Genomic DNA, 288,358 nt, shown 5'->3' with positions numbered 1-288,358 from the left:
CTCAAAGTTAATGAAAATTTATTAAGGGGTATAAAAAATGTTAATGAAAAAATGGATAACTACAATGTCTAGTGAAAATAGGGTTTTTCTAGTTTGGGAAGGTATATTGGTTTTGTATTGGTAGGGGGTTAAATAATGTGATTTTTAGAAGTATTTTCCAATATGTAGTCAAATTAAGGGTATTGTTTAGTATGCCACGAATGCACATGATATGTCAGAGGCTCATTGAGTGAAGACCCCATGGTAATGTGTTGTAGTTTTATTTTATTTATCTTTTTGTAGAAAAATGTAAAAAAATTCTTCATATTTAAGATAGACTCTAGTGATTCCATTGAGGGTGATTCCTATGATCATCATATACTGGTAAACACTTATCCTTCATAAAATCTAAAACATGCTCGAAAACAAATATTTCATGTTTAGTTAATATTGAAGTTGAAAATGATGAGTTCTTATCCATTACTCATCTCTCTAAATTACATATAAACTTTGTTAAAGATACTTATTTGAATTTTTTTACCCACATAAAGAAGGGATTAGTTGTAAATCTAGCCCTTGAAATTTTCTATTTGTAAATCTAGTCTATGAAATTTTCCAAAAGAGTATTTGTGGTGAGCACATTGCAGAATGCCTCATATTGAATACCCTAATTTCTCAGGGAAGGTGAGTTTGAAAATAAAGAAATAATAATTGGGTTCTTTTTATTAACACCTAAAGTAAGAGAATATTGAATCTTTTAATAAATTCCATATAAATTCTCATTATAAATACTAGATACCAATTGATCATTGGATTTCAAATATAATAATAACAATTATCGGATTTCAAATATAATAATAAAAATTTAACAATTTATGAGAGTTTCACATGGAGGAATTTTTTTTTGGAATACCCTTCATTTTGTCCTACTTATTTTGATTTCAAGAACAATACTTATCGTGAACAAAATACATAATCAAGGTAAAGTATATTGTTATATTGATTTCAAAGACAATACTTATCTTGATTTCAAGAACAAAATACATAATCAAAGTAAAAATACATAATCAAGGTAAAGTATATTGTGTTAGTGTACACTGAAATAAAAAAACCAAGATCTTTGCGACAATTCCATTTTTTGGTACACAATTATTAAGGAGTGCTATTTTTCAAGATTGTTTCAGGTGAGACATAGTTGCATATTTAAGGAGTGCTATTTTTCAAGATTGTTTCAGGTGAGACATAGTTGCATATTTATTTTGTAAAAGAAATTTAATGGAATTAAAGATGATATAGATAGGAATTTGCAATCTAGTTCATAAAGATTTAATTGTTTTGTTTAAGATTTAATTGTTTTGTTTAAGAATGTAATGTAATAAATTAAGTAATGTTTTTCGGTAAAAATCACATAAGAGAAATTTTTGGCTAATGCGTTTTCAACTAACAAGTGTGGTGGTTCATCATTTAACAAGTGTGGTTCATCATTGATAAACCACAGTTATTAGTTCAAAATGCACCAAAAATTTCTCGTATATAATTTCTACCAAAACACTTTACTTAATTCATTATAAATCATAGAAACTTGAATACAAAAATGTAATAATAGGAAATATTTAATAATATATATATATATATATATATATATATATATATATATATATATATATATATATATATATATGAATTAATAAATGGTAAATAGTAATTATTAAAATTATATAATTAAATTATTTTTTTGGGTGATTTAAATTTAAATTTTATTTTTATCAGTGGATTGTGATTTTTTGTTATTTAAAATTTATTTTTCATTACATAAATAGATTTAATATTTTTTTTAAAACACCTGTATCATAAAAAAATTATCACTCAAAGTTGTAATTCAAAAAATATTTTTAGATTTCAAATACAATGGCTTCGAAAATATGCCAAAAATTTCCAAAATGTGAAAAATAGTTCAATGATCAGCTATTCGTATAAAAAATTACACTTTGATCAATAATTATACCAAATTTCAGTAATAATTATTCAAAAATCTAGAAAAAAACCAATTATTTAAACCTACACATTTTCTTTAAACGAAAATTACCAGACATTCACACAATTTGGTACCAAGAGCCAATAAGGCATAATCAATTTATCTTTCCAGAAAAAGTAACTGAGATCCATCCATTTCTAAATATCCCAATCCGAACCCTTCACCAAAAAATCGAACCGGCTCTGCAATCCATACAGTAAAACGCATGCAAAAATTGCGGGGCAGATACTAAAACGAGGCCGGTCTGTAAAAGCCATCATGCAGCTCTGCCAAGCATTCCAATATTCTCAAAACAATACAATCAAATCCCTACCTCAGCCGTGCCATAGCAAGACTCCAGGCAATCAAATCCCTACCTCAGCCATGCCAGAGCAAGAATCCATGCAATCTTCCCGCTTGCTTCAAACCCACAAATCCGCCATTAAAATTATTTACAGTACTTGAATCAATAGCAGTTTCACGATAGTCTTTGGGTAGTTTAATTGATTATGGCTATAAAAATGATATGATATGTAAGAGGAGATTCAAGATTCAAGGCTAAAAGTTTAAAGTTCAAATCTGATCAAATCTCTGTAGCTATAAAAATAATACGTTATGTGCGAGAAGAGTTCAAATCTCATGGCTATAAAAATAATTTGGTATGTGCAAAGAAATTCAAAGCTCAAATCCCATATACATGTGCCTACTAAAAATACAATAACCACCTAAAATAATACAATGGTAGCGATTGAAAAATATAAAACCAGCCCCAGCCAATTCCTTTGCATAAAGTCTGACTGCTCAAACCTTATTCACCATTCTTGATCCTGCCCAATAACAGAGAACCAATACTGAAACAGAAAAGCAATACAAAAATTGCAAACCCGCTGTAAATCGACTCAATTGAAGTCATCTTGAGAGGCTTTGATGTTGAGAGGATCTTGAGGACAGTGAGACCGAATGCAGTGGCAAAAGGAACATCCCAAAAACACAACCAGAAGGAGAATCACAACCTGTGCAACGCCCATTTCTGTAAAAGATAAAGCTACAGAGCCTTTCGCCCCTCCTCCTCCCCCTTATAGAAAAGGAAACCGGGGGGTGCCTTGAAGGTTCATTGAAGGTTCCAGAAAGGCCTAAATGCCTCTGACCCACGTTTGTCGTTCAAATTTTGAATTTGGGCGGGGCGGGGCGGGGCGGGTTTACAAGTTCAAAGCTCAAATTTCGAATTTGAATTTGAATATAAATAAATGGTATTAATGCGTACAATACTGATTCCACCTGATACATCATTTCGTATACAGTATTTATAATCAATGGAGCTCGCGTCTTGTGTTTCGTATGAAGACATTTCATGGCCATCAATATAAGAAGAATGGATGGGCCTATGTTACGCATGCCTCCGCATGCGTTCTTATGGAATGGTGGTGGTGGTGGCCATCAAGGCGGAAGCGGAGGCGGAGGAATTGTCCATGTATGTATCCGGGAGAATGACCAGGGCTGTCCCGTCAATCTCTTAGAGTGCATTAGATATTGTCTCTTAGAGGGCATTCAATACCCAATAGCATGGGATTTATTGTTTGCCATGAAATGGCATGGCAAGTGCTAACCAGCTTGTCATAGGGCATTAAATGCCAAGGTATATGCATGCTCTATAACAAAATAACACACAGTTTTTGGTGACTACATAAATTAAAACTAAAAGTTGTGTGTTATTTTGTTATAGAGCATGCATATATCTGGACATTTAATGCCCTATGGCAGGCTGATTAGCCTTTGCCGGCATGGCATTGGTTAGCCATTAATCAATGGTATTTTTTTTTTTTATATAATTTACTTTATCAATGTAATTTTTTTATTTATTTAGGGTGCTAATTAATTTAATCATCAATATTGTTTATTATAATGTGGATATTTTTTATGAATTTTTATGAAGTTTAATTTATATTGGGCATAAATTAAATTTATGGTATAATTGGATATAGAATTGAATAGATAAATTTTGATAATGTATTATTATGATGTAAAAAGCAATATATATTATTAACAATTTTGTTAGAAATTTATAATTTTCTACTTTAATTCTTAATTTAAATATTGAAAAAATATATATATTCAAATATTTGAAAAGTGTATACTCCCAGACTTTTTCTATATTAAATTTTAAACGGAGTAAGAATTTGAAATTTTATTATTCAAAATATCTTTTTAATGGTATAATTAGATTTAACCGTTTGAAAAACTCTCGAACTCAAACTTGGAATGTGATTATATTTGTTAAAATACTGGCTTGGTTTGTTTGTGTTTTTAACGAAATAAATTGCAGTCAGTTTTGCATGACTGGAACGACGAGCACTGCGTGGAGATTTTGAAAACATGTCACCAGGCTACACCGGCCAACGGGAAGGTGATAGTTGTGGATGCGATAATCGAAGTGGAAATGGGGTGTGTTAAGCAGATGGGATTAAGGTCTGACATTGAAATGATGGCTTTCACCGACGGTGGAAAGGAGAGGACGGAGCACGAACTCAAGGAGATCTTCCGTTTAGCAGGTTACAGACGTTATATCATCACAAAATTGCCTTCTTCCCCTTTTAGTATTATAGAGATATTCAAAGCTTGAATGGTCTAATGTATCCAAGTTTAAACAAATACTTGCATGCACAAGTAACCATGCAGATCATTATGTTCTTGGCAATTTGTAAGGTATTTTATGTGTGATGTCTCGTTTCATAATGGGTGATTCTGATTAATAGTGTTCCCTCTATAAACTTCACAATTATTTTTTGGTTTAATTACATGATATTTATGAAATTGTGCGTATACAATTTTGTTATTTGGCTACAAAGATAAGATTTCCATGGCTTTGCGGGATGAGTGATTCCGGTTAATATTTTAAACTTTCATAATTTTTACAAAATGAATGATTATTTTCAAATGGTAGCTTAAATGTGTTATTTGTCTACAAAGCTATGACTTCCATGGCTTTGCGGGATGAGTGATTCCGGTTAATATTTTAAACTTTCATAATTTTTACAAAATGAATGATTATTTTCAAATGGTAGCTTAAATGTGTAATTCTAATTGATAATGTCTATTACAACTTGTGATGTAAAATTGATGATAAAATTGCAATCAATATCAATGCTATAAGTCTTTTAGTCCTTTCATGGAAATATTTATCCATCATCATGCTTATCTGCTTCTCATAACTCAATTTCTTTAGCGATTATGTAATATTGGCCGTAAGCAGCACATTTTAGGCACTCGTGAAGTTCATTGAAGGGAATCACCTCGTCACCTTGAAAGCAATCAATTCTTCACCATTGTCTATTATTTGCCTTACATGGATGGAACTACTTGTAAAAAGATTCCAAACACCAAAACTCTAGAGACGGAAATTAGTGATGAGACTTGTTTTCATATTACTTATATTTTCCATCTCCAAAAATATGAAAAAATGGAAATCTATATTTGAACTTCCCTAAACATCTGGAACGACACCTTGCTTGAAAAGAAGGTGTCACATCTCCCATAAAACAAAAACATAAAAATTACTATAAATTTTACCATAGCATAAATTCGCACTATGACAAATCCTTTTTTTTTTATTTAATCGTTTATTTATTGATTAATAATGCGACTGTACTTCATGGAGGATATTATCTACCACATCCTTAGTCCATTACTATTTATCTGCAATCACATTTGTTATAATTCATAATGTACTTGGTTCGAATTAATCACACTTAAGTCTAAATCATGTCTTAGATTCCCAATCCAAGTGTTGGCGGGAGCTTTCTACCGGAGGTTTCGAGTTGCTCTCCAGCTGTCTGCCATTTCATGGATATGTGTGCCCCATCAATGCCTCTCCTTGGCCTATTCCATCGAACAGTCACAGGCTTCTTCCTTGTCTCCTGTGAATGATGTACTCCTCGGCAATCACAACCTTCCTCATTTTGTTTAGCAGAAATGCTCTGTCTCGACTCCGGCCCTTGGCTCTATGGTTTTCTTCTAGTTCACTCATGTCTCGGCCCACTGATGGCTCATCTCCCTCATACGGGCTCTGGACCTTCGTGGCTTCTAGTTGGTTGCATAGTTCTTCAGGTGGCGCCGATGGCTTTTCCCAGAGGGTTTTCACATGACTCCCTTATACAAGTATTTGACTATTTACCGATTTATGTAACCCTCTTCTCGCTTCAGTTTTTAATAGTTTTTGGCTTTGGATTTTCTAACAATGTTTTCTGTTTTCTTTTGTTTGTTAAGGGTTTCGACCAGGGCAAAGAGAGCCTTCCCATTCTAAACCTCTCCAAGCCATGCCGGTCAGCGCAGTAGCCAATTCAAAGCCGCTTCCCCTTACCGAGTAAGATGAATGTCTATTCAGATTTGTTGAGTTCCTATTTATGGGTTCATAGGCTTTCATCGCATGTTATGGATCTTTCTAAGAGTTTTGTTCGTAGTGCTCTTGCTTTTGAAGTCTACACAGGGTATTGACTTTTATGGCAATAGTACTTATTTCTTTGGTTCGGTTCTAACACTGTCGCTATTTGTTAAGTAAAGTGCTAGTTTACCTACCCATGAAGGGTACTGTTTTTCTATGGCAATTTAAGATGTAGTTTTCATAATTTCCTTGGTCAGACGAGTTATTGGTTTGGAGGTTCAGAGTCCTCTATAATTATTTGATAATAATATATGCCAGTTTGCGGCCTCTATACACTGTCCCTCTTTAGGGTTCTATTTGACTAATTTTAATGAGAATTCTTACATGATGCTCTCGATTGTCTTGGTGTTTAAGGCGTTGGTTCAATTGATATACTATGCATGCTCCATCTAGTTGAACAGTTCAGTTCATTTATAGTTTACTATTATGCTGTTGGGAAATTTGGGGTTTACCCAAATTTAACATTTCAAATTCATGTGTTTTCGTTCCTTTACTAAAGTTGATACTTCGGCATTTTGTGATAGTTTTTCCACTTCCCAACTGTGTTTATGGATGTATATGTATTCTATAGTTCGTAACTTATTTTCATTTATGTATCTTATCTTGGTTCTTTTGTGGTTATCTTCACACGGGCCAGTGTAGTGTTTACTTGTTAATTTACCCAAATTCCGAATTGTAGTTTTATTTCGAGTTCTGCAAAATTGGAAATACGACAGACTCGTATGCGGTCATTTCGGTCTCTTTTCACTCATAGCTAGTAAATGGAAATTTTAATCCCTACAGGGTTATTTCTCTGATGAAAAGGAACTATTTAAGCTCATGCCGATGTTCTTTCTTGAAAAAAAACATTTACGTTAGCAGAATTTTCTTGTCCTTGAGTGTTCATATTCATAGAGAGCTTCATGCTTGTTAAAGTTTAATTTGTAATGAATTTCTAGACCTTTTTTGTTTTTTCCCCTATATTCATTTGATAGGAAAATTAAACCCACCTCATTCAACACTTTTTAGTAAGCAAATATGTCTAAAATCCGACTTAACTTTCTACTGTAATGCCCCATTTCCTTTCTTTAAACAAAATTTCATTATCTAGTTATTTGACAGTATATTTAATTTTAAGTACAGAATTCTAAATATAACCCTACTGTAACATTCCAACCATGATTTTCTATAGAAATTTAGAGTCCTATTCTTAACAATACATTTCATATTTCAGAGTTTAATACTTATCTGGATTCTGAAGATTTCTTTTACCATGGTCCCCTTGAACCAGAATCAACCATATGTTGACAATTTTCCTCCCAACATTGAGACTTGCTTACAGGCCAAAGTCTACCCCCGAGCTCTTGCTCACAAGATATATTCTCTCTTGTAAGGTTTATCAGTCACAACACCTACAACTATCTGGTCACCACTAGACTTAGCTCCTAAACTGTTTGACATATCAACATGGAAACATTCCCTTCATTTTTTTCTCTTTCTTTTCTCCTCTGTTATCTTAGGTACCAGTTACCCTCTTGATCCCCTTCTTGGAGAATTCATATTTAGGCAAGTACTTAGGGTTAGGTAACTACCTATCCTAACTTCGTGACATGTGAGAGTTACAAGATTTGTTAACACTCCATTATTTGTTTTATTCGTAACTTATAAATCTTAAATGCATAAATTTAAGTAATAATAATATCAAATTTTATTTTACTACAGTAAATAAAAAATTACATTTTCTAGGAACAACACATACCCCCCCAAAGATTAAACATTGTCCCGATGTTTTTCTGCTGCAAACAGATCCAAGAAAGTCTCCCTCATAACATGCTCATCCTCTCAGGTGTCCTCATTCGGCTCACATTTATGCCATTACACTTTAACCTAGGTGATAACTCGTTTCCGCAGCATTCCTTCTCTCTGATCAAGTATAACCAGAGGTTCAACTGAGAATTCACCTTCTGGTTCGACCAAAAAAGAAAATTAGTCAGTCATTTTCCATTAGTACTTTGCTTTGACATATTTACTAAAATTATTTTACCTGTATATCTTTCCAATTGATTATATGCTTAGGATCATAAACATATTTTTTAACACAAAAACATGGAAAATGTTGTGCACACGAATGTGGCTGGGCAAGGTGAGCTAGTAGGCTACTGGACCGATTCGCGCCAAGATATGGAAAGGGCAACAAAATTGGGGTGCCAAATTAGCTCATTCACTCCATTGTAATGTACTCTTCTTGGCTCATACCTGCACATAAACGTGATATCCAATTTGAAATTCCCAGAAATTCCTTTTTCGATCAGCAAAGTTCTTTGTTGGTCTTGAGTGGTCTTTAAATTGGAATGAACTTTCTTGACAAATGAGCCCGTTTGAAGGTGTTATACACTTGCGCTCATACAAAACTTGAAATGGGCTCATTTGTAATGACGTATGATAGCTGTTGTTATAAGAAAAATCTACCAAATGTATGTAATCCTCCCATTTGGATGGTTGTTGCATTACGTAAGTTCGCAACATGTCCTCCACTACTTGATTTACTCGCTTGGTCTGCCCATCCATTTGAGGGTTGTAAGTAGTGTTGAAATGCAGTTGTGTGCCTAATCATTCAAATAAAGCGTTGCAGAAAGATGATGTAAATTTTACATCACAATAAAAAATTATAACTTTTGGCAATCCATGTAATCTGAAAATATTTTTCATGAATATGTTAGCAATCTATACAACCTTGTAGGTTGATTGCACTGGTATGAAATGAGTAGATTTTCTCAACTTATCCGGTACCACCATTATCGAATCATTTTTTCTTTTTGGACTTAGGTAGTCCTGTAATAAAATCGATGGAAATGGTCTCTCATTTCCATTCCACATTTGGCAGCGGATGCAATAATCCAACTGGATGTCGATGTTCCGCTTTCACTTGCTGACATTCCAGAAAACGAGTCAAATACTCAACTACTTCCTTCTTCATACCAAGCCAAAAATATTATTTTCTAAATGCGGTAATTAGCTTCTAGTATCCAGGGTGGTCTGCATACAGAATCTTATGATATTCATCCAAAATCAAGTCTTTAATATTTTACATATATTCTTCCTTTATAAAGAAGCATACCTTCATGGTTTATTTCGTATCCTAGTTGTTGTTCACTGTTGTTTGAAACTTTAGCTTGCTGCCATAAACATTGATATTTTGGATCACGCCCGACTACCTCTTTAATCAGCTCATTGAAGGTAGTCCGCACCTCACTGAAGGAGACTTCATAAATATAGTGTACCTTTCGACTCAATGGATCCATGACCCGGTTCTCCTTACCTTTCAAGTGCTTGATTTCAAAGTCAAAACCACTTAAAAAGTTGACCCAACAGGCTTGCCTAGAATTCAAAGTGGGCTGCTTAAGATAGTTAGTTAAGCTATGATGATCAAACGTTAAAAGAGGTTTCTTACCCATCAGATAATGTCACCACATCTTTAATGCATGAATAACAACTGTTAGCTCTTGTTGAGTCCCAAACCTGCACTTCCCTATATACCCTTTCAGCCTTCTTTTTTCATTTACTTCATCCACCAAGCTGTCAAATCATTGCATATTAGTCTAAAAAGAGCTTATGAAATGGTTTCCTAACTATGTTTATGATTGTTGTTTGATTTAGATTTTTGTTCAAACAGCTGCGGAAACTTGTCACTTTCCGCAGCCATCCCAAGTTTCCGCAGCCATTTTGTTAAAGGCTATGTTACATGTGTCCAATGGAGAAACTAGCCACATGGGTACGCTACAAGTCACATGTACATGGAGTGTGTCCCCTCAGTTCAGCAAAATCACTCATAAACGGTCATGGTCAATGACAGTCAAAGGAAGGGCCAAACGAGGAGTTTTGCGGTGGCACGGATTTGTTTTGCCCACATGAAGGTTTGTGTGGCACAATCCTTAGTTTCCGGAGGTACTGGCACACCTGTAGATCAGCCCGTGAACTGAATCAAGCAGCCACCACTCCATGGATTCAACTGTCATGATGACCATAACGCTAGATCTCAGGCCATGGAGATTTACGTGTCTCTTGGCAGCATAAAATCTAGGAATTAGTTGCAGCATTTTCACTTATAAATAACGCGTTGATATACGCTGGATAGTTAGCTTTTGAGATGTAATTTTGACTGTTGTTATCAGCCCACTGTACTGTGCTTTACTTTGTTTTATTACTGCACTTTAAATATATGAGAAGACAACATTCCTGAATTCGATTTGTGACTAAGTGATTGACTGGCCGAGGTTGCAGAGGGCCCCTGTACACCAAAGCTTTGTATAGTTTCTTACTTGCTTTCATTTACTGTTTTTATAATCATTGCTTGTATATATATTGTGTTGTTCTGATGTTCATTGCTGTCCATATTTCCTTTATGTTTTCTTTTATAACTGTTAGTTGATCAATGCTTCTTTTACAGGTTTTTGTAGGTAGCCCGGACAAATTTACATATTTTTGATAACTATTGACATGAGATCATCTTGTCCTTTCTGCTGATTTTCATTTACTGAGTTTAACTCCACCATTGTCATTTCTTTCAAGTTTTGTTTTTCTATTTTACTTTTCTGCTACTTAGACATCATATTGCTCATCTGTTTATGATTTCCTTTCTATAGCCAAGCGACTCAATTAGTAAGGAATTAGAATATTACTTGTTGTAGTATGATTTAGTTTGCTTTCCTGGAATTCAGAGATTGAATTACTTATGTCATTTTCAAGAGTTGAAATATGAATGAGTAGTTAAATCTTAGTTTCCTTTTATGCAATTTAATTTCGTGCAATTTAGATATCATATTAATCAGCTTGTTTATGATTACTTCCTATAGCCGGAGCGAGTCGAAAGGTGAAGGGTCAGAATGTGGGTTGAAGTAGTGTGATTTAGTTTGCTTTGCTTTCAGTCTTTGAAGTTGCTTTATGTTTAGTTTTTATTTTCTTTTTCATACAGCAGTAAGGATACTGGGCCATTGTCACTAGTTCACTGTTTTGGTACATTTACTTCCTTTTGAGAATTGATTTCATTACAGTCAGTTTGAAACCTTTTTTTTTGAGAACTTTTAAGTTTGGAAAATCACTGTAGAAATCACCATTACCATCCATACTTAACTTTCAATTTCACCATCTCACACTAGGGAATCCATAGAAGATAAACCTAAAAACAAACTAAAAAACTCAAAAACGACAAAAGACTAAAGAAACAGTTATCTTGCACATACAGTGCACTTCACTTCATCAGTTTACAAATCCCAGATTGACATTTTAAATAGCAATTTAGGACATACTAAATTGACCAAACAGCTCTAAGTCACGGGCTAAATATTTCTTCTCGTGCTCCTTAAGTTTTCTAGATTCATAGGCAATCACTCTGCCTTCTTGTATTAAGATGCCACCAACTCATTTCTTGTTGGCATCTATACAAACCACATAGTCCTTATTTGGGTATGCGATTCTCAAGATAGGCACAGTGGTTAGTAAATGCTTAAGCTGGTCAAAACTCTTTTGGCACTCCATAGTCCACTTAAAGGTTTTTCCTTTCTTCTACAGGGAGGTAATGGGGTATGCTACCCTGGAAAATCCTTCAAAAAATTGCTTGTAGTATCTAGCTAGACCCATGAATGACCTTATATCTACCACGTCCTTTGGAATTGGCCACTCCATTATAGTTTTTATCTTCTCTAGGTCCACAAAAATTCCATCCTTGGTAATGATATGTCCTAGATACTGAATCTTCTCTTTAAAGAAATCACATTTGTTGTACTTAGCATACAGTTGATGTTCTCTAAGGGTCTACAAAACTATTTTGAGATTTTATTTATGTTCTTCTATATTTTGAGAATAAATTAGTATATAATCAATAAAAATCAACACAAATTTATCCAAATAATGATGGAATATATTGTTCATGAGACACGTGAAGGTCGTGAGAGCATTAGTTAGCCTGAAGGGCAACAGAACACACTCGTAATTTCCATAACTAGTTCTAAAAGTTGTTTTAGCTATGTTTTCTTCCTTAATTCTGATCTGATGGTATCCCGAAGAAAGGTCAATCTTTGAAAATACTATTACACCCCTCACCTGATCAAAAAACTCATCTATATGAGGTAAAGGGTATTTATTTTTAATGGTCAGTTTATTTAGTTGGCGGTAATACATGTACATTCGCAGGGTTACATTCTTCTTTTTAACAAAAAGTTCGGTGCTCCCCAAGGTGATACACTTGGGCGGATGTATTTTTTATCCAGCAGTTCTTGTAACTACATTTTTAATTTTGTCAACTCTGGTGTACTCATTACCGGAGCAGCTCCTGATATCAACTCAATGGTGAACTCTATATCTTTTTTTGGAGGAAGTCCCGAAATTTCTTTAGGGAATACGTCCGGAAATTTTTGTATTACAGGTATACTTTCTAAGGAAGCAATTTTTTCTTTTTTATTCACATATCCCACTTGAATCACATAAATTTGGCATCCTTTTTTGATACACTTTTCTAACTGAGAGGAAATTACTAGTCTTAATTTTAGAGGCCTTAATATGCCTTGAATTTCCTGACTCTTTCCCTCCTCATCCATGTAGAAAATAGCTTTCGTTTTACATTATATGAGGGATCAATGCTTTTCCAACCAGTCCATTCCTATTCGAACTTCATACGACCTTAGGGGCAATACATTCAAATCTACCACTAGAGGCTGACCTGCTATTTTCAAGGGGTAGTTGCAGACCTTGAACAACACTCTTCTTTTTGCCCATGTGGTTAGCTGTACTAACCAAGGACTTTTAAACTTAATAGTTTGCAAACAACATTGTTCTACTATCTTAGGGCTAACATAACTCAAATTAGCTCCTCGATCAATTAAAATAAATATAGTTTGGTCAAAATATCTACCTTCAAATTACACCATGGTTGGTTGGTATTCCGCCTGATGGTCTTCAAGGGTAGCATTGATTTTTGGGATGCTTTTGACAACTTCTCCTACGGTTCATGGTTCCTGAATCTGTGTAATTTTATCAGTTCCTTTGTGGTTGGGACAGTTTTTGACGTAATGTGGTTCTCCACATCCCCAACATTGTACTGGGGACCTTGCTGCTATTTCAACTTTAGTTCTGCCTGATGGCTCATTGGTTTTGGATTCATTTGGAAGTCTAAATATGGTTTGATTTCTATTCATATTTTTGTTTACTTGTCCATTGTGGGGTCCCTTATTGATTATAGGTTTGTTTCCATTGCTGGCAGAAAATGGTTCTTACTGTGGATTCTCCGGTAACTAAGTCGAAACTTAATTCCATTTTTATCAATCCATCTTTTCCCCACATCTCCCTTTTGTTTGTTTTGTTGATAACATATATGAGCTTTTCTATAACCTCATCCATGGTTTTTGGGTTATCAAATTCGAGATGCTCCTTCATGAAAAACGGTAGACTGCTAATAAATCGCTGCACCTTCACCTTTTCCTCTCGTATATAGGGAACATATCGAAGTAAGGATGTGAATTTTGTAATGAACTCATCCATAGTCAGTTGTCCCAATCATAGAACATGAAACTCTTTTGCCTTTTTGTCGTAAAATCATTTAGTTAAATATCTTTCCTTAAAATGCCTTTGAATTTTTTCCCATGTTATCCTCTGCTCGCTCACTCCACGCACATTCTTAACTTCTTCCCACCACAGAGTGGCTTTTCCTTGCAGCTAGAAAATGGCCAAGCGATCTTTTAAGTTATGGTCATATTCATACAGCTGGAAGTACTTATTCATATTAATAAGCCAGGCTTCAGCTGCCTCTTCCTGCTTGTGGTGAAATAAAATTCTAAGTGCGGACACAAGCAATTCCTCTAGCTTGATATAGCATCTAGCCACAAACAAGACATTCTATGGAAGATTTTGTTAGGTTAGAATCAAGTAAGAGGGCCTACCTCTTAGTATGCTTATCCTATTTGGTGATGACAATGCTTGCTCACTCCAGCTATCTCCCGTTTCCTTTTTCAAGCACTTGAAACAAGTAAACAACAACAAACAACAACCGTGATAATAGAAAAATTATATTCAGCCTACTTAACAAGTCAAGAAAAATTAAGCCATAAACATGTGAGATGGCATAATATGTAGGAATTCAATTGATAGTTGCATATATATTAAATCAAGAAGCGATTATAACCATTTCCTTGACGTTTTTGTTCTCCTCAGACAAATCTAGGTTCCCACACACTTCCGTTAACATTCCATGATGGCCTCAATAATGGTAGTTGTAAGGCTCTTCCCTTTAGTCTTCACACTAAACCAAATTCACACTTCTCCCTCACACACAACTAGAGAGCTACAACTCTGAATAACTTGTTGATTACTCCACAATCAAAACTTCAACTAGAGCCTAATTAGAACTAGCTTGTGCTTGGAAAAAAGGAGGTTTATACAGCATGGTTGGAAGGGAGATGTTTCCTCTTTTCATGGGAGAAGGTCTTATCCCTTGAAGTAGTTCCATCCTAATAGGGGAAAGGAGCCCAAACTGATCTCCTCGACTCCATCCAGCCTAACCAGTTACTAGAATTTCATTACAAAGCTTCTGGAGATGGAGGCTTTGGCTCCTTATTTAAAAAACTTTCCAAAAGAGGATCGACACGATTAGAACAAGGCTCAATCGCTTCGATCGGCGATAAGGACAGTTGTAATCCCTGCATATCGACGTGAGGAGGACATGGGTCATTAGTGCTAGTCTTGTAAACTAGGAAAAACAAAAGATTTTTGGGAAATGATGCAAAAGGGAATTGTTTGCTCATGAAGAGGGATACAATGGGATTTTATTCATGAAGGGAAAGCATGTAGAGTTCACTGTAGAGGTCCTCCAGGATCGTGGAACAGGGAGTACAAGGACAATGACAAAATGTTTTGTAACAAATGCCCCCTAAGGTGTCAAGGCCCAACTAGAGTGAGGGGTCAAATGCTTTATGAATCAATGCAGGGAACCAGAGTCTGTCGTCGGGAAATCTACAAGAAAGTATAGATACATATACATTACTGAAAGCTCTGTCAAATGATACACGAATCGTGGTATGGATGCAGTCATCCAGAGAATGATCATGTAAATGGATCCAGGCATGGGCACAGCCATCCAATAAAGAGGATCATATTGAAACCAAGGTATGGTCGCAGCCATCCAAAAATGAGAAGGATCACATATGATAACTCATAGTATTGTCGCAGCCATCCATCTAAGAGAGACATGCATATCAACACAATCATGTCATACCGCCTTGCAACCTGGACTTTTGTAATCTGAGCCTAGAGTCTTGCACTCCAACACGACCGAACCAAAGTACAAATTTGAACATGTGAATAGATGTGTTGATGTCGAACATGATAGGAAATCGCTTGATTACCAACCGATGATGTAAATTGTTAACAAGCACGAGAGAAACCACCAATAATGACAATGGTCCTCAAGGTACTATCAACACAATTCATGGAATGTGAATAAAGGAACTCAAGATGAACACCTGTGAAATCATCTGATCGAAAGCCAATGATGTGAACTTGTCATCGAGTGTGAAGAACCTACCATTAGGGCATGCAAGCCCTAAGGTACTAGAAGGGAGTCTCTCAATCAACTTCCTAGATAATGAGCTGAAGTCGATAGGAAGTGACCATGTCAAAGGAGGGCCATAATTTATCCCACATCATCGACATGAGACAACGGGATGCAAACATGATTTTGCATGATACAAGGTAAGTGTAACTACAGAAGGAAAACTCTTGAACATATCATTGACACGACTGGAAGTCTGGCAGCTTTCGGATCCATAGGATCAGTGGTCATGATGATGTGGCAGAGATCAAATGGAAGGAAAAAATAAACGGCCCAACCCATGAAGGTCAATGATAAAAAGGAGGATATCCCAACTTGACACAAAGCAGAAAGTGTCATGTTCAAGAGTGAGCTGTCGACACAACTGATCAAATTTACAAATTTCCCCCACCATTGTTGGGAGGTACCCCAATTATTTTTTAATCACAAGCTTGAAGGGGATAGCATATGCATGCACTGTAAGCCCATCCTTCAGATGAATTCGACCTAGTAAGTTTAATGAGCCCTAGGAAGGAGAATCTCATGTTCGTCATGTTGACGAATCTGATGTTGTTCTATGTTTTAATGAGCCTGACAAAGGTGCAACTTAGCATCTTTTTCATGTTTAAAGAGTTTGAAAAAGACATTGAAAAGAAAATTCCACATAGTCCATTTTTGTGCATTTGTGTCTCTCGTGCCTGAAAAGGTAGAAAATAATACTTGAGAGAACCTCTTGACCATTTAACAAGGAGTACCTTTTTCGTAAATAGTGCATCCTAGCTTGAAAAAGTGGTAAACGTATACTAGGTGCATGATGTTTCGCAACCGTTAACGAGTTCGAAAAGACAAGATCTTGGCAATCTTTTCATGTTTAAAGGGTCGGAAAGGAGCTTGAAAGCAGACCCCCCATTTTATTCACTTTTACAAGTCAAAAGGGAAAAATACTCAACAATCTTTTCATTTGAATTTTATGAGTCGAGAAAAGAGTTGAAACATGACTCAGCACCGCTATTGAACATCCATCACCTGTCGCTGCGCAAAAAGGTAAAATGCAATATCCAATTCTTGAGGCAAAAATAGGTTGAAAACACTTAAAAGCCCTAATATTTCATGAAAAACGGAATAAAAGGAGGGAAAATTAAATATTTTTTACCATTTACCTTTTTACCTTGTTGTGAAAAACCTTTTACCCACTTTTTCCCTAGTTCTTTCGGAGCAGTTTGCGGGAGATCCGGGAGGTCATTTGCTGAGCCGTTAGTTGCAGGTAAAAGTCAAGCCCTTAAGCTCCATTTACATACTGTTTATTCCTATTTTTATCCATTTTTTGGATTTATGAGGGAGGTTTTGGAAAAAAAAAGCGCCCTCAGTCGACATGATTTTCGGGCACAAAATCGCGCCTGCCAAGGGTTGCTAAAACAACCAACCACACCGTTTGTGCAACTATTTTTAAAATAGGTGCGCTAATTCCGTGAATAAAGAAAAAGACAACTTTTCTCTTAAATTCACCATTTGAATCCAAATTTTAGTTGCAAAAAATGATTATTGACTTGAATACATGGTTTTTGTAGGAAAGAATCGTCGAAAATGGTAGACTCAAAAGAACTTGAGCGCGAAGATGTGGACACCCAAGCAATGGATGATCTGAACTGCTTGGATGACTTGAGGAGTTGTGTGCTCCTCAATTTCTTTCTCACACCAGGGATGCAGGCTCAACCTAAGTTGCTTCGATACATGATTAGTCTTTGGGACATAAATCGGGAAATATTTATCATTGGTGTCCAAGAGTTGGAGTTGGAAACTTCAGACATCTATTTCATCACACGACTGTCCTGGAGAGGGGAACCAGTGAAACTATATGGGTCACGACCAATTGGGGAAAGCATAGCCATGCTACTTGTCGAACATTGCCCAGAAGCCCTCAAATCCAAGAGCGACAAGATTGAGATTGCCACTATGTGAGATCTTACATTGAGAGTGCTACTGTTGACCATCAATAGAGTGGCTGGGTCCCAAGCAGAGCGTGAAACCAACAAGTCAAATTGCTATATGCTATTGACTGTACAACACCGACGATCTTCAATTGGGCAAAATCCATGAAGATTAGCATGAAACGCCAGCTGTCAAAAGCTAAGGTGGGGAATCTAATGCAATTTTTCTTCGAATCTGTGCTAGTGACCTTCTTCCTAGAGTGGGTTCTACTATTCCAGTACCAATTGACTGAGGTAGATCCACCGATGCCACGAGACCCATGGATGATCTGTTGGAGTTGTTTGATGCCTAGGATCACTGGGGGCCAGCATATGTCCTACAAGCCCGCCTTCTTCTCATGGCTATGATGACAGCTGATTGTAGTGGAGGATTGGCCATACAGTGGTACTGACTTCCGCGAAGATCCAGATATGCCACTTCTATATGGGGAGGATTTCGACGATGAAGGTAAAAAATCAATTTTGATTTTTTTGATTTTTAATTATTTTATATATATATGTGTTTATAACATTTTGTTTTATCAATGCAGATGTTGGACCAGAGCGTCCTACCGGGATGTCCCCGATAGCCAGGCGCGTCACTCACCAGTTTGATGTCGCTCCTTATTAGGAAGGAAGTGACAACAAGGAGGAGATCGCGAGGAATCTTGAGGGGTTGACTCATGGTATTACAGAGTATGCCCAGGTGGGAGACATCCCACGCTAGTATCGAAGGCATACGGTCGGGGTATCAGATTGGATTCGCCAATTGTTGACTTGTGTAGCATGAGCAGTTTCATGTTACCATGATCACCATGCTGATTAGCTCCTAGGTCTAGCATTTACATTTTTGAGGCCTGCGTGCCACAGATATATGGGGCTTGCAAGCCGTGGATGTTATTTGAATGCACATATTATTTTTTGGTGTTTTGATGTATCAAACATTATCGCGATATATATATATATATATATATATATATATATATATATATATATATATGTTGTATTTTCTTTCTTATTATGGTATAAATGCTTTGTTTCAGATTTTCACATGTTTCGTAAATGTTTATCCAACACATAATTAACTAATGCTTCTGTCAATGTATTCATGTGTCTAGGAATATGATGATATGTAATGTAATCAAAATTTATTTCCAGTAGACGAATACGTAGATACATTCTCAATGTTTGAGGGTTTCTGATGGAATATTTCCTATTGAGTTGAAGGACAACAAGTTGTGAATCTAGGTTGAAAACCAATTCCCGAATGTCAAGAGCAATGGCTTCTGACAACAATTCGATAACTGCGTTATATTCAACAATGTTATTAGTTGTACGACCTAAACAAATACCTTGAAGATCAATCAACTCACCATGAGGGTCATAAATGGCCCATGCTGCGGAGGATAGATTTTGGGTACTACGACAAGCACCATCAGCGAAACTGATGTGAGGAGTCACAGACATCTGCAAAGCAGGGAAAAACATAGTAAACAGGAAAGCTGTTTGAAAACTAACACACCAAACCACACTACACAAAAATGAATGACACACTAATGTACACAAGTAACCATGCAAGATGACCTAAGCATAGTACTTTTTGAGATAAAGCCCATTTCGGGGCTTGTCTAAAGGATTGCCTTCATAATCAATTAGCTCATAGGCCCCTTTTTGCAACACTCATTTAACAATGTAGGGCCCATGCCACATGGGTTCGAACTTTCCTGCCCCAAGCTTATCATTAGCTTGATTGTATAGTAAAACCAAGTCACCCTTAGAGAACGCACGAGGGGAGACCGACTGATCAAAATGGGACTTGACTCGCTTCTTTTGTGCTTCGATGACCAAAGCAACAAGACGATGAGTCTCATCCAGCCATTCTAAAAACAAGAGGATCTCTTCTTGAGGTAATGTTTCGGGGAGAAGTTCGATAGTTAGCTTGAGTGAAGGAATTTCGCACTCAATTGATAATGTTGCTTCCAAACCGTAGACTAGCTAGAATTGTGTGAAACCAGTTGCATCCTTGGTCGAGGTTCGGTAAGCCCACAGAGCTGGAAAGATCATGAGATGCCAATTTGACTTATGCATCCCAATAGTACACTGAATCATTGTAACCAAAACTTTGTTTACAGCTTCAACTTGACCATTTTCCTGAGGGTAATGTGGAGTTTAGCCATCGTGGTGCAAACCCAATGTAGAGATCAGCTTAGCCATCATGTAATATTAGAAATGGGAGCCATGGTCGGTGATAATGGCTTGGGGTACGTCGAACCTGGAAATAACTTGATTGAATAGAAATTGAGGCACCTTTTTACCGTCTGTAGAGTATGTAGGCATTTCTTCGGCCCATTTGTTGAAATAATACACAACAACGTTAATATAACCTTGCCCCCCAGCCGGACAAGGGTTACATTTCATATAGTCAATGCCCCATTTGGCAAAAGGACTGATGGTAATGATGGGGTGTAGGTGAGCTTGCGGGGCACGCGTCTTGCGTTGGTAAATTTGGAATTCATGACACTTGCGAATGGCAAGGATGCAATCCTTAAATATGGATGGCCAAAAATAACCAGCACAAAGGATTTTCTGAGCAGTAGCATAGCTAGACATATGACCACCACATGCCCAGAATGGCATTCATTGAGAACTCTCTCAGCCTCCTCGAGAGTAAGACATCGACGAAGAATTGAATCGACACCAACACGGTATAAAGTATCTCCAATAATACGGTAGGGTTGGGAGTGATGTTGAATGCATCGACGATCATCCTCACTCTGCTACCTCTCTGCTCTACGTTGCTCACATTTTGGCGCTACTAATTATTGCATCTGTCGAATCAAAACTCCATGGAATCAACTGAAAACTCCTTCATCCCGTTGCTACTGATCATGGGCACCCATAGCAAGGTGATGATCCAAGAGGTGGGCTCCTCAAGGATCTTGCCCATCTGTAGCTTTATCGAACTACAGTTATATATCAACCCACCTCCCTCCTAGAGGTAATTTGGCTGTCATGCAAAACTCTTCCTCCTGTTCAATCTTTGCAGTTGCAACCTTAGGATCATGCTTCTGATCCTTGTCCTTTTCTTCAAAGGACACTAGGATGCATAGTGGCCCATCTCGTGACATTTGAAACATTTCACCTTGGAGATGTCCTTCTTTCGTCTTTATTTCCCCTATTGTCCCTTTGATGCAAGGGTTGCATTATCCTCCTCTTCTAATTTGGGCTTCGACCCACTACTTCTGCTACTCCCATCAAGTTTGACCTTGAACAGGTCTCTCCTTAGCTATCATTATTTTAGAGCTTCCCACATCTCGTCCCAATTTTGTAGTGCTACTCTGCCCAAGATCCTTTGACAAAGACTTGCAATTCATCCGAGTCAGAATTTAGGGACAGTCTCACTAACTCCATGTCCTGAGGTGTATACCCCGCAGCCGAAAACTCATCACGTGTCTCCTTTAGTTTCGTGAGGACTGGATCAACACGTTCTCCCTTATGCATCTGTGCAAACCTCAACTTTTGTTCCAAGCACATCTTCCACTACTTGGAAGATCCCTGATACAAAGTGGCCAAGGCATCCCACATCTCCTTAGCAGTTTCTCTGTTAGCAATGTGATCCTTGATTCCATCCTAATAAGCTATTATTCCTTTGTTGCTCAGCAAATGAGAAATATTGACTTCCTCGGAAAGATATCATTGAGGAAGTATTCCCTCACTATGCAATCTTCTTCCTCCTTCTGATGGCTTTTATGCCCCGCACTCAGCTTGCAGAAAATTACGTCCCTCTAGCTTTGCGTGGCTCTGTGTCACTCTCTCTACCTTAGAAATTTTTTGATCTGAAAGTCTTACCTCTCTATCAACTCACTTAGAGAGAGACACCCACGAAAATATAGCCCTCCTCGCTAGAACTGCAAAATCCCTTAGCGGATTCGAACTGCTTCTTGTTGCAGCAAGTTGGCCCTTGCTTTAGTGCTAGATCTATGGTTCCTTGTTTCACATCAATAGTTCTGATACCATGTGAAAATTCCTATATATAACAATCTCAGGAATCCTACTACAACTAACTGAATCTATGTCACCTAGATTGTAAATTACATTACAAGCTTATTTCATATTTCTTCTTGAAATATTGAAGTCAATTACTGAAGTAGCCTACAACAAATTAATTATGATTCTGTAAAATAGAAACTCAACAAGGAAAATAGAAACACATAGGACACCACTATTATTGGACAATAGTCCCCATAAAACCCCAATATGGGAAAACCGATGGAGCAGCTCTAAGGGTTTATTATTATTAAGCAGTAGCAAACTTTGAATACCTCAGTGAATACCTCAGTGGGTTATTCAGTTATAGAAAGAAATATTGGCAGAAGCTTTGTGATTTTACCTCACACAACCACTCACAAAAAATCCTGGTTGTTCTGGCTACTAGATGAGGTGCCCCTGAGAGGGTTTGCGCTATCTATGCATTGCCTCTACGATTTCCCAGAGTCAACCCTTTTAGGCACTGCCTCACCCAACTGGGGAATCGATCAGTAGCCCAGAGTCACTTCTCTCAGCCTCTCGGTCTCACACCCCGGTTTCTGGCTGCTGAAATTGACCCTTTGCTCTGATTTTCGACTTTCTCTCTCTCCCTCTTTGTTGCTTCTCTGTGGCCCTTCTGGCCCTGTGTTAGCCTCTGCATCAAGGCTACTAGATCATTTTTTGCCTCTATTTGATGATTCTTTGACTGAGAATCTCACTTTCTTTTTGGAAGCTATCCATGTCCCTCTACTACAAGAAATCTCCTCAATTGATTTTCCTCCTCAGAACTTCTCACTTTAGAAAATTGATTTCCTTGATCTCTTAGTGTGTTTTCCAAATGACCTTCAAGCCCCTTCTTATATATTCTTGTTGGACAACCAACAACCTATATTAAATAATAACCAAAGCCTCAAATCGTTTCTGCTTGATCCGTTTAGTTTAATACCCATTAATATTTTAATTTTCCTAAGTTTATACTTAGGAACCCCCTTAAAATTATTAATTATTTTAGTAAAATCACTTATGGGTGGAATTTCCCAAAACGCTTTCTCGTTTCTTTGGAATACATGTGCCCAAACCTCCCTATAAAATTTGAGACTTATATCACATCCGATGCTACCCCAAATCAATGGCCAAGGCACTAAGATACTACTTCATTCTACCATGGGTATGCCTAGGTTCAAGAATCTAGGTGCAAGCATCTTCAAGGATTGTGGAGTATAAGAAATCTAGTCCATTATGAGCAGCAAGAGATTCGAAATTGTAGATTTCATTATGAGTTTTAGTGGCTTCTTAGGCTTGTTTTTGGGTATGGTTATGACCTTGGGGACTGTGACTTCCCCCACCTCACTTGATTCACATATTCTGGAGTTGCATGGATGTCAAATGGATAATGTATCAATGGTTTATATAAAGAGAGAACGTGCTAAAAATCCGAGCCCGAGTCCTCCAAAGGAGCTAGGCTAGCAACAAAATAGAAGATAAGAGAAATAGATTGACAAATAGAACTCTCTTGCGAACAAGAGAAGCAATACACAATAAAAAAGGTACCACAGGATGGGGCAGATAATGGTTTTCAATTCAAGAGAAACACCGAAGTGAGTGCATAGAAGACCCTTTAGCAAATAGATAGAGCAGAAATAAACCCATAAATAAAAATACATCGCCCAGAATAATACCAATACTCAACACTATAACCAATATAAAAATTAACGAAGAAACAACAAGGATAAAGAGATACCCAAGATATAAAGGTCAAGAGAAGTGTCAATCTTAGAGATTAGGTAGTTGTAGATAAATATGAGGTGCTTGTCACACAAGAAATGTCGAAGAAACCACATATAAATGTAATGAGGAACCCTCCCCATCTTGATGTGTTCTTGAAGCTTGAGTGTCTCCGTGAGAACTAAACTAGAAGACTGACAGGCCAATCTACAAACTATGATATTCCTCTAGACTCCCCTTTAGAAAATAATATATAAAATTTCCAATTATGTAGAGACCAGCGATTATTAAACCACCCTTTCCACCACTTTCCTTTTGACCCTCTATCCTAAAGCAAGAGGACTAGATTTGATCCGGATTTAAATAGGAATGCAACAAATTGAAGATATAACCATAAATAAAGAGATGCAACAGAAATAACACTTCATTTCATTAATAGAAAAATATTGAAGTATGCTTACAAACGAAATGGAAATAACACTAGCTTAGGCGATGGCAGCTTGTCTCTGAGAAGCGATGTGATGGCTACATGCCTCTGAACTGAGTTTCGATGAGACTCAAGGGCCTTTTTATTATTGAACAATAAGAGAAAACCCTAAACAACCAAAACCCTAACCAAAGGAGATGTAACACAAAGATTTTATGGGTCCCATTGGGGTTAGTTGGGCAGCCAACTTCCCTGGGTCGCAACTTGGTCATATTATCTTCGTTTGACATGTATGATACCTCATTGGAAAGATCTCTCTGAGGACTACAATTTTTGAAATGATTGTGATTGCACTCATTATTTTTCCCAAAACAACGTCATTTACGGCCTGAAAATGGCTTCGGAAGTTCAAGACACAAAAAACTGCCAAAAATAGTAAATTGTGCTACAATTAAGGTAACAGATGAAACTTACTAGGGGTTCTAGGTGGAATAGGTGGGTGGCCACCAATATCCACCTGGATCATTCCTCCCCCCTTAGGAGGAAATGGTCCCCATTGTGTGTAGAGCCTCCATGAGGTGAGTAAATTTATGTTGAAGCTAGTCCATGGTGAGATGTTTTGCAATCTCTAACGTGTCCAGTAATGGTGGGAAGCATGGTTGACGACAATCCACATTGAACACTCGGTGCAAGCCAACGAATGGAGGAATGTTGTGCTCCAAAGCATTGTTTCCAACAACCTTGGTAATGGTGTAAGGACCATATTGGAGTTGTCTGAGTTTCCGATGGGCTCTTGTAAGGTGTTCTTTCTGCAAATGCAGCCAGACTTTGTCACCCACCTGAAACCTGTGTGGCACTCGATGTTGATCATGTCGCTTCTTATACTTGGCATTTTCCACAATGGAGTGGCGATATATCGGCCCGTTGGGTAGAGCTGCTCCGAAAGTTAGATCGAACAAATGCTTGACCTCACAGTGCAACGGTATCCCTGTGGGTGAGGAGGAGATGTACGTGTATTCTTTCATGATCGTATCCACTTGCTTATGTTGCAATAGGTGGCAATAAGTGGGGGTACCTCTGGTATCCTATATAACGTATTACCTAAATAAATAATCAGAGAGCGAGGTCTAGACTCATATACGACATGTCGCTTTCACAAGTATGGTTGTCCTAATAATACATCACAAACATCGAGAGGAGAAACATCACACAATACCTGATCTATGAAGGGCTTGATGTTGTAGGAAGGCGACACTATTAGCTGACTCGAAGATCGCGTCATTGGTGAAGCCACCCGATGTTGTGTAGGTGTGGGTGTGGTATGATCAGTAGGCCTAGCCGCTTCACGACCTTTGCTGAACTGAGGTTCTTTTGGCTGCCACTGTGGACAATGAATTACAACAGCGAACCCTTTACCCACATTTGTGCGTGGAAAAGATGCTCCACCTCCTCTAGATTGTTGGGCTCATTCTTCTGAATCTTGGCGGTGGCAACAGTGGCATTGGGCTATGCATCAATAATCTGCTTCCCTTTGTCATTCCTCTTGTCGGGTTCTGACTCAGGGTCAAAACATGCATCTAATTCTGAAGCCTTCAACTCAGCCACAAACGACTGCTTGGTCCAACACTCACTTGTGTTGTGATTGGGGCTCCTATGGAACTCAAACCACTCTCATGTGTCCTTCTTTGATTTTGTAGTGGTGTTATTTTCTAGCATCTTCGACAGGTTGTCTTCAGTCATCCCGCCTTGGCTTTGTCCTTTGTTCTTCGGATTCATAGACCCAAACTCTCTCTTCCTTTCTTTAAACTTCTACTCGATCTTGATAGTGTATCGGTGCGTCGTGCCGAGAGAGGAGATGTCCAGGAAATCCATCTCGTCTTGGATGAACCTATGCTGGTAGCCACGGTATTTGACTACCAAATGCCGCTCTGAATCCTTGATACCCAAATTTGTGCGAAGGGTATGAAAAAATATTGGTAAACTTCGGCACGTCATGGTCCCTTACCTGCCGCAACATGGTCTAGTTTATGTATTTATGCTCATAGCTTCCGACAGGGTAGTACTGCTCCTTGATGGCATCCCATAATGAATTCCAAGTACATGCGCTGAAAGCAGTGAGGACGTACTTCCATCCTTCTGTTCGCAGTAGGTTTCCCACTAGTCCTTCACGTGGGGGGCAGCTTTGAAAAGTGCAAAAGTGATATTTTCCTGGCTGGAAAAATCAAGAATAGAAAAATACCCTTCTAGTAGATTTAACCATTTATCTATGACATCCGCATCTATCTGACCCTCAAATATGCGAATGTCAAAGTTAACTTGTACCTTAAAGAGTGTGGCCCTTCCAGAGTAGCTGCTAGAAGTAGATTCATCACCCCCGGGTAGCCACTGAAGGATTTGGGAAAAGTTGTCCATCATCGCGTTCCTTTGTTGCTCAAGGGCTTCTTCGAGCAAGATTTTGATAGGATCTCCTGCGCCCTCATATTTCTTTTCATCTGCCATGGGAGTCCATTTGGATTTGCGAAGATGATCTTGCAAGTGTTCAACCAAATCAATCCCTAACTCCTTATATCTCGACCTCAATGGGGACATGCAAAGAAAAACAGAGAAAGAGAAGACTGCTCTGATACCACTAATTACGGTTTAAACAGGAACACAGCAAATTGCAGATATAACTGTAAATACAAAGATGCAGTAGAAATAACACTTCACTTCATTAATAGAAAAATAATGAAGTATGCTTAGAAATAGAATGGAAATAAGACTAGCTCTGGTGATGATAGTTTTTATCTGAGAAGAGATGTGATGGCTACATGTCTCTGAACTAAGTAACAATGAGGCTAAAGGGTCTTTTTATTATTTAACAATAAGAGAAAACCCTAAACGACCAAAACCCTAACCCAATGAGATGTAACAACAAGAGTTTATGGGCCCCGTTGGGGTTAGTTGGAGAGCTAACTTCTTGGGGTCGTAACTTAGTCATATTATCTCGGTTTGATGCGTACGATACCTCGTTGGAAATATCTCTCTGAGGACTACAACTATCGCCACAATTGCTTTTGTAAACGTTGTTTTGCCTAAAAAACATCGTTTAGGGCCTGAAAACGGCTCTAGAAGTTCACGACCCGAAAAATTGCCAAAAATAGTAAATTTAGCTACAATTAAGGAAACATATGAAACTGACTGAGAGGTGTAGGTGGAATTGGTGGGTGGCCACCAATATCCACCTGGATCAAGATTCTTCTTCCATTCACAATGCTGAACCTAAATCTTTTCAAGTAAAAACCACAATAGGGCGTAGGCCATAATTTCAAGGTTCTTTACTAGCCACGTGCTTTAGCATGCATGGGTGAGGCCATGCCACCCACTATTATTAATAATTGTGTCTAAAAGGTTGAAGTAATATTATTAATAATTGTGTTTAAAAGGTTTAAGTAATATTAATAACAATTGTGTTTACAAGGTTTAAGATTAACAATTGTGCATTGTAAAGACACCTTTTGCAATTACTAATTCAAAATTTTCATAAATATAAAAATAATTTTACAAATATAAAAAATTTAAAAATGAATTAATTTTGAGTTGAACAAAATCAAAATTATTTTAATAATTTTTATTTTCATTTTTATTAATAAATTATTTTGAAAATTTTATATATAATACCTTTTTTTAATATAATTTTAATATGCTAAATACTCAAGTTTTATTAGCACAATTGGTTGAGGATGGGCTTTGTTAGCAAGGCAAGCTAGGATCAAATCTTATGGAGGGTGGTTGTGCCTTGTGCTAGGGGAGGAGACATGCTAAAAATTCTAGTCAGCTTAGGCTAAATATTTACCAATATTAAAAAGCTATATAAGCATTTCAATAACCATTTTAAATTATTAACACAAATGTATTAAAAATAAAATCTTACCCATTCAAATGTATGGGTGATGGTAAGAATTAAGGATAACCTATTATATAAGTGAGTTAAGATAAGTAAAATATAGCCAAGTGAAATGTAAATATTTGTATTCAATTTAATATTTTGAGATATACGATATTTATATTTAATTTAATATTTTAAAATGTATATTTCAAGTACAAAATTGACAATTATAAATAGAAAAATTTAATAGTTTAAAATGTATATTTTAAATATAAAATTGATAATTATGAGTAAAAAAAACACATTATATTTCTATATAATTAATAAAACATTTTATAAAATTGTTATATATCTTTTTTACAACAACCATATAAATTAAATGGTTGATAAATGTGATATCAATTAATCTAGAATAAATATCAAAACACTTAATTTATAATATATCTTAAATGACTAAAATTTAAAACATCATAAAAACTAATTATTTTATAATTTCATTTTAAATTATTATAATTATTATTAATTATAAAAAAATTAATATATAAATGTAACATATATTCATTTAAAATAATATGGAACAATATTATTAATTATAAAAATTTACTCATGAAATTCTTAATTCATACATAAATTTTCTTATAATACCATGATATATGGCCGATCCCGTTCCTCCTGCAACGTCCACCACCGTATTTAAATTCTTAAACCCATCATCATAAGCCTTCACAACGGAAGCCATAACCGCACGAGTGTCACTGGCGAGAGCCCTATTAAAAATCTCGTTTTCTTGATGATTTGTTCTGAAATAATCCCATGCGTTCATGCCAAAAGCTTTGCTGAAGGCGGGGCAGCCTTCTATCGTAGTTTCGTGCAGATGCTGCAATCCCGCCCAATGGACCTTACCGGTGGCTGCGAATAATTGAGGGACGCACGCATATTCATTCTGCGCTGTTAGCAGCTCGGAAAGGGCAGTGAGGCCATATCTGTATCGCTTAAACTCTGCAGCCCCCCCAGCGTGTGAGGTCTCAGTGAAGACATTGTAGGAAGCCAAATATCTGAGAAGGCGAAATAGGTATTCCAAGTGAGGTGCCTTCATATTCATATTCGTGTTGCAGGGCGCGGATGCTGCAATGTGGGAAGCGGTGTCCTCTACAGAGAGAGAACGACGTTCACCTCCACCGTGGGTGGCGATAATGTCGGGAATGTTCAGGTTAACGGCTGCCTTCAAGGCCAAGGGCTTCACCAGAGGAAAGATCATGTCGTAGAGTTGCAGTTGGGGCGAGGGAGAAGTATATATTTGGAGGGCGGCATCTGGGGCAGAAGCAGCAGCAGAAGTTGCTGAAAAAAGAGAGGAAGGCTCACCCATGGCTGCGCATTGACTGGGTGTTGCCGGGGAAGACTCATCCATGGCTGCGCAGTTACTGGGTGTTGCCGGGATTATAAAGGTGAAGGGGAGGGCGTATGGCTACAATCCATTTGTTCCTTCATATGTTTTTTTAAACGGAAGAAATCACTTTTGGAGCACCTCTTCCGTGTACATGGTCTTTTTCTGGAGCAGTTTTTCTTTTAAACGGAAGAAATCACTTTTGCAGCGGCACTTCTGTGTACCTAGTCTTTTTCTTGAGCAGTTTTTTTGGTGTCCATACTTTCTATACGATTGGACCATAAATTTGAGGGATCAAAGCTCTACGCATAACTTTGCCAATTATAGCATTCGGGTGAAGATTGCTTTCTATCTAAGTTGAAATTTTATTCATGGTGGATCAAATAAATTTTTTCTTTCTAAAAATCATAAAAAAATAAAAATTAAATAAATATTCAAAACATTTAAAGTGAATTTAAGAAATATTTTCTTTTAAGAAAGAAAATAATTTATATATATTAAAAATATTTTAATGTATCAATTGTATGTAATTTAAAATAAACTAATTATAAAATAGTTAACATTTAGAATAATATTTTTTATTTTCTCTATAAATATTAGGGTTTTTTGTATAGTTGTCTATGTTTGTCTAAATAGAGCATCTTTTAGCCACATTGTTTTGGGAGTTCATAATGAGTCTAGAGCTACTAGTATTCTTCATCAATCTCCTAATCTTGGACATCATTTTTATAGAGTGGCTAGTCAAAGTGGGTTTTCTTGGTTCACAACAAACTCTCCACTAGCTGCATCATCGAAAGCCAGATCCAAAATACTATGTCAAATATAGTAAAATTAGAGAATATATCCAATATATGTAGAATCACCCTCTGATCTAGAAATTTATGGGATTATGTCCCTTAGAAAATTTCTTGATTGGATGGATCCAAAATATATGGAATCCCCATTGTAAAATAGAATTGGATTTAGGGGTCAATGATTTCTGAAAATCATTTTCTCTAGCTTAGAAGATAGATTGAGGGATTTTGAAAGAGGACTATATTTTTCAACAATACAGAGTTCTTTATGCAATTATGGAAGGAGCAGTATAATCCAAAGAAGGAGGATTTCCTTGTAGCCCCAGTGTGGGTCCGTCCATTTTATCTCACCAAATAATATTGGGAGAAGGAAATAATTGAAGGCATTGCTAATGTCATTCAAAACTTTGTCAAAGTATCAGAGGCTACCAAGAGAGGGGGTACACTTCATATATGTTAATCTGTGTTTGCATGAATATCTCCTAGCCTCTTCTAGCCTTCATCGATATTTACTATGAGGATAATTTTTGGAAGCAATTTGTACATTATGAACAAATCCCCTAATATGTGTATCTTATTAGGTCCTATTTGATGAATACCAAGTAAATGTTTAAATAAAACCCTTCTTAAAAAGAGCTAGCTGATTTGGGAAAAATCCCCCAAGGAAGCAGAAATTTAAGTCCATAGGGCACCTCAAATCCTAAACAAATCCCTAGATCTGAAAATAAGTTAGAGACTCCCTCATCTATGAAGGAGTCTCCAAAGAAATTCAACATTCAATCAAGTATGTAATTAGCATAAGGTAAATCCCAAAACCCTATAGAGGTTGTGTGAAAGTTGCTTGAAGAGCATCACAAAAATCCATTACCACAAGAGATGATGAGATCCCCTTTAAACGAATTTGATGTAGAATTCCTAGCAAAATATATGGATTTGGATAACTCATGACGTTTTTCCCTTATGGAAACATGGCATGGAAAATATGTGATGAACATGCATGCTCACAAGGCTATGATAATTAAGGCCTCTCTTCAAAGCAAGTAATTGGACTCTAGTTCCTCATAATCCAGTGTGGATTATGTATAAGGCTTATCTTCAAAGCAAGCAATTGGGCTCTAGTTCCTCATAGTCTAGTCTTTCGGTTCAGGCTATGGATTTCAAGGTGGTTTCCAGGCAACAAAAAGAAGTCAAAAAATAAGGCCATGAGAGAAATATGGCACTGATCCAAGAAGAAAATGAACAATTAGTAAACTCGGGGGAAAGTCATGAAAATGTTAGAGCCATTTCTCCCCTTGAAATCTTGAAACCTCAAGGAGTTTTCTAGGTTTTTATGTTGTTTTGATTACCTATTCTTGGTAGGAAATGTGTTAGTTTCAAGTATCTCTCGGATTATAGTCCTCTTTTGGAAATTCAAGCTATATGTAACTTGCTTTGATTAACGAATGGATCCTTTTACCGTACTACTACCAAAATAAAATAAATAATATTAACAATTTAAAATATTAATAATATCATACATATAAATTGATTTATTTTTTAAATTAATAAATTGATGGAAAAAAGATTTAGTATAGTATTCTTATCTGTAGTAATGAAAGCTAACTGAATTTAAACACATGTTACATTGTACATTTTAAAACAACAAACTATCAAAAGTAATTATTACCAACACATCCATCAAGGTGCAAAGCTCTTTTTTGAGTTTTAAGAGATATATATATATATAATTAAATTTTTATTTTTATGTATTTGATCTAGTCAAAAAGTTTACATAATATAACAGGATAGGACATTACATCTCTTCCATAGTGGGATGGTAAGCACATTTGGAAAAAATTACTTAATAAATGCCCAAAATGATCATAATATTTTTAATTATTTATATTATAATAATTTATTATTATTTTTAAAATTTTAAAATTTTAAATTTATTATAAGTTTTCTTAAATTAATTTTTTAATAATTATATAAAATTTAATATATTATTTATATTCATAATTCAAAATTAATATAAATATTAATCATTTATATTTTTATTTTATTTCAAAAATTAAAATAAGTATTCTTACATTTATATATATATGTATATGTATGTATATATCTATATATATATATATATATATATATATATATATATATATATATATATATGGGTTATCTCATATGGTTGGGAATAATGGTTGTTATCTCTCCCCGCTAATGATGCCATGATGAGAAATATTATGGTAATGATAATATTTTTTTTGCCTCCCTGATGGGGGTGTTTTGTCACCGATCAAATTCTGGTAAAAGAATTAAGTGATTCATGAGAGGTACAATATACTAAATTTTTTTTATGTAAATATGCCCACACCCTGCACGTGTGTCCCTCGTATGGAAAAACCCTTGACGGCCCTCGATAAGCGAACTGGGCCCTCCCCCGACTCTGCATGGTAACCACGTGGCAAAATTACGATCGAGGTATAGGAGATCACCTCGCCAGACCCCCTCATATTAAATGCCCACAACTTACCCTTGGTGATTTCATACACTCTGAGATATTCACTCTAGTCATTCCTTCTGTCTCTTTGGATATGGCGATCTCCTTCTGTGGCGGATTGGCCACTGCAAGAGATTACCCTAATAATAGAATTATACTCATTTATGAGCTCATCATGCGACATTGTCTTGGTTTGCTGAAGTTTGGGTTCAAATGGGACACTTGGCCCTCGTCATGCAAGGTATATGTTTTTCTCTCCCTTCATCATACTAGCTCCCTCATGCTTGCATTCCATTATATAAGCCCTATGTTATTTGCAGGGCGGTGGAACTTTGGAGGCCTAAATGTCAAGAACGTTGTAGTTTGTTTCCTTTTGGAATCCTTGAAGATTATCAAAAGGTTGTTGAATCTTTGGGTTGCAGCAGTGCCTGAAGGTCAGTCATTACCTTCGTGCCCTCCTTCGCTTACAATTAATTGTTGTTGTAGTTTCTATCATTGTTGGTTGTATTAGTGTTTGGGTACTCAAGGTTGTGGTTATTTTCAATGTTCTTTGTGTTGTTCTTGCATAACATAAGGACTGGCTCATCCTTTGAGTTGGTGGTTGTTTTATTCCCGTCATATTTACAAGGCTCAGACCCAATCAGAGTATCCTTTAACAACCCAGTGCTTGTTTGTGGGGTTTGGTATTTGGGCACATTCTCAATTTGGTTTTGAACCCAGTCCTCGCCACTCCCAACTCTTGTCATTACATTCATTCTCACTACTGGTACAGTCTCACTAGTGGGATTTTATTAGGTTTCACTTAATTCTCTTTCATTCCCTAACTTCTCCTCTTTACATTGTAGACACCTTTCTTTCTTATGTCTAGGTGGAAGTACACTCTCATTGTGATATTAGTTGGGTCTTTTTTTGTTCGTTAGTGGTCGTGGCCAAGTGTTTTATTTGCAGGTCTTACAAGGTGACACGTCAATAATTGCTTGCCCAATGGGGTGGAGCGCCAAGGGCATCCTCCTCTAGTCACAAGCTTCTGTTTGGCTGGGATTTTGTGGTGAATTTTTTTAAGCTTACTCCCCTGGAGGTGAGAAAATAAATTTTAATGTTGGAAGACAAGGAATTTGGAGATCACAAATACTTCCCAGACTCTGAGATAAGTGGGAGAAGTTTGAAATGGGTACCAAATCCAAGAAAATTTTGAAGGAGATGACTTCATTTCCTTCACTCAATCGCTCACCATCGCTAAATGGAGGCACTACTTAGCATGGTTAAATGTCATAAGCAATTAGACAACTATAAACTCTTTGCAGTCTAGGGGGAGATCAAATGCATACTACGAGACATCAAATACAATTTGGACAATATAGTGGTAAGGTTGAACCAAGTGGAATGCTATATAGTTTCAGGCTTTGATACTGATTCAAATTGCCATCAAGAAGAGGCTGGAGTTATCAACGCAGTACCTCTCAACAATATTAATGCAAATTTTTCCTTACTAGTGCATAATTCTCTTGCATGTGTCTCTTCGGGATCGACAGTCATCATTTCGGACTAAGTTTCTATCAAAAGATCTCATAATCTTCAGCTTGGAAGGAACCTACATGACATTGTGTTTCTTTTTGAAGCTTTTACTATATTGTGTCATTTTTAGTTATCTTGTGTTACATCTCACATGTTCTCATTAGTATGGTTTTCATGTCTATAACCTATAGTATATCGACATGCTTTTATATGGTCAACTTTAGCAATACTTTGTGCAAAGTGTGTCCTAGTTCATGTTGTAGAATTGGTGGAGTCACCTTATCTCTTTTGGCTAAGTCTAAAGTCGAAATTTTGAAGAATCCTGAATGTAATACCTTGTGTAATTTTCTCAGCTATCCATAGAAATATATGGACATATTTAAAAAGAAAAGATAATATTTTTTTTCCTATAAATATTAATATATTGTCGTCACTCAATTAAAATGTATTATTTACTATCTATCTATATATAATATACAAAATACATATTATATAAAAGAGTATTTTTCTTTTTTCAAAGAATCTTGTATTGAACTAAGAAATATTATAACTTCAAGTAGTATAATTTTTAATTTAATTTTATTCTGATAAAAGGGAAAATGGAAATAAAAATTGTGCAGTTTTTTTCAAATATGTTTTTAAAATAAATTTTGGTTTAAATTTCATAGAGAATTATTAAAATTATAAATTTGATGTAATTAAAGAAAAGGTTTTAATTTTTTTTTAAAGAACTAAATTCATATAAATATACATTAACACATCCCGCTAAAATTGGTTGAAAAAAATCAAAGTAAAGAACGAGGGCGGTTAAAAAGTAATCAAAGCAAAGAGCAAGGAAGCCTAGCCATAATCACTTATTTAAGAGTCTCCTTCAAATACCTTTGTGGGGATGTTAATTATGTTATACTCAGTGGTACCATGAAATACATAGCCTGCGCGGGCAGCCGACTGCAGACAAATCTGGCAGAAGCGAACCGCAAAACTATGAGGCTAAAAGGGACCCTCATGATATATTTGGATAAATTTCATCGGAAATCCACACAGACCACAAGGATAGCGATACAATTATGAAATTGACGTAAAAGGTTGATGTCATTTTTTTAGAATTTGATATGTTGTTAATATTTTTTTTCTTTCTAATATCATAATAGTAATGTAAAAAAGTTCTGAAACCTAATTTAAATTATTTAATTTTTACAGCGTCCCATTTTCTAATATAAAATCTAACCACTACTTAGCATATCCTTTGTTTTGTGAGGGCCACGAGGAAAATGACAACATAAAATCTAACCACTATCGAGCATATCCTTTGTTTTGTAAAGGATACGAGGAAAACGACAACAAAAAATCTAACCACTACTATAAAATCTAACCACTACATAGCATATCCTTTGTTTCATACATTAATATTAAGTTATTTGATTCATACATTCCTATTAGTTGCGTACAACTCATTAATATTAAGTTATTTGATTCCTACATTCCTATTAGTTGCGTACAACTCATCGTTATTGGTTTCTTCTCACTATTGGTTTGTTTGGGCATTTAATTTATTCATTACTTTCTTCCTCTTAGGAAGTGGTGGACAGCATTCTCATTGGTTTTATTAGGATTAGTTAATTGATTATAAGTTGCTCTGAGTTGTGTATCCTCTTAGTTAATCATTCCTCTTAGTTGTGTACAGCTCATTGGTTTTTCCCACCCTCTTCTTAAGGGTACAATGAGAACGAGGACAACATATTTGTTTTGATGTTTTTCCTCCCTCTTATTGAGAGTCGTTGGTTTTCTCCATTTTTAACTTTGTTTGTGAATGAGTATCATGTTGGACACTAGAAACATGGTAGTTTTTTTTTTTCATTTTTAGCTTTGTTTATAAATGCTTATGTAAGCCATAAGGAAACATGAAACGTGACAACATATTTGAATGAATAATGTAATCGCCCATTGCTACCAAATCTATTAAGTAATTTTCAATCCATGTGAAAATGTTGATATGCATATAAAAATAATTATAGAATTTCATTAGTTATTTAATTTTGATAGTATTCTAGTCTTCCATTATAGAGACTTAGAGATTTGTGATAGTGAGTATTTTAAAGTATATTCATAATAATAATAAAAAAGAAGGTTCTAAAATTTTATGTATGCAAAACGTGATTGTCTAAGTGTGATAAATAATTAACTCAAAATGTTATATTAAATTTTGTTTTACATATATATTGAGATTTTTTTTATAGTATTATAGTCATCCATTATAGAGACTTGTGATAGTGAGTGTTTTAAAGTATATTAATAATAATAATAATAATAAAAGGTTCTAAAATTTTATGTATGCAAAAGGTTATTGTCCAAATGTGATAAATAATTAATTCAAAATGTTATCTTAAATTTTGTTTTACATATATATAGTAAGATTTTTGTGTATTATAGTCATCCATTGTAGAGACTTGTAATAGTGAGTATTCTAAAGTATATTAATAATAATAATAAAAGAAGGTTCTAAAATTTTATGTACACAAAAGATGATTGTCCAAATGTGATAAATAATTAATTCAAAATGTTATATTAAAATTTGTTTTACATATATATAGTAAGATTATATTGTATTATTTTAAAATATTATGCAAACAACATATTTTAAACAAGTCACATATTTAACTATGATACTCAGTAGCTTACTTCTATCTTTCTAATGGAAACCTGATATTCCTGGCTGCCTAATAATAGATCAATTTGTCTAAAATTCTAAAAGTTTCAACAAAGCTAACATAACAAGAGAATCTATTGTTGTACTGTAAAAACAAAAGTTGAAAGTTATGATTCAAACTCAAGAATATAAGGATGTAATAGTAGCCAGGTTTCTGACACTATAACCAAGGGGAACAAAAGGAGTGGGCTCACACTAGAGGTGGAGCTCAGTGGGAGCCAATCTTGCATCCATTCTCTCTAAGAAAACTCTCTGATTGTGTTAGACGCGTTTGACATCTTCCAAAATAGCAAAACTATTATATATTTCTTCCTACTTGCCTTTCAAAACCCTTCCCAGCAGTGTCTCCATATGCCAATACAATGCCAATGTGAAAATTCCTAGATCCGAAAATCTCAGGAATCCTATTGCAGCCAACTAAATCTACTTCACCTAGATTGTAAATCACATTACAACCTTATTTCAGATTTCTTCTTGAAATATTGAAGTAAATTACTGAAGGAGCCTACACCAAATTAATTATGATTATGAAACATAGAAACTAAGCAGGGAAAATAAGAACACATAGGACACCGTTATTTTTGGACAATTCTCCTTGGAAAAACCCAATGCGGGAAAACAGGTGCAGCAACTATGAGGGGTTATTACTATTATGCAATAGAAAATTCTGAATACATCACTGAATACCTCATAGGGTTATTCAATTACAGAGAGAAGTACTAGCAGAAGCTTTGTGAGTTTACCTCACAGAATCATTAAAAAAAATACGGGTTGTTCTAGCTGCTGGATGAGGTGCCCCTTGTAAGCTCTACACAATCTCTACGCTACCTCTATGTTGTCCCAACGTCAACCCTTTCAGGCGCTGCGTCCCCCAGCTGGGGAATTGATCAGTAGCCTAGAGTCACTGCTCTTAGCCTCCCAGTCTCACACCCCAATTCCAGCTGCTGAAACTAGCCCTCTGCTCTGATTTTCAACTTTCTCTCTCACCCTCTACACTGCTTCTGTGTGTCCCTTCTGGCCGTGCGTCAGTCTCTGAGTGAAGGCTACTTGATAACATTTTTCCTTTCTCTGTTGATGATTCTCTGATTGAGAATCTCACTTTCTTTTTGGAAGCTATCCTTGCCCCTCTACTGTAAGAAATCTCCTCAATCGATTTTCCTCCTAGGTACTTCTCACTTCAGAAAACTGATTTCCTTGATTTCTTAGTGTGTTTTCTAAATGACCCTCAAGCCCCTTCTTATATATTCTTTTTGGACAACCAACGGCCTAGATTAAATCAAAATCAAAGGCTTAGATCGTTTTGGCTTGATCCGTGGCTTTTTCTAGAAGTTTCACACTTGATTATATTATTACCTATTAATATGATAATTTTTCTAAGTTTAGACTTAGGAACCCCATTAAAAATATTGATTATTTTAATAAAATCACTTCTCGGTGGAATTTCCCAAAATGATTTATGGGTTCTTTGGAATACATGTGCCCATACCTCCCTACAAAATTTGAGGTTTATATCACATCTGATGCTACCCCAAATCAATACTCCCTCTTAGCGAGGAATGTGCTCTAGCAATACACTACTACTCCATATTGCTCTGACTCTCAAGCATCACCCTCTGCGACGTTGATGTTGATGTCTGACATGTTGTCCACCAACTACTGTGTTGCTTCTACTGCTGTACTACTTCCTTTGACACTTCCACTGCCAATGCTACATATGTACTACAACTTCCTCTCAAATGTTGCATCTTCTATGCTGTTAACACTGCCACTGCTAACACTGTATCCATACTACAACTCAATTGTTGAGAGAAGCAAGTGAAAAACACCCAAAACTGGACAAGTATCCAGTGGATACACCTCAGTGCTGAAAGCCTGACTTCTGCTAGTCCCAGGTTGTCTTCTGAAGCCATTGCATTGTTGAAGCTCTATATCGTGCCTCCTCACTCTGCTACCTCTCTGCTCTACGTTGCTCACATTTTGGCGCTACTAACTACTGCATCTATCCAATCAAAACTCCATGGAATCAACTGAAAACTCCTTCATCCTGTTGTTACCGATCATGGGCACCGATAGCAAGGTGATGATCCAAGAGGTGGGCTCATCAAGGATCTTGCCCATCTGTAGCTTTATCAAACAAAAGTTATATGTCAACCCACCTCCCTCCTAGAGGTAATTTGGCTATCATGCAAATCTCTTCCTCTTGTTCAATCTTTGCAATTGCAACCTTAGGATCATGCTTCTCATCCTTGTCCTTTTCTTCAAAGGACACTAGGATGCATAGTGTCCCATCTCACGACATTTGAAACATTTCACCTTGGAGATGTCCTTCTTTCATCTTTATTTCCCCTATTGTCCCTTTGATGCAAGAGTTGTATTATCCTCATCTTCTAATTTGGGCTTCGACCCACTGCTTCTGCTACTCCCATCAAGTTTGACCTTGAACAGGTCTCTCCTTAGCTCTCATTATTTTAGAGCTGCCCACATCTCGTCCCAATTTTGCAGTGTTGCTCTGCCCAAGGTGTATACCCCGCAGCGGAAAACTCATCACCCGTCTCGTTCAGTTTCGTGAGGACTGGATCCACATGTTCTCCCTTCTGCATCTGTGCAAACCTTAACTTTTGTTCCAAGCACATCTTCCGCTACTTGGAAGATCCCTGATACAAAGTGGCCAAGGCATCCCACATCTCCTTAGTAGTTTCTCTGCTGGCAACGTGGCATACAACGTGATCCTTGACTCCATCCTAATAAGCTATTGTTCCTTGGTTGCTTAGCAAATGAGAAATATTGACTTCCTCGGCAAGATATCACTAAGGAAGTCTTCCCTCACTATGCAATCTTCTTCCTCCTTCTGATGGTTTTTATGCCCAGCACTCAGCTTGCAGAAAACTGCGTCCCTCTAGCTTTGCGTGGCTCCGTGTCACTCTCTCTACCTTGGCAATTTTTTGATCTGACAGTCTTACCTCTCTATCAACTCACTGAGAGAGAGACACCCACAAAAATATAGCCCTCCTTGCTAGAACTGCACAATCCCTTAGCGGATTCGAACTACTTCTTGTTGCAGCAAGTTGGCCCTTGCTTTAGTGCTAGATCTATGCTTCCTTGTTTCACATCAATAGTTCTGATACCATGTGAAAATTCCTATATATAACAATCTCAGGAATCCTACTACAACTAACTGAATCTACTTCACCTAGATTGTAAATTACATTACAAGCTTATTTCATATTTCTTCTTGAAATATTGAAGTCAATTGCTAAAGCAGCCTACACCAAATTAATTATGATTCTGTAAAATAGAAACTCAACAAGGAAAATAGAAACACATAGGACACCATTATTATTGGACAATAGTCCCTAGAAAACTCAAATCCGGGAAAATCGATGGAGCAGCTCTAAGGGTTTATTATTATTAAGCAGTACCAAACTTTGAATACATCACTGAATACCTCAGTGGGTTATTCAGTTACAGAAAGAAATATTGGTAGAAGCTTTGTGATTTTACCTCACACAACCACTGACAAAAAATACCAGTTGTTCTGGCTGCTGGATGAGGTGCCGCTGACAGGGTCTACACTATCTATGCGTTGCCTCTACGATTTCCCAAAGTCAACCCTTTTAGGCACTGCCTCACCCTACTGGGGAATCAATCAGTAGCCCAGAGTCACTTCTCTCAACCTCTCGGTCTCACACCCCGGTTTCTGGCTGCTGAAATTGACGCTTTGCTCTGATTTTCGACTTTCTCTCTCTCCCTCTGTGTTGGTTCTGTGTGGCCCTTCTGGCCCTATGTTAGCCTCTACATCAAGGCTACTGGATCACTTTCTGCCTCTCTTTGTTGATGATTCTCTAACTAAGAATCTCACTTTCTTTTTGGAAGCTATCCATGTTCGTCTACTACAAGAAATCTCCTCTATTGATTTTCCTCCTGAGAACTTCTCACTTCAGAAAATCGATTTCCTTGATCTCTCAGTGTGTTTTCCAAATGACCTTCAAGCCCCTTCTTATATATTCTAGTTGGACAACCAACGACCTATATTAAATAATACTAAAAGGCTCAAATCGTTTTGGCTTGATCCGTGGCATTTTTTAGAAGTTTCACTCCTGATTAGTTTAATCATTAATATTTTAATTTTCCTAAGTCTATACTTAGGAACCCCATTAAAATTATTAATTATTTTAATAAAATCACTTATTGGTGGAATTTCCCAAAACTCTTTTTGGTTTCTTTGGAATACATGTGCCCAAACCTCCCTACGAAATTTGAGGCTTAGATCACATCCGATGCTACCCCAAATCAATGGCAAAGGCACTAAGATACTACTTCGTTCTACCATGGGTATGCCTAGGTTCAAGAATCTAGGTGCAAGCATCTTCAAGGATTGTGGAGTCTAAGAGATCTAGTCCATTATGAGCAGCAAGAGATTCGAAATTGTAGATTTCATTATGAGTTTCAAGGGGAGCTTTCACTTGATAAGTATTAGCAGCTTATTAGGCCCGTTTTTGGGTATGGTTATGACCTTGGGGACTATGACTTCCCCCAACTTGCTTGATTCACATCTTCTGGAGTTGCATGGATGTCAAATGGATAATGTATCAATCGTTTATATAAAGAGATAACGTGCTAAAAATTTGAGCCCAAGTCCTCCAAAGGAGCTAGGCTAGCAAGAAAATAGCAGATAAGAGATGCAGATTGACAAATAGAACTCTCTTTTGGAACAAGAGAAGAAATACACAATAAAAAAGGTACCACAGGATGGGGCAGATAATGGTTTTCAATTCAAGAGCAACACCGAAGTGAGTGCATAGAAGACCCTTTAGCAAATAGATAGAGCGGAAATAAACCCATAAATAAAAATACATCGCCCAGAATAATACTAATACTCAACACTATAACTAATATAAAAATTAACGAAGAAACAACAAGGATAAAGAGATACCCAAGATATAAAGGTCAAGAGAAATGTCAATCTTAGAGATTAGGTAGTTGTAGAGAAATATGAGGTGCATGTCACACAAGAAATGTCAGAGAAACCACATACAAATGTAATGAGGAACCCTCCCCATCTTGATGTGTTCTTGAAGCTTGAGTGTCTCCATGAGAACTCAACTAGAAGACTGATAGGCCAATCTACAAACTATGATATTCCTCTAGACTTCCCTTTAGAAAATACCATATAAAATTTCCAATTATGTAGAGACTAGCGATTATTAGACCACCTTTGCACCACTTTCCTTTTGATCCTCTGTCCTAAAGCAAGAGGACTAGATTTGATGTGGATTTAAATAGGAATGCAACAAATTGAAGATATAACCATAAATAAAGAGATGCAACAGAAATAACACTTCATTTCATTAATAGAAAAATATTGAAGTATGCTTACAAACAAAATGGAAATAACACTAGCTTAGGCGATGGCAGCTTGTGTCTGAGAAGTGATGTGATGGCTACATGCCTCCGAACTGAGTTATGATGAGACTCAAGGGCCTTTTTATTATTGAACAATTTGAATAAACCCTAAACAACCAAAACCATAACCCGAGGAGATGTAACACCAAGAGTTTATGGGCCCCATTGGGGTTAGTTGGGCAGCCAACTTCCCTGGGTCGCAGCTTGGTCATATTATCTTCATTTGATGCATATGATACCTCATTGGAAAGATCTCTCTAAGGACTACAACTGTTGAAATGATTTTGATTGCAATCATTTTTTTCCCAAAACAACATTGTTTAGGGCCTGAAAATGGCTCCGGAAGTTCAAGACCCAAAAAACTACCAAAAATAGTAAATTGTGCTACAATTAAGGTAACAGATGAAACTTACTAGGGGTTCTAGGTGGAATAGGTGGGTGGACACCAATATCCACCTCGATCATTCCTCCCCCCTTAGGAGGCAATGGTCCCCATTGCGTGTAGAGCCTCCATTAGGTGAGTAAATTTATGTTGAAGCTAGTCCCTAGTGAGATGTTCTGCAATCTCTAACGTGTCCAGTAATGGTGGGAAGCATGGTCGACGAAGGTCCACATTGAACACTCAGTGCAAGCCAACGAATGGAGGAATGTTGTGCTCCAAAACATTGTTTCCAACAACCTTGGTAATCGTGTAAGGACCATATTGGAGTTGTCTGAGTTTCCGATGGGCTCTTGTAAGGTGTTCTTTCTGAAAATGCAGCGAAACTTTGTCACCCACCTGAAACCTGTGTGGCACCTGATGTTGATCATGTCGCTTCTTATACTTGGCATTTTCCACAATGTAGTGGCAATATATCGGCCCTTTGGGTAGAGATGCTGCGAGAGTTAGATCGAACGAATGCTTGACCTGACAGTGCAATGGTATCCCTGTGGGTGAGGAGGAGATGTACCTGTATTCTTTCATGACCATATCCACTTGCTTCTGTTGGATGGAGGAACCCTTCCCGGGGACCATGGATGTGGCTACGATCGTCCCCTTACTTTGAGAGTGAATGAGAAAGAAAATAAATTTCCTAATCTCAAAGATGATCTTATTGCATTTCTTGGTAGAGATCAAAGAGGTGGCAATAGGTGGGGGTACCTCTAGTATCCTATATAACGTATTACCCAAATAAATAATCAGAGAGTGAGGTCTAGACTCATATATGACATGTGGCTTTCAAAAGTATGGTTGTCCTAATAATACATCACAAACGTCGAGAGGAGAAACATCACACAATACCTCATCTATGAAGGGCTTGATCTTGTAGGGAAGGCGACACTGTTAGCTGACTTGAAGATCGCGTCGTTGGTGAAGCCATCCGATGTTTTACACGTGTGGGTGTGGTATGATTAGTAGGACCAACCGCTTCACGACCTCTGCTGAACTGAGGTTCTTTCGGCTACCACTGTGGACAATGAATTACAACGGCGAACCCTTTACCCACATTTGCGCATGGAAAAGATGCTCTGCCTCCTCTAGATTGTTGGGCTCATTCTTCTGAATCTTGGCGATGGCAACAGTGGCGTTGGGCTCTGCATCAATAATCTGCTTCCCTTTGTCATTCCTCTTGTCGAGTTCTGACTCGGGGTCAAAACATGCATCTAATTTTGAAGCCTTCAACTCAGCCACCAATGATTGCTTGGTCCAACACTCACTTATGTTGTGAGCGGGGCTCCTATGGAACTCACACCACTTTCATGTGTCCTTCTTTGATTTCGTAGTGGTGTTATTTTCTTGCATCTTCAACGGGCTGTCTTCAGTCAGCCCGCCTTGGCTTTGTCCTTTGTTCTTCGGATTCACAGATCCAAACTCTCCCTTCTTTTCTTTAAACTTCTACTCGATCTTGACAGCGTATCAACGCATCGTGCCTAGAGGGGAGATGTCCAGGAAATCCATCTCGTCCTGGATGAACCTATGTTGGCAGTCATGGTATTTGACTACCAAACGCCACTCTGAATCCTTGATACCCAAATTTGTGCTAAGGGTATGAAAAAATATTGATAAACTTCGGCACGTCATGGTCCCTTACCTGCCACAGCGTGGTCCAGTTTATGTATTTATGCTTATAGCTTCCGACATGGTAGTATTGCTCCTTGATGGCATCCCATAATGAATTCCAAGTAGATGCGCTGAAAGCAGTGAGGACGTGCTTCCATCCTTCTGCTCGCAGTAGGTTTCCCACCAGTCCTTCACGTGGGGGGCGGCTTTGAGAAGTGCAAAAGTGATCTTTTCCCGGCTGGAAGAATCATGACTAGAAAAATACCCTTCTAGCAGATTTAACCATTTATCTATGGCATCCGCATCTATTTGAGCCTCAAATATGGGAATTTCAAAGTTAACTTGTACCTTAAAGAGTGTGGCCCTTTCAGAGTAGCTGCTAGAAGTAGATGCATCACCCCTGGGTAGCCACTGAAGGATCTGGGAAAAGTTGTCCATCATCGCATTCCTTTGTTGCTCAAGGGCTTCTTCTAGCAAGATTTTGATAGGATCTCCTACCCCCTCATATTTATTTTCATCTGCCATGGGAGGCCATTTGGATTGGTGAGGCTGATCTTGCAAATGTTCAACCAAATCAATCCCTAACTCCTTATATCTCGACCTCAATGGGGACATGCAAAGAAAAACAGAGAAATAGAAGACTACTCTAATACCATTAATTAGGGTTTAAACAGGAACACAACAAATTGCAGATATGACTGTAAATACAGAGATGCAATAGAAATAACACTTCACTTCATTAATAGAAAAATAATGAAGTGTGCATAGAAATAGAATGGAAATAACACTAGCTCGGGTGATGATAGCTTGTCTCTGAGAAGAGATGTGATTGCTACATGTCTCTGAACTGAGTTACAATGAGGCTCAAGGGTCTTTTTATTATTTAACAATAAGATAAAGCCCTAAACAACCAAAACCCTAACCCGATGAGATGTAACACCAAGAGTTTATGGGCCCCATTAGGGTTAGTTGGGCAGCTAACTTCCCGGGGTCGTAACTTAGTCATATTATCTCCGTTTGACGCATACGATACCTTGTTGGAAATATGTCTCTCAGGACTACAACTGTCGCCACAATTGCTTTTGTAATTTTTGTTTTGCCCAAAAAACGTCGTTTAGGACCTCAAAACAGCTCTATAAGTTCAGGACCCGAAAAATTGCCAAAAATAGTAAATTTAGCTACAATTAAGGAAACATAGGAAACTGACTAGGGGGTGTAAGTGGAATTGGTGGGTGGCCACCAATATGCACCTGGATAAGGATTCTTCTTCCATTCACAATATTGAACCTAAATCTTTTCAAGTAAAAACCACAATAGGGCGTAGGCCATAATTTCAAGGTTCTTTACTAGCCACATGCTTTAGCTTGCATGGGTGAGGCTAGGCCACCTAATATTATTAATAATTGCGTTGAAAATATTTAAGTAATATTATTAATAATTGTGTTTAAAAGGTTTAAGTAATATTATTAATAATTGTGTTTACAAGGTTTAAGATTAACAATTGTGCATTGTAAAGACACCTTTTGCAATTACTAATTCAAATTTTTCATAAATATAAAAATAATTTTGCAAATATAAAAATTTTAAAAATGAATTAATTTTGAGTTGAACAAAATGAAAATTATTTTAATAATTTTTATTTTTACTTTTATTAATAAATTATTTTAAAATTTTATATATAATATTTTTTTTTATATAATTTTAATATCATAAATATTCAAGTTTTATTAGCACAATTAGTTGAGGATGGTCTTTGGAGGGTGGTTGTGCCCTGTGCTAGGGGAGGAGACATGCTAAAACATCTAGTTAGTTTATGATGGGTCTGGTTGAAGAGCGGTGTGATCCTCGGGAGGGATTAGATGCCCTTCAATGGGGGTTGGCCACAGGTCAAGCTTGAAAGATCTCAAAAACACTTAATATGATAAATAATAAACATTATCAATCTTGTAAATAAATAGATACCAATATTAAAAAGCTATATAAATATTTCAATAACCATTTTAAATTATTAACACAAATGTATTAGAAATAAAATCTTAACCATTCAAATGTATCCGTGATGGTAAGAATTAAAGATAATTATTATATAAGTGAGTTAAGATAAGTAAAATATAGCCATGTGAAATGTAAATATTTGTATTCAATTTAATATTTTGAGATATACAATATTTATATTCAATTTAGTATTTTAAAATGTATATTTCAAGTACAAAATTGACAATTATAAATAGAAAAATCTAATAGTTTAAAATGTATATTTTAAATATAAAATTGATAATTATAAGTTAAAAAATAATGCATTGTATTTTTATATAATTAATAAAACATTTTATAAAATTGTTATATATTTTTTGTTACAACAGCCATATAAATTAGATGGTTGATCAATGTGATAACAATTAATCTAGAATAAATATCAAAACACTTACTTTATAATATATCTTAAATGACTAAAATTTAAAACATCATAAAAACTAATTATTTTATGATTTCATTTTAAATTATTATAATTATTATTAATTATAAAAAAAGAATTAATATATAAGTTTAACATATGTTCATGTAAAATAATATGGAACAATATTATTAATTATAGGGATTTACTTTAACTTTATCATGAGATTCTTAATTCATAAATAAGTTTTCTTACAATACCATAAGTTAATATCATGGCATATCAACACTACATGTCTAAAAAGTCATAACTCACTTCATATGATACTTATTCATACTACATATTTTTTAATAAACTAATTTAACTAAAAGAGAAAAAAATGACATAACTATTTTGGAGATAAATCTCAGCCTTTGATTTGTGTAAACCATTAAGAATATTCTAAAATATTGATTACAAGGTGAATCTCTACCATCCATCTAATAATTATTGATAATTAAATTAAAATGTTAAAAATCCAATTCTAAAATAAACTTGTCTATTAATAAATAAAATTAAAATCCAAACAAAAATAACAAAATATAATATCTCCAAAGAAAAAGTAATGCCCAAGAAAATTGAGTTATGAGAAGCAAATAAACACGATAATGGATAAATATTTCCATACAAGGACATAAGTGATGGATAAATATTTCCATGCAAGGACATAAGGACTTATGGCATTGATATTGACTACAATTTTATTGTCAATTTTACATCAATCAGAATTACATATTTAAGCGACAAGTAAAAATAATTATTATTTTATAAAAATGATGGAAGTTTAAAATATTAACGAGGACACCTCATCTTGTAAGGCCATGGAAGTCATAGCTTTTTAGCCGAAAAAAAAAAAAAAACAAACAAAAAACAAAATTGTATGCACATACACAATTTCATAAATATCGTATCATGTAATTAAACCAAAAGAAAAATTGTGAAATTTAAATAGGTGATAGTATTAATCAGAATTACCCATTATGAAACGAGACATCACACATAAAATACCTTACAAATTGCAAAGAACATAATCATCTGCACGGTTTCATGTGCTAAGTGTGCAGGCAGGTTTTTGTTTAGAGTTGGATACGTTAGACATTCAAGCTTTGAAAATCTCTATGATACTAAAAGGGGAAGTAGGCAATTTTGTGATGACGTAACGTCGGTAACCCGCTAAATGGAAAATCTTCTTGAATTCGTCCTCCGTCCTCTCCTTTCCACCCTCGGTGAAAGCCATCATTTGAATGTCAGACCTCAATCCCATCGGCTGAACACACCCCACTTCCTCTTCGATAATCGCATCCACAGTTATGACCTTCCCGTTGCCTGGTGACATGTTTTCAAAATCTCCACGCACTGCTCGTCCTTCCAGTCATGCAAAACAGACTGCAATTTATTTCGTTGAAAACACAAAAAAACCAAGCCAGTATTTTAACAAATATATTCACATTCCCAAGTTTGAGTTGCATAATGGAAGTGCCAAGAGAGTTTTTCAAAGGGTCCCCCAAAAAAATCAAAATAATCACTCGATTAATTATTCTCGTACATATATAAACCCTATCATTGACAACAGAGATGGCGGGACGGGAACCTTCAAAAACACAGCATCTGCCGGCGTTATATGTTCGAACGTATTTCCCCTCGTCTTCCAATCCTGCACCAGTTCAAATCATGATCACATTCAGTTCGAAACACAGTATATTCTATGCAGCTCTACTCAAATATCATCAATTTGGTATTCAAGATTACCAGGTAAAGCAGGGGCCGTGTCTATAACATGTGGGAGATCCAAATGATGCCACGAATGTGGGGGTGTGCCTCCACAATCATGGATATGGCCGATCCCGTTCCTCCTGCAACGTCCACCACCGTATTTACATTCTTAAACCCATCATCATAAACCTTCACAATGGAAGCCATAACCGCACGAGTGTCAGTGGCGAGAGCCCTATTAAAAATCTCATTTTCTGCAGGACAGGTCCTGAAATAATCCCACGCGTTCAAGCCAAAAGCTTTGCTGAAGGCGGGGCAGCCTTCCATCACAGTTTCGTGCAGATGCTTCAATACTTCCCAATGGACCTTACTGGTGGCTGTGAATAATTGAGGGAAGCAGGAATATTCATTCTGCACGATTAGCAGCTCGGAAAGGGCAGTGAGGCCATATCTGTATCGCTTAAACTCTGCAGCTCCCCCAGCGTGTGAGGTCTCAGTGAAGACATTGTAGGAAGCGAGAGAGGTCTCAGAGAGAGAGCAACCTTCACCTCCACCGTGGGTGCCGATAATGTCGGGAATGTTAAGGTTAACAGCGGCCTTCAACGCCAAGGGCTTCACGAGAGAATATATCATGTCGTAGAGTTGGAGTTGGGGCGAGGAGGAAGAAGTATGTATTTGGAGAGCGGCATCTCTCCAAATACATAGTCTTTTTCTGGAGAGGACCAAATCTCAAGAGTTGAGGGACCAAATTTTCACACATATCTTTGGACCACAGCCGAAGGACTATTTGTTTCTCTAATGCAACTAAACCTTCATAAAGTTTGACTATTTAAGAAACTGATATACATGGTAAAATAAGTTTATTCTGATTCAATTAAATTTTTAGAAAGTTATTTTGATGGAATTTTAGATTTTAAGAATATTTTGGCATACGATAGAATCTTATTTTTATTTATATTTAAAAAATTGTAGAAGCAAAAACAATTATTTAAAAATTTATAAAAATATTTAAAAATTTATAAAAATAAAATTAATTATTTATTTTCACTTTTATCTTTCAGCTTCAAAATATTTAAATAATTTTCCATTTGAAATAAAAATAACATTACTTAACATTAACATCTCCATCTAATCTCAGATCAAGTCAAGTCAGGTCACGTCACTGTTCATAAAATTGCCATTACCAATAATAACACCTCACCTCACCTCACTTCACTGCTCATAAAGTTGCCATTGTCAATCATAACATTAGGGTGGAGATTGTTTTCAATCAAAAGCACTTTCCGCCTATTACGATTATAGTGCCTCCACCGTTCGTTACAATGATCTCGGCCCATTAGCGAATGACTTAAACTATATGCTCCTTCGTCTCATCGATATCCTTTTCCTTTCAGTTTCGAGAGATTTTTCTTGTTTGGCTTCCCCTACGTGTTTAGGGATCCTTTTTGTGCTTTTCTGGGAAAGGTTTTAGATGGATCAAAGATTGATGTAAAAGGTTTTTCAAATTTAAATTAATTATATTAAGTTATATAATTATTATTGTATTATTATGTTTTTTTTAATAATTTAAATTATTAGAAAATAAAAAATTATGTTTATAAATATTTTAATTAAATTTATGAAAATAAATAAATATAAATATGTTTTTTTAGAAAATAAAATAATTTATATTTAATATTTTAATGTGAATGGTATGTAATTTAAAATAAAATGTTTAATATTTAGAATAATATTTTTTTTGCCTATAAATATTAGGGTTTTTCTGTATAGTTTTTTATGTTTGGCTCCGCTAAATGGAGCATTTTTTAGCTAGATTGTTTGGGAGTTTATAATGAGTCTAGAACTACTAGTATTCCTCATCACTCTCTTAATCTTCGACACCATTTTCATAGAGGAGCCGGACAAAGAGGGGTTTCTTGGTTCGGAACAAACCCTCCACTAAGTGCATCATGGCAAGCTAGAAATCTAAAGTGTTACAAATCAGCGCAAGATCCAAAATACTATGTTAAATATAGTAAAATCAGAGAATATATTCAATATATGTAGGATCATGCTCCAATCTAAAAATTTATGGGATTACAGATAGCCTTGATTGGGTGGATCCAAAATAAATGGAATCCCCATTTTCAAATAGAATTGGATTTAGGGGCCAACAATTTCTGAAAATCATTTTCTCTAGCTTAGAAGATAGATTTAGGGGTTTTTAAGGAGGACTATATTTTTCAACAATGTATATGTGATTATGGAAGGAGCAGTATAATATGGAGGAGAATTTTCTTGTAGCTCCAGTGTGGGTCCATCCATTTTCTCTCCTCAAAGAATATTGGGAGGAGGAAACCATTGAAGGCATTGGTAATGTCATTGAAAACTTTGTCAAAGTATTACAGCCTACCAAGAGAGGGTACACTTCATATGCATGAACCTTTGTTTGCATGAATATCTCCTAGCCCCTTCTAGCCTTCATCAATATTTACTATGAGGATAATGTTTGGATGCAATCTCTAGATTATCAACAAGGCCCCTTTAGATGGAGGCATTATAATTAATACGGGCATATTATTAGGGACTATTCGATTAATACCAAGGAAATGTTTGAAGCAAACTCTTCTAAAAAAGAGCTAGCTGATTTGGGAAAAATACCCCCAAAGAAGAAAAAATTTGAGTCCATAAGGTACCTCAAACCTTGAACAAATCCCTAGATTTGAAAATAGGTTAGAGACTCTCTCATCTCTGAAGGAGTCTTTAGAGCAATTCAACATTCAATTAAGTATGTAATTAGCATAAGGTAAATCCCAAAACCCTAAAGAGGTTTTGCGAAACTCGATTGAAGAGCATCACCAAAATTCATTACAACAAGAGATGATGAGCTCCCCTTTAAAAGAAGTTGATGCATAAGTCCGAGGAGAAGATATGGATTTGGATAACCCATGATGTATTTCCTTTATGGAAACATGGCATGGAAAAGATGTGACGAACATGCAAGTTCACACAACTATGATAATCAAGGCCTCTCTTCAAAGCAAGTAATTGGGCTCTAGTTCCTCGTAGTCCAATCTGGATTATGTATAAGACTTGTTTGGGCTCTAGTTCCTCATAGTCTAGTTTTTTTGTTCAAACGGTGGATTTCAAGGTGGTGTCTAGGCAAGATGAAGAAGCCAAAAAATGAGGTCATAAGAGCAATAAGGCATAGATCCAAGAAGACGATGAAGAATTCATAAACTTAGGGAAGTCATGCAAATGTTAGAGGAATTTCTCCCCATGAAATTTTGGAACCTCAAGGAGTTTTCTATGTTGTTATGTTGTTTTGATTGTGTGTTCTTGGTAGGCAATGCATTAGTTTCAAGTATCTCTCAGATTTTAGTCCTCTTTTAGAAATTCAAGCTATATGTAACTTTATTTGATTAATAAAAGGATCCCTTTTACCCTACTACTACCAAAATAAAATAAAAAATATTAATAATATCATAAGTATAAATTGTTTTTTTTAATTTAATAATTTAATGGCAAAAAGATTTAGCATATTATTCTTATCTGTAGCAATGAAAGTTAACTGAATCTAAACACATGTTACATTCTACATTTTAAAACAACAAACTATCAAAAGTAATTATTACCACCGCGTACATCAAGGTACAAATTTCTTTCTTGAGTTTATATATATAAAACATATATCTTTTTAATTTAACTTTTATTTTTATCTTTATGTAATTTGATCAAGTCAAAAAGTTTATATAATATAACAAGGGCAGGATATTACAACATCTCTTCCATAGTGGGGTGGAAAGCACCTTTAGAAATAATTACTTAATAAATGCCCAAAATTATCATAATATTTTTAATTATTTATATTATAATAATTTATTATTATTTTTAAAGTTTTAAATTTATTATAAGTTTTTTTAAATTAATTTTTGAATAGTTATATAAAATTTAATATATTATTTATATTTATAATTTGAAATTAATATAAATATTAATAATTCATATTTTTATATTTTATAAATTATGATTCCTGGGAGACACAACAAGCTAAAACATTTTATGTAAATATGTGCACGCCCTCTGCGTGTGGCCCTTGCATGGACAAACCATTGGCGGCCCTCAAGAAGAGAACTAGGGCTTCCCCCGACTCCCTATGGCAACCGCGTGGTGAAATTATGATCCAGGTACAGGGGATCACCTGGCTAGGCCCCCTCATATTAAATACCCACAACTTACCCTTGGTGATTTCATTTGTTGAGGGATCTTCACTTTGGTCATTCCTTTTGTTTTTCCAGATATGGAGAGCTCCTTCCATGGTAGATTGGCCACTACAAGAGATTACCCTAACGATAGAGATATCGTCATTTATGAGTTTATCATGCGACATTTCCTTGGTTTGCTAAAATTTGGGTACAAATGGGACACTTGGCTCTCATTGTGTACGATCTATGTTCTTCTCTCTCTTCATCGTACTAGCTCCCTCACGCTTGCATTCCATTATATAAGCCATATGTTGTTTGCACGGTGGTGGAACTTTGGAGGCTTGGATGTCAAGAAAGTTGCAGTTTGTTGACTCCAAGAATCCTCAAATATTATGAAAAGGTGGTTGAAGCTTTGGGTTTCCATAGTGCCTGAAGGTCAGTCATTAACTTCACGCCCTCCTGCCTTTACAATTAATTGTTGTTGTATTTTCTCTCATCATCGGTTGTATTAGTGTTTGGGTACTCAAGGTTGTGATTATTCTCAATTTTCTTTGTGTCGTTCTTGCATAACACAGGGACTAGCTCGTCCTTTGAGTTGGTGGTTGTTTTATCGCCAACATATTTATAAGGTTTGGACCCAACTAGAGTATCCTTTAACTACCCAGTGCTTGTTTGTGGGGTTTGGTATTCAGGTACATTCTCAATTTGGTTTTCAACCCATTTCTCACCACTCCCGGCTCTTGTCTTTGCATTCAGTCTCACTATCGGTACAGTCCCATCATTGGGCTTTTGTTAGCTTTCACTTAGTTCTCTTTCATTCCTTCACTTTTCCCCTTTACATTGTAGTCAACTTTCTTTCCAGTGTGTGGGTGGAACTACACTCTCGTTGTGATATTACTTAGGTCATTTTTCATTCGTCAGTGGTCGTGGTGAAGTCTTTTATTTGCAAGTCTTACATGGTGCTGCGTCAATGATTTCCTACCCAACAGGGTGGAGTGCCAAGGGCATCCTCCTCCATGCACAAGCGTCTATTTGACTGGGAATCCATGGTGAATTTTTTTGAGGCTACTCCCCTGGAGGTCAGAAAAGAAATTTTAATGTTGGAAGCCAAGGAATTTGGAGACCGAAAATACTTCTCAGGCTCTCAGATAAGTGGAAGCAGTCATAAATGGGTACCAAATGCATGAAATTTGGAAGGACATAACTTCATTTCTTTCACTCATCACTCACTATTTCCAAATGGAGACACTATTTAATATGGTTATCCGTGATAAGCAAGTTGACAACTATAAAGTCTTTTTAGTCCAAGAGGGGATCAAACACATAGTACGTCACATCAAATATAATGTGGATGATATAGTGGTAAGGTTGAATGGATTGGAATGCTATATAGTTTCAAACTTTGATATTGATTCAAATGGCCATGAAGAAGAGGTTGTAGTTATCAACTCAGTATCTCTCAACACTATTAATGCAAATTCTGCCTTACTAGTGCACAATTCCCATTCAAGTGTCTCTCTAGGATCACTAACCATCATTCTAGACTAAGTTTATCTCTAAAGCTCTTACAATCTTTAGCATGTAAGAAACCTACATATCTCTGTGTTTCTTTCTGAAGATTTTACTATATTATGTGGTTTTTAGTTATCTTATGTTACATCTCACATGTTCTCACTAGTCTGGTTTTCATGTCTGCAACCTATAGTATATAGACATGCTTTTATATGGTCAACTTCAACAATATTTTTTGTAAAGGGTGTCCTAGTTCATGTTGTGGATTTGGTGGAGTCACCCTAGCTCCTTTTACTAAGTCTAACGTCTATTGTGCTATGCTTTATGCACTTGGAATGGTGAAATCCGCTTAATGTGGAATTGTCAAAGTTTTGAAGAATCCTCAATGTAATACCTCATGTAATTTTCTCCGGTGTCAATAAAAATGTATAGAGATATTTTGAAAAAGAAGTAATAATTTTTTGCATGTAAATATTTGTATATTACCATCACTCAATTAAAATATCCAATTTACTATCTATCTATCTATCTATATATATACAAAATACATATTATATAAAAAGTATTTTTCTTTGTTCGAGAAATCTATTATTCACCTAAGAAATATTATAACTTTAACTATTATAATCTTTAATTTAATTTAGATAAAAAGGAAAATGGAAATAAAAATTGTGTAGTTTTTTTTAAATATATTTTCAAGTGGATTTTGGTTTAAATTTGATAAGAAATTATTAAAATTATAAATTTGTTGTGATTAGAAAAAAGTCTTAATTTTTTTTTTTAAACTAAACTCATATAAATATACAGTAAACACTTCTTGGTAAAAATGGTTGAAAAAACAGCAGAGTAAAGAGCGAAGAAGCCTAGCCATAATCAATTATTTCACAGTCTCCTTCAAATACCTTTGTGGGGATGTTAATTATGTTCAGCAGTTATATTCATCGGTACCGTCAAATACATCACCCGCGCGGGGGGCCAACTGCAGACAAATCTAGCAGAAGAGAAGCGCAAAACTATGAGGTCAAAAGGGGCCCTCATGATATATTTGAATAAATTCCATCAGAAATCCACACAGACTACACGGGTATTGATACAATTATGAATTTAATGTAAAACGTTGATGTCATTGTTTTTCAATTTGCTATGTTGTTAATATTTTTTATTTATTTTTAATAGGATAATAATACTTCATAAAAAGGTTATGAAGCATAATTTAAATTATTGAATTTTTTAATATAATATTAATATTGTAAAAAGGTTATGGAGTATAATTTAAATTTATTTTTATTTAGTTGAAAATTTGTTTTAGTATAAAAAATATAAATTAATTGTCTAAAATTTACATTTATGATAATGGATAAAAAATTGTTTTCTTATAAATCATTTAATTAATTAAAGTGGTGTAATTTCTTATAATAACAATAATGAATCAACGTAAATTTATTGATGATACTATATATACATATTTATTTAAATTTATTGATGGTGCTATATATACATATTTATTTAAAACCTCAGGAAAATTTAAAAATGGGTACTTATCAGTAAGTGGTGAAGAAAGAAACACGATTGTTTCTGGCCTCTAGTAAATAGTTTTATTACACCAAGTAGCATACAAACGTATGTATTGTATTGTATTCATCCACGGGCACCTTCAATTTCAGAGATAGAAGTTGATGAACCGATACTCAAATATCTACACGTAAATTTTGTAGCAACATTCCAAGATAATGTTTGTAGCATCCCGTTTTCTAACATAAAATCTAACCGCTACTTAGAATATCCTTATCCTTATCCATATCATTATCCTTTGTTTTGTTAATGAACCGACACTCAAATACCTACAGCAACATTCCAATTTTAAAGATAAAGTTTGCAGAATCCCATTTTCTAAGATAAGACCTAACCACTGCGTAGCATATCCTTTGTTTGGTAAAGGATACCACGAAAATGACTAATGTTTTTCTAACATAAAATCTTTTCAAATTACTCTCTTCATTACTATTAATTATTAATTTTTTTAAATTAGCTCTTTTTCTATCAAGCATTCAAGAAATCTTGATGATGGATCCTAGTTGGGATTTGAAATATTGACATAAAATGGTTTTTACTGTACATTCTCTGGAAACTAAATCAAAAGCATACCTTTTATTTATAAAGGACATGACATTGATTGTTTCCAAACCAATGACACTTAATTTATTCATTATGTCATTGGTTTCTTCCTAACTCTTGTTTTGTTCGGGGCACTTAATTTATTCATTATTTTCTTCCTACTATTGTATAACTCATTGTCATTGGTATATATTCTTTATATGTTGACAACACTCTTATTGGTTTTATCTGTAGCACTTAATTGATTAAGTTGCTCTCGGTGATTGCATAGTGCAGCATCGTTCACTGTCATTGGTTTTTTTCACCTACAATGAGAGCACTTTCATTTGCTCTCATTGGTTTTTCATACTTATTATTGTTTTATTAAGTGTTATTGGTTTTTCTCATCTACTATTGTTTCGTGAAGTGTGCAATATGAATGACATCTATTGGTTTTTCATTCATACCTACTCTTGTTTGATTAAGAGTTATTGGTTTTTCTCATCTACTATTGTTTTGTAAAGTGTGTAATATGAACGATAACATATTATGAGAGATCATTTCAATTAGTATTAAGTTAATTGATACCTGTATCTTTCTTAGTTGTATAGAATGCATGATTGATATTTTTTTGCATAAAGTTTTTAACTATGATTTTTTATTAGATATCGTTTTTTGGAATTCAATTGCGTTAAGTAAGTCATTCATGTATGACCATTTCCACGAGAGGTAGTCGTAACTGACTAATTTCTCATGATTTTTGAATAGTCCACTTGGCACTCATTGTATCGGGTGATTTTTGAATAATGTGTTTTGCTATTCATATTTAATAATAAAAAAGTGCATACAGGCTTAGTTAAGCACTTGGTAGAATAATAATTTACATATAACTTTCCAAAAACATATAACAACAATTACGAAAACAAAAACCAATATAGTATCTTGTGACATAAAGTATGCCTTTGAAACTTGAGTAAGCATGAAAAATCCTTTAGTCTACATAATTGGATACTAAGCAAAAATATACATATTAACCTATCAACATCCAAGTATTTCCATAAACATGATAAAAATGTTGTCTGTCATGTACTTTCAAAAATGGAAAAATAGAAAACCATTGTATACTTAACTTATGACCATAGTACATCATCATAATGACATGTAACTTCTGACTAATAGATACCAATAGTATTAGTACTTTACAAAATATTTCCATTGTATTCTTCATAAATTAGAAAACTTATATCCAAGTATAGTGCTCTTTTAGACATAGCATCAACTAGAGAGTCGATTTCACTATGGATATGTTGAAAAGTGATTTCCTAAAAGTTCTCTTTCATCTCTAGGATCCCGAATTTCCAATAATCCAAGCTTAAGACCTCAAGTTGTGTTGTGTCTTCCAATCTATCACATATTTGGAGTCACTAAGAATTTGTAAGCATGTTATTCTTTTAAAATTATAAAAATACATAAGTGCCCAACATGCAATAATTTCCTCTTTTTTATTTGATCCTTCTTCAATACCAATCCTAAATTGAGAGGACTTGTTTCCTGATAATTTGATATGACGCCCACCACCACATCATTTGGCTTGGGTTGCACCATCAAAGAATCACACTAGGAAGCATTGTAACAGAGTAGGAATTCGTTCTCTGACTATTTTCTTTTTGTTTAGGATTGTATTCCCTATAAAAACCAACAATCCTCAGAGTTTGTATTTATGTATAAATCAATAAGTTCTTGAATATAACCATGTTCCTTAAGTTCCATATTCCCTATGTCATAAAGATTGGAATGGTGCAATGTTTCTTGATCTTATTACTCCAATATTGCAAACAATCCATAAAAGGGATTTTCCCTATCCTTTCGTTTATGCCTAAAACATGTAGTGTTGATTTCCATGATTCATGTGCAAGATTATAGTAGAAAAATATATGATCTAGGGTTTATTCTCCATCCTAAAAAATAATACACAAGTTTGGGCCAGAAAAGCCTCTTTTCTAGAGATTTTCCTAGGTTGAGATTTTATTTTGTAGAACCAACCATATGAAACATCTCAGCTTGTTGAGTTTCATAGGTTAAGATTTTATTTTGTAGAACCAACCATATGAAACATCTCAACTTGTTTGGAATGCTCCATTTCGAAATTAAATTAGTCCACAAGTGGAAATTATGGTATACATATGAGTGTGATATGGCTTCATAAGCAAGCCTCCCTTTCACCTTTCCTAATGTATTATCGTAGTTCCATATCAAAGGATGATTTGAGTCACTTATGAATATGCCATTATTATACAATCCCTTTACAAAGGTATTCCATTCTTTAGCTAGATAACCTACAAACCCATGTCTGTAGAACCCATCTAGTAACTGCTAGAAAATTGATTGGACTCATCCTTCTTAGCATTGTTCAGAAAGTAGTAACCCTTAGAGTTTATGATACTTATTAGCTCTTGTGAAAACTTATAGCATGCTTCTCCTCCTACAAAAGGATCTTTTCCAAGTATCATCTGTTTTCCATCCCTAATGTTCCAAGTCAATGATCTAAAGAAACATGGAAAGGAATATATTAAATGATTCCATATAATTGAACCCCTTAGCATCAGGTTAACAACTGTTTTTCTAATCTAATAGACCATTGTCAATTTTCTAAGATACTTATGGGTCAAAGCATGGAGTTGGGTTACACTTTTTAGAAAGAGAAGGTGCATTTAGGTAGAAAAAAGATGGCTCAATTGAGCATTGTAAGCACTCGATCGGTTATTTTAAGTACCTAATCGAGCTCCTACAATGCTAAAAAAGTTTTTCGATCAAGCAATAAAACTAACTCTCGATCGAGCTCCTGCGTAGCCCCAGGTTAAGGGCTCAATCAAGCTTTAAGGCTCGTTCGACCATTATGGCTCGATCGAGCCTTAAAGCTAGAAATTCTATTTTTTATGTAAATATCCATAATGCTATGCAGACTTTAAATTTGTACTTATTTGATAGGTAAAAAGAAAACAAATTTAAGTACTAATTACATTTGAATAGTAATTAACAGTGGTGTGGATTAATTTCTCATTACATTTCTAGGATTTTTGTGTATATATTTGAAAAAGGATTCTATCCCACTTAATTGAAATTGTAATATTCTTAAATATATAATTTGGTAACTTAAAAATTGTTTTTAATATGATTTAAATTTTCAATGTTATAATTTAAATATTAAAATGATTAAACATAAGTAAATCTGTCAATTTGATTTTCATAAATATTATATTTTTTTATATGAATAAATGTAACTCAAAAATGTGATTTTGGCGTTGCTAGAGATGTATATTTTATAAAATTCATTGAAGAGTTAATAAACAATGAGCCACGATTCCCTCAATCATATATATATAGTTAGTTAGTTAGTTAGTGTGTGTGTGTGGTGTGTAATATCCACTTACTCAAGAAAAGAAATTAGTGCAGTAGTAATTAACATAGTTGTAAGTTATAACTAATAAAGTTTTAATGGATGCAATAGTATCTGTGGTTATAACTCAATTTTGTCCTTTGTATGCACAAGTGCGAAGTATATATAGAAATTTTTACTCCCAACTTAAGTTTGAAATATATATTTTTAAAATAATAAAAACTTAAGGAAATCATAAATTCCAAAACATTATTTGACTAACTTGAATTGAGTAATCTAGTTTTTAGTGTGCACAAGTGCAAAGTATATATAGAGACTTTTACTCCTCACTTAAGTTTGCAATATATATTTTTAAAATAATAAAAACTTAAGGAAACCATAAATTTTGAAACATTATTTGACTAACTTGAATTGAGTAATATAGATTTAATTGTGTGTATGAAATTATATTTAAAATAATAATGTTATAAAATTTACAGAAATTTAAAGTAATGATTTCAAAAAATATAATATATGATTTTATTTTATTTTTAATGATTAATGAATAATCTGCTATAGAATCTTTATAATTAGTGTCTAGTTTTGTATTATAATGTGAACATATTTCAAGTTTATTTAATAGTGTTAAGTTCGTAAATGTTAGTGAGAAATAGTTTAGTTTAGTTTGTTATTTTTTATTTATTTACTATAATTTAATTTATTTTTATTGAAAATTTCTACATAAAAAAAATAATAAAATGATTAAGTATACAAATATGTTATATATAAAATCAAAACAATAAACAAAATATCATTTTTAAGAATTTCAAAATTGAAAAGGTAAAGTTGAAATCTTTTATAGAAAGGTATCTATATATTATTTTTTTTTTTCTTGGTAAAATAAAATAAATTTTGGATTTATAACTGAGGAAAATTACACTTTGGAATATATTTGAATATTTATAAAAACATGGTTGTGAAATAAATAAATTTTATAATTCACTTAAAGACAAGTATTGAGAGGCTGCATTTTTTTGTGTGTTTTAGATAATTTTGATAACTCGATCAATCTTATACTTTGATCGATTCTCTGTTTAACGACATTAAGAGCTCGATTGAGGGTTTCTTAAACCCTTGATCTATTTGAAATTTTATTTAAAACACTCGATTGAGCCTTTTAAGCGCTTGATCGAGCTATTGAGGGCCAAAAGGATAGAGTTTTAGTTCCTATTTTGCAGTTCTCTACAATACCATTTTGTACCTTAGTGGACTCTAAGCATAATTTATCCTTAAGTAGCGGAATTGATCATGTTAGATTGGGGAAGGAATCCTCTATCCAATGGCATATGAATTTGACATTTTCGAATTCGTATGATATTTTTATTCTAATTTACTTTAAACATAATGCTTGAAACTTTTTTTGTATAGTTTCAAAGGGGCTGAATAAAAAATCAATAACATAAAATATACAAAATGAAAATTTTTAAAAAAATACAGATATCTTCATTTACGAGTCCTCTACGAAAGGGTACTCTTGGTTTTTTAATTTCAAAAAATACAAATATCTTGGTTTACCAGTCCTCGCCACTTTTTTTTCATTGTTAGTGCCCTTCCAAACGAAAATAGATTCTTAAGTCCCTAGCCTGCTAGCTTTTTTTACGTAGACATAATTTCTAAATTAACAAGATGAATCCCTTCCATACTTTTCTTGTCTTTCAACAAAAAACTAAGCTATTTTGGTCTTATTATGCTCATAATAGATTTGGGAATCTCCAATAAAGACAACCAAAATACTGGAATATTTTCCAATACAAATTTCACTAGAAGCATTCTTCCTCCTAGAGAGAGCCATTTATAGCACCATAGGCCAATACACTTCTCATCTTTCCTAAGAAGCCACATCCAATCCTCCTTTTGTTAACAATTAGGTTTGAGATAAAAACCCAATTATTTGAATCCTTTGTCCAGTTCTTCCACTTGAAATGGAAGGAAAGACTTTATGTGGGATAGGGTATTTTTACTAAACCCATTTTGTAGGAAAGAATATTTTTTCTCACTTACCTCCATACTAGAGTCTTGACGAAATAATTCTATTAGTATAGAGAGCAATTGTCATTCAAATATTGTTATATACCTTAGCAATAATATATCATGCAGAAAAAGCAAATGAGTAATGTACTATGAGAACGACATTGTTATCCCTTTTGTGTTTCCTTCTTCTTCTTTTTCCCTTTAGTAATAAGAGGCTCAATCCTTCCAAGAATAGAAGGAAAATGAGAGGGGATAATGAGCACCCCAATCTAATACCTCTTGTGCTGGTGAAATTGTTAGAATGGGACCCGTTGATCAAAACCAAAAAGTTTGATGAAGTCACGCAACCCATTATCCAATCTATGACTTCCAACTCCAAACCTATCTGAAGTAAAATCGATCTTAAGAATTTCTAGTTAAATTTGACATAAGCCTTAATAATGTCCGTCTTGAGGACCATGGCCTCTATATTTTTTATTTTAATGGCACAAAGGTCCTCTTGGGCTACACCAATAACATCATGGATTCACCTATATGTCAAGAAGCCAAATTGTTCTTGGGACATATTCTTTTCCAACTTATCTTTGATCCTATTTGAAATAAGTTTGCAGATGATCTTATAAACCAAGTTTCACAGTGAAATGAGCCTATAGTCATTAAAGGTCATAGATTTAGAGCATTTTGGAATCAATGTTAAATAGGTTTCATTCATGGCTTTAAAAAATTTCCCATTAATTGTATAATATTCCACAACCTTACAAATATATTGCCCCATAAGGTCGAAAAATGAAAGGAAGAGTTCCACAATCCATCCATCCAACCCTCAACTTTTGTCCTTAGCAAAATTTTTAGGACCCCATCTTCAATTTCAAACAAAGTGATGGGTATCCCTATCCTAGTAGAATCCTCATAAGTGAATAATATTAGATATTGTTGAATGACTTGAAACTGGGCTAAAATGATATTAGTTCCTAGGTCCTTGAAAATAGAGGAAAAATGTTTCACAATATATTTTAAATGTCGTTGTGTGGACTTGATAGTACCATCCACCTTCTCTATTTCCCATATGGAATTATTAATCCTCCTATGATTGTAAAACTTGTGGAAAAAATTAGTCTTTCCATTCCCCAACTTAATCCATTATGCCCTGCTCTTGAACCTCAAAGACTCGTCTTCTATCCTTAATATCTGCAATATCTGGCTTCCAATGAACTCATCCTATGTTTTATATCAGCCAAGAAATCAAAGTTATTGAAGGTTTGTGATAGTTTTGCATATTCTTCCTCTACGGTTAGTAATTCTTCTTTCAACTCTATTTTTTTTCTTTCCCAACCTACAAAAAAATTCTTAAGTTTCTTCAATTTACAAATAAGGGAGTCCTTAGTAGAGGAGCAATTAATAGTAGATCTGTTTTTCTAGATATCTCTAACCAATGACTCGAATGAGTGTAGTTCAAGCTTTGAATGGTTGAATTTAAAAGGGTATTTAATCACTATGATATTCAAAATCCAGTTCAAGGAAAATGAAGAGGTGATCTGAAATTCTTTCCTGACTAATCCACGATCTATACCTTTCCAAATTTTGAGCAAGGTGACCTGCTATCAGAAGCCTGTCCAATATATTAGTTATTCCTTCATCCTTGACCCTATCATTTCTCCAGATTGTACCCAAAGTATTAAGGATGACATAGAGGAAATTTTTTTCTTGTAACATCTATAAAAAATAGGTTATCATGAGATTGAAATAGGCTCTAATGCCCCAAGTTTCCCAATTAGAGGTAGAGAAGATTAGATACCTTACCAAAATAGGGGATTAATCCTTGGGCAAACCAATCACTTGGATATGGTCCAAATAGCCATGTCTCTTCCCATAAGGCCCATAACTTTTGACCAACTCTATAGGATGTGAAAAACCCCGTAGAAAATCTTCTATTTCATTCATGTTGAGAATGAAAATGCCTGGAAATTTGTAACCCTGTGATACTAGATGGAGAGTAGGCCTCCAAAAAACCCCTCTGAGTCTATAGAATAGAAATTCCATCCAAGGCATAGATTTTGAAAGGCCTCTCTTACTTTATCTCCCATAACCATTATCTATTGCATTAGAATTATAGATGGTCTATGTAGATCAACCAATCTCTTAAGGAAGTTGAATTTGGACCCCCTAACATTAATGGACATCAAAATCATTTAGGACCTTCCCTAGAGGGCATCTAATCTCTAAATTCCCTAGGTATGTTCACTTTCTCATTCTGGACCTCTACACGTACTTGAATGGCTCCTTCTCTCACCAAGAATTTCTTGTTATGTTTATTTTTCCATACATTAACATTTGGGAAAAGAATATCAAGGTTATTTTGATATTTCTCTTTTTTAATCAATTCATAGAAGAAAGTTATAGGGGTCAAGTTTAACATGTCCTTGTAAGAAGGAACCAAGGACTGCAAACCATCACGGGGGCTTGATTGGGGGAGCAATACCATAAGATGCACATTCATATTGGGGGATATATATTGAGGAACAAATGACATAATATATTGAGCATATAATAGGGGGTAAAGGGTTTTTATATTGGAACGTATAAAAAGTGGAGCTCAAAGTTAATGGGAAAATGTAAAGGGGTATAAAAAATGTTAATGAAAAAATGAAAAACTACAATATCTAGTGAAGTAGGGGTTTTTTAAATTGGGAATGTGTATTGGGTTCATCTTGGTAGGGGGTTAAATATGTGATTTTTAGAGGTATTTTCCAATATGTAGTCAAATTACAGGTGTTGTTAAGTATGCCATGAACATACGTGCTATGTCAAAGGTTCATTGAGTGAAGCCCCTATGCAAACCACAGTCCAAAAGATCGAAAGGATTACAGGAATGAGTACTGGGAGAATCCATGGTTGGGGAAGAAAATGTGTTAGGAGGAATAAATTTTCCACAAGGATCAATCTCCTTAGCACTGAATTTAGAATCCAAAATAATTCCTTCCTTAACAGGTGATGTGATTTCCCTAACCTCTATCTGGGCAACGCTACATAACCAATACCACTTAAAAACTTGATTAATAAAACTGTGCGAGTGAATACACTCAAACATGGCATCATTTTCTCCCATTCATGCCAAATATGGTTAACGTGAATGTAGTACTACATGCCATGAATACAATATTTACTCATGCATAAATTATAGATACATATTAACAAAGTGGAAATTAATTCTCATTAACATCAAATTAACTAGAACCCTAAATTTGGGTTTTAACATAAAGTTTTAATCTTTCACAAGGTGAGTTAACATAAATACATATTCCACAAAAGTATGACAAGGTGGTTCAAAATACAACCACTATTAGTTCTCATATCTATTAAATAATTTTTTATACCAAATGGCATACATGTGTATTGCATGTTTATGTTGGTTGGGGATAATTTAAGCTTGTTATCTTACATCCTTCATGCATCTACATCCATTTAAGAATTCCTCTTATTTCTATACAACTCATTGGTTTTTCCCACTCTCTTCTTAAGGGTACAATGAGAATGACAACAACATATTTGTTCTGATCTTGTTCCTCCCTGTTGTTGAGAGTGATTGGTTTTTTATATTTTTGACTTTGTTTATAAATGCTTATCCAAACCATGAGGAAACATGCCATGATATTTAAATGAATAATGTAATGGCCAGTTGTTGCCAAACCTATTAAGCAGTTTTAAATCCATGTGGAAAAATTGATGGGCATATAAAAATAATTATAGAATTATATTAGTTATTTAATGTCGATAGTATAATAGTCATCCCTCATAGAGACTTGTTATAGTAATTATTCTAAAGCATATTATTAATAAACAAATGTGTTCTAAGATTTTATGCATGCAAAAGGTGATTGTCAAAATGTGATAAATAATTAATTCAAAATGTTAAGTTTATATTGTATTCAGTTTTAAAAAATTATGTAAAAGACACATCAGACAAGTCACATCTTCAACCATGTCATTCAGTAGGTGGGATCAATTTGTCCAATGGAAAACCATATATTTTTGGTTACCTACCAATAAATTAATCTATCCAAAATTTTAAATGTTTTAGCAAAGCTAACATAATAAGAGCATATATTGTTGTACTGTAAAAATAAAAGCTACAAGTTATCATTCAAACTAAAGAATATGAGGATGTAATAGGAGTCGGTTCTATGACATTGAAACTCAGGGGGAACAAAAGGAGTGGGCTCACACTAAATGAACTCTCTAAATGAACTCTTTCATTGTGCTAGACACTTTTGACGTCTTCCAAACTAGAAAAACTATTATATATTTCTTCCTTCTTGTCCTTTAAAACCATTCCCAATAAGGTCTTCATATTCCAATACAATGCAGGGTAATAAGATACTTTTTCCTGCTACCCCAGGTATGCCCATAATCATGAATCTAGGTGGAAGAATCTTCAAGGGTCATGAAGTTCAAGAAAGCTAGTCCATTATGAGCAACTAGAGATTCCAAATTTCATATTTCATTCCGAGTTTCAGGGGCAGTTGTCACATGATAAATATCAACATATTGTTGAGCCTGTTTTTGGGCACAATTATGACCTTAGGGACAACGACCTCCCACACCTTTCCTAATTCACATTCTCTAGCCTTGCATGGATTCCAAACCGATAATGTACCAAAAATTTATATAAAGAGAGAACATGATAAAAATTTGAGCCAAAGTCCTCCAAAGTAGTCAGGCTAGCAACAAACCAATGAATAAGAGATACATATTGACAAATAGAAAGTACAAATCCAAGACAAGTAATACACAATTAGAATGGTACCATAAGATGGGGCAGAAAAGGTTTGCAGCTCAGAAGTAGCATCAAGGTGAGTGCATAGAAGGCCCTTTATGAGAGAGATAGAGAATAAATAAACCCATCAATAAATAATTATTTCCCATAATAATACCAGTACAAAACACTAGAGCTAATATAAAAATTAATGAAGAAACAACAAGGATAAAGAGGTACCGAGGATCTAAAGGCTGAGAGAAGTGTCAGTCTTAGACATTAGGTAGCTGCAGAGAAATATGAGGTTCCCATCACACAAGAAATGATAGTGGAACTATGTCCAGTTGCAATGAGGAACCCTTTCCATCTTGATGTCTTCTTGAAGATTGAGTGTCTCCATGAGAACTCAGGCAAATGACCGATAGACAAGCTATAGAGTGGGATATTCCTAGGGAGTTCCCTTTAGAAAATACCATATAAAATTCCCAATTATGTAGAGACAAAGGGATTATCATACCACCCTCTACACCACTTTCCTTCTAGCCCTCTTTCCTAAAGCAGGGAGACTAGCTTTTGCCTCCATTCATAGCATTGAACCCAAATCTCCTCATCCAAAAACTATAATCGGTTGTAGGCCATCATTCCTAGGTTATTTACTAGTCGCATGCTTGAGCATGCATGGGGGTGGTCATGCCACCCCTACATTAGCTACTCTCTTCGTAGTAGGTTGGCGGGCTCATCCCTTAATCCCACTAATAATCTAGGAGCTCAACCCACCAGTTCAAAATATTAGAATAATAGGTTTTTTTATTTTAAATAATTTAAGTAAGATGTATAATTTCCTTAGTATAGTTGTTAAATTCTTAATCACAAATATAAATTAATTAAATGAAAATATTATATTAAACTTTGTTCGAAATATTGAAATGATAAGTTTTTTTATTTTAAATAATTTATGAAGGTGTATAATTTTCATGGTTTCACCAGTCAATTCACAGTCAAAATATATAAATTAATTACTTTAAAATCTTGTATTAAACTTTGTTCAAAATATAAGAATGATATATTTTTTTATTTTAAATAATTTATATATGATATGTAATTTCATAGTGTAGTTGGTCAATTCACAATAAAAAAAGTATAAAGAAGTTAGTTTAATTAAAATTTTATATAGGTATTATAGAATTAATTTTCACATTTAAGGATTTATAAATTTTATAGTGTAGTTGATTAATTTATAATTAAAAAATATAAAATAATTAATTTAATATAAATATAAATATTATCTGATGGATGTGCATTAACATAGACCTTTGTTTCTCACTCTGATATCATGATCACTCATTAAAATAGATGTTGCAGTATTCAAGCCACCTGGAAATTGATTGGCTCATGGGTCACCTCGAACGCTCTCACACACAAAATTTAGGATCCGTAATCATGCAAAGTACCATGCAACGTAAGTGAGTTTTACGGTGGACACTAGAGGCGTCAAATGTTTCTAAAATGATGGAATTCACTCATAACCTGAACACTTTAGCCAAATCCACGTAGGAAGTGGTGACCATGGGATTCCTGCGGTATAGTACCAATGATACATTGCACCATCTCCAATCAATGCGCTATATTCGCATATAATGATTGGTGTGCTTATACTACTGGCTATGTGAACACCCTTGGAATTGGAAAATTTCAGTGACCCAAGGCACCCATGTACTTACATAAGGAAAATGTAGAACTATCTGAGAGGTGGACCCTTCTTGCTGGAAAATTTCATTCGATGCACTCAATTGTTCTTATTTTTGACCTAGTAATAGTCTACTTGGAATTCTAGTAAGGCTGTTCTTAATCTATTTTTTGTCCCTTCGCATCAACTTTTGTTTGGTTGGGCCATGATGTGGTTTCTTCAAATTGTGGATTTGTATTTCTTAAGCAAATACTCTGATTTAGATCGACCTCCTATTCATCGTCTATTCTTTGTAACTCTTCCCTCTCAGCTAACTCACAGTCATCTCAATTGTCATCCCCATAGAAAATCACATCAGCCTCCATTGTTGTGTCAATTCCCTACAACCTTTTCTCTCACGTCAATTCCTAAAATCCTTTGCTTATTGGTATTTTGAGCCCATTGGTTGCATAAACAAGAAAGAAAAATTCAAATAGAAAAAGAAACTAAATTTCCACAAAGGACACATGAAGTTTACATGGTAAAACCTTAACAATGTGTCAAGGAAACCTCCATGAGGTAAGGGATTGGAATTGTTCTTACTCAAGGTTAAAAAATAACTCTCCAACATCCATTACATCAAGCCTCTCGAGAAATCATCATTATAATATTAATACATCATTATGTAACTTCCTATCATTATGCAATTTTTGTAATGGTAAGGACAACTTTACTAAGATAATTACATTTACAATGAATTATTTTAATTGTTGTCAATACTAAAGATCTCCACCTTGAAAACAATTTCCTAATCCCTTGCCCATGCCCATTCATCATGTTTTCTACAAGCCAAGAGAAGCTAAACGTTGTTGCAACTTCTCTACCAATACTACCTTTGTGAACATGTGTACACAATTCTCTTATGTGTGGACCTTCTTGGGAGCTACTTTGCGACCATCCATTATGTGTCTTAAAAACTGGTATCTTACATTAATATTCTTAGTCTTGCTATAATAAAAGACAGATTAGTAGCCAAATGAGTAACACTATGAATGTCATAGAACACATTCACTTTCTCTTGTGTCCTTCCAACTAATTGATCCACCTACAAGAGAAAAGACATATCTTGTAGTAGATCTCCTCTTGTCCAAGGCACCATCATAATCAACATTAACATATCCCTAGACTAAATCTCCACAACCATGGTCACTTGTGCCTCTCAAATACCAAAGCACCCATTTCATTGCTCACCAATGTTCTTCTCCTATATTTTCCATGAACATGCTGACAATTCCAAGTGCATCTGAAATGTCAGATCTTGTAGATACCATCGTATACATTAAATTTCCTACCGCATTTTCATATGGTACACGAGACATATACTTATTTTCTTCATCAGTTCTAGGACTCAAACCTAAAGAAAGATTAAAATGAGAAGCTAAAGGAACATTAATAGGTTTCACATTGTTCATACTGAAATTTGTAAGTATTTTCTCCACATACTTATGCTGTGATAACGATAGCTTTCCATTTTTCCTTTATCTGTGTATCTCCATGCCCAAGATCTACTTTGTAGCTCTAACATCCTTCATATCAAATGTCCTAGAAAGTTGAGCCTTTAACCTATTGATCTCTTCCATTCTTTTGCTTTCAATAAGCATATCGTCAACATACAAAACCAAGATAATGAATATGCCATTGAAACTTTTAAGTACGCACAATGATCATATTCAATTCTAGTGAAGTTCTAGCTCACCGTGAAGGAGTCAAAGTTCTTGTACCATTGCCTATGAGACTGCTTTAGGCCATACAATGATTTCTTGAGCTTGCAAACTAATATTCTGTTGCCACCTTTTACAAAACCTTCTAGATGTTCCATATAGATTTCTTCATCCAAAACTCCATGAAGAAAAGTTGTTTTAACATCTAACTTTTCTAACTCAAGGTCAAGTAATGCAGTTAGTGCTAACATAATACGAATAGAAACAAGATTTATGAATTGTGAACAAATATCATGAAAGTGAATACCTTCTACCCAAGAGTACCCTTTTTCTTCCAAACATGCCTTATATATCTCAATCCTTCCATCGACATTTCATTTCAATTTGAAGACCCCATTTCATCTGAAAACACTTCTCCTTTTTGGAATATCTACAATATCTCAGGTTCTGTTCTTTTCTAAATAATCCATTTCTTCATCCATAACCTTCTTCCATTTTTCACTATCTACATCGTCCATTGTTTCTTGATAACAAGAAGGTTCCCCATCTTCAGTAATCAATGCAACAGATGAAGCAAAATCTTCATACATCTTGGGTGTTCTTCTTCCCTTGTAGATCTCCTAAGAGTGAATGCTTGCTTAACTGGTTCTCGAACTTCTATAGTTTCCTTTACATCTTCACCTTTTCCTTCAGAATTTTCTTCTTCCTTCTGACTTTCTGAAAAAGGTTGAGTCTCCAACTAAATTTTTTGATTCGATGATACCTATGCTTGTTCAAGTTTTTCAACATATGATTTTAGAAGGGAAGATTCATTGAACATTGCATCTCTATTAATGACTATCTTATGAAAATAAGAATTCCACAACCTGTATCCTTTCATAGCATCGTCATATCCATCATAGATATAACATTTTTCATCTGGGTCTAACTTAGAATGTTGATTCTTTGGAATAAGATCATATCCATTACAATAAAAAATTCTTAAATATGAATAATCACAAGACTAACCCAACCAAAATTCTTAAGGAATTTTACAATTAATAACAACTGAAGGTGATGTGTTTACCAAATAAAAAGTAGTGAATATTTCTTTTGCCCACAACTCTTTTTCTAGGTTAGCATTACTAATCATGCTTATGGCTCTCTCCATAAGAGTTTGGTTCATAAGTTCAACAACACCATTTTGTTGAGGAGTATAGCCAACATTTTTGTGTTTAATAATCCCTTCACCCTTGCAAGATTGTTCAAATTTTAAGGAAGTAAATTCACTGTCATTTTCAGTTCTTAAATATTTAATTGTATTTCATGTTTTCTTTTCCACCATAGATTTAAACTATTTAAAAGAATTAAATACATCAACCTTTATTTTAACATATAGACCCAATCTTTCCTTGAGTAGTCATTAATAAATGTTATGAGGTAAGATGCACTTTTATAAGATATTGTAGGATATGGTCCCCAAAGATCAGAATGAATATAATTGAAAATTCCTTTACTATTATGACTACCAACTTTAAATTTTTGTCTACATTGTTTTCTATATACAGAACGCTTGCAAAAATCCAACTCAACGATTTAAAATTAGGAAGTAATTTGTGATTCATCAGTACTTGAATGCCCTTCTCGCTCATGTGACCCGGTTGCTAGTGTCATAGGCAAGTTTATTCTCCTGCCTCCTTAGATACATTCACTGCCTCATTGACCTAAGTACTTCCTTTAAGTTTGTAAAAGAATTCAATATTTTCTTTTGTCATAACAACCAATGTGTTCTTTAAAACTCCTAGTGCTTCACCTCGACCTATAAACTTGTATCTTTTCGAGTCCAATAATCCCAGAAAAATAAAAAATAAATTCAACTCAGATACATATTTAGAATCAGTCAATATTCTATTCATTCCATCATACATTTTAATTTTAACATATCCCACCCAAACAATTTGACAAGATATATTATTACTCTATAAAACATATGAATTTTTACATATGAATTTTTATATATGCATATGTTATGGCAGTGTCATTTCGTTTCCTTAATTTGCTGTTAGGTTCATCTGTAGAGTGAATTTCTTTTCTCCTGAACTAAAAAGATAATTTTCCTTTGTATTTAACTGTGTAATTTAATAATCAATTTTTTGTTAAGTCTTTGAATTAATAAATAGCGTAAGGAATTGAGCAGAACTGATTATCCATATCGCAAAACAAAAGATATGAAATATTTTAATATTAATTTTATTCTATTTTTTAAAATAATTAATATATATATATATATATATATATATATATATATATATATATATATATATATATATATATATATATATATTAATTATTCATTTCGACTCGTTCTTTTAGAGGAAGTTAAATTGAAATTCAACCTGTCATATCGATTTGTCTATCAATATTAAATATATTTAATTATTTGTAAATATTATTTAAGTTTAATTATTTTTTAATTTAAAATCACTTTTATTAATTAAGAGTTATTTTTTTAACATTACAAAACAAATCAATGATATAAAATGGTTGGCATTTTAGATATCATTGTTTTTATTGAATAATGATGGTGAATTATCACATACAGATGAAGAGTAGCCAATGATGATTTCTTTTTTATCGATTCAGAATTTTATTATAATTAATTTCATTATATTTCTTTATTTATTTTATTAATTAAAAATCAAATCTTAATATTTATGATAGTTTTTTTAATAATGATATTAATAAAATTTGATAATCTCATTTTATTTTATTTTATTTTTATTGAAAATCACTTATTAACATTGATACTATTTTTACCCTTGAAATTTTATACCATTTATATTTTCTCCAATCCATAAAATCTAGATATATTTTTTTATACGAAAATCACATTAAAATGATTAATGTTTAATGTTATTTCGGTTTATTTTTATACTATTATAAATTTAGCTTAACTATGATTCACTCTTGAATCTTGATAAATAAAATATTAATATTAATTTATATTAATCCTATGTAATATCCTTTCGATGCTCGTGAAATATGATTAATTACTGTGTTAATTACTATATTGAGAATTATTGCATATGCATTATATCTTGTGGAAAATGATAAGAATCAAGCCTCTCATTTGGAAAAAGAGATTTCATATAATTCTTGCTATTGATATTGTGCATAAAGACAAGTAACCAAGAAGTCTTGGCCATAATATCCTTTTGATGCTCGTGAAATATGGTTAATTACTGTGTTAATTACTATATTGAGAATTATTGCATATGCATTATTTCTCGTGAAAATGATAAGAATCAAGCCCTTCATTTGGAAAAAGAGATCTCATGTAATTCTTGTTATTGATATCTTGCATAAAGACAAGTAACCAAGAAGTGTTGGCCATAAGTAATTCTATTTTTTATTAAAAATAAATACATAATTTTTTAGATAAGTAATTTTATTTTTTGGTTAAAAATAAATAGATAATTTTTGTAGTAAAAAGAATAGGTTATCTATATTAATAGATTATTTAATTTAAAAAGTTGTCTAGTTTTCATGTATAAAAGATAGGTTTACTATGATATTTTTTTGGAAAAAAAGATTAAAGAAATCATGAAATTATCAGAGAAAATTATATTATTAATTTCCTTGGAGATATTGGCCTGATTCCTATAGAGTTTTAATAAGAATATGTGCACATTAATAATATCCATTATATTTTAATTTTTGAAATAAATTTCTATGTTAATACATGAAAAGGAGATATTAATTGCATGCATCATTGTATTAGATTTTGAATGGGCACATTAATAATATCCATTATATTTGAATTCTTAAAATAAGTTTCTATGTTAATGCTTGAAAATAAGATATTAATTGCATACATCATTGTATTAGATTTCGAAATGAAATGTCTTTGCATACATTATTGTATTAGATTCATGGAAAAGAGAAAATATTTTGCATGCATTATTTTATTAAACTATTCGAAAAAATAAATGAGTAGGTTTGAACAAAAGAATGGTGCTATACATTATCATATTAGCTTCTTGGAAAAGAGAAAAGATTTTGCATTGATTATTGTATTAAAATATTTGAAAAGATAAATGAGTGGGTTTGAACAAAAAAATGGTGTTATACATTAGACCTTTGAAAAAAAGGATCATTTAGTAGATGCACAAAGAAAAACCAATTTATTATAGAAATATATGTTTATATGCAGAGAAACATTAATCATGTGTTAGAATTTTTTAGACTGAAACACGTGTTTAATGACTATTACGTTTAAACTCTCATTTTGAGAGCATGGACATGTAATTGCATGCATGAAAAACAATAGTCAATGAATTAGATTTCTTCAAAAGAAATATGTCATTTGTTTGCACGAAAAATAGGAATATTATGTTTGATCTCTTGAAAGGAAATATGGTCTTTGCATCCATGAAAAATACACTTATGATGTTGGATTCTTAGAGAAAAAATATTCTTGGAAAGATAATAATTAATGTGTTACACCCTTTAAAGATAACTATGGATTTGCGTACATAAAAGAATAATGATTATGTTAGACCTTCAAAAAGAAGACAGGTTATTTCATGTAATAAATGCATTAGATTTCTTTTGGAAAAATACATAACTAAAACATTAGTTTTATTTTAGAAATACAGCATGTAATTTCATGTACAATAGACATTGTAAATAGCCCCAACTTGGAAAACATACTTTTTAAAAAAGGGACCTGCATTTGCATGCATAATAATGGTGTCTATTATGATAGTTTTCCCTTAGAATGAGGCATGTATTTGTATGTATTATAATAATAATAATAATAATAATAATAATATCTATTGTATTGGAAAGATTACTGAGTTACATGCAGAAAGAAAAATTTGAGAGGATAATTTTCTTTGAATAAGTTTTCTCTAATTACATGCACAGAAATGAGAGCGAAGATGTTAGTATCCTTTAAATGAAAATGGATTTTTATAGTGGGTTTCCTTTGGAAAAGAACGTGTTCTTGTGTGAGAAGTATCATAGTAATTTGGTATTTATTTTGACATGCTTTGATAATTATTTGCTTATAATTAATGCACAAGTATTGTTGTTAGAAGAAGCATGTTGTGATATTTTATTTACATTTCATGTATGCACATGAATATATGTTGAAGAATCACTATTAAAGATTGATTATTGGTGGAATAATACTTTATGTAATCATGACACCAAATTTTGTTGACGACAATAATGGTAAGAAAGGATGGCGAATTATGCAAAGGATAGACTATGTTTAACATTGTGGTCAGTAAAATAACTAATGGTCCATGCAGATGAGTGTGAGTTGCAAGATGGTCCACTGATGGAACAACCAGGCCATATAGATATAAATATTGAACATTTGTGGTAAATGATATCATGATGATTGTTGTAATATCCCTGGTGAAAATTCCATGTAATAAAAGTTAATAAACGTAAAATAATAACCACAGTTTATGGGACACTTATTCCAAGATGAATGTTGGGAAACATTGTAGTGATGGAGATCACAGGTGATTTATTAATGACTAAGGAAATTGGCAAAGGAAATGGCTAAGGCTTTGGAAAGGCGAAATGACATTTTGACACATTTATTTATGAAAATAATGGAAATTCTGAGAAAAGGGAGGTGAAAGGTCACAAGTTGCACGTGAGGAGGAAAATGAAGGAAGATAATGGAAAATGAAGAAAATAAAGGCCTCATTAAAAAAAGGGCTTTTGAGGATTCGTACACAGACTTTTTTCAGTTTAGTTTTGGAGCTCTCCCTATATTCTCTCTCTCTCTCATACTCTTGGACACTTAGAGTCTCTTGGAACACTCTTGGAGGAGTGTGGTATACTTGGAGTTTTGGAGCAGGAAGGAAAAGGAACAACAAGAAAGCGTAAGAGGACACCGGGATCAATAACTGCAACGGGGTTTTCTTGTTGGTACTGCAATGCATGTATGTTTTCCTCACTATTTTTGTCATGCATGGCATATGCATGTGGTTTTTTGGTCATGATATGTCACTAGCATGGAGGATTTCATGGATTGACAGTGGATTTGCCTAGCCTTGTCATTTCCTGCATATCCATGGTGTTGTGGGTTTATTTATTTGTTTTTATGGTTGTTTCTCATGTTTCCTTAGCTCGGGTTGAGTTACTAGTTCCTGGAAGCCCTGGTTGGACAAACTCTCTCGAAGACCTGTAACAACTTTGGTTGAGTTACTAGTCCTGGAAGCCTTGGTTGGACAAACGCTCTGGAATCCCTTGGTAGGTTAAGTTAATAGTCCTGAAAGCCCTTGTTGGACAATTCTCTGGAAGCCTGACGATAGCTGTGGGTTGAGTTACTAGTCCTGGAAGCCTTGGTTAGAAAAAACACTTTGGAGCCCTGGAAGGCTTGGGTAGAGACCAATCTGATGATAGTTTTGTGATGTCTGACCATAAGGTGGAATCACTATTTGATGGGTTGAGTTGCTTGGCCTCTAGAAGCCCTAGATGGTTTTGGATTGATGTTTTTAATGATATCCCACATGCATGCTTGGAATATGGCATGAGGGTTACTAGCTGAAGACATTTTTGGCTCGACCATGTCTACGGTTGGGTGCTTTGTGGAAGTCCCACAACTAGTTGCCATTTGCATCATTCATATGAGGTTATTGCTCCTTGTTATTTCATGAGTATTGTATTGGTTTATATGTGGATTATATGATTGTTTTTTCCTTGGTATTTTTGTTGCTATTACGCTGGTTATGAACATGTATTATGAAAGTAGATATGTATGTCTCTCATCATCTTTTCACTTGTAAATGAATGAGAAATGTATCTATCCCCTAATGGATGAAACTATAGCTAATGTGTTGAGGCATCAATGCTTCTTAGTGATTCTTAGATGAGCATGAGACCCCTATGCTTAGATATGTTGTTTACACCTATAGATTACATATTTGTGATATGTTTGACAAAATGCATGTCATGGCTAGTAGGGGTCCAATTGATCCCTTGATTAAGTAATTGCATTTGTATCATCATTCCATTGTTATATTTCTATTTGGAGGTGTCATTTAGTTTTGGGTAATGACTTGGGATCTGGGCCTGAAAAAGTGGCTCAAATCCCATGGACGCTGGTAAAACACTAAGCAAAAAAGTACATGGATGTTGGCATATCATGCTGTGGGAGCGTCCAAAGCCTTATGGATGCATGCATGCCCATATCATGGGAGTGTCCAAGGGTTAATTGGTTTAAAACTAAGTGGGGCCCAAGGTATGGTTACCTAAGAGGTTGGTATGGCTCTTGAGAGTCTTGTTATTGATGTGGAAGGCCTGATTGGTGTGTTTTCATTGATTTCGCTCCTTAACATGAATTAGGAGGTCAAATCATATCATCGTAACTTCTCGTCACATGTTTACCTCGGTTGGTCGGTTACTTGGGTAGATGTGGGAGGAGGCTGTTACAAAGTGGTATCTGAGAATGTTTCACCCCTCACACTAGATGGGTTGTGTGTTGGTCATGCATTCATGTCAATTGTGCATGTGTTTCTTGTGTTGTAATACTATGTGCTTGTTGCATTTGTATGGTATCAGTCATGGTTGTAGTGATGTCGCCATGGGAAGTTGATGGTGTTATTGTGGAGAGTGTCTTCATGAGTGTATGGTTGATTATGAATTGTTTATGCACGTTAGTATTCACATGTGGTCAAGTATATAGTGATGTGGTGGTTGTTGTCATGCATGAGGCCATGGTATGTGTAGTTGATATAGTCATGCATTGATGATTGGACTCTAGCAAGAATGATGGTTATATGCTTATATTCTTAAGTTATATTTATATATTCTATCATGACTATGTTATAATTGTATTACGATGATTGGTTGATTCTATAGACGAGGTATCCTCCCCGAACCATGCTAAGTTATGTTTGTTTATTGTGATTAGGTTTAGCAGACATGATGTACCTTGCAGGAAGAAATATCAAAGATGACTAGAAAGATGATAGACTGCAGTTCTTGAGACTCTCCCTATGGATCAGATGAGTAGTGTGGTGTTGGGAACTCTTCTGATTTGGCAGACACATTAAGAATCTTAAATGCAGAAATAAGGAGTTGTAAGGCAGACAATGATAGAATCATATAGGCACAGTAGAAACAAACATAGGTAAATGCAGTCATTAAGGAAATTTTGAGGTCTAAAGTGGGCCTCCTAAGGAAATTATAAAATAATAGTGGAAATAATAAAATAGGATTAGATTACATCATCAAATGTTGGAGGGAAAATATAAAAAACTATTTTTTCAACTTATCTCCCAATGGGTTTACTCAAATTTTGAGCGGAAACACTTGTTGGATGAAAAATTTGATTACTCATCCAAGGAGAACCCGTGATGCATACTTTCGATGGATCTCGCTACACGAAAAAATGAGAAAAACATGAAAAACATGACTGCAATCACATTTTTCATGTAAGTTTTAACCTCCTACAAAAATTACCTGCATACAAATTCTAAAAAATGGAAAATAAACAATGTGAAAGCATAACACATAAAACACATATACACAAAGATTTTCCCCTAGATCCCAAAACCGTGACTAACATCTTTATTTTTCATTATGTTCCTTTCAATGTTACAATACATATATATACATGCCAAAGCATACAATACCATGGACCAAAAACCATCGCGCCCAAAACCATGTGCGAAAACCATGCACAAATCCATAGGGTTGGTCCGCCCACCTAATATAGGGTCCAAAAAAAATTTCCCCGAGGTGCTACCCCAAACCTAGTAGAGGGGGCCTAACCACCCCCCTCAAACCCCCTATACAGTGGCGGTAATCGCCACCCTGTGACCCCCCCGTTGCGTAATCGACGCAACGAAGGGGGGGCTCCACCCCCCCTCTAACACCCCGGTAAACTAGGTGGGCTAGTCGAAGAAAGAATATAACACAACCCAAAATTCTCCCACTTGTTGTTTTCTTTCCACAGGATAGCTTAGTCATTTAGCCAACCCTGCAATGCCCATTCTTTCACTACACCAAGAGAAATTCTCAAGGTTCACAGATTTTGTCAATACATCTACAGTATTCCTCAAAGTGTCCACCTTTACCAGCAACAACGTTTTTTCTTCTATCATATCCCTCATAAAGTGATACTGAACATCAATGTGATTTGTCTTTGAATGATAAGCAAGGTTCTTTGCCAAGAAAATTGCACTTTGGCTGTCACAATCTATCCTTATATCTCCCTGTACTAACCCCATACTTGAACACAATATCTACAACCAAACTTCTTCCTTGCTTGCATGAGTGGCTCCCATGTATTCTGCCTCTGGAGTTGATAGTGCCACTATAGATTGTTTCTTACTCATCCAACTGACTGCACCTCCAAATAGGTTAAACACATACCCACTTGTAGATCTTCTCTTATCTAAATGTCCAGCCCATTCTGTATCAACAAAGCGAGGAATATCCAAAACTCTATCCAATCCCGGTCTTCCTTGGTAGCACAAACCATAATCACTAGTGCCACACAAATACCTGAAAACCCGCTTCACTATTATCTAGTGCTCCTTCCCTGGTTTTGACATAAACCTGCTCAATACTCCCACTGCATGTGCAATGTTTGGTCTAGTACAGACCATCGCATACATGAGGCTACCGACTGCACTATCATATGGAACATGGGACATGTCCTCTTCCTCTTCTTGTGTCTTGGGACACTGTTCAGCAGATAACTTCACACCTACAGGAATAGGAACCTTCACCAATTTATTGTCTTCTATATTAAACCTTTGCAGTATTGTATCGACATAATTCCTTTGGTTTAAATAGAGCTTCCTCTTTGCCCAATCTCTTTTAATTTCCATGCCCAAAATATAGTTTCTAGCACCAAGATCTTTCATGTCAAATTTGGAGGACAATTGGGTCTTCAAAACCTAGATAATTCCTTTGTCATTTCCAGCCAGCAACATATCATCCACATACAAGACCAGATAAATAACACGGTCACCAATTAATTTAAAATACACACAGTGAATTGCTTTGCTTCTTGTGAAGCCAAGTCCCCATATAAATGTATCAAATTTATGATACCACATCCTTGGTGACTGTTTTAACCCATACAGAGAGTTTTTTACCTTGCATACAAGTTCTTTCTTACCCTTCATCGCAAAGCCTTCAGGTTGCTTCATGTAGATCTCCTCTCCAAGATCCCTGTGAAGAAATTTTCTCTTCACATCCATCTGTTCTACCTCAAAATCAAAAGCAGTGACAACAGATAAAAGTAATCTAATAGAAGCTAACTTGGCAACAGGAGAAAAAATATTACCAAAATCAATTCCTGGCACCTAGGAATAACCTTTTGCTACCAACTGAGCTTTGTATTTCCCCACCTTTCCTTCTGCATTTGTCTTCTTCTTGAACACCCATTTGCCGCCAATGGGTTTCCTTCTAGCCGAAAACTCCACCAGATCCCAAGCCTCATTTTTGTGTAAAGATGCCATTTCATCAACCATGGCCTCTTCCCAGAGTTTTCCATCCTCTGAATCTATTGCTTCCTTCACAGTTCTGGAGTGATCATCAGTAATAGATAAAGAAAAATTTGAACAGAAAGCAGATGGACTATACCTTTTTGGTTGCCTTCTTTCTCAAACTGATCTTCTCACAACCAGAGTTTGTGGCTCTCCATGTTCTGATTCCTCTTCTGCTGTAGAGTCTCATTCTTCCTCCTTTAGCTCAAACTCTATCTTCTCAGGTTCCTTTGGTTGGAATTCATGATTAATAACATCTTTCACCTCTTTGAACAATACATCTCGGCTGTACACAACCTTCCTTGTTACTAGGTTCCAAAGTTTAAAACCCTTTAAACCATCCTTATACCAATAAAGATGCAATTTTCATATTTACTATCTAGCTTTGTTCTTTTCTTCTTTGTAACATGTACATATGCATCACATCGAAATACCCCAAATGTGAAAGAGAGGGTTTCTTACCAGTGCATACCTCTTGTGGAGTATTATCCTCCAACGCTGATGAAGGTGATCTGTTGACCAGGTAACATGTAGTCTCTACCACCTCTACCTAGAATTACTCTCCTAACCCGGCACCACTGAGCATCCCTTTTGCCCTTTCTATCAACGTCTTGTTCATTCTTTCTGCAACTCCATTTTTCTCAGGTGTGTATGGAGTAGTCTTATGTCTTGATATACCACACTTCTTACCAAAATTTTCAAATTCCTTCTTGCAAAACTCTCCACCATTATCTGTACTCAGCACCTTTATCTTCTTCTCTGTCTAGTTTTCCACCAAAGCCTTAAATTCTTTAAACCTGTCAAAGACTTCAAATTTCTTATTAAGGAAATATATCCACGTATTTCTTGAGAAGTCACCTATAAATGATACATAGTACACAGACTTACCTAGTGATGGAACCTTCACAGGTCCAAGCACATCACTGTGCATAAGCTCTAATATCTGTTTTGCCCTCTTTCCACCAGAGGGGAAACTCACCTGATTTTGCTTCCCATATACACAATTTTCACAAAAATAAAAATCCAAAGAGCTATTAGTCATACCTTCTACCATAACTTTACCATGAAGTATTCGAAGGCCCTTCTCTCTAATATGTCCAAGACTTTGATTCCATAGCATGGTATTTTCTTAAGAGACCACTAAATTTTCTGCTCCAGTTTTAGAAACCACAGAATTGTTGCACCCATCAACAATAGTGCTACCTTGCAGCTTGTATAGAGTTTCAATCTGAACTCCCCACATCAATACTAGTGCTCCCCGAACCATCTTGCAGGTATCCTTCTCGAACACTATTTTTACACCTGCATCATCCAGCTTTCTTATAGAAATCATATTTTGTGCTAATGCAAGAATATGCAGAACACCCGGAAGTGTTCTAATCCTTCCACCTTGCAACTTCAAATTGAATTTTCCACGGCCAACGATTCTAGCCTTCATGTCATCCCCCAAGAAGACATCACCACCATCATATTTCTCATACTCGCAGAACTACTCTCTATGGGGAGTGAAGTGAAAGGATGCACCTGAGTCAATCAACCATGCCTCATTATCTACATATGTACTTAAAGAAGCCAAGTACACATCCCCACTTTCATTTGAGGTGGTTTTCGCCTCTGTAGAAGGAGCATCATTAGATCCCTTTCCTTTGTCAGGAGCTTTAGATTTACAGTCCCTCTTGTAGTGCCCTTTCTTTACACATTTCTAGCACACCTTTATAGGTTTTCCTGGAGATTTAGATCTCCCACTCGATGACTTATTTTTGTTTATGTTCTGGGACCTTCCTCGTAAAGACAAGGTATCACCATTCCGGCTCTCCATATTTTTCCGTCTCATTTCCTCCGTCAACAAGGATGAGATTATTTCATCAAACTACAAGGCAGTTGCATTGCTACCTATTGCAATGACCAAGCTATCCCACGAATACGGTAGAGAACACAACAAACTGATGCACTTATCTTCATCTGAAATTTTAATATCAACATATAATAACTGACTTACAATAGTATTAAATGCATTCTGATGCTCTGTCACCAAGTCTCCATCTTTCATCCTCAGGTTATACAGCTTTTTCCGTAGGAACAGTTTATTCGCCAGAGACTTATATTGGTATAAATTCCCTAACTTGTCCCACAAATCCTTTGTCATAGCTTCCCCTGATACATTCAACAATACTGAATTTGAGACACATAATCGTATTGTGCTCTTTGCCTTCTGATCCAAATTCTTCAATTCTTCATCGGACACTCCAATTGGTTTAGTACCCGGATCTATCACAATCCACTGATCTTTATCCACCAACAGATCCTCCATCTTAAGTTTCCACAACTCAAAACTTTGACCATTAAATTTCTCGATCTCTATCTTTCCACTGCTCACCATCTTCTTTCACCACCAGAATCGATCCCGCAGATCTCCCACTGAACATGGTCTACCATAGGCCCGAGCGAAACCCCTCAGCAACAAAGGCGTCCCTTTGAAGCGAAAACAACTATGATACCAAATGTATGTTTTAACCCCATATAGAAATTACCTACATACGAATTCTAAAAAACAGAAAATAAACAATGCGAGAGCATAACACATAAAACACATATACACAGATATTTTACCTGGATCCCAAAACCGGGACTACCAGCTTGATTTTTCATTATGTTCCTTTCAATGTTACAATACATATATATACATGACGAAGCATGCAATACCATGGAATGAAAACCATCACGTCCAAAACCATGTGTGAAAACCATGCACAAAACCATAGGTACGTCCACCCACCTAATATAGGGTCCAAAAAAAATTTCCGTGGGCCGTTGCCCTAGACCTGTAGAGGGGGGCTAACTACCTCCCTCAAACCCCCTGTGACCCCCCTGCTGTGCAATCGGTGCAACGAAGGGGGACTCCGCCCCCCGATAAACTAAGTGAGCTATTCATGGAAAGAATATAACACAACCAAAAATTTCATGTTTTTTGTGTAGAAGGGTCCATCGAAAGTATGCAACTTGGGTACTCTTTGGATGCAAAATTAAATTTTGCATCCAATGAGTACTCCCACTCAAAATTTGAGTAAAAACTTAGGGAGATAAGTTGAAAATATGAGTTGAAAAAGTAGTTTTATTATTTTATTATTTTTTAATATTTTTACTTTTTTACTCCAAAAATGGTGAACCATCCCCCATGGTTGACATCATCATCTTGAATCCTATTGGTCCTTATAAATTTTATTTTGGTTATACATTTTTCTTATGAGGCCCATTTTAGACCTCAAAATTCCCTTAATGGATACTTCAAATTTCGTCAGAATTGCAGCGAAAAGGACCTATTTCAAATCAACGATGAGGAGGAGGACAAAACTAATGGGGCATATGGTAGTAGGTCTCCTGGTGGTCACAAGTCGGATAGAGATGACATAGTGAGAGATGGCAGGTTGTTTGATACTTCAGATAGGAGAGGCGATGGACAAAGGTACTATTCTAGTTTTGATTTATATAGGCACTATGATCATCATTGTTATCATCCTTACAGGAGGAGTGATAGAGGATATTTTTTTGATGATTTTAAGAAATCAAAGCCACCTAAATTTTATGGAGAGATGAAGAAATCACAGGATGCACAAGCATGTTTGCTTGGTATGAGGAAGTTCTTCAGGTTGCAAGATTACTCAAAAAACATAAAATCCATAATAGCTACATTCAATCTCAAAGCTAAAGCATATATTTGGTGGGAAGATGTGAAGAATGTCAGGGGTATTCATGAGGAGGACTTGACTTGGAGTGATTTCGAGATAGTATTCAAGAAGAAGTATCTATCAAAGAGATACTTTGATGACAAGGCAAAAGAAATCGAATAAGATTTGAAATCAACGTCTAGACCGAAATCAATGCATGTAGGGCAAGAAATCAAATAGGATTAGAAATCACCATCTACAATGAGATTGATGCATCTAGAGCAAGTAATCAAATAGGATTATAAATAAACATCTACACTAAAATTAATGCATCTAGTGTAAACAATCAAATATAATTATAAATCAACATCTACTATGAAATCAATGAATCTAGGGCAAGCAATCAAATAGATTTATAATTCATCATCTACACTAAAATCAATGCATCTTGTGCAAATAATCTTCTTCCCTCTCTCCCCCCTCCATCTATATCTATATCTCCTTTCTTATCTCTTTCTTGGTCTCTCTATCTCATCTTCCTCCCCCCCCCCCCCACCCTCAAACACACACACACCCTGTCTCCATATATATCTATCTCTCCCTCCCTCCCTCTCTCTATCTCTCTCTTCTTCCCTCTCTTCACCTCCCATCTATATCACTATATCCCTCTGCCTCTCCTTTGTCTCTCTATATAACCCCCAAAGCATACACACTCTTTCTCCATATTTATCTATCTCTCCCTCCCTCTTACTCTCCCCCTCCCTCTCTCCTGCTTCTATTTCTTTTCCCTCCTGCTCTCTTCTCTCCTTATCTATCTCTACCATATCACTCTCTCTCTCTATCTCTCTCCATGTTTCTCTCTTTATGCCTTTCTTCTTTCCTACCTCTCCCTCACCCTCCAACTCCCTCTCTCCCTCCCTCACTCCTCTCTATCATGTCCTCTCTCTCTTCCTTCCTCTTTATCCCTCCCCCTCCAACTATGTTATTATCTCCCTCCCTCTCTCCTTCTCTCCCCCCTTCCTTCCATATATCCTTCTCTCTCTCTCTCTCTATCTCACCCCAAAACATACACACTCTCTCTCTATCTCACCCCAAAACATACACACTCTCTCTCCATCTCTCCCTTATCACTCCCTCTCTCTCTCTCTCTCTCCACTTTTCTCTCTCTTTGTCTTTCTTCTTCACTCCCTCTCTCCCCCTCCAACTACATCTCTCTGTCACTCCCTCTCTCCTCCTCTCTCTCGAGTCCTTCTGGTACTTACCCTCTCTCCTCCTCTCTCTCAAGTCCTTTTGGTATGTACCCTCTCTCCCTTTCTCTCCTGCCTCCCTCTCTATCCCATCATCTCTCTCTCTCTCTCTCTTCCCTCTAACCTTGTCACTATCTCTCTCCGCCCTCTCTCCCTCTCTATCTGCCCTCCAACCATGTCACTATCTCTCCCCCCTCCATCTTTGTGTCCCCCTTTCTCTCTTACCCCTCTCTCACTCCTCTCTTTCTCTCTCTCTTAATTCCTCCTCTTCCCAATCGTTCATTCTATTTCATACTCAACGTTGTGACACCCCTATCTCTCCACCTCTTTGTTCTTCCCTCCATATATATCTAGAGTTAATATATATTATAATATTATAATATATATTATAATATAACAAATTTAATATTATATTAAATTTAATATTGCATTAGTCCAAAGTTATTAAATTTAATAATATTAATATTATAATATCAATATTAAATTTAATGATGTTTTTTATATGGCATGATAACAAAATTTATAATAAACCTACATCAAATTAATATTTTCAAATATTACATTTTGATGTGGAAATATTTACGTCTTTAAATATTTTTTAGTATATCCCTACGATATGGTTTTTCATTTTAAAGATTCATTTTACAGATGTTTAGTTAAAAAAAATATTAAAAGATTTTGGATTCTTTATGTTGAATTAAATTTTTTCCTTTGATTTAAGAAATGACATTGGCTTTAGTAAAGAGTAAAAATGTTTAAAATTCTATTTAATTTGAAATTTTAATGTGGTAAAGAAAATTGTTAAAGGTAAATTTAAGATCCATTCAAATTCATGATAAAGGAACTGTTAAAAGCATGAGATAATTTACTATCCCTTCAAATACATAGTTATATTTTAATAATTAATCTTAGACCATTAATAAGATTAGGAAGTTATATATAATTTAAGATTGACCAACAATTGTTTTAATTATTTTTTGAGGACGTGACATACTTACACATCTAAATCATACTGGTCTGTAAAATGAGCCTCTTAGGGAAAAAAATAAATTAATTGATAAAATAGATTATTAGATTAATTGGTAAAATAAATGACTTGCATATAAAATTAAAATTTAAAATTAGTGAATTAATCTATAATTATAAGTTATGAACATTAAAATATGTGAAATAGGTGAATTAATTCAGGAATATGTTTTATTAAATGAAATATATATATATATATATATATATATATATATATATATATATATATATATATATATATATATATAATTTTACTGAAATTTCAAAATTTTTCCATTTTTATTGTATGTACATTATATAAAATTTGATGTTTCAAATAACCTTAATATGTTTAAAATACCTTTAATGGAGGGAAATTTTTTACTTTGAATAGATGCCTATTCTCATAGTGTTAACTAAATTGTTTCTTAATTCCATAAGCTCATTTAAAATCAAATGTCAGTTTTTTACAAATGTCTATTCCCAGGCTGTTAATTATCTTGTTTCTTACGTTAGAGGCAATCTGGGATGGGTGACCTCCTGGGGAGTCCTGGTTACCAGGTGCAAGCCCTGGAAATGATGATTGATGCTGTGTGATTTATTTCACTAGTTTCATTCCCACTTCTTCACCCCTATGAGTATCGCCCGATGAAATGAGTGCTAGTGGACTATTCATAAATTGTGAGAAATTAGTCAATTACAACTACCTCTCATTAAAATGGTCATAGATGAATGACTTACTTAACATAGTTGAATCTTAAAAAAAAAAGATATCTAATATAATGCACCGCGAAAACCCCTCAATACTTAAATACAAAAGAGTGAAGGGAGCTCTTCTTCAATGGTTCATGAGGCACAATACTTGCGAAGGTTTTTCAAATGGGGTAACAAGCTAAGTGGGCTTGATTGTGGGGAAAAGTCCATAGTTAAGCACGCTTGAGCCAAAGGCGATCTAGGTTGGGTGACCTCCGGGGAAATCCTGGTTAAAGTGATGATTGATGCTATGTGATTCATTTGATTGGTTAAAGTGATTATTAATGCTATATGTGATTCATTTCGTTAGTTTCATTCTCACTTTTTCACATGAATGGTTAAAATGATGATTGATGTTATGTGATTCATTTCACTAGTTTCATTCCGATTCATTTCACTAGTTTCATTCCCACTTCTTAAGTGGTGATTGATGCTATATGTGATTCATTTCACTAGTTTTCATGATGATTGATTCTATATGTGATTCATTTCACTAATTTCATTCCCACTTCTTCACATGACTGGTTAAAGTGATGATTGCCGCTATGTGAATTGATGTTATGTGATTCATTTCACTAGTTTCATGATGATTGATGCTATATGTGATTCATTTCACTAGTTTCATTCCCACTTCTTAAGTGATGATTGATGTTATATGTGATTCATTTCACTAGTTTCATTCCCACTTCTCCACATGACTGGTTAAAGTGATGATTGATGTTATATGTGATTCATTTCGCTAGTTTCATTCCCACTTCTTCACATGACTCGTTAAAGTGATTATTGATGCTATGTGATTTGATGTTATGTTAATCATTTCACTAGTTTCATTCCCACTTCTTCACATGACTGGTTAAGTGGTGATTGATGCTATGTGATTCATTTCACTAGTTTCATTTTCACTTCTTCATTCCCACTTCTTCACATAACTGGTTAAAGTGATGATTGATACTATGTGATTCATTTCACTAATTTCATACTCATTTCTTCACATGACTTAGTTAACGCAGTTGAATCTCAAAAAAATAATATCTAATATAATATAGTATAGAAATCCCTCAATAATTAAATTTTATTTAATTAAAAATAATTAAAAATAAAAATATAAACTAACCCTTCAATACTTTAGATTTTATTTAATTAAAAATTATTTAAAAACAAAATTGTTTAATTAAAAATTAAAAAATGAGTTATATTCCATTAAAAGTAATTTAAAGTTATTAGAAATAATTTAAATTCATGTACAAAGTTAGAAATAATTTCAAGTTATCAGAAATAATTTAAAGTCATATTCAAAGTTGAAATAGTTTGAGAACTCAGATAATATTTTGAAGGAAATCAATATTTCTTGTAAGCATGGCTGAGTTTATTTCTACGCTTTTAATAATATATAATTTTATACATACAATCAGATATTATCTTTCTTTATAATGAGTTCTTTCCATATGCATGATTTTTTTATGCAGACGTGTATTCTATAGTTTAGAGAAATGTCTAATTTTTTTTTAGATAATCAACCAAACATATATTTATTTTAAAATATAAATAAAATATTTTTTTAATTTATTATAATTTAAGAAACAAAATAAAATAGATATATATTTTTGTTAGTTTTAATCATAAGTATGATGCAATAGGTATAATTTTCATTATGATTTTTTTTATTATTAATATTATAATTTAGTATAGGAGTTGTGGTCAAAATATTCTATTCTTTTAGTCATAAATAAAAATATTTCAATGTTCATGTGAACTAAGATAATTGTATGTGAACTAAGATAATTGTATATTAACTTCAAAGAGAAATTAAATAAAATTAAAAGAAAAAAAATATTTATAGTTTCAATTTTCAGTTAGAGGAAAATGTATAATTTTTATAGTCTTTAAGAATATTTCAATACAAGACAATAAACTATTTCAATATTAATGAAAACTAATTTATTTCATTATCAAATTCATATATATCTAGATGGAGAGAATACAAATATTTATTTTAATGTTGACTATAATAAAATATTTCAGTTTTTAAATAGAAAAATGATTAGAAATTAAAAAAAAAAAAAAAAAAAACAATTACTTTCTAAGAAAAGTAATAAGAGTGAGTTATGTCATTCATTCATTTCTTAATATAAAATTAATATGTAACATTTAAATAATATTAATAATAACAAAATATTTCATATAAAAAATAAATAAATATTTCAATATGCACGAGTAATATTTAAGTGTTTTTAATAATATATGTATGAGATTCATCTTAACCACTCATCGATCAAGCTTCGAGAGATCAAATTTTTCTAGCTCAAATTTTTATTTCATGTATTGCACTCTAAAGAGGTTTGAACCTCAAAAGATTTGATCCCTCTGGAAAATGGTTAAGATGAATCTACACTATTATAAAAATAAGCCAAAAGAAACTTAAAACATTAAACATTTTAATATGAATTTAGTAAAAGAAAATGTCTAGATTTTATGGATTGGAAAATATTGTATTTTTCATTAGGTGAAACAATGACAAAAGATCAAAATTCTATCTAGTGATACCAATACTAAAAAATGAAGATGAAAATATCATCCATGTTAATAAGTGATTTAAAAAAAAAAGTGAGAAGCCTAATGAAATTGCCTATAATATTTTTTTTTAAATAATAAAATTTATTATAATTTAATTGTGACTTATTAAAAAAAATCATCATTTTATACTTTTTCATCTCCTTCCCCATTATTATTCAATAAAAAGAATAATATATAAAATGCCGAAATGTAAACTTCCATTCTCCTATATGTATTTCAGTTTTATCCCATTAACTTTTAAATCTTATTTTAAAATTAAAAATTAATTTAAACTTAAATAATAATGGCAAATAAATCAATATATAACATCGAATCACATATTATTATTTTGATACATAAAATCACATATTATTATTTTGTTTGGTTAGGTTTAAAAAAAAATTCTTAACTAATAAAAAAAATATTTTACATTTATTTTTTAAATAGTTTAAACCTAAATAATATTGATAAATAAATCGATATGCCATGTTGATAGATAAAACCACATAATATTTGAATTCCAATTTAACTTCATCCTTAAAAAAAAGAAGATAAATTGAAATGTTTGCTATATGTATAGTCAGTTTTGCTCAATTCCTCAGGCAAGAGAAGGAAGAAGTTGTCTCCATTAAAAAGGAAAAATAGTCTCTTGAGGAAAGTACCATGAAGAAACTTTATGAAATGGAGAATGCATTACATAAAGCTAGTGCATAGGTAGAACTTTCCAATGCTGCGGTCCACAAGCCGAAATAAGAAAATACACAGGTAAGGCATGAGATGAAGGCTACAAAACTAAGTTCTTTACAAACTGCAACAGCTTGTCAAGAATCTCTTAATAGAGAGAAGGGAATGCAAAAGAAGTTTGAGGCCTGGGTAAGACAGAAAGCTATATTGCAAGAAGAACTTGTCAGTGAGAAGCATAAGCTTGTACATTTTCAGTAGCTACTAATAAAAGTTAAAGAATAGAAACTACAAATTGAGGTTAGAAGCTTGAATGGGTTCATCTTGATATCCTTGTCACTGCTCTGTTGATGTTGTAGTTGTAGTTTAGGCTGTAAAATGGGTCCTCACATAAGCCTTCTCCAACATTTGGCTTTTTATGCTACATGTCAATAATCAGTAGTGAACTTATGACACCAAATCAAGAGGTGAATTTAGACATTGTACTTCTACTTCCTTGAAAATCTTGTATGGAGATGAGACTGATGCATGGTTAGGTTATTTTCCTTCTCAGCTCTGTATGTGGAATTGGGTTTTCTAGCTTTGAATAATGAGGCAAAGGAAGTTTTCATGAATTGTAGATTGTACGTTATTTTAGGAATAAAGACATTTCTGATTGAGAAATGACTGCCTCAATTACGTGGATGCATTTGGCTCGGATGAAACCTATTTGAGAAAGAAAGTTGAAGGGACCTTCTTTTCAAAGTACTTGATGTATATATTAGTGGACACTGATGAGAATGGTGATCCCATCACTATTTCTTCATTTTGTTCATATCTGATTCCTTGAAAGCTGAAGTATGTGGATTTGAAATATCCCCTATACAGGCTGATGTTATGAATGCATTGTCAAAGAAAACCGATGATAACATTCGATAGGAAGATTTAGCAAATGCATGGCGTGCAGCTAAGGTAGACAATCTTGTTGATTTGGAAGCCTAATCATTCAGTAGAATAGGAATTATCAAATAGAGGTTGTAGGATTGATCCTAAGACAATAGACAATGCCTCCAACTTTGCAGCTGCTAGTACAGAGCTTTCTTTGTCATTGGCTTCAGCTGGAGATGTTGGTGTAGAAGTTTTTAATGATTCCACAAGTGTTGCTAATTCTAATTATGATATTGTTTCATTAGATCATAGTTTTGGAGGAAATGGCTCCCAGGATATAAAGTATGAGATGCTTGTGAAAATGTTCCATCATGTTACATAACTAGGAACATTGCTACAAGAATGGATTGAATGGGCCTAGGAAAAGGTAATGCAAGCAACTCTAAGACTGAGTAAAGACAAAGCTGAATTAAAAGCCCTTAGGCAAGAGAAGGAAGAAGTTGTCTGCCTTAAAAAGGAAGAACAATCTCTTGAGGAAAGTACCATGAAGAAACTTTATGAAATGGAGAATGCATTACATAAAGCCAGTGGGTAGGTAGAACTTGCCAATGGTGCAGTCCACAAGCTGGAAGAAGAAAATACACTAGTAAGACATGAGATGAAGGCTACAAAACTAAGTGCTTTAGAATCTGCAACAGCTTGTCAAGAAGCTCTTGATAGAGAGAAGGGAATGCAAAAGAAGTTTGAGGCCTAGGTAAGACATAAATCTATGTTGCAAGAATAACTTGTGAGTGAGAAGCGTAAGCTTGTTCATTTGCAGCAGCTGCTAGTGAAAGGTAAAGAATGGAGACTATAAACTGAGGTCAGAAACTTGAATGGGTTCATCTTGATATCCTTGTTATTAGTCTGTTGATGTTGTAGTTGTAGTTTAGGCTGTAAAATGGGTCCTCACATAAGCCTTCTCCAACATCTGCTTTTTTATGCTACCCATCCATAATCAGCAGTGAACTTATGACACCAAATCAAGAGGTGAATTTAGACATTATACTTCTACTTCCTTGAAAATCTTGTATGGAGATGAGACTGATGTATGATTAGGTTACTTACCTTCCCAGCTCTGTATGTGGAATTGGGTTTTCTAGCTTTGAATAATGAGGCAAGGGAAGCTTTCATGAATTGTAGATCGTAGGTTATCTTAGGAATAAAGACATTGAGAATTGAGAAATGACTGCATTATGTTTTATTGAATTACACATCATTGAGACTTTACTAAAACATCCCATAATTTTAACATTTATTAGAATTCTGATTATTTGCCTTATTTTGGAGTGACTCCAAAATGCTACACCTGATCATGGTTCACAGTGTATTGGACCATAGTATTTGATAAGCTTGCTTTACAACTCATGTAGCTGCTACTGCCTCTTTAATGCCTTGCATTTTCAAATTGCACAATTTAAGCTCAGCCATATTCTGGTGATGGAATATATAAATTTTACTATACAATCCTCCCTGCTACCATCTTTGAACTCTTAAATTTCCTAAATAATAATTGCAGATAGCATGTCTTATCATTTTATAAATTTTTCATGATAAAGAAGACCTCATGAGCCTCCAAACTCTCTTCACTCCTCCCCCCGCCACCCAACAAAAATCTAATGGATGTAGGCAGTCTTTTACAGGCACTGAACCTCCTGAAATTCATTAAATATAGTTGGCCATATCGATTGGGTCCATATCACCACCAATCATTAGGTGCCATATGTAAGCTAACCAACAGCCTCATGGACTTATCACAAAGTCACGTTGTTGGGATTAGCTAATATATAGATGAACTTAATCAGAGGTACTGGTCATGAGGTTCATGAAAACACAAACTAAGATATCAATCTAAACTGAGACATTAGCTCAAACCCTTCTCTTATGTATAATGCCTTCCAGAACTTAAAAAGGATGAAAAATATATTTTCAACTTCTTTTTGGATGCTTTGGTCAAAGTGGAACCATCTGAGTTCCTTATGAAATTAAGGAATTTTTTTCTAGACCTTCATAGATCATTGTAGTATATAGATTTTATTGTGGAATGTTTTAAAACCATAAGTACAATCATAAGTTTGTGCACAAGGTAAGTTCCATTGCTACTTTCTTCTCACAAAAGCGGTATACATCAAAATATAAGCTTGCTTTTGTATTGACTATGATTTTCTAAGGTAATTTTAGAAGTCCTTCGACCTTCTATTGTTAGACCTGAGGCATTTCTGCCTTATGAAATCATGTTGGGGTATCATTTTCGACCTTCATGTAATAATACTGAGGCATAAGATGTTGGACTCTTTTAAGTCATTACTAAAGGAAACTTTTTAGTATATATATATGTGCTAATTCCAAATGGTGAGGCCCAAAAGAAGAAAAGTGGTAGGGCATCATTGACCTCCAACATAGGCATATTGTAAAGACGAGTGTCATTTCTATATAGAACAGGGGAATTCTTAGTATCTATAACATGCGTTAGGATAACTATGATACATGAGATTATGAATGCCATGTCTAATTAATACATGTTTAGAGCTTGGATTTCATCTAGTACAATATATCTCAACACAAATCATGAGTATGGCCCAGCCTTTTCCGCAAGACAAAATTGTCATAAATGGAGCAACTCAAATAGAGGATCATATGAAGAGCAACCTAACTAATGTAAAAAGAGATTCATGAACTTTGTTTTCACCAACTGCGGGGACAAATAAACTAGATCGAACAGAACATAGTGAAGCCTGTTTATTAAAAATGTCTCCTATTGAAAAGGGGCTGCTTTTAATAGGCATTGAAAACTCAAATATGAGATGTAGGACCAAAGCAGGTTCATGCATTAGATGCTCTGCTGGCACTAAAGTTCAGCAGAATTCTATAGATATATCAGATTCAATGTAGACAAGCTTGCTGATTGGGAAGCCTAACCAGTGAGTAGAATAGGAATTCCCAATGAGATGTTGTAGGATTGATCCTGAGACAGTGGACGATGCCTCCAGCTTTGCAGCTGTTGGTACCGAGATTTCTTTTTCATTGCCTTCATCTGTAGATGTTGGTGTAGAAGTTGTTAATGATTCTACAAGTGTTGTTGAAGATGAAACTAATTCTAATTATGATAATGTCTCATTGGATCATATTTTTGGAGGAAATGGATCCCAGGTTAGAAAGGATGAGATCCTTTTGAAAATGTTCCATTGTGTTAGATAACTGGAAACACTGCTACAAGAATGAACTGAATGGGCCCAGCAAAAGGTAATGTAGGCAGCTCACAGACTAAGTAAATACAAAGCTGAATTAAAGGTCCTCAAGCAAGAGAAGGAAGAAGTTGTCCGCCTTAAAAAGGAAAATTTTTCTCTTGGGGAAAGTACCATGAAGAAACTTTCTGAAATGAAGAATGCATTACGTAAAGCCAGTGGGTAGGTAGAACTTGCCAATGCTGCAGTCTGCAAGCTGGAAGAAGAAAATACACTCGTAAGGCATGAGATGGAGGCTGCAAAACTAAGTTCTTTAGAATCTGCAGTAGCTTGTCAATAAGCTCTTAATAGAGAGAAGGGAATGAAAAAGAAGATTGAGTCCTAGGTAAGACATAAATCTATATTGCAAGAAGAACTTCTCAGTGAGAAGCATAAGCTTGTACATTTGTTGCAACTTCTAGTAAAAGCTAAAAAATGGAAACTACAAACTGAGGTCAGAAACTTGAATGGGTTCATCTTGATATCCTTGTCACTGGTCTGTTGATGTTGTAGTTGTAGTTTAGGCTATAAAATGGGTCCTCACATAAGCCTTCTCCAACATCTGGTTTTTTATGCTACGCGTCAATAATTATCCTTAAATGATTCTTTAAGGATCTCTTTATAATTGCATACGATTTGTAAGTAAATGTTTCCATAACATTGACATGAACCTCTAATGTATTTCATTCTTCGAGAAATGCTACACATCAACAACTCCAAAGAGATTTATGATACAAGTCTTTGACACATGATTTTTCAATCAAACCTTTTTCTTGGTCTTTACTGACAGAGTTCCTTTAAAACGACAAGAGATTATTCAGATCAAGGAATACTTCAAAAATCATTGTAGGTGATGACACATACCTATTAAGTATTAAATTCACTGATCTTCATACAGATCTGTGATCTTCAACACTTTAATTGTAGCATCAATTTTTCCTTTTAGACAAGGTTAGTTCCAAGAGCCATAACAAGTCCTCAAGAGGTGCTGTTCATGAGGTTCATGAAACCACTTCAAGCTAAGATATCAATCTAAATTGAGACATTAACTCAAATCCTTCTCTTATGTCTAATGCCTTCCAGAACTCAAAAAGGATGAAAAGTATATTTTCAACTTCTTTTTGGATGCTTTTTTCAAAGTGACACCACCCTGTATATTTATTTACTTCACTGTATTATTTTTGTTGTATGCAATTTACACAAGTTTCAAACACTTGATTAGAAGGTTACACTTCTCAGCACATCTAGAATTTCTGGCTTGTACATTGAACAACATAGTTAACCTTGTTAAAGCTATCCCTAAAAGGTCGGGGATTGAATTTTAATGTAAAGCTTGTTGAACCTTTAACTAGTCATTTTTTCAATTTATTTACGCATAGAAAGTTTTAGGTAGAAGATTTGCCCCGTGCACAAACCTGAAATACTTTTTCATCATTTACACTAGGAAAAATTTGCAATGCCTTGTATTGTCCATTATTGAAATTAACACAAGATCCATCTTAACTCAAGATTTGAGATGTGTCCTACTGAGCTTGCAAGCTAGGAGGATTGGTCTAGAAAGGTCTTAACTAAGCTAGCTATACAGTCTCTTGCAAAATCTTATCTCAGCTTAGTTAAAATGCTTTTCATGAGCTCAAGCTCAACTTAAGAAGGTATGGTCTTGATTACTTGGTTATGCTTGAGCCCAGGAAAGGTCCTATTAAGGTTTTAGTATCAAATTCCTCTTTAGATGAGTGAAAAAGCATTCAGATTGACAGTTTAAAAAATTTAAATATGGTTTTGTGCATCTTTGTATTCTTTTGCATGGTACATGTTAGATTTTCCCATTCCCATGTCATGATTGTTCCTCAATTTATGCCTTACGGTGTTTCCTTTGCAACATTTGGTGCAAATGCTAGTTAAAGGACAACTGAGTGATCCCTCATTTGCACGTGTAAAAAATATTTGCAAGGATATTTAATATAGAGAATATATAGAGGAAAATGATTGCATGGAAAATATTACAAACTAACGGATTATGAATTGAGAGTTAGTAGAGAATCATTTTGAGTATATAGCCAGCTTAAATGCTAAAGAGTATTTTGAATGAGATTGTTTTTAATATTTTATTATTAACTATATAACTTTGATTTATTATTAAATATATTTGATCATTTTAAATAAACAGGCTTAAATGGTAAAGAGTATTTATGAGATTGTTTTTAAGATTTTATTATTAATTATACAACTTTGATTTATTATTAAATATATTTGATTATTTTAAATAAAGAGGCTTTTTCATAGAGTTATATCATTATATTTTGTTACTTTTGTATAGTCTTTAATTTTATTTATATGGATATACATGTTTAATTTGGAATTGGATTTTCAATACTTTAATTTCATTAATAATTATTAGGTGAATGGTAGAGATTTAACTTTTAAATCAATATTTTAGAATATTTTTAGTGATTTACACAAATCAAAGTAATTATGTCTTTTTTGCTCTTTCTATTAAACTAGCTAATTAAAAAATATATGGTATGAAAAAGTATCATATGATGTGAGTTATGGCTTTTTAGACATGTGGTGTTAATAAGCCATGGTATTGACCTATGATATTATAAGAAAACTTATGTATAAATTAAGAATCTCATGGTAAAGTGAAAACAAAACTCTATAGTTAAGAATATTGTTCCATGTTTTTTAAATAAACATATGAACTTATATATTGATTCTTTTTAATTAATAACAATTACAATAATTCAAAATGAAATTATAAATTAATTAGTTTTTATGATTTTTTAAATTTTAGCTATTTAAAATCTATTATAAAGTAAGTGTTTTGATATTTATTTTATATTAATTGTTAACACATTTATCAACCATTGAATTTATTAAGTTTTTGTAACAAAAATTATATAACAATTTTGTAAAATGTTTTATTAATTATATAAAAATACAATGTTTTTTTTTCTACTTATAATTATCAATTTTATATTTGAAATATACATTTTAAAGTATTCAATTTTTCTATTTATAATTGTCAATTTTGTAGTTAAAATATACATGTTAAAATATTAAATTGAATATAAATATTTACATTTCAATTAGCTATATTTTAGTTATCTTCACTCACTTATATAATAGTTATCTTTAATTCTTACATGATACATTTGAATGGTTAAGATTTTATTTTTAATACATTTGTGTTAATAATTTAAAATGGTTATTGAAGTGTTTGTATAATTTTTTAATATTGGTAAATATTTATTATATTTTTTATTTTTTTTGTCAAGTTGTGTGGTCTTTTAGACTCGAGCTAATTATGATTTTTTAGCATATCTCCTCCCCTAGCACACGGTACAACCACCCGTGAGATTTGATACTAAGTAGCCTTGCTAATAAAACTCACCCTAAACTAATTGTATTAGTAAACCTTGATTATTTATTATATTAAAATTATATAAAAAAGTTATATATATATATATATAGATAGATAGATATAATTTATTAATAAAAATAAAAATAAAATTATTAAAATCAATTTTTATTTCGTTTAAATATTTTTTAAACTGAAAATTAATTTTTTTTTTTAAATATATGTATTTACGTTGTAAGGCATTTCCCTTTGAAATGAACTCCCCTATGATCCTTGCTGTCATTGTTATACACCATCGGATTATGTGTTAGATGATTAAAATGTTGCCATCTGTTGATCTCATAACCGACTCCTCCTTACTTGACTCCTTACTCTGGGTTGATCTCATAACCGAATCCTTACCCTTTGTTTATCTCATAATCGACTCCTTTTCAGTTGCTTCCTAACTACCATCGCTTCATTATTATTTCCCATTCTCCCTTCATTTCTGTGTGTTTGAATCGAATTTGAATTGGTTGCAGCTGCTGCATAATTGCCTTGCTCATGCCATTCACATACCCCATCGCTATGACCCATCACAACAACAATGGCGTCTTGACTATGTCAATTTAATTTGGTTACACCTTTCAAGGCCTTGAAAATGATTTTTCAATGTTTGTTATTGCTCACCAGATTATCAAAAGAGATCAACTCCGGCTCTTAGCGCAGAACCACTTTCTGAAGATTAGTGTGGTGATTGAAACTATTGTTGGCAATGTTCAAATTCACCTTTATGTTTTGTTTTTGCCATTACAATTTTCTATAGTTCATGACTTGTTGCAGGTTTTTCCATGAAATATACAGCACAAATGTAGCTTGTAGTATGCCTTTCCATTCAAGGCTTTTTCTCATAGGAGTAACTACATCTGCATCTGCATCCTACCCGTCTTGAATGTTTTGATTGACCCAGTTTCCAAATTCTATATCTCTTGCATTCAGCTATTTCATTTTTAGTTTTATGAGCCCCATTTGGCCCCTGAAGGGCTTATTGAATGAAGATTTTGATCTTGGTCCTGCTCTGTACAAACTGAACCCAAGTGACAAAAACCTTGTGAGCCTTTAGGATATTCTGTATCTTCATTTTGTAATGACACTTGTTACACTTGGGTTGTTGTTTTGCCCACTGTAAGCTGATTTTTTAAGAAAATCTTTTGCAGCTATGTTGTAGCGACTGGAATTTGATGCAACTGTGAACTCTTGGTTGTTCTTGTTTGTTCACATTTTTGTTTTTTTAATATATGTATGTACTAATTATTCAAGAGGAGCTCAAAAGTTGAGTGTTTTGGGTTTGGAATTGCAGGTAGCACAAGTACTTCTAACATTACCTTACTCATTCTCTCAGTTGGGAATGGTGTCAGGAGTCCTGTTTCAAGTTTTCTATGGGTTGATGGGAAGTTGGACTGCTTACCTTATCAGTGCTTTCTACATTAAATACCACACACAAAAAGAGAAGGAGAACGTGAGCTTCAAGAATCACGTTATTCACATGGATAGATACAAATTTTTATCTAAACTTTATTAAATGTATAAAAAATATTCATTAAAAAGTGCTAAATTTTTACAATTCTTGAGGTTTCTAAACAAAAATATCCTATCCTACAGTGGCCTAATTAGTCTGTCGGCAGTTGCAGAAATCTATCCATTTGAGATTCAGGGGCCTAATTAGAATGTTAGCAATTACATAATTCTCGGCATAGAGATTTCCTTGTATAATGTATTGTTCTTTTGTTTTGTTTGCAGTGGTTTGAAGTGCTGGAAATTCTCTGAATTTAGGAGGGGAACAATATGAGATTATATAGAATATGTTTCGAGTGTGGGGTTTATTCTCTAACATAGAAGGCAATGACTAGCAATGGAGGATGGAGTTGTCAAGCCTGAGGGAGGCTCACAAAATTTATACTTTTCACATATACCATACCTGAAACTGCTTGAAAGCTGATATGCATACAATTATTTACAGGCAACAAACGCGTTTATTAAGGGAATTGCATTGTAATTTTAATTTATACCTCTATGTGTCTGTCTCAGGGTTATTTTTGTCTACTGTACTGTACTGGGTTGTGGCTTTGGATTCAAAAGAATGGAGACAACAACAATTGTACTTCATTTATCTTGTGGTTAATGGAGACTGACAAACTACTTAAGTTTACTGCCACTGCTATGCAAACCCTGTTATTCTTATTCACCCTTTGTTGTTCTCCCCAATTATTTTGCATCACCATCATGTACATTGTTGCCAACTTTTGATTTTCTGGTTATATGAATGATTGATGGAAAAGAGTGTTCAACTACCAAAATTGTTTACAATGGTTTCTCTTAAAATTTAAATGGTTGATGTTCCCTATGGTGCAACTGGATTTATTAAGTGCACTCATTGCACTAACAAGTTTGGTGTCACTGCTATGCAGGGTTGTTTATTCTTTCCAGCCTGTTTAATTTTTCTCACAATGAATGGTATGTATTAAATTTAAATGGTTGTGAAAATTCTCTTTTGATTGTTGGAAATGTCTGGAAAAATATTTAATTGACCAAACGTTATATCCTAGACCTGGATTTATTAAGTTCACTCTCACATATATTTTGAGTTTGGATCTTTAAGTTTGAATATGATAAGTAGCGTGCATCTTAGGTTGAAGTGCTAAGAAAATTTATTGATTGGGTTTCATTCGTCCTTGGCAGGATACCTATGTGTACAGTCATTAAAATGTCTGCTCAATATAACCTTTATGAACATGTTAGATTAGCGTAATAATTTCACATGTACAAAAAAATATATACACCCTGTAAACATATGATGCAACTTTACATTTGATGGTGTAACTTTACATTTCATTTCTAGGTGGCAGTTTGATTAGCAGTCAGCTATTTTTAAGGAAAGTATAATGTTTGTTTTGTCTACTATACTGTACTGGGTTGTGGCTTTGGATTCAAAGGAATGGAGACAGTAGCAATTTTACTCCATTTATCTTGTTGTGAATAGAGACTGACAAACTACTCAATTTTACTGCAACTGCTATGCAAGCCCTGTTATTCTTATTCACCCTATGTAAGCTAAGTTGTTTAAGCAAACCTTTTGTAGCTATGTTGTAGTGACTGGAATTTGATGCAACTGTGAACTCTTGGTTGTTCTTGTTTGTTCACATTTTTGTTTTTTTACTATATGTATGTACTAATTATTCACGAGGAGCTAAAAATTTGAGTGTTTTGGGTTTGGAATTGCAGGTAGCACAAGTACTGCTAACATTGCCTTACTCATTCTCTAAGTTGGGAATGGTGTCAGGAGTCCTGTTTCAAGTTTTCTATGGGTTGATGGGAATTTGGACCACTTACCTTATTAGTTTTCTCTATATTGAATACCGCACACAAAAAGTGAAGGAGAATGTGAGCTTCAAGAATCACGTTATTCAGGTGGATAGATATAGTTGTTTATCTGAACTTTATTAAATGTATAAAAAATATTCATTTAAAAATGCTAAACTTTTACAATTCTTGAGGTTTGTAAACAAAAATATCTTATCCTATAGTGGCCTAATTAATCTGTAGGCAGTTATAGAAAGCTATCCATTTGAGATTCAGGGGCCTAATTAGAATGTTAGCAATTACAGAACTTTGGGCACAGAGATTTCCTTGTATAATGTATTTTTCTTTTGTTTTGTTTGTAGTGGTTTGAAGTGCTAGAAATTCTCTCAATTTAAGAGGGGAACAATATGAGATAATATAGAATATGTTTTGAGTGTGGGGTTTATTCTCTGACATAGAAGGCAATGACTAGCAATGAAGGATGGAGTAGTCAAGCCTGAGGGAGGCTCACAAAATTCATACTCTGCACATATACCATACTTGAAACTGCTTGAACGCTGACATGCATACAATTATTTATAGGAAACAAACGAGTTTATTAAGGGAATTTCATTTTAATTGTAATTTATACCTCTATGTGTCTGTCTTAGGGTTATTTTTGTCTGCTGTACTGTACTGGGTTGTGGCTTTGGATTCAAAGGAATGGAGACAATAGCAATTGTATTCCATGTATCTTGTTGTTAATGGAGATTGACAAACTACTCAAGTTTACTGCCACTGCTATGCAAGCCCTGTTATTCTTATTCACCCTATGTAAGCTGAGTTGTTTAAGTAAATCTTTTGCAGCTATGTTGTAGTGACTGGAATTTGATGCGATTTTGAATTCTTGGTTGTTCTTGTTTGTTCTCATTTTTGTTTTTTTAATATATGTATGTACTAATTATTTAGGAGGAGCTCAAAAGTTCATTGTTTCGGGTTTGGAATTGCAGGTAGCACAAGTACTTCTAACATTGCCTTGCTCATTCTCTCAGTTGGGAGTGGTGTTAGGAGTCCTGTTTCAAGTTTTCTATGGGAATATGGGAAGTTGGACCACTTACCTTATCAGTGTTCTCTATATTGAATACCACACATGAAAAGAGAAGGATAACAGGAGCATCAAGAATCACGTTATTCAAGTGGATAGATAGAGATGTTTATCTGAACTTTATTAAATGTATAAAAAATATTCATTAAAAAATGCTAAATTTTTACAACTCTTGAGGTTTCTAAACAAAAATATCCTATCCTACAGTGACCTAATTAGTCTGTCGGCAGTTGTAGAAAGCTATTCATTTGAGATTCAGGGGCCTAATTAGAATGTCAGCAATTACAGAACTCTGGGCACAAAGATTTCCTTGTATAATGTATTGTTCTTTTGTTTTGTTTGCAGTGGTTTGAAGTGCTGGAAATTCTCTGAATTTAAGAGGAGAACAATATGAGATAATATAGAATATGTTTTGAGTGTGGGGTTTATTCTATGAAATAGAAGGCAATGACTAGCAATGGAGGATGGAGTTGTCAAGCCTGAGGGAGGCTCACAAAATTCATACTCTACACATATACCATACCTGAAAATGCTTGAAAGCTGACATGCATATAATTATTTACAGGAAACAAACAAGTTTATTAAGGGAATTGCGTTGTAATTGTAATTTATACCTCTATGTGTCTGTCTTAGGGTTATTTTTGTCTATTGTACTGTATTGGGTTGTGGCTTTGGATTCAAAGGAATGGAGACAGCAGCAATTGCACTCCATTTATCTTCTTGTTAATGGAGACTAACAAACTACTCAAGTTTACTTCCACTACTATGCAAGCCCTGTTATTCTTATTCACCCTATGTAAGCTGAATTGTTTAAGCAAATCTTTTGCAGCTAAGTTGTAGTGACTGGAATTTGATGCAACTGTGAACTCTTGGTTGTTCTTGTTTGTTCACATTTTTGTTTTTTTAATATATGTATGTACTAATTATTTAGGAGGAGCTCAAAATTTGAGTCGTTTGGGTTTGCAATTGCAGGTAGCACAACTACTTCTAACATTTCCTTACTCATTCTCTCAATTGGGAATGGTGTCACGAGTCCTGTTTCAAGTTTTCTATGGGTTGATGGGAAGTTTGACTGCTTACCTTATCAGTGTTCTCTATATTGAATACGCACACGAAAAGAGAAGGAGAACATGAGCTTCAAGGATCACGTTATTCAGGTGGATAGATACAAATGTTTATTTGAACTTTATTAAATGTATAAAAAATATTCATTAAAAAATGCTAAATTTTTACAATTCTTGAGGTTTGTAAACAAAAATATCCTATCCTACATGGCCTAATTAGTCTGTCGGCGGTTGCAGAAATCTATCCATTTGAGATTCAGGGGCCTAATTAGAATGTCAGCAATTACAGAACTTTGGGCACAGAAATTTCCTTGTATAATGTATTATTCTTTTGTTTTGTTTGCAGTGGTTTGAAGTGCTGAAAATTCTCTAAATTTAAGAGGGGAACAATATGAGATTATATAGAATATGTTTTGAGTGTGGGGTTTATTCTCTGACATAGAAGAAAATGACTAGAAATTGAGGATGGATTTGTAAGCCTGACAGAGGCTCACAAAATTCATACTCTGCACATATATCATACCTGAAACTGCTTGAAAGCTGATATGCATACAATTATTTACAGGCAACAAACGAGTTTATTATGGGAATTCCATTGTAATTGTAATTCATACCTCCATGTGTCTATCTTAGGGTTATTTTTGTCTACTGTACTGTACAGTGTTGTGGCTTTGGATTCAAAGGAATGGAGACAGTAGCAATTGTACTCCATTTATCTTGTTGTTAGTGGAGACTGACAAACTACTTAAGTTTACTGTCACTGCTATGCAAGCCCTGTTATTCTTATTCACCCTAAGTTTTCCCCCCAATTATTTTGTATCACCATCATGTACATTGTTGCCAACTTTTGATTTTCTGGTTATATGAATGATTGATGGCAAAGAGTGTTCAGCTACCAAAATTGTTTACAATGGTTTCTCTTAAAATTTAAATGGTTGATGTTGCCTATTGTGCAACTGGATTTATTAAGTGCACTCATTGCACTAACAAGTTTGGTGTCACTGCTATACAGGGCTACTTATTCTTTCCATCCTGTTCAATTTTTCCCACAATGAATGGTCTGTATTAAATTTAAATGGTTGTGAAAATTCTCTTTTGATTGTTGGAAATGTCTGGAAAAATATTTAATTGACCAAACGTTATATCCTAGATCTGGATTTATTAAGTTCACTCTGACATATATTTTGAGTTTGGATCTTTAAGTTTGAATATGATAAGTAGCGTGCATCTTAGGTTGAAGTGCTAAGAAAATTTATTGTTTGGGTTTCATTCGTCCTTGGCAGGATACCTATGTGTACGGTCATTAAAATGTCGGCTCAATATAACCTTTATGAACATGTTAGATTAGCGTAATAATTTCACATGTACAAAAAAATATATACACCCTGTAAACATATGATGCAACTTTACATTTGATGGTGTAACTTTACATTTCATTTCTAGGTGGCAGTTTGATTAGCAGTCAGCTATTTTTAAGGAAAGTATAATGTTTGTTTTGTCTACTATACTGTACTGGGTTGTGGCTTTGTATTCAAAGGAATGGAGACAGTAGCAATTGTACTCCATTTATCTTGTTGTGAATAGAGACTGACAAACTAGTCAATTTTACTGCCACTGCTATGCAAGCCCTGTTATTCTTATTCACCCTATGTAAGCTAAGTTGTTTAAGCAAATCTTTTGTATCTATATTTTAGTGACTAGAATTTGATGCAACTGTGAACTCTTGGTTGTTCTTGTTTGTTCACATTTTTGTTTTTTTACTATATGTATGTACTAATTATTCACGAGGAGCTAAAAATTTGAGTGTTTTGGGTTTGGAATTGCAGGTAGCACAAGTACTGCTAACATTGCCTTACTCATTCTCTAAGTTGGGAATGGTGTCAGGAGTCCTGTTTCAAGTTTTCTATGGGTTGATGGGAAGTTGGACCACTTACCTTATTAGTTTTCTCTATATTGAATACCGCACACAAAAAGTGAAGGAGAATTTGAGCTTCAAGAATCACGTTATTCAGGTGGATAGATACAGATGTTTATCTGAACTTTATTAAATGTATAAAAAATATTTATTTAAAAATGCTAAACTTTTACAATTCTTGAGGTTTGTAAACAAAAATATCTTATCCTACAGTGGCCTAATTAATCTGTAGGCAGTTATAGAAAGCTATCCATTTGAGATTCAAGGGCCTAACTAGAATGTTAGCAATTACAGAACTCTGGGCACAGAGATTTCCTTGTATAATGTATTGTTCTTTTGTTTTGTTTGTAGTGGTTTGAAGTGCTAGAAATTCTCTGAATTTAAGAGGGGAACAATATGAGATAATATAGAATATGTTTTGAGTGTGGGGTTTATTCTCTGACATAGAAGGCAATGACTAGCAATGAAGGATGGAGTTGTCAAGCCTGAGGGAGGCTCACAAAATTCATACTCTGCACATATACCATACTTGAAACTGCTTGAACGCTGACATGCATACAATTATTTATAGGAAACAAACAAGTTTATTAAGGGAATTGCATTTTAATTGTAATTTAAACCTCTATGTGTCTGTCTTAGGGTTATTTTTGTCTGCTTTACTGTACTGGGTTGTGGCTTTGGATTCAAAGGAATGGCGACAACAGCAATTGTATTCCATGTATCTTGTTGTTAATGGAGACTGACAAACTACTCAAGTTTACTACCACTGCTATGCAAGCCCTGTTATTCTTATTCACCCTATGTAAGTTGAGTTGTTTAAGTAAATCTTTTGCAGCTATGTTGTAGTGACTGGAATTTGATGCGATTGTGAACTCTTGGTTGTTCTTGTTTGTTCTCATTTTTGTTTTTTTAATATATGTATGTACTAATTATTTAGGAGGAGCTCAAAAGTTCATTGTTTAGGGTTTGGAATTGCAGGTAGCACAAGTACTTCTAACATTTCCTTACTCGTTCTCTCAGTTGGGAGTGGTGTTAGGAGTCCTGTTTCAAGTTTTCTATGGGAATAAGGGGAGGTTGGACCACTTACCTTATCAGTGTTCTCTATATTGAATACCACACATGAAAAGAGAAGGATAACAGGAGCTTCAAGAATCACGTTATTCAGGTGGATAGATACAGATGTTTATCTGAACTTTATTAAATGTATAAAAAATATTCATTAAAAAATGCTAAATTTTTACAATTCTTGAGGTTTCTAAACAAAAATATCCTATCCTACAGTGACCTAATTAGTCGGTCGGCAGTTGTAGAAAGCTATTCATTTGAGATTCAGGGGCCTAATTAGAATGTCAGCAATTACAAAACTCTGGGCACAGAGATTTCCTTGTATAATGTATTGTTCTTTTGTTTTGTTTGCAGTGGTTTGAAGTGCTGGAAATTCTCTGAATTTAAGAGGAGAACAATATGAGATAATATAGAATATGTTTTTAGTGTGGGGTTTATTCTATGAAATAGAAGGCAATGACTAGCAATGGAGGATGGAGTTGTCAAGCCTGAGGGAGGCTCACAAAATTCATACTCTACACATATACCATACCTGAAAATGCTTGAAAGCTGACATGCATATAATTATTTACAGGAAACAAACAAGTTTATTAAGGGAATTGCATTGTAATTGTAATTTATACCTCTATGTGTCTGTCTTAGGGTTATTTTTGTCTACTGTACTGTATTGGGTTGTGGCTTTGGATTCAAAGGAATGGAGACAACAGCAATTGCACTCCATTTATCTTCTTGTTAATGGAGACTAACAAACTACTCAAGTTTACTGCCACTGCTATGCAAGCCCTATTATTCTTATTCACCCTATGTAAGCTAAATTGTTTAAGCAAATCTTTTGCAGCTAAGTTGTAGTGACTGGAATTTGATGCAACTGTGAACTCTTGGTTGTTCTTGTTTGTTCACATTTTTGTTTTTTTAATACATGTATCTACTAATTATTTAGGAGGAGCTCAAAATTTGAGTCTTTTGGGTTTGGAATTGCAGGTAGCACAACTACTTCTAACATTTCCTTACTCATTCTCTCAATTGGGAATGGTGTCACGAGTCCTGTTTCAAGTTTTCTATGGGTTGATCGGAAGTTTGACTGCTTACCTTATCAGTGTTCTCTATATTGAATACGCACACGAAAAGAGAAGGAGAACATGAGCTTCAAGGATCACGTTATTCAGGTGGATAGATACAAATGTTTATTTGAACTTTGTTAAATGTATAAAAAATATTCATTAAAAAATTCTAAATTTTTACAATTCTTGAGGTTTCTAAACAAAAATATCCTATCCTACAGTGGCCTAATTAGTCTGTCGGCGGTTGCAGAAATCTATCCATTTGAGATTCAGGGGCCTAATTAGAATGTTAGCAATTACAGAACTCTGGGCACAGAAATTTCCTTGTATAATGTAGTGTTCTTTTCTTTTGTTTGCAGTGGTTTGAAGTGCTGAAAATTCTCTAAATTTAAGAGGGGAACAATATGAGATTATATAGAATATGTTTTGAGTGTGGGGTTTATTCTCTGACATAGAAGGCAATGACTAGAAATTGAGGATGGAGTTGTCAAGCCTGAGGGAGGCTCACAAAATTCATACTCTGCACATATATCATACCTGAAACTGCTTGAAAGCTGATATGCATACAATTATTTACAGGCAACAAACGAGTTTATTATGGGAATTCCATTGTAATTGTAATTCATACCTCCATGTGTCTATCTTAGGGTTATTTTTGTCTACTGTACTGTACTGTGTTGTGGCTTTGGATTCAAAGGAATGGAGACAGTAGCAATTGTACTCCATTTATCTTGTTGTTAGTGAAGACTGACAAACTACTTAAGTTTACTGTCACTGCTATGCAAGCCCTGTTATTCTTATTCACCCTAAGTTTTTTCCCCCAATTATTTTGTATCACCATCATGTACATTGTTGCCAACTTTTGATTTTCTGGTTATATGAATGATTGATGGCAAAGAGTGTTCAGCTACCAAAATTGTTTACAATGGTTTCTCTTAAAATTTAAATGGTTGATGTTGCCTATTGTGAAACTGGATTTATTAAGTGCACTCATTGCACTAACAAGTTTGGTGTCACTGCTATATAGGGCTACTTATTCTTTCCATCCTGTTCAATTTTTCCCACAATGAATGGTCTGTATTAAATTTAAATGGTTGTGAAAATTCTCTTTTGATTGTTGGAAATGTTTGGAAAAATATTTAATTGACCAAACTTTATATCTTAGATCTGGATTTATGAAGTGCACTCTGACATATAATTTGAATTTGGATCTTTAAGTTTGAATATGATAAGTAGTGTGCATCTTATTTTGAAGTGCTAAGCGGATTTATTGATTGGGTTGCATTCATCCTTGGTAGGATACCTATGTGTACAGTCATTAAAATGTCTGCTCAATATAACCTTTATGAATATGTTAGATCAGCGTAATAATTTCACATGTACAAAAAAAAATATACACCCTGTAAACATATGATGCAACTTTACATTTGATGGTGTAACTTTACATTTCATTTCTAGGTGGCAATTTGATTAGCAGTTAGCTATTTTTATGGAAAGTATAATGTTTGTTTTGTCTACTATACTGTACTGGGTTGTGGCTTTGGATTCAAAGGAATGGAGACAGCAGCAATTGTACTCCATTTATCTTTTTGTGAATGGAGACTGACAAACTACTCAAGTTTACTGCCACTGCTATGCAAGCCCTATTATTCTTATTCACCCTATGTAAGCTGAGTTGTTTAAGAAAATCTTTTGTAGCTATGTTGTAGTGACTGGAATTTGATGCAATTATGAACTCTTGGTTGTTCTTGTTTGTTTACATTTTTGTTTTTTTAATATATGTATGTACTAATTATTCAGGAGGAGCTCAAAAGTTGAGTGTTTTGGGTTTGGAATTGCAGGTAGCACAAGTACTTCTAACATTGCCTTACTCATTCTCTCAGTTGGGAATGTTGTCAGGAGTCCTCTTTCAAGTTTTCTATGGGTTGATGGGAAGTTGGACCGCTTACCTTATCAATGTTCTCTATATTGAATACCGCACACGAAAATTGAAGGAGAACGTGAGCTTCAAGGATCACGTTATTCAGGTGCATAGATACAGATGTTTATCTGAACTTTATTAAATGTATAAAAAATATTCATTAAAAAATGCTAAATTTTTACAATTCTTGAGGTTTCTAAACAAAAATATCCTATCCTACAATGGCCTAACTAGTTTGTCGGTAGTTGTAGAAATCTATCCATTTGAGATTCAGGGGCCTAATTAGAATGTCAGCAATTACAGAAATCTAGGCACAGAGATTTCCTTGTATAATGTATTGTTCTCTCAGTTGGGAATGGTGTCAGGAGTCTTGTTTCAAGTTTTCTATGGGTTGATGGGAGGTTGGACCACTTACCTTATCAGTGTTCTCTATATTGATTACTGATGAGCCCCAAATTTGGTAACATTTTGGGCTCATTTTGCCTAACTACCCTTGCTCAATCCTTCATTTTTCATAACTTCTGCATCATTTTTTAGTATGTTTATGTCATTTGTACGAATAAGGGTAGTCACTATTCCTAGGTGGCTAACACGTGCTCATTTCACAATTTTTTGACACATGTTGGAGCAAAACCGAGCAGACAAGGGCTAGAAGACAACCAAGCTTGGGTTGAGGATTCATAGGGGGGTTGTCTATGGCATTAAATAGCCTCCCTCGGGATCTTCACCCCCAACTCCGAGCTCCAAAGGCCACCAAAATCGGATCTAGAAGGCAGCCAAACAGATTTTGTGGAAGCAGCTGTTCACTCCCAGTTTGGTCAGCCAAGTCCCATAGATTTAGGAGGCCAGCTAGGGCCTCGTGGTGTATAAATGTGAAGGCTTCAACCTTTGAGAGGGACTTTTTGAAAAACTTTTGCACATTCTGCACTACAAGCTGCTAGCTCTGTTTTGTTCTTTTGTAGCCATTATTGGCATGACCCTTGACTTATGATTATTATTTTTTAATGGGAAGCAGTCAGATTTGATATCAGCTCTGAGATTTTTTTGAGGAGCCATAGCTCTTGGGGTTGGGCCCAACCTGAGAGCCTAGGGCCTCCTTCTTTGTATTGATATCTTTCCTTTCAGCATTATGATTTTCCTTGTATGCATTTGAAACGCAGTTTGTTGAGCTAGATTTCGTTGTGTGGTTAAGTAGGTCATTGTTGAAGAATAGAGTTGCTTTGGATGTCTAGAATATATTAACGAGATAAGAATTGATAAAAGCTTCAGAAAAGGGTTGCCTGCGCTCTCATTTCCACCTCTTTCTTGGCGCTGGAATTGCAGACAGTGCTGCCCAACAAAAACACTAGTTTTCTTACCCATGCAATCTTTGGTGCAATGTTTTCATTTGTAGGAGTTAGTCATGCGTTCAGATCTTTTGGAATGTTTCTTTGCTTAAGTGCGGTACATGGTTCTCTTTAGAAATAACGCTACTATTCATTGGTTTCGTTGACAGTTAGGATAGACTGGTTAATATTTTGATTGGGTGCAGGACGTGGTTGATTTGGTTAAGTTTACACTGTGCGGTGCATCTCCATCACTCTCTCGTCCATCTAAGCTTCGTCCAGGCCAACTAATCCATCTCCAAGTTAGGTCCCTCATCTCACAACTACTTTTCTGCCCACGTAACCCTACCTTCTTGCTCTTCCATTGCCTCAGCCTTCTTTAAGACAAGTTAGCTTCCCACACCCTCTCATCACTTCACCCCTCGGTCACTGAGTCATTTCAGACCCCTACCCTACCTCCCTATCCATTCATGCATCCTCTTTCACTCACCCATCATCCAAAATCCAACCTTAGAACATCCTGTAGAAATTCTGAACATCCTGTAGAAATTCCTGAAACATCCTGTAGAACCCCTGCAGACTTCCTGTAGAAGCTCACAAATGAGGTTTCTTGGTAGCCAAACTTTGTGAGACTCTCCAGAAGGGTGTTAGGGACTCCTTAGACCCCTGCCGAACCTTCCCAACCTTTTCCAAGCCTTTTTCCTCCTTGATTCGCCCTTGCACAATGAAAAGCCAGTTAAAAGCATCTGCATGATAACTCAAATAACTTATTCAAAAATACAAAAAGATGTGTTCTTCAGATAGGGACAACATAGGCATGTGAATTTTACCTTTGTAGGAGTAATGGCATATTTTTCAATAGTTCGCATCTTCTCCTTTGCATCAGTAGGACTAGCTGATAACATTAGGGTTTTCTAGGGTTTTTGCTACTTTTTGGCTTTTAGTTTCTTTCTGCAAGTAGATCAGTTTCTTTTGAGTTAGTTTCCATCTATCAGTTAAAAAGCTTCTTCAAAGAGCCCATAGAAGTTGGCTTAAGCCCCTAGCGGACTTGTGCCAGCTGACCAAGTGACAGCTGCGGCAAGAGCTAGTACTTGTGCATACAGCACCGTCGCTTCCAAGTTTGTTACGAACTACCCAGTTGATAAAAGTAAAGAAGGGAGTCCCAGGAGTTGCAGCATTATTGCTGCAATACTGGAGCCCACCATCCTTTTGGTGCCGTTGCTGGGGAAGTGTCAAAGTATTGGTGATTGCTGCTTTTCTTCTATTTTCCTGCTCTCACCTTCTGCTAAATAGTTTATTTCACTTCCATTCCGCAATTTCATTTCTGCAAAAGTAAAGTAGACCTTTCCTGCTTTCATAGATTATACTTTCAATTCTGCAAGCGTGAAATAGAATTTCAACGTTGCAAGCGTAGACTAGTATTTACTTCCTGCAATTTCATTTGAGCAAAATAGATTAGTCCTTTCATGCTTTCATTTCAATTCCGCATTTCCATTTCAGCAAGATAGTTAGTTGTAGTTCAATCTATTTTAGTTTTGCAGGTACCAGAGGAAAAAACAAAAGCAATCAAAAGTCTTTCCATTTCATGCCTCGTAGAAACCGGGATAAAACAAGAAAATTCCTACCCAACACCCCCACCACTTCACTGAGTCACCCTTCTCTCTTCTTTGGTGACAGTGATCCAGAAGAACCTATAGGCGAGCCTCCTGAGATATACGAAGATCCTATAATAGAAGAAGAGTTAGAGAACACTCCATCTGAAGCCATGGCTGACAATAGAAGAGAAGATGAGAGAATAGAAGGTGCCTTTCCCATCCGAGAGACCAATGGAGACATGAAAATGAAAAACATAAGGCCCTCCGCTTTACCTCACTTCCATGGACTGACTACGGAAGACCCTGATACCTTCTTGTTTGAGTTTTCTGTCCTTTGTCGAACTTATGACTATACCGAAGATGAGCAAAAACTGAAACTCTTTCCCTCTACCCTCAAGGATGCAGCATTACGCTGGTTCATGGGCTTACCTGGGAACAGTATCACCACTTGGGCTCAGATGCAGCAAGCTTTCAATACCAAATACCGAGACAAATGTAGGTCCAAGGAAGCCAAGGGATAAATCTTTCAAATGACCATGGGAAACGATGAGTCTTTAGAAGATTATGAGGAAAGGTTCCAACTTAGCTATAAACGGGCCAGGTGCACACTTGACCCTAAATCTCTCAAGTTGGTCCTTCTCTGAGGAGTCCCTGAAGACCTTCTAGATACCCTTCACATGCTAGCTGGAGGAGATATTTACCAACTACCTTATGAGGATATAAATACTGTGTTTAGAAACCACTGTAGGGCAGCCCAGAAAAGAGGTAGAGGAAACCCCCTTTCAGCTAGTACTACTTTCTCCAAGCATGAGTTTGCAAATCAGCTGGAGGACCTCAAAAGTGAGGTGAGACAGACCATTGCCATGCAACTTGATACATTCCGAATCCAAAAAAAGAAAGAGGAAGCTGAGAGGGCTTTGGCCATCTTCTGCCCCAGGTGTACAAGGAAGCACCCTAAGAACGAGTGCCCATTACATTCAGTAGAGGTATGTTTCGTTTGTGAGGAGGACCACCCCACAAACCAATGCCCAACCTTACCTGGGCTTAAAGACATGTACCAAGGAATGGAGGCACCCACTGAACCTCTCTACTTCCTCAACCAAAGGAGGCCACATGGACCTAGACCTTACCAACAGGGGATGCAAGGGGCATCCCAAGCTTATTATAGCCCCAACCAATCTGCTCCTATGACTTCCTGGGGTCCCCCTGCTGATCCTTCCTGGTCTGTGCCTCCTCCATGGTCTTACCCACCTCAATATCATACCCAGCCCACTACTCATTCGTTTCACCCACATGTCCAGCCACAGCCTCAATGGAATACACCTCAACCGGGGTGGAGGCCCCAGTACAATACTCCTCCTGCCATTTTGCCTCCACCACCAGCTCAGCCACAACCATTACCTCCTGCTCCTCCAAGACAACCCCAAATGCCTGCTCAATCGAACCCGAACCCCAACAACCGACAGGCCCAGCAGGTATATACTGGGGAAACAACATGCCCTACCTATGCTGTGGAGATCCAGGAGATCAACCTGCGATCTGGAAAGACTTTCCAGATCGCCAACCTCCTCCCCCAGAGGACGAGGAAGACAAATAAGAAAGTGAACCAAAAGCCATTCCACCCTTTCCCGAGAGACTAACAGCAACCACACAACCCAACTCAGAAGAGAATGAGCTTCTGGGAGAACTCAAGCAGTTGTGTGTGAAAATACCACTTCTCCAAGCCATCAAAGATATACCGATATACAACAAATTGGTTAAGGAAAAGTGTTTCAGGCACCCAGGCAGGTGAAAAAGAGATGCCTCAACCATCAATGTCATAGGACAACTGTCTGATCTTATGTTGGGGCAAGTTATCTGTCCAAAGTATCTGGATCCTGGGAGTCCAGTAGTTGATGTCCACATCAATGGCACCATCATACCCCACACTTTGATTGATTTAGGGGCTGCCATTAATGTGATGACCAGGGATACCATGCTCAAACTCAACCTTCAGGGTTCCTTAAGAAAGACCTCGACAGTCCTGCAGCTAGCAGATCGCTCCACCGTGACTCCCGAAGGGATTGTGGAGGATGTCTTGCTCTCTGTTGACTCTTGGGAGTACCCTGCGGACTTCCTGGTTGTTCGACCAAAGGCAAAGCTTACTGGATACCCCCTTATTTTGGGAAGGCCTTGGTTAGCCACTGCGGATGCTTACATAAGCTGCCGAGCAGGAAACATGACCATCAAAAATGGTCCTATGTCCAAGCAGCTAGTCCTATACCCTCCTGCCCAACCTCTATTAGAGCATGACTTACCTCTTTGGTTGGAAGAAGGAGAAGAGGATGAGGTGTACACTGCACCCTTGTGCACCCTAGAAACCACCAGGGGAGGTCCTCAAACCGAGGATGATTTTATTGAGACCTTGATTCAGAATCCACCTCCCAGTGCATTGTCCTTAGAGAAATTGGTGGAGGATACCCAAGTCAGCACCTTAGTGGACCTTTGTGTGACCAATCCAATCACTCCCAGAGTAAAAAATGTGGAGTTTGGCCCTGAGAGAACGTTAAAAATCAGCTCCTCCCTATCTCCTTCCCAGGAAAAGGAGCTGTGTAGTCTGTTGGCCAGTCATCTAGATGCTTTTGCTTAGAGCTATAAGGAGATGAAAGGAGTCCATCCTTCGGTCTGTACCCATCACATCTACATCAAAGAAGATTGTAAACCGGTCAAGCAACCTCAAAGGAGAATGAATCCAGCCCTTAAGGACATTGTCAAAGAAGAATTGCAAAAACTGTTGGATGCAAGATTCATCTACCCCATCTCGGATAGCGAGTGGGTGTCCCCTCTGGTGTTGGTTCCCAAGAAAAACGGGAAGTGGAGAATCTGTGTGGACTACCGAGAACTGAACAAAGCCACCAAGAAAGACCACTTTCCTCTACCCTTCATAGATCAAGTGTTGGATGGACTGGCAGGGAAGAAGTTTTTCTCTTTCCTAGATGGGTTTAGCGGGTATAATCAGATCCAAATCAGCCCAGAAGACCAAGATAAGACCACATTCACTTGTCCTTGGGGTACCTTTGCTTACCGAGTTCTTCCCTTTGGGCTATGAAACGCTCCTGCCACCTTCCAGAGAGTCGTCTTGAGCATCTTTTCTGAGCTGGTCCATGATTCGGTGGAGATCTATATGGATGAATTCACTCCTTATGGGTCCAACTTCCAGGAAGCATTGTCCAATCTGGGAAAAGTGCTAACCAAGTGCATTGAGATGAACCTGTCCCTTAGTCCTGAAAAATGTGAATTCTTGATGACTGAAGGGACCGTGCTAGGACATACCATTTCTCGCCAAGGGTTACAGGTGGATCCTAACAAAATTGCTCTCATCAAAAAGGTTCCACCCCCTTAGAAGGTAAGAGATGTTCGAAGTTTCTTAGGCTTGGCAAGATATTATAGAAGATTCATTAAAGACTTCAGCAAGCTAGCCTCGCCATTGTTTGGCCTCTTAGCAAAAGATGTTGAGTTTAAATGGACTGACGATTGTTAGAGGGCTCTACATGAATTAAAGGATAAGTTGGTGTCTGCCCCAATCTTGAGAGGTCCAAATTGGGCCCTACCTTTCCACATCCACACTGATGCCTCGAACAAAGCCATAGGGGCAGCCTTAGGACAAGTTGAAAAAAAACTTCCATACGCCATATACTTTGTCAGCAACAACTTATCCAAGGCAGAACTGAATTATACTGTAACTGAGAAAGAATTCTTGGCCGTGGTCCATGCCCTGAACAAGTTCTGACACTACATCACTGGCTCTCAAACATTTGTACATACTGATCATGCTGCAATTAGATATTTAATGAATAAACCAGATCTAAATGCTCGTATTATTAGATGGTTACTTTTGTTGCAGTAGTTTGATTGACTATCGTTGACAAACCAGGTAAAGAAAATGTTGTTGCTGACTTCTTGTCTAGATTGGATTTACCTGCAGGTGAGGATGGAACAGTGGATGACCAGATGCCAGATGAACATCTGTTTGATATCTCAGTACTCTCTCCATGGTTTTCTGATATAGCAAACTACCTTGTCTCAACACAATTCCCTCCGCACCTACCCTCAAAAGAGAATAGCAGAATCGTAAGGAAGAGCGCCTCATTCACTTGGATCGGGGGCAACCTGTTCAAGCTTGGCCCCGATCAGATCTTAAGGCGTTGTGTAAGGCAGGAGGAAGTCTTTGACATCCTCCTAACTTGTCATGATGGGCCTTGTGGAGGACATTTTGCAGCCAAGAGGACTGCCTTCAAAATTCTACAGGCAGGCTACTATTGGCCCACGCTTCATCAAGATGTCAGAAGATATATCAGCCAATGTGACCGATGCCAAAGGATGGGGAAACTGACTCCAAGGGACGAAATGCCTCTCCAACCTCAAGTGACTCTTGAGCCATTTGAGAAGTGGGGTATGGATTTTGTGGGTCCTATCAATCCTCCTTCAAGGAAAAGCTCTTACATCATTGTGTGCATAGACTATCTGACAAAGTGGGCAGAAACCAAGGCAATCAAAGCAGCGACAGAAGAAAAGGTGGCTGAGTTTTTAAGAGAAAACATCTTCTACAAATTTGGCTACCCAAGAGAGCTAGTCACCGATCAAGGAAGCCAGTTCACCTCCAACTTAATTGAAGACCTTCTCGCTCATCACAAGATCAAGCATAGGACTTCCACCCCCTATCATCCTCAAGCAAATGGGCAGGTGGAAGTCACCAATAGAGCATTAGAAGGGATCTTGACTAAGGTGGTGAGCAGCAGTAGAAATGATTGGGCATATCGCCTGGTTAAGGCCACTTGGGCTTACAACACCACTTGGAAGACCACAACCGGCTTCACACCTTATGAGCTGGTCTATGGGAAGAGAGCTTTGTTGTCAATTGAGTTCGAATACAACACATTAAGGATGGCAGCTCAGCTGGACCTAGATCTCAGCCATGCCCAGCAAGAAAGGTTATTGTAGCTGAATGGGTTAGACGAGCACCAAATGCAGGCCCTTCTCCACTCAGAAGTGGTTCAACTTCAGAGGAAGATATGGCATGACCGGCACCTCAATGACAAGTAATTCCAGCCGGGAGATTGGGCGCTGTTGTACGATTCCAGACATAAGGATTTTAAGGGGAAGCTGAGAACAAGATGGCTGGGACCATATGCAGTGGAGAAGTGTAATGACAATGGGTCTGTTCTTATTTGAACCATTGATGAGGAAACCATCCCCATGCTCGTCAACGGGCATCGACTAAAGATCTACAGGAAACCTCTTTCGAGGCAAGAATTCATCAAAACTGTGGAAAAATCAGTGCTGGTCATAGAGAAGGGTTCTGCCTCTGTTTTGGGCATACCCTGAGCATAAAAAAAAATAAAAAAAATAAAGATCCTTGGTTGAAAACCTTTCTGAGGCTCCCAAGGCAGATGGTAGGGGTGAAAACCTCATTGAGGCGCCCCTGTTGTCTCTCTGAAAATTTTTGAATAAAAAAAAGACCCTTGGGTGAAAACCTCTATGAGGAGCTCAAGGCAGATGGTAGGGGTGAAAACCTCACTGAGGCGCCCCTGCTGTCTCCCAAAAAAAAAAAAAAGGAAAAAAAAAGAAAAAAAACAAACAAAGGAAAAGAAAACAGAAAAGAATGAGGCAGAAACAAGAAAACAGGCTCAAGATTGCAGGTATTCCATGCAGAAAAGGAGGTCTCTCAACTCAAGGACAAGGGTCCCTACCACACTACCAGGTGACCTCACCAGCACTCCCGCTAGAAACACTCATCTCTTGCAAGGTCTGGGCACAATTTGGTCACAGTTTAGCCTTCTACAGGAAGCTACATGACTTTCTACAGGATGTTCTGTATTTCTACAGGAAACTTCCTGTAGAATCTTTGGACGACCCAGGACCGACTGTGTAGAAGAATGTGAAGCCCAAAGTCCAATCAGGAGGCATGCAACCAATGTTTTTCTCCATCACCCACTGTTGTCGCCTCCTTCTACCACCCTTGCTGCCATACAATGGAAATACCAGCACAGTCAAACCAGAACGTTGGATCCTCAGAAGAAACAATTCTCAAATGGAATAAAGCATGCAGAGGCCCAATGCGCTACTTATCAAGGCAATCCGAGGACCCTGCAACCGTGACCATGATTCCACTGTTTCGGCATGCACCCTAGAAGGAGAAACGGCTACGGGAATCCTGTAGCAGTTGATCCAGCTAGAGCATACACCATGAAGGAACCTGCAACTCATAAAGCTGGCGCATGCACCATTTGCAGCCAGGCAACCGGTCTCGTAACCAGCAGCAGTCAGCAAGAAGGAGCTCCCATGCCTGTGCGTGAAGCAGCAGCAAGCGGATCCGTCACCCTCGTCCTGAAGCATGAAAATAACGTCGCGGCCGCACAGGTAAGTGCCTCACCCTGTTTCGTCAAATTACATGAACAATGCTCTAAAATGTGCATGAATATGAAAATGAATGGGTTGAGCAAGTCCGGTAGCCATTCAACTGGCCACCACAACCAGTCCGACGGTCTCGTCCGATCCGAAAAGCGTTGGTTGTGTCAAACAAGACAGGAAATGGACATGTGGGAAGCATCTAGTCGGAGAGAAGCGGCGATCTAATAGAAATGGCAGCGGTAGATATGCAGGGAATGATTCGGCGGTCAGGCAGACTTACAGTGGAATGATAGCAGGTGACGTCGTCCAATGGGCCGGCAGGGACAGCTCACCCCCGCGCCACGAATCCCGCAGGGATTCAAATCCACCGGCTGGATCGCGTATGGCACTCCACTCATTTATCCTCAACCGCTTTGCAGTCGAGTATGCATCCGAAATTTCCTGAAGGCTGTTACTCCGAGTCCTCGGCCTGTTCAAACGTCCGGTGATTGCACAGAAGGCCCAGAACCACTGAAGCGCTCTCCAAAACCCGTGCATGACGTCTATAGGAAGCTTCGCTACAGGAAGCTCAATGCTACGGAGGAAATTAAACTGTTCACATCAAAGGTGGCAAGTTTGGAACGAGGTAAGCCTGAACATAGTCCTCCCATGCAATTGGTTCGAAGGTTGGTGAAGTCGACGTCTTAAAAGGGTATAATTACAGTCTGTGCATGAATTTTCAAGCATCGTCTTACTTCTGCATAATAATTGTTGTCGTAGTGTGTATGCGGGGTTTTCTACAGAGTTTGGTTCATGATTGAGCCACTGTCAAGGCTCACCTGTAGACAGTCATGAATTTATCAACTGTGTGCATGATAGAGGCGTAACTCTGCGCTCTGTCTAAGGAAATCCCAAAGGTCCATCGTTTTATACGCGCCAGCCAGCTCAGACCAACACAGCAAGCTTTTACCATGCCGGATGGGTTCATTAGGAAAGAGCCTATAGACTCAAAGAAGCTACGGGAAACCCCTGAGGTGGTAGAACTGTTCTCTCGTGCCCGGTGGATGTCATTCTGTGACAAACTTCAAGGTTACGATGACGAGGTTGCAGAAGAATTCCTGTGAGCTTTGTCCAGCCAAAGTCAAAAACGCTGGCCGTTGTCAATTTTAGAGATTTGACCCTCAGACTCACCCCATAGTTCATTAGCAGGGTCACTGATCTCCCGATGGGGGTACCTTGGGATAAGGAGGAGAGAAAACTGGGCCAGAAGGCTAAGAAGGAGTTCTTTCTGCCAGAGGAGCAATTCTCAGAGGACAAGAACGGAGTTCGAAGAGCCAACCTACAGCCACTTTGGAGTGAGGTCAGCCTCCAAATTATGAAGTATATCACGTGCGAGGGGCGATTCAGCATCGTGCATGGATACCATTTCCGGCTGCTCACAGAACTTAGGCACCAAATGGACCTACCCTCAGACAACAAGTTGAGCATTCCTTACTTCCTCCTGCAGCCCATGACTGAATGTGCCACCAAATTAAGAGAGGGAACACCAGACTAGGTAGCCCATCATGGGCTCATTAAGCTCCTCGTGGAGGATGCACTCCACACGTACATCGTCCCCCTCTCCTGGGAAGCCTTTCGAAATTTGACTAATGATGATGACATCTGAATTTTGGCTGAGGAGCTCACCTCCAGCAGCGCGGAGAAGGAACCAATTCAAATAGAAAAGAAAGGAAAGGGCCAAGAAACCATGGCCAAAGCACCAAAGAAAGATCAGAAGGGGAAACAAGAGAAACACCAGGCTGCCAAAACAGAGGACGACAAACCCACATTAACACCCAGAGAGAAAAGATTACAGAGCAGGGTGGAAAGGATTGAACAAGTGCACATCAGTGAAGGCACCTCTAAGGCAGCCTCAGCAAAGTCAAAAGACAAAGCACCCTCAGCCAAGTAGGCTAAAACGGTGCCATCTGTGTCTACAGGAAAATTAAAAACGGCTTCTACAGGAAGCCAGAAATCAGCCGCTACAGGGCTTTCTACAGGAAGCCCTGAGAAAGGAAAACAGAAGGGGAAGACGGCCGAAATCCTTGCTAGGGAGGCAGCAGCTGTGCTGGCCACCCTAAGTACCCCTCCCAAGCCAAAGGAAAAACGAAAGAGGGAGACCCCTCTGTATTTCAAAGCAAGGAGAAGTGTAAGTGTTTTTCAACCTATGATCGAAGACGATGTATTTTTTGACACACTCTTATATATATATATATATATATATATATATATATATATATATATATATATATATATACTCTACCGGCTTATCTTGTAAATCATGTTATGGAATGGTTTTAAATTTACATGTATGATTATTGCAAATGTCTATTTAACATTCGATAAGCAATTGCATCTGCTAATGTATTTAAAGACCTTGGAATATGCTGATATTCAATGTAATCAAACTCACGTTCCAAGGGACGCACTCTCAAAAATAATCTTAATAACACTGGATTTCTAATGGCATACACTCTATTAAGCTGTAATGCAACGAGTTCAAAATCTAACCTCACTATCAAACTCCGAATCCCAAATGAAATAGATTCAGACAATAACTCAATCACTGCACTATATTCTGCAATGTTGTTTGTTGTTTGACCGAGGCTTACCCCATGCATAGAAACTAACTCATCATAGGGCGAATAGATAACCCAAGCTGCGGAAGAGATGTTCCGTGTATTACGACAGGCACCATCAGCAAATCCAATGTATGTTTGGAGAGGCATCGACATCTGCAATATCAAGAGTAAAACCAAGATAAGCAGGAATAATGACGAAAAAACACTCTCTAAGCTAAGCACACTTTGTAAACTAAAACACACCAGCTAGAAAGAAAAAACTATCCTAACTAAACATCTCCATACCCCATTCTTTTAAGCATAGTACCTCTTCAAGTAAAGGGCATTTCTGGGTTTACCCAAAGAGTCCCCATCAAAGTCTACCAATTCATAGGCCCCTTTTGCTAGCTTTCGCTTAACAATATAGGGACCATGCCACATAGGAACGAATTTCCCAGCGCCTAATTTATCATTAGCTTGATCATACAATAACACTAGGTCTCCTTCCGAAAAATTTCGAGGGGTCACATTCTGATCATACTGAGCTTTCATACGTTTTGCGTGAGTCTCGATTGCCAATGCAGCATCACGTCGATTCTCATCTAATTGAGCTAAGTATAAAAAACACTTTTCCTCTTCGGAAGTGGCTGGAAGTAACTCGATGGCCATTTGCAGTGACGGGATTTCGCACTCAATGGGTAACACAACTTCCAAACCATAGACTAGTTGGAAAGGAGTGAACTCTGTTGATGTTTTTACTGAAGTTCGGTATGCCCAAAGCGCTGAAAATAGCATGTTGTACCAATTCGACCGATGAATCCCAATGATTCGTCGGATCATGACAACTAAAACTTTGTTGATGGACTCAACCAGACCATTCACTTGTGGATAATAAGGGGTTGAACTATCGTGACGTAAACCAAGCTGGCCTGTAAGTTCGGTCATCATAACGTTTCAAAAATGATGCCCATGATTAGTGATTATCGCTTGTGGGACACCAAACCTAGCAATTATATGATTGAACACGAAAATTGCAACTGTCTTGCCGTCTGCCTTGAATGTAGGCATCGCCTTGGCCCACTTAGTAAAATAATCTACCGCAAGGATGATATATGCATGACCCCCAGCCGAGTGAGGGTTACATGTAATAAAATCGATACCCCATTTGGCAAAAGGACCAACGACAATTATAGGGTGGAGAGGAGCAGGTGGAGCGCGCATCTTACGCTAAAAAATCTGGCAGTTGTGGCATTTTCGGACCGCTGTAATACAATCTTTAAACAAGGACGGCCAGAAATAGCCAGCGCGCAATATCTTTTGGGCTGTGGCATCCCCAGACATATGACTGCCACATGCTCCAGAGTGACAGTCATTTAGAACCCTTTCAGCCTCTTCGTGAGTTAATCAATGTCGAAAAATAGAGTCCGCCCCACGGCGATAAAGAGTATCTCCAATAATTTTGAATTGTTGGGACTAGAAGCGAATTTTCCGACGTTTCGATTTTGACATTTCAGGCCAAAAGGATTGGGTTTGGAGATAGACGATGATATCCCCATACCATGGATCTAAAGTGCTGATTAGAAACAAAGATTCGTCCGCAATGGGCTCCTCTGCCACAGTTTCTGTGTCAGCACGCGGGAAGTCACACATTAACTCTGCAAAAACTAAAGATTTCTTAGACTTAGATTTCTCAAACTCCAAGTCGAACTCCTGCAGGATAATGATCCATTTAGAGTACTTGCCCCCTAGCAATTGTTTGGTCAAAATGTAAATCATAGGGTTGCAATCCGAAATTACTGTAGTTTTACGTAGTAAAATGTAGTGACGAAAACGTTGGACAGCTTGAACGGCTGCCAATGCCGATTTCTCCACATGTGAGTATTTTAGCTCAGTTGGATTTAACGTTCGACTAAGGTAATATATCACATGTTCCGTTCTAAATTCATCTTCCTGAACTAAGACCATTCCAATGGTGGAATGGGAGGCGGCGAGATACAAAAAGTAATCCTGGTTGTAGTTGGGAGGATGCAACAACGGTGCATGGGTCAACGCGTGTTTGAGTGCATCAAAAGATTTCTGAGCTATCTCATCCCAAGAGAATTGAGTGTTCTGTTTCAACAACCATGTAAAACCCTTTGTAACCTCGGCGTAGTTAGGAATGAATCGTCGTAAAAATTTTGCTTTCCCCTGCAAACTTTGGAGTTGGCGAAGACTCGAAGGAGAAGGCAAATTGATGATAGCTTTGACCTTTGAGGGATCAACGCGAATGCCGGCTTTTGAAACTAAAAATCCCAGTAATCGACCCGTTTCTATACAGAAGACACATTTGTGTAGGTTCAACCGAATACGATAATGCCCACACCTCATAAAGATTGCTCGTAAATGGACAAGGTGATCAGCTCAATGTAATGAATGAGCAGGAAAGTCATCGAGATAGGGTTGCACAATGTGCTTGATGTCATGAAACGCATAAGACATCGCCCTCTGAAAAGTTGCTCCGGTATTCTTAAGCCCAAAAGGTAATTTGCAATAAGAAAATGTCCCCCATGGACAAATGAAAGCCGTTTTTGGTTGATCAGCAGGTAGAATGTTGATTTGATTGTATCCGGAAAAACCGTCCATAAAGGAAAATATTTTGCTGCCGGCACAATCATCAATGATTTGATCGATATAGGGAGTTGGGTAATTGTCCTTTGGACAGGCTCGATTAATGTCCCTATAATCGATGCATATTCTTATTGTTCCCTGTTTTTTGTTAACCGGAACAATATTCGATACCCAATCCGTTAACATGATCGGATAAATGAAACCTGCTTTCAACAGTTTCTCAACTTCTGCTTTAATTGCAGCAACTTTTCGTGGGTGAATCTGACGCAAACATTGCCAGACGGGTTTAGCGTCTAGGTAAGTCTTGATCTCATGAACAACAATCGCGGGATCAATTCCTGGCATTTCCTCATAGGACCAGGCAAACACGTCGCGGAATTCTTGAAATAGGGCCTTATATAATCGAATTTCGTCATTTGTACACGAGGCACCTATATGAATGTTCTCAACAATTCCAGGCTTAACCGAAATGTTAATGGGAATAGTTCGAGAGATGTTTCCCAAATTTAACTTTGAATCAGGATGTTTCATTGGATTCTGAGGTTCCTTGACATATTCAGTCGTAAAGATTGATGTGAAATCATTTTCAAAACGATCATCCTCAGGTAAAAACAAAGATCTGTGATGGAGATCTTCCCATGGTAAATCATCTACACATAGGATTTCACGAATTTGCTCATCAGAGTGAACAAGTTCAGAAAACGTAGTTAAATCCAAGGTTGATGTGAAAAGTGATTCCTCACGGACCACATTCATTAAGTCATTTTCGGTTGAACACGGGTCGGCAAAAGACTGCACGACTTCAGAGGCAATTTCATATGGACTCAAAGGCATGGAATTACCATATGAGTCTAGTTCAGATTCAGAAGGAACGATCCAAGGATCGTCATAAAAAATAGTATCTGATGTAATCATATGAATGGTTGAAAATGAAGATGATGTGTTGATTGGAGGAAAAGGAAAAGTTCCCAGTAAACCGACATCTTTAACTAATCCTACTCCAACATCCTTATATGGGATAGTCGTTTTACCGACATGCTGAATACTCTCCGAAGAGGCTGGGTTGGATGAAAAGTAAGCCAGCTGGTCTATTGTTACGATCTTTCCATTATGTGGAAACTTTATTACTCGGAAGACCGATGAAACGACCGCTGTCATAGCGTAAGACCAACTTCGACCCAATAGAAGGTTGTAATCTAGAGGGGCATCAACCACCTCCACATCTAGATTAACGATTTTTCCTTCAACCCCTATAGGCAAATCCTGTAGAATGCCAAAAGGATGAAACCCACGGCCATCAAAGGCCTTAAGAATTGTCGGGGATTGATTCAATGAAGGAGAACCAAGCGATCTCCAACACTATATCGACATAATACATGTTGAGGCTCCCTCATCAATTACAGTCCGATGAATAGGCCTGTTTTTTACTATCACTGGGATCTGGAAAGCCATTTTATGAGGCAAACGCGGTGTACTATTTTCTAGATCAAAGATTATTAGGTTCGGGTCCTAAACATCAACAGCTCCTATAGCCGATAAAAGTAATTTACACTGTGCTGGGCATGATTGCAGCACTTCCAAAGCTGACATTGCCGAGGGTGAAATAGCTAAATCCTCAACAATGTTATAATTCTGAGCCGCTCTCGCATGTGGATTGAAAGCTGACTTTTGAAGTATACCCTTAGCAGGCGGTTTGATTACTAAGTCTGGATTAGGTTTCTCGATTTGTAGTTGATCGGAACCGAGAGCTGAGGTTGATGGATTAGAATGAGAAGATTCTGCTTCTTTACCATCAACAGGACTTTTACTACCATAATCTTGCGATCGAGTCGCAATCCTTACATGGGACATCATCAATATGGGTTCTTCATTGGCACTCGAGGAAGAACCTATCATCTTACTATCTTGACTTGGAAATGGATCCTTCAAGACAGCAGGAGTTTGGGAACCTTTGACGATCTTCACAACCTCTGCTCGATGAGGGTAGTCTCTTGTAAAATGTTCTTCGTCACAAATGAGACATGGATAACGAGGTTTGCACTTTTCATTATTGGATTCCGCCTTTCTAGGTTTCTCCTTTGAACTTTTGTCCGTTTTATTCTTCTTCTTTCCTTTCTTCTTCCCACCGGTTTTTGATTTGGCTATAGATGACTCTACAACGTGAATATCGGCGGAAACCTCTGCAGAAGAATCTCCTGTCGGGGAATTAGGCAAGGTTACGATAGGAGAAGAATTCTTGGAAGATTTCTTCTTACTTTTAGTGTTAACCGTACCAATCATACCGTCAGCGGCATGAGATCACGAAGGAGCTGCAGTGATTTGATTTGACTTGGGAAGATCGGGGTTCTTTTCGTGTAACGTACCTAACTGAGTATAGACCAAGTCAAGGTACTGTGCTTGAGCAATCACTTGCTCCTCAGTAACAACTCCGGCTTTAGCAACATCTTCAGTGATCCTTGGCAACAAAGATTTTACAAACCACTCAGCCAAGATTTGATCCGGAATAAATACCTTCACTAAACATCGTCGATGTCGCCACTCATGAATATGATCTGAAATATACGTGGATGTCGATTGTTTTAGCGAAGTTAACAATTCTGTGCCATTGTCATATCTGACTGGCAACTGAAAATGAGTTAAAAACGAGGTAGCTAACTGACTAAAATTATAAAAAGTGCCTCGCGATAACTCAATGTACCACTTGGCCGCGAGACCAATTAGAGTGCGCTGGAAAAGTCTAAGATGGGTCGAATCATCTGTGATGGAGTTAGATGCACACCAGAGGTGGTAAGTCATCACATGGTTCGACGGGTCCTCTCCAGATTTACCTTCGAACTTGGGAATGTCACTGGGCAACTCATTCGGCATTGGCGGCCAAAACAGAAGATAATTAATCGGATCGTTCGTTAGGCGCGACAAGTCAGGTAAGTCCAAAGTTGCGATAAACAGTAACTGCTGATTAGGATCCCTAAAACTCTAGGTCATGAGACCAGCCCCAGGAGGAGGATATCCAGGATAACTAGGAATAGGAATCGCGTTCGGGATATTGTATCCTCCCGGAAAACCAGGATTAACCGGACCGTACTGGGGTTGTTGGGGTTGTTGATAAGTGTACCCAGGATATGGTTGATACTGATAAACTGGCTGCTGGATAGCAGGACCGAATTGGTACTGTCCCTGGTACGGTTGATAGGTGAATTGTGGTTGACTTGTGACAACCTTACTTAAACCAGGTTGTCCTACAGGCATCTGAACCGTAGTTTGAATCGTGGATCCAGATGGTGGTAAAGATGTCTGAGGAGTAGATACAGGAACAGTAGAAACCGGAGCTGTCGATACTCCAGAAGTAGGTGGGGTAGATTGAACAGATGTTGCGGCAGTTGCAACAGTCGTTTGAGATGGAGTACGAGGCGCAGTAGGCCTAGACTGAGAAACTGTCGAAGGTACAGAAGTTTGAATATTAGATGGGACTGGTTGCTGGGGTGAACCAGAAACTAAGGGTTGTCCAGTTTGAGATGACAACTGTACATTTGGCTGCAAAACCTGTTGAGTTTGCGATGGATCCCACACTATGTTCATTTCGGGGTACTGACCCATAATAGGTTGAGAATATTGAGGACCATAACCAGGTTGAGGGTAGGATTGATAATTGAAAGGTACATTTCCCGTTCCTTGAACATAAGATTGCCTTGGGGTGGTTGGAAACCTTGGTTCGAATACTGACCTTGGGGTAGATACCCCTGAGGCACGTACTGATACTGGGGTTGACCTTGAGGTATAAATTGATACTAGGGTTGACCTTAGGGTACATATTAAGTCTGGGGTTGACCTTGAGGAACGTATTGTACCTGGGGTTGACCTTGAGGAACGTATTGTACCGTAGGTACATACTGTCCTTGAGGTTGCCCCCCAGATACAAATTGTGTACCTTGAGGTTGCCCCCCAGGTGTTAATTGAGGCTGCCCCCCAGGCAGTAACTGGCCACCTTGAGGTTGAGAATTGGGAATAGAACCTGACATCATAAGAATGTCCTCTACGCTCAACGACTTTGCACCATTGCTTCCAGTGAATAACCCTTGTTCAATGGGTTGAGGAGATGCTCCCAAAAAAGTACCAGAAAGTGGCTGATACCCAGAGGGAACAAAAGGACCGCCGTACAAAAAAGATTCAGGCGATTGAGTAAACATGGACGACTGCCCTGACATATTTACGGGAGTATAAAAACCTCTAGGATGATAAGGAGCATGAGGTGGTGAAAAACTTAACACTGGGTTTTCCAAATAATTAGTCAAAGAAAGATACCAAGTAGTACTTCTAGGTGGACTGCAAAAATTGATTCACACTCAGATCAATAACCGGTTGATTTTCAGGGATAGGGATGCCTACTTCTTCTTCCAGAGCAAGTTCTTCAATAGCTATCAAACCAGAAGGAAGATTTTCGGTGATTACTCTTTCTACCCTAGGTGAATTAGGAGCACTAGAAGTTGGAGAGACAAACTCCGATGTCGGAGTAACAGGTTCAGATATCTCAGGTTCTTCACCTATATCACTAGTAGATGAAAAGCTACCAGCAGGTTCAGAAACCGAAATAGATTCAGGATTATAACCTGTTACTAGAGTTTGGTAATCAGGATGTACCACCAATGAAGACTCTCCTTCCTCAGGTGACCCAACTTTATTGCCACTAGGAGTTACGAGGACTTTCAAGCCTTCAAAATGGCTCGGGACTTCTTCAGGAGGTTGGCCTCGAAGTCTACGGGACTTCCTCAGTAAATCAGCCACGGCTACAAACTCAGGAGACTGGCCCCGAAGTCTACGGGACTGTCTTGGTAATTCAGCCACAGTTAAAAACTTTTAACTACTTCACACGCAAGCAAAGTAAAATCTCAATAAAAAACACCTAAAGCCTCTAAAGAACCAAACAAATTTGAATCACACGCCTAAAGAATCTAGAGATCAAACACACACAAACAGTAACTTTCCGAACCGAAAACACTAGTTGGTGATGAAATCCAACGTCGCAGAATTCAGTACAGAAATGGCGGTTGGAACAGTTACCCCGACAACCTACTTAATGAATAGACTTGACCAAGTTCCTCCACTTAACCAGCTCGAGTGAAGTGAACCCCCCAGAAAATCCAAGTGAGTCTAGCCGACGTCTGCTCCAGGTACAGTGGGATCTTCCCACCACTGTCACCTTAGGAAGAATCCTAAAGAATATGGTCACTAAGGCTACCAACTGAGACAAATACACCTGGGGGAACAATCTACGATCCGATACGCACGCAAGGGCAGAGTAGCAAGCTCAATCCGCTTGAAGGCTCCTTGACATAATCCAAGGTTTACCAACAAGTGACCCCAGGCTCCTCGACAATGGTTAATCCGAGGTTTACCGTTTTTAATACGTGAATATCTGGCGTCGTTCCCAATGAGGAAGGATTGATTCCCACACTGGTTCGGACACGATCTCGTGCTTCTCCTTTAAGAGGATCTTTCCCAGAGCATAAATGTAACAATTGGATTTCTTCCTACCACAAGATACAGCTACTTGTTTGTTTTTACTGTCTTGGAGAGTTAATTACTCTCCTACTCCAAGACACTAGCCTAAGCTAAGTTGGTGTATCAGAGCCCTAGAAATAAAATGTTACTAGGTGAATTTTACTTTAAGCATTAATTTTAATGGTTGTTGTTTAAGTCAAGAGGTGGTGGAGATGAAACTTGTGGTGTAAAGACTCGACTCGAAATCACTAAAAAGATGCACCTAAGATGATTTAAACAATCTTTTCTCTTCGATGAACTTCTAAACTAAGAAAGAGTTTGAGAATGCAAATACTCTTGTAAACACAAATCTTTCTCAATTAAATAAATTAAAAGAAGAGCTTTTCCTTTCCAAAGCACTAAAAAACGAGACAACTAGCTATTTCACACAAATTTCCCTTTTCTTTTTAAAGCACTCAATCACTACAAAAACAAACTTTTCAAAAGAGATTTTTTATATTTTGTAAATAAAACAATCAAAACTAATGAAAATGACTAACTTTGAGAGCTACAAACTATAAAAAGCTACTTGAAGTCAAAGCCTACTAAAAGCCTTTTTGAGGATGTTTTACTTAGCTAAATGTGAGCTAAGGACTAATTTATGCAGAATCACAATTAGTCAAAAAACAACCAATCTTTCGTTTTATTTTAAAAAAAAAATGAAAATTCCAAACTTTCAACTACAAGCTTTTCGAAATTTTGAAATGAGAAAACTCAAAGTGGATTCCTCAACAAGGGGAGATTTCATAAATGGTCAGACTCATAAGAAGACTGGTAGACACCAAGGTAATCTGAGGTCCCTACGGCTTCTAAGCTCAGAGCCACTACACAACCTAAAACGAAAAACAAACCTAATAAGCAAAATTCCTAGGAATTCCACCTAAAACCCTAATGCTAAGGAAATCAAACCAAGGAAAGCTTTTGACAGGGAACAAGTAGGTCTCGGCAATGGCTAAACCCTATAAACAAATTCTAAACTGATAAAAAAGAAAAAAATTTAAAATATTTCAAATTTTTGACAGGGTACCCAGGCAACCTGTTTACACAGGTGCGTCTACGCTCTGTGCACAAAGCAAAAGTGAGTACAGGTACGCACTGTGCCTAACTTAGAGGGTGCGTACCTCTCCCAAAAGTATGAAAAATGAAAACTAACTCAAAATTAATTAAATTCACCCAATCCCACAATCATTAAGTCAAAAACAGAAACAGAAAATACAGTTTCTCAGGTCAAAGTATAGACAAAGAAAACAATCAAGTCCCCAGTATGGTCACCATTTTGTCGCACGGAATGTGTCGATCTTGAGGACAAGATAGACCTTCCTAGAATCTAAAGAAGACCTAACGACAAACAAACCAACCAGACACTATCTTTCTTTAAATATGTTTCAATAAACAATTAGCAAACAAGTGTTTTTAGGGCCTACCTTTGGTCCAACGCAAGCTTGTGGATGCCCTCGCTCCATTGATCCAAATGAGCTCCTTTTTGCGAATCTGCAAACACAAACAAGGCAAACACATTAAATAGCACCTGAAAAACCAATTGCATAAAACATATTTAACATGAAAGTCAAGGAGTCCATGAAACAAATAACATAAGATACTTGTTGAGAAAAATGAGTTTGATTGTATTAATTCAAAAGAAGAAGAACCTTATAACCTTTGCCTTGACGCTATACAAGCTCCTCCCAGGGTCCAACAAGATGTCTCCTCTACTTTGACAAGTTTCACTCACTCTCCAATGGAACCAAGAGGTATGTGATCTCTCCTCTCAAGCTCAACCAAAGAGTCTCAATTTCACCAGCATTTACCCTCAAAATATTCAGCTTCTAACCTCTCTAGACCTCACCCCAATGCCTGTATTTATAGTGCAATGGAGGGAAGTTACTAGGTCCTCCTTCAAAGGGATAAAGCCCTCCTTCAAAGGGATAGCTCCTTTAGTCAAGGGATTAGCTCCTTCTATTTTGGGATGCATGAACCACCTCAGAGCGAACAATCCATGTCAAAATTCCTTCTAGAAAACTCTAGAATTAACCCAATGTGAGTTTTTTAAGATAAAACTTGCGCCTTTTGACTTTCACAGGGGTCCGCACCTACACCGTTAGGAATAGAGCGGGTAGGTACGCATCTTTTGTACACAGAAGGTGCGGGACCGCAGGTGACCATGAGAGAAAGTGCGGAACCAGAGTTACATTGATTTTTAATGTCTTTCTCCCACTTCTGAAGCTTGATTTGAAGAGCTGAGGTCTTAGACTTGCTTAGGAGGACAGTGCAAGTGATGATAGACCCATACTGACTGCAAATAATCATGGTGACGATATTTTTGTGTAACAGTAAGAATCAAAACAGGTAGGCCCCAACCTCCATCCATCGACCCAATTACCATAGAAGACACCCCTACCTCGCCAAGGGAGAGGTCCCCCTCAAAAATATCAGTCACTTATGAGCGGGGGAGCCCGAAGACAACTGCCTGGAAGGAGAGAATGGAAAGGTTAGCTTCAAAAACCCCTCTACAGGATGATGAGGCCGTTCTACAGGAAACATTGGCCAGGCTCAAGGAGACCGAAAGAATGGGGGGAGAGGTAGCCACATCACCACCAAGGTGTTAACAGGAAAAGTGTCTATTCAGAACGACCCTATCCCACTAAGGTGTGACAGTACCTTAGAAACAAACAGAGAAAACTACTTTTGTATTCTTCTTTATGAACTATAAACGAAGAGGAATAGGATGAACCAACTTGTGTCTTGCGCTAGTCCTTTGATCCAATCTCTCTCCTCTTTGACAGCTTCCAACTACCTGCTCCCTTACTTGCCCAGCTTCACCAAGTTCCTGTAAGATCACAGAAGAAGAAAACTACACAAAGACATGGATTTATATTCATAAATAGCTTAGGATCAGATTTAAGCTAAACATGAAAATATAACAAACATCAATGATACACAAGCATGTAGGAGAAACTCAAATAGTTTTATTGATATAAAAAGAAGGTCTAGGAGGAGTTACAACCGATGATTCCTGATCCAGCATCCACCTCCCAGCAAAGGAATCCCCTCTTCACCTCCAACAAAGCATAAATCACCCAATACTCTGATATCTATCTCAAAACCAACAGCAATTCTCTACAATGTACAAAATTCCAGCCTCTGGATCTCTGGGAAGGGATCCATATATAGATGTATGCAAAGAGGATGAGTCAGCTTATGGTCTGACTAGTGGCTTCTCTCTGTCAGTTCTTGCTTCCACTTGGAGACTGAGAGCCTCTTACTCATCCTTGGTCGAACTCAGTGAGGCAAGTGTCATTGGGGAAGATTCTGGAAGCTTCCATTGTCTGTCCACCTCGCGGAATGACACTACCATTTGTCATTTCCCGCTCAACGCACCCTGGTAGTGCATTTAGGTGCGTTGCAACGCACCTAGCTAGTGTACTTGGGTGCTATGCAACGCAGCTAGCTAGTGGAGCAGCTGAAATGATCCTGATTTGACTGATTCTGAGCAGTTTCTGGTGGAGAAATTCTGGGAGAAGCTGTAATTTGTTGACCTTGTTCCTTTAGGGGTCGGAACAACACTTTTAGGGACTTAGGATCCCTTGGTTTATGGACATTTCATGCTTAGAGCTGTAAGGCACAAAAATGTCTATAACAGTTGCCCCCTAAAGTATGAGGCCGTTTATCGGGTGAAATGCTTTATTAGGAGGATCCGAAGTTCTTTCAATGCTGGGAGGAGACCTGTAATAAGATATAATACAATACATTATCTTCATACTGTTTTCATGATCTAGCTGAGGCAGGCATTCCCATGCTCAGCTTTATAAATTCATTTTCATGTACATAAGACAGACAATCGTCTGATGGTACACTGATGATTCTGATAGAGCCATCATCCTTTTGGTAGGATGATTATCTGTGCTGCAATGCTGTACATTTCAATTTTCTTGAATATATATTGCAGCCCGGATGGATGAAACTAGATCCGGGGTCTTCAATCTCGTCTGATCTCCACTCGAAGTACAAGTCGATCCATGTGAGAAATGTTTTGAAGTCGAACATGGAAAGACATCACTTGATTACCAGTCAATGATGTAAACTGTTAACAAGCGCGAGAGGAATCACCGATAATGATGATGACCCTCAAGGTACTGCAGTACAATTCACGTGGTGTGAATAAAGGACTTGGCATCGAACACCACGCAAAATCTTTTGGTCGAAGGTCATTGATGTATACCTGTCGCCGGAAGTTAGAAACTTGCCATTGAGGCATGCAAGCTTCAAAGTACTGAAGGGGGTGTTCCTAGATCAACTTCTTGGATAATGAGCTGATGTCGACAAGGAGCGATCCGTCAAAGGAGGGCCTTAATGAATCACACATCAATGACACGGAACGGAGCAAATGATTTTGATGGAGGTGAAAACGATCTGATGATATATGGTTCAGGATGACGGTCATGAAAGAATGAAGTATAATGTATGGTAGTGGATGGGACACGGGTGACTTCTCTGGATGACTTCTCTTGAACATGTCGGCGACACTTATGTGATGGATCGGTAGCACTTACCCCAGATGTGGATGGTATGGCATGACCATGGTGATGTGACCGGTGAATGAAACAACCCAACCCGACTCAGGCACGGAGTGGAAGTGTCATGTTCAAGAGCGAATTGCTACCAATAAAGATTCTTTGAGTTTCTTCCCAATTTTTCCCCAGTCATTGCTGACCAGTACCTCTTTATTTTTGTCAAGCTTGAGGAGGATAACATATGCTTGTTCTATAATTTTCCCTTCGGGCAAACCCATCGCTATGTTTTAACGAGCCTACCGATAGTGAAACTCGTTCTCGTCTAAAGACAAGTTTGTCGCTATTAATCTTTTTAATGAGTTTAACGACAAAGATAACTCGGTCCTTTTCATTTTTAGAGAGTCTGAAAAGGTACGTAAAGGTAACTCCAAAATTCCTTTTTCGTCATCTAATCCCTTAATTCCGAAAAAGTATAAAACAATACAGAAGGGATGAATTTTCGATAGTTTTAACGAGCTGAACAAAACAAGCGCTCGATCTTTTTGTGCAATAATCCCTCAGGTCCAAAAAAATTAAAATCTAGAGGAGGGATAGCGCTTCTGGTCGCTTTAACGAGCTGGAAGGCCAAAACTCGACAATCTTTTCATATTTTACGAGTCAGTTGAAAAGAGCTTAAAGAAGACTCGTCTTTTGAGGAACGAGTGATAAAATGGGTAGCAGCTGATTCCAGGTAAGAGTTGGAATTTTCCAATCACGACAGTGTCACAAGGATGGCTAGTGAAATCACTCTTCGCAGCTGTTCCTCAAAATGGGTAAACAATCAAATGGAGGTGAATGATCAGCCAATGGAAAAGTGGAGGTGACGGTGCAAACACGACCAAGGTTTTAATGGCTGAAATGCTTCATTCACGGTGGTTATTTACCGGGGAATAGTTCATTTTTTAACGAGCTTAAACACGGGTGGAAACATTTGCTCATGTCTTATGTTTATTTTTTAACGAGCTTGAACTATGTGCTAAAACTGCTCGATTAATCCAGTCATATGATAAGAATGTCTCATATAAAATTCGGCAATCTTTCGAGTGTTGCCCCACATCCTTTCTTTATGTAAGTTAGGAAACGACTAATCCAAAAAACAGATAAATAATCGCTCTTTGCTTACACTCCAAAAGGTTTGCATGCCCCCAGGTATAAAATATGGTTTCAAGGTTACCCCTCAATTTGCAGACAAAACATTTGTTCTATCAGGAAAGGCCTACCTCTTACAGGTTACCCAAAGATTGTTCTATTCGCGGTGCAAACAAAACACTTCTTCGGCGATGTTGCTCGAAATCAACAAAGGTGAGTGACGATGCCCGCCAACTCACATAACTTTGACAAGAGAATCTTATTCTAGAATAACCCCTCTTCCACCGACGGACGGGGTACAGACTAGTCATATTCTCCCGCGGAAACCTACCCTATACCCGAAGTTTTCCTGCCGAAGAAGACCAGGATGCATGCCCCCTGGGTTTCAGTCATATCCCTCCGAATTACTCGCGCTCATCGGGAGGACAGACTGGAGATTGAGACATTTCTTGCGTGAAGAGACCATTTAGGGATGGTATATGACTATTTGCTATGCGTGATTCGGGAAATGAAAGCTGGTCCACGAGCTTGACCACTCTTCCTTCGTGCGGAAAACACATTACTCTAAAGAGTGAGGAGACGATGGCTCCCATGCAATAAATATAGTCTCGTCCAAGGAGTAGGTTATAATCCAAGGGTCCTTGAACAACCATTACGTTCATTTGAACTGTCTTCCTTCTCAATGTTATGGGCACATTGGGAAGGATCCCTAAAGGTCAACTGGTTCCTTTATCAAAGCCTGTCAGATTTCTCATCTCAGGCAAAAGAGATGGCGAACCAAGCGCTTTCCAAGCAGTAGAGGAAAGGATAATCATAGAAGCCCCCTCATATATGATGGTACCAGCCATGACCATTCTATATATTTGAATGATAATTCGGAATGGTATGCTTGCTGGTAAACGAGGTCTGCCTAGTTGATTCCAGTCGAAGGAGACAACTAGGTTGCTTGGAGGTGGGACCGAGTAGACGGCCGGGTATGGCTCTGACGAACTTCCCTCCTGCGGTAAGGGAATGGGTAGACTGCCCCCATGTTCGTTGGAGTCTGTGTTGATGAAGAGAATTTGGACGGTGTCATCCTTGTTCTCTTCAGTGACTGTATCATCCGACGATAAAACCTCTGAAGGCAAGACGGGGTCAACTGCCGCCTCGACCTTTTGACTTTCCTCTGGTATGGATTCAGATGGTTTATCTTCGATGATAGGCGCTTCAGCCGACCACTTGAGCGGGCCAGCTGGATTCTCAACTAGCGACGGACTCGGCAAGAGTTTTTTATATCCAGGAGGAAGTCGTAATGGCGAAACCGGACGATCATCCAAAACTCTTTTCGCTTCGTCTAAGAAGGGACAACGGTGGACGGCATGATTGCCTTCGCATAGTTTACAAGGAAATATAGCTTTCCCTTTTTGTCCTGGGGCTTCACTTTCACTATTTGACGGTGTGCTTTCAACATGATCATCAGAGGTTGACGACACCGGATTGTGCAAACGAGGAGACCAGTCCCTTAATATCTGAGGGATGCAAGGACAATCTCTGTGAAAGTGGTCTCCTTTGCAAATGACGCATGGCGATTTAGGCCTGGTCGGTGCAGTGTGTGGATTTTCGTTAGACAACACTCGTTTTCCTCCATTCGCCTTTGGCTCCTTATTCTTCTTCTCTTTCTTCTTCTTCTCCTTCTTCTCCTTAGGAACTTGACTTTTGGCTTTGCCAGCCCCACCAATCGAAGAGGAAGGACGAGAGGAAGAATTAGAGGAAGTAGAAGGTTGGTGGGCAACTCTGGACTCGTCTAATTACTGATTCGATTGTTCAGGAATAGTTGTGTTCTGAATGACATTGGTTGAGAAGAGCCATACTGGCAAGCCAATTGTCAGTCCTGGAAGCGACAATGTGGCCATATGGGGTGCACCAACATCTCCCCAAGAGGAGAAGGGACTAGGATTTCCACCTGTTATAGACATTTTTGTGCCTTACAGCATGAAGCATGAAATGTCCATAATCTAAGGGATCCAAAGTCCCTAAACATGTTGTTCCTACCCCTAGAGGAACAAAGCTAGCAAACCACAGCACTCAACAAAATTTCTCCACCTGAAAACACTCAAAAACAAGGCAATTCTCGATCATGTCAACTGCTCCACTGAGCATCTGCGCTGAATGTCAACTGCAAAGAAGGCTACCTGCGCTGGGCGAGTTTGGACATGTGGCAGAGTCATTCCTCAAGGTGTCAACGCCCAGGAAGCTTCCAAAATGACACTTGGATCAGAGAATTCGACTGGTGATGAGTAAGAGGTTCCAAATCTCCAAGTGGAAGCAAGAACCTCCAAGTGGACTTAAGAACTGAAGTGGGAGAGGACACTAGTCAGCTTCATGCCAGCCTCAAGCTGACTCATCCTTTCTCCAAAACTCCTATATATAGATCTCTCTCATGAGGTCTAGGGAGGCTGGAATTTGGTGAATATAAAGAATTGTTGTTGGTTTGAGTTTAGAACTATTGGGTGATTTGCTTTGAAGGAGGTGAAGAGGAGATTTCTTTCTGCTGGGAAGGTGATGCTGGATTGGGCCTCTTATGGTTGTATCACTTCCTGAACCTTACTTCTTCCATTAATAAAGCATTTGAGGTTCTTCTATATGCATGTGTCTCAATGGTGTATTGTTATACTTGTGTATTTGATTTATTCTAGTCCTTGAATCAATTATGAATGTATGCTTCTTGTAGTTTCCCTCTCTTGTCATTTTGCAGGATCTTGGTGTAGCTGGGCCAATGAAAGAGCAAGGAGCTGGGGGCAAGCAACAAGGAGAGAAGATTGGATCAACCATTAGCGGAAGATATCGGTTAGTGGATCTCTTTCTCCTCTCTTTTACATCTCATAAAGAAGTAATCTTAGATAGCTTTGCTTTGATTGTTGCTAAGGAACTATCACCCTTAGAGTGGGATAGGGTCATTCCGTATTTTCCCAACAACAAATTGGCGACTCCACTGGGGATCGTATCTTGTTGGTTGTTTGTGTTTTTGCTATTCATTTCCTAAACACAGTGAGTACCGAATCGAACTGCATTTGGATCTTTCAAATGCAAAGTAGAGGGCAGCTACTCTAGCTCAGTTTCTAGGCATGTTTATGATTTGAAGAGCTGATCCACAAGGACTCTGAACAGCTCTTAGTGATAGCTTTTCATCCTCCTTTGAATCATCCTTTAGTGTGTACTTGATTGGTAGCTTTGATTTGGCCAAAAACTGTTGATTTTTGAGCAATCTGTGACCCAGAACCCAAGAGAAACAAGAGTTTCTCTCTTCATTGCAGGCACTGTGAAGGCAGTCTGCATTTCATCGCAGGTCCTGAAGGGGCTACCTGCGCTGAATGTCAAATTGACAGTGTTCTACCTGCGCTGAACCAGTGTGGCCTTGTGCAACTGGGGTTCTCTGCTTTCTGTTGCCCTGTTTTCATCCCTGTTTTTGCAGCCTGTTATCAGTCAATGTACCTATCTGAAACCACCTTTCTTTGCCACTATTCCACCTCGGTTGTATAAAGAAACTGTATTTGTTCTTTCTTTATTTCTTACATCATTTGCAGTTTCCCATAACGAAAGTGAACTAGTCTTGCTGTGGCCTCTTTGATCTAGACCTGTGATAAGTGTCGTTCTGATCTTAAGAGTTAGTTTGTTTGCTGTTCATAGCTGATTGAGCTTTTGCTTTCGTCATATGGTTTGAATTTATGTATTTCTAGTGTTGAAACAAGTAAATCTTAAGGTGTCTTTTGATTTTGGACAAAAGCTTGTTTGCTTTCACTTGAAATTGAATTCAAAGTTATACAACAGCTTTCTTTTTGTAGTACACCAACATTAAGAAAGAGAAAAGAAATACCTACATTGTGCATTTTGAATTTGATAAGTTTGCATGTTGATTTAGGGAAAAGTGCATTAGTGTGTGCTCCATGATCTGTGTGAAAAGATGATGTCTTTCTTTTCCCTCAGTAGTTAAGATTTTCATAAGTTGAAAAGATTGAAAAAGCTTGCTTCTCATCTTTAGACTGCATTTAGGAGTTGTACCATACATCTCGTGGTGATCCATAAAGGCAAACTACTAAACAAGATCAACCAAAAATAAATTGAATTTACATAACAACGCTTTGAAACATAACGCAAACACATAGAGGTCTAAGCTAGAGACGTGTTCCGGCGTCGTTAAACGTGATATCTTAGCGTTGAGTGGTTGGGTGATTCCTCCACGGTGAAGCGATAAGTATCAATACGGACTTGTGCTCCCACGTACCGTCGCGTATATATTGGGAGACCCCTATAGGAACAAAGCCTTTATCCATAGGAAGCCGTGTCAGCCGCCCTACTGATCGCAATGCAGTGAACACAGCATTCACGAAGATCGACCACCCGTACCGTAAAACGTATTCTGTGGTTTTGTGAAAAGTTTGGCACACCCTCTGCCTAGAACTCCAGAGTAGTTTCTTTTGGCCTTTTCAAACTCTATAACTGAAAAAGTCCATCCGAGCATTTGTCACTTCGGGCTCGTTAAAACATTGAAGGAGACTAGAGTCATCTTTAGCTTTTTCTCGACTCTTAAAAAGTGAAAAAGCAAGTTGTGTCTAAAGCGTCGTTATAAAATTTATTTTAAAACGAAACATAATCACCTCCTATTCCTGCGTTGATCTATAGGTTGAGAACATGGAACACACCAACCAAGGAATTCCCCATGATGGAAATCCTAGTCCTTTCTCCTCTTGGGGAGAAGTTGGTGCGCCCCACATGGCCACATTGTCGCTTCCAGGACTGACAATTGGCCTGCCAATTTGGCTATTCTCAACCAATGTAGTTCAGAACACCATGGTTCCTGAATAGTCGAGTCAACAGTTAGATCAGTCCAGAGCTATCCACCAACCTTCTACTTCCTATAACCCTTCCTCCGATCCTTCATCTTCGCAAGGTAGAGCCGGCAAAAGCCAAGCTCCCATGGAGAAGAAAGAGAAGAAGAAGAGAGAGAAGAAGAAGAAGGAGCCTAAGGCGACTGGGGGCAAGCAAAAGACATCTGAAAAAAATCCACACATAGCACAGACCGGGCCTAAATCGCCATGTGTCATATGTAGAGGAGACCACTTCCATAGAGATTGTCCCTGTATTCCCCGGATACTAAGGGACTGGTCCCCTCGTTTGCACAGCTCGGGAGCATCAACCTCTGATAGCCATGTTGAATGCTTACCGTCAACCAGCGAAAGTGAAGGTTCAAGATGGAGAGGGGGAGCAAGATCCCCCTGTAGACTGTGTGAAGGCGATCACGCCATCCACCGTTGTTCCTTCTTAGACGAAGCAAAGAGAGTTTTGGAAGATCGTCCGGTTTCACCGTTGAGACTTCCTCCTGGATACAAAAAACTCGTGCCAAGTCCTTCGTTGGTTGAGAATACAGCTGGCCCGCTCAAGTGGTCAGCCGAAGCGTCAGTCATTGAAAATGAACCTACTGAATCCAGACCGGACGAAAGTCCAAAGGTCGAAATGGCAGTTGACCCGGTTCTCCCTTCAGAAGCTTCATCTTCAAATGACACCATCACTGAAGATTCATCTTCAAATGACACCCTCACTGAAGAGAATAAGGATGACACCATCCAGATTCTTTTCATCAACACAGACTCTGACGAGCGTCAGGGCAATGCGCCCATTCCTTTATCGCAGGAAGGAACATCGTCAGGGTCATATCCGGCCGTGTATTCGGTCCCACCACCAAGCAACCTGGTTGTGTCCTTTGATTGGAACCAACTAGGCAGACCCCGGTTGCCAGCCAGTATACCATTCAGAATCATAGTCCAAATATACAGAATGGTAATGGCTGGCACTATCATTGATGAGGGGTCATCTGTGAGTATCCTTTCCTCTGTTGCTTGGAAAGCACTGGGTTCCCCGGCGCTTTTGCCTGAGATAAGAAATCTCTGGGGTTTCGATAAAGGAACCAGTCGACCATTAGGGATCCTCCCCAATGTGCCCATTACATTGAAAGGGAAGGCCGTTCAAATGAACGTGATGGTCGTTCAAGGACCCTTGGATTATAACCTACTCCTTGGACGAGACTATATATATTGCATCGGAGAAATAGTCTCCTCACTCTTTAGAGTAATGTGTTTTCCACACGAAGGAAGAATGGTCAAGCTCGTAGACCAACTTTCATTTCTGAGATCACGCATCGCAAATAGTCACATACCAACCCTGAATGGTCTATTCAATCAAGAAATGTCTCCACCCCCAGTCCTTCTTCCCGATGAATGCGAGTGATTCGGAAAGATGGGACTGGAACCCAGGGGGCATGCGTCCTGGTCTGCTTCGGGCAGAGAAAACTTCAGGTATAAAGTAGGATTTCCACGGGAGAATATGACTAGTCCGTACCCCGTCCGTAGAGGAAGAGGGGTTGTTCTGGAACAAGATTCTTTTGTCAAAGTTATGTGTTTGACGGAACAGGGTCATTCACCGTTGTCTATTTAGGTAGACATCGCCGAAGAAATGTTTTATTCGTAGCCGCGAACGAGACAATCTTTGGGTAACCAGAAAGAGGTAAGCCTCCCTCAGTAACACAAATGTTTTGTCTTTGAGTAGTGTTCTTCTCTTGTCGCAAGTAGCTTCTCTCTTGTCACAAGTAGCTGTTCTCTTGCGACCTTGCGAAAAATCTGTTGAAAGTTGGGCTGACGAGAAGACAAGTATCGTATAGACCCGTTAAAATTAACGAGAAGACAAGTATCGTTAAAATTGGACTAGCAAGACGACAAGTAGCTGTGAACACCCAAAGAAAAGCAGAGGTGAGAAGGAGGAGGGGCAACCTTGAAATTGTATTTTATACCTGGGGGCATGCAAACCTTTTGGAGTGCAAGCAAGGGCAGCTATTTATTTTTTAAATTTTTAGGTCCCCCCTTTAAACCTGTAGGTCTAACCCTTTAAACTCGTAGGATTAGTCGCAGCCGAACTTGCATAAAGAAAGGATGTGGGGCAAAAATCTAAAAGTTGCCATCGGAGCAAAGCGTAGAGAGATGAAGCTCCATAAAAAATAGCAATCTCCAGGAGACATTCTTATCTTATGACTGGTATAACGAGCAGTTTTAGCATAAAGTTCATGCTCGTTAAAAAATAAACGCAAGATCCGAGCAGTTTTAACGCGGTCTTCATGCTCGTTAAAAAATAAATATAAGCAGTGAGCAATGTTTCCTCCAGAGTTTAAGCTCATTTTTAAATAAAAAATGAACCTATCCCAGTAAATAACCACTGTGATTGTAAATTTATCAGCCTTAAAAAGCCTTGGTCGTGTTTGCACCTGCCACCTCCACTTTCATTTGGCCGATCGTTCACCTCCATATGATTGTTTACCCATTTTGAGGAACAGCTACGAAGAGTGATTTCACCTAGCCATCCTTGTGACAGTGCCGTGATTGGAAAATTCCAACCTGTACCTGGAATCAATTGCTATCCCTGTTTATCACTCGTTCCTCAAAAGACGAGTCTTCTTTAAGCTCTTTTCAATTGACTCGTAAAATATGAAAAGATTGCCGAGTTTTGGCCTTCCAGCTCATTAAAGGATCGGAAGAGCTATCCCTCCTCTAGATTTTAATCTTTTTGGACCTGAGGGATCATTGCACAAAAAGATCGAGCGCTTGTTTTGTTCGGCTCGTTAAAGATATCGAAAACTCATCCCTTTTGTATTGTTTTATACTTTTTCGGACTTAAGGGATTAGATGAAGAAAAAGGAATTTTGGAGTTGACTTTATGTACCTTTTCAGACTCTCTAAAAATGAAAAGGACCGAGTTTTCCTTGTCGTTAGACTCGTTAAAATGATTAAATAGTGACAAACTTCTCTTTAGATGAGAACGAGTTTCCCTATCGCTAGGCTCGTTAAAACATAGCGATAGGCTTGCCCGAAGGGCAGGTTATAGAACAAGCATATGTTATCCTCCTCAAGCTTGAAAAAAATAAAGAGGTACTGGTCAAAAATGACTGGGGAAAAATTGGGAGAATCTCAAAGCTTTAATGGTAGCAAGTCGCTCTTGAACATGACACTTTTCCTCCGTACCACATCGGGTTGGGTTGTTTCATTCACCGGTCTCATCACCATGGTCTCGCCAAACCATCCACATTTGGGGTAATTCTACCGATCCATCGCATCAGTGTCGTTATATGTTCAAGAGATGTTGTTCAGAAAGAGTCAACCGTGTCCCATCCACTACCATACATCATCTTTCATCCTTTCATGACCGCCACCCTGAATCATATTTCACAGATCGTTTTCACCTTCATCACAATCATTAGCTCCGTTCCGTGTCACTGATGTGGGATTCATTAAGGCCCTCCTTTGACGGATCGCTTCTTGTCGACTTCAGCTCATTATCCAAGAAGTTGATCTAGGAACACCCCCCTCAGTACTTTGAAGCTTGCATGCCTCAATGGCAAGTTTCTCACTTCCGGCGACAGGTATACATCAATGACCTTCGACCAGAAGATTTTGCGTGGTGTTCGACGCCAATTCCTTTATTCACACCACATGAATTGTATTGCAGTACCTTGAGGGTCATTATCATTATCGGTGATTCCTCTCGCGCTTGTTAACGTTTTACATCATTGACCGGTAATCAAGCGATGTCTTTCCATGTTCGACTTCAACACAATTCTCACATGGATCGACTTGTACTTAGAGTGAAGATCGGACGAGTTTGAAGACCCCGAATCTAGTTTCATCCATCCGGGCTGCGATATATATTCAGGAAATAAAAACATTGACATGTGCAGCAGATGATCATCCTACTCAAAGGATGATAATTTCAGCAGAGAATTATCAGACGATTGTCTGTTCTATGTACAGAAAATGTATTTATAAAGCTGAGCATGGGAATGCCCACCTCAGCTAGATCATGAAAGCAGTATGAAAAATAATGTATTGTATTGTATCTTATTACAGGTCACCTCTCAGCGATTGAATGAACTTCGGATCCTCCGGATAAAGCATTTCACCCGATAAATGACCTCATACTTTAAGGGGCAACTGTTATAGACATTTTTGTGCCTTACAGCATGAAGCATGAAATGTCCATAATCTAAGGGATCCAAAGTCCCTAAACATGTTGTTCCTACCCCTAGAGGAACAAGGCCAGCAAACCACAACACTCAACAAAAGTTCTCCACCTGAAAACACTAAAAAACAAGGCAATTCTGGATCATGTCAACTGCTCCACTGAGCATCTGCGCTGAATGTCAACTGCTCCACTGTCTACCTGCGTTGAATGTCAACTACAAAGAAGGCTACCTGCGCTGGGCGAGTTTGGACATGTGGCAGAGTCATTCCTCAAGGTGTCAACGCCCAGGAAGCTTCCAAAATGACACTTGGATCAGAGAATTCGACTCGTGATGAGTAAGAGGTTCCAAATCTCCAAGTGGAAGCAAGAACCTCCAAGTGGACTTAAGAAGTGAAATGGGAGAGGACACTAGTCAGCTTCATGCCAGCCTCAAGCTGACTCATCCTTTCTCCAAAACTCCTATATATAGATCTCTCTCATGAGGTCTAGGGAGGCTGGAATTTGGTGAATGTAAAGAATTTTTGTTGGTTTGAGTTTAGAACTATTGGGTGATTTGCTTTGAAGGAGGTGAAGAGGAGATTTCTTTCTGTTGGGAAGGTGATGCTGGATTGGGCCTCTTATGGTTGTATCACTTCCTGAACCTTACTTCTTCCATTAATAAAGCATTTGAGGTTCTTCTATATGCATGTGTCTCAATGGTGTATTGTTATACTTGTGTATTTGATTTATTCTAATCCTTGAATCAATTATGAATGTATGCTTCTTGTAGCTTCCCTCTCTTGTCATTTTGCAGGATCTTGGTGTAGCTGGGCCAATGAAAGAGCAAGGAGCTGGGGGCAAGTAGCAAGGAGAGAAGATTGGATCAACCATTAGCGGAAGACATCGGTTAGTGGATCTCTTTCTCCTCTCTTTTACATCTCATAAAGAAGTAATCTTAGATAGCTTTGCTTTGATTGTTGCTAAGGAACTATCACCCTTAGAGTGGGATAGGGTCATTCCATATTGGATACTTTTCCTCCGTACCACATCGGGTTGGGTTGTTTCATTCACCGGTCTCATCACCATGGTCTCGCCAAACCATCCACATTTGGGGTAATGCTACCGATCCATCGCATCAGTGTCGTTATATGTTCAAGAGATGTTGTTCAGAAAGAGTCAACCATGTCCCATCCACTACCATACATCATCTTTCATCCTTTCATGACCGCCACCCTGAATCATATTTCACAGATCGTTTTCACCTTCATCACAATCATTAGCTCCGTTCCGTGTCACCGATGTGGGATTCATTAAGGCCCTCCTTTGACGGATCGTTTCTTGTCGACTTCAGCTCATTATCCAAGAAGTTGATCTAGGAACACCCCCCTCAGTACTTTGAAGCTTGCATGCCTCAATGGCAAGTTTCTCACTTCCGGCGACAGGTATACATCAATGACCTTCGACTAGAAGATTTTGCGTGGTGTTCGACGCCAAGTCCTTTATTCACACCACGTGAATTGTACTGCAGTACCTTGAGGGTCATTATCATTATCGGTGATTCCTCTCGCGCTTGTTAACGGTTTACATCATTGACCGGTAATCAAGCGATGTCTTTCCATGTTCGACTTCAGCGCAATTCTCACATGGATTGACTTGTACTTAGAGTGAAGATCGGACGAGTTTGAAGACCCTGGATCTAGTTTCATCCATCCAGGCTGTGATATATATTCAAGAAATAAAAAAATTGACATGTGCAGCAGATGATCATCCTACTCAAAGGATGATAATTTCAGCAGAGAATTATCAGACGATTGTCTGTTCTATGTACAGAAAAATGTATTTATAAAGCTGAGCATGGGAATGCCCGCCTCAGCTAGATCATGAAAGCAGTATGAAAAATAATGTATTGTATTGTATCTTATTACAGGTCACCTCTCAGCGATTGAATGAACTTCGGATCCTCCGGATAAAGCATTTCACCCGATAAACGACCTCATACTTTAGGGGGCAACTGTTATAGACATTTTTGTGCCTTACAACATGAAGCATGAAATGTCCATAATCTAAGGGATCCAAAGTCCCTAAACATGTTGTTCCTACCCGTAGAGGAACAAGGCGAGCAAACCACAGCACTCAACAAAAGTTCTCCACCTGAAAACACTCAAAAACAAGGCAATTCTGGATCATGTCAACTGCTCCACTGAGCATCTGCGCTGAATGTTAACTGCAAAGAAGGCTACCTGCGCTGGGCGAGTTTGGACATGTGGCAGAGTCATTCCTCAAGGTGTCAACGCCCAGGAAGCTTCCAAAATGACACTTGGATTAGAGAATTCGACTGGTGATGAGTAAGAGGTTCCAAATCTCCAAGTGGAAGCAAGAACCTCCAAGTGGACTTAAGAACTGAAGTGGGAGAGGACACTAGTCAGCTTCATGCCAGCCTCAAGCTGACTCATCCTTTCTCCAAAACTCCTATATATAGATCTCTCTCATGAGGTCTAGGGAGGCTGGAATTTGGTGAATATAAAGAATTTTTGTTGGTTTGATTTTAGAACTATTGGGTGATTTGCTTTGAAGGAGGTGAAGAGGAGATTTCTTTCTGTTGGGAAGGTGATGCTGGATTGGGCCTCTTATGGTTGTATCACTTCCTGAACCTTACTTCTTCCATTAATAAAGCATTTGAGGTTCTTCTATATGCATGTGTCTCAATGGTGTATTTTTATACTTGTGTATTTGATTTATTCTAATCCTTGAATCAATTATGAATGTATGCTTCTTGTAGTTTCCCTCTCTTGTCATTTTGCAGGATCTTGGTGTAGCTGGGCCAGTGAAAGAGCAAGGAGCTGGGGGCAAGCAGCAAGGAGAGAAGATTGGATCAACCATTAGCGGAAGACATCGGTTAGTGGATCTCTTTCTCCTCTCTTTTACATCTCATAAAGAAGTAATCTTAGATAGCTTTGCTTTGATTGTTGCTAAGGAACTATCACCCTTAGAGTGGGATAGGGTCATTCCGTATTGGATACTTTTCCCAACAACACCACCAAGGGGAATTCCTTGGTTGGTAGACTCCATTTTCTCAACCTAAGATCAACGTAGGAAAAGGGTATGAATATTCCATTTAAAATAAATTTTTAGACGCTTTGACACAAATTGTTTTTTCAATTTTTAAGAGTCGAGAAAAAACAAAAGATGACTCTAGTCTCCTTCGATTTTTAATGAGCCTGAAGTGACAAGTGCTTAGATGGACCTTTTCCGTTAAGGAGTCTGAAAAGGAACGAAAGGGACTTCTCTGGAGATCTAGGTAGAGGGAGTACCAAACCAATCGCAAAACTGCAGAATACTTTTTACGGTACGACAGTCAATCTTCTCGAATGCTATGTTCGGTGCATTGCGATCAGTAGGGCGGCCGACACGGCTTCCTATGGATAAAAGGTTTTAAGCCTATAGGGGTATCCCAATATATACTCGATGGTACGTGGGAGCACAAATCCGTACTGACACTTATCGTCTCAAAGTGGAGGAATCACCCAACCATCAGTGAGGACAACAATTACCAGGCTTTACGACGCCAGAATATGTCTCTAGCCTAGACCTCTAAATGTTGTGCGTTAAGTTCCAAAGCGTTGTTAGATTCATTCAATTTATTTTAAGTTGATCTTTCTTAGAAGTTTTCCTGTTGGGATCACCACGAGATGTAGATGTAATTCCTAAAATGCAATCTAAAGATGATAAGCAAACTTTTGTCTCTTTTCAGCAATGAAAATCCTAGCTACAAGGGGAAAAGAAAGACACAATCTTTTCTCAAAGAGAAAAGAGCACACTGTAAATGCACTTTTCCTAAATCAAGCCAAGCAGACTATCAATATGCAAATGCACATATGCATGTATTTGTTTTCACTTTCTTAATATTGATGCCTAAAAAGAAAGTTAATGTACAAATCTGAATTTGCTTTCAAGTGACAAACACAAACAAGCTTCTTTTCAAAATCAAAAGGTAGAGATGATTACGACACTTTACGATTTTGAAGTAAACACTCGTTTCGACACTAGAAAGTCATAAATTCAAACCAAAGGCAAAAGTAAAAGCATAATCGACTGTCAACAGCAAATGAACTTTCTCCTAAGATCAAAATTGACACTTACGACATATCTAAATCAAAGGACGATAGTATGACTACTCTACTTTTTCAATGGAAAACTGTAAATGATGTAACAAACACACAAAGAACATCTACAGTCTTTTTGTACAAAGGAGGTGGAATTAAGGCAAAGAAAAGGGGTTTTTAAACAGACACACACACTAATCACAGGCTGCAAAAGTCAGAGACAAAACTGAAAAAATGAAGCAAAGAACCTCAGCTGTACAGGGCTAGGCTGATCAGCGCACCTGTTACACAGAGAAACTGGATTGCAGCGTAGGTAGCCCTCTCGGGAACTGCGTAGAAATGTAGACTCTCTTCACAGAGCCTGCGCTGGGGTAGAAACGAGAATTCTATCCGGGTTCTGGGTCACGGTTTGCAGTTTAATCTATGGTTTTGGCCGAGTAAAAGCAATTAGAAATGCACAATCAGAGGGTGGATTTAAAGGAGGTCTAAGAGCTATCACAAAGGGTAATCAGATCATTTGTGAATCAGCTGTTCAAATCATAAACAAATCCAGTGAATGGATTGAAGTAGCAGATGTATACTTTGCATTTGTTAATGGAAAATGCAGTTCGATTGCTACTTCTATGTTTATGAAACAAACAACAAGAGAAACACAAACAAACTAACTAGACATGTTCCCCAGCAGAGTCGCCATTTTGTTAACGGGAAAAGTGTCTATTCAGAACGACCCTATCCCACTAAGGTGTGACAGTACCTTAGAAACAAAGATAGAAAACTACTTTTGTATTCTTCTTTATGAACTATAAACGAAGAGGAATAGGATGAACCAACCTGTGTCTTGCGCTAGTCCTTTGATCCAATCTCTCTGCTCTTTGACAGCTTCCAGCTACCTTCTCCCTTACTTGCCCAGCTTCACCAAGTTCCTGTAAGATCATAGAAGAAGAAAACTACACAAATACATGGATTTATATTCATAAATAGCTTAGGATCAGATTTAAGCTAAACATGCAAATATAACAAACATCAATGATACACAAGCATGTAGGAGAAACTCAAATAGTTTTATTGATATAACAAGAAGGTCCAGGAGGAGTTACAACCGATGATTCCTGATCCAGCATCCACCTCCCAGCAAAGGAATTCCCTCTTCACCTCCAACAAAGCATAAATCACCCAATACTCTGATATCTATCTCAAAACCAACAGCAATTCTCTGCAATGTACAAAATTCCAGCCTCTGGATCTCTGGGAAGGGATCCATATATAGATGTATGCAAAGAGGATGAGTCAGCTTATGATCTGACTAGTGGCTCCTCTCTGTCAGTTCTTGCTTCCACTTGGAGACTGAGAGCCTCTTACTCATCCTTGGTCGAACTCAATGAGGCAAGTGTCGTTGGGGAAGATTCTGGAAGCTTCCATTGTCTGTCCACCTCGCGGAATGACACTGCCATTTGTCATTTCCCGCTCAACGCACCCTGGTAGTGCATTTAGGTGTGTTGCAACGCACCTAACTAGTGTACTTGGGTGCTATGCAACGCAGCTAGCTAGTGGAGCAGCTGAAATGACCCTGATTTGACTGATTCTGAGCAGTTTCTGGTGGAGAACTTCTGGGAGAAGCTGTAATTTGTTGACCTTGTTCCTTTAGGGGTCGGAACAACACTTTTAGGGACTTAGGATCCCTTGGTTTATGGACATTTCATGCTTAGATCTGTAAGGCACAAAAATGTCTATAACACAAGGGAAGAAGGGGTAGAGCCACGGAGGGAAGAAGAGGTAGAGCATATTCCGGAACCTAGTCCCCAACCAAGCTTGAGCTCTTATTATAACTTTTTGGAGGCTGGAAAAATTATACCACAGAAATTCACAGTTCCGCTTTTCTTTGCGTTGGAGGAAGAAAGAGTGAGAACCCACACATGGATGAGGATAGCTAAATCTAAAGGAGTAGCAGATATAGGCCCCTTGGAGGAACAACTCAAGGAGGCAAGAAGAGAATTAGCTATGGTAAAACACGTGGGAAACTGCCAGCGGGTATTTCTACAGGAAGAGAATAAGAAACTCAAACTGCAGCTACAGGAACAGAGGAAAGAAAGGGGCACAGCATCAGAGGACACTACAGCAGAACCTCAAGTCAAAGAAGGAATGCAAGTTGGTCTTGGGAATCTAAACCAGCATCTACAGGAAAGGGAATTGCAAGCACAAATCGAGATACAAGCTCTCAAACAGTAGTTACAACAAAAAGAGACACAACTGGCTTGCATGGCCAGTTGGGCCATGGATGCTCTACAATGTAGATAGCCGGCCAAATCTTATGGCCTATACCTACGGGACCAGTGGCTGCAATTCCAAATTAATTCATTGGCACAGAGGGGTATCTCCCAAATCCAAGACCCCCAGCAGTTCACAGATTTATGCAATAGTAGTTCAACAGAGGACAAGGCCAAGCTATTGGATTTCTACCTCCATAATTTGGCCCTTCCTAATATAACTTCATGGGATCCCAACACAGTCATGGGAGATATGCAGTTGATGGCATTTACCTCATCGTTGAACCATGAAGAAAAGAGAGCAACAGAGGTCAAAGAGGTCATGAACCGAGAGTTACATGAACCACTGCTGATTAGAGCAGAGCCAGGGGACCCCACTGCATTGATATCAGCCCACCAACACTTAGCAACTGACTCTCAGGCTTTATTAAAATACATGGATCAGCAGGCTCAGGCCATAGCGCATTTCGAGGATATGGAGCGATTATTAGGGGACAATTTTGTTCATGCTTGCACCCGCCAGTGGAACACATTGTCCCACAGCCTCAAAATCAGGGAATATCACACTCCAACTCGAATGAGGGAAGCTCTAGTACGGGTGCCCCTCTACAAGAAGTCCATACAGAACCTCCAAGCCAGCTGGATTGGCCTCAAGCTAAGCCCACCTTTGCTTTTGGGATTGATGGAAGGCAGCACATAGAAGGAAGAGCATAAGCAGTGGGAAGAGGTGGAAAGGAAGGCTGGGTTCCATGACAGTGAGGAGGACACTACTTCAGAAGCCTGGGATGTGAGAGTGGCAGTGAAAGCAATGAAGGACGAGAAGCTGGATTAGTTGCTCAGGGATGAGCAATCATTTTAGCAGGGGGGTGATGATGAGCCCCAAAATTGGTAACATTTTGGGCTCATTTGGCCTAACTACCCTTGCTCAATCCTTCATTTTTCATAACTTCTGCATCATTTTTTAGTATGTTTATGTCATTTGTATGAATAAGGGTAGTCACTATTCCTAGGTGGCTAACACGTGCTCATTTCAGGATTTTTTGACACATGTTGGAGCAAAATCGAGCAGACAAGGGCTAGAAGACAGCCAAGCTTGGGTTGAGGATTCGTAGGGGGGTTTTCTATGGCATTAAATAGCCTCCATCGGGATCTTCACCCACAACTCCGAGCTCCAAAGGCCACCAAAACCGGATCTAGAAGGCAGCCAAACAGATTTTGTGGAAGCAGCTGTTCACTCCCAGTTTTGTCAGCCAAGTCCCATAGATTTAGGAGGCCAGCTAGGACCTCGTGGTGTATAAATGTGAAGGCTTTAGCCTTCGAGAGGGACTTTTTGAAAAACTTTTGCACATTCTGCACTACAAGCTGCTAGCTCTGTTTTGTTCTTTTGTAGCCATTATTGGCATGACCCTTGACTTATGATTATTATTTTTTAATGGGAAGCAGTCAGATTTGATATCAGCTCTGAGTTTTTTTTGAGGAGCCATAGCTCTCGGGGTTGGGCCCAACCTAAGAGCCTAGGGCCTCCTTCTTTGTATTGATATCTTTCCTTTTAGCATTATGATTTTCCTTGTATGCATTTGAAACGCAGTTTGTTGAGCTAGATTTCGTTGTGCGGTTAAGTAGGTCATTGTTGAAGAATAGAGTTGCTTCGGATGTCTAGAATAGATTAACGAGATAAGAATTGATAAAAGCTTCAGAAAAGGGTTGCCTGCGCTCTCATTTCCACCTCTTTCTAGGGGCTGGAATTGCAGACAGCGCTGCCCAACAAAAACACTAGTTTGCTTACCCATGCAATCTTTGGTGCAATGTTTTCATTTGTAGGAGTTAGTCATGTGTTCAGATCTTTTGGAATGTTTCTTTTCTTAAGTGTGGTACATGGTTCTCTTTAGAAATAACGCTGTTGTTCATTGGTTTCGTTGACAGTTAGGATAGACCGGTTAATATTTCGATTGGGTGCAAGACGTGGTTGATTTGGTTAAGTTTACACTGCGCGGTGCATCTCCATCACTCTCTCATCCATCTAAGCTTCGTCCAGGCCAACTACTCCATCTCCAAGTTAGGTCCCTCGTCTCACAACTACTTTTCTTCCCATGTAACCCTACCTTCTTGCTCTTCCATTGCCTCAGCCTTATTTAAGACAAGTTAGCTTCCCACACCCTCTCATCACTTCACCCCCCGGTCACTGAGTCATTTCAGACCCCTACCCTACCTCCCTATCCATTCATGCATCCTCTTTCACTCACCCATCATCCAAAATCCAACCTTAGAACATCCTGTAGAAATTCTGAACATCCTGTAGAAATTCCTGAAACATCCTGTAGAACCCTTGTAGACTTCCTGTAGAAGCTCACAAATGAGGTTTCTTGGTAGCCAAACTTTGTGAGACTCTCTGGAAGGGTGTTAGGGACTCCTTAGACCCCTGCCGAACCTTCCCAACCTTTTCCAAGCCTTTTTCCTCCTTGATTCGCCCTTGCACAGTGAAACACCAGTTAAAAGCATCTGCATGATAACTCAAATAACTTATTCAAAAATACAAAAAGATGTGTTCTTCAGATAGGGAAAGCATAGGCATGTGCATTTTGCCTTTGTAGGAGTAATGGCATCTTTTTCAATAGTTCGCATCTTCTCCTTTGCATCAGTAGGACTAGCTGGTAACATTAGGGTTTGCTAGGGTTTTTGCTACTTTTTGGCTTTTAGTTTCTTTCTGAAAGTATATCAGTTTCTTTTGAGTTAGCTTCCATCTATCAGTTAAAAAGCTTCTTCTAAGAGCCCATAGAAGTTGGCTTAAGCCCCTAGCGGACTTGTGCCAGCAGACCAAGTGACAGCTGCGGCAAGAGCTAGTACTTGTGCATACAGCACCGTCGCTTCCAAGTTTGTTACGAACTACCGGGTTGATAAAAGTAAAGAAGGGAGTCCCAGGAGTTGCAGCATTATTGCTGCAATACTGGAGCCCACCAATTACCGCACACGACAAGAGAAGGAGAACGTGAGCTTCAAGAATCACGTTATTTAGGGGGATAGATATAGATGTTTATCTGAACTTAATGTATAAAAAATATTAATTAAAAATGTTAAATTTTTACAATTCTTGAGGTTTCTAAACAAAAATATCCTATCCTACAGTGGACTAGTTAGTCTGTCGGTGGTTGCAAAAAATTATCCATTTGAGATCCAGGGGCCTAATTAGAATGTCAGCAATTACAAAACTCTCGGCATAGAGATTTCCTTGTATAATGTATTGTTTTTTTGTTTTGTTTGCAGTGGTTTGAACTGCTGGAAATTCTCTGAATTTAAGAGGGGAACAATATGAGAATATATAGAATATGTTTTGAGTGTGGGGTTTATTCTCTGACATAGAAGGCAATAACTAGCAATGGAGGATGGAGTTGTCAAGCCTGAGGGAGGCTCACAAAATTCATACTCTGCACATATACCATACCTGAAACTACTTGAAAGCTGACATGCATATAATTATTTATAGGCAACAAATGAGTTTATTAAGGGAATTGCATTGTAATTGTAATTTATACCTCTATGTGTCTGTCTTAGGGTTATTTTTGTCTACTGTACTGTACTTGGTTGTGGCTTTGGATTCAAAGGAATGAAGACAACAACAATTGTACTCCATTTATCTTGTTGTTAATGGAAATTGACAAACTACTTAAGTTTACTGCCACTGCTATGCAAGCCCTGTTATTCTTACTCACCCTAAGTTGTTCACCCTAATTATTTTGTATCACCATCATGTACGTTGTTGCCAACTTTTGATTTTTTGGTTATATGAATGATTGATGGAAAAGAGTGGTCAGCTACCAAAATTGTTTTCAATCGTTTCTCTTAAAATTTAAATGGTTGTGAAAATTCTCTTTTGATCGTTGGAAATGTCTGGAAAAATATTTAATTGACCAAACTTTATATCTTAGATATGGATTTATTAAGTGCACTCTGACTTATATTTTGAATTTGGATCTTTAAGTTTGAATATGATAAGTAGCGTGCATCTTAGGTTGAAGTGCTAAGTGGATTTATTGATAGGGTTGCATTCGTCCTTGGCAAGGTACCTATGTGTACGGTCATTAAAATGTCTACTCAATATAAGATTTATGAACATGTTAGATCAGCGTAATAATTTCACATGTACAATAGAATATATACACCCTGTAAACATATGATGCAACTTTACATTTGATGGTGTAACTTTACATTTCATTTCTAGGTGGCAGTTTCATTAGCTGTAATCTATTTTTATGGAAAGTATAACGCTAGTAAGCTGGTTCACCTAGAGATTATGGTGGTAGTGGTAGGAATTGACTTGACCTTGGGTCAGGCTAATAAAACCCTGGTCTAGTTGCATCTTCACATTTATAAGGAGAATCATATTTAGTTGCATCTTCACATTTATAAGGAGAATCATATTTATCCTGAGCTTTTTGAGCTAAGAGGCTCATTCTACAGCCCAGTGAGGGGATGCTGGTTCACCTAGAGATTATGGTGGTAGTGGTAGGAATTGACTTGACCCTCGGTCTGACTAATAAAACCCTGGTCTAGTTGCATCTTCACATTTATAAGGAGAATCATATTTATGCTAAGCTTTTTGAGCTGAGAGGCTCATTCTATAGCCCAGTGAGGGGATGCATAAGTTTGTTCGTCTGTCCATCGAGTTGACACATGCCTCTTTAAAATAAAAACAAATTATGATCTAAATAGAAACATAATGTCCACTGTAATAAATGAATTATGTATATATCATGAAAGAAACAAATTATTGTTAAAATGTTTATTTGGTCTTATATATACTCTATTTAGCATTCAAAAATACAATTTTAACAATGAAAAATTACACATTGTATTTGGACTTTAAAGAAGTTTTGATCTCCTCTCTACTCATGTTAGATTTGTATTTAAGATGGATTGATCATGGGGAAGTCCACAATAATTTATTAAGAGACTATTGAAATTAGTGGGAAACATTTGACTATTTTTCATTCAAATTGTATTTTTGAATGTAAAAATTGATTCAACCCTCTAAAAAATTATTAGCACATTCAGATTATAGAAACCCCATTGTTGTCTTTGAGTTTTGCATTCTAGTTGATGATGTTCACTGACATTTTGTAGATGCATGTCCAATAAAGTGAAATAAAATTTTAGTTGAAGCAAAATGTCGAGTAAATTTCATAATGTATGAGCTTATTTGAACTAAAATTGCTTATGTGAGGAGGTCAGTAAGGCATTTTGATTGGTGACTGAGGAGTTTGGTAGCCCAGGTTTCGTGTTCAATTTTTTTTGGGCAAACAATATGAACATATAATGTCTTAACTGTCTTTAAAAAAAAAATTCTGTTAGCTAATATTAATTTATTATTATTTTATATTAGTCTTAATATATACATCAAAATTTAGTTAGTTTTATTTCGAATTATAAACTAGCAGTGTCATCTAAATTAAATCGTTAATTAGAAACTATAAATTAGTTTGGCACTTAAATACATATAAGCATCAACTTACAATGATCACCAAAACATGTATTCTCACTTTATTATGGAAATTCTTAATCTATAAATAGGCTTTCAATATATATAAGCATCAAGTTACAATGATCATCAAAACATGTATTCTCACTTTATTACGGAAATTCTTAATCTATAAATAGGCTTTAAATACATATAAGCATCAAGTTACAATGATCATCAAAACATGTATTCTCACTTTATTATGGAAATTATTAATCTATAAATAGGCTTTGAATACATATAACCATCAAGTTACAATGATCATCAAAACATGTATTCTCACTTTATTATGGAAATTCTTAATCTATAAATAGGCTTTGATACAATACTATAGGCCAATACGATGGCTTATACAGAATCCATCATCACATTAAGAATCTCCATGGTAAAATGGTGATGAATTTTCTTGATTAAGAATTTTGTTACTTGTTATATGTGCATGTATTTCTTTTTATAATTAATAATAATAATTTAAAATAAATTTATAATTGGATTTCTCTTCTGTAACAAAGTCTATCATCACATTAAGAATCTCCATGGTAAAATGGTAATGAATTTTCATGATTAAGGATTTTGTTACTTGTTATATGTGTGTGTGTGTTTCTTTTTATAATTAATGGTAATAATTTATAATAAAGTTATAATTGGACTTCTCTTTTAATCAAACAGAGTCAATTTAATTCATCTTCTAAGCGATAATAAATGCAGTTGTTAATTTTTTAGATTTTATTATGCAGCTTGCTAAATTGTAGATTATTAGTGGATATTTTTGTGACATTTGTATTATATCTTGTATCAACATTTTGTTTGTTCTTCATGATGCAAAAAATCCTGCCAATGTTTTTTGTGACATTTGTATTATATCCTGTATTAGCATTTTGTTCTTCATGAAATCTTGCCAATGCATTCTGTTCTTCATGAAATCTTGCCAATGCTAAACATACTCATCTTCAACTGAAAAATTAATGAATAATCATATTCAAATGGTCAAACACTTTGAATTGTTGTTCTAGTTAAAACTCAAACAAAAAATTATGAGAAGTCAAATGAAAGGTTTTGAGTTTCAATCCCATGGCACTGAGTTGATATTATGTTGCTTGCATTTTTAAAGAAAGAAATTTTAATAATTGTATTTTCCAAAAACCACATAGTAAATAAATATACATAATAGATGAATATATCCTTTAATTTAATGACTATAAACCACATAGTAAACAAATATACATAATAGATAAAAATATCCTTTAATTTAATGATTATATTTTTCAACAATGTTACTCAAAACCACATAGTAAATAAGTATACATAATAGAGGAATATATGTTTTTTTATGAGTATTATGTATTATGAGTATTGATTGGCCTATATTGGTCAATTTTAATGAACTACTCTTCCTAGAACTCACCAGATACAAAATACTCACATGAACTCATGGGATATAGATGCAAGTGTCCAATCTATGTATAAAGAATCATTCATAAAGTTGTGATGTAATTTCAAATGTGGAAATGCCACCATCATGTTTTTCACATCTTAGAAGATCAAGAGCCAGTCTTTGTTACAAGAATTATATTATCTACAAACTTCAGATAATGTAAATAATTTAGCTTTATCTTCCACCTTTGCATGCAATTTTCTTTATTAATTCTTATTTTAAATGATCATTTACATGTCAACATTGTTTCTCAATTTATGCCTTACGGCATTTCCTTTACAACATTTGGTGCAAATGCTAGTTATATAATTATTTTTATATTTATGAATAATTTAAATTAGTGATTACAAAAAATACCTTTTACCATACACCACTGTTAATGTTATCTTAAACCCTGTAAACAAAATTATTAATAATATTACTGTATCAAAATTTTTGAAAAATTTTAAATTTATATTATTTCAAAACTTAAAGTGTTTTATATTATTTAACTACTTTTATTTTTTAAATTTAAAGCGAATATTCCAAACAAACCAAATATCTTTCTTAATAAAGTAAGTTGTAGTATTTATAACTTTGTCTTATCTATCTTCTATAATTTTAAAATTGATTTAAATTGAAATCAATATATATATGAACAAACTAAATAACTACGGGAACAATGTAAAATATATTTTTTTATAATTTAGTTTGGATATAAATTAAAATAAAACAAAACAAATTACCGTATTCATAGCTTTTCTCATTGTCTTTCGCACTTTTTAAATGATTTTAAATTGAAATCAATGTATATAAACAAATTGAATGTTTAACCTATAATTTTATAATTTAATTATGAATAAAGTAACATATACTTTTCTAATTTAATTTAATTTAATTTAAATATAAATTAAAATAAAATAAAAAAAATATTGTTATATGTCATTTTGTCGCATTCAAATAAATGGTCTTGAACTTGGATCTATCATATTGACACTTTACAATATTTTGTTGCTTTTACTAATAAATAGATGCATTGTTTGTCTTATATTTATGTCTTATTTATGTATATATAGAACCTGAATCTTTGGTTTCTTGCTTAGATTTTTTTGTATATGTTATTTTTATGTTTTGGTTCTCTTGTTTGTTTTGGATGATTTGCTGGTTCCATTTATAGAAATTGGAGTTGGAGTTAGAGCTAACAAGTAGGGAAAAGGCTTTCTTCCCATATTTCAAACATCTCTAAGGAAAGCATTGCAATTTTGTCTCGATTGTTTAGATTAAGCTACTAGGTCTAGGGAGATTGCTTCTGTCTGTAGAAGGAATTTATCCACAAAACAATTATATTGTTTTTTTAATATAGATATTTATGATTTTTTTAATATATAAGGAATAAAGAAATAAAAAACTTATTAATATGTAAATATAGGAACTTATATTTAGGTAATGTGAAGAGATTAAAATTTGAATTCAGGCTTTTGTGATTCATATTGTATATTTGAAGATTTTTTCGGTAAAATATTACAATAAGATTGTTGGGTCTGCGCTTTTAAATCCACCCAATGTAATTCATCATCAGGAATAAGATAGAGAGTCTAATCTTAATATAGAAATAAATATTACGAAGATATAGAGATAATTAAGAAGATTTTATACAAATACTAATATATCAAAACAAATCTATAAATAAATAAATAAAAATATAAAATATATTTTTAGAAATAAAACAAAACTATTAGAAATGAAGATAGAGAACTACAAAACCCATAAACGAAAACATGAAGATAGAGAACTACAAAACCCATAAAGGAAAATAATAAAAATAAATTAATGAATAAAAGTATATAAAAATATATAAATTAAATAAAATTAAAAAATATATATATATATATATATATATATATATATATATAATATAATATAATATGGCAAATAAAAAGAAATATAAAAATATGGATTATATTATATAATTTAATAAATTAATAGAAGTAAGCAACATTAATGGAGAAACAAATAATTAGAAAAAAATACTTAACTAAAAAGAATAAAATACAAGGTATATAAGAATATAAATTAAAAAAATGTTAAGCGTAAAGAAATATGAAATAGAAATCAAATAAGGATAAATGAAAAAATAATAAATAAATAAACTAGATATAAAATTAAATATTAAGAATTAAAATTAATTCTATGGAGAAGAAGAAGAATTGGAGAGAAAAAGGAAATATTAATTAAAAAAAAAAAAATTAAGAAGAAAGGGTAGAGATTTAACAATTATTAATATTGTTTTTATTAAGAGTTTTGGTTTTTCTCTCAATTTTGATGGTCTCCATAAATTTAAAATTATCATATATTACTCTCTTTTTTTTAAGTTAATTTCATTCTTTTTTAAACCAAAAAATTATTAAATTTTTATTTGTTATTTTATTTTTTGTAAATTGTAATTTAATAGATAAAAATTTAATCTAGGATCAATTTTTCTTGACTCCAGGTATGGATATCAAGATATTTAAATACCGAGTTTTCTTTCTTAACACTCATGTATTAGTCAAGAGAATTGTAGGAAAAACTTTGGGAATTCAAATAAGTCAGCTCCCATCCAAGTATTTGGCCCCCCATTGGTGGAGACCTCACGTAAATGGTGTATGGAAGATATACTCACCAAATTCATTTTTTTTTATTATCAAATTGGACATTTATATCTTTGAACATTGTAGGGCGTTTGGTGTTATTAAAGGTTGTTCTTCAAGCCCTTCCAATTTACTTGTGCTCATCTTTGATGGCACCTAGCTCTAGTATTTAGGAACTCTAGCATTTTCAAAGATCCTTTCCTTGGGACGGGTCTTAGCTAGAAAATAAATGACCCCTTGTAGCCTAGGACAAAATGTGTAGGCCCAAGCTTAGCAAAGGTTTAGGCCTTGGAGAACCGCCAATTCTGGCTACATTCTTGGGGACAAAAATCTGGTGGAGATGGACCTAAGGGGGATTAGATATTTGGAAACAAGTTTCGAAGTATAAATATGCACCTCAGGTGACTCAACAAAACTTGATCAGATTGCAAACTTCAACTCTGAGATCGTCTATTTGAACCTTGGCAAAGAAGGGGGTAGATTTAATACAAAACACAGTTTCTAAGAAGTTAAAAATGGTTGCACAAATTTGTTTTGGGTTGATTCTTGCAACGACTGCCCAAGTTGGGTACTCAAAGATAGTTACCACTACTGAGAAAACACATGGAACCCAACTATAAGTTTATAGTAGAATATTATTGATCAACGGAAATAAATGAGTAGAAATAGTGTATATGGATGCCCCTAGAGATATAACATCACCATCAGGAGGAGGATGGTTGGAGAACTTTTGGAAAAACTTGCAAGAATATAATAAATCATTGTCCAATCAAGAGGACAAACTGCTTTGGGGCTATGGGACCAAATGGACTTTCTCTTTCAGAGAAACTTATCATCTAAAAGAAGAACACAAAGATATCCCAAAGGAAGAAGCATGGATGAAAATTTGGAAGCAAAATTTGTGACCCAAATATTGATGTTTCAATGGCTGCAAATACAAAAAAAGAATTATCAAGGCCCTTCTTGATATTTGCTTTACTTGCTCAATTCAGATACTTTGGAGAATCTCTTCAATACATGTACTTTCTCTGGGGATATATGGAAAAGATTGAAAAACAATATTGAACAATCTAATAGAGACCCTTTGACCCTATCTAATAACATAATTTGATGGAGACCTCAAATATTCATTAGAGGAAATTTCAGCCTAAAGTTCCCTCCTAAGGAAAAATAATAAAATTATAGTTAAAATAATAAAATAAGAGTTACAAATTTTGGACGAAAAAGAAGAAAACTACTTTTTTTAATTATAATTTTAGCTTATCTCCTTATAGGTTTACCCAATTTTCATGTGTAAATACTCATTAGATGCGGAATTAAATTCTACATCCAATGGGTACCCATTATGCATACTTTTGAGAAGACCCACATTGATAAAAAAAAATTGAAGATACAGTAAAAAAACACGTTGAACATGTTTTTTTGAATGTATCTTCATTTTTTTTTTATCAATGTGAGCCTTCTCAAAAGTATGTATAATGAGTACTCATTAGATATGGAATTTAATTCCACATCCAATGATTGTCTACACTCGAAATTCGAGTAAACCTATAAGGAGATAAGCAAAAAATATAATTAAAAAAAAACCAGATTTCATTCTTTTCCATTCAAAATATTTACATGTACCTATTTTTAAAATTATTGTTTTTTAGTGGTTTACGTATTATGACATGGAAATTACATGAAAAATTCATGGGCACTTTTATGCTGAAATTTCCTCTAATCCAACTATCTAAATTGTATTTGGATTTTAGCCCCAGGATTTGTGTTGCAGGGTCTATGGAAGGAAAGAAACCAGTGGATTTTTAAGGGAAAAGTAAAGTCTTCTAATCTTGTGTGAAATAGGATGGTGGATCAAATTAAAGAATTTAACCTTGCATTAACCTAGGCTCAGGAAGATTGGAAGGTGTCTAGATCGGAGGGATGGATTTTACAAGTGTGGTTCCCCTCGCCTCCTATGTGCCTCCCCTCTCAACCTACTAGGATATCCCTATATTCAAGCCTGAGATCTTGGATACCTTCGCCTAAAACATTTTTAAAATTTAATTTTGATGGAGAACACAAAGGTGATCTAGGTCCAACAGGATTCAAGGGTATTATCAGGGATGACTCGGGAAATCAAATGCATATTTACTCTTGAACCTTGCGTATTAATAGTAACAACACAACAAAATTGATGGGACTTCAGATGGGTCTTGAGATAGCACAAACTTGGGGATATACCAAACTGGTGGTAGAAAGGGATTCTCTGATCATCATTAATATGCTCTGCAAAATATAGGTGGGATCTCACATCAAGAAAGTGTCTTCAAGTTGGATGCTAGAGGTTCATTTGGAATAGGTGTTTGATATAATGCCAAACATTCCTACCCTCATTATGTCACATTTCAATGAATAGGGAACAAAATAGAAGATCTACTAGCCAATAAAAAAAGTCTTGAATCATCGGTTTTGTTAGCCATGTAATGTTCATAGATTCTTAAATATCCCTTGAACAATACCCGTAGGAAATTGATTGTGCAATATTGGCTATCCCTAGATGAGGTGACATGTATTGAAGAAGGGGGAAGATGGGCGATGCTACTACCCCACCTGGAGAATTGGTTAGGGGCATGACATCCCACCCACGGGGAGTTTTAATCTGTACATCAGTCTGTAGAGTCTAGTACAAGAAGATTGTCATATCTTCAATTTTATTAATCATTTATGTTAATCATTTTAATTACGTCACTTCAACAATCAAAAATTACAAGTCATAGGGGATTCAAAGGTTGTTTTAGATTGGGTGAAAGGTTATACTTCCTTGTACACTTCTTTATTGGATCAAAGGATGATTAACATTATGGAGCTTATTAGAATCTTTAGGGTCATATCATTTGATCACATTCACAGGGAATCCAATTCAAAGGTTGACAGATTATTGAAAATGGGAGTGGGCCAACACCTCCTTTTAAAACACGACATGACCACCTATATATGTTGCAACAACCTTTCCAACTTATTTAGTTGGTTGCACATATATTTCACATTTCTTCTTCGTCTTGAAAAGTGGTAGCGCTAAGGAGAGGGTATGAACTTTGATCAAATAATGTTCACTTAGTTCCACTACCAAATTTCCTTCATGCAACTTACATCATGATAAATGGATGACATTTGAATGTTACAAACGTGTAAGTAGTCGACATTCAACTTTTTTATCTTCATTGTCCCTAGTAACAACGACAAGTTTGAATATTTCCTTTATTTATCCTCGCAAACACATAACTCTTTGTTGCCCCAAAGATAGTTAATATATTGTTGGTGTATGATCTCTTAATTCTAGAACGGTCTCTTGATGATGATAACAAACTCTCAATCTCCAATTCTCAAGAACACGATGAATGAATGATCTAATTCCTTACTTGTATAGACAATTTATGATTCATTTTCTATTTTTATTGTGCCATTGTATATATGCTTCACTAGCATCTCATGCTATATGGTTAGTTGAGCAAGCTTTATCTTTCGTTTTTCAAGTATAATTTGGTTGCATGAATAAGCATAGTTGTGTAATTAAAATCATTCAAAATTTGTTAATAATTCATGGTTTGTTGGAATATTTGCACACCTGTCCCTGGCCTTTTACTTTGAGAGTAAGTAGTGTCAAATCACTAGTCTTCGTTAAGGAACTTCCTTTCATTACTCAATGACCTAGATTAGCTAGATATTTAAGGATTCCCCCGTAGATAAGGATATCCTTCTTGTAGTCTAAAGAGTGAGAGAAGGCCACCAAGGTGACATTGGGTGGCTTGCTTGATGGGTGGGGTCAAGACATTTTTTCTATGACAATGCTTGAGTGGAGATACAATTTAGAAAATGCTTACAAGAAAATTAGTTTCCTTTATTTCCATCACCTAAACTACTTCCAGTAAAATCATGTGCGTTTAATAAAATCTAATTTTGATAAATAATTAATTCAATAAAATTAAAAAAATAAGATTATTATTATTATTGTTATTTTTTGTATATGAGAGAATAGACAACTATAGCATGTTTGTACTTAAGGATTGATTCTATCCACTACTACAATCACCTCCAAGTGTACCCACATTGCCTCACACGTGGCACACTGGGAAAATTAAAAATAACTTTTAATATTAAAAAATATAGCCAATTTATTGATTCGAAAATCAATTTTAACATCTATTTTGAGGAAACTTTGTAAAATAAAATTTAATGTGAAAAATGTTAAGAAAAATAAATTTGGGGTAAATTATAAAAATAAAAATAAGTAAAGTGAAATATAAAATTAATAATTATAATTATAATTAATAATTCAATCATATTAAGCTTAATTTACCAAGTGTCAGAGGCATAAAATCTCTTCATATACAAACCTTTTTTAAAGTGAAAAGGGATTTGATCCCCTTTGCCCTTGGTAAATCCAAAATTAAGATCTAAAATTAAGATAGTTCCAAACTAGTTTTATATCAATTTATGTAATTTAAAGTAAAGAATGATTATTTTAATGAACAGTTACTTTCAAAAATATTTGTAATTTCCTCAATTATAAAATAAAGCCAGCCTAGTTCCATCTTAACTCTGGATCTATCAAGCGACGAGAGGGATCACATCTGTTGATGTGAAAACCTCTTTTTTGAGTGTAAAACTTGAGGAAAGGTTTGTACCTTGAGAGATTTGATCCCTCTCAGTGCTTGATAGATCCAGAATTAATATGGAACTAGGTTGGTTTCAGTCATGTGCGGCCAAAGAAAATCTAACGAACATATGATTAATTTTATCAATAATACGTAAATTCATCTAATATTAATATAATCATTTTAAATATTCTAATATGTCTCAAATTAATTTGTATATTTTAATTTTAAATTTTCTTAGTTGCCTCAGTTTGTTGTTATGATAATAACTTTAATGATGAAAAATGATAATCATTTTAAATATGCTAATATGTCTCAAATTAATCTGTATATTTTAATTTTAATTTTTCTTAGTTGCCTCCATTTGTTGTGTTGATAATAACTTTAATGATGAAAAATGATGAAATATAAATTTGGAATGTAAAGGGACAATGTCATAGTGTTGAATGATAGAAAATGTGAATAATCAGAATATAGTCAATTACAAATAGTCTTCATTGTGGTTAATCTAAAACTATTTTCTTCTATTATTCTTATTGTCACCCTTTTTACTTTTGTCATCTTTTCATATTGATTTTCATATTTTCATATCGATTATATGAAAAGGACAGGTAAAACCATAAACCATTTAAATCTTGAGCTCAATATATTGTAGTAAACACCATTCCTTGTCTCTCCCTCTCTCCAATATTAATAGGTTGAATTACTATAGCACAAAAATCAATGTACATTATCAATAATTTTTTGTGCTTACATTGAAATCAATGCACAATGTTAATCCAATCACTTTAAAATTAATGTACCATCATACATCCAATTACATCAAAACAAAAATCAACATTTATACTGAAATTAATGAATCTAATGCAAGCAATTAAATAAGATTAGAAAACAACATTTACACTAAAATCACTACATCTAATGAAAGCAATCAAATAAGATTAGAAATCAACATTTACACTCAAATCAATTCATCTAGTGCATGTAAGAAAATTGGATTATAAACCAACATCTACACTGAAATTAATGCACCTAGTGCAAGTAAGAAAATAGGATTATAAAGCAACATCTACACTGAAATCAATGCATCTAGTGCAAGAAATCAAATAGGATTAGAAATCACCATCTACATTGAAATCAATGCATTTAGTGAAAGCAATCAAATAAGATTAGAAATCACCATCTATATTGAAATCAATGCATTTAGTGCAATCAATCAAACATTATTATAAATCAACATCTACATTGAAATCAATGCATCTAGTGAAAGCAATCAAATAGGAATAGAAATCACCATCTACATTGAAATCAATGCATTTAGTGCAATCAATCAAATAGGATTAGAAATCATCTACATTGAAAAAAATGCATCTAGTGAAATCAATCAAATATCATTAGAAATCAACATCTACACTAAAATCAATTCATCTAGTGCAAGAAATCAAATTGGATTAGAAATCACTGTCTACACTGAAATCAATCTATCTAGAACGAGAAATATTATTCCCTCTCCCTCCCCATATACATCTATATCTCCCTCCATCTCTCCTTATTTTCCACTCTATCTCAACCCCCCAAAACACACATGATATTTCACTTCATATCTATCAATCTCTTTTTCCCTCCCTCCCTCTCTCCATCTCTCGCTTCTTTCCTATCTTTACTTTCCATATGCATCTTTATCTCCATTTGCCTCTCTATATCACCGCCAAAACATACACTCTATTTCTTCATTCTATCTACCTATCCCTCCCTCCTCCTCTCCCTCTCTCTCTCTCTCACTATCTCTTCCCCTTCTCTCCATCTCCCCCACTTCTATCTCTCTTCCCTACTTCTTTCCTCTCTCCCTCTATCTCCATCCTCTTTATCACTCCCTCTCTCTCTCTCCACCTTTCTCTCTATATTTATTTCTTATTACCTCTCTCTCTCGCCCCCTCCAAATCCATCTCTCTTTCCCTCCCTCCCTCCACTCTCCCACATCCTCTCTCTCTCTTCCTTCCTCTCTCTTTTTCTCTCTCTCTTACTCATTAACCTCCAACTCTGTTACTATATCCCTCCATCTCTCCTTCTCTCCCCCATTCTCTCCATTTCTCCTTCTTTGTCTTTATCTCAACCCCAAACATACACACTCTCTCTCCATCTCTCCATTGTTACTCCCTCTCTCTCTCCACTTCTCACTCTCTATGTATTTCTTCTTCCCTCCCTCTCTCCCCATCCAACTCCATCTCTCTATCCATCCCTCTCTCCTCCTCTCTCTCAAACCTTCTCTCTCGTACTTCATCTTTCTCCCTTTCTCTCCTACCTCCCTCTCTCTTCCCCCATCGCTCTCTCTCTATCTCTCTTTTTTCCCTCTAATCCTCTCTCTTACCCCATCACTCTCCTTCTCTCTCTACCCTCTCTCTCTCTCTCCCTCTCTCTCTCTCTCTCTTTTCCCTCCAATCCTATCTCTTCCCCCATCTCTCTCTCTCTACCTAGGTTACTATATCCCTCCCGCTCTCTTTGTGTATCCTTGTCTCCCCCCTTCTCTCTATCTCTCCTTATTTATCTCTTTATCTCACCCCTAAACATATACTCTTTCTCTCCATCTCTCCCTTGTCAGTCCCTCTCTCTCTCTACTTCTCACTCTCTATCTCTTTCTTCTTCCCTCCCTCTCTCCCCCTCCAATTCCATATCTCTATCCCTCTCTCTCCTCCACTCTCTCCTCCTTCCTCTCTTGCCCTTTCTCTCCTATGTTTATCTCTCTTCCCCCGTCTCTCTCTCTCTCTCTCTCTCTCTCTCTCTCTGCCCTCCAATCCTCTCACTATCTCCCTCCCACTCTCCTCTCTCTCCCCCCTCCATATTTGTGTCTCCCTCTCCCTCGTTTACCCTTCTCTACCTCTCTCTCTCTTTATTCCTCCTCTCCCCTCATTCAGTTTATCTCCATCTCTCCCTTGTCACTCCCCCTATCTCTCCACCTCAATAACTTTATGTCTTTGTTCTTACCTCTCATATATATAGAGTTAATATATATCATGATATATTAATATATATATATTATAATATAGAAAATTTAATATTGGATTAAAACAAACTTATTATATTTAATAATATCAATATTATGATATATTAATATGAATATTAGATTTAATTTTAATAATAATAATAATAATAATAATCTTTTAATATTAATATTATTGTTAATAGTATTTTTGCATGGTATTAATAATAATTTGGCCCATGGTATTTTTCCCATAGGCCCTTCACCTAAATAAAACCTATTTTTTGAGTTTTCATAAATATAAAGAGGTTAGTGGAGTGAAGATAACAAGAGGTTTTATTTATTTACCATACCTCTAGTTTATTTAAATTTTTATTTATTTACCATACCTTTGGAGTAAATATATAAAAGAAAAGTCTTATTTATTTACCATACTTTTGGTTTATTTATATATTTATTTATTTACCATAGCTCTTTTTTTTTACTATTTATTTTAAATTTATGTTGTGTTTATACATAATAATAATTAGATTGATTTTTAAATAGGGCTGACATTAGATTAACAATGTTAAATGTTAAATATTACATTTACATTTACATTTAAGTTTACATGTTTACGTTTTTACGCGAGATCTACCCCATGGGCACAATAATTATTTTATTTTTAATCTGAAATTACAAATAACTTTGAAAAATACATATAAATAACCAAAAACAATTTTATATTAATTAAAATAAAATAAATTTCAATTAATTGAAAGTTAAAATAATATTATTTGAATGAAAAGTTGCTTTCTATTTTCAAAGAAAGTAAAGAGATTTGTAATTATTTTATTTAAACTTTGAATTACAAATAGTTTTATAATTTAATAATTTAAACTGCCCTAAATTTGGGGTTTTGGGTGATTTTTCCCTAAACCGTAGGGGTTATAGATCATCTTAGGTTGATAATTGGAAATGTAAAGGCATTGTTTTACATCTGGCATTGTTTCTACCAGGGTAACACCTATCCAAATATCTGGAAAGGTAAAATTGATCGGCTGGATTTTTAGTGGATCCATGTCTTTGGTGCACCTAAAAACCGACATCTCAACCATGAGAGTGATTTAAGATTCTATGGGCATTGAACTAGTGACAACTAGTTGGGAACTAGAGAAAGAGATATGCAGTGCACTGCTGAAATCTAGAAAAAAACTAATAGGTTTTGAGATTTGAAGTTCCTTGTAATGGAGCCATGGTGGGTGCTTCAGATGTTGGTTGCATGTCTGGCAGTGCGAACGGTTGCTGACGCATCAATGGATGTCGAGGTTTCTTCGAAAGTCTGTCTTTGACAAAGTTGAGGAAACCTTCGGATCTGATGCTCAATTACTCTCACATTGTTGTTGAGCTAAATCAAATATTCATCTTGCAGAATGATTGATCCAATCGTTACGCACTATGGCAAAGGTCAACTATCTTTCTTCTTTGTCGATCCAGATACTGTGCTAGATCTGGTGAGTAACTCTTAATAAGGTGTGAAAAAATATTTCGTAATTAATTTTAGATTTTTAAGAGTATTTCCATATTAATGTTTTTTTATTAGATTACATTTTTCATCTGACAATGGATGGTTCCAAACTTAGATTTGACATTTTTTAATTATTTAAATCATATTTATTTGATTTGTTTCTGGAGCTTCTCTACATTATTTATTTCTCTTGGGAGATCAGATCTTCCATATATGTCTTCAAAACTTCGACCCAAAAAACCATTATCCTTTTTCTCTTAAATGTGTTATTTTTTTTGGTTGAATTCAAATTGCAGATATCGGAAGACATGGTTGTGAATGAAACTTTAGCAGCCATGGCCAAACACATAGGAAAGCATGGCTTAAAGGTTTATCAAGTTGCTTCTTTAGTGGTAAATCCCATAACAATTCAAGAATTTTAAAAAATAATATTTGAACATTTTAAATGTAATCCCTACATTGATCGCAAAGGAAACCCAGTAAAATTGTTGAAGCAATTGACATGTGTTAATACTATGGAGAATTATGGTAGGCTTTGGACACAACGTTTAGTTCACCAAACAATGTAAGTTGTAACGATACTCTGTGTTTCTTACTCAAAATTTTGATGAATATAAGTGGAATTTGAAAAGTTAAAAATTTACTCATGTAAATTTTATTTTTACTTTGCATATAATTTCTTCATATAATCTTTGTTCAAGGAGTAGATTCATTATTTGATCTAAAGAATTATTGATTTACCATAATTAAAAAAAAATACATAAAATGAATCATTGTAAACTGATAGTCATATTGCAGATAACGGGGTTGTCAAGATCATCTACAAAATATATGTTACATCAATTGAAGCACCTAGAAAAGATCTAGAGCCATATGCATTCTATGAAGGAAGGTGAATCATGTGCAATGGAGATGAAATACAAATGTATTGGTGTTGTATTGCTTTAAACATTTTAATTGGTAATCAAGTAGTATGCATTAAAAAAAAATTTAATATATTTTTGTAGATTTGATACAATTCTGAAAAATTGATTCAAGAGCTCTCTGAATATGAACGAGACAATTTTGGATTTGATGTGAAGATGAACGAGACAGTTTTGGATTTGATGTTAAGATTATCTAGTGGAAAAATTACATAGGAAATCTTCATATTCCCTGACTTGGTGAATATATCTTAAATGGGTGAATATGTATTAGTGGATCACAATGGTTGCAATGGCCATGAAGACATCAATTTTCACTTCACTGGATTCACTATTTTTAGGAGAGTGATGGGGGATGTTGGATTAGAAAGTTGTCTAGATATAAATGGAGGTCGTGCCAATGTGAACGTTGAACTCATTTCCACCAACAATGATCTCATTAATGATGTGTTTACATCATAGATCTCATTAATGATGTGTTTACATCGCAGGGATGTAGTTACACGCTTACAAATATTACTCCAAGGAAATATAGGTTGGCTACTTCCCATCATGAATACATAAACTTCATAAATCCTCAAGCAGTATAAATATCAGGTCATATCAAATCCCACTACATTTGTTTTCAAAAAGGAAAGGCCATGATAATTTTCTCTCTTTTCCTTTGTTTGATATGTAGAATAAGTTTAGAGATTCCTTAAGGATGAGTGTCTAGAGGACACAGTAGCCCTCCATGAAATCAAATGTGAAGAAGTGGAAAGAGCGGGCTCTATGAGCCAATTGTTAAATAGAGGAAGAAGATACAAGGTCATACCTAATGTCGATCCTACGTAGGATGAGGTACAATGATTGAGGTTTATAGAGTATAATTTCTATAATATTCTCTTTCAAATACGTGATTCTCATGTTCTCTTAACAATTGTCCAAAGAGGCTCTCGAGAGATGGAGTTGGGCTTTGGAAATATGGTAGTAGATGACATCTTTTATGTCCCAAGTTATGATATGGATGGCTTATTTGTTTCTCAGGGTAACCCTATTTTAGGTGTTCATGTATACCTTTATTCAGATGATGTCCATGAGGTGAAGTGCCCTCAAATAAGCTCCTTGGCCAAATCAAGCGCTTTGTCATGCAATATCTGATGCATATGGGAAATTTTCTTTTAGTTTTATTCCATGTGGAAAATAAAGGTTTTTTCCATTCTATGAGGGTGAGAATACAATATTTGATGTTTCACTTCCATCTATAAAGGTTCTTGTTGATCACAACCATGTTAATATATCTCAGCCATTTCAGGTCATAGGTTTCTCAGTTGGAGGACTTGTGGTGACTTATGAAGGAGTTTATTTTGAAGGTGTTAAGATATTAGCTGATGGACGAGAAAGAGCTACAACAGATGTACAGGGATATTACAAACTTTATCATGCAACATCAACGCGCTACACAATCAAGGCTGAGAAGGATCACTTCAAGTTTATCAGTTTGGAGAATTTCATGGTTGTTCCAAACATGGCTTCAATCCCAAAGATAGAAGCAATGCATTATAATATTTGTGGTTCCCTAAAATTAGTGACAAATGGCTATTATGGCAAGTGTCAAGTTGGCTTGACACATGGGCCAGACAATGTTAAGCCTCAACTAAAGAGGATTGATGATATGGGAAACTTCTGCTTCGAGGTTCAACCATGTTAATATCGAATATCCCCATTAACCACAACAACAGAACATGATTATGGTCTTCAATTTTCACCATCACATATTGATGTGACAGTAACTAGACCAATGTTTGGAATTGAATTTATAAAGGCCCTTGTTGATATCTGTGGATCAGTGATATGCAAGGAAGGATGTGACTCCTTGGTTTCTATATCACTTACTTCTCTGGCTGTTGAACTCTAGGTTCAGAGAATCTTAACTCTTTAAATTTAACAAATGAAAGCAGTGACTTCATATTTGAGAAATTCCTACCATGTGCATTGCGTCTTGAGGTAAAACATGGACCTTCATCTGATTCGTTAGATTGGGATGATCACTGATGTTGGGAGAGAAGGGTTATTGATGTCAATGTTGGTGTTTCTGATCATCCAGAGATAGTTTTGATCCAAAAAGGATATTGGTTGCATATTATTTCTACTCATCCTATGGCTTCTTACATCATATAGCCGAACAAAGAACCAATGAATTTGTTGATTGAGAAAGGATGCTAGTAAATCTGCTTAGAAGATTCTCATGTGCACATGCTTCATTTCTTGAACTCGTGCATTTTCTTTGGAATGTCTTCATTAGAATTCAATGTATTGAAACATAAGCCTATATATTTGACTGGTGAAAAATATCTACTCAGTGGTGAAATGAATGTTGATTCAAGTTCTTATCCCAAAGAAAATGAGTTGTCTCGAAGCATTATTGTAGACATATGGAAAAAGGAGGGTGCGTTTATAGATATGATCAATAATGTCAAACTTGTTTCAAGTGCTAATGGACCAAGCAACATTGTTGTATATAATTACACTCACTGGGCCAATCTTGAAGATGAAATGGTCTTTGTTCTGAGAGATAAAAGGAATGTTAGTGAGAAAAATAGTTTTGAAAAGGTCTTGTTTTATCCAAGAAGTCGACATGTTGTTGTTAAAACTAATGGGTGCCAACCTGATATTCCTTCTTTTGTGGGGTGCCTAGGAAAGTACATTCAGGGTCAGTGCTGCTAGTAATCCTAGGTGTTGACATTAAAATAATTGCTCAAAATGGTAGTAGCAATGGTCTTCTAAAAAAGGGTGATTTGGTTCTTCAAATTTCGACAGGATCAGATGGTCTGTTTTTGGGTGGTCCTTTGTATGATGATACTGAGTACTATGTTGAAGCTTCCAAGGGATATCATTTAAAATCACTTGCATAGGACCCCTTTTGAATCTTAGCTATATGCTCATCCAATTTGATCAGACACCCCACTCGACTAGCCAAACCATAAAGAATATTTGATCGTCAGTATTCGACCTTCTGTGCACTCCCTACATTTGTGGTCCTCAGTAGAGGAATCACTGAATTTGCATCAAAAAACCACTAGATATGGACAAAACCTCTTCAATCGCATTGCTTCAAACTACAACCGTGTAAGCTTGGATTTTAGTATTACTTTCAATGCTTTACAATGAAACCAGTGTAAATGCAGGTTGTATGTGGATAAAATATAAACCACTGTAAATGCATGTTGTCTTGTATGTGTATGCAAGGGCATACATGATAAAATATTTGAGAGTGAATGGGATATTGTTTCAAGAGCTTTCATGCTCTATCTTGAGACTCAATATGCAACGTGGAAGTAATTTGACCGTACTGGAAATGGACTCATATCCCGATAATGCATACAATTTCTTTGTGGACATATTGATTGAGATGATGGGGAGCTTTAAATCATTAAAAGAGATGGTCATATGTGTTGTGCCTTTGCTTAAAGAAATATGTTTCTTCTCAATTTGTTGTTTGAGAGGCTTCCTAATCTCCAATGTTTGTTAATGGGTGACAACTTTATCTTGGTAAAAACAAAATTTCTGCTTTTCTTTTACATGTGCAACAAACAACATGTTTCAATGTTTAAGAATGTTTGCATTTGATACTTAGTTGTCAGGTATAGCATAAAAAAAGAATTATACAAAGTATATATTGATGTAGCTTAGGTTGACTATTATGTTTTGGTTCATTATTATGTCCAATTTGTAGATTCATTATATCCAATAGATATGAAACAAAACTAAGTAATGACTTTGTTTCATATCTATTCCTTAATGAAAATCTACACTACCGAAATTAAAAAAGTTAACCTGCTATAAGATGTGAAAAGACCATAAAATTCTTCCATGGTTTTTTTCATGATGTTCGTAATGAATATTTATTTCTTTTACCTCGTAAATGAGTGCAGAGTTTGCTTATTCTGGTTTTGAAATGCAATGTAGGAACTTTTAAAATATCTCATACCTCGATGTCTCAGATACCCACTCTCTCATCTTTGTATATACAAGTTTATGTAGACATAATTGAATTTCATAATAGGGAAATCAATGTATTAGGTTGCTTTCTTCAGAGCACCCTTACTCTAGAGATGATAAAACTTCATCTAATTTATGACTTGAATTATGATGATCCACAATAAAGTTTTTGGAGGAAGTGATGTATTTGAATAGAGTTTCAAAGCAAGAAAGGATATTGGTATGAGAATATTCTTTCTAAATACACTCTTCAAAATCTTTAAACTATTGACCAATAAAAAGGCTTTTAGGCTTCATTTTCTTTTATTTTTTTCTTTACGGAAGGGCATGACCAATGTAGATTGTATGTGGATACGAGGATGAATTCAACTGTGGATACAAGGATGTGGAAACCAGTGGAATGACCTGCTTAGTCTTGGGCAACATCAAGTATGGAAGCAGATGGCAGTCTCATGGAGTGGGTATGCGACATTTTTCCCCATTTTCATTTTGTTTATCATTCATTGTTTGCGCTGGTTCTAATAGTCAGTTTTAATTATTTATCTTTTTTTCATTTATATCATTAACATTCCATGTTTCCCAGGCAAGGTAACATCTTCGATTTCTTTAGATGAGCAACCTGTAGGATTAGGATGTTCCCAATGAGTTTTGAACATTTGTCCAATATGTCTTGTCGATTTTGGATTGTCATTGCGGGTTATCGCTTTAATTGTTATCCGATTTGAAATTTGATTGACAACGAAATTCCATGCTTTTATAAATTATTTGTATGTTAATTTTTAAAAGTATTTAAGAAATTTGTCTTCAGTAGCCACACTTCAAACAATGGATTTCACACTACTAGGTTTAAGGTTTGGGTTATGTATTTGGTTAAAATTTCCCAAGATTTATATCATATCTCAAGTGTCAGGTTTGGGTTATTTATTTGGTCAAAATTCCCCAAGATTTATATCATATCTCAGTCTTTTGAAATTCATACATTAATGCCATTTGAATATAACACATCACGACAAGGATGAGCCCTATTAAGCTCACCAACTTTGTTACTATGCTTCATGAATCATAATTCAAATGGACTCTGAATTTGGTTCTTTTCCTTGACTAAACAATATTAAGCAAAATCCTCTCATTCAAACTCAACCCCAAGTCATACTCAAAATTTTGACATGTGAATAACATTGGCTCGACAACAAGTTTTACACCCAAGTCATTGCAAGTTAGACAAGACTGCCCATTTTTTAAAAAAATTGATCATATCCTTAAATTTTTAGCCCTTGGACTCCTTCATTAAAGAAAAGATCATTCTATGATCTTGATAACTGGTTTATCAAAACATGGATGGGGAGAAATATGAGTTAATTAGTAGAGAAAGAAATTTTCTTTGACATTGCCTAGAATATTTTGAACTTTTGGGGGCACATCACGTGACACTACCATCACGACACCAACATTTTTTGGTAAAGTTCCACTACAGGAGGCATTCACTGATTCACGTTCAACAACCCGTGACTGTAAAGATGACACTTCCTGAACATTTTTCCTAGATGATGATAATGATATATAGTCCTTATCATCATAGAGTATGGATTTTATTTCTTCACCTGTGCTCCACCTTCCCCCGCCCAATTGTATATAAGCATCAGTTTATCTTGCATGCTTCCCTCTGATTGCAAAGTTATACCCATACCTGAAATCCTCATCTTGATCTTGGTTCTTATGCTTCTCTTCTTCTTCTAAGCTAAGCAATCAGAAAAACATTACCTCCCTACCACCACAAATAGATAAACCATTTTTCCTACACTATATTTCAAGCTCCACAAGAGGAATACTAAACAATTCTTGAGTTGTTGCTCCCTCTCCAATCACCATAGCAACATCTTGATTTGGACCAGATCCATCTGTTATGTCTGTAAGATTGGATTCAGAACTATCAAGGTCCTTCAATGGTGGGGCATCTCCACATATTGAATGAAAGGGAGGGACACCTGAATTTCCAAACCGAAGAAAGGTAGCTCTCCATCCATTCACATAAGCATATGAAAGGAGAAACCAGTCTGACCAAACCTGGAGAACTTTCATCACTCTCTCCTGCAAGGACACCATAATATAAATGTTAAAAAATTCACAAAAAGATCCACACAGTCATTACACTAATTATGCTATTTTTTTTATGAGCAAAAATTACCAGCCACCTTGCTAATTCATGAACAATAAGGGGCTTGATCTAATACATGATCTATTTTCATCATTACTATCTGTTATGTTCCCATACCAATAGGAGTCATAATTTTTGAATGGATGAGGTTAAATTTGTAATATGTACATACCTTTTCTTTCTGCAAATGTTTTCCATATTCAAGAAAATAAAAATAAAAAATTAAAAAATGTAAAGAGGGTATGTCCTAAAAGAAAAATGAAATGACAAAAAGAATGAAAAAGGTCAAAAATATGAAATATGAACCCCAAAAAAAGAAAGACCATGAAAGTGTGCAAGTCAAAATGCCACTACCATTTACTTTGATGTAGAATAAGAAGATTGTGTGCAGCTTGTTACCTTTGCCACAATCCATGGATAGTCAAAATGTTAAAACTTGGCTATTTCATGCTTATAGATAGAGAAATAAAATTTGACCAAACAATGTAATCTTGGCAGATAAGTAGATAGGTAGAGTTAATAAAAGGAGCTCAACTGTTTAATCTGAGCCCTTGGATGTAATAAGGTTAGACTTAGATAGATTACTTTTGTAAAAAGAAAAGAAAAGGTTTGATAAGGGTTTGCTAGCTTAAGTGCACCCTAATAAAGAGTAGAAAAAATGGTAGGATGAGTAGATGGGTAAGTAGTTGAATGGTTGCAGAATTGTGATGATTGATTAGACAAGATCATATCATTTACCTTCATCATCAAATTTCTAAAGTATGGATGATAATTGAGCATTTACCAAAGTACACAAAGTCAATTGATTAACCTCCCTCATTCATTACATTTTTCACTTAACTAATTCCCAAGGAAAATCTTAAAGTACCTAAAACCTTAAGTTAAAGGGGCTCAGAGCATTTCTCTGACTTCTGGAGGGACCGGACCCTCGGCCCAATAACTTATAGGTCCTAAGTACTAAAAGTCCCCTCATAAGCATTCACCCCCTCCATAATTCACTCATTTTCCCTAAAAACCCTTTTTCCCTAAGGATAAAACCTAAGGAAAAGTAATCACCCCCATGGACACCCTTTTTAATGAAAAACCCACAAAAATGCACTTAGCCTAAGTTATAATGTTCTATGTAAAAAGAAAAATTACAAAAACACATTATTCTTAGCGCACTTCGTTTATTCTGCCTCCATTTCATATTAACTTTTAATTTTATCTATATATTTCCCAAAAATACCCCCTCCCGTATGTATGTATTAAATCCCTTTAATTTTAATATCCCGTCCCCTGAGTTTGAAACATAAACTTTATTAATAAATAATTAATTGGTTAATTAAGTCAATCAATGACTAATTAATAACCAAAAATCCCCACTGAATAAAGGAGATTAATTAATCAATCAATGGTTAATTAATAATATATCCATGCCAATGAAATCACCCCCGATGTCATTAAACCTCCATAATCCACAATTAATTAATCCCGCCATGCTTAAACCTCCACCGAGCCCCTCCATTAAACGTCATATCAAATCCTCGCCTCGATCACCGTACGATCTGGTCCCTTTTGATCCAACGGTCGATGATCATATCGGGCAGCCTCCGAAGGCCGACCTTTACCCACCCGATATGGGTGGTTTCACTATTCACCCCGCTGCTACGTGGCACCTGATGAATGGCATCAGGCGGCCTCCCCCCAAAACCGCTCTAGCCCAAAAGCAGTGCGATATGAACCCACTTACCGCCTCCTGCTAGACGACAAAACGTCTCATCCCCCACTTAACGCCAAATGTACCTTTCCCCGTGTACCCGCCAAAATAGTTGACTTTGTGAATAAAACAAAAAAACTCATTGTTTTTAGTTTTATCGTGAAAAATACCGCTCAAACCTCCATGTAAGCACCATAGTACGTGCAACCGCCAACCCACGTCCAACTGCCAACCTGTTGAAGCTGCTGAAACTGCAGACCACCTTTCAATCACGTGCGCGTCCTCCAAACCATTCACATTCGCCCATCACTTCGTTCAAATTCGAAACCAGGTATTTACCCAAATTCGCTGAGAAACCCTGTTTTACTTTCGAATCTTGACTCAATTGCTTTAAATTACTAAGTAATTCAGTGAACATTTGCCCAGTGACTACAAAATACTCTGAAATAGACCAGTTTTCCCCAATTTTACTGAAAACCCTTCGTCCCCGTCCTTAAATCCACAAGAACCAAGGATGTCTACTCCCCACAGGGACTTAGACCATCTCCCCCTGGAAAATAAAGATTTTCAAATTAAACTTACCTCTATCCAAGAATCCCTATTGAAACTATACTATAGGTACAGAGACCAGTACTTGAATCATGCAGACAAAATAGGCCTTTAGGAGTCAGGTTTACCTAAATACCAATTCCCCAGAGTTCATATCTTCCCAGAGATTATCCACTATTGCCATATGAACTATAGCCCTAGCCAAAGAGTAGTGATGACTCTTGACCATTCTATATTATTTACCATCACTGCTGAGTCCATAAATGAAATGCTACAGTTACAACCAGGCCAAAACCTGAACCCTCTTTCAGTTGGAGATTTTCTTAACATATTCCCTACACTCACCTCAATGAAACTTGCTTAGTTATTCCAAACCTTCATTAGGGAAGAGAAATACATTCCAAATGGTCCTCCACCATATGTGTCTACCATATTCTCTAATATTGGACGAGACATCATAGAAATGATATCTAGTGTGTTAGGCCAGACTACAAGTGAACTTGTTGATGAAATTATTATAGCCTTTATGTCCATTTACACTCTTGGAAATCCCCCAGCCACCATGTCTAACTATGCTAAGTTAATTGCAGATAAGATGCATGATCAATTCATGAGGATGGATAATGAAAGTGTTCAAATATTCATCAGTTTTATACCATATTTTCCTGTATTATCAAGCTGATAAATTCCCAATCATACTCCAAAAGCTTGATACCAGAGGCAACCCTAGATCAGTGGTCTTCTGGACTTCATTAATCCACCTATATGACTCTTCATATTCTTACACTAACTTCATAGATCTCTTTGTACACCCAGTGGAAACTATGTTATTAGGAAGTCCTCCCCCCAAAATCAGTGCAGATATCAGGAGGGTCCTACAGTTGTCCAAACAATATAGAGTGGGAGACTGGTACTTATAACAAAACCACACTGGAATCAGAATATATGGATGTGAGTTGGCTCCCTAAAAATTGCCAAAATACCTCCCCATGAGATTTTTTGCTCTGGAGTACTATAGGCAAATGATTAATTCAGATGAGGTGCATTTTGTGAAGGCCAAGAAGAAAGCTCAACTTAGGATAAAATATCAGCTTGGCCCCTTCATATGTAACAGTAGGGAAGCAGGAAAGGAAGCAGAAGAAATCCTCTAAAGGCTGAAACTGAAACAAAGTTTTATCTGGAGATATGACCCTTTAGAGTTCATTTGCAATAGGAGACAAAAGAACAAATTATCTCCTTATATCCACCATAGAATTCCTGAAATTGAACAATATGAAAATCAGCTAGAATGGGTGGAGAATACTCTAGTAGATCAAGATAGCACAGAAGTTGCTGTCAATAATGTGTTAATTGATTTAGAAAGAATACTTGATGAAGATTCATTTGTACAGGTGCTAGGGGAATCTTAATCTCAAATGCAATCACAGGAACACAGTGGGCAAACAACAGAAAAAATACATCAAGAGCAACAGGAATCAAAGCAGCTGGAGATATCAGAAGAACTTGCTCAGCCAGAACATATCATGAGTAATCCACCTATTTTACAGACTCTAAATGAGGAGAAGAATCCTAAGAGAGATAGAAAGGAGACCACTCCTTCTAGCATACATGTTCCCCAGACTTATGTCAAGAGGCAAAGGTTGAATCCATTTTCAGAACAAGATTTTACTGAAGAAAAAGCTAGAACCATAGGTATAGAAAGAGTAGAAATTAGGCAAACCACTCCCTCTGGAGGTACACAAGAACCTTCCACTTCATAGGCTCAAATGCTAGAGAGACAATAGAGCATGGAAGTATCCTCATTCAGAGCTCCAACTGGCCAGAGCCAAGATATTAGAGAGAAATACAAAGAAATAAAGGCCAGGAATGAAAAATTGAAGGCCCAAAGCTATGCACATTACCTAAAAATGGCTCCTACTAATTAGACAAGGCTAATGTCAGCCTTTGATGTGAAAGAGGGTAAAATGTAGATGACTTTCATGAAGCCAACTACACAGTATCCCTGGTGAATTGCAGATTACTTGAAAATAGACTTTGAAGTATTCGCAAAGGATATCCATCCTATTGACCAAATATAATTACACAAGTAGACTGGCAAAATGGTCTACTCCACCTTGACCAGCAAGGCAATTGTAGCTCACCAACTCCAAAATTCATTGAATAACATATCAGCGCAATTCTAGTTAGAGAAGGCCTATTCACAGGCCAAGGATACCAGAATAAAGTCCCTAGAGGACTTAGTCATAGAACTAGGGCATGATCCCAAGGATGTGAAAGCTGCAGAAAAGCTTATTAAAAAGAAAAATGATGACATAGCTGCACTGAAAAAGTAGCTCAAAATTCCTCCTCTGCATCATCCTCAGATAACTGAAGTATTGGAAACTCAGAAGGAAGAAGAGCTTATGGAATTAGTCCTTAAGCTGAATGAACAACTAAAAGAAAAAGAAAAAAAGCTAGATAACATGATACAGTCTAGACAAAGCGAGTTAGCCACCACTCCTCAAACCATAATCCCTACAGTCTCTACAACAGTACCCTCCACATTGGCTGCTTCATTAGCACCCACAGTTCCACCAGCTACAACTCTACCAGTTATAGGTTCATTAACAAGCGCAGGGACATCCACAGAAAAGACAATTGAATTGGTAAAAAGCATGGAGGAAATGAGCATCCGCGCTACTAAGCTCAAAAAAATTAGAGAACAAGTGTCAAGTTTGGAGACTGATTACAATCTTGCACAGATACAACAGAAGGAAAAAGCTCAGAAGAATCAAAGAATGGGAGAAAGAATAAAAGTCCTTGAAAAGGACTTCACATTGCAACAACCACTTGGAGACATGAAGGAAATTATTTGGGCTAACATCATTGATTCTATCAATGATGTTTGGCCATCTATTCAAGTAATTTTTGAACAAACTGAATTGGTAAAAGTGGCTACAGAAGCAATTCACAAGACAATGGAAGAATTGCGAGATAAACCAGAAGAGGCCAACCAGTTGATAGAACTTTTGAACAGTAAAAACAGGTATAAGCTAGATGAACTGGGCATTGAAGATAGAACAGGGACCATTATAGAAATTAAAAAGATTCTCACCAAAAGGAACCTGATTCTCAATCTGGAGAAAAGGTGCCAAAGCATCCAAGTTGATATTGACAGATTTATGATAGAGTATGGTATTTTAAGGGAAAAAGGACTCCCCAGTCCTATGGTAATCCATGACAAGCTGATGACTCAGGACGATTACATTAAAAGACTAAACAAGTTGGCTAGCAGCCAAGCTAGTACTTTAAGGTTAAAAGCTCTGCCCACTGGAAAGGTATTATATGATAGTTTGGAAAATCTGTTTTTCATAGAGCATGAGGTAAAGCAATTGTTCATCAACAGACCAAATTTTTCCAAATATACTGAAGCTGACGAGATATATAGAAAGATGATAAGGATCAAATTACTTGACAGTGAATGGTGGATGAAACTAACATATTTACTATAAAGTTACTACAGTAAATCTATACACCAAGTAAAACAGGTAAAACAGAGTCAAAGTGTAGCAAGTAAAGAGTATCAGTAGGTAGAAGACATAAAGTGATTCCAGCAAATAAGTATCAAGCAACTGAAAGAGCCAAATCAAAATTACAACAGCAAGCATAGTCACAATAAAAGGGACAACAAGAAAATAGTTCTCCATCTGTCTCTATCTTCATGATGAAGATATTTTCGGTTTCCTAGAATAATTCTCATATTGTTATGAGATATTTTGTAACATTTTTTGTATAAATACTTCATATTTTGAAGTAATTAGGGTGGATTAAAATACATTTCTGTAGACATTTTATATTGAGCTAAGGAGCTATTATATTCAAGATTGGACTGGTTTTGCTGGATCATGAAATAAAGCTAACGACATTTCACTGGATTCTTGTGCACAGTTGGAACCAAATAAGTATTATCTCTTCATGTTTAAATATTGTTTTCTTGTTATGTTATAAATATTCACATGTGTCCCTTATGAAACCTGAAAAGTAAACAAGGAATGATATCTCAGAATTAGCTTAAATTCTCTCTGTTTTAACTGTTTACTTTCTATATGTTTTCGGCTAAACTATCTTGATCTGGGGATTCTTAATTTCTCCCTTACTTTCATAGTTCCCCCCCCCCCCCCCCCCCCCCCTTAGTCCATAGTAAAGGATTCTTAGTTTCCCTTTGCTACTAATCATCCTTCTTTTCTTCATATTAATCTCGGTCAAGGATTCTTCATTGCCCTTTGCACTGGTTAGGACTACCTCATCCATTTGAACCTATAGATTTTCTTTTTGCTGTGCTAGCCTACCCTTTGAACTCCTACTTTAGTGATTGATCTAATCCAGTTAAGCCATTCTTTGATTGACTCCATAGCTCAATGACCTGAATACTTGTTCTGACCATTTGTTTTCTTAATTCCACCACCCAATCAAAACCAAAACATCATGGGCACTAAGAACTAGCCTGAAATCCTACCCAAACCAAAGTTAAATTATAAAGAGAGAGCCCTCTCTAGACTTAGGTTGGCTAGAACCTGAATCTAAAAGATTAGGTTTGTGGTTACCTCAGACTATTCCTTCTTTGATAACTTCTAGGGAAGACATCTGAGTGATAACACTATCCTCAACATTTTCTATTATTTACAGTGAGATTTCATGAATGGGCAGGCGTGTTTTCCCACATTTCTATTTTTATATCCCACACAATTGGAATCCTGCTACATTTTTCCTCCTCTACTTCCCCAGGCTACATGTGTTAAAGAGGATACAAAAAACTAATGATATGTTCTTTTGCCATAAGTTCTTCTCATTTTTTGGATGAATTCTGTGGAAATTTTATTCATGCCAATTATGTGGCAGGAAATAATGTTCCATTATTCCTTTTTATCATCTCTTGTTTATGAGTTAGCATGCTTCTATTGTACTAGTTCATTACGACTATGTCATGTAAATATCAAGTTGAGTGGGTTTTACATTTTATTTCCACGGTAGTCAACAACTGAATATATAAGTTTTATTTTAGGTTGAGTAATGGGACAACACACTTTGATTTCCACTAGTGCTCTCTTTTTCATATACTATCACAAGTGCACAAATACAAACTCACTTTTCTTTTTACCTGGATAAGAAAATGATGACAAATTTGTATTTTGTAGTGACAAGGATAACTATGTATTGGAGCTAGATATTGAGCCCTTCAATTCATCCTTTCCTTACCCAACACGACCATCTCCTATTGGTAACGGAGTTCAATTTCTGGACCAACATTTGTCTTCAACGCTATTTCATGATAAAGAAAGAACACAACCATTGTTGGATGTCCTTCGAGCACACAAATACAAAATCCATGTCATTTTTATTTCCTTGGTTAATATATTGCATCATTATGTTTGATAGTTAATTCATTATTATTCTATACCAATAAATCTCTATCAAATAGCAAAGAAGGATGACCTGGCTATTTTAGAGATATATAATATGAATAAATTAAAAATTCACAAGGTTATTTCGATTCTCATCTTTCTACTTCACTTCTTTAGAGAAAATTATATATTTAAATACCAACTCAACTCAAACCAAACTAAAATAGGGAATCCTAGCTATGAATATGTTTCTCTCTCCATACCTTATAATGACATTATTTTTTTGAATTATACTTGAAGTTCACTGATAATAACTTGGATTTATATATTTCTTTTAGCACCAAATTGAAATCATGGTAAAAATATGAATATCTCATTAAATATGACCTAAAGATGATTAAAAGAATATCACCTTTAGTCTGAGCACATGACAGAGTAATTTTTGAGGTGTGAAGTTTTATTAGAAGAATTTTTTGTTTATTTGTTTTGGTTAGAAAATGGTTTTCTCTTGCTTTTATGTGACTTTCAATTTATCATATCTAGCATGTTGAGAAATGAGAAAGAATAATGTGTGACATTTATCTTGCAAAAATTGATGTTGAATGAAAGGATAAATAATTTAACTGAGCTACAATCCGCTTTGGTAAAGGTAGAGGGACATCTTAAAAAGTTACCTAAGAATACACCATATACATAGTTCGAACAGAAATAATATATGGCTTTTTCATTTACAGATATGTTCTTTTTTCTATCCAAGATATCACAACAAGACAAATATTGATATTGTAGAAATTGTTAGAGGACCTCATTGAGGCAATTTTTTCTGATGTTCTACTTGATTGATACATTCTCATGACAAGAAGGCTTTAAATATGAATTAATACGTTACCAAAACAAATTATATTCAAAGTTTATACATATAAAAGATAAAAACAAATGTCAATTCCTTCATTTGATTGTTACTTGACTCTGGTGTGGGAAGGTTACATGAAATGTGATTGGAAAAAGGATGGGGAGACAATATAGAGATCATGTCTTGGATATGATTCATTTGTTGTTGGAGATCCTTCAGGCACTTTAGCCATCGACTTTGGAAATGTTTCTAGTAAGTATTCCTATGGTTTTTAATGTTGTGATTCTTTCACCTCATGGTTATTTTGGGCAAGAAAATGTTTTAGGAATGCGTGATAAGATATCGATGGACAGGTAAACAATTTTTTTATAATTGCAATGTCCATTCCATGATATCCTCTCTTTATTGTTTGATTGTATTTTGAACATTTATTTCGATTTTTATTTGTATTTTAACTATGAAATTGAAAGTACTTGGTATTATGTCTGTTTAAACAACAACCAAAGCTTGAAGATGAAATTAATATTACACGATATTGATTGAAATCCTTTTAACTATTTTGTATTGAAAGATTTTCATGATTATTAAAAAAGTTTACTTTCATGTTGTTATTTGAGAACATGTTGTTTATATACTTGACCAATTTCATGCATTAGACAACAAATTGTTGTTGTGAATAAAATGACAAGGATTAGACATCACACCTCAGATTATTTGTTTTAACAAGTTATTTACAGCTTGAGCTTTTTAGCATGTAACTTAGTTGGCATGATTGTGCCTAAGCTTTCCCTAAAGGTTGAATACTAAGTTACTAAGGTGTTCTTTTCTATGGTGACTTTAATTTGTTTATACAGGTCATCTGGCCACATAGTGGCCACTATCACTCAACTGAAGAAAACATGTTCGAGTTTCTTGCTCTTATGGGGAAGAATGGATTTAACATTGTTGATGTTTATGTATATGTAATATAAATCCTTTATAGTCTATTTTCATTTATATTCTACTATTCATCGTCTTTCATGTCTTACACTCTGCATTCTAGGTTTTTTTTTGTTTTCAGAAAAGGAAATCAGTATTGATGGTAAGCAGCAGGACTTGGAGAAAGAGAACACTAACACTGGAGCGACAAATGCAAAAAGAGAGATAAGAGAACCGGTCTAGTGGTACCCTTAAAGCCAATATCCCGCATAAGAAACACACATAGAGACTGATGTTCAAGTCTTCATAGTTGGTGAATTCACCTGCAATGACTTGACAACACAATGATAATGTTTTATAGTGATGAAACAACATTTCATGTGTAAATTGTAGTCCAGCCAATGTTAAGTTGGAAACTCATATTGTAATACTCGACATTTCATATAATATAATTTCTGTGGTCGTAATTATTTATAGTTTCACTTGATATTGTTTAGTATTTTAACTAACATATGTAATTTTGAATTTTCATATTAGATGAACCAATTCACATTATATGAAGTTTTTTTAATTTAGTCACAAAATCATACTAGTTAATGTATGTTGATTAATAATGAACACATAAAATCAATCTAAAACTACTAAATTAGTAGTTTATATTGATTAATGATGAACACAAATAAAATGAATATACGACTAAATTAGTCGTTTATAATGATTATTAATGAAAATAAATGAAATGAATATAAACTACTAAATTAGTCATTTATATAATGAATATGAAACTACCAAAAAAATAAAAATGGCTACTACAAATGACTAATTTTCCATTACAAATGACAACTAAATTTCGCATATATATGACTATTAGTAGCTAATCTACAACATCTTATAACACGACAAAAATTTAGTCATATGTCTTTGGTCATTAATTGGTTTCAAATGATGACTAAAATTTGCATATATATGACTATTAGTAACTAATTTATAGTATCTTATAACACAACCAACATCTTGGTCATATTTCTTTGGTCATTAATTGGTCTTCTCAGATGATCATATAGTAATATATTTTGTTGTATATTTGGTCATTAATTGTGGCAATTAATGACTAAATCAATAACTAAATTAATGACCAAATTTATGAGTAAATATACTACTAGATGATAAAATTGAGACAATCAATTAATGACTAAGCTAAAAACGACTAAAAGTTGGTCGCGTTATAAGATATTGTAAATTAGCTATTATTGGTCACCAACTGAAAAATAGTCATTTATATGCAAATTTTAGTCGTTGTTTTAGTAACTAATTAGCTATTTTGTACTAGTGTTCATTGTAATCCTTAGTTATATCACCATATAACAAGTTTTTCTTCATGCTATCATGTGCTCATTTCATACTAAATATAAGAAGAAATCCCTTTCTGTTTATGAGGTGATGATGAGTTAGACAAAATGGATTTTCGATACTAGAAACACAAGAGGCAGAGCTAACCAGTATATGGAAATAGTGGACTTGTACTGGCAAATGAAATTTCTTCTTAGGAGAATGATTCAGGATCGCCATGAGTCTTGATTGGATATTATACATTTAGTGGTCCACCTTTACACTCATCTATTCTCTCTATATCAAAGGATGAAATGAATTGAGCATCACCTAGGTATACCCCCAAATGTCCAGTGTCCTCCAGCGGCTCACTAGACCCCATCCCGATCACAGGATCTAACTCAGGACCCATGTCATGATGTTATGTTGATTATGTTTGTTGTCTTTTTCTATGAAGTGTCTTATGTATATGGTCGATCAAGAATATGTGTTAGTTACATCTTGGTAAATTTTGTATCATTGGACTCTCAATTATCTATGTCCTGACTCAGAAGATTTTTTTTTTGGTTATGGTCAAGTTTCCCATGTGAGAGACTAACTATGAAAATGTAAACTAGATTGTATACTGCAATTTTCTAGTTAATTGAATTCACCTCGCCAAGAAAAAAATTATATTTCAATATCGCAAAACATTATATTTAAATTCATTTAATCATTTTATACAATATAATAAAGTAGAGTAAAATATTTTTCTATATATTTAATAAAGACATTATATGTTTCAATATTTCAAAACATGATTTCGATATTTCATTTTGTAATCTTTATACAATATAATAAAATAAAGTAAATTATTTGTATTTATATTTAATGGAGACAATGTAAATTATAAAATATATCATATCAAAAATTACAAAATTTAAAATTTATAGATATAGTAAATACAATAAGATATAACTATACTAAAATTATAATATAAAATATATAATTACAATATAATTATAAAATAATATGATAAATGTTAAATATATATTTTTTTAAGTAAATGAATCCATCTAAAATTTAATGATTTTAATTTCCAACAAAAAATAATACTACTTATTAGGGCAATGTTATAATACTCAACATGAAATTTTGTTTTTTTTTTTTTATTATTGTTACTAAAATCATTTAAATCCATCATCCATCCTTACGAGTTTGTGAATGGAAAATATGATAATAAATAAACATTCAAATTAGTGGGCGCAGAAACTATACAACAACTAATTCCTATTATATTATCAAATCAAAATACACTAACATGTACAAAAACAACTAAGTTCAACATTCTTTGTTTCTAAACAGAGGTATTGCATTTATTTTAAGTATAAATATGTTTTTATTAGGAATGATGTAATATTGAAGGTGATGGTTGAAAAAATGGCAATGGGTAGAAAGGAATGTGCATACCCACAAATGCATGTGCATTCTTGAAAATGTGCATGCATTTCTAATTCACACATGCTTTCCATCTAAGAGTTTTTAGTAACATGCATGTGTTTGTGTGTTGAACATTGACATTCTTAGGAAAGTGCACATGTTCTTGTCTTGAGCATGCATATAGTCAAGAACATGTGTGCATTATTGAGTAAAAGTATAGACATATTCCTAAGTGGGAGCATTTGTGTGCTCCTAATAAATTTTAATCCTTTGACAAACGGTGAGAAAAAAGGAGTGAGGGGCAAAGAGAGAGAGAGAGAGAGAGGAATGAAATATAAAGGAAGGAAGGGAGAGGGTAAAAGAGAATGCAAAAGAGAGAGAGGTAGAGGGAGTGAGAAAGACAAAGATAAAGAATAATGAGAGAGAGAGAGAGAGAGAGAGAGAGAGAGAGAGAGAGAGAGAGAGAGAGAGGGTGAGGTAGTGGGTGAGGGGAGTGGGGAGTGAGGGAGAGATCAAGAGAGGGAGGTGGGTAGAAAGATATGGGGGAGGGTAATTATTGAGTGAAAGAGGGAGAGGAGAGAGGGGAAGAGGGGGGAATATAGAAGGAGAGGTAGAGAGAAAGAAAGAGAGTGGGGGTGGATAGGGAGTGGTAGGAGAAGGGTAGATGCATGTGCATGCAAGAGAGAGAGAGAGAGAGAGAGAGAGATGGGGGGTAAAGAGAGAGAAAGAGAGTAGTGTGAGAGAGGGGAGGGAGGAAGAGAAAGGTAGAGAGGGGTGGGGGGCAGAGAGAAGGAAAGAGGGAGAGAGAAATATATGGGTAAAATAGGGGTCATAGAGAGTGGTAGAGTGGGGAGAGGGAGGGGAAGAAATGGAGGGAATAAGAGAGGAAGTGAGAGAAATAATGGGAGGGGGGACTGATGGAAGTAAAGAGAAAGAAAGAAACGAAGGAAGGTGGAGAGATAGTGGAAGAGAGGATGATACAAATTATATAATTATATTGTTTTTAATCCATATTGATGCTTTTAGAGTGGAAAAGGTGGAGGAATCAACTCACAGGACCATTTTGATTGACATGACCCAATTTGGTAAATTGGAGCCTAAAACATTCTTGGATAATTTTGAGGCACCAAATGACATTTTTTGGGGTAAGTATCTTCTTTGTTGGAACCACACTATTTTTTTCATATTCTACACATAGATACATTTCCAACAGCACAAGAACCGCCTCAATCAGAGTCTGTATGCAAATGTTATGCCACTCAAAAGTTGACCTTCTTGTTTTTGCCACCATAATTTGAGAGGATGCCATGAAAATCCCCATTACTCATGGATAATGGCTAGACACATGATTATGATGAAGAAGAATATATCTTGTAACTTTGGTTAAGTTTTCATGTAGTCAAACCTAATCACTAATAGGCTATCAGGTTATGTTATAATAGAGCCACTGGGAGGAAAAGGGCTTCCATTCTTTTTGAGTACACTTTTTATATAGAGAATAAAAAATAGTTGAGAGGGATAGGGAGAGAGAAACTAGAGATGATTTATGAAATATAGTATCCCATGGGCCACGGGCCTTACTTCTTTATACTCACAACCATTTTCTATTTAAAGAAAGAGTTCAGAGAGACCTCACCTTCCAATTGGGTTTTCCCCTAAAAGGGTTTCCCAGGTTATATCTTGTTTCAAATCGTGATTTGTGGGTTTTTATTTCATTGTTCTCTATATTATGCATAATTATACTTTTCATGCATATACAATTAATAGTAATCTACAGATCCAAAAAACTAAAGAGAAATAAAACACCAATAGTGTAGATTTCATATGTTTAAATATATTTTTATCACATCTGTTGTTTTTGAACTGTCAAGTGGAATATCCAGAGTAGTTTACAAATTATTCTGGTATATTGTGAATATTTTCATGGTATCTATATCGAGTTAGCCAAAAGTCATAAAACCATAATCATGGCCAACAAATTTGTGAATAACAACCCTCCTAATCCTATAGAGGAGAGGTTTTCATGGCTGGAAGCACAAGTTGTAGATATAAGTCATAATTTGAATTTCCCCATGTGGGCCCTAAACAATAAGCTTAGGCTACTCAAATAATATGGGGGTTTCTAATGTATAGCAAAGAACAAAGGGGAGATTAAGAGATCGAGAAGAAACAAATAACCAACTAAAGAAAGGACCCAAGAGAGATCAACCCAATTAAAGCATTGTGAACCATTCATAGTCTCTATTTAAAATGGAAGCAACGGTTAATACCAAGTCGTATCAAGGTGATATTGACATTGTGAAGCTAAATCATTGGTTGCAAAAATTAGAAATATATTTTAGTGTCCATCATATTGAGGAAGAATAGAGGATTTCATTTGCGCAAATGAAATTAGAGGGCTAGGCCCTGACTTGGTGGGAAAGATGCATAGATATCTTGAGGTTGGAGGGGGATCCTCTAGTGACTAAGTGGGAGGAATTTAAAACCCTAATAAAGTCACAATTTTACCCTTTTAGGTATGCAAAGGACCAATGGATATAGTCCCACTACTTCAGGAAGAAGAAGGGGAAAAGTATACATGTGTAATACCCCTAGTAAATCAGTTTTAAAGTGACTTTTATGATTTTACGAATTGGACATGTAGCTGAAAAGATAAACATTAAAAAGTAAATATTTACTTATTGAGTCAAGAGGCTCATTCTACAACCCAGTATGATGTGTGAGGGTGTACGTCCATCATCAAAGTTGAAATTTTACTCATGTCGGTCAAAATAAAAAAATTTAAAAAGCTAAAAAAAAAACAAACAAAAAAAATTATATAAAACATTTAAATAATGTCGGCTCATAAAAAAATTGCAAGCGAAGAAATTGGATCCCTCTTGGCTCATGTTAGATCTGTATTTTGGATGGATCTATGTTGGAGTTAATAAAATGAAACTGTTTTATTTATTATTATTATTGGAAATATAATAAAGGTTATCATGTGAGAGGTTAGGCTCCTCATCACTAGGAAACAATTAGAATTAGCTATGGTCAAATAATGGAAAGGAAAAAGAGATAGTGTTGACACCTAATCCCCAACGGATGGGTGAACTGGAACATGAACAGTCATCAGGAAGATGAACTGTTTCGTCTCCTTTTTGTATATAAACAATAGTTCTCTAATGAAATAATAGATCAGTTTTTCTTCTGCTTATTCTGGAGTTACCCTGGCCTGACATGGTATCAGAGCACAGGTCCCAGGTTCTAAAAATAGTTGTAACTCCTGCCTCTGTCCTGAGCACTGCTCTCTCCTGAGCGCTGCTCTTCCCTGAGTTTCATTGATTCTCTGCGCATCATTGATTGTCTGCGCCTCTGTCCTGTGTCTCAATGATGATTCTCTGCGCTCTCTGACTAACATGAACGCCAAAGACTGCGCATTATTTTTATAAACGTATCTTACCGTTTTAGCATCCATAAGCACTGAGCTATTCAAACGTTACACATACAATCGCCTCAATTGTTTAGCTGAAACATTGGGCGGATATCTTTGTGAAAAACGTATTGCAAGATGATCCCTTGATCTCCTCCGAACGATTACACACCTTGTATTTCCATCTGATCATCTTTTCGCAAGACACCTTCTACCAATCCACTCTGCGCCTCGGTACTGGTCTTCACACTCGTAGTTTTTGAATAGCACAGAGTCTCTGCGTCCATGAAGCACTCAAGAACCAGTTTCGATAAATTGTAACCCTGATCTTGTGATCGACTGTATCCATGTCCAAACCACCCAAGGGCGTGTTGAAATTCGTATTGGAAAGCAGAGAGTTGGAGATGGTCACATCGGTGGAGCCCAGAATTACACTGTGGACCGAGGCGTGAATGGGAAGTTGAGTACAGCGATTGCAGACATTTTGGAGTCCAAACTATCAGTGGACAAGTCACGCTGGTATATCAGTGGACAAGTCACGCTTTTATATCAAGTTTTATGATGCACAATCTCAAGTTTTACTTTGGTTTCAAAGGCTCCACATTTTAGAAATTTGCGTGGCGGAAGGTTTCGGCTCTAGAGAATTTCATATAATCATAGATGGTTGATGCAAAATAGCTCACATGGACTGGACATGGAAAGCATTTATAAGTTTCATAACATTTTAGCATAGCTTATTGAGTCCACGTTGCATCTTGTTATAAATGATGTTTCATATACTCAGAAACTTTTGCACCAGATTCATATTGCAAGACTTGTGAAATGAATAGAAGTGGCATTCGTAGATGGTTTTCGAAAGGCTCAGTAGTAAATGTCTTATTAGATAGCCAATTTAAAAATATGGCGACATGAGAGCACTGTAATTTATTTGAGAAGAGTTTTGTCATCATTTATTATTTGAGAGCAGTTCGGATTCTGTTTGTCATCACTCACGACCGCAAGGATATGAGTGTGAATGTCCGAATGGAGTCAAGTATTGTATAGTTTATGTAAGCAGTCTTTCAAAGCAGTCAAAGTATTGTGCAGTTTTCAAAGGGTTTATTTATCATTCTGAGTATTGCGTTGTTCTTCAAAGTATTTATATATATCAATCAAAGTGTTTGATATTACGCAATTTATTACACAGTTTTCTTTTGAATGATAATGCTGCATTGAAAAGTTATCATTTCAATGTTGATGCTTCTAGCAAACATTAGAGGGATTTGAAGGCTGTAACGTAAGGAAAGTTTTTTTTTATCAGCAGAGATATTTTTTTACAGAATGCATTCAATCATCTCTATGGTCGGAATAGTTCTCACTGGCAAGGAGAACTATTTTGAATGGTCTCGGATGGTAAAACACACCCTCATCTACAATGAGTTGTGGAAAGGAGTGTGTGTCGGAGAAGAAGACAAAGACCCTGTGCAGCCTACATCAGATAAAGAACTTGTCATTTGGAAAAACAAGAACAGCAAAGCCTATGCATTGATCGCAGCATCTGTAAATGAAGAAGTAAGTCGTCATATTTCATCCTATTCCACTGCCTTTGAAGTTTTACAAAAGCTGAAAGAACTCTATGATTCACATTCTGCACTTGAAGTTGTTCAGCTCATGATTAAACTCTTCACTCTTGAACTGAAAAATAATGATCCCCTTGCTCTTGCATCTAAAATAAAGTCTATAATGCGTGATATTAAATCCACTAAGGTTGAGCTGGATATCTCTCTTATTGCCTTTCTCAAAGCACTCTATCCTACCTACTCCAATTATCTTGAGTCTTTACAAGCAAATGGAAATCTTAAAGACATAACCTTTGAGTCTCTTGTGAAAAAGTTTGCTGAAAGAGAGAAAGCCTTTGGAAAGAAAACAGTCCCTGAATCTTTTGAAGAGACTGTTTGCCTTGCTCATAAAGAAAAGTATCCTGCTCAAGATTCTACAAGAGGAAGAGGTGGACGAAGAGGAAGAGGAAGATACTTCAGAGGCGGGGGGGGCAGACATTTTCAAGGAGAAAAGGCAGATCTACATTGCATTCGCTGCAAACGAAATGGATCACATGATGCTTCTACATGCAAGCTACCATGGGACAAAATTGAGCAGAGAAGAAACCAGCAGAAAGGTAAAACTGATGACACAGACAAAGGTAAAGCACCTGAATCCGCTCACTATATTGAGGCACAATGTAACATTGGAGTAAATGAAGATTTGTTTAATGCTTCACTTGCTTCTTCGAAAAAGATTGGCTGCTTGATTCAGGAGCAACCTGTCATATGACTCATAGGAAAGATTTTTTTGAAGATTTCACTGACAATGTTGATGGAGCAGTATACTTTGCAGATCAGTCAAAAATCAAGCCATCAGGGCTTGGCACAATCAGGCTTAAACTGCCTGGTCTTCCAGACTTTCTTCTGGATCATGTTCTATATCTCCCACAGCTCAAGAGAAACTTGTTGTCCCTGGTCCACATCCGCCAGCAAGGTCACTCCATTCATATGTTTGATGGCAAGCTTGAGGTAAGAAAGGTATCTGACCACTCACTTGTCATGAGGGGTATAGAAGAAGAAAGACTTCTTAAACTGCAAGGAACTTCTGCTCATGCACAACATTTCTCATATATTTCTCATCATGAAGAAGGTACACTTCCATCAAGTTTATTATGGCATGCTAGATTTGGACATTTAAACTATGACAGTCTTCGCTTATTAAAGAAAAATGGTGTTGCTGGTTTGCCTACAATTCCTAGAAAACATAAGCAATATGATGTTTGCATTCTAGGAAAGCATAGCAAACAGTCTTTTCATGATTCACATTCAAGAGCACATAGGAAGCTTGAACTCATTCATTCAGATTTATGTGGTCCAATGCCTGTTCCTTCTGCAAATGGAAATAAATATATCATGACATTTATTGATGATTACACCAGAATGTGTTGGGTTTATTTATTGAAGAACAAATTTGATGCTTTTCAAACATTCAAGAATTTTCATAAGTGGATTGAAAATGATGCACAATCTCATATTGGGTCTATTTGCACTGATAATGGAAAAGAATATACATCAAATGAATTTGAAAACTATCTTCGGCAACATGGGATCAAACATCAAACAACTGTACCTTATAATCCCCAACAGAATGGTGTAGCAGAAAGAATGAATAGAACAATCTTGAATATGGTACGATCCATGCTTTTCTTCAAAAATGTAAAGATAATGTTTTGGGCTGATGTTGTTCTATGTGCTGCATATATAAAGAATAGATGTCCATCTAGTGCTATAAGAAACAAGACTCCTTATGAATTGTGGTATGGACATATTCCTTCGGTAAAACATCTCAGGATCTTTGGTTCCACCTGTTATGCTTTAATACCAAAGGTACATAGAAACAAACTTGGTGCTAGAAGTCGTAAGTGTATCTTCCTAGGGTATTCAAACACCTCTAAAGCATACCGTCTCTATGATGAAGTAAATAAAAAGTTTGTTGTATCTAGAGATGTCATTTTTCTTGAATCATCCAAATCTGACAGTGTTGTTGAGCGACAACTTGATCGCTTGGATAGATTCACAAAAATGAAATCATTTCAAGAGTTTGAGAATCAGATTCCACATCTTGAAGGGGGGATTCCTATACTAGATCAACATATGGAATCTTCTTCTGAAGAACAATCTCCCTTGCATGAAACTCCAACACCGGATGATCCTTTAAGTGATGTAATTGATAGAATTGGGAGACTCAATCTTTATTCAGTCCCAACTCAATCAACAGAGCAGCCTGTACCATCTCAGAAAGGTCCCCCAAAGTGGCTAACAAAGACACTTGAAAGTGTTCATCCTAATGAAATTGGAAAAACAGGAACCAGAAATACAAACCGACAAGATGGAGGTGATGTAGATAACTCTAATTCACCTGTTGATATGGATGTTACTTATGATTGTGAATTGAACTTGTCTACAGATTTTGAACCAACTTCCTTCAAAGAAGCTTCTTCTCATGATGAATGGAAAGAAGCGATGCAGAAGGAGTATGATGCCCTCATAAAGAATGGCACTTGGAAGTTGGTTGATCCTCCATTTGGAACCAAACCAATTGGCTGCAAGTGGGTCTACAAGAACAAGTACAAGGCTGATGGCTCACTTGACAAGCATAAAGCTAGGCTTGTGGCAAAAGGTTTTGCACAGAAGGAAGGGGTTGATTATGAGGAAACTTTTGCCCCCACAGCAAAATGGGCCACCATCCGGACACTCTTTGCACTAGCTGCTCAGAACGGTTGGAAAGTCCATCAAATGGATGTAAAAACTGCATTCTTGAATGGAGATCTAAAAGAGAATGTTTTTATGTCCCAGCCTGAAGGATTTGCTGTGAAAGGACATGAACACAAAGTATGCAAACTTGTGAAGTCCTTGTATGGCCTCAAACAAGCACCACGAGCCTGGTATGAAAAACTAACTGAGCATCTTCTGAAACTCAACTTCAAACATTTTGATCTTGATGATGCAACTTTATTTGTCAAGAAAGTTGGCAAAATAGTTGTATATCTTGTGGTATATGTAGATGATATTTTAATGACAGGGAACAATGAAAGCTATATTGCATCCATAAAGAAAGAATTAGGAAAAAGTTTTGAAATGGCTGATTTGGGCTATGTTCATTACTATCTTGGCATTGAAGTAACCCAACATCCAAAATCCATATTTCTTTCTCAAAAGAAATACATTGGAGATTTGTTAAATAGATTTGGCATGACAGAGTGCAATCCTCTTTCTACTCCAATGGAACAAAACTTGAAGCTCACATCTATTGAAGGAAAGGAATTTGAGGATGCAACAAAGTATAGACAGCTTGTAGGAAGTCTCATCTACCTCACTACTATCAGACCAGACATTTCATTTGCTGTTGGAATCCTCTCCAGGTTTATGCAAAAGCCTTGTGAGGGACATTGGTCTGCTGCAAAAAGAGTTCTAAGGTACTTGAAGGGAACTCAAGACCTTGGAATCAAGTATACACAGGTGGACGACTTCAACTTGATTGGATACTCTGATTCAGACTTCGATGGAGACAATGAAACTGGGGTATCTACTTCAGGATATGCTATGAGTCTTGGATCAGGAGTTGTCTCCTGAAGATCACGCAAACAATCAGTACCAGCAGATTCCACAACATAAGCAGAATACGTGGCAGCATCTGAAGCAACGAAAGAAATTGTGTGGCTCAAGAAAATTCTTGAAGATTTGCAGGTAAAACAAATACAATCAACTCCACTCATGATTGATAACACCTCTGCAATAAAGTTGGCCAAGAACCCAAAGTTCCATGATCATACTAAGCACATCAATACTAAATATCATCTGATCCGACATCATGTTGAGGCCAAAACAATCCATCTCCGTCATTGTTCCACAAATGAGCAAATTGCAGACATCTTCACCAAAGCGCTTGGAAGAGAAAAGCTTGAAAGATTCAGAACGATGCTTGGACTCACCAACATCCCTTCAGATTAAGGGGGGGAATGTTGACACCTAATCCTCAACGGATGGGTGAACTGGAACGTGAACAGTCATCAAGAAGATGAACTGTTCCGTCTCCTTTTTGTATATAAACAATAGTTCTCTAATGAAATAATAGATCAGTTTTTCTTCTGCTTATTCTAGAGTTACCCTGGCCTGATAGATAGTAAAGAAATAAATTGCTTCATGGTGTGGGCACAAGGGTGTTGTTAGCTAAATATACCACCAAAATATAACATAATTGGAGATAAATGTCATGGGTGGAAGTTGTATGAAAAAGAGCTATGAGAGATAAAGGTAGTATGAACTAAAAAAAGGTACTAGTGGGAGAGAAATATTGGACCCTAAACAAAAAGCTAGCAAGAAACTGCATCGATTAAGGATGTGTAAGTTTTGAAAGACTTTTGAATTGTTTCTTGGTAGGAAGGATCCTAGAGCTTGGGGGGAACTACTGGAACTATAGTTAAATGGTTGGGAGGAATGTGGAAACCTCTAATGTATTTCCAGGAATTCTAGATAAGTATATGAGTATTTTAGAATTTGTGTTACAACTATATGTATTAATGAATTAGAGTGGTTAATACTACTAATAATTTTTGTGGAAAAATATACATATTTTTATGTAGGTACCAATGTAGGAAACTAGAATTTGAGGTCAAAAGACTTAAGATAGGCATCTAAGGCATTAAATCCATAAGTTTTATGCTTACTGTAGAAATTCAAGTGAGGGAACCCTATGCAGGAGCCCAACATTGATTTCTACTACGTAGAGAGAGTAAATATGTGGTTGATTTAAATATAGGAAAGACAAAGAGAGTTGGTTAAATTAGTTGTTTACCTAGGAAACAAAATAAATACATGAGCATAGCCAGTATTGGATGGATATTATTTAATTTATTATGTATTTGTATGCATATCTAAGCTTAAAAAGAGAGAAAGATTACATAACACTAAACCATAACATCTAATGAAATAAAAGAGAGAGTCAAGGTTAGCATACCCTATACTATTGATGAGAAAGGAAAACATCACTGACTTGTTGAAAACATGCAATCCTTGTGCATAATAATAGTATGGATATGAAGGAATAATTAGGTACAAACCCATGACAGCAGTCTACAAGGATTCTTGGCCTATAAAGTTCTTCTTAAACGAAGACAATACACATACTATATGTGCATGTAGGTTATACATAGTAAAAAATGTAAATATTTTACATTAAAGAGAATGTCATAATTAAATCTCAGTGTATGTGGAAAGCAGTTTCAGGAAAAAACATATTACACATGAAAGGATCAAAGAAAAGTAATATGTGATATTTTCCATGAGCCCGTAGTCTTTATGATGAAAAATATATATATATATCAAATTAAATATTTAACACACTACAACCATTCTACGTACAAGGGTATCAATAGTTGGCCATATCATTTCTTGGACGTAACCCAAATTAAAAGATATGGAAAACTCCTATATGCATAAGAGGGAAAACCCTCATATAAAGAAGTTATCACTACTATGGCTATAGAGGTTGGACCTTGTGCCCTATATCTAAACAAAATTCTCAAAGAAAATTACACAAAGCCAATGGGAAGGACTTTTAACTATCAAGGTTTTCCTTTCCTAAAACCCTCACTGAGATAATTTGGCTCAATGGGACAGAGCCTAAATGTTGAGCATATTACTTCAAGAGTTACTAAAGGCACAAAATAGAATGAGTACTTGGATATGCCAGAATATAAATGAACAACCTTGAAACCAAATGAACCTTAAGTATATATTTTGAATGAAACCCAAATAAAGGGTCAAGAGAGAGCTTATAAACACAACAAACCTTAGTCATATTTTGGAGCCATGAAGAAATTATACAAGAATAAATACAAATGAAATTATGTCTCAAACAAGTGCTTTTACCTTGGAAAAGGGTAGGAAAAATCCCTGAATTGCTGTCAAGACAGAGTTGGGTTTCTAGTGAGTTAACATAACAAAATTATAGAGAAACCCTACTAGTAAGCATTAGAGAAATTTTATAGAAGAGATTTAGAACAGTTGGTGAAGGAGCGCGCTGTTAAGGCGCTCCGCAAGCAAAGGTCATCTGTTCTAGTCTCGCTGATACCAAAAAATCCAGCATGGTTTCCGCTGGTGCGGCTTAGGCCGGGTGCGATCCCTGGGTGATTTTGACGGCTTAGATGCCCCTGAGTCGTGGCCTCTCAGCCACAGGGTAAGAGTGATTTTCAGGATTCACCCACTTATCAGCAAAAAAAAAGCATTAGAGAAATTTTGAGGTCTAAAATGGGCATCCCAAGGAATATTATAAAATAATAAAATAAGATTAGATAAACTCACCAATTTTTGGAAGGAAAAAATAATTTTATTTTTTTCAACTCATATTTTCAACTTATATCCCTATGATTTTACTCAAATTCCAACTGGGATCACTTGTTGGATGCATAATTTAGTTTTTCATCCAAGGATTATCCATGTTACATACTTTCGATGGACCATATTACACAGAAAATGTGAAATACATGAGAAACGTTATTGCAATCACAATTTTCGTGTATTTCACATGTGTATTAGGGTCCATGGAAATTATGCAACATGGGTACTCCTTGGATGAAAAATTAAATTTTTCATACAGTGAGTGATCCCACTCGAAATTTGAGTAAAATCGTAGGGATAAAAGTTGAAAATACGAGTTGAAAAAGTGTTTTTTTATATTTTAGCTTTTTACTCCAAAAATGGTGATTCATCCCCCATAGTTGCATCATCATATTGAATCATATTGGTTCTTATAAAGTTTATTTTTGTTGTACATGTTTGTTTTAGGCCAATTTTTTACCTCAAAAAATATTTAATGGGAAACAAGGATAGGGTTTAAAACAAATTGGGTTGTTAGGCAAAGTAATTACCTCGAAGAAGCCATGAGAAGGGAGGATGAAACCCAAAATCCATAGAAATTCTGGTTGTTGTGACCAAAACCCAGAAGAAGTTTGGGATTCCCCTGCAAGATTCAAATAATGAGAATTAGAAATATTGACACCACACCAAATACACGCCAAAATTTTTAACTTAAGGAAAATCCAAGTAAATAAGGTAAGCATGGGATCAATATGGATCTGGTTCAAAAATGTTGTATCTATTAGTGGAAATTTACATGATCCTCATTGTATGAACCTTTAAACAAAACCATTCCATGGAGGTAGCCTTGCAAACATGTATCTTACCTTCCTTTTCTATTGTTTTTCCTCTAGAGCTACATAGCTCGACTCTCATTTAGGAAAAATGCAAATGACACAATTCAGCAAAGGATCTGACAGTAGGCAATTACCCTAACAGTACCGTGTTTCATCCCCACCATTGATCAACTAAAAAATGATCACCACCTTCTGAAGTGAAATTTCACATGACTGGGGCATGGTTCAACATACGGTCTGCTACCACATGGCCCCATCACATGTATTATAACCCATGCAACCTCTGTGTAAGAGCCAAGGTGCCATGAATTCATTACAAATATTAGACACACAATGCAAATGCATTAATGTATAACAAGCACATGAAGTGGAACCAGGTTGGATTTTAGTAACATTGATATTTTGTGCATAAGTGGGTATATCAATTATTAAGCCACCACAATGGTTGAATATGTTGAATAATAGAAAGTTATTACATATCATGTATAATATGGTTGGCTTGTGCTAGACAATTGATATAACATGGTATTGATCATAAGCCTAATATGGATCGTGTTTGAATAAATATGAGCTCTAGGGTATAAACAAAACATGAACTCATATATATAGTAATGAGATGTTTTCTCTTCAAGTAAAATCAATGGTTTAGCCTTTTATTGTGACAAATGATATAAGAAGTATCTGTAAAAAAAAAAAATATTTTGTAACTCATAATTATTAGTTGGGAGATTTTGGGGAGATGTTGCATATGGTATCAAAGCAAACAAGCTGCAACAATGTGGCCTATGAGATTGACCATGATCTTGTTTAACAAAATGAATGCATGTTTTGCATGGAAGAAGGAATAAAGAAAAGGGAGAAGTGATGGTAGAACCTTAGGGAGAAACACACATAGGTGAAGGTGGGATCTGGGTACATCTGGGGGAACAAGCGTGAGTTCCTACAATGGAATTGATGAATATGGTTAGAGATCTGAGAAAAAATCTAGCAAGCCTCCGTGCAAGACATGAAAAATTGTTAAAAGTCAATGTAGAATAAGAAAAACTCATTAAAAACCTAATAGACAAATCAAATTGCAAGACTGAGGAAGCAGTAATGGAGGAGGAGGACCAAGGAGAGACTTCAAATCTAAAGGAGTTTGATGATGTGGCTAAAAGTAAGGAAGCTAAATTTGAGGATGAATATGAGTGCAACTCTGTAAAATTTCATCTTAAACAAGGAAAGAGGCCAAAAATGGAATTTCAAGGAGAATTCAAGAAAATTAGACCCCCAACATACAACGGAGAGTCTGAAGAAGCAGCTGAGGCATGGATACTTAATATCAATTGGTATTTTCATGTCTAAGATTATTCTACTGAATTAAAAGTTAAATTATCTACATATCAGTTATAGGGTAAAGCTTCCTTGTGGTGGGAGGAAGTAAAAAAACACAATTTGGAGAACAAGAACGTTAACTGGGATGAATTCAAATATTTTTCAAGGAAAAATATGTAACTGGACATTACTTTAATGATAAGGCCAGAGAATTTCATAATCTAAAAATTAGCTAAATGTAAATGGATGAGTTGGACAAAATTTACTCATCTTTTGAGATATGTGCCATATATATGAGAAGAAAAAGTTAAGGTACAACACTTTATAAATTATCTTCCTCTTTCTTTTAAAGAAAGAATTGAATATGATAACCCCAAAACAATGGATGAGGCCATTAGAAAAGCAAGAATATGCTATTAGCAGGCTAAATAGAGAAATAAAAATGTGAAATTGTGGTCTAATAAAAAGAAAGACAAATTTGCATAGAGAGAAAAAGGAGGAAGAGTAGGAATTTTAGTAAAAACAATAATTAGACATAAAATGTAGACTCATACTGGATCCAAGCAGATAGAATTGAATAATAAAGGACTCAGTTGGAAGGAAAGGAAACTATTAAAATGATGGGGATGTGTAGAACCCCATCTTTTATGGATCTACCCCTATAATACATAGTATATGAAGAATTTACAGAGTATTCAAGAGTCCTCCACCATTAACGATGTGGCCAGGAGTATTCCTCGAATTAATGCAACATTGGAAGAGCGCTAGGAAGAACATAAATCCACCATGGTGGAGATAGAAGGTACAATTTTAAACCAACCTGTTTCTATTTTGATAGACCCTGGTGCCAGTTTGAGTTACATTAGTCCCCATATTGTAGGAAGTGAGTTAAATTTAGAAAAGTACAAAAAAATGTGGCTAGTCCAGTTGACTACTAACAAAAAAGAAAAGTTACTAATTAGGTAAAGACATGACCTGTTGATTTAAATGGGAATAAAAACACTATGAATTTGAACATTCTACTATTAGGTCATATGATATACTAGTGGAGACAATTGGTTGGAGGGTTATAGAGTGATTGTTAATTTTCTAGATAAAGCTCGTGTACTTTCGATAATGGAGAAACTTAGGTTTTAAAGGGCATACCTAGACCCATTTTAGTTTGACAAATTTTTTCTTTAAAATTAAAGAGGGATGTGTTATCACTCAGAAGTTGTCCCTAGAAGTTATCAAAAGAAGGAATAATCTGAGGTAACCACAAACCAAATCTTTTAGACTTAGGTTCTAGCCAACCTAAGTCTAGAGAGGGCTCTCTCTTTATAATTTAACTTTGTTTTTTATTAGATTTTAGGCTAGTTCTTAGTGTTCATGAGGATTTTGATTTTGATTGAAAGTTGGGTGGTGGAATTCTTGGAATAGATGGATAGAGCTAGGTCTTCAATCCATCGGGTTATGGAGTCAATCAAAGGATAGCTTAACTGGACCAGATCATTAAAGGGAATGTTCACATGGCAGGCAAGCAAAGCAAAAGGCAAATCTTCAGGTTTGATGGATGAGATGGTTATAACCAGGGTGAAAGAGCAATGAAGAATCCTTAGGCCGGGATCAGAATGAACGAAAACAGGTGATCATGAACAAAGGGAAATTAAGAATCCTTTTCTATAGACCAGGGGGGAGAAACTACAAAGGTAACAGAGCATTTAAGAATTCCCTAACTAAGATAGTTTAGCAGAAAACATTAAGAATGTAAACAGTCAAGACAGAGTGCATTAAAGCAAATTCTGAAATATCATTCCTAGTTTACCATTCAAATTTCATAGAAACACATATGATTATTAAGAAACATAAGGAAAAGCAATAATACACATGAGAGAATACTTATATGATTTTTGCTTTACATAAGAACCCTGAAAAATATCTGAAATTTATTCCATGATCCACCAAGCCAATCCAGTTTTGATACAATAGCACTTTGATTTTAGATAAAAGTCTACAGTAATGTCTTTGAATCCACACTGAATACTTTGAAATGTGAAGTATTTATACAAAAAATATTACAAAATATCTCATAACAGTTTGAGATTTAATTAAGGAAATAAAAATATCTTCAAGCATGAAGATAGAGACAGATGGAAAACTGCATCATGTTGTCCCTCTTATTGTTGTAGTGCTGGCTGTTGCAGTTGAATTTGAGCCCTTTAAGTTGGCTGATATTTGTACACTGGAATCATATTTATCTTTAATCTTTTACTGATACTCTTTAACCTGCTACTCTTTGACCCTGTTCACTCGTTTCATCTGGCTACCATTCAGATTTACTATGGTACCTTATAGTAAATCTGTCATTTTTTCCCACCATTCATCCTCAGGCAACTTTACTTTGAGCATTCTTCTATAGATCTCATCTGCCTCTGTGTATTTGGAAAAATTAGGCTTGGTGACAAATAGATGTTTAACCTCATGCTCTAGGAAAAACAAATTCTCTAAGGTATCATACAATACTTTCCCTATTGGCAAGGCTTTGATACCTGAAGTTCTTGCTTGCTCCTTGGTCAACTTCCTTAATGTATCAACGTAGTCCAATTGGGTCATAAGTTTATCATGGACGACCATAGGACTGGGAAGGCCTTTATCCCTCAAAATTTGAAACTTGGCCATGAATCTGTCAATGCCCACCTGCATGTTATGGCATTTTTCCTCTAGGTTAACCATAAGGTTTCTTTTGGAAAGAACCTTTAGTTATATCTTATACACCAAGCTCATTAAGCTCATGTATGTTCTTGCTATTCAGGAAGTGGATGAGTCGATTAGCATCCTTAGGCTGGTCTCCTAAATCTTCCTTTACTTTTTGAATTACTTCAGTGGCCACTTTTACCAATTCAGTTTGCTCAAATATTACTTGAATTGATGGCCAAATGTCATTGACAGACTCAATGATATTTGCCCAGAGCATCTCCTTGGTCTGTCCTAGTGGCTTTTGCAAAGTTAAATCTTTTTCTACTACCTTGATCTTCTCACCCATCCTTAGGGCTTTCTATGTTTCTTCTCTCTGCTGTATTTGGGTAAGCTTACAGTTAGTTTCTAAGCTTGCCACTTTCTCCTTTAACCTTTTAAGCTCTGTTGCCTGGATTGACATATCCTCCATGGCTTTTACCAGCTCTATTGTGTTTTTTGTTGAAGCACCTACTGTTGTAGATTCAGTAGTAATTGGCAATGTTGTGGCAGGTAGAGCTATAGGTGCTAGTGATGCTGCCAATGTTGAAGGAATTGCAATAGAAATAGTGGGAATGGAAGTCCTAGAAGTGGTGGCCAAGTCACTTTGTTTGGACTGAATCAATATGTCTAGCTCCTTCTCTGTTTCTTTCAACTAGTCATTTAGCTTTAGGACCAAGTCCATAAGCTCTTCTTATCCTTTTTGGGTGTCTAGGATTTCTGCTATTTGTGGATGATGCAGGGGTGGAATCTTGAGTTGCTTCTTCAAAGCAGCTATGTCATCATTCTTCTTCTTTATAAGTCTTTCGGTGGCCTTTACATCTTTGGGATCGTGTCCCAACTCAACGATTAATTCCTCTAAGGACTTGATTCTTGTGTCTTTTGCCTGTGAAGAAGCCTTCTCCAAAGGAACTGATCTGATATATTATTCAGGGAGTTTTACAATTGGTGAGTTGTGAGGGCTTTCCCTATCAAGGTGGAGTAGATCATCTCCCATGTCTGCTTGTGCAGCTCAATCTGGTCAATAGGATGTATGTCCTTTGCCAGTACTTTGAAATCTATATTTTTGAAGTCTGCTATTATTCTTGGTTGCTGAGTGGTAGGTTTCACAAATGTCATCTGGATTTTACCTTCTTTCACATCATAGGTTAACATAAGCCTTGTATGATTTGTAGGTGCCATCTTTAAGTATTGTGCATAGGTTTGGGCTTTTAGCCTCTCATTCCTGGCCTTTATATCCTTGTACCTTTCTCTAATGTCTTGGTCCCTATCAGCAGGCATCCTAAATGAGGACACTTCAACACTTTGTTACTTTTCCAACATCTGAGTATTTGATGTGGAAGGTTCTAGTGTGCCCCCATAGGGAGTGGTAGACCTACTTCTTTCCCTTTCTGTGCTAGTGGCCCCAATTGTTTCTTCTGTGAATTCCTATTCAGAGACAGGATTTAACCTTTGCCTTTTGACCAGGCTGGTCTCTGCATATGTCTATGTGGTTGCTTTGCCTGATGTAGTGGCCTCTTCCCTATTTCTTTTGAGGCTTTTCTCCTCATTTAGAGGAGTTTGCAAGGTAGGGGGAGTACTCATGATGGGCTCTGGTATACTTGTTTGATTTAATTCCTATGATAGGCCTGGCTGTTTTGACTCTTCTTGCACCTGAGATTCTTCTTCTATATGTGATTCACTTTGTGCTTGTGATTCTTCTTGGACTTGAGATTATCCTTGGATTTGAGATTCTCCTAGCACCTACAGGAAAGAACCTTCATCAAGCCATTTCTCTAGATCAATTAGAGCATTTTCAACTGCAACTTCAGTGCTATCCCTATCCACTAAAGTATTCTCCACCCATTCCAATTGATTTGCATATTTCTCTATTTCAGGGATTTGGTGGTGAATGTAGGGAGCCATCTTGTTTTTTTGTCTTCTATTGCAGATGAAGTCCAGAGGATGATATCTCCACATGAAGCTCTCTTTTAGGTTAAGTCTCTGAAGGATTTTCTTTGCTTCTTTTCCATCTTCTCGGCTATTACACAGAAAGGGGCCTAGTTGATCTTTAATTCTGAGCTGGGTATTTTTTTTGGCTTTAACAAAATGCACCTCATCTAAATTGATTATCTAACTGTAGTACTCCAGAGCAAATAACCTCATTGGGAGGTATCTCGGCAGTTTATATGGGGCCAACTCATAGCCATAGATCCTAATTTCAGTGTGATTTTGGTACAAGTACCAATCTCCCACTTTGTGTTGTTTTGAATGCTATAGGATCCTTGTGATGTCTAAATTGATTCTTGGAGGAGGACTTCCTAGCAGCATGGTCACTACAGGATGTAAAAAGAGATCTATGAAGCATGTGTATGGATATGGTGAGTCATACTTATGGATCAAAGGAGTAAAAAAAATCACTGACCTAGGATGACCTTCGGTATCAAGCTTTTGGAGAGTGAAGGGGAACTTGTCAGCTTGGTAATACAGAAAAAGATGGTACAATATTGACGAATATTTGAATACTCTTTCATTAATCATTCTAAGAAATTGGTCATGCATCCTATCAGCTATGTACTTGGCATAATCATACATGATAGCAGGGGGTTTTCCTGGAGTGAAAATGGACATGAAGGCTAAGATGATTTCATCTATGTATTCACTGGTTGTATAACCTAAGATACTGGATATAATTGCTACAATGTCTTGTCCAAATTGAGAAAATATGGTATATATATATATGGGGGAGGGTCTTTTGGGATATGTTTTGCTTCTACAATAAAAGTTTGGAACATTTTAGCAACCTTTGCAGTGGTTAGCTTGGGGAATCTGTGTAGTAGGTCTCTAATTGAAATATGGGTCAAATTTTTCCCTGGTTGTAATTGCAACATTTCATTGATTGACTCGGCAGTGATGGTGAAGAGTATGGTTTGGTCAGGGGACATCACTGCCCTTTGACTGGGGATGTATTTTGCATGGAAATAATGGAAAATCTCTGGAAAGATGTGGACCTCAGGGAATTGATTCTTGGGAAAATTAGACTCCCAAAGAACTATTTTATCAGCATGGTTTAGGTATTGGTCTTTGTATCAGTAGTATAATTTGAGAGGGGGTTCATGCACAAAGGTGTCCTTGATTTGCAAATCTTTATCAGTAAAGGGAAGGTAGTCCAAGTCCAGGTGAGGGGTGGTAATTGGTCTGACATCCATGGCAATTGGGGAATCCATTCTTAGTTCTTGTGGATTTAAGAATGGGGAAGGTAATTTGTCAGTCTTTAAGGTAATGGTGATTCAATTCCAGGTGGGTTTTATGTTACTAAAGTTCCTCTTTAATTTCAACTTAGAAAACTTAGTGACAGGTTCAGAAATTGATAAGGTTTTCAATGGATTCTGGCTCAAATACCTGGAATTTGAAGAAATTGGGTCTGAACTAGGTGAATGCCAACTGTGAACGGTTGAAAAAGCTTTAAGAAGGCTGGAAGGAAATCTGGGAGCTTTGTAGTGTCTTCAGTGGTGCAATTGTACGTGGGTTGACAACATGGATGTTCACAGACGCGTGCATGAAAGTTTTAGTTAGAAAAAACGATAAAAGCAATGATTTGATGCTTCTTTGGATTTATGCTCAAGAAGTCAATTTGGTGGGTACGGGTGTACAATGACCGTTTGTCGTGTAGCGGAGTGAACAATGGTAGTTTGGCATGTATCGGGCTGGCGATAGGTGGTTTACTTTGCATAGCTTTTGGGCACTTGGTGGTATTGTGGGGAGGCCACTCGATTCCATTCATCAAGCGCCATGTCACCTCGGGGGCCCAGCGGAAAACAGCCCATTTCAGGCGGATAACATTCGGATTTCGGGCCCTCCCGAAATCAACATGGGCCGTCAGATGGGGAGGGGAGAGATCGTGTGGTGGTTGGGTGCGGGAGTTGCACGGAAGGTAATGGGGGGGCCCGACGGGTGTTTACGCATTGTGGTTTTGATTTAATTCAAGATTAAGGTAAAGTTTAAAGTATCGAGTGGGATATGATTGGTGGATGGTTTGACTTTAATTAATCACAGATCGATTAATTATGTCAATTAGTCGGGGTTGGATAAAGTAAAGTTTATATTTCAAACTTTGGGGTAGGGATATTAATATTTAAAGGGATTTAATAAAATATACGGGAAAAAAGGGGTTTTTCGGGAATTAATAAATATAAATAAAATCAGAAGTTAATATGAAAAAGGCGGAAAATGGATTGTGCTAAGAAAAATGAGTTTTCGTAATTCATTTGCTTTCTACATAGAAACATTATAACTTAGGCTAAGTGTATTTTTATGGGTTTTTCATAAAAGGGGTATTCATGGGGGTGATTGCTTTTCCTTAGGAAAAATATAGTTTTAACCTTAGGAAAAGGGATTTATTAGGGAAAATGAATGAATTGAAGGGGGTAAATGTTTATGAGGGGATTTTACTACTTAAGACCTATAGGTAATTGGGCTGAGGGTTCGGTCCCTCTAGAAGTGAAAGAAATGCTCTGAGCCCCTTTGACTTAAGATTTTGGGTACTTCAAAATTATTGTGGGAAATTAGTTAAGTAAAGGGTGAAATGAGTGAGGGGAAATTAATTAATTTGACTTTGTGAACTTTATGCCAGTCCAATTTCTCATTCATACTTAGAACTTTCATGATGAGGGTGATAAATATGCTTTTGTCTAACAATCATCACAATTCTGCAACCTTTCTTCTACTTACCCATCTACTCATCCTACCATTTTTACTTCTCTTTATTAGGGTGCATTTAAGCTAGCAAACCCTTATAAACATTTTTCTTTTCTTTACAATGGTAATCTAACTAAATCTAACCTTATTACATCCAAGGGCTCAGATTAAATAGTTGAGCTCCTTTTATTTACTCTACCTATCTAATTATCTGCCAAGATTACACTGTTTGGTCAGATTTTTATTCTCTATCTATAAAATGAAATTGAAAACATGAAATAGCCAAGTTTAAACATTTTGACTATCATGGATTGTGGCATAGATTACAAACTACACACAATCATTTATTTTGCACAAAAAGTAAATAGTAGTGGCATTTTGACTTGCACACTTTCATGGTCTTTTCTTTTCTTGGGGTTCATATTTTTCATCTTTTTTGACCTTTTTATTCTTTTTGTCCTTTGATTATTCTTTTAGGACATACCCTCTTTACATTTTTTAATTTTTTGAATATGGAAAACATTTGCAAAAAGCAAAGGTATGTACATATTACAGGTTTAATCTCAGTCATTCAAAAATTATGACTCCTATTGGTATAGGAACCTAACCAGGAGATGATACAGTGGGTGATGGAGAACGGGGAGTAATGGGTGACTGATGTGTAATGGTAGGTTGGTGGGGAAGTGAAGGTATAAATGGAGGTGAGGAATGAACTTCAGAGGTGGAAGGGAATAATGGTGAACTAAAGGGAGTTGAAACTATTTCAGAAAGCTCAGGGATCTTAACAGTAGTAAGGGATGACTGAGGGGAATTTAGAATATACTGATCAATTGACAGGTTTGCCTTTTGGACTTCAAGTTCTGCAATAAACTCTGGATCTAGAACTATGTCATCAAGTGCACTTTCAGACCTGGTTCTAAATAGGGAAAGGTCAAATGACTCATCAAAGGGAAGGTCTTCTAAAAACAACCACTCATCAGGGCATGAATCTGCTTTAATTGAAGGTGTTGGACTGACTGAACTTTCTTGTCTTCTAGATCTTCTTGAAATCAGGTTGGGATTATCCACTACTTGGGGAAGATTTGGATCTGGGTTGGCCCTAGTATAGTGAGTTCTCCTTGAAGCTGGAATTTCGAAATAAACCCTTCAAGAGGCTTGAAATAAAGATTTGAAATTTCTCAAAGGTTTATTAAGACTGAGGATTTGAGTCCCCAGTATGGTCTCCACTATGTTATCACTCAGAAGTTTTTCCTAGAAGTTATCAAAAGAAGTAATAATCTGAGGTAACCACAAAGCAAATCTTTTAGACTTGGGTTCTAGCCAACCTATGTCCAGAGAGGGCTCTCTCTTTATAATTTAACTTTGTTTTTTATTAGATTTTAGGCTAGTTCTTAGTGTTCATGAGGATTTTGGTTTTGATTGAATGTTGGGTGGTGGAATTCTTGGAACAGATGGATAGAGCTAGGTCTTCAAGCCATTGGGTTATGGAGTCAATTAAAGGATAGCTTAACTGGACCAGATCATTAAAGGGAAAGTTCACATGGCAGGCTAACAAAGCAAAAGTCAAATCTTCAGGTTTGATGGATGAGATGGTTCTAACCAGGGTGAAAGGGCAATGAAGAATCCTTAGACCAAGATCAGAATGAAAGAAAACAGACTATCATGAACAAAGGGAAATTAAGAATCCTTTGCTATAGACGAGGGGTAGAAACTACAGAAGTAAGGGAGCATTTAATAGTTCCCTAACTAAGATAGTTTAGCAGAAAACATTAAGAATGTAAACAATCAAGACAGAGTGCATTAAAGCAAATTCTAAAATATCATTCCTAGTTTACCATTCAGATTTCATAGAAGCACATATGATTATTAAGAAACATAAGGAAAAACAATAATACACATGAGAGAATACTTATTTGATTTTCACTTTACACAAGTATCTTGAAAAATATCTGAGCTCTATTCCATGATCTAGCAAGCCAATCCAGTTTTGATATAATAGCACTTTGATTTTAGATAAAATTCTACATAAATGTCTTTGAATCCACACTGAATACTTCGAAATGTGAAGTATTTATACAAAAAAAATATTACAAAATATCTCATAACAATTTGATATTTAATTAAGGAAATAAAAATATCTTCAAGCATGAAGATAGAGACAGATGGAAAACTGCATCATGTTGTCCCTCTTATTATGGTAGTGCTGGCTGTTGCAGTTGAATTTGAGCCCTTTAATATGGCTGATATTTGTATGCTGGAATCATATTTATCTTTAATCTTTTACTGATACTCTTTAACCTGCTACTCTTTGACCCTGTTCACCTATTTCATCTGGCTGCCATTTAGATTTACTGTGGTAACTTATAGTAAATCTGTCATTTTTTCCCACCATTCATCCTCAGGTAACTTTACTTTGAGCATTCTTCTACAGATCTCGTCTGCCTATGTGTATTTGGAAAAATTAGGGTTGGTGACAAATAAATGTTTCACCTCATGCTCTAGGAAAAACAAATTATCTAAGGTATCATACAATAATTTCCCTATTGGCAAGGCTTTGATACCTGAAGTTCTTGCTTGTTCCTTGGCCAACTTCCTTAATCTGTCAACGTAGTCCAATTGGGTCATCAATTTATCATGGATGACCATAGGAATGGGAAGGCATTTATCCCTCAAAATTTGAAACTTGGCCTGAATCTGTCAATGCCCACCTGCATGTTATGGCAATTTTCCTCTAGGTTAACCATAAGGTTTCTTTTGGAAATAACCTTTTTAACTTCTATGATAGCTTCAGTTCTATCCTTTACACCAAGCTCATTAAGCTCATGTCTGTTCTTGCTATTCAGGAAGTGGATGAGTCGATTAGCATCCTCAGGCTAGTCTCCTAAATCTTCCTTTACTTTTTGAATTACTTTAGTGGCCACTTTTACCAATTCAATTTTCTTGAATATACTTGAATGGCCAAATATCATTGACAGAGTCAATGATATTGGCCCAGAGCATCTCCTTGGTCTATCTTAGTGGCTTTTGCAGAGTTAAATATTTTTCCAATACCTTGATCGTCTCACCCATCCTTAGGGCTTTCTGTGTTTCTTCTCTCTGTTGTATTTGGGCAAGCTTACAATCAGTTTCTAAGCTTGCCACTTTCTCCTTTAACCTTTTAAGCTATGTTGCCTAGATTGACATATCCTCCATGGCTTTTACTAGCTCTTTTGTCTTTTCTATTGAAGCACCTGCTGTTGTAGATTTAGTAGTAATTGGCAGTGTTGTGGCAGGTGGAGCTGTGGGTGCTAGTGAAGCCACCAATGTTGAAGGAACTGTAGCAGAAGCAATGGGAATGGAAGACCTAGAAGTGGTGGCCAAATCACTTTGTTTGTACTGAATCAATATGTCTAGCTCCTTCTCTATTTCTTTCCACTGGTAATTTAGCTTTAGGACCAAGTCCATAATCTCTTGTTGTCCTTTTTGGGTCTCTAGGACTTCTGTTGTTTGTGGATGATGTAGGGGTGGAATCTTGAGTTGCTTCTTCAAAGAAGCTATGTCATTGTTCTTCTTCTTTATCAGTCTTTCAGTGGACTTTACATCATTGGGATTGTGTCCCAACTCAATGATTAAGTCCTCTAAGGACTTGATTCTTGTGTCTTTTTCCTGTGAAGAATCTTTCTCCAATTGGAATTGAGTTGATATGTTATTCAGGGAGTTTTGCAGTTGGTGAGCTGCGATAGCTTTCACTATCAAGGTCGAGTAGATCATCTCCCCTGTCTGCTTGTGCAGCTCAATCTGGTCAATAGGATGTATGTCCTTTGCTAGTACTTCAAAATCTATCTTTTTGAAGTTTGTTGTTTTTCTTGGCTGCTGAGTGGTAGGTTTCACAAATGTCATCTACATTTTACCTTCTTTCACATCATAGGCTAACATAATCCTTGTATAATTTATAGGTGCCATCTTTAAGTATTGTGCATAGGTTTGGGCTTTTAGCCTCTCATTCCTGGCCTTTATATCCTTGTACCTTTCTCTGATGTCTTGGTCCCTGTCAGTAGACATCCTAAATGAGAACACTTCAACACTCTGTTGCCTTTCCAACATCTGAGTATTTGACGTGGAAGGTTCTAGTGTGCCCCCAGAGGAAGTCGCAGGCCTGCTTCTCTCCCTTTCTGTGCTAGTGGCCCCAACTGTTTCTTCTATGAATTCCTGTTCACAGATAGGATTTAACCTTTGCCTTTTGACCAGGCTGGTCTCTGCATATGTTTGTGTGGTTGCTTTGCCTGATGTAGTGGCCTCTTCCCTATTTCTTTTGAGGCTTTTCTCCTCATTTAGAGGAGTTTGCAAGGTAGGGGGAGTACTCATGATGGGCTCTGGTATACTTGTTTGATTTAATTCCTATGATAGGCCTGGCTGTTCTGACTCTTCTTGCACCTAGGATTCTTCTTCTATATGTGTTTCACTTTGTGCTTGTGATTCTTCTTGGACTTGAGATTCTCCTTGGATTTGAGATTCTCCTTGGACTTGAGATTCTCCTACCACCTGCAGGAAAGAACCTTCATCAAGCCATTTCTCTAGATCAATTAGATCATTTTCAACTGCAACTTCAATTCTATCCTTGTCCACTAAAGCATTCTCCACTCATTCCAATTGATTTGCATATTTCTCTATGTCAGGGATTCGGTGGTGAATGTAGGGAGCCATCTTGTTTTTCTGTCTTCTATTGCAGATGAAGTCCAGGGGATCATATCTCCACATGAAGCTCTGTTTTAGGTTAAGTCTCTGAAGGATTGGCTTTTCTTCTTTTCCATCCTCTCAGCTATTACACACAAAGGGGCCTAGTTGATCTTTAATTCTGAGCTTGGCCTTCATTTTATCTTTAACAAAATGCACCTCATCTGAATTGATTATATGCTTGTAGTACTCCAGAGCAAATAACCTCATTGGGAGGTATCTCGGCAGTTTATATGGGCCAACTCATAGCCATAGATCCTAATTTCAGTGTGATTTTGGTACAAGTACCAATCTCCCACTTTGTGCTGTTTTGAAAGCTGTAGGATCCTCCTGATATCTGAACTGATTCTTGGAGGAGGACTTCCTAGCAACATGGTCCCTACAGGATGTACAAAGAGATGTATGAAATCTATGTATGGATATGGTGAGTCATACTTATGGATCAAAGGGGTCCAGAAAATCACTGACCTAGGATGACCTTTGGTATCAAGCTTTTGGATAGTGAAGGGGAACTTGTCAGCTTGGTAATACAAAAAAAAGATGGTACAAAACTGAGGAATAATTGAATACTCTTTCATCACTCGTTCTAATAAATTGGTCATGCATCCTACAACTATGTACTTTGCATGATCATACATGACAGCAGGGGGCTGTCCTGGAGTGAAAATGGACATGAAGACTAAGATGATTTCATCTATGTATTCACTGGTAGTATAGCCTAAGATACTGGATATCATTGCTACAATGTCTTGGCCAAATTGAGAAAATATGGTATATATATATGGGAGAGGATCTTTTGGGATATGTTTTTATTCTACAATAAAAGTTTGGAACATTTCAGCAAGCTTTGCAGTGGTTAGATTATTGAATTTGTCTAGTAGGTCTCCAATTGAAATAGGGGTCAAATTTTGCCTTGGTTGTAATTGCACCATTTCATTAATTGATTCGGAAGTGATGGTGAAGAGTATGGTTTGTTCAAGGGACGTCACTGCCCTTCGACTGGGGATGTATTTTGCATGGTAATAATGGACAATATCTGGAAAGATGTGCACCTCAGGGAATTGATGCTTGGGAAAATTAGACTCCCAAAGACCTATTTTATCAGCATGGTTTAGGTATTGGTCTCTGTATCGACAGTATAATTTGAGAGGGGATTCATGTACAGAGGTGTCCTTGATTTGGAAATCTTTATTAGCAAGGGAAAGGTAGTCCAAGTCTAGGTGAGGGGTGGTAATTGGTCTGACATCCATGGCAATTGGGGCAGCCATTCTTAGTTCTTGTGGATTTAAGAATGGGGAAGGTAAATTGTCAGTCTTTAAGGTAATGATGATTCAATTCTAGGTGGGTTTTATGTTACTAAAGTTCCTCTTTGATTTCAATTTAAAAAACTTAGTGACAGGTTCGGAAATTGATAAGGTTTTCAATGGATTCTGGCTCAAATACCTGGAATTTGAAGAAACTAGGTCTGAACCAAGTGAATGGCAACTGTGAATGGTTGAAAAAGCTTTAAGTAGGTTGGAAGGAAATCTGGGAGCTTTGTAGTGCCTTTAGTGGTGTAATTGCATGTGGGTTAACAGCTTGGACGTTCACAGACGTGTGCATGGAAGTTTTTAGTTGAAAAAAATGATAAAAACAATGATTTGGGGCTTTTTTGGATTTATGCGCAAAAAGTCAATTTGGCGGGTACAGGTGTACAGTGACCGTTTGTCACGTAGCAGAGTGAACAGTGGCAGTTTTGGCATGTAGCAGGCTGGCGGTAAGTGGTTTACTTCGCACAGCTTTTGGGCGCTTGGCGGTGTTGGGGGGAGGCTGCCGATTCCATTCATCGAGTGCCATGTTGCCTCGGGGGCCCAGTGGAAAACAACCCATTTCGGGCAGGTAACATTCAAATTTCGGGCCCTTCCAAAATCAACGTGGGCCGTCAGATGGGGAGGGGAGAGATCGTGTGGTGGTTGGGTGCGAGAGTTGCATGACAGGTAATAGGGGGGCCTGGTGGGCGTTTAAGCGCGGTGGTTTTGGTTTAATTCAGGATTAAGGTAAAGGTTAAACTATTAGGTGGGATATGATTGTTGGATGGTTTGACTTTAATTAATCGCAGATCGATTAATTATGTCAATTAGTCGGGGTTGGATAAAGTAAAGTTTATATTTCAAACCTTGGGGTATGGATATTAATATTTAAAGGGATTTAATAAAACATACGAGAAAAAAAGAGTTTTTTTGGGAATCAATAAATATAAATAAAATCAGAAGTTAATATGAAAAAAGCAGAAAATGGATTGCGCTAAGCATAATGTGTTTTTGTAATTCATTTTCTTTTTACATAGAAACATTATAACTTATGATAGGTGTATTTTTGTGGGTTTTTCATAAAAAAGGGGTATTCATGGGGGTGATTGCTTTTCCTTAGGAAAAATATATTTGTAACCTTAGGAAAAGGGATTTATTAGGGAAAATGAATGAACTGAAGGGGGGTAAATGTTTATGAGGGAATTTTAGTACTTAAGATCTATAAGTCATTGGTCCAAGGGTCCGGTCCCTCCAGAAATCAGAGAAATGCTCTGAGCCTCTTTGACTTAAGATTTTGGGTACTTCAAACTTATTGTGGGAAATTAGTTAAGTAAAGGGTGAAATGAGTGAGGGGAAATTAATTAATTTGACTTTGTGAACTTTATGCCAGTCCAATTTCTCATTCATACTTAGAAATTTCATGATGAGGGTGGTTAATACGCTTTTTTCTAACAATCATCACAATTCTGCAACCTTTCTTCTACTTACCCATCTACTCATGCTACCATTTTTACTTCTCTTTACTAGGGTGCATTTAAGCTAGAAAACCCTTATAAATATTTTTCTTTTCTTTACAATGGTAATCTAACTAAATATAACCTTAGTACATCCAAGGGCTTAGATCAAACAGTTGAGCTCCTTTTATTTACTCTACCTATCTAATTATCTGCCAAGATTACACTGTTTGGTCATATTTTTATCCTCTATCTATAAACATGAAATTGAAAACATAACATAGCCAAGTTTAAACATTTTGACTATCATGGATTGTGGCATAGATTACAAACTACACACAATCATTTATTTTGCACAAAATTAAATAGTAGTGGCATTTTGACTTGCACACTTTCATGGTCTTTTCTTTTCTTCGGGTTCATATTTTTCATATTTTTTGACCTTTTTATTCTTTTTGTCCTTTGATTATTATTTTAGGATATAACCACTTTACATTTTTTAATTTTTGAATATGGAAAACATTTGCAAAAAGCAAAGGTATGGACATATTACAGGTTTATGCTCAGTCATTCAAAAATTATGACTTCTATTGGTATAGGAAACTAACAGGATGTAAGGAAAGGATGCTAGTTGTTTTCCATTCAAGTGGAAGACCACTCACAAGAAACAAAAGCTAAATCCTTAGATGATTTGGAATTTATTTAGGATTACCAATATGTATTCCAGATGAGATTATTTGTTTTCCATCTAAAAGAGACAAATATTTTTCTACAGAATCAATACCAGGATTTGCACCAGTATCTAAAGCACCTTATCAGATGAGTATACCAGAATTAATAGGGTTGAACATGCAGATATAGGAGTTATTAAATAAAGGGTACATTAAACCAAGTGTTTCATCGTGGAGTGCACTGATCTTATTTATTAAAAAGAAAGACGAAACATTCAAATTATACATTTATTACCTCTACATGAATAAATCAACAATTAAGAATAATTACCCATTGTGTAGAATTGATGATTTATTTGACCAAGTAATGGGAGCAAATATTTTTTCTAAAATAGATCTAAGATCTGGTTATCACTAGCTAAGGATTAAAGAAGAAGATATTCCTAAAACATATCTTTGAACCTAATACATCACTAATGATGTACAGTACTTCCCTTCAGACTTACGAATGCAACTGCTACCTTTATGTGTTTGATGAATAATTATTTTCACAAATTTCTAGATAAATTTATATTAATCTGTATAGATGATATACCGGTTTATTTGAAGACTTCAAAGGACCACAAACAACACTTAGAAATAGTGCTACATACTCTATGGGAACATTAGCTATACATTAAGTTCAATAAGTGTGAATTTTATGAAGATAAAATACAATATTTAGGACATGTGATATCTAAGAATGGTGTTATACGAGATTCATGATTGCGGACAAAAGTATCTCCCCTAAGTCGTTGGCTAACCTAGAACAATAAAGAGACGAGGAACATAATTCTTTTCCTTAAAGTAAATAGATGATGGAGTGAGGCCTACCTGGAATCATTCGCACACTTCGCTCCTTCTTTAGCTTGGAAGCTTCAATTCTAGCTTCGAATGCCAAAATTAGAACCCGCACAGTCAGATAACACAAGCCAAGAGACTACGAGATCTATGCAGCATCATCTAATTACTTCATTCAATAGATTAACATGGTATTGAAATACATTAAATAACAACATCACATATAGGAAAGCAATGAATTCTTTTCATTAATATAAATGGAAGGAGATTACAACCATAAGTAGTAGTTGATCTTGTAGAAGAGCTCCTCCAACTTGTTGAATTGTCCTTTCCTTATCAAAATATGCACCTCCAATCACCCTAAATGCATGATATGATAACCACTCACTATAGCATCATAAGGGCAATATCACTCTCAAAAATCAAACCCCAACCACATTGAAGGTTGGTGATATATAGAGAAGTGGGTAAGTTGGGAGTTCTTATCCAATTACCAATCTAGGGTTTGAGATCCACATTTGATGGAGGGATAGGATCAAAGGATAAGTGGTCAAAACTCCAAAGTAGTGTAGGATAGGATACGAATGTTTTATCAAAGGTAAGTAGTTAAAACAACTTTTGGAAACTCCTAGAAGAGGAAGCTTCCATAATCTTGATCATTCTCCCAAATTTCTAGAACCAACGTAGGTGCAAAGGGGAGCAACCTATTGGTGACCAACAAAGGACACAATGGAGCAATCTATAGGTCATTGCACCCTAGTAGGTATACATGGAGCGTTGGTCCTAAAAATGGCTCAAATGATGCAGTTTAGCGCTGAAATTTTAGGGGATGAAGGGAACATGTTTAGGGATTTGTGCAAGATGGTGACAAAGGGGAATAGGATGTTTATTAGTCCCACAAGGAGGTTCACTGATCGGATGTGACAAAACATAAAGTTAGAGGTGATGACTAATGACTGATGTGATTTACCTTGTGACAAGTCGAGATCAAGGACAACCAACGAGCTTCATCTGTTACAATACATTTACAACATGACATCTTTGTTTGTTGAGGGAAGCATACCCATAATCATCTCATATGCTAACATAACATGTACAATGATCAAAAGACATGTCCACAGATGCAAATGGTGAACTCATGAATTGATGACTATCAACATGATCACGACCATCTTAAATTGTGATCTTTGTATAATTCTTGAAATCACAGCTTGAATGGATGAAACTAGATTCGAGGTATTTTATCTCATCCACAAGATCAACCAATGTATGAGTCTAACCATGTGAATCAGTGAGTTTGATTTTAACATGGAAGACACCATATGATTACCGACCAATGGCGTAAGTTGTTAACAAACACGAGAGAAACCACTGATGATGTTAATGGCTCTCAACGTACTATAGCACAATCTGTATGGTGTGAGTAAATGAGTTGATGTCAAACACCACACAGAATATTTCGATTGAAGGCCATTGATGTAAACTTTTCGTCGAGAGTGAGGAAACTTGCCATTGATGTATGCAAGCACCAAGGTAGAAAAGGTGTGTTTCGAAGTCAACTTCTTGGATGATGTGATGATGTCGATAGGAAGTGACCTGTCACATGAGGGACTTGATGTATCCCCCATCAACGACACAAAAATGGTATGATGATTGAGACAAAATGATCAGAATGATGCTAACATGGAACTGGATCAGGAAATGTAGACATGAAGTGAAGGCTTAAGAGTATTGTAGCACATATCAAGTAAATGATTTCCATTGAACACACCAAAGACACTGAATGGAGTTGCTAGCATTGACCCGATGTAGGAATTTACAGGGTAAGTTCCTCAGAAAGAACACCAAAAGGACACCGCTCACAACCAGATCACAGATCAATACACCAGTATTTTTGACGCGGTTAAAACCCTCAAAGAGGGAAACAGTCCACGGCCTGCGCCAACGTGGCTACTACAGGCAATTTATTAATCAAAGAATGAAAATTTACATAAGCTTCTCTCATGCACGGATTACCCGAACAATGACCCTCCATGCGCTTTAAATAGAACTCATGGACCAATCGGGTGTCAAGCCACGGATCAAGTGTCGGTAATACCGAGGAGAGAGTGAACCGTCGGATCACTACATATCGTGACCGTCGGATTGTAAGTTACAAAATGTACAACGGTAAAGAAACACACTTTACCTAACTCTATACTAGACCAAGTTGAACTTAACTATATCCTATGTGTCGGAATATCCTAACATCCCCCCTTAAGGACAACTTGGGATAGGATTGAAGGATTTACAAATATGACACAATAGGAGAAGGAAGGAGGCACTAGAGCCTATCCCCCCTTAGTGACAACTTACTGAACTCCAAGCATATATCGAAGTTTAGTGAACTTCGCCTCTGTGAGAGCCTTTGTGAAGATGTCTGCAACCTGATCATCTGTTGAACAATATTGCACTTCAAGAACATGGTCATGAATGAGCTTTCTGATGAAGTGCATGTGTAGTTCAATGTGTTTGCTGCGCTGATGCTGGACTGGATCTTTTCATAGCTGAATGGCACTTTGATTATCACACCAAAGTGTGGTTGGATGCTGCTGCTCAAAGCCAAACTCTGATAGGATCTGACGAAGCCACAAGGCTTCCTTACTAGCTTCCACGGCACCACGATACTCTGCTTCTGCTGACGAAAGAGAAATGGCAGCCTGTTTCTTACAAGCCCATGTAATAGGTCCTGAACCAAGAGTGAAGACATAACTGGCAGTAGACTTCCGATCATCAGGGTCACCAGCCCAATCAGAATCAATGAAACCAACTAATAGAGGAGCTGCTTTGGCACTGTAATGAATCCCAAACTGTACTGTACCTCGAACATAACGAAGTATTCTTTTGGCTGCTTTCCAATGACTTTCACGGGGGTTTTCCATAAAACGAGCAACAAGGCCAACAGCAAAGGAAAGGTCAGGACGAGTATGGGTTAAATACAAGAGTTTTCCTACAAGTTGACGGTATAAGGTAGCATCAACTTCAGGAGAAGTACAAGAGACTGAAAGTTTGACTCCAGACTGAAAGGGAGAAGGGGCTGGCTTACAGTCTTCCATGTGAAAATGACGAAGAATATCACAAGCATACTTGGACTGGGAAAGGGAAATACCCTCCTTGGATTGCAAGACTTGAAGACCGAGAAAATAGTGTAAGTGTCCTAAGTCTGTCATTTCAAATTTCTTTTTAAGGTTGGACTTCACATGGTTTATAAGGTTGGGATCACTACCAGTAAGAATAAGATCATCAACATAAAGAACAAGGATGATAAGAGAGTTGCCCACTTTCTTGGTGTAGACAGTATTGTCAGAATAACACCTAGAAAAGCCAGCTTCTAAAAGAAAGCTATCCATTTTGGCATACCAAGCCCGAGGAGCTTGCTTGAGACCATAAAGAGATTTCTTAAGTCGACATACAAGGCTGGAGTCTGTTTGGATGAAGCCAATGGGTTGTTCCATATAGATTTCTTCATGCAAGTCCCCATGCAAGAAGGCAGATTTAACATCCATCTGATGGAATTCCCATTTTAAAGAGGCAGCAAGGGAAAGAACAAGGCGGATAGAGTTCATTTTGGAAACAGGGGAGAAGGTTTCAGTGTAGTCAATGCCTTCAACCTGTGAAAAGCCCTTAGCAACAAGACGAGCTTTATGTTTATCAACTTTCCCATCTGGTCCATACTTGGTTCTGTAAACCCATTTACATCTAACAAGTTTGCGTCCCTTTGGTAGAGGAACAAGATCCCATGTATCATTTGCCAACAATGAATGATATTCTTCATTTATAGCTGCTTCCCAATGTGGATGGCCTGAAGCTTCTGCAAAAGTGTCAGGATCATGATTTACTGGAGCTTGAGCCAGTAAAGAAGAGGCTCTTTCAAACTGAGAACGTGTACGTCGTTGATCTGTAGGATCACCGGCAAGATCACCTGCTGCATCCCGAGTCGCATGGACCCATCTTGGAAGTTGAGGATCCTGAGAAGGTGGGGGAGGATTGTCATCCTCACTTTCATCATCTGAAGAAGAAATGTTTTCAAAAGTAGAAGAGATAGGAAGAGGTGGCACATCCGCCGGACTAGGCTCGCAGGTCGATTTATTTTCATCAAATTTTACATCTCTTCTAATGATAACATTTTTGGACTTAAATGGAATAAGTCTATAACCTTTTACATCTTCAGAATATCCAACAAAAGTACATTTCTCACTCTTAGGTTCTAAAGCTTTATGCTTTTCATCTGGAATATGGGCCCATGCTTCACTTCCAAAAACACGAAAGTGACTTACATCTGGTTTAATGGAACTCCAAGCTTCTTCTGGAGTGATATTCTTTAGAACCTTAGTAGGAGTGCGATTGATTATATAATTTGCACAATTAATTGCTTCGGCCCAAAAACTAAGACTGAGTCCTTTAGATTGCAGTATACAATTAGCCATTTCCTTTAAGGTGCGATTTTGCCTTTCAGCTACACCATTTTGTTGTGGAGTGTATGGAACAGTATGTTGCATTTGAATTACATTTTCGGTGCAAAAGTTGATGAATGTGTTTTTAACATATTCTCCACCATTATCAGTTCTTAGCTTAAGAATTTGATGTCCATATTGTTTTTCAACAAAGGCTTTGAAGGCCAAAAATGTGTTAAATACTTCGCTCTTGAGTTTTAAGAAGTATACCCAAGTGCATCTGGAGAAATCATCAATGAAAGTTAAGAAATACTTGCAGCCAGAGAATGAAGCAACAAGAAGTGGACCACATAAATCACTGTGCACAAGCTGTAAAGGGGCTGAGGCATGCCAAGAGGCACGTTTTTCAAAACTGTCCTGATGATGTTTTCCGAGTACACATCCGGAACAAACACCATCTCTACAAGATACCATAGGAAGACCTGTCACCATATTTTCTTTACATAGATGCTGAAGGGAGCGATAGTTTAAGTGACCAAATCGCTCATGCCAAAGTTTGCTCACTTCATCATTATGAGCAACAAATACTGAGGGAAGATTTGATGACCCAAAGTTCTGAAACTTATACAACCTTGTGGAATCATCAGCAATACCAGTAGCTAGAATCTGTTTAGGATCTCTCAGATCCTTGATTACAACATCATAAGGTGAAAATTCAACAATTTTACCTTCACCTGAATGAGTTATCTGATATACAGATAGAAGGTTGCAGGATAAGGTTGGAACACATAATACATCATTAAACTGACCATTGTCTAGATGAACAGTTCCAGTCCCTACAACATTAAGAGATCTATCATCACCAACATATATATTTTTGGTGTTACAATCATTTAAAGAAGAAAACATGGCTTGGTTTTTGGCCATGTGATAAGAGGCTCCAGAATCAATGAGCCACTCATGAGAATGAGAAGAAGAAGATACATTTAATGCATAACCAGACTGAGATGATTGACAGCGACATGCAGAAAGTGCCATTCCGGAAGATGAAGTTGAAGTTGAAGTTGAAGAATGCTCTACATGGATGTTATGTTTCTTCATTGAGGCTTCCAAGGCTTCCATCTTCTTAAAGCATTTAGATTCTAAGTGGCCATCTCGATTACAAAAGTTACAATGTCTATCAGTCTTCTTCCATTTGTTTTTATTGGTCTTATCATTTTGCTGAAATGATCTTTCATTTTGAGGCTGAGTTTGCTTAGGACCCTTGTTTGGTTTAGGACCATTCTTTTTAGGATATGACTTCTTAGGATTCTTTGAATTTGGTTGCTGCTGGGCGGCTAACGCTTTCTTGGAAGAGTTTCCAAGATTAAGAAGACCAAGGTGTAAGAGTTTTTCTTGTTCTCTTATTAAATAATCACAAAAAGAGTCAAAGGAAGGGGCCTTGTAGTCTTTTCCTTGACAAATGAAAGCTTCCCTTGTAGAATGGAAGGTGGAAACAAATACAGAGTAGGTTGGTCCCAACTTAGTAAGGATAGAATAAATAAGGTTACTATCTTCTTTCTTAACGTTAACACCTTCCAAGAGATATATAAGGGTCTTGAATTTGGACAAGAAATCTTCAATGCAAGAAAAATTATTAGGATCCAATGTAAGCAACTCATTTTCAAGTTGATGGGCTCTAATTTCATTTTTAATCCCAAAAACTTTAGTGATTTGTTCCAATGCTTCATGAGGAGTTTCAAGTTCTGCAATATGGAATCTAAGATCAGGAGAAATAGACATCCCTATCAAACCACGTGCTTGATCTTATCTATTTTCCCATTTTGTAGCCTTGTCTTCATCTTTTGGTTTCTTCTCTTGGCCTGTGGCTATTCTGTAGAGACCTTTACTTCTAAGTAAATCTTCCATGTAGGATATCCATTGGAAGTAGTTAGTGCTGTCAAGAATGACTTGGCATGGACTTTCCATTTTTAAAAAAACTGAAGCTGAAGATGTTGAAAGTAAGTGTTCCAATGGATAGATCTCGAAAAATTAGGTTGTTTTAAAAAAAACGGCTCTGAAAAAGGCTTCCGGATGAAGAAGTTATGGTTTTTTGAAAAAAAAATTGTTGAAGTTGCCGGCAAAGTGCGCGAATGTGCGGGAATGAAATAATCTACCCCCACAAAATGGAGACTTGAACCCAAGACCTCTACTCTCTTAAAATAGCTTTGAACCAATTGATCTATACAAAAAATTTGAGAGAGAGAGAGAGAGAGAGGGAGAGAGAGAGAGAGGGGGGGGGGGGCCTTGGTTTGCGTGCTTGCCTTGAGAAAGCTCTTTTTCCCTACAAAACACAAAACACAAAACCCAACACGGACATGCAAAGAAAACGAACCTTATGGCTCGAAGTTAGCTTTAGCCCAAAAACTAGATATTTTCAAAAATGAACCTTGCGGCTCAAAGTTAGCTTTAGCCGAAAAACTAAATATTTTTCTCAATGTTTCTGATTTTCCGAGATCACACTAAGGTGCAGGGAAAAGAGCATACGCATGAGAAAAATCCTTCCTTTCTGTTTCTGATTTGCCCAGATCGCACAGAGTCGCAGGGAAAAGAGCATACGCAAAAATGAAAGGTATATATCCGGTTAAAAAAAAGCTAAATAAACCGAAACCGAAATAAGCAAAGAGAAAATAACAGTAAACTGCAAATAAAGACTGTATACCTCCAGATCTTAAAAATGACGCAGCTAGGGCTACCGGAAACCTTTTCGCGTGAAACGAAAGGGGTTCCTCACTGGAACAGATGCTCTGAACACAACAGAGTAGTCCTCTCGGCCCGAAAGCAGTCAGAAACAGCAGATCTAGGAAACGGCAGTCGGATGCAGTTCTACCGGCTTCAGATTTGGATCACCAACGGACGCGGCCCTCAAATAGCTCTGATACCATGTAGGAATTTACAGGGTAAGTTCCTCAGAAAGAACACCAAAAGGACACCGCTCACAACCAGATCACAGATCAATACACCAGTATTTTTGACGTGGTTAAAACCCTCAAAGAGGGAAACAGTCCACGGCCTACGCCAACGTGGCTACTACAGGCAATTTATTAATCAAATAATGAAAATTTACATAAGCTTCTCTCATGCACGGATTACCCGAAAAATGACCCTCCATGCGCTTTAAATAGAACTCATGGACCAATCGGGTGTCAAGCCACGGATCAAGTGTCGGTAATACCGAGGAGAGAGTGAACCGTCGGATCACTACATATCGTGATCGTCGGATTGTAAGTTACAAAATGTACAACGGTAAAGAAACACACTTTACCTAACTCTATACCTAACTCTATACTAGACCAAGTTGAACTTAACTATATCCTATGTGTCGGAATATCCTAACACCCGAAACCGAAATGGAGGCTCTGAAAATGGTATGATAACCAAAAGAAAAGTAGATTACCCAACCCAACAGCCACATAGATGAAGTGGAAGAGTGTCATGTTCAAGAGCAACTCACTGCCATGAGCAAAATGGAATCCCTTGTTTTCCCAATTTCCCCAGCCATATCAATCAATAACTCTTTATTTTTTAACAATCTTGAGGAGGATAACGTATGCTTGATTGGTAAGTTCATCCTTAGGATGAATCCCTCTTAGTATATTTAATGAACACTGAGAAAGAGTGGTTTGACCTTGTCATGTTAAACAAGTTCATTATTGTTTGATGTTTTAACGAGTCCAATGAAGGTAAAACTCGACATCTTTTTCATGTTTAGAGAGTGTGAAAAAGAGGCGAAAAAGAAAACTCCAAATGTCCCTATTTGTAGGTATTCCCTTAGGTCCAAGAAGGTAGAAAACAATACCCAAGAGAACCTCTTAGCCTTCTTCAAATAAGGAATTCCTTTTTCGTAGCTAGTTTATCTTAGTCTGGAAAAGGGTTAAACTTATTTTGAGTAGACGTCTTTTCATTTACTTTTACGAGTTAGAAAAGACAAGACAAGTGCTAGGCAATCTTTTCATATTTTAGGAGTTTGAAAAGAGCTAAAAGAGGACTCCACCTGGAGGAATGAATGGTATAACGGGTAACAACTAGTTTCGGTCATGATGGAAATGCTCAAGACACGCAAAGGGCAAGAGGATGGCTAATAAGACCACTCATTGCAGTAATTCCTTAGGCAAGGGTAAAACAACCAAGTGAAAGCATATTATCGGTTAAGTAGATGGTGACAATGGAATGAAGAAAAAAACAAGGCTCATCTGGAAAAAACAGGCTGATAAAAATGGCAATCACAAGGGATAAAATGGGAATGGTTTCATTTTTACAGAAGCTTGAAACATGGGTAACTATGCTTGAGAATACTTGAATATGGTTTCGTTTTTTCACAAGCTTGAAACAAGAGAAAAACTATGCTTGAGAGAGGTTTCATTTTTACAAAAGCTTGAAACAGAGGAAAACTATGCTTGAAATAAGTTTCATGCCCCAAACATAATGACTCAATTTGAGGTACATTCCCCTCAAGCTTCATTCAAGTCACCCAAGTAGACTACTGGTTACTAATAAGTGGATGGAATGAAGGTTCATTTATGAGATCAAGTGAAAGAATTGACTAGGAATTTACGAGATCTAATCAAATACTCTAATTTAAAGGAGATTTGTTTCATTTTTTAACGAGCTTGAAACAAGAAAATAACTATTATCATAGGTACCTATTTCATTTTTTAATAAAGGCTGACATAGTAAATTAAATATCCTCATAAGAGCTTGTTTCATTTTTTAATGAGCTTGACAGAAGAAAATGAACTCTGCTCTGGGAACCTTGTTTCATTTTTTAAGGAGCTTGACACAAGAAAAGGAGCTCTGCTGCAAGGACCTTATTTCATTTTTTAATGAGCTTGACACAAAAGAAGGAACACTTGTCTGGGAAACTTGTTTAATTTTTTAAGGAGCTTGACACAAGAAAATGAAATATGCTCCAAGGACCTTGTTTCATTTTATAACAAGCTTGACACAAGACAAGGAACTCTGCTTTGAAAACTTGATCATGGCCTCCAAGAGGCCATGGATTCTAAGAGGTTCTCATCAGATGGAAGAACAAAAATCTTGAAGGGATATATATCAAAGGATCCAATGGAAATATTGATGAGCCTCATCATTGAGTAATTATGTGGGCCTTAATTGGCCTTAATTCACCTCCTAGATTAGTCAACCCAACTATTCTCACAACTTATTGCATACTTTTGATTATATTTTGTTTATGAGATGAGTAGAGTTGGATATTTTTCTTTGTGGTCTAATGTGCATGAAATGCAGGAATAAAGGATAAAAGCAAGGAAAATGCAGGGATAAAAAGGTAAAAGCAAGGAACTATGGTAAAATTCCTTAGTAAAAACTTGGATGGGAGAAGGGAGAGGAATTACAGGAGATAAATCCTCCTCATTTACTGCCCCTCCATTCGAATATCCCTCCATCAGCTGAAAGTACAAACTGCCAAATTAGGAGTACTAGAAGGCAGCCAAGCAAGTGAAGGTGAAAACAACCAAATCAGGTGTACTAGAAGACAACCAAGAAAGTAAGTACGAGTTTATCTTGAGTTGGGAGCCAAGCCTCCCTAGTAGAAGGCAGTTGAGCTAGTGAAATTGAAAGCACAAGTTTATCATTAGGTTGGGAGTTGTACCTCCCTAATTTTGATGGAAGTCGTTGGAGACTTCAGATGTATAAATAGAGAGGCTTAGGACCTCAGTTTTTTTAGACAGTTAGTCACTAGTAATCAGTTACCAGGAGTTAGCAATAATTCGAACTTTTGACTGTAGAGCTAGACCTGTAACAGTTCTTGATGTAATACAGTGTTTTTATAATGAAGATGAGTTTTGTTTTGAGCCAACACTGAGTTAACTCAAAGGGCTGAAGATCTTGGGTTAGGGCCCAACCCTAGCAGCCAAAGCTCCTCTTTATTGTATTGTTAAGTAGCATAGCTTTCTATTCATTTGTTGAAGTAGTTCATTTCCATTACAGTAGTAGCATATATGCATGGTTTGATTATTCATTTGCTTCAATAAGTTCATTCCCATGACAACATGATAGCATAGACTTCTGGTTATGTTCATTTACTTAAGTAGTTTCCTTATTTTTTGTTTATTTGTTTAAGTAGTTTCATTTCCATTATAGTAGGGGAGAACAAATTTGTTGTGTTTTAGTTTGCTTCATTTATGCTTTCGTTCAATTAGCATGGTAGCAAAGGAAAGATCCACAAGGTTTCCCATAGGTGTCTCGGCCTCACCTCCTCCCTCTGGGACCATGACGTGAGGAAGAAACCCTGCAGCAACCCCAAAAACACAGGGTTTTGGTTTTCACAGGGAGTTTGTTGTTTAACACAGTCACTGAGCTCATTTCATATCACTTTGTTCCTTTAATGGTCATCTGCTCCTTCGCTCTCTCCTTGTCACTTGTTCTCCCTGACATCCCTTTCATTCTCCTTCAGCATGAAAAGTTGAGTGGAAGCTGTTAATCCATGTCCAAATGGTTTTTAACCGTAGATCGCCTCACACAGCAAAACTGACCAATCACCACCCGAATTCACTTTTAGTGTTTGACTTTGTGCACTTTAAATCCCAACCGTCGATCTGCCTTGTCAAATCCGACAGTTATCACGCACTCGCTCACCAACGAGCTCGGTCAAACCTTCACCATTGATCTGCCTCTCCAGATATGACGGCCATTGCGTGTTGTCACATGGATTTCTGTTTGATTGTTATCCACCCAAGGGCACGTGAAATGGGTGGTTTCCCCGTGCTACGTGTCGGCCGGGGAGGCTAATTGCGTACAATTTTAGGAAACCACTTACATCTTTGAGGGTATGTGATATATTGCTTAATGCTCTCTAAACCCGCTCCCTCATTTCTGCACGTTCCTTTAAAGCACTCCAATCTCCACCATCGATCTGTCTCTTGATCTAACGACCATCGCATCACCTGATACCATTTTCACACATTTCTTTTGCTTGCAATCTAATCTCCGCCATCCATCTGTCGATTGATCCTATCTGTCCATCTCTTGACTCCACCTGCGCGATATAATCTCCGTCGTTAATCCTGTTAGTTCACCCTGTTTGCCCATATACCTACATACCCTCCTACGATCTAATATCAGCCATTAATTTGCCTTTCACCCACCTGATCCAATGGTTCTTAAGCACTGTTGCTCCCTCATGTCCTATTTTCATTAATTTGACCTCCAACTGCTTCTTCCGCTTAGACACAGACTCAGCTTAGTTTCCATTATTTACCCCTTAGTCTAGTTTTGATGCTCTTACTTCTGCAACTTAGATAATTAGCATTAGATTAGTGATTGACCTAGTAATTCTGCTTAGCATAGTTGTTTAATTGGTTAGCTAGGGTCTGGTGTGAGTTTAGCATTACATGATTGCTTTCTTCATTTTTGTAGTAGAATAACTCTCCCCTAGAATAGGTTTTCTCTCCTTCCATCAAAATCAAGCTTCTTCTGACCCTATAGAAGTCTGGCTTGGAACCCCTAGGGTCTCTTGCCAGATGAGCAGTGACAACATGCAGTACCCTCACTTATACTTGTGTATATAGCACAGTCACCTCCATGTTTTTATGAACCCCGGGTTGATAAGTAAAGTTGGTAACCCTGGGAGTTGCAACATTCTTGTTGTAATACCTAGGCTCATCAAATATCAGACTCCAATGCCCCCAATAAATGATTCACCATATCACCTTCTAGATCTAGATCGAAAGAAGTTGAGCAGACAGTGAAAGGCTCATCTTTAGCAGTAGGTACATGAATGGGATAGGTTTCTACATAATTAACATGTGGCGGGGAAGATACCACTTGTACATTTGAAACACTTACTGAAATAGGATGATTTTTGGTCAATTCAGGACCGACAAATGAAAGTTGATCGATAGCCACAATCTATCCATCATGTGGGAAGCACATCACTCAAAAGAGTGTTAATACAAGAGCATTCACAACATAAAGATAGTCTCTCCCTAAGAGAAAATTGAAGTCTAAAGGGTCTATGACAACCATAACATCAATATATACAATTTTTCCTCCCAAGGTAACAGGAAATTGAGGAAGGATTGTTAAGGGTTGATTGGTTCTTCTGTTAAAAGCTAACAGATTCGGAGCGGTGGACATAAACTTTGGGGAACCCAAAGTTTTCCAATTAGAGGAGGATAGAATACTAATAGAAGCTCCCTCATCTATAACAGTGTGATGGATGTCCTTATTATAAGCCTTTACGATGATTTTAAAAGGCATGTAAGAAGGGAGACAACATTAGTTCAATCGAGTCCAATCAAAGGCAATGACTCGTTTCCTTGGAGGGGGTTTCATAAGGGCAGTAGAAATACCCCCTTGTCTAGTAGAATCAGAAGAAACAAGAAAACTTGAGCTGTATGATCCTTGCTCTCTACGGGAAAAGCATGATCGACTAAAGGCAGAATCCGGTCAACTATTTTCTCAAACAATGGTTGGTCAGGAACAAACTCATGGGATTCACGTTCAGAGAGAGTAGGATTGATGGGATTCAGATTATGATTAATCACTTCATCAACTTAATTAGATTCCTGAGAAAGATTCTGGTAACCAGCTGGAAGTTGTGGCTGAGAAGCTGTAAGGTTTTCCAACACTTTTGAGGCTTCATCCATATAAGGAAAAAGGTGAATAGGATGATTCCCTTCACATAAATTACAGGGAAATTTGACTTTACCCTTTTTCCCATGGACCTTACTATCACTAGTTGAGGGTTTTTCACCAACATGATCTCCAGAAGATGATGACAAAGGCTGATGTGAGCCTGTGGACCACACTTATAATACCTTGGGAATACCATGATAATCTATAAGAAGGTGGTCACCCTTACATAACATGCGAGGGAATTTAACTTTATTGGGCTAATTGGAAGATTTGTCCATACTAGTTGCATCCATAACAATGGTTGCTTGGTTGGCCCCTTGCTTATTTTGCATTTTTTAATGTTCCTTTTCTTCGTCTTCTTATCCACCTGGTTACTAACTTGTAGGATTTCACCAGACAAAGAGGAAGAAGAGGAATAAGACTGAACAAAGAAGTCAAAGGGTCAACTTTAAGATCAACATGAGTTTGATATTATTCAAGTGGAGGAGAGCCTGGTTGAGAAGCAGTCTAGACATTTGGAATCATAAGGGTAAAAAATAACCAAACTGGAAAAACAATGGTGAATTCAGGAAGGGACAATGTTTCCATATAAGGAGCACCAGTATTTCCAACAGAACGAAAAGGAACATGATTCCTGTCAAAGGGGTTCCCTTGATTGGTCAACTCTGGAACTATTTCCATTAGTCTCAACCTAAGATCCACTAAGGATTTGTTCCATGGGGAGGATGTTTTTTTGCAATCAATTAATTGATTTTAGAAATTAGAAACACATATAAAAGAAAAGGGTAACTAGGCATAAAGGTTTACCAATAAACCATGAACTGCAATATACACTTTGGTGAACCAAGGACTTAACATACGTGCAAGAAATCTCCCTGAATGTTGTGTTGAAAGTATCACAGTATACAAGACAGCTGACTCACTTACCTATGGATGGATAGAAACCTATAGGGGAATCCCAAAATATACTCGATGGTACGTGGGAGTGCAATCTTAGTAGTTTTGTCTAATGCGTAACCATTCGATGAGAGTGTTCCCATATACTTATCATGTGTGGAGCGCCATACTATATACCCAAAGGTACATGGAGAATGATCGTATAAACTTACATACTTGGAATGAGATTTCACCCCTGGGATACAATGCTGGCAAACAACGACAACTCCTATGTTTAACGACGTCATAAAACATCTCTACCCTAGACCTATATGTGTGTCATTAAGTTTCAAATGATCCTTGGGTTAATTAAGATGAATTTTAAAGTTCATCTTAAATTATGTTTCACTTTCAAGGCTGAAAAATCGATGTCACCTGAACACACCTATGATGGAACTAATATGACAAAAAGAACTCTTTTCAATTTCAATGAAAGCTATCTAGTGTAGGGAAGAGGTGCAAACAATGATGCAACAATCAAATAAATAGCCAAAAAGATCTTTCTAACTAGATATTTCAATTTCACTATTCTAATTCAACTCAAATGATTAAAAGATGCCAAACCATGCAATGTAATCTACGCATGATTCCCTTGAAAACTATGTAAATGTAATCTATGTACAATTTCCTTTCCAGCTGTGAAAATGAGAATTCTAACTATGAAAATGTGATCTATGCAAGAGAATTCTTCAAAACAAACACAAGAGGATTCCAATGAAATTAAACGTAATCTCAAATTTCATGAAAAATGAACTCAAAATGAAATTCAGTGAAAATTCCAAAAATCAAAAGAGATGTCACACTAGGGAATTCCAATTTCAATGCAAATGAAATATTTTTTCTTTTCATTGCACCTAATTTTCAAATAGAAGAAAACCAAGATTTAAAGTCTAATTGCTGATTCAAATGCACTTTTTAGAATGAGGATTAGAACAATAATTCATCCAACCGATCAATGATCAAATGGAACAAGTTTGCAAGCAACCTAATGATAAGAACAAAGAAAAATCAAAACCAATTCTTACCAAGGAAATGAAACACACATGAAAACCAAATGGACACTTTAAAGAGACCACAAGACACTCAAGGCTTAGGGAAGTTCAGCTAGAATTAGGCTAACCAAAGAGAGGTTCAAGAACCAAGGAAAAATTTGTGCAAAAACAGGGGCTAACACTAGTGCAAAAGAGGCACTAGTGTGTTGCAATGTTGGCGTAGAGTAGGCCAGGGTGAGGTGCAATGCTTTGTCAATGTAACAAGGGGTGCATTGGGCCTAGGAAAGAGAATTTTGACACAAAAATTGCAAACAAGTCTCAATGAAATCACTTCTAAGGTTTGTTCTTGGTTAGATGATACAACAAAGGTCTGTCAAGGAGGTAATCAAACACAATGGACAAGAATACCACTAAGGGAATACTTTATTCCCCAATGGAGATGCCAATTTGTTATACGATATTTACAATTGTAGACAAAATTGTATCCCCTGGGTCGGTGGCTAACATAGAATGACAGAGAGGCAAGGAACACAATTCTTTTCCTTAAAGTAAATAGATGATGGAATGATGCCTACGTAGAATCCTTCACACACTTCACTCCTTCTATAGCTTGGGAGCTCCAATTCTAGCTCTGAATGCCAAAATTAGAACCTACACAGTCATATAACACAAGCCAAGAAACTACGATATCTATGTAGTGTCATCTAAGTACTTCATTCAATAGATCAAAATGGTATTGAAATAAATGAAATAACCATATCACATATAGGAAATAAATGAATTATTTTCATTAATATAAATGGAACGAGATTACAACCATAAGTAGTAATTGATCTTGTAGAAGAGCTCCTCCAAGTTGTTGACTTGTCCTTTCCTTGTCACAATATGCACCTCCAATCACCCTAAATGCATGAGATGATAACCACTCACTACAATAGCATAAGGGAAGAATCACTCTCCAAAATCCAACCCCCAACCACATAGAAGGTTTGGAATATATAGAGAAGTAGGGTAAGTTGGGAGTTCTTATCTAATTACCAATCTAGGGTTTGAGATCCACCTTTGATGGAGGGATAGGATCAAAGGATAAGTGGTGAAAACTCCAAAGTAAGGTAGGATAGGATCTGAATGTTTTATCAAAGGTAAGTAGTTGAAACAACTTCTGGAAACTCCTAGAAGGGGAAGCTTCCAGAATCCTGATCATTCTCCCATATTTCTAGAACCAACATAGGTGCAAAGGGGAGAAACCTATTGGTGACCAACGCAGGCCACAATGGAGCAACCTGTAGGTGATCACACCCCAGTAGGCATATAGGGAGCGTTGGTCCTAAAACTGACTTAGATGATGCAGTTTAGGGATGAAATTCTGGGGGATGAAGGGAACATGTTTAGGGCTTTGTGAAAGATGGTGACAAGGCGGAATAGGATGTTGATTAATCCCATTAGGAGGCTCAATGATTGGAGGCCACAGTGGAGCAACCTGTAGGTAATCTCACCCCAGTAGGAATATAGGGAGCGTTGGTCCTAAAATTGGCTTAGATGATGCAATTTAGGGATGAAATTCTGGGGGATGAAGGGAACATGTTTAGGGCTTTGTGAAAGATGGTGACAAGGGAGAATAGGATGTTGATTAATTCCATTAGGAGGCTCACTGATTGGATGTGAAAAAATGACCTATAATAAATGGAATGGAAATGGATCTTGAAAAGGTAAAAACCTTTCTTAATTGGCCAACCCTTAAGGATGTCATAGATGTTATATCATTTGTGGGTATCACAGGATATTATCACATATTTATAGAGGGGTTTTCTAAATTGGCTTACCTCATAACCTCTATGTAGAAGAAGGGTGTTAATTCGAATGGACCCACAAATTTCAAGAGAACTTTAACCTTAAAGAATTTACTCAATGTTGCACCTATGCTAAAAATAGTAGACCCTAAGAAAGACTTTATAGTTTGTATTGTCGCTTATTTAGAAGGTTTGGGAGAGGTAAAAATGCACGAAAATTATGTGGTAGCTTATGAATCTTGGAAATTAAAGAATCATGAAAGAAATTATGCAAATTATGACCTTGAATTAGCTGTAGTGATTCATGCACTTAAGATGTGGAGGTACTACTTAATTGGCAAGAATTTACCTTAATTAATTATCATTTGAATTTAAAATATTTTTTAAGCCAACCTAACATGAATGCCGTACAAGCCAGACAGATGGCCTTTTTGAGCAAATATGAATTTGATATTATGCATATAAAATGGAAGGAGAACAAAGTGGTAGATGCACTAAGTCGAAGTATGAAGTAGATTTGTGAGGTAACAGTAAGTAGTGCTAAAAAAAATTTATAGAACAAAATAATACGACAACTTTAGAATATAAAGAATATAATCATATTTATGCAAGACTGAAAAATAAATCAGATTATGGATAATAGTCAAATTATGAAATTAATGAAAATGGGTTACTAACATTTAAAACCATAATCTATGTTCTTGATGTGGCTAGACTTAAACAACTAATATTGGATGAGAACCACAAAAGACCCTTTTCATCCCACCCTTGTTATCAAAAAATCATCACAGCTCTTAGAAAGGAGTTTTTCTAGCAAGATATGAAGAAGGAGGTAGTTGAGTACTTGGAAAAAATGCCAAGAATGTCAGCAAGTAAAAGTGGAGCACCAACACCCAGTAGGACTACTAAACCCTCTTCCTATACTAGAATGGAAGTGGGAGGTAATTTCTTTAGACTTTATTATTGGCTTACCAAAAGCTAGGAAAAAACATGACGCAATTATGGTTATTGTAGACAAATTATCAAATGCTACTCATTTTATACTTGTTTAGTATAATTATAAATCTACACAAGTGGAAAAATTTTCCATGAGGGAAATTTTCAGACTTCATAAGATACCAAAGATTGTCATATCAAGTAGGGATGTGAAATTCTCTTCCAACACTTGCAAGGCATCATTTATTGGAATGGGAATGCAGTTATTCAGTATTGTGTATCACCTACAAATATGGGAAATTCGAAAGGATTAATTGGGAACTTGAAGACATTCTACGCATGTACGTAATGGACCAACCCACTAAATGGCAAGACTAATCTCATTTAGGTGAGTTTCCTATAACAATAATTATTAGGCATCAATCAAGATGATCCCTTTTGGGGGTATGTATGAATAAAGTGCCATATCCCCTTAATTTGGAGTCAACCTAGAGAGAGGCTTATGTTATGAACCAATCTACTACAATAAATGGAGCAGATGGTGAAGAAAATAAGGTAGAACCTAAAAGAAACGTAGGATAGAGAAAGATTTACACAAAGTTAAAAAGCAAGCATATATAATTTCAAGTGGTGGAACATGTATATATCAAAGTACGATCGAAAAAGAATTTTTTAAAATTGGGTAACTATGATAAACAAGCCCCTCATTTATGTGGGTCATTTGAAATACTAGCTAGTGTAGGGTTAATGGCCTACCAGCTAGGACTACCAACCCACATTAGGGTTCATAAATTATTTCATGTGTCTCTTTTGAAAAAGAATATTCATGGTCCTGCTCATATTATTGATTGGAATGTTGTACAGGTTGAATGAGAAGGTGAGTTCTAGGTCGAGCCTCTCGAAATTTTGGACTTAGGGGAAACTATACTCCAAAATCAAGCCATTGCCTAGGTTAAAGTGGGATGGAAGCACTTATGAGGAAGCCACCTTAGAAATGGAGGATGAAATGAAAGAATATTTCCCAGTGTTGTTTCAAAGGAAATAAAATTGTGAAAACAATGAGGATGGTGTTCCTTTATAAGGGGAGGGGAGATCTAATACCACTGGTAAATTAATTTTGAAATGACTTTTATAATTTTATGAATTGGACATGTGGCTAAAAAGATAAACTACAAGAAGTAAATATTTTATGAAGATATAAATATTTACTTTTGTTAATAAAATGATTTTTATGTATTTATTAGTGTCTTTTGAAATACAATAAAGGTTATCCTGTGAGAGTTTAGGCTCTAACTACCAAGAAATAATTCGAATTAGTTTTGGTCCAATAAGGGATAGGAAAAAATGATAACAAAGAAAGAAAAATTCTCCATGGTGTGGCCACAAGGGTGTTGTTGGTTGAACATACCACTAAAAGATAACATTTCTGGAGATAAAGGGCATGGGTGAAAGTTGTATGAAAAACAGTTGTGGGAGACAAAGGAAGTTTGAACTAAAAAAGGGTATAAGTGGGAGAGAACTACTGGACCTAAAACCAAAACTAGTATGATGATGCTTGGGTTAATAAGGCATATAGTGTGAAGGACTTTTGTGTTATTTCCTAGCAAGAAGGACCCTATATATCAGGGGGGAACTATTGGAACTATAATTTAATGGTTGGGAGGAACGTTGTAACATCTAATGTATTTCCAGGAATTTTAGATAAGTATATGCGTATTTTGGAATTTGTATTAAATATGTTGCATTTCAAGTTCATAAATGAGAATGTATAATGTAGTACTCAACTATGAATATGCGTTACAACTGTGTGTATGAATGAATGAGAGAGGTTAATACTACTAATTGTTTTTATTGAAAAATATACATATTTCTATGTAGATACCATTGCATGAAAACTAGAAGTTGAAGATAGAATACTTAAGATAGGCATGTGAGGATTTAAAGCCCTAAGTATTCTTCTTATTATAGAAATTCAAGAGAGGGAACCCTACCCAAGAGCCCAACACTAATTTCTATTGTGCAAAGAGATTAAATCTATTGTTGATTTAAACATAGGAAAGACAAAGAGAGTTGGTTAAGTTAGATCTTTACCCAAGAAACAATAAGTAATTAAATGTGCATGGTCAATATTTCATGGATAGTGTCTAATTTATTATGGACTTGTATATATATCTAAGTTTACAGAGAGAGAAATATTATATAACAATAATCCATAATGTCTAATGAAAATAAAAGTGAGAGTCAATTTTAGCATACCCTAGACTATTGATGGGAAAGGAAAACATCGTCAACATGCTGAGAACATTCAATATTTTCCCATAATTATAGTAGGTCTCTAAAGGAATCCTAAGGTAGAAACCCATGGCAGGAGTTCACCAAGATTCTTGCCTATGAACTTGTTCTTAAACCAATATAATACATATACTATTTGTGCATGTAGGTTATGCATAGTAAAAATTGTAACTATTTTACATTATAGAGAATGACATAATTAAATCTCAGTGCATGTGAAAAGAAACTTTAGGAAAAATCATAGTACACATGAAAGGACCAAATAAAATTAATATATGATATTTTCCATGAACCCATAGTCTTTACAATGAAAAAAATATACAATAGAGTAAATTATTAACACATTACAATCATTTTGTGTACAACGGTCTCAAAATTCAACCATATAATTTCTCATCCATACCCCAAATTAAAATATATGGAAAAATCCTATCTAAATAGGAGAGAAAACCCTTATATAAATAAGTTATCACTACTCTAGATACAGGGGTCGGGCCCTATTTAACAATCAAGGTATTTTGTTCCTAAGACCCTCACTGAGATAATTTGGCTTAACAAGACAGAGCCTAAATGTTGAGTATATTACTTCAAGAACTGCGAAAGGAACAAAAGAGAATGAGTACTTGTATGTGCTAGAATGGAAATAAGCAACTTTGCAAGCAAATAAACCTTGAGTATGTCTTTCAAATGAAACCCAAATAAAGGATCAAGGAAAACGTGTAAACACAACCATTAGAGAAATTTTGAGTTCTAAAATGGGCCTCAAAACAAAAATGTAAAACCAAAATCAAATTTATAAGAACCAATATGATTCAAGATGATGATGTCAACCATGGGGGATGATTCACCATTTTTGGAGTAAAAAGGTAAAAATATATTAAAAAAAAAACAAAAAACAAAAAAAAAACTACTTTTTCAACTCATATTTTCAACTTATCTCCCTATGGTTTTACTCAAATTTCGAGCAAGAGCAGTAATTGGATGCAAAATTTAATTCCTTATCCAAGGAGTATCAATGTTACATACTTTTGATGGACCTTTCTACATGAAAAATGAGAAATAAATGAAAAATGTTATTGCAATTACGTTTTTTCATTTATTTTTCATTTTTTGTGTAGCAGGGTCCATCAAAAGTATGTAACATGGGTACTCCTTGGATGAGGAATTAAATTTTGCATCCAACAAGTGTGTTCGCTTGAAATTTGGGTAAAATCGTAGGGAGATAAGTTTAAAATACAAGTTGAAAAAGTAGTTTTTTCTTTTTTCCCTGTAAAATTTGATGATGTAATCTAATATTATTTTATTTTGATGATGTAATCTAATATTATTTTATTATTTCCACTATTATTTTATAATATTCCTTAGGAGGCCTATTTTATACCTCAAAATTTCTCTAGTGAACCCTTAGTCATATTTTTGAGCCATGAAGAAATTATACAGGAAGAAATACAAATTAAATTTTGTCTCAAACAAGTGTTTTTAACTTGGAAAAGGATATGTGAAATCCCCACGTCACTGCTAGGATATAGTGGGGTTTATACTCAGTTTTCATAATAAAAATAGAGAGAAACCTTATTGGTAAGGACATAGAGCTAGGGTTTACAAAAATTTGGGTTGCTAACCAAAGTAATTACCTCGAAAAGCCATGAGAAGGGAGGATGAAACCCAAAATCCATAAAAAGTCTATTTGTTGTAATCAAACTTCAGAAGAATTCCATGATTCACTTGTAAGGTTCAAATAATAATAATTAGAAAGATTTACTCCATGACAAATACATGCCAAAAATTGTAACTTAAGGAAAATCCAAGTAAACAAGGTAAGCACGGAGTTAATATGGACCTAGTTCAAAAACCATGTCTTTGTCAATAGACATTGACACAGTCCTTGTTGAAAAAAACTTTAAACAAAACTATCCCATAGAGCTAGTCTTGAAAACCTGTGGATTTACCTTATTTTTCTCATGTTTTTCCTCAAGAGTTTGCAGAGCTTAGCTCTCGTTTAGGAATATGTAAAGGATACAATTTAGTTAAGGATTTGAGGGTAGGAAGTTACCCTAACACTGTCGGGTTTCATCCCCACTATCGATCAACTCAAAAAATATCACCACCATCTAAATTGTGAGATCATCTGACTAGGTCATCATTTAGCATATGGTTTATTACCACATGGCCCCATCATGTGGATTATAACCCATGTAACCTTCGTGTAAGAGCCAGGGTGCCATGAAGGCACTCCAAACCTTAAACGTTAAATGAAAATGAATTTATGTATAATAGACACATGAAGTGGAACCAAGTTGGATTTTAATAACATTGATATTTTCTACGTAAGTGGGTATAACCACTATTAAGCTTCCACAATAGTTGAATATGTTGAATAACAGAAAGTTATTAAGCAACATGTAAAATATGATAGGCTTGTGATAGACCACTGATATAACATGACATTGATCATAATCCTAATGATGATCACGTTCGAATAAATATGAGCTCTAGGGGATAAACAAAACATGAGATCTAAGGGATAAAAATAGGAAGTCCAAATACTATTCCAATCTTGGTAAGGGATTCATGTGAGAATTGAGAATGAGTGTATATATATATTTTTTTTTTAATTGAGATAGTAATGAGATGTTTTCTCTTCAAGTAAAATCAATGGTTTAGCGTTTTATTGTGACAAATAATATAAGCGTTATATATCTATATATATATATATATATATATATATATATATATATATATATATATATATATATATATATATATATATATATATATATTGTACCTCATAATTATTAATTAGGTGATTTTGGGGAGATTTTACAACATCATTACACCACAACATTTAGAAATATGGCCATAATGTTCAGTATCTCCACAAAGAACCTAAATGTACTCCTCAAGTATCTAGTGTATCTACAAAACCATCTGTGAAAGTGATGTTGTTGAATTAGTGGATGAGGCTTGTGTATAGGTACAATATCTAGATAACATAGGCCTGAAGAAAGGGAAATCAAGTGGATCGAAGTAGAAGGAGAAACAAGATGCTTCTAGGGAGGGGAAGAAGAGGTGGTAAGGGGTAAAAGATAAAAAGGAATTAGCCACAACACACCAGTGCAAAGACCCCAACAACCATTACAACATTGATGTTCATACAAAGAAAAAGTGTTGGAAGTTTCATTTAAATCTTATCCTGAAGAAAAAAAGGAAAGATAATAAGAATAAGAATCTCATTTGAGAAACTAGGTTGAAAGCAACTTGGATGTTTAACTTAGGATCACAGGTGAATCTCATTTCAATGGAATTGGTCAACAAATTGGGATTGGAAGTTTGTGATCATCCAATCCCATAGCCATTACGATGGGTAATAAGGATGCAAAGTTGAAGATAAAAAAATAGTTCAAAACTAGATTTGTTATTAGTGTTTATTTTATTTATGAAGCAGAACTAGAAATGGTTCCCCTTGATGTATGCAGAGTGGTGTTCATAAGTCCGTACATGTACATGTGAGATGCAATATTCATGTGGAGTGCCATGTAGGTTTTAACCCCATACGGAAATTACCTACATATAAATTCTAAAACACAGAAAATAAACAAAGGCAAGAGCATAACACATAAAACAAATATACACAGAGATTTTCCCCTGGATCCCAAAATCGGGATTACCAGATTGATTTTTCATTATGTTCCTTTCAATGTTACAATACATATATATACATGCCGAAGCATCCAATACCATGGACCGAAAACCATCGCGCCCAAAACCATGTGTGAAAACCATGCACAAAACCATGGACAAAACCATGGGTCCAAAAAAAAAAAAAATCCTTGGGGTGTTGTCCCAGACCCTATAGAGGGGGGCTAACCGCCCCCCTCAAACTACCCATACAAGGGGGGTTGTCGTCCCCCCTATGACCCCCCCACTATTCATCGACACAACGAAGGAGGGGTTTCGCCCCCCCTTTAACCCCTCGGTTTAACTAGGGGGGATAGTTGTGGAAAGAATATAACACAACCCAACAAGCCAACCAACACTAGATTGTCAAGGATGAAAACTCCTTCACCATCAATGCACATAAATTCAAGTCAAAAATTTCACTGTAAGTGACAACCAAGCTGAGAAATTGATTAGTTCTAGCAAGAAGTATGTTTTATTATTTTTAAGAGAAAATTGCTCTATAGAAGTGTCAATAAGAGGAAAGACAACCCTAGAGGGGTGTACTAAGAAACATAAATAGCAACTAGAATAGTTTCTACAAGAATATAGGGATGTGTTCTGGGAGCCTAAGGGTTTATCGCCAAAAAGGGAAGTGGAGCACAAGATCTGACTATCTTTATACTCCCCATTGATAAACATTAGGCTATACAGGAAGTTTGTTATAGAAGCAAGTGAAGTGAAGAAACAATTGAAACAACTATTGGAACAAGGTGTCATTTGACTGAGTACATCACCATGTGGGTCACCCATAATCATTTTACCAAAGAAGGGTGAGACTTGGCTTATGTGTATTAATTACAAGGAATTGAACAAAATCATGCTCAACAATAGGTACCCTCTACCCAAAATAAATGATTTATTGGATTATTTGAAACAAGTAAAATACTTCACCAAGTTGGACTTAATGTCTGGATATCATCATGTTCAATTCAAAGAAAAACACACCTAGAAGACCACCTTCAAAACTGGGAAATCGTTTTATAAGTGGTTATCCATGCCATTCAACCTATGCAATGAACCAACTACATTTATGAGGTTAATGAAAGATATATTATGCCCTTTTATAGATTCGTTTTTTTTTCTATTTGGATGATCTATGGGTATACAATGCTACCTAGGAGGAGAACATCTCACATTTGAAGTACGGGTTAGAGACATCAAAGAAGCACCAGTTGTTAGCAAAAATCAAGAAATGTGAGTTTGCATAATAGTCTTTGGTGTATCTTGGGTATGTGATAGGTGGACGAGAGCTGATGATATATCCTACTAAGATGGAGGCCATCATGAAATGGCTAGTGCCTACTATTATTTCCAAGGTTAGGAGTTTCTTTGGAGAAGCACAGTATCTAAGGAAATTCATAGCCTTATTTTTAGCTTTATCAACACCACTCCATGTCATAACAATAAGTAGTAAGAGTTTCTAGTGGGGAAAGGGTCAATAAAATTCCTTTGAGGAGTTAAAGAAGAATATTAGTCAAGCGTCGATTTTGGCATTACCGAACTTGCAGTAGACCTTAGAAGTGGACATAGGGAGGAAGGCCACTATGCTACCATTCTCAAGTATTAATTCAGGGGGTAATTCTTAATTACCCTACCTATGACAAGGAGATTTATGCGCTAGTTAAAGTTATGAAGAAGTGGAAACACTATTTGATGGGAAAGGAGATATTAATCCACACAAATCATCATCCACTACAATACATGTGATCCAAAAGTAAGCTACAACAAATCAGGAATTATAAGCGGATGGGGTTTCTACAACAATTTCATTTAGTTATCAAGTAGAAGAAGGGAAACACAAAAAAGTTGGTTGAGATGATTTCAAGGCCACCCACATCAAAGATAACATCTTTGGTAACTCTAGTGCACATGGACCCATTCACCCATGATGCATATAAAGAGGCATATTAAGAGGATTAGGACTTCAAGGAGGCGTTTTAGCAGTAGCAGAGTAAGAATTATGTGCACAATGGAAACATCACCATTGACTACCATCTCCAATATGGGTTAATCTATAGGTTGGATAAGCTATGTGTTCCTAAAAGTGAGTGTTTGTTGCTGATTAGAGAGCCTCACAGCTCCAATATTTCATTTAACTTTTGTTTATGGAAGACAATGGCCAACTTGTAGAGATATGTGTATTGTCTCAAGATGTAAGAACAGGTGGATAGGTTTATAAAAGGATGCATGCTTTGTTGTACTAGCAAGCCTAGTAATAGGAAACACGGTCTATATCATCCCTTAACTGTAACCCACTTGTCATTGGGAAAAAAGTTCCATGGACTTTCTGGGAGGTTTACTGACAACCAAGAGGGGATATGACTACCTGTTCATGGTAGTTAACAAGTTTAGTAAGATTATTTTTCTGATGTCCAGTAAAAATACCATCAATGGGAAATAACCAGTTAACTTGTTATTTACACAAGTTTGGGGGCACTTTGAATACTAAGGTGCATCATTTTAAATGGGTACATGAGATTTCTTAGTGCATTTTGGACTACATTGTGAGGGAAGAATGACAACAAGTTGAAGAGTTTTATAGCATTCCATCCTCAGACATATGGGAAAATAGAAGTAGTCAACAAGACTTTGGTGCAACTTTTGAGGGGTTCTAATAAAAAACATCCAAATACCGAGGATGAAAATCTATATATGTATAACATGGTTATAATAGAGCAGTCCAAACTTCTACTAGTAAGTCCCCATTTGAAACTTGTTTTGGATGTTTGCAACCTTCACCTTTGGATATAGCATGTGGGAAACACAAAGGAGTAAGGGAATAGCTTACAGGGGATGTCTTGATGGATGAAAAATTGTAGAAAACATTAGGTCGATTCATATATAGGTACAAGAGACACTGTGGAAGTCACAGGAAAAATATAATTCCATGCATGATCAATACAAAACAGAGAAGTCATTAAAGTTGGGAGACTAATTATGGTTATACTTAAACAAGGAGAGGCTGTAAGGTCTTGATAAGAAAATCAACACTCTATGATATGACACCTTTGGAATACTAGAAAATGTAGGAGATAACACCTATGGACTCAATCTGTCCCTCAATCAGAGTATGTATGCAAAAGTTATGCCACTTGAAAGTTGACCTTCTTGTTTTTTCCACCATAATTCTAGAGCATGCCATGTAAGCCCCTATTATTCATGGAAAATGGGATAACCATGTGATTGTGAGGAAGAATAATCTATAAGAGTCTATATATTAAGCTTGGTTAATCCTTTGAGGTAGTCAAACCTAACAGCTAGTAGGCTATTGGGTTGTGTTATAAATGGGCCACTTGGAGGGAAATGGGTTCCATTATTTTTTATTGCACTTGTTCCATAGACGAGAAAAATATTTGAGAGGGATAGGGAGAGATAACATAGAGAGGATTTGTTCATTTTAGTAGCCCATGGGCCATAATCCTTACTTATTTATACTCACAATTGTTTCCTATTCAAATAAAGAAAGTAGATTTGCTTCATCTTCCAGTTGGGTTTTCTCCTAAAAGGGTTTCACAAGTTATATATTATGTCAAATCATGGTTTTCAAATTTTTATTTCATTATTCTATGTTTTTGGCATCACACACAATTAAAAGTAACCTACATATCCAAAAATATAAAGAGAAATAAAACCCTAATAGTGTAGGTTTCATATTTTTAAATATAGTTTTATGAGATCTATTATGAAAAAATTTCCAGTGGAATATCCACGACGGTTTATAGATTAGAGGGTTAGGGGAGAGTGAGGGGAAAAGGATAACAAAGAGAAAGGTAAAGAGAGGGGAGGTAGGTGGATAGAGTAGGAGAGAGGTAGACACTGAGACAGAGAAAGAGTGACAGACTTAGAGAGGGGGAAGGGGGGAAGAGTGGGGTAGAGATCAAGAGGTAAAGTGGAAGAGAGTTCTAAATTGAGGGGGAGAGAAAGGAGCACATGGAGAGAAAGTGAAGTGGGGGAGAGTTGGGAGAATAAGTATAATATTGAAAATATTATTAAATAAAATTTTAGGAAGAAATTATGGTGTGAAAAGGAGATAGATGGAAAAATGAAATTAATATATTATAAAGAGGTGATCAACCCAAATATGAAAAATAGAAAATATGTCTTTGTATTGACTAGTGTAAACAAGAAAATCAACATTGTCAAAATAATAATAAATTCCTGTGAGCTCTATATTGATATCGGGTGTTGGTAAATTCTCAAAACACCATGGGTTGAAAGAGTTTGTCACCTTTGTGTGTGTGTGTGTACACACCGATATATTAGAAATATGTCGATATATATAGTATTGAAATTGTTGATGATTAACATCCACTAAATATGGTTTATCAAACCTCGAGAAGGTAAGTTATTACTTAGAATTCTTTAGAATTTTATTTCTATGCTCGAAAAGCATTAAGAGAAACATTCCAAGATCGTCATAGTTTTGTTGATTTAAAAAGTCAAGAAGGTTGTAATGTAACAAGTATTTCGAAATTTGGATATTATTTGATTATATTTTGGATAATATAAGAGAAACATATTTTAATTTTTAACTCTCTTAGTATCATAAAAGTGACAAGCTCTTTAATCCCATGGTGTTTTGGGAATTAACCAACACCGAGCGCATGCTTAAGTCATCTTGACTTGAACCAAAACTATATATATATATATATATATAGTTTTGGTTCAAGTCAAGATGACTTAAGCATGCGCTCGGTGTGTATATATATATATATATATATATATATATATATATATATATATTCTAAAATATATGTCGATGTGTATACCACCATAACATATAACAATATCTACACTAGTGTATATAGTATAAATAATATTTGTATTATTATGTTGGTATGCTGGTATATGTATGTGTGTGCATATATATGAACATCAATATATATACCAACATGTACATTGGATTATACAGATATCGACATATATATGCTAACATATATATCAAAATACATGTCAATATATATACCAACTTCAACACACACACACACACTAACACACACATATATACACTAATGCATATATGCCAATATATATACTAGAATATTAGCATATATATACTGACATATATGTGCCAATATATATACTAGTATACTAGTATATATATACTGACATATATATATTACTATATGTCGACATATATACCCACATGTATGCCAATATATGTATATTAGCATCAATATATAGTAACATATGTATGTTGGCATATATATCAATATGTATAGTGGCATATAGGTTGATATATATATTGACGTATATATGCCATACTATGTTGAAATATATATTGACATAGTTATAACTATGTTGGCGTGTCTATGTGTAGCAGCTATTGGCATATTGGTATATAAATTGACATATATATGTTGATATATATACCAACATATATGATAGTATATATAATACCATCAATTTATATACTAGCATATTATGTCGCTATATATTCCTATATGTGCATGCACGCACATAACAATGTAAACTTTGAAACGGGAACTATAAACTCAAAATGGGAACTTTGGCCAAAAGACCCCATAAAAACATCAAAAACAGTGCTAAAAATGAAAAGTGTTGATGCTGGAATAACACCTTTTTTTTCTAGGGTAAATTTTCAACATGTTTTAAAAATAGCGATGAAAACCAATTTTTTGTGCAAAAATTGTCCAAAAAAACACCCTCAAAACGAAGTGTTGATGTTCAAATAACATTTTTTTTCAATGGTAAATTTTGTGCAAAAAAACACTCTCAAAACGAAAAGTGTTGACATTGGGATAACAATTTTTTTTTCAAGGGTAAAATTTCAACATTTCAAAATAATGGCATAAAATATTTTATCATGACCCTGAAAAACATTAAAATTTCAAAAAAATAATGAAAACATAAAAAAAAAAAATTAAAAATTAAAACAATAAAAAAACACAAAAAAAAGTTAAAAAATAACAAAACATAAATTAAAATATATACTAAAAAAAAAAAAAAAAAAAACCTATAAAAGATAAGAATTAAAAAACTAAAAAATAAAATAAAAATTATAAACAAATAAATAGTAAAAAAAACATATTTAAAAAAATGGAAAAACAAAAAAGAAACAAATATGTAAACCATAAAAAAAAAAATGGGAAAAGAAAAAAAAACACTAAAATAAACTATAAAAATAGGTAAAAATAGAAAAATTTAAAAAACATTAACAAAAAACTAAGAAAAATTTGAAAATTAAAAACAAACTAGATTTTAAAAAAAAATGGAAAATTAAGAAAAAAAATTAAAAACTACTGAAATTAAGATTAAAATGTTGATTACTTTAAAAAAACAAATATAAAAATATATATAAAAAAGGACAAACAAAAAAAATAAAAAATAAAATGTTAAAAAAAAAATTATCTCATAAACCATAAAAGAATTTGGAAAAAATATATATATAAAATTAAGTAAGTAAAAATAGAAAAATAAAAATAAAAAAATAACAAAAACTAGGAAAAAAAAATAGAAACAAACTAGATTTCAAGAAAAAAAAAAAATTTAACCCCAAAAAAAAATTACAAGCTAGTAAAATTACTATTAAAAATATTTAAAAAAAAAAAAAACTGAAAAAAAAAAAACAAAAAAAAACTCAATATATATATATATATATATATATATATATATATATATATTTCAAAAAAAAGATGTTAAAAAAAAATTATCTCATAAACCATAAAAGAATTTGGAAAAAAAAAAAAAAAAATATATATATATATATATATATATATATATATATATATATATATATATATATAAAATTAAGTAAGTAAAATTTAAAAAAATTTAAAAAAAACATTAACAAAAACTAGGAAAAAAAAATAGAAACAAACTAGATTAACAAAAAAAAAAAAAAAACCCCAAAAAAAAATTAAAAGCTAGTAAAATTATTATTAAAAATATTTAAAAAAAACTAAAAAAAAACAACATTTTAAACTTATAAAAAAATATGTGTTTTCGATTAAAAAAAAAAAAAAAAAAAAAATTAATTAAACTTAGATTGTTTATTTAAAAACAAACCAATAAAAAAATTTAAAATTATTTTTTTTTAACAAAATTTTGTTTTTTTTGTTTTTGTTTTTGTTTTTTTTTTTTAATTTAAAAAAAAAAATCATATTTAAAAAAAACAATGGTTTTAAAAAAAAATTTAAAAAAACAATGCCTACCACCCCCGTGGTGGCGCGGCCATGGGCGGAGGGTCTGCGTGCAGGCCCTCTTCCCACAGTCGTGTCACCACCGAGGGGTGGGCGGGCTGTGGGACGATTCTCAAAATCGCACCACTGGCCGCCCATCCCCTGGTGGTGGCGAGGTCGCGGGCGGAGGGGCTGCACGAAATCGCCCCACAGCCCGCCAACCACCCAGTGGTGTCACGACTATGGGTGGAGGGCCTGCACGCAGACCCTCCGCCCATGGCTGCGCCACCACGGGGGCAGCGGGCATTTTTTTTTAATATTTTTTAAAAAACCGTTGTTTTTTTTTTAAATATGATTTTTTTTAAATAAAAAAAATAAAGATGTTTAAACAAAAAATTATATTTTTTAATAATTTTTTTTTTTTAAATAAAAACAAAATTGTTTAAAAAAAATTACAATTTTTAATTTTTTTTTTAAATAAAAAAACAAAATTTTGTTTAAAGAAAAATTAATTTTAAATTTTTTTATTTGTTTGTTTTTAAATAAACAATGAAAGTTAATTAATTTTTATTTTTATTTTTATTTTTTATTATTATTATTATTATTTTTAAATTGAAAACAGATATTTTTTATAAGTTTAAAATGTTTTTTAATTTATTTTTATTTTTAATTTGAAAAGACATATATTTTGAAAATTTTCATTTTTTTTTTTAATTTTATTTTATAATTTGAGTTTATTTTTGTTGTTTAGATAATCTTCGGCAAAATCACATAACCAATCTTTTGTCGACGCGTTTCGAACCAACCAGTGTGGTTCATCTTCAGGACAAGTTGAAGAACCAATCTGGCTTAGCTTGAAACACCAGATCAGATTTCAACTTAGTAACCTGCATGCGTGACCGCTCGAATCGATGAACTTTCTTAGCAGCGGCTTCTCCGTGCATGGAAATTATTAAGGAATTTAGACTTCTGTGATCCATAACATTGTTTAGATAATCTTCGGCAAAATCACATAACCAATCTTTTGTCGACGCATTTCGAACCAACCAGTGTGGTTCATCGTCAGGACAAGTTGAAGAACCAATCCGGCTTAGCTTGAAACACCAGATCAGATTTCAACTTAGTAACCTGCATGCGTGACCGCTCGAATCGATGAACTATCTTAGCAGCGGCTTCTCCGTGCAGTGAAATTATTAAGGAATTTAGACTTCTGTGATCCATAACATTGTTTAGATAATCTTCGGCAAAATCACATAACCAATCTTTTGTCGACGCGTTTCAAACCAACCAGTGTGGTTCATCGTCAGGACAAGTTGAAGAACCAATCTGGCTTAGCTTGAAACACCAGATTAGATTTCAACTTAGTAACCTGCATACGTGACCGCTCGAATCGATGAACTTTCTTAGCAGCGGCTTCTCCGTCCAGGGAAATTATTAAGGAATTTAGACTTCTGTGATCCATAACATTGTTTAGATAATCTTCGGCAAAATCACATAACCAATCTTTTGTCGACGCGTTTCGAACCAACCAGTGTGGTTCATCGTCAGGACAAGTTGAAAAACCAATCCGGCTTAGCTTGAAACACCAGATCAGATTTCAACTTAGTAACCTGCATGCGTGACCGCTCGAATCGATGAACTTTCTTAGCAGTGGCTTCTCCATGCAGGGAAATTATTAAGGAATTTAGACTTCTGTGATCCATAACATTGTTTAGATAATCTTCGGCAAAATCACATAACCAATCTTTTGTCGACGCGTTTCGAACCAACCAGTGTGGTTCATTGTCAGGACAAGTTGAAGAACCAATCCAGCTTAGCTTGAAACACCAGATCAGATTTCAACTTAGTAACCTGCATGCGTGACCGCTCGAATCGATGAACTTTCTTAGTAGCGGCTTCTCCGTGCAGGGAAATTATTAAGGAATTTAGACTTCTGTGATCCATAACATTGTTTAGATAATCTTCGGCAAAATCACATAACCAATCTTTTGTCGACACGTTTCAAACCAACCAGTGTGGTTCATCGTCAGGACAAGTTGAAGAACCAATCCGGCTTAGCTTGAAACACCAGATCAGATTTCAACTTAGTAACCTGCATGCGTGACCTCTCGAATCGATGAACTTTCTTCGATTCGAGTGGTCACGCATGCAGGTTACTAAGTTGAAATCTGATCTGGTGTTTCAAGCTAAGCCGGATTGGTTCTTCAACTTGTCCTGACGATGAACCACACTGGTTGGTTCGAAACGCGTCGACAAAAGATTGGTTATGTGATTTTGCCGAAGATTATCTAAACAATGTTATGGATCACAGAAGTCTAAATTCCTTAATAATTTCCCTGCACAGAGAAGCCGCTGCTAAGAAAGTTCATCGATTCAAGTGGTCACGCATGCAGGTTACTAAGTTGAAATCTGATCTGGTGTTTCAAGCTAAGCCGGATTGGTTCTTCAACTTCTCCTGACGATGAACCACACTGGTTGGTTCGAAACGCGTCGACAAAAGATTGGTTATGTGATTTTGCCAAAGATTATCTAAACAATGTTATGGATCACAGAAGTCTAAACTCCTTAATGTTATGGATCACAGAAGTCTAAATTCCTTAATAATTTCCCTGGACGGAGAAGCCGCTGCTAAGAAAGTTCATCGATTCGAGCGGTCACGCATGCAGGTTACTATGTTGAAATCTGATCTGGTGTTTCAAGCTAAGCCGGATTGGTTCTTCAACTTGTCCTGACGATGAACCACACTGGTTGGTTCGAAACGCGTCGACAAAGGATTGGTTATGTGATTTTGTCGAAGATTATCTAAACAATGTTATGGATCACAGAAGTCTAAATTCCTTAATAATTTCCCTGCACGGAGAAGCCGCTGCTAAGAAAGTTCATCGATTCGAGCGGTCACGCATGCAGGTTACTAAGTTGAAATCTGATCTGGTGTTTCAAGCTAAGCCTGATTGATTCTTCAACTTGTCCTGACGATGAACCACACTGGTTGGTTCGAAACGCGTCGACAAAAGATTGGTTATGTGATTTTGCCGAAGATTATCTAAACAATGTTATGGATCACAGAAGTCTAAATTCCTTAATAATTTCCCTGCACGGAGAAGCCGCTGCTAAGAAAGTTCATCGATTCGAGCGGTCACGCATGCAGGTTACTAAGTTGAAATCTGATCTGGTGTTTCAAGCTAAGCCGGATTGGTTCTTCAACTTGTCCTGCCGATGAACCACACCGGTTGGTTCGAAACGCGACGACAAAAGATTGGTTATGTGATTTTGCCGAAGATTATCTAAACAATGTTATGGATCACAAAAGTCTAAATTCCTTAATAATTTCCCTGCACGGAGAAGCCGCTGCTAAGAAAGTCCATCGATTCGAGCGGTCACGCATGCAGCTTACTAAGTTGAAATCTGATCTGTTGTTTCAAGCTAAGCCGGATTGGTTCTTCAACTTGTCCTGACGATGAACCACACTGGTTGGTTCGAAACGCGTCGACAAAAGATTGGTTATGTGATTTTGCAGAAGATTATCTAAACAATGTTATGGATCACAGAAGTCTAATTTCCTTTATTTTTGTTTTTTTAGTTTTTTTTTAAATGTTTTTAATATTAATTTTACTAGTTTTTATTTTTTATTTTTGTTAATTTTTTTTTTTTTTTTTAATCTAGTTTGTTTTTAATTTTTTTTTTCCTAGTTTTTGTTAATATTTTTTTAAATTTTTCTATTTTTACTTACTTAATTATATATATATATATATATATATATATATATATATATATATATATATATATATATATATTTTTCTATTTTTACTTACTTAATTATATATATAATTTTGTTTTTTTTTTCCAAATTCTTTTATGGTTTATGAGATAATTTTTTTTTTAACATTTTTTTTTGTTTGTCTTTTTTTTATATATATTTTTATATTTGTTTTTTTTAAGTAATCAACATTTAAAAAAAGAAAAATAAAACAACTTGAAAATTAATCATAATTTAAAAAAAAAAATTGGACATAATAAATTTTAAAGTGTGACAAATAAGTCCTCTAAAAAAAATGTATGCATCAACACGTTGCATCTACACATTTCAAAATCAGCATGAAAATCACTAATATTTAAAAACAAATATTTATATTTGATACATAAGAAAATTTAAAATGTCAAAAATATGATCCCAACAAAAAGAAGTGTATTCTGCATAACCACTTTTGAAAATCGGGTCACGTTTTTACTACCCCTACGAAACGGGTAATTGTATCAGTTATTTAAAGTGCCAAAAACTATGCTCTACAATAAATATGTGTGTTCTGCATTGCCCCTTTTCAAAATCGAGCCAATTTTTTGCTATCTCTGCGAAATGGGTAACAGTATCAGTTCCCGTTTCAAAGTTTACGTTGTTACATACACACATAAGTAACATTGCATAATATGTATACTATTATATATGCATCGACACATATGTATGCTAATGTATATAACAATATATATACCAACCTATATGTGGTTATGTAACCTTAGTATACCAAATAAAACTATGTCAATACATAATGCATGGATAAAATACTATATACCTCAAATATATGTTAATATACATATCAATAGCATATCAAATTGTGTATATATATTGACATATGGTTGATATTAAAAGTCAAGTATATTTTGGAATTTTTAAGTTTGATAAATCAGAGGAACAAAATTACTAATAACATTAACAAATGAAAAGGAAAATATCATAAATTAAATTAATGATAACATTCATTATAGCTAAAAATATATGTAAATAGTTCCTTCTTGTCCACATAATCCAAATAATGTTATATAAAACATATGGGACAAAAAAATCATTTTGCAAAACTTCATATAAATGTTTTAATATTTACATTGTATCTAATCCCCTAGTACCCCTGAAAACCACAAATAAAAAAAAGTATAATTTGTAATATTTTAACTATGCGACAACACTTTTTTTTGTACCAAAGGAATCGATATTTGAGGTCATACTCATGTGACATGGGGTTGTTTTTGGACACTACCATTATACCTCTAGGTCCTATGAGAATCCTCCTCTCCATAGATTGAGTTACTCTGGGGAGATTTGAACCTTGGATCTCATAATTTACACTACTTCATATCATGGTGATTTCCAATTGAGTTTCCCCCTGGTACATGCGACATAACACTTTAAAAACAAACCAATAATATTGTTTTTTCTTCATAATCAAAATACTTGAAAATTATTTCATCTATTTTCTTATTTAATACACATGATAAAATAATATGTAATTCATGTATCATTTTGTGTATTAGTAAATCAAAATAATTATCATTATAATAATTCCCAGAAAATTTGAAGTTAAATTTACCTTTCACCAACCTTCATCTGTTCAATTCTTGAATCAATGGGATTGTCAACATGTTTGATTTAATTCCTTGGATCTATCCATCATTTGGTTTAGCTTACAATATAAACCATTAGAACAAAATAAAGTTAGTATTGGTTGAAAGCCATAATATGATAAATATTTAATTAAACTCAACTTTAGTTCAACTGTATAAATAATGATACAAATCTCATTTGCTCATAATAATTTTAAAATGTGTACTTGTGTTACCCTTGAAAATATCGTCAAAATATAATTGAAGTTGTCAATGTTGGACATGACAAGGATTATTTTGAGATGTGGATCCCTCGACTGTAACAACAATGTTATAACATTTCTACAATCACACTGAAGCTAATAATATAACTCATATAATGTAAAACAAATTAAAATTTCTAATTACAATACATATTATTATAGGCCATTTTGTGACATCTAGTCAATAGTACTTCAACTAGATCAATCAACATCCTTTGACCTCCTTTTCATCTCCTTGCACAAATACTTGAGCATGACTCATTCTAATCCTTGAGTTTCTGCCTGAAAACACCTTGTTTTAGTCATTTTAAGGACCAATGCTTCCTGGCCTCCTACTGGGCAACGTTGAATGCCAGGTTGCCCTACTTTACACTTGCATTGATCACCAATAGGTTGCTTAGTGTTGGGGGTGCGCTGATTATAGAAATTTTGGAAAAAGAGAGAGAATCCCGAAGCCTCTTCTCCCAGAAGCTTCTACGATCTGTTGTAACAATTTACCTCAAGTAAAAGTCTTGAATCCTATCCTATCCTACCTTGGATTTTTCATCCCTTATCCCTTAAGATCATCCTCCCATCAAGAGTAGATCTCAAGCGCAGACTGGTAAAAGGATAAGAATTCATGAACTACCTCCTTCACCTATATATTTACTGCTATCAAAGGCATGGGGTTGGCTTTTGGAGAGTGATTCTATCCTTGTGCTGCTGTTGTGAGATATAAATTTCCATGCATTAGGGTGATTAGAGGTGCACTTTGTGGAAAGGAAAGGACAAGTCCTCTAACATGGTTTTAATGCTTTCCTCCATGAAGCATAAATATGATGTTATGGTGGCTACTTGAAATAAGGACTATGGTAATGTGAATGTTAGGTCCCTATACTACTGGTGTAACTCCTTATTGTTATTAGTGCAACTCCCTTATTGTATTATTGTGCCTATATAGTCCCCATGTTGTTATTATTATGCCCCATAGAAGCCCACTATTGTTATTGTTGTGCTCCTATAATATTATTGTTATGTAGGCTCTGATTTCATTGGGACCCCTTAGACTCCTATATATAGAAAGGAGGTCTTGTCATTTGTATCATCCAAGAATTGTTCATTTGTGTAATTTAAAGGAGGTTTCCCCCTCGAAGAGGCTAATTTTTAAGTCGTTGATCTATCTTTTCTATCTTTTTGTGAGCTGGTTTCATAACATTTGGTATCAGAGATTTGGATTCTAGGGTTTCGCTACTCCAAAAAGGTCATCATGTCATTTGCACTATAATTTTTTTTCTACGAAGGTTCAGACTTTGAAATTAAAACCGATTTGAGACAAAATATTGGTGAATCTTGGGCCCACATTTAAGATCTTGTTTTCCTATATTTTCAAAGATATGGTCCAAGACATTTAAAGTTTTTTAGACTCTCGAATTACATTCAAAACATGTGACCTTGGGAAAATCATCATAATTTTCTCTTTGAGAATCAGATTGAAATTTCATAAGCATTTATAGAAATAGGACGAACTTTCATTTTCTGTACTTTTTTTAGCTCCAAAGGACGAAACAGTGACACGTGGCAGGTCGTACAAGTTCTCTCTACTGAACCAGTCTATAATCAGGTCAGCATAGGAGATTTGGCATAACTCTTTATTGAAGAATCAAATAATGATCTGACTGGTGGGGTCGGAAGGAGGACTCAGAGGGATACCACAAGCCAAAATTTCGGAACTTTAAGATCTACAATTACAGAGTTACAGTTGTTTAACTATTGAGCTCCTAAAAGTAAGAAAATTAATGACTCGAATCAAGAAATTAGAAACACCTAATAAGCAAAGTTGGATGGATGATTTGAAGAATGTGATCGAAGATAAGATAAATAGTTTTATATGTGCCATGGAAGCTAATATCAATGGTATGGTATCAAATTTGAAGAAACGCATGGAAGATTTGAAGAAAGACATGGAAGGTTTGAAGGAAGGTGGGACAAAGCTGCCACAAGAAAGGCCTCCTAATGACGAAATGGTAGTAGAGGAAAATCATGATGAGAAAAAATTAAATGTTAATCATGATTTCATAGAATCTAACATTGGATTGAAGACCCAACATATTCCAAAGATCGATATGATGAAGTTTGATGGCAATGATCCCATAACATGGATACTATAGATGGAGAAATATTTTGATCTACATGATGTGAAACTATTACAAAAGGTACGTATTGCATCTTTATATTTAGGACCGAATCAATTTTTATGGTATAAATGGATTTGTTTTCATAAGCCACTTTTCACTTGGTCAATTTTCACAGTGGAAATGATAGCACATTATGATTATACAAAGAGAAACACCTTCTTTAGCCAATTGATAAATCTCAAACAAAATGTTTCAATGGCAGAGCACATTGAGGACTTCTAAAAATTGAATGTAAGGTTAAATGATATTCCAGAGAAGCAGAGGATTGATGTCTTCATAGGGACTTTAAAGGATAACATTCAACATGAGGTTCATCTTTGGGAACCTAATTCATTGGAGAAGGCATTCAGGATGGAAAGAAAAATTGAAAACAAAATTATGGCAACAAGAAATCCTACCACTCACAATTATAAAGATGGAAGTGTTGTTGCTCCTATCCTTCCATGACCTACAAGGTTGACACCACAACAATTGGAAGAAAAAGGAGAAACGCCTTTTCATGTCAGAATCCACATTCTGTCATTTTTTCGAAATTTTATCAGAATATTTCAGATTTTCTAATTGTGTTACGTGTGTATTAGGAAGGGTGTATGTTCTTTCCATAGTCACCCCTAGGCCTAGATTCTCTTAGTAATTTCTCATTAAGGAAGGAAATATCCCCCTAGAGTTTATTGTACACCTTTATCTTTTAGGAAGTGATTTGCTAAGTTGAGGAGTCTAGGGTATAACATTTTCAGCCATTGTTTTCTAGGGTTTTTCCCACTGTTTTACAGCCCTTTTGGATAGGCTTCTTCATCATTTTACTCCCTTTAGAGTTTAGCATTTCCTTCCCCCTTAGGATCCCCTTCAGTGTTCTAGATTTTTTGAGTTTTTGCCTATCATTTTCAACATTTTCACCTATGAGTTTTGTTGATTGTTTGCACCATTTTTAGTAGCCTAATGCCTTTAGATCCCAGACCTTAGAATTATATATTTTATCCATTTCTGTATCTTTGAGTAGCTTGTTTTTTTCCTCTCTATTTGCTTCTTGTTTTACTTTTTTGGTGGGGCTTTTTGTGCTTGGATTTGTCGTTCGTTTTATTGTCCATTTTCAACATTATTTACAGTTTTTCAACACTTTATTTTCAGCAGCACATGGCATCATAAAACATGCTCAATTAACTCATCCACTTGACACATTATTTCACACACATAAACCCTAAGCGAACGTGAGCTTGGTTAACACCGCCAAGACAATACTTGAAACACTACACCTTGATAATTCAAAACACATAGATTAAGCCCACTTTGGCACCAGGGCAAAAACAATTTGTTTAGTTAGGTGTAGGGTGAGTGGGACATGCCTCCAATAACACCCATCAATCACTTACATTGAGACACAGACATTAACATATTAGGGAGCTTAAAATCCTTCACCATCCCATGGTCCAAAGCTGGAGTGCGTCATAAACATGATTAAGAGGGGGTTAGGCTAGGTCATCATGCAAGCAGTTCTCCTCTGGGCTACCCAACCCATGGCAGGGAATCTCGTGCATTAGATTATCACTAAGAAGCTCAAGATGCGACTGCCCTCATGGGATGAAGGTAACCATAATAACCAATCACAAGAAAACACCCTATATGACTGGTTATGGGCAACCATTATTTCTCTACCCCACATTTCTCTAGACAACTTTGCTTGTAGGGATAGGATTATTGCAAGTAAGAAGTCTTTTGGAATGCCATTTCAAACAATAGATTTAGGAATTGTTTGAGGATTTAGATCACCTATAGGCTAGAGGTCATTTTTCTTTCATAGGACGTGTTTTCTTGAATTAGAGTAGCATATTAATTTAGTTAGTTTAGACTTGGCACCACTGCACTAGGTGTTTTCTTGTTGTTTGTTGCTCTTTTTTTCCTATCATCCTTTAGTCTATTGAGTCATCATTATCTTGATATCATTGCACCCCGTAGGCATTTTTCATAGAGACTTCGTGGCCTTCACCCCTAGTTTCCTTTAGGACTTCTTACTCCTTGTCAAGTTAGAGTTCATCCTCTTAGTCCCCATTGAGTCCTCATTCTAACTATGATTCTGTTGATTCTTCCAATTCTTCCTTTTATTCCATGTCTTCCCAACCCTGTATCGCCACCATGTCAGGCACCAACGTGGGTGTGGGAAACGAAGGTGGTAACCAAGGTAACTCCATAAGCAGAACCTCTGTCGGTATGGTCACTAACATCCCATTGCTCCCCTATATGGTTGGTTTGAGCCTTCCTAATTTCAGCTAGCTCATCAATGATCCTCTTCTCCATGACCCCAATTGGCTTATTATGCCTACCAAGATTCCTTTCGACATCCCCAAGTTTGAAGGTAATCCGGGAGAAGACCCCAAAAATCATGTTCTCTCTTTTCATATGTGGTGTTCATCTAATTCCATCACTGAAGCCTCCAGTCGTCTTCATATTTTCCAACGCACCATTACTCGAGTTGTTGCCAAGTGGTATGTGGACCAGCCGCATGCCTCCCATTCCACCTTTATGACTCTCACCAAATATTGTATGTCATAATTCCAGTTACCCCTCCAATATGAAACAGATACTGAACACTTGGCCTATTTTCATCAAATTTCTACCACCCTCTTACCTGACCATGTCCAATAATGGTGCAGAAGGAGGAGCATGTGTAGATCCCCTGAGTTTTAAGATAATGTCTATATGTATTGGTTCCTTAGAACTATTTTGACCCCCATAGGTAAATATGTTGCTTTCCACTTCCCCCAATCTGAGGAAGAGGCACTCCAAGTAGATTTTAAATATGGCATGATTTATGCATAATCAGGATATGTTTATACTTTCCTTCACGATATGCCTCAGCCTAGTGCTGCTAATGCACCGGGGGCATCGCATTCCACTTATGGTATCATTGGATCTCTCTCACACCCTCAACCTTAACCATATGATTTGTCTTTGATGAGTTATGGTCAATCCTGGGGGGGACTAATGCCGGTCAATTTTGTAAACAATTTTTGTTATTATTGTAAAGTCTCTGCATTTTGAGGAGCGGAGCGCGAAGGCCGATAGGATTCAAAGGGGCTTTAGGAAGGTCAAATCCCCTTAGTTTATTTAGGAGTTAAGATGTTTTGTGACCCACCCATGGTTTTCGGACCATGGTATTGTAATATAAGACAATATAAAAAGGAGTCATAGAGTCATGACAGATATATAAGAAGTCTATGTATGATCATGTAATCTAAGACAGAGAAGTTTGTTTTCTGTAATTAGGAAAAGGGGGAGGTTCCTATAGATGTGTGTGTCGAGACCTTCGTAAGTCTGTAACTGAGTGCACCGACACCTACAGTTGTGTGCACAGGGTAGAAAGAGTCTGTAATAGAAGATCTGAGCATAATAAAGGCTATTTTGGAGTATTACTTGTGTATCTGTGTGTTATTCTTTACTTATTCATTTACTATATATTCGTTTTGTTTACTGAAATTGTCTTGAAAGGTACTTATAGATGCACGAAAGTGGTAGATATGTTTAATTACTTGATGTTATGAATGTTTAGAATAGTTAGCAGAGAGTTTAGATCTGTTAATTGTGAGCAACTGTAATTTTTGGGTTTTAAAGGTTAGGGTTAGTGAAGGTTGGAATAAAGCCCTAAAAGTAACAAAAACACATCACGTTGTCCTTTGGATGCAAAAACTTGGTTCTGGTATCCCCCAATACTACCTAGGGTGAGACTGCAGCTTGCGCTATGCAAGTTGTTGCTGAAAGGGTCGGTAGTGTAGGGTCTTGATAGTGAGATGCTTGGAAGGGTCAGAAAACACGATCGCGAGGGTTGTCAATTATTGGATCAATAGTATTTTGAGTGGATTCATTACTTGGTTCGCGATCGACACATTTTTCAGTTATAGCGAAGCTGAATGCCGGTTTTTCAAAGCACCAAGAGGTAAGTATCTGAAGTCCCTGAAAACTTGGATTAAAATGTTATTGTGTGAGAAACGGGTTATGCCATTGAATTAATGTTTAGTCGAGATTTGATGGGAGCTACGTGATGTGGAAAGGAATTGAGAAGAAATTTAGATTCAAGTGATAAGTACAGTCCTTTGTTGGGAGCGTCTAATAGTGACAAAGAAAGTAGTATTTTGAAAATTCGTCAAGGTATGCCACAGACGGTAAATTAGGGTATCGCGGGGATACCACATCCATCCACTCCACCTTCGCCATCACCTCCACCTCACACACCTACACCTCCACCTCCACCTCCACCTTCACTATTCAATATGATGAATGTTATGAAGATGCCCATATTCAAGGATCTGGGGACCGAAGACCCTGAACAATTTTGGTTTGTAGCAGATGTTGTGTGGAAGTCACAAGAGATCATAGATGATGACCTGAACAAATCGCAGTTGGTCATAGGATTGCAAGATAGAGTGTTGAGCTAGTATATTAAGTATTGTTTAACTCATCCAGCTGCGATGCTAAAGGATATGAAGGATGCACTAAATAATGAATTCAAGAAGCCTAAGTCATAAGCCCAATCAGTAACAAAGGTCAAAGAGATTGAGCAAAAGGTGAATGAGTCCACCTGGGACTTTGATCAAAGACTTAAATGTTTTCTGCAACAGGCTAATATACAGATCACGAATGACCAACACAAGGATTGGTATATTGCTTTGTTATTACCCCATTTGAGATTGCCATTGTCATAACAGAAGATTGGAACGCAGGCTGAGGCATTGGCTATTGATATGAAATTGGAAGCCTCTCTTATTCAAGATACAAATCTAGGAGTGCAACAGATTCAATCAGAGTTGGTTAGCCTGCATATAGAGTTGCAGAGCCTCAACAAGGGAAAAGAAGTCCAGAATGAGGTCCGCGGAGAAGTATGGTGTTTAAAATGTAAAGGCCATGGTCACGACAAGGATCATTTCCTGGTGTATCAGAATTATCTAGTTGGAGGAGGTCCTGTCCCCCTGAAGCCTGAAAATATTGTTGGGCCAAGTACAGGTGCGGTACCTTGGTGCGCAATCTGCTAGATCACAGGAATACACACAATGGAAAATCGTCATTTGTTACAAAAGTTTTTGCAAACTCCATAGCAATTGTTTTGCAACCTTTGAAAATTTGTCAGTCGTGAAGATTGCAATTGCTGAAGCTATGAATTGATGATGGACATAACACCAACATATAGAGTACATATGGAGGCATGTCCTCAATAGGATTAAGGCACAACTACAACATGTAGAGGATTCTAGGGACGAGGAAAAGGATGAGGAGGAGGAGCTAGAAGAGGTTGAGGCCAAATCATTTGTTACAATTGCATAGAACCAGGTCACTTTATGTGAGATTGTCAGAATCCAACGCACCCCTCATGTTAATAATATTGACAGTTTGATCATGTCATAGAATATTATCCCATGCTCCTCGCGAAGGCGCAAGAAAATAAGTCCCAGACCCAACAGCCTACGCAGAACATCCAGATGATGAGATCAAAACCACGTGAAGATGGTCCTAGTGTTAATATCATTACGTAGAGTGGTATAGCCACTAGGGAGGATAAAGGGAAACAACTTGAGGAAAATGTATGGGTACACAATGCTGCTGACAAGGAGGTTGGATTTGATGTGAATAAAGTGAAGGAAACATTTATGGAGGCAAAGAGGAGCTTCACGAATGTAGGAGCTTCTACATCAAGGGCTCAGAATACCTCTACGGAGAAGCCTGCAAAAATCAGTGCTGTGCAAGAAATAGATCCATCATTGTTAAAATCTTTCTTATAGACCTGCATGAAGCTCCTAAGGGACCAAAAAGCAGTAGAGGGACTCCATGAATTGATAGATAAATGTGCTGACAAAGGTAAGCCTTTGCCTGAACAACGTGCAGTAAACAAGGGAGACAAGGGTAAGAAAAGGACTAGGCATGAAATGAGATTGACTGCCCAAATTGGAGAATTTGAAATGGACCAGGTAATCCTTGATTTCAGGTCTGATGAAATTTTTTTCAAAGAAAACCTAGGAAAGAATGGGAAAGCCAACACTACTATGGTCATCGATCCAGTTGAGAATGGTGAATTAGATAAATATTATTCCTATGGGTTGCCTACATGGAGTAATTGAGGATATTGAAGGGGCATGCACCATATCTAATTTTGAAGTGATCAAAATAGTGGACAACAGTAACCCATACCCGATGCTGCTTGGCATTGATTGGGCATTTGATATGAACACGTTCATCAACTTAAAGAAGTGCAACATGACATTTGAGAAGAAGGAACTAAGGGTTATTGTTCCATTAGACCCGGTTGAGGGTGTGCAATATACTGAACCAAGTTTGAGATTACTATGAGGAGGACAATATTGAGAAAATCTATAAGCTTACTGCACGACATGAAGATTGGATCAACCCTATGGTGGATGGGCGAATTACTTGGGAGAAGGACAACGCCTACAAAATTTAGATTCAGATGAGGAGCTTGAGAATTGGCAGAATAGATTGCATGAGGTTCATCGATGCGATGCAATAGGCTTACTAAGTCGCTCCAATGTATATCCACTTAGGTTGGAAAATTACCGTATTATGATGGTGTAGAAGATATCAATTTATTTCTAGATAAATTTGAAAGGGATGTACCAGAGGAACATCAGTTCCAAGAATTAGACCTTGCGCTGAGATCTACGCCTTTGAGATGGTGGGGTACACATAAGAACAGCTTTGTAGATTGGAAGGAATATTGACGGATGATCAAGTTGCGGTTTGGGTATGTTGATACCCACATTACAGAGAAATATATAGGAAAGGATGATATGCACAAGCATTTGGCTCAATGGATGAAAGCATGGGGAGAAGAACCACAACCAGAATGGGTTCACATATTCTGCCAGACTTTGGATACTATTCCGATGAACTGGTATCTAGAAATAGAATTTTGACACGGAACCACAGAGTGGGATGTTCTGAAGGAAAGTTTTCTGCTAACTTTCAGTTTTGAAGATGGATTTGAGGGTATTGACAAAGCATTACAGGAGATTAAAGATGAAATTTTCAGAATTTCAGAAGAACCTGACATGTGGATTCAACCAGACTGGAGTACGCAGCTGTGCCATGCTCTATAATGCTACAATGTGATTGTAGAGGAAGGTGAGGAAGATCCTAGGAACATCAATATTCATGAGTCAAAAGGACAACGCGAAGTGGTAGGGCCTAAGGCGAAATTCCCTGATATCTAAAAGCCCCTCCAGACCAAGCAAATGAATATTGGGTTGGAAGCACATCTTAAGTTCAAAAATATAAGTGCTTACTAGGATGAGGACATAGTGGAAAAAGTCACGGAGTTATTGTAGTAGTATCAAGACTTCTTTCCCACCAAGTTCACAGATCTCAAAGGGATAGTAGGCGATTTGGGTGTCACGTCATCCCGATAAAAAGTCTCGCACCCCTTTACAATGTACAACTTTATTGTAGAATATTTTATTTGGTTTTGAATCCAAAATGAAACCAATTCATGACATTAGAACAAACATAATAATGTTGAACGTTGATGGATAAGAGTGCGAGCCCAAGTGTTGTCACGAAAACATTAGCAAAAACTATGAGTAGTTTGGTAGAAACCATGAACCACCTCTCGGGAATCGCCTATTGGGGGCTCCTTGGTAGCTTCTATAACAGAGAGGAGACATGCCATTGGGATAAATCATGATCGTTGATCTAAAAAATGAGGAGTTTGGCCAATCCGCTTCTGGGGGTTCCTTTTAACATATACTTCGTGTAGTTTATACTATCGAGACTCTGTTAGTTTTAGGCTTGAAGCGTTTTGGTCATTGATTTCTTTTGATACTTACAAAGGGTATAACCTTTGGTTCTACAATAGTGCAACATCACCTTTTCACCACCTTTTTTTGGAGGGCTCCTCTTCTTTTCCACGATTGGAATTGAAATCCAATGGAAAAGGCATTGAGGGACTTCGATAATTGGCATGCCAGTACCTGCCCAAACAAAAATATTGCAGCATCTAAATTTACCATTGAAGGAGCATGCCATAGATCCAGAAGGAAAAAGAATGAGCAGAGTACCAAAAATTCAAACACCCAAATTGAGCTTTTCTTCTTCTTCAAGGATACCTTGCAGCCTCAAAATTGAAATGAAAACTAAATATATATGATCAGCCAATGTAAAATTGAATTTGACTCACTTGCAAGGAGGTTATACTTGTCATTTTCATTAAAAATCATGATTTGAATCTGTTTAGGAGAGTATAATTATAAAAGTTGGTTGCACATGAATCCTCATTATTTTGAAACATTGTATGTAACCTTCACAGTGATAGCAGATGGCTCTAGTTTTCCAATGTTTTGTTGTTTCACTCGAGTGATTTTGAATTCCTTAATTGGAACAACCATTCTAGACCATCCTTGAAAGAGAATTTCTCCCTCATTACTAATATATGCTTCCCATCAAGACCACATCTTGGATATCTTCGCAAATTTCATATGTTGACTCTAAGTGAAAAGATTGAAATTCCTTAGGAGGTGAGGTAGTCATGGAAAGTTAGAAACTGTAACTAAGTTTTGGAAGAGCCAAGCATCCTTCACCAGTGTAATTTATATTTGGTAAACATTTTCATACCAACTAACTTGTTCATTTGGATAAAGAGGGAGATCATTTACCTCTTCCTTTTGAGATTGTCATTCCTCAAGAGTAGAAGCCATTACCTCGGTAAGGAATTCCATTTTTTCAACACATGAGTGACTATTATTTAACGAATGTGGCATCACTACTATATTTGCATTGTATTTCATAAAATATGATTGAAATGTGCTTAATATTCAACCTTTATTTTCCCTTTTTGTTGTTTATCATACAGCTAGAAGATCCCCATTGCACTTGCGAGCGTTTGTAAAGTTGTACGAATGTTACAAAAATTTGAAGATAAAAAAATTTTGATCAATACAATATAGCCAAGTTAATATTGAAATGGTGCATTTCCTAGAGCCAATAAAACCAAATATTATGCCAATGCCATTTCAAAGTGTACAACTATTTGAAAATGCTCTCTGTTATTAACCTCACCCTAGCAATCACATTAGATGGGAATCTTGATTGTAATTCCCCAATTTATGAAATCTTGATTGTGGATTCTATTTGAGTTTCAGTACTTGACTGATATCATGTCTTTTGTTAATCAAATCATTTTGGCAACAATAGATTTCTACAAATCTTGAATTTCATTTTTTTTGGCAACATCCACCTTGTTTTACCGAAGTGGTATGAAGCCTGCCCTTCAAAATCTCTGCCAATATGTCTGTAGTGATTTCTAGGTCCTCTTCAACAAATTTGCATTGTCTTGTGGAAAAAATATAAGACCATTAGCATTTACTTAGAGCCAAAATATTATGGCAATGCCATTTCAAAGTGTACAACTATTTGAAAGTGCTAATGTATTGCCCTCACCCAGGCAATCACATTAGATAGGAATCCTAATCATAATTCCCCAATTTATGAAATCTTGACTATTGATTCTATTTGAGTTTCAAGACTTGAGTGATATCGAGTCCTTCTTTACTCAAATTATGTTGGCAACGATAACTTTCTACAAATATGTAATTGTATATTTTTTTGACAACATCCACAGTGTTTGACTAAAGTGGCATTAAGCCCGCCCTTCAAAATCTTTGCCAAAATGTCTACAGCAATTTTCAGGTCCTCTTCAACAAATTTTTGTTTTCTGGTGGCAGAAATCTAAGGCCATCAACATTCACTTAGCAATTTTTGAATCTTTTAATTCAGTGTTGTATAAATATATAAGGTCACAATTGCATTGGCATTCATTATGCACAATGCTTGAGAGAGTGTCACCTCATGACCATAACTGGTTCTAACTTCATACGAATTTTGCAAATATTTTTAAATGTTGTTCTCAACAAGAAGATGGCATCCTTTGACAACTTATTTACTCAAATGTACTATTAGATGCTTTTTTATAGGATTGCAAATCAAGATGCTTGCAATAGTTTTGATTTCCATGAGCTACATGGGAAATCTCCATTACGTATAGTTCCTCCCCTCAAATTTTCCTTTTCCACTATATCCTGAAAGGCCTTAAGTAGTATAAGTGCAAATAAGTAGTGTTTGAGTGGGAAAATGAAAATCAAGCCTCCAAGAGGACTTGCATTCTTTCCAATATTTGTTTCTATCTATTACCTCCACATTCTTTCATTATGACTTGCGCCAACCTTTTATCCCACATTTATTAAATGAAAAGTTTCATTGGTGTTTATATACACCAATGCTTTGAGGATTATTTGATGCATTGTGTACTATTACCTACTACTTGGTGGGATCCTCCCTCAATTTGGCTCCTAGTATATAGGGCTTACTCCTCTCTCAATTTGGCTCCTACTATATAGGGCTTGCTTGTAAGCTCCTATACTTGCTCCTCTCTATATTTGGCTGGCTCCTAGTATATAGGGCTTGCTTGTAGGCTCCTATACTTGCTCCTCTCTCAATTTGGTTGGCTCCTAGTATATAGGGCAGCTCCTAGTATATAGGGCTTGCTTGTAAGCTCTTTTAGGCTCCTATACTTGCTCCTCTCTCAATTTGGCTAGCTCCTAGTATATAGGGCTTGCTTGTAAGCACTTGTAGGCTCCTATACTTGCTCCTCTCTCAATTTGGCTAGCTCCTAGTATATAGGGCTTGCTTGTAAGCTCCTATACTTGCTCCTCTCTCAATTTGGCTGGCTCCTAGTATATATGGCTTTCTTGTAAGATCCTATACTTGCTCCTCTCTCAATTTGGCTGGCTCCTAGTATATATGGCTTGCTTGTAAGATCCTATACTTGCTCCTCTCTCAATTTCACTAGCTCCTAGTATATAGGGTGGTTGGCTCCTAGTATATAGGGCTTTCTTGTAAGCTCCTATATAAGTGTATAGGCTCTCAATTTGGCTGGCTCCTCATATATAGGGCTTGCTTGTAAGCTCCTATACAAGTGCATAGGGCTTGCTTGTAAGTTATGCTGGCGGGATCCAATAATACATATTCCTCCCTTAATTTAGCACTGGTGGGATCCAATAATACATATTCCTCTCTCAATTTGGCTCCTAGTATATAGGGCTTGCTAGGGCCTGCTTGTAAGTTATGGTGGGATCCAATAATACATTTTCCTCCCTCAATTTGGCTCCTAGAACTTAGTAAAGTAGATCCCAACATTTTTAATAAAAGAGAATCTTTGGCATAAAAGGCCAAAAGCACTTATAAAAACACAAATCTTTCACAAAAATAATAATTATTATTCTTAAACAAAATTATAATATAAAAAATTGTTTAGACGCTTTGATAAAAATGCCATCTTTCAATGCCTTTTTGAGCATTCCATTAATTTCACTAGAAAAACATTCATTATTTTCACATGGAAAAATTTGGCTACAACATATTGGCTCCAACTGGGGATAGTGTTTTGTCTACAAAGTAAAAAGAACTATAGGCCAGCTTTTGCTGGGCATGGAGTCAAAATGTCTTTGAACACTGTAACCATAAAACTGGAAATCTCCCTTAAATTTATGTATGTTGGAGCTTTATTCTTCCTTCTATCAACTTAAACAAAACTTCTGAAAATTGAAAACTAAATGCTCAGCATTTGAGCTTATTTATGTACAGCTCCTACTTATGTACAAGGTTAATCTCAATTAAGTGAAATCAATCTTCGAGTGATACCATCACAACATCTAAGTGTTGGACCTAAGACAATGGTTTTCCTAAAATTTAGAAATTAAAACAACCATGCACCATATAGAATCTTCAAGCAAGAAATCTGATACATAGCCCAGAATTGATACCTGCTAATAACCAAAGAAGATTTCCATATAGTCAGCTACAAGATCATAAAATGGATGAGAGAAATTTGCGGTTGCCTAATTTTCTTGAATAGTTTTATGACATGTGTCTTTTTACATTGTCTTTTTGCATAGGGAAACCACAATCAACTTTTGGGTCTTCAACTTTGGGCTCTTCTTGAAAAGATTGTTGTTGGCCCTCTTCTTCCCACTTTCTTGTAAGCAAATCCTTTGGAAGTTCTACAACAACTCATCTTCTTCTGAATTGTATGAACCATATATTGGAGAATCTTCTAAAAAACCAAAACTTCCATCTAAAAAATAAGAATCATAAATTGGAGCATCAATAAAATATACAGAGTAGGACCTTTGAGGATTAGCCTGTAGCTCAATAATGTCTTCTTTCTCTAGAGCAAATTTATCTAGAAAAAAGATAGATGAAGCAATTTTTAAAAACCCAGAAAAAGAGAACACCAAAGTGAAGGAAGAAGGTGATGATACACAATCAAAATCTTATTCTTGTCACCCTCAAGAATCAATTCAAAAATTTTCAAATAAAACCCAGGGAATATATTTCAATTCCGCTCCCCAGCAACGATGCCATTTTGATATTGTAATCCCGAAGACAGTTCCTAGTTGTGGGGGAACCAAATCCTGGGACATCTAAAGGTCAATTAAACTTTAAAAATTTGTGGTTGAAGGATAGGCCATGAGATCTTGCAATGAATGATCTAATTCTGAAACCTAGATTTAAACAAGAATGGCCAAGATAATTGAGGTTTGCAGGGTTTTATATCGGAAAGTGGTTTGGAAGAAAGGTAAAGAGGACATAACTTTATGGCTCATGTAGTTAAGAATATGGACTTAAGCTCTACAGAATGAATGATGAAAAGGAAAAGAATTGTGGGTGAATTTCCAGCATGGTGGAGCGCACATTAAGACTCCTTAAATCTTAAATGTGAGCTTCATTGAAGATAAACTCACAATCAAAAATTAAAAAGATCCGCAGCTTCATTAAACTCATTCTAGAAGAAGAAAAACATTAATGAAATAATGAAAACATAACAAAGAAATAAATTTTTGCAATAACCCAAGAACTAGAATCAAACTGGTCTGTATTCTTCAATTTCAGAGAAATTCACTCATTACATTTTCTTCATATTTTTCAAATTGTAAACCCCATAAAATATCATTCTCCCATTTTATTTCTTGCCCTAAAACTTAATTAACTAAATGTAATCAGTAATAAAACTGATTTATCTCACTACATTTTTTATATTTTTTAATATTTTTTATAATAAAATCTACCATATTAAAATGAAATTTTATGATTATTATTATTATTATTATTATTATTATTATTATTATTATTATTATTATTATTATTATTATTATTATTATTATTATTATTATTATTATTATTTTCAGAAGAAAAAAGCAGTATATTCATTCATAGATTTAAAGCAATTACATCTAGTTCAGAAACAGTAGTTCCAAGGATCATCATCTATGTAATTTCAGAGCATGTTGAGTCGGATCAGCCCAGTCAAAACTAATACGAGTACAGGATACATCTACATAATGGCCCATCATAGCCAGACCTGTAGCATTCGCTTCAAAAATCAAAAAGATAAAAAGAAGAGTGAGAAAGGTGCAGCATGTATGCTAAACAACAAAAATACAAGTTTTGATTATCCAGGTAATGGCATCATCCCAGCATCATGCCAGGTTTCCTCCATTTTAATATTCACATGGAGACCATCCAACGCCTCCCGGATGCCCAGCTTGGATAATCTGTCCGCCTCCATATTGAATTTTCTGCATATGTGTTGTATGGAGGATTGATTTAGGGGGTGCCATAGAGTCTTAATCTGTTGTAGCCAGCCATGAAGAGAGGACTTGTAGATTGTGGCTTTTTCTCCCACATAATCAATAATCACCTTTGAGTCTCCATAAACATGTATAGATTGTATATCCAGGAAATGAGTGAACCAAAGTAGACCCCATAGAGCCATAGCTTCTGCCTTAGTGTTGGTGCCCAGCCCCGCCCCCAGTGGACATGATATGACAGCTCTGGATGAATGTATAAAATGAAGCCACATCCACAAATGCGATCTTGTGATGCACCATCAAAATAGCCCGCCGGGTAGTCAATCACAGGATTTGTATGAAATCAAGGAGGCTTTTGTGTGGAGACACCATGTAAAGCAACCTCAATTTTGTTCGTAATACTATCCAGCACATATGTCCCCTGTTCTCTGTGACTGTTAAAAATGATGTTGTTCCTCCACTTCCATATCTCCCAAATGAATATAGCTGGGAAGAGGCGTCGTAAGCCATGTTGGGTGCTCCACCATTTCAACCAATTTTCAATGTCACCGAAATGTGGAACCGAGAAAACAAAAGTGTTAGCCAGATTTTTCCAGAGTATTGAGACCTTAGGACATGCTATGAAAAGGTGAAAATTTTCCTCTGTTGCCTGCCCGCAAAGAACGTAGTATCCAGGGCCAGACCAATTTCGCTTCTGAAGATTTTCCCAGGTCAGATTTTTATTCTTCCATACAAGCCAGAGGAAAATGGAGATTTTAATGGGAAGGTGAGGACTCCAAAATTTAGCAAACCAACCATCCCCCTGTTGATTTGTTTGCAAACAACAGAGTCTGTTATAAGTATCTGCAACCTTGATATTATCTTCTTTCATTTTACCTTCCCAGGCAATCGAATCATGTTCCTCTTCTCTATGGATTCCTGATAGTCTCATATGTATGCAGATGTTATCCTAGTCTGCCACGACAGAACCATGTAGATTCAAATCTGATGATTGTTTCCAAACTAGACATTTGTTAACCCAAGCAGCGATGAGTTGGTGCCAGAAGAAGATACCTTGATTATTTAGGCACTGAATGAGAGGGGCTGGGAATGGGTCTAAATCCATCAGACCCCAAATGTAGTCGCGACCAATAATGATGTGGTGTCCTGTTCTAAGTTTCCATGTAAGAATCCTTAGAAATGTATGCCTGATCTTTGTGAAATTACGCCATATTGTGGAGCCCAAGTTGTGTCCAATGTGATCCATCTGCATCCAAACTTTGAAGACAATGCCTTTCAAGTATTTTTGTTTAACTACTTGACACCATGTTTCGATGCCGAAAATCCCATGCCAAATGGATTTGAGGAGGAGGGCATGCCCGAACCGCCGCAAGTCGAGGATGCCCCATCCGCCCAGCCTCTTTGGCAATGTTATGTGATTCAGCTTCGAGAGATGGTATTTTTGTTTTTGCCTCATGCCAGACTAGATAAAATGTGCAGTGATTCCATCAAGCTTCTTAATAATGGATGAAGGAAAATGAAATAAATGTGCCCAGTAGACACTCAGTTGCGTTATCACTGCTTGTGCAAGTGTGAAACGCCCTCCCATAGAGAGACATCTGAATTCCCAACCAGAAATTTTCTGAAAATATCGGTCAACCAACCATTGCCAATCCAAGATCCTATACTTACAAGGCTTTAAATGAAAACCAAGGTATTTTAAACCAACAGAAATACATTCAGAAGCAATACCAAATAAATTAGCAATATAGTCAGTGGTCTGAGAAATCCCTTGTGCATGTATAATAACTGATTTTCTTTGGTTCATTTTGAGGTCAGTAGCATTTCCAAATCTATTAAAAATTTGAAATAGGTGGAGCCATGCAAACCTGTTGAGGAGCCCCATGATAAGCACGTCGTCCACAAAAAAGCTATGTGAGATCTGAATATTTCTCCCTATTTTAAGAGGAAGAAAATGTCTGATGGCAACAACATCTGATATGTGTAGACTCAGACCATCCAAAGCAAGAATGAATAAGAGAGGAGATAGTGAACAACCCTGTCTAAGGCCCCTACCCACCTTGAAATAAGTTGTCGGATATCCATTGATGATCACAACAAATTGAACATTTGTAACACAGGCCATGATCCATTCAATGGTTCGAGATTGTATACCAACTTTATGGAGGACCAATCTCAAGTATCCCTAATCCAAGTAATCAAAAGCTTTTTTTAGGTCCACCTTCATGATGGTTGCCCCAAGTTTCTTTGAGTGGATGGAATGTAGACATTCCTAAGCCGTAGCAACAACATCATGGATTTGGTGATGTTTGAGAAAACCAAATTGTTGTGGGGAGATGAAAGATGAGAGAATGGGTTTTAGGGGGTTTACAATAGACTTCAAGATGATTTTATAGACAAGGTTATAGAGAGAAATGGGTTGGAAGTTTGAGAAGGTATGAGTAATGGGCATTTTTAGAATGAGAGAAATATAAGTGGAGTTTAGAAGGGGGTGTACAATACCCAGAACCTGGGATTCCTCGATGAGGTTAACCAGGTCTGACTGAAACAAATCAAAAAAATGAGTGAACAATTCAACGGTCCAACCATCTAGTATAGGGCTCTTATTGCCGTGAAAATATAGTAGGACGCCATGTATTCCTCCACTATAACGAGTTTGAAAAGACCTGATTTGCATCATCATCGAACATTTTATGGTAGTGCATAATACCCCACAGTAGGTCCTCTAGGAAATATGAGGGTTTGCGGCCGTAGGCAGCTTGGAAAAAGGTCAAATTAGCCCGACTGATATCCTGTTGGGATAGGAACTTAGTCCCATCTGATTCATATATCTCATAGATCGAGTTTTTATGACGCCGATAATTTGCAAAACGATGGAAAAACTGTGTTGCAGTTGCCCTCCCGAAGCCAGATAGCTCTGCTTTTCAGTTTCCATGTCGTTTCTTTTTGGATCAAGAGTGTCGATCTTCTTTTCTCTAGTGTCTGTATGAGGGATCAGATGTCTGATGGAAGTGAATGACCAGACAAATGTGGGCTGATCAACTTCAACTCAAGATCGATATCAACAAGTTCTTTTTTCAGATGTCGCTTCTTTTCAATCTCCCATTTCTTTGTCGTTTGTCGCAGGGTCCCTAATTTGTCCATAAATGACCCCATATGAGAGGGGGAGCGACATTCCGCACTGCTCCATATTTTCTTGACTAGATCAGAGTAGGATGGGTCTTCTAACTAGGTTCGGTTGAATTTAAAGGGTAGCCCTCGTCAGAAATCCTTTTGATGCCAGTGTAGGATGATAGGGCGATGATCATAAGTATGGCAGCTGATAATATAAGATGAGACCATGACGCAGGAAAAACCTGCATACCCACAATATGCATATAAAATGCATAATCTCATCTGTCCCATGAATTTCAATGACCTGCCTGGTCAAATCTTCATTACTCAAGGTTTAAGGCCCCCTTAATTAATCTATTGCGGAATGATTTGTTAACTAACCCAGTTTGTCCATTAATCAATCCTTTCATCGGGACTCTATACACCCTTATAAACCTTTAATTAACCCTTAATGCAACCCCACTCTTTAGCTTTGGTTATATTTGGACTTACACGTAAAACCTTCTCCACGCTTTATTTCTATTATCATTCTTATATAATAGAAATATTTCACAAAGTGTACATGAACTTACCTTTATCACAATTGCAGGTTTCAAAGGACTCTTAAGAACCTGCATTTAGAACTCCCGATCTGCAAGAAGCGATTTCTCTTCCTCCATTGATCGCACCTTTGTATATTTCTCGATGCTATATCTTTCGCATTCATTCTCCACCATTGATTTCATCCATCAGATCAATGGTTGTCGTGTTCTTGCGAATCACATCAACATGCATTCCTCCTTTCACATCCGATATGTGATAAACACAACTGGACTCCAAATAACATAAACTGCATCCATAACCTTCTCGGGTCTGCCCAACATCGCACATCACAAAACTTCTCGGGTCCGCTCAGCATCGCACATCGCAATATCACATATCGCAATTGTTTAGGGCCAAGGTACATCCACCAAGAATATTGTGATGTAAGCTATTCATCGATCCTATCACACATTGCACATCGCACTTCTTGAAGCCCAAGGTTCATTCACTCGCAAAGGGAATATTGTGATGCGGGGTTTATCGCGATCCTCTACCGTTGATCAGAGCACTAGATCCAATGGTCAAAAATGATATTGCTCATCGCAATCGCAAATCACTTAAGGCAGGGTTTACTGACTCCTGAGATATTGCGACGCGATTCTAATTACTCCATTCTATGCAACTTAATCCTGGTCGTCCATCACAACAATCGCGTCCGTTGATCATCTAGATCCAACGACTCCTGTGCATCAACACTTCACTCATTCATCCGTCTCTTTACTTGGGTTTTTATGCCATTTCTTCAATGTTCTTATGTGGTTTAGGATTACTTTAGGGTTTTGGTCCTTCCGTTGTTCTACCACGCAACTCCTCCTGAGCTTAACTCTACGTGCTCTTAACACAGTCACTCCTGAATTTAACTTTGATCCTTCAATCAGATTCAACGGTCTGACATGATCCTTCATATCATTCTTCTTCTCTGTATTCTGCCGAACTCCGCCTGCATACATATACTATGCAGAACCTCTAATACATACATAATTTATCATTCAATACTCAAGCTACACACTTACACAACCAGAAATCGAATTCTCTGTATATGTATATATAAACAAATGATTACCTATTGAGACTCTCTGTCTCTCTAGCCTCCCATTATAATGTCAATGGACTCTATTTCACAATCTACCCGTAGGCTTACAATCACACTCTAACTATTTAACCAGCTAACTAGCTAACCCCTGACTATGCCTTTTAGGCTTACATTTATACATGAGGATTCTACAACCAATTCTTGGTTTAGATCCATAAACTTCTCAACAAAATCCTAAAATATCTTCCTTATCTCTAAGGATTCTCTCTAATCCACAAAATCATGAACTAACTCCTAATCTAAGATTTACAATTAATTCTCATATCCCTCAATCTCTCAACTATCCTAAATCTCTCATATTCTCCTACATTCGAGATTATTTACAAATATGCCTCACTATTCTTAATTAAATCCTATTCTCATTAAAATCACTCAAAAGCCTAAATAATTACATTAATTCAACACTTAGGAAACCAACTTCCTTGGAAACACAAGACCCCATATGTCTACTAAAATACAATGATTTTTCTTGCGCTGAATGCTCCTGCATCACACTCCCAAAGTAGAAAATATTCATAATCTCCTGATCATGTCTGTTCAGATGTTGATAGAAAACCTCCAGGGTCCCAAACTTTAGTTTGTAGTTGTCTGAATTCTCTGCACCTTTGCTGCTATTATATGTCTACTATCTTCTGTTTCATATTCCTCTCCTTGTTAATCAAGTTCTAGCTTTGACTGATCATCCTTCCAGCTCCTATCAATCTCCTCCATATGGATTGTTTCATCATTAACTGCCATAATTCTTCAATCTCCATTTCTAGCACATCCTTGGACTGGTCCATATTCTACCACTTTCTTCTACCTCTTTCTCCTTGTTTCAGGTTGTTTCTATTGTCCACTAACACTTCAAACTATTGTTCTTCCCCTTGAAGTTGTCGAACTCTATCACCTACTCTTTTTTCTCTTATTCTTACTACCTCCCTTTCATCCTTACTCTCTTTCATGGTTATCTCTTTCTGCTTTGAATCCTAACTTTCCAACATTCTCTCTAGTAATTGAAGATCTCTGTTGGATGGATTAAATTCTTCCACAGAATCCTCTTCTACCATCTTTACTTGGCTGCTCATCTGTGCCAAATTTCCTCCAGCATCTGCAACTAAACCTGTACTCACAAAACAATTATTAAAATAAAAAACATAAGGCCTAAGTGCCTCTTCTTCCTTTGGCAACACTTTAGTATGCTACTTTAATTTCTCCTTTTCTATCAGAACATCAGTATGCTGACTTAACCTCTTTAAAGAATTCTCTAAAGAACTCTCTAATGTACTCTCAAGACTATCAGTTAGTCTTCCCTCTACATCATCTTCTCTAATGATGTCTTTCTAATCTTGTCCACTGTAGTGAACTCCTTCCTCTGTAATCACATTGTCATACTTTGAATTTCCCAGCAAATACTCCAACAATTCAATTTCTCTGCGACACTTCATAATTACTTCATAATTACTTATGATTCTTGCATTTATACACAAATTATCAATTTTACAAGGTTCAACAGACTCAATTGTTGCTTCACATATCAGTTCTTCAAACTGAATTTCATCTCCTTTCACAAGAATTTTTTCTTGTGTTGTCACAGCTTCAAACATCAATGTATTACTAAATCTTTTCTGCTGCAATAATTCAACTTGATCTTCATTTGAAAGGTAGTCATCATCATACTTTGCTTGGCAACTTTCATCTTCATTCAAGATAGTTCCATAAAATGGTTTGTCTTCTACAATACCTGCATTCACGCACAACTTGTCAGTTGTAAAACCACAAGACCTCATGATCTCATTTGATGATTCAATCACCAATTCCTCCTGTTGTTCCAAGTCCTTTACATGACTCAAAAATATTTCGATGGTCTTCTCCTCAATCTCATCAAGTCCTTTACTTGATTGCTTGATATCCTTCTCTACTTCTTCTTTTAGAATAGAATTTAGATTCTGCCTATCTTCTTCCTTCTTTATGTCAATATCAGCAAATTGTCGTCCTTCACATGTTTCACCTGCAAACATACATAAATTGTTAGATTTAAAATCATGTGACCCTTTGGTCTCACTCGAAGCTTTAGTCTTCAAGTCTTCCTCTTCACCCAAAACTTCACCCTGCTCTGGTTCACAAATGGGCACTTCCATTTCCAACTCAGTGTCTTTGAGTTTTTCCATCAACCACTTTACTTGCCTCTACTATAGCCTTCTTTGTAACTTATGCCACTTCACTGGCTTCTTCTTTAAGACCCAACCTTGTCTCTGGTTTTCCTCCAGTATTCTCCTTAATGCATCGAGTTGTTCATTTATCTCAACAATCTCTTTGTCAAATTCCTCTTGATTCATCCTTTTGCCATTTACCTTGGAATCCTCCTTCTTCACCTTTCTTCTGCTGTGGTCTTCCTCGGAACCTCTAATATGACTATTAGTAGTCATTTCCTCCTTATCTATCTCTATGAGTTCTTCACTCACTCACTATGAGCTACATTAAAGCCTCTGCAACAGCAAGTCCTCCCTGTTGCCACATACATCACCAAGCTTTCCTCTCTACTTGGTCTTTTGGCAAACCCTTGGTTCTCTATCTCTAGAACCTCCTTTGAGCACTTCTCTGTGCTCCTTTAGGCTTCAACTCAATTGCATATTCTAAGAACACAACTGTCCTCTTGCATTTCAATCACCATGAAATACTTGGTCCTGGCCACCTCTTCTTTCACTTAGAAACTCTTACCAGCTTCCTTCATTACTTAGCAATTCTACCCACATCATTTGTGGAATTTCCTTTGTGAGTTGAAACAATACTTTTACATTAACAATTCTCCTTCTTGCTACATATGCCTCACTAAGATTCTCTCCTTTGAGCTCAGTCTTTTAGCATTTCTCTAGTTCTTTCATCTGGAACCAATTGAGCACTCCTTGCTCTAGGTTGCTGCAATATTCTCACCTTGTTTTACTGTTACCTATGTATCAATATAAAAACCACAACTTTCCAATCTTCAAATCAAATTAAAACAAAACATATAATCTCACCTTCAAGATCTCTACATGATCTTGTTCTACCATTCACCTGCACTTTGTGTGGATTGTCCTCTGTCTCTTGCATCTGCAATTCTCCCAATATTCTGCTATACCTTACCTCTCTGTGCTTACTATTTGTCAAATTAGAATCTGATCTCCTCTTGCCTTCTTTCATCACCATTTGCCTATATAGACACCTTCAAAACATAACCATTTTCTAAATTATTTTCAAAGAATTTTTCACGTAGAATTTCTTAGTGCTGCTTTAATATCAAATGGTTCGGCCACAATTCAGCTCTAATACCAAAATGACACAGGAAAAACCTGCGATACCCACAGTATGCATATAAAATGCGTAATCTCGTCTGTCCCAGGAATTTCAATGACCTGCTTGGTCAAATCTTCATTACTCAAGGTTTAAGGCCCCCTTAATTAATCTCATGCAGAATGATTTGTTAACTAACCCAGTCTGTCCCTTAATCAATCCTTTCATCGGGACTCTATACACCCTTATAAACCTTTAATTAACCCTTAATGCACTGCACATGTAACCAACCCCACTCTTTATCTTTGGTTATATTTGGACTTACCCATAAAACCTTCTCCGCGCTTTATTTCTATTATAATTCTTATATAATAGAAATATTTCACAAAGCGTACATGAACTTACCTTTATCGCAATTGCGGGTTTCAAAGGGCTCTTTAGAACTTGCATTCAGAACTCCCAATCTGCGAGAAGTGATTTCTCTTCCTCCATTGATCGAACCTTTGTATATTTCCCGACGCTCTATCTTTCGCATTCATTCCCCACTATTGATTTCATCCATCAGATCAACGGTTGCCATGTTCTCACAAATCACACCAACATGCATTCCTTCTTTCACATCCGATATGCAATAAACACAACCAGACTCCAAATAACATAAATCACGTCCATAACCTTCTTGGGGCCTCTCAGCAACACACATCGCAAAACTTCTCAGGTCTACTCAGCATCGCACATCACAACACTGCATATCACAATTGTTTAGGGTCAAGGAACATCCACCATGAAAATTGCGATGCAAAATATTCGCCAATCCTATCGCACATCGCACATCACACTTCTTGAAGCCCAAGGTTCATTCACTAACAAAGGGAATATTACGATGCAGGGTTTATGGCGATCCTCTACCGTTGATCAGAGCACTGGATCCAACGGTCAGCAATGATATCGCCCATCACAATCGTAAATTGCTTAAGGTAGGGTTTACTCACTCCTGAGATATTGTGATGCGATTCTAATTACTCCATTCTATGCGACTTAATCCTGGTTGCCCATCACGACAATCTCATCCGTTGATCATCTAGATCCAACGACTCCTATGCATCGACACTTCACTCCTTCATCTGTCTCTTTACTTGGGTTTTTATGCCATTTCTTCAATGTTCTTCTATGGTTTTGGATTACTTTAGGGTTCTGGTCCTTCCGTTGTTCTGTCCCGCAACTCCCCCTGAGCTTAACTCTACGTGCTCTTAACACAGTCACTCCCAAATTTAACTTTGATCCTTCAATCGGATTCAACAATCTGACACGATCCTTCATATCATTCTTCTTCTCTGTATTCTGCCAAACTCCACCTGCATACATATACTATGCAGAACCTCTGATACATACATAATTTATCACTCAATACTCAAGCTACACACTTACACAATAAGAAATCAAATTCTCTATATATGTATATATAAACAAATGATTACCTATTGAGACTCTCTGTCTCTCTGGCCTGGTGTTCTAATGTTAATGGCCTCTATTTCACAATCTTCTCGTAGGCTTACAATCACCCTCTAACTATCTAACCTATTAACTAGCTAACTAGTTAATCCTTGACTATGCCTTTTAGCCTTACATTTATACAAAAGGATTCTACAACCAATTCTGGTTTAGATCCATAAACTTCTCAACAAAATCCTAAAATCTCTTCCTTGTCTCTAAGGATCCTCTCTAATCCACAAAATCATGAACTAATTCCTAATCTAAGATTTACAACTAATTCTCAAATCCCTCAATCTCTCAACTATCCTAAATCTCTCATATTCTCCTACATTTGAGAATATTTACAAATATGCCTCACTATTCTTAATTAAATCCTATTTTCATTAAAATCACTCAAAAGCATAAATAATTACATTAATTCAATACTTAAGAAACCAACTTCCTTGGAAACACAAGACCCCCTATTCCTACTAAAATACAATGAATTTTCTTGAGCTGAATGCTCCTGCATCAGACCAACCCAAGTCTATCAATGAGTAGATCATGCAAGAGGAATCGGTCTAGTCACTTTGCAATGTAGAAATCCCTCGACTGATCATTATCCCAAGTAGGAGAGTTGTTGGAGGGGAAAATGTCAACAAAATTATGGTCCATGATGATGGATTCTAATGAATTGGCCATGGAATCCGTGTGGCAAGAGCGATCCCAGCTCTTGTGTGCACCAAATGTACAGTTTAGAGCCCCTACCAAAATAAGGGATGTTAATTCAAGCAGCTTTGTTGCAACCCGCCGCTGCCAAAAAATCTCTCGATCATGGTATGGTGCATATATATTGAGAATGTGGATGCGACCCAAGAGGCCACATATACGCCCGGCAAGAAGAATACTAGCAAAACATGAGAAAGCCCGCAGCCTGACCCAATTGGGATCCCAGATAGAAATCAGTCCCCTAGAGCATCGATTTGTGTCAATGGTAGCCATGTGCCAATCAGGTAACATTATTCGAAAATACCCAATCTCTTGAGGTGCATGATGCATATTTTCTTGTAAAAGAATGATGAAAGGGCAGTTTGTAGAGAAAAGTTCCTTCAGAGACAGAAATTTGGGGGCAGCTCCAAGTCCCCACATACTTAGCGAGAGGATAAAAGTCATGTTTGTCCTAGAGCGGGTAGTTGTGCTCCAAGGGCCCAAGGAATAGAATCAGCAATGGGGATGTCAATGAGGGAGTGTGCATCCATAGAATAGAAAGCGAGGGATTTGCGTGGATGACCACGGAAGCGTCGACTATCGCGTGGCTTTTTTTATGGACAGTAATGTTACTAGTGAATGATGGGCTAATGCGAGGGGATGGAGGACCCAGTGGTTTGTGGATGGTAAGGGACCGAAGGTCCAAAGTTTTCCTTTGAAGAAGAAAACCGAGGTCATTGTCCACCGAATTTGTGGGGGATTCTATCAGAGAGTGTGGAGATGTGGGAGTAGATGCAAAAGGCAGGTCAGTAGTCGGAATAGGGAAAACAACATGTGAGGGGGAGTTTTCCTAGATGTAACAAATATGTGTGGCTGATAGGGGGTCATAGTGAGTAGGCTATGGCAGAGCATTAGGTGGCAGGGATGGGAAATCGTGAGTAGGTGTAGTATGCTCAAAAGGAAGGGTATCGATGGGAGGGAGGTCTAGGCCAACAGAGGGTGTGAGGTGGATGGGATGAGAAGGAAAGCAGACTACAGGGGATGTTTAACTGAGTAATGAGAATGAATGCTAGGTGGAAGATGCAGGGAAATACCTGAGAGTAGTGGAGTGTCGATGCCCTGAGAAGGAGTCTTGGAGCTGCCATATGAAGAGATGTCTGCACCATGAATAATAACGCAGTGCACTCCTTTACAACGTAAAATTTTATTGCAACATATTTTATTGGGTTTTGAATCCAAAATGAAACCCAATCATGACTTTATAATAAACATAATAATGTTGAACACCAGTGGATAATAGTGTGGGCTCAGATGTTGTCACATGCACATCAACAAAAACTATGAGTAGTTTGGTAAAACTGCAAACAGCCTCTTGGGGGCTCCTTGGTAGTTTATGGAACAAAGAGGTGGTGCCACCAAGATAAATCATGACCGTTAATCTGAAAAAATGAGCGGTTTGGAAAATCCGTTTCCCAGGGATTCCTTTTAACATATACTTCATGAATGTTATACGCTCGAGACTTTGTTAGTCTTAGGCTTGAAGCATTCTAGTCACTGATATATTTTGACACTTACAAAGGGTATAACCTTTGGTTCTACCACAGTGAAAAATTGCCTTGTCACCGCCTTTTCTAGAGGACCCCTCTTATTTTTCATGAGTGGAATTGAAATCTAGTGGAAAAGGCATTGAGGGACTTCAATAACTAGCATTTTGGTACCTACAAAAACATAAATATTACAACATCTGAATTTACGATTGAAGAGGTACGCCATAGATCCAAAATGCAAAATAATGAGCAGAGTGGCATAATTTCTAGCACCTAAATTGTTTTTTTCTTCTTCTTAGAGGATATCTTGCAACATCAAAATGTGAATGAAAACTAATTATAGATGGTCCAACAATGTAAAATTGAATTTGACTCACTTGTAAGGAGATTATACATGCCATCTTTGTAAAATTCATGATTTGAATTTGTTTAGGAGTGTATAATAATAAAAGTTGGTCGCACATGAATCCTCATTATTTTGAAACATATATGTAGCCTCTGCAGTGATAGAAAATGGTTCCATCTTTCCAATGTTTCATTGTTTTACTTGAGTGATTTTGACCTCCTTAATTGGAACAGCCATCCTAGACCATCCATGAAAGCGAGTTTCTCCCTCATTATTAATATATGTTGCTAGTGGAGGCCACATCTTGGATATCTTCTCAAATTTCATATGTTGATTTTAAGTGAAAATATTGAAATTCCTCGGGAGGTGAGGTAGTTGTGGAGAGTAAAAACTTGTAAATTAAATTTTGGAAGAGCCAAGCATCCTTCACTAGTGTAATTAATACTAGGTAAACACTTCCATCCCAAATGACTTGCTCATTTGTATAAATAGGGAGATCGTTTACATCTTCCGTTTGAGACTATCGTTTAGCAATAATAGAAGCCATTTTCTCGGTAATGAAATCCATATTTTGAACACATGAGTGACTAATCTTTAATGAATGTGGCATCACTATTGTATTTGCATCATCTTTCATAAAATCTTAGTGAAATGTGCTTAAAATTCAACCTTTGTTTTCCCTTTCGTCTCTTTATATTACAGCTAGAATATCCCCACTAAACTTGTCGGTGTTTGTAAAGTTTTAGGAATGTTGGAGAAATTTCAAGATAAAAAAGTTTTCTACCAATACAATATAGACAAATTAATCTTCGAATGGTGTATATCCCAGAGCCAATGAAAACAAATACTAGGCCAATTCCATGTCAAAGTGTACAACTATTTGAAAGCATTGTATGTTATTTACCTCAGCCATGCAATCACTTTAGATGGGGATTCTAATCGTAATTCCCCAATTTATGAAATTTTGATTATTGATTCTATTTTAGTTTCAAAACTTGAATCATGTCCTTCACTAATCAAACTGTTTTGGCAACAATAGATTTCTGCAAATATGGAATTGCATATTTTTTTACAACATACATCATGTTTGACCAAAGTGGCATTAAGCTCACCCTTCAAACTCTTTGCCAAAATATCTACATTGGTTTCCAGTTCTATTCAACAAATTTGCGTTGCCTTGTGGTAGAAATCTAAGGCCATTGGTGTTCACTTAGCAGTTTCTAAATCTTTGAATTCTTTGTTGTATAAATATATAAGGTCACAATTGCATTGCATTGGCACTCATTATGCACAATACTTGAGACAATGTCACCTCATTACCATAAGTGGTTCAACTTCATACTAATTTTGCACAAATTTGTGGATGTTGTTCTCAACAAGAAGACTACTTCCTTTGACAACTTATTTGCTCAATATGTAGTATTAGATGTTTTTTTATAGGGATGCAAGTCAAAACACTTGCAATAGTTATCATTTCCATGAGCTACATGGGAAATCTCCATTACATGTAGCTCCTCCCCTCAAATTCACCTTTTCTACTATACCTTGAAAGACCTCAAGTAGTGGTGGTGTAAATAAGTAGTGTTTGAGTGGGAAAATGAAAAAAAAAACCTCCAAGAGGACTCTACATTCTTTCCAATATTTGTTTCTATCTCTTACCTCCAAATTCATTCATTGTGACTTGCGCCAACCTTTTATCCCGCATTTATCAAATGAAAAATATCATTGGTGTTTGTATATACCAATGCTTAGAGTATTATTGTAACAACCTTGGTTAAAAATCCATGTAAAATTAATAAAGGTAAAATACTACCTTGTTCATGGGACACGTATTCCAAGCTGAATGTTGGGAGAAAACATAGTGATGAGGATCACTTGTGATTAATTAAGGGCTAAGAAAATTTTCAAAGGCAATGGCAACGGCTTTGGAAAGACATGAAACATTTATTGGCATTTTGTTTATGAAAATAATGGAAATTAGGAGAAAATGGAGGTGAAAGGTCACAGGTTTCATGTCAGGAGAAAAATGAATGAAAATAATGGAAAATGAAGAAAATAGAGGCCTCATTAATAAAAATTCTTATGAGAATCAGTTCATGGCTTTTGGAGCTCTCTCTCTATTCTCTCTCTCTCTCATACTCTTGGACACTTAGAGTTTTCTTCGAGCACTCTTGGAGGAGTATGGCATACTTGGATTTTTGGAACAAGAAGACAAATGAAGAACATGAAATCACAAGAGGACATCAGGATCAAAAGTGACAGCGGGTTTTTCTTGCAGGTACTGAGTTGCATATATGTTTTCCTCACTAGTTTTGGCATGCATGGCATATGCATGTGGTTTCTTGGTTATGATTTATCATTAGCATGGAGGATTGCCTGGATTGATGGTGGATTTGACTAGCATTGTCATTTCTTGGATAGTTATGGTGTTGTGGGTTTTACTTTTGTTTTTTGGTTGGTTTTCTTGTGCCTTTGGTTGTGGGTTGAGTTACTAGTTCCTAGAAGCATTGGTTGGACAAACGCTCTGGAAGCCCTGTAACATCTTCGGTTGAGTTACTAGTCCTGGAATTCTTGGTTGGTAAAATGCTCTGGAAGCCCTTGGTGGGTTGAGTTACTAGTCTTGGAAGTCCTGGTTGGACAAGTGCTCGGGAAGCCTGGCAACAGCTGTGGGTTGAGTTACTAGTCCTGGAAGCCCTAGTGGGAACAAACGCTCCAGAGCCCTAGAGATCTTAAGTACAAACCAATTTGGTGATGGTTAGTGATGTCTGACTCTGAGGTGGAATCATTGGTTGAGGGTTGAGTGCTTTGGCCTATGGAAGCCCTGGATGGTTTTGATTTATTTGTTTTATGTGATCACACATTCATGCTTTGAATATGGCACAAGGGTGACTAGCTGAAAGAAAGTTTTGGTTCAACCTTCTCTACAGTTAGGTGATTCGTGAAGTCACATACTTGGTTGGCTTATGTAATCATCAATATGATCTCTCTTTCTCCTTGGTAATTTATGGGTAAATATACTTGTTTATATGTGGCTTATATGGTTATTATATCCCTGATATTTCTGTTGCTTATGATTGAATTTTGTGACAGTGAAAAAGTATGGCTCTCATCATGTTTTGGTTAATCACTGAATGTACAATAAATATGTGACTTAATAGATGGTAATGTAGTTATTGTGATGAGGCATCAATGCCTCTTAGTGATTCTCAAATAAGTATGAAACCCCTATGCTCATATCTATTGTTTAACCCTATAGAATACATATTTGTGACATGTTTGATGAAATGTCTGTCATGGATAATAGGGGTATAGTCAATTCCTTGTTCAAGTAATTACATTTGTATCATTATTCTGATGTTATCTTTCATTTTTGGAAGTTTCATGGAGTTTTGGGCAGTGACCTAAGCCTTGGGTTTGAAAAAATGGCACAAAATTCAGAGTCACGGGCATAGAACTGCTTTGGAAAGTCCCCAGTCACAGGCATACCCATGTTGTGTGGGAGTGACTGGAGGTTACCAGTCGCACTCATTCCCATGTCATGGGAGTGACTGGGGGATTAATGCAGTGAAAAGTTATTTTTTCTCAGGGGCTAGTTACCTAGAAGGATTGGATGGCTTCTGGGGGTTCTGCAGTAGGTCTAGAAGGCTTGTGTTGTTGTGTTCCATCGGTTCCACTTCCTTATCTGACACATAGGGAGTTAATAATAACATAGTAACTCTTCGTCACATGTTTACCCCGGTTATCTGGTTACTTGGGTAGATGTGGGAGCAGGGTGTTACAAAGTGGTATCAGAGCATGGTTCACTCCTCGCACTGGATGGGCGGTGCGTTGGTCATGCATTCATGTTGGTTTCATATTTGTTTCTCATACATGTGGTCTATGTGCTTGTTGCATATGCATGGTGTTGATCATGGTTGTAGTGATGTCACCATGTGACGGTTGATGGTGTTGTCATGGAATGTGTCGCCATGAGTGTATGATTGGTTATTCGTTGTTTATGCAAGTTAGTGTTTAAAATTTTTCAAGTGTACATTGATATGGTTTTTGTTGTCATACACGAGGTCATGATGTGTAGTTGATATGGTCATGCATTGATCGCTAGACTATGCTTAGGATGATGTCTATATGTTATGGTTGTTGTTGTCATACATAAGGTCATGATGTGTAGTTGATATGGTCATGCATTGATAGCTAAACTATGGTTAGGATGATGTCTATATGTTGTTATACATATATGTTATATGTTTATAGGTTGTTATTATTATGTTTATAAATGTATCAGACTAAATTGTTTGATCGTGCAGATGAGATATCATCCCCGAATTATGCTAAGGTATGTTGGGTTTTTATGATTTGGTTTAGCTAACATCAAATGCCTTGTAGGAAAGAGATCAATATGACTAGCAAGATGGTAGACTATAGTTCATGAGATTCTCCTTACGGATCAGATGAGCAGTGTGGTGTTGGGAATTCTTCTGATTTAGCTGATACACTAAGAAGCTTGAAGGCAAAAATAAGGAGTTGTAAAGCAGACAATGAAAAAATAATGTAGGCACAAGAGAAACAAGTAGAATTCAATGCAATAATCCTTTAGAGTTTATCATATTTGCAGAAACAAGGACCACTTCGGATCAGCCATTAACAGGAGGACATAACTGATAGGGAATATGGCAATTGGTCTCCTTGGGGGTACAAGTCGGATAGAGATGACACGATCAGATATGGCAGGTTCTTGGACACTTTGGATAGGAAAGGTGATAGACATATGTACTATTCTAGTTATGGTTCTAACAAGTGTCATTATCATCATCGTTATCATCCTTATAGGAGGAGTGACAAGGGATATTTTCCAGATGAGTTTAAGAAAGCAAAGCCACCTACATTTGATGGAGAGATGAAGAAGCCACAGGATGCAGAAGCATGGTTTCTTGGAATGAATAAGTTCTTCAGATTACATGATTACTCAGAGAACATGAAGGCTAGAATAGATACATTCAGTCTTAAAGGTTGGAATATGTAAACAATGTCAGAAATATTTATGAGGAGGAGTTGACCTGGAGTGAGTTCGAGAGGTTATACCAAAAAAAGTATCTATCAAAGAGAAATGACAGGGAAAAAGAATTCTATGAGATGAAGATGGGATTTATGATCGATGAGGAGTACACTAACATATTTCTGGAGTTGTTGAGGTATGTGTCTTACCTCAAGGAGGAGAAGGCTGAGATCCAAAGATTCATCAGTGATTTTCTGATAGAATTCAAAGACAAGATTGAGATTGATGAGCCTAGATCATTGGAGGAGGCCATCCAGAATTTAAAGCATTGTTATGAGCAATCAAAGCACAGATATGAGACTAAGTTGGACTGGAAAGGTAATGCAATGAATAAAGGAAAATGGGATAATAAGAGAGCAATATCTTAGGGTACAGGTAATAAAGAGAATGCAACACCATCTAAGAAGTTCAATGCATCTGACAAAGCACAGGGACTTCAATCTGAGGGGGAAAATAAGGATGAAGGCTAGAAGCCTTTGCAGTGTTGGACTTGTGGAGGAGATCATCGTAGGAGAGATTGTCCATAGCATCAGGGTGGTAGACTGCAGATATGCAGTGCTCGGGAGGCACAGACAGTGGGAGATGTTGGACAAAGTATTCCTAGGATCTATGCAGTGTTGGATAACAGGTAGGTAGATCATGAGGCATCTATTTTCTAGATGGATGGTAAGGTTTGTGATCAAGTTGTTTCTATTTTGATTGACATTGGATCTAATTATAGTTATGTTAATCCTGACCTGGTGGATAAGTGTGGTTTGATTAAAGAAGTACACGTAGAGTATTGGTTCGTGCAGTTGGCTACAAGTACAAAGAAGTGAGTTCATCATCGAGTAAGAGCTTGTGCATTTGAGTTGAATGGTATGTCTACATCAGCATATTTGAATGTATTATCGTTGGAATCATACAGTGTGTTGTTGGGTATGGATTGGTTGTATCTTCATAGGA

General features: G+C 36.2%; 1 protein-coding gene, 1 long non-coding RNA gene and 1 pseudogene across 3 annotated transcripts; 1 reads left to right on the top strand and 2 right to left on the bottom strand.

Moving 5' to 3' along the window:
• Positions 1-5,847: 5,847 nt before the first annotated feature.
• On the top strand, positions 5,848-6,768 carry LOC149167036 (uncharacterized). Its single transcript, XR_016260523.1, has 2 exons — positions 5,848-6,148; positions 6,257-6,768. It is a non-coding gene; the product is annotated as an uncharacterized LOC149167036 (long non-coding RNA).
• A 21,836-nt stretch (positions 6,769-28,604) lies between these two features.
• On the bottom strand, positions 28,605-29,408 carry LOC149167035 ((RS)-norcoclaurine 6-O-methyltransferase-like). The gene has a single exon (XM_089430342.1). It carries the CDS (start codon positions 29,406-29,408, stop codon positions 28,605-28,607), a length of 804 nt encoding a protein of 267 aa, XP_089286468.1.
• Positions 29,409-47,713: 18,305 nt separating this feature from the next.
• LOC149167034 ((RS)-norcoclaurine 6-O-methyltransferase-like) lies at positions 47,714-191,996 on the bottom strand (annotated as a pseudogene). The gene is made up of 5 exons (XR_016260147.1): positions 191,947-191,996; positions 191,686-191,852; positions 48,475-49,198; positions 48,349-48,402; positions 47,714-48,143 (listed from the first exon to the last, which is right to left on the bottom strand). The product of XR_016260147.1 is annotated as a (RS)-norcoclaurine 6-O-methyltransferase-like (transcript).
• Between the last annotated feature and the right edge of the window lie 96,362 nt (positions 191,997-288,358).

Source organism: Pinus tabuliformis, chromosome 5_1, assembly GCF_031772625.1.
Source record: "Pinus tabuliformis cultivar Carrire ecotype Pingquan chromosome 5_1, CPIR1, whole genome shotgun sequence".
Taxonomy (NCBI): Eukaryota; Viridiplantae; Streptophyta; class Pinopsida; order Pinales; family Pinaceae; genus Pinus; species Pinus tabuliformis.
The sequence above is the reverse complement of the archived record's forward strand: the minus strand, read 5'-3'. Positions and strand labels throughout refer to the sequence as shown.

Bases quoted from the DNA above. Each gene is read 5' to 3' on its own strand.
- LOC149167035 (XM_089430342.1), bottom strand. From the start codon at position 29,408: ATGGATGAGTCTTCCCCGGCAACACCCAGTCAATGCGCAGCCATGGGT.